This window comes from Callithrix jacchus, chromosome 18 (genome assembly GCF_049354715.1).
Source record: "Callithrix jacchus isolate 240 chromosome 18, calJac240_pri, whole genome shotgun sequence".
Taxonomy (NCBI): Eukaryota; Metazoa; Chordata; class Mammalia; order Primates; family Cebidae; genus Callithrix; species Callithrix jacchus.
Window position 1 is genome coordinate 15,091,175 of NC_133519.1, and position 266,622 is coordinate 15,357,796.

Genomic DNA, 266,622 nt, shown 5'->3' on the forward strand with positions numbered 1-266,622 from the left:
GTAATTAGGTCATGGGGGTGAAGCCCTTGTGGACAGGAGCACTGCCCTTATAAGAAGAGACAGGAAAGAGCTGCTCTTTGTCTCCCTCCCTCCCCCACAACCGGAAAAGCAAGAAAGCGGCTGTCTGCAAGCCAGAAGAGGTCCTTCACCAGAAACCAAGCCTTGGACTTCCCAGCCTCCGGGACCATGAGAAATAAATGCACGTTGTTTGAGCTACCCAGTCTATATTATTTTTATTACAGCAGCTCACACGAAAACACTACTTTCATAGATAATTTGGAAGTGCCTTACTATATTAAAAGACATATAGACTAGAAATATATATATATCACAGTTAACACATAGAATATGTAAAATAAAGATGAGAAAAAAATCAAGCAATTCATAAACTGTAGCCATTCTGTGCCTCCATTTTATTTATTTATTTATTTATTTATTTATTTATTTATTTTCGAGATGGAGTTTCACTGTTATTCACAATCTTTGCTCACTGCAACCTCCGCCTCCTGGGTTCAAGTGATTCTTCTGCCTCAGCCTCCCAAGCAGCTGGGATTACAGTTGTGAGTCACCATGCCATGCTAATTATATATTTTTAGTAGAGATGGGGTTTCACTATGCTGGTCAGGCTGGTCTTGAACTCCTGACCTCAGGTGATCCACCCACCTGGGCCTCCCAAAGTGCTGGGATGATAGGAGTGAGCCACCATGCCCAGCCTATTTCTTTCTTTTCATTTTAAAATAATTTTCGTAGAGACAGGGTCCCGGGCTGGTCTTGAACTCCTGGCTTCAAGCAATTCTTCCACCTCTGCTTTCCAAAGTGCTGAAATTACAGGTATGAGCCACCATACCTGGCCTATTTTCTTACCATTAAAATAGGCATAATAATATCTCTGTGGGGTTGCCATGGAGTGTGAAGGAGACAATGCTTGTGAGGCCTTTCTCTGGAGGATGGTGCTCGGTGCAGTTCCAGGCATCGGCAACAGCTCACGCCTCTTGGGCCACCCTCGCATGATGGATTCCTTCCCCTCCCTTTCTTTTCTTGATTAATTCATAGTTTAACCAACGCCTATTGCAAACCTGCTAGATGGCATATATTGTGCTAGGTGTGGGGGACACAAAGATGTCCAAGACGTGAGTAATACCTACCATTGGATATTACGTGGCCCATCCCCAAAATAAGGCCATTTCGACCTGGTTCACCCACCGCAAACACAAAGCACATGGTGGTTTACCGGAAGGAACAGAGTCGCTGAGATTGGCTGACCTGCCGTGGATGCCAGTTTGTTTTGTTTCTCTGAGTCTCGGAGCGTTCATTATGAAACATGACTAATAGCAGCTGTCTTTCAGGGTTGCTTCGAAGATTATTTGGAATGTATGCTAAGAGACACAATCACAGTTAACATTTATCGAGCACTTACTCTGTGCCAGGCACTTTTCCTATATTAACCCATTTAAAAGGCACAACAACCCTATGAGGTAGACACTATCATCGTCATCATCATCCCTTTTTTGGTTTGTTTGTTTGAGACAGGGTCTCACTCTGTTGCCCAGGCTGTAGTGCAGTGGCATGATCATAGCTCACTGTGACCTCGAGCTCCTGGGCTCAAGTGATCCTCCTGAGTAACTGGGAGTACAGGTGCAACACCAAGCCCAGCTAATTTTATCTTTTTTTTTTTTTTTTTTTTTTTTGAGACAGAGTCTCATTCTGTCACCAGGCACCAAGCTGGAGTGCAGTGGCACAATCTTGGCTCACTGCAATCTCTGCCTCCCAGGTTCAAGCAATTCTCCTGCTTCAGCCTCCCGAGTAGCTGGGATTATAGGCACAGGCCACCATGCCCAGCTAATTTTTGTATTTTTAGTAGAGACAGGGTTTCACCATATTAGCCAGGATGGTCTTGATCTCTTGACCTCGTGATCTGCCCACTTCAGCCTCCCAAAGTGCTGGGATTACAGGCTTCAGCCACCGTGCCCGGCCTGTCTTTCTTTTCGAAGAGATGAGGGCTTGATATGTTGACCAGGCTGGTTTCAAACTCCCGGTCTTATGCAATCCTCTTGACTTGGCCTCCCAAAGTGTTGAGATTACAGGTGCAAGTCACTGTGCCCAGCCCACCATAACCGCTTTACAGAGCCTGGAGAAGTTGAGCCTGGCCCAAGGTCAGGCAGCTTGTTAGCAGCGGAGTTGGCCTGTAGACCCACAGTGTTGGGCTCCAGAGCCCGGGATCTCAGCACACTGCCCCACACAGCACGCTTCTTACCCATGGCCATGCACGAGAATCACTTGGGAAGCTTTGGGAAAAGAGCAGTGGTTTATTCCCAGCACGGGAGAGTCTGACTCGATAGTTCTGGGATGATCATTGGTAGTTCAGGTGATCCTGATGTACAGGTTGAGAATCAGTGGGTGTTTAAATAGATGGGAACTGTTATCATCAGAGTGAGGGAGATGGGGAGGGCTTTATAGAAGTCAATCCTGAGGATGTGGTAGTTTTCTAGGCAAAATGTAGATAAAAGCCAATCAGGCAGGGGGGACAGCATGTGTAAAGCCACAGGGAATACAAGTCTATGAAACAGATTTCTGAAACCTGATTGTGCGTGTGTAAGTGTGAGACAGGGTAACTGAAGAGGGAGGGGGGATGAGGAGGGAGCACAAAAGGCAGAGAGGAGAAGGCTGGAAAGGTGGGTTGGGGCTACTATGTGACAGGCTTACAATCATGCCAAGGAATCTAGACTTTATCCCACAGGCAGGGAGAGCCTCTGAAGAATTTTTCAGGCAGAGGAGAGTATCATTTGAGCTCTAGATGGTTCTTATTTAAAAGCTTATCGTTTTGACTCCAAGAATTATGACATATTTGTAAGGTTTATTGCCGAGTTTTAAATGAGGAAACTGAGGCCAGTATAAGAAAATGAAAATCCAATTTATTCAGCTCCCGGGTGAGGTTCCATGGTCCCGGGGAAAGGGGCCAGGGAAGTCCCGCCAACTTCCTGGGGCGTGGGGTTTTTATGGCTAGAAGAAACGAGCAACAGCTGGGTGCTCTGATTAACCCCAGGGGAGCGGGATTCAGACGGGGCAGGTCGCTATTGGTTAGCGGGTAGTTGGGCGGGTTTTCCGGTGGGAGAGCCGGCCAGGAGCCTTGCATCAGCTGGAGCCTTCCAGGGGAGCCATGCAGCAGAGCTAGGTGCCAAGTGCAGACAGAGCCTGGTGCCGCGTGCAGAGGTGGGTGTGTCCAACCTCCCGGCGAGGCAACCGGCCTTACAATATTGAAGGAAAATGAACATAAGCAAGAAAAGAGAGATCACAATTTATAATTAATTTAGCCGGAAGCATCACAGCAGTTTTGGTGAGAGAAGAGAGTAGACTGTTGAAAATTGAATGCACGGTGGGTGTTATTTTACAGACTTACCTCATTTTGAGGGGAGAAGAGGAAAAGAGTATTTTCACAGTGCAGGATTTGAAGGCATGATTGGGGAGCATCCATTTCTGTGCCAGTCCCCACCTGGTGGAAGATGGCAGTGGGGCCTAAGTAACTAATGGGGTTAGATGGGTAGAGGGCTGAGAACTGTGGGGAGGAGCTGCACGCCTGCTGGGTTTACGAGTGCGGGCAGGGTAGGGGTGGAGGGGCTCTGCAGGGATGAGGCGGGGAGGAGACACAGCAAGCACGAGCCACTGAGAGCTTCCGCAGCAGGAACAAGGGACTGCCACCTCCCAGAGCCACACAGTTTTCCTGAGTGTTCTGGGCTCGACTTTTTAATGGTCTTTTTAAAAAATTCAGATCTCTGTAAAATTAGATTGGGAGGAAATTTGCCAGTTTTAAGGATTTCTTGATGGTTAGGAGGATGATCAAGATTGTGCTTTTGAAGCAGCAAAGCCTCTTTTTAACCACAGTTCACATTGTGCTTAGACTCCCTGGGTATAATACGAGCCGTGCCAGCCACATTCTTGATCTGCAGCCTTTGGGACACTGTGTTGAGGTTTCCAGCCCTCCTTGTTTAATGCTGAGAGTCAGCTGGAGTTAGATATGGCAGAGACTAGAAAGCACGATCATCAGATGAAAAGAAACAATGGTTGAGAAAGTCAGCTGCCTCTGGGGAAAACACAAAGCTTGGAAATAAGCAGCTTTACACAAGCAGCTCGAGGCTTGGCTGGATGTGCCTGTAGGAGGTGACCTCACGTATGTTATCCCATTTAATCTCCATAGCAATGGCAAAGGTGCCATTATTATTCCCTTTTTGCAGATGGGGACGCTGAGGCTCAGAGTTGAACCAACTTTCTCTTAGAAGGTGACTAGCCTGTATGCCCCTAAGTCAAGATTAGAATTCTGGTCTAGCTGGCTCCAAACCCGGGCGAAGCAGGGCTCTTTCTCCTCTGCAGAAACTTGCAAGGACTTTTTCTCCTTTGTCCCTTCTCAGTTTACAGGAGCTTCTGTCATATGCTCAATGTCAAAGTTCTCTGGAAATAAAAGCTCTGCTCCCAGCTGAAGTGTAGCTGTCTTGTCTTTCGAACCCCAGATGGCATCGGGCTCCAGTGTGCCCTGCAGCCCTGCTGGCTTTGCTGGGTGTCAGCTCATTCCTCCCCCTGACCTCAGATGCCAGTCAGCCGCACTGGGCCAGAGGAAAAACTGCATTTTTAGGATGCTGCTTTATTCAGAAATTTGAAAACCATGAAGTATAGCAGGCATACGAAAGAGTGTATAAACCCCTCCTTATCCGCCTTAAGGGAGAATGACGTGAACCCCTGTGTATAGTCTACCCAGATTGAGAACTAGAATAGTGTCAGGAGCTTGGAATTCCCCCGGCACCCCTCCCACCTCATCCCTGTGCCTCCCCCGTGAGGTCCAACGTGTGTATCTTGAAGCCTATCGCTTACTTTTGTCTGGATTTGAAGATCATACAACTGGAACACGCAATTGCGTACAGAACAAGCCGTCTTCCTGGCTTGCTTCCTCCCTCAGTCCTGTGTGGCTGAGAGTCACAGCCGCGCACGCACACACCTGCAATTCATCTATTTCATTTTCATTGTTGCACCATATTCTTTCAGATGCCTCTTCATCCAATAGATTATTATCCATCCTATTCTTGATTTGGGTTGATTCTATTGGTTTTGGGGTTTTATTTTGCGAGTAATACTGGGTCTTTGGATATGCACACATTTAATTTGTCTTAATAATGCCCAGTTGTTTTCCAAAGTGCTTACACCAATTACATGTCTACTCATAGGGGGTGAGAGGTCCTGCTGTTCCATATACGATGTTTGGTGGTGTCTGATTTTCAATGTTTGGGGGCGCTGTAGTGGAGGGTCCTTTGTGATTTTGTTTCCATTTCCTTGATTGCTAACGAGGTGGACCATCCTTTTCTGTTTATGGCCATTTGTGATTCCTTCACCGTGTGGCCTCTGTTCCTTGCTTTTGCCTGCTTTATTTTTCCCCCGCAGAGGGACTCGCTTGACTTTGTAAGTTATGTGAATTGCAAACATCTCCAGATCTGTGGCTTGTCTGCTCACTTAGAAAAAATTATGGAACAGAAGGGCTTAATCTAATCTACTCAAATTTGTCAATCATTCCGCTTGTGATTTGAGCTCTTGAAGAGATGTTTTCTATTGCCTTCTGAAAAGTATCAGGATTTTCCTTCACATTTATGCTTTTAATTCAACCAGACTTAATTTTTGTGTTAAAATTTAGATAACTATTGTTCCAACATCGTTTGTTGAATACCCCACTTTTTTCCCCAACTGATTTGCAAGGCCAGCTCTATAATAAATCAAGCTGCCATCAGTGTATGAGTCTGTTCCTCAGCTCTCTATTGTGTTCCATTATTCAATTTGCATCTCTCTCCCTACACAAAGACCTCGTTACCTTAGCTTGTAAAGCTTTGTGATAAACATTCTTGATATATGATAAGGCAAATCCTTTTACATTGTTTTCCCTCAGAAATGTCGAAACCTTGGCTGGGTGTGGTGGCTCATGCCTGTAGTCCCAGCACTTTGGGAGGCCGAGGTGGGTGAATCACCTGAGGTCAGGAGTTCAAGACCAGCCTGGCCAACATGGGGAAACCCCGTCTCTACTAAAATACAAAAATTAGCCAGGCATGGTGGCGGGTGCTTGTAATCCCAGCTGCTAGGAGGGTGATGAGGCATGAGAATCGCTTGAACCCAGGAGATGGAGGCTGCAGTCAGCCAAGATTGTACCACTGCCCTCCAGCCTGGGCAACAGAGCAAGATTCCATCTCAAAAAAAAAAAAAAAAAAAAAAGAAAAGAAATGTGAAAGCCTCTTTTGTTTTATGTAAATTTTACAATCAGTTTGCCATTTTCCATTTAAAAAACCTGTTTGGGATTTTGACTGGCATTGCATGAAATTTATAGATTAATTTGGGGAAGAATAAACTCTTCATAATCCTGAATATTTTTCCGTTGATTTAGGTTTTCTTTATTGTCCTTTAATAACATTTCATAGTTTTCTCTGTCAAACTTTAACAAGCCTTTTGTTAGTTTGTTGCTAAGCTTTTAATATTTCTGGATGCTATTATAAATGATTTCTTTTTTAAAAAAATTCACTTTCCAGTTTCTTATTGATAGGGTATAGAAATGTAATTAATTTGTACATGTAAAATTTGTACGAGCAATCATACTGTCTTATTAATTCTAATACTTTATCTTGAGATGCTTTTAAGTAGGTGGGTAGACAAACATAGCAGTTGCCAATAATGACAACATTTTCTGCCTTTCTGATCCTTTTCCTCTTACTTATTTTTCCAGCCGTATTACGCTGCTAGACCCTGCACTGTGGAGGGGGTAGTAACAGACATCTTCATTTCACCACGTGTGCGTTAGGAAGATACCATTTTGCAGATGCCACTGATTGTATTAAGGAAGTTCCTTTTTATACTAACTTTCTATTGCTGCATGACAAATCACCACAAGTTTAATGACTCAGAACAACATACATTTACTACCTCAGTTTTCCTGGTTCAGGAGCCTGGGTACAGCTTAGCTGGGTTATTTGGTCAGAGTCTCACCAGGATGTGATCAACATTTGGCCAGGCTACATTCTTGTCTGGAGGGTCAACTAGAGGAGACTCTTTTCTCCAAGATCATTCAAATGGCTGGCGGCATTCATTTTCTGGTGGCTACATGACTGGGGATCCTGGCTTATGACTGGCTCTTGGCCACTCTTGGCTGCTAGAGGCTGCCCATAGTCTCCTGCCTTGGGCCTTGGCAGTTCACAGCAGATCTGTTGTGTCAAGGCCAGTAGGAAAACCTCTCCAGTCCATTAATATGGAATCATATGAAAGAAAAAAAAAGCGTAATCTCGGGAGTGACATCCCATCACCTTTGCCATAGTCCATCAGTCAGAAGCAATGCTCAGGGTTTGCTTTATTTTCAATTTACCCATGTTCCATTAATCTTTTCAAAAATCTATTTTTGTTAGATTATTTTCTTCTTTGATTCATTGGTAAATTTTGTTTTTCTAAGATTAAAAAAAAACTTGTATTCTTTGGGTCAAGTGTAATTTAATTCCAGCGTACTCCCCCACCCCCCACCCCCCACCCCTATTTCTAGATTTGGTTTGATCGTAGCATGTTTAGGATGTTTGAACCAACAGTCATAAGTAACACTGGTCTATACTTCTCCTTTCTTATAGTGTCCTTACCAGGTTCTAGTATCAGACCTGTGCTAGCCTCATACAATGACTCGTGAAGTGGTTTTTTTCTTATGCCCTAGAAAAAAATTATATAAATTGGATTTACTTTGCTATTTAAATGTTCGGCCGAATGTGCTAAAATCATCTAGGCCAATTTTCTTTGTGACAAAATTTTGAATCATTCATTCATTCATTTATAGTTTAAACAATGATTTTATGATTATTCCGTTTTCTATTTCTTCTTGAGTCAGCTTTGGTAAGTCATCGTTTTCGTTTCCAAATATCTTATCTTTTTAGCGTTTGTGGCATGATTCCTAATAATGGTTTATGTTCTCTTTCTCTCCCTTTTCTCCCTTTCTCTCTTTTTTCATCTCTCGTTCAATCCTGCTAGAGGATTATCCATTTTATTAGTATATTCAAAGGAACAACTTTTGACTTTTTAAAACTCTCATTCAGTGTGAGTTTACTTTCTATTTATTTGTTTCTGCTCTTGTCTCTATTTGTCTGCTCTACTTTATTTTGGCAATCTTATGTTCATCTTTCTACTTTCTTAAAATTTCATTCAACTCCTTTTGAAACATAGTATTTTTATTAATGTTCTGTTTTACATATTTGAATTTTTCATTATGATTTATTCTGATTCATAAATTATTTATAAGTATGCTTCTTAATTTCCAAAGGTATTATTTTAGTTACAGTTTTTTGCTTACTGAATTTTATTTGTTGCTTTTATTATTAGTTTCTTTCTTTTTTTTTTTTTTTTTGGAGTTCAACTTCCACCAGGTATGATAGTTATTTTGCATTTTTTTTTTTTGAAACGGAGTCTTGCTCTGTCACCCAGGCTGGAGTGAAGTGGTACAATCTTGGCTCACTGCAGCCTCTGCCTCCCAGGTTCAAACCATTCTACTGCCTCAGCCTCCCTAGTATATGGGATTACAGGTGCACACCACCACTCCCAGCTAATTTTTGTATTTTTAGTAGACACAAGGTTTCACCATGTTGGCCAGGCTGGTCTCCAACTCCTGACCTTAAGTGATCCACCTGTCTCGGCCTCCCTAAGTGCTGGGATAACAGGTGTGAGCCACTGTGCCTGGCCTAAACCTTGGTATATATTACCCTGAAGTCAGAGAATTTTGTTTGTATGGTGCCATTCCTTTAAAATTTGTTGAACTTGCTTTAGTGCCCATTATGTGGTCAATTTTCAATAATATTCAATGTACAAAAAAGTGTGTCCTGTAGATTTTATTACATCATTCAATGTTTCTATATCCTTTTAGATTTTTATTTTGTCTTCTTGATCACCTACTCCCTCAGAAAGATGTGTTCAGTTTTCCTGCTACGGGTGTACGTTTGTTTGTTTCGTTGTAGTTCCATAAATGTTTGCTTTATGTATTTATATGCCATATTATTAAGTGTATTCTATATACTTTAAATTATCTTTTCTTGGAGAACTCTACTTTTTACATTAAAGCCTTCCCCTACCGCCCAGCATGTATATAGCTATACCCACTTTCTTTTGATTAAAACATACTTGTCATTTCTTTTAAAAATTCATACTTTCCATTTTTCTTTATGTTATGTTTTAAATGTGTTCCTTGTAAATAGCATTTATTTGAATCATTTAAAACATCTGGTCTGACAATCATTTTTTTTTTTGTCTGGAGTACACAACTTTCATTGTGATTATGGAAATCTTTGGATATATTTATACTATTTTGTTTTGTCCTTCCAATTTTTAATTTTATGTGTTTTTCCTCTCCTTTCCTACCTTCTTTTAAATTGATGTTTTCTCTCTATTTTTCAAACTTGACTAGTTTGAAAGTTGTGGACTGTTTTAATTATATTATTGCATATAATTTAAATCATCAATCTCTGAAGTTATCAATATTTACCTTCCTTCCAAACTATACCGTTATGGTTTGAATGCATTCCCCCCAAAGCACGTGTAGAACCCGAATCCCCAATGTAATGTGTCAGGAGGCGGGGCCTACAGGGATATTTTAGGTTATTATGGCAAAGCTCTCATGAATGGATTAATGCCAACTATTAAAAGAGGTTGAGGCTGCAAGTTCACTCTTGTGCCCTCTCTTGCTCTTCCACCTTCTACCTATGGGATGATGGAGCAAGAAGGCCCTCAAAAGATGTCGACCCCTCAATCTTGGACTTCCCAGCCTGCAGAAATGTGAGCTAAAAAATTTCTGTTTGTTATAAATTACCCAGTCTCAGGTATTCTGTTATAGCAGCAAAAATAGACAGATTCAAATACTAAGATCTTAGGTCCCTTTTATTCTACTCATCCCCCTCTCCTGACTGATAGGTCATTTTCTGCTTTAGTTTTTTTTTTTTTTTTTTTTTAACTAATTTGCTTCGTTTAACAGAATCTCCTTCTGTGGTTCTTTTCTTTCTCCATCACTCTGCTAACTTGGTGGTACATGCTAAAGTCAATTTTGACATTCCAAATTTCCTTGTTAGCCTGCTTAATTTTTGTGTTTTAAACGTTTTAAATGTGAGAACTACTGAACAGGCATATCTCCTCATTCTCATTCTGGTTACTCCTCTGGGAGATTTGATGTGTGCTCCGGAGGTTGGTTCTTCTCCACCAGGACTCTTTATGTTGGATATGACAGAAAATTCACCTCCAAATGATTGCAATATAAAGCAAATTTACTGGCTCAGGAGTTAGAAGATTCATTGGCTCCTAGGATGTTACCAAGGTGGTGTATTCTCCAACATCAACAACCAGTTCTCTGATTCTTCAGACAAGAACAGCTGTTGACAATTCAATTCAATTCTGACATTAACTCTCTGGAGTCAGCAGACCCCACAGGTTAAGGACTCAGTCCCACAAGTCTGCCCTTCACTTCCGTCTGCCCTTCACTTCACAAGTCCTGGCTTCTCATACTTCTGACTGACTGGCTATGAATTAGGGGTTCCCACAACCCCCTCCTCAGGTTCAACAATTTTCTAGAATGGCTCATAGAGTTCAGGAACATATTTTACTTATGTTCATGGATTTATTTTAAAGGAAATTGTAAAGGATACAAATGAACAGCCGGGAGAAGAGGCACATAGGGCAAGACCCAGAAGCATCCCAGGCACAGAAGCTTCTATCCACGGAGCTGGGGCGTGCCCCCCTCAGCACATGGTTGTGTTTACCAACCTGGAGGTTCTCTAGCCTCTGTTGTTTAAGGGTTTTTACAGAGATTTCATCATCACATAGGCATGATCAATTTTTTTTTTTTTTAAACAGCCTTGCTCTGCTGTCCAGGCTGGAGTGCAGTGGTGTGATCTTAGCTCACAGCAACGTCTGCCTCCCAAGTTCAAGCAATTCTGAAAGAGGTGTGCACCACCACGCCTGGCTAATTTTTATATTTTTAGTAGAGACAGGATTTCACCATGTTAGCCAGGCTGAAGGTTCCAGGTTTCTAATCAAAGCTTGGGTTTTCTGGTGACCAGCTCCCATTTTGGAGCTGTCCAGGAGCCCAGGAAGAGTTATCTTATTATAACAAGAAGGGGGTCCTATCACCCAGGAAATCCCATGGGATTTAGGAGCTCTGTGCCAGGAACCAGGAACAAAGACCCAATATATTTCTTTTTTTTTTTTGAGACAGAGTTTCACTCTTGTTACCCAGGCTGGAGTGCAATGGTGCGATCTCGGCTCACCACAACCTCCACCTCCTGGGTTCAGGCAATTCTCCTGCCTCAGCCTACTGAGTAGCTGGGATTACAAGCACGTGCCACTATGCCCAGCTAATTTTTTGTATTTTTAGTAGAGATGGGGTTTCACCATGTTGACCAGGATGGTCTCAATCTCTTGACCTTGTGATCCACCCGCCTTGGCCTCCCAAAGTGCTGGGATTACAGGCGTGAGTCACTGCACCTGGCCCCATAATTTTTGTATTTTTAGTAGAGATGGGGTTTCACCATATTGGCCAGGCTGGTCTTGAACTCCTGACCTCATGATTCACCCACTTCAGCCTCCCAAAGTGCTGGGATTACAAGGGTGAGCCACCATGCCTGGCCATATTTCTTATTATGCCACACAAGATCCCCTCTCCTCTCCCCTCTGCCTTTGGTGGTCTTCATCCTCATGTTCCACATAGTGGCTCTCTCTCAACTCCTCCTTCTCCCCTCATGAAACAAAAGGGTTGTAGCAGCTCATGACCAAAGCAGAACCGCGCCTTCCAGGGGTAGCGGGTCTTTTCTGGTAGCTCCGACTCAAGCCCTGGGCTCTGGGGTTCATTTGCTCCCATTGGCCTGATTTGGGCCACATGCCCATCCGTTTTGGCTAGGATGATGAGGTACTCTGATGTCTTGAGCCTGCCATGCCCCACCAGAGGTCTGGAAGTCATATTAACCCCACCCAAGTGCATAGGTGGGATGGGGGAAGGGCAAATTCACTAAAGAAAAATCTGCGTGCTGTTGTCAGAGAATTGGGGAAGGGGTGTTCTGGAGGTAGTGAATAAATGTCCTCTACAGTTTTCTCGCATCTTATTTCCAAGAACAGAACTGAGAGTGTCAGTTCCTCTTATCGATGATCTGACCATACTCACCAAGGATTTTCTCAACGAAACTGCAATCAAACAGGGTCCTATGTTCCCAAACTTGTGATTCAAGTAAACATTGCATTGTTAGTCTCGGAAAAGGTCTCTGGGAAATCCTGAGTAAATTCGTTAAGATTCCCAAATTCTGAAGTTCAGGATGAGTTATGTATCTACCTTCTCATTCCAGAAGGTGGGAGGGGAGGAGGGTGTTCTAAGAAAGGGCAATTGAATCACAGCTTACAGGCACTTACAGAAGACCTGACATTTCCCTTGATGAGTGACTGGGGTGTGGGTGCCCCATTACTGTATGCATTATTTCTTGAGGAATACTTGATTGCTTTTAAGTGATACCCCAGTGTTTGAAAGTAGGAAGCAGGAAAGAGTTGGAAAGGCATTTTACCTAAGTGAAGAGGAAGTTGCCCTCAGGTAGTGGTAACATATGGCATGCGTGTTGTTCACCTTTGGTTTTCCCAGGGCGGGAGGGAATGCATTTTAAGAGATGCTATTAAGTGTGACTCGTTCTCAGAAAAAATAACGTGTAAATTTCAAATTCATGCTACAAGCAGATTAAGTTAATTTTGGCTAATCTTCGTGTATTATTTGCAGTGGTGACTGCAATGAAGATTAATAACCTTGACCATCATTAGCATAATCCTCTGTAATGCTGGATATAAAATCACATCATTTTAATAATCGAATTTAATGTTTCTCGACCACTGGGGGTTCTTGTAGCTTTGCAAGTATTAGCTGTAAATTCTTTAAACTAAAGGCAGATAACTTTGAAAATGATCAATGCCCCTGGAATATAAAATGCACTATGAATTATTTTAACCAGTCACAACATGCCTAGCTTTGTTTTCTTTGAGAGGTTGCCAATGTACGGTGTATGCATGTGTGTGTGAATGTGTGTCTGTTGAGAAGCGGGGATCTTTTCTTCTTAGCTAACATTTGCAAAATGGATAACCAGCTACTATATGAGGATGAATCAAGAAAGAGCACGGAGAGGCTATGGGCAGGCCTCAGTGTAGCATATTAGCCCAGGAGGCATTATCAATGTGACAGGAAAAGGTTCCAGTTTAGTTTCTGGCTATTATTCTCCATCTGATTCTGGGAAAATCATTTCTCTTGAATCTCGATCTCCTATGTGTAAGGCAAGGGCCATGACCTAGACGAATGGCTCTAACCGGCATGGCCTGCCTTCTCATCTGCATCCACAGACAGTGCCAGCACCTTGGTTTTGACAGCCATACAGAGGAGCCTTTTCCTGGATGCCGGGGCATTTTCTTTTCTCTCAGATTGCTCTATTCCTGTTGGCCTGCAGGGGGTGCTCTTACTCAGAGGCTCCTGAATTCTGAATTCGCAGAAATTGTCCATTTTGGAAAACTGGGCCCACCTCTGAGTTCTAATGTCCTGTTTTTCCAGCTTCCACAGTTATGCATGATGTAATAATGGATGAAATTTTCTTTATAATAGGAGACAACATTTTATTTAATGGTTAAATATAGTCTGGAAAAGATCAATGGGTACAACATAGCAGGTTACCCCATTTTTGTGCATTAGGTTTAGTGAGTTACCTGCTAGCAAGGACAGTGTGTTATGTTTAATTTTAACTTTTTTGTCTAGTGAAAAATGTCAGACTAGCCCTCCCTCAATCATCATCCAGAGCTAAGGCCCAAGGAAGACATTATACCCAGACAGACCGTGTTCTAGAAGAAAGCAGCAGCCAGCCAGAGGAATACCGAGCTAAGGCAGAGTCCTCTGGCTGCATTGTTTGCCAGTGCACACACAGCTAGGCTCAGGGGGCCGGGACTGAAAAGACATGAGGGCGAGATGAAAAGGAATCAAGCTTCGAGCAAATCACCATCTTTATAAAAATCTTGCCCCCTCCCATTCTCCTCTCTCCCCCTCCCCTCACCACCCAGGGGGAGGGGAGAGATCCTGGGGACGGCTGTGCCAGGCTGGGCACTGGCGGCCTCAGCAAGCTCTGGATCAGCGATGCTCAACTCAGGGTACCCCTTAGAGCCACCTGTGGTGCTTGAGGGACATACCCAGGTGTCACTCAGATTCTGCTTCTGAGTCTCCATGGATTGAGAAGCCTGGCTTGGGGTTTTCAAAAGCTTCTAAGATGAGTCTGCGGAGACCGTCTGCTCAGATAAATGGAGTGCTGTGTTGACCTGCCTGATACTTCACTTGAACATAGTTGGCAGTCTGCCTTATCACACATCAGTGTGTCTAGATATTCTCATTGATGGACAGCCATTTGCCTTAGGAGTGGCTCTCATGCTCTACTGGTGGTTAAAATGGGTTTAATGTTAAGGCCTTCCATGTGTTTTCATGTTGTGGGGGCAGTCTCCTAAGTCAACAGTACTATGAAAACCAGGGCCGTTCTGGCCTTGCTTAAGGGAGCAACCGTTTCCAGGGGACACTGCTTCCGACCTAAATTAAGATTTCCTCTTTCAAAAAATCTTGCGTTCACAACTATACACGTAGAGAAGGCAGAAGATAAAGGAAATCAGTCGCTTGCGTTTTTGGTTTTGGTTTTAGTCAGTTCTCTTCTTGTTTTTATTTAATGCCATCATATTATATCAGCATACGCCACAACATTTAAAAATGCCCATTCTCTCCAGCTTCAGTTCAAGAGGGAGTGGGGAAGGCCATAGACTAAGCCCACCTTCAAGATCACACTCCCATACTTCGCACAGAGGAAATGCAGTCTCCCATCCAGATCCTCAGACCCACACACCAGCCCACCACTCTCATTCCCGATGCCCTAAGCCTGGGTCTGGACGCATGTGGTCAACACACATCCTGGATCTTACAAATGGTGACCAGCAGTAGAACTGAAGCCTCTATGTTTTCGTTCACTCCCAAAGTGTGCTGAGAAATCCTAGGCTGTTTTGTCAATTTCGTTCCTGTAGATGAGTCATTTGCTCCTCAGTTTTCTATGGCCCAATTTTCCCATCGGAATAATGGGAATGATATGTCATCCACCTCACAGGGCGAGGACTAATTTATTGGCATTTGAGGTCCTTAGATGAAAGGTATGACTGTGTATAAGTATAAAGTGTTATTATTCAGTAATCACTGAGTTGGTAAATGTATTCATTCATATGGAATTTTTGGAGGAGAGCTTTAAGGAATGACAGCAGTAGAAATGCAGCTAGATATATTTTTGGAAACATTTTTTAGGTCTACCAACTTCGAAAAAGTCCCAAATATTACATACTCTTTCTAAAGCACCTAATTCGCATCAATATTATTATTGTTTGCCTAGAACTACGGAAAAGTTTATGGGAAGGAAAGTGAGGGTACAGGGTTTTCAACTTGGGGAAATTCATTTCCCATCCCCTGGCTGCCAGGCCTTCCTACTCACAATTCCACAAGTGTGCCTGCAGCTGTGAGGACAGCTGGAGCGATCTGTTGTGTTTCTGGTCCCCTCTGACATTTTGCAGTGTCTCTTTTGATTGACACTGTATACAGGGCATGACCTCTCTGACTTGGCCTTGCCTATTACGAAAGTGTCACCATGGGGGCAGGGAGCTGGAGAGATTTAGTTGGTTTGAATTATAATATGCCCTTGAGCTTTGAGCACAGCAACGGAAATCTGGCGACTCTTTCTGGAGCTCTAGCGACTTCTAACCAGAGCACATAGTTTCGTTACAAGCTGTCACACCATCGTAATAGAAGACCTTCAGCTAACGTAGAGAAAGGCTGATCATACAGGCAGCTGTATGATTTAGGTAGGCAGGGCCCATGGAGCTGTGAAGAGTTCGCTAGGACTCCTCTGCCTTCCAAGACACAGGTTCCCACCTGATTCAGGGAGAGAGATTTCCCTCTAGTCCACCTTCTGTGTATGTTACCAAAAGGAAGCCATATTTGGAGCTGATCTAAGCTCCAGCCCCTGCAGTTTCATTTGCCTTCCCTTAGTCAGGAACACAACACAATGAGAATAAAACCACGCACAGCATGTGAAGACCGGGCGCTTCTGATGCTGATGTGTGGAGAAGACTGGGCACTAGACTGAACACATTTTCAGCTGTTGCCTTATGGGAACCACAGAAATGGACTGAAATAAAACTTACGAAACCACTTTAACCACTCTTATTTATGCATTACCACCAAGGGAAAACAGTCAGTGAAACAGAAAAACGTTTTCCAAGGGAAAAATCAGTTTCCTCTTTGGTGACCTGAGAAAGTTTACCGTAACTCCATTCAAAACCTTCAGGCACTTGACTTTTTTTTTTTTTTTTAATATCCTTTACCTTTTTAATAAAAAGTAAAAAACAAACAAAAAATACATCAATGTTCTGAATAGAACCTCTCTATGTAAAGGTCTCACTAAACAAATAAACATAGGACCAGACCAAAGAAATGGAGCGGTGAATAGCAATATGATATATTATGAAGCATTTATATATGTATGTATATATTTTATATGAATGTGCGGGTTTATGTGTGTGCACCTATGTATGTATAAATCTAAATATTTGCCTACATACACGTCACACACATACATATTTATACTGACCTCTTTAGATTGAAGTCCAAGGCACTTTTTACAATGAACAGGTTAAAGCCATTAATTTAGAGCGTAACTGTTTCTGGGTACATATCAAGTTATGGCGCCAATGATCAGAATTCACATCTTTTCTTGCCCACCTTGGAGTGTTTCTTGTTGGTGCAATGAATAAGAGAATTGGCTTTAAAGGAGATTAGGGATGTTTCGAGCTGGTTAAACTAACTTCTCTTGCTAGTTTCTTCTAGGGGAGGAGAGTTCTGGTGAGCTGCTGAGTTCCTCAAGGAAAGAACACAGGGATGAAAAAACACAACAATTCCTGCACTATGCTAAGCAGAGACCCCTGTAGCCTTCCAGAGGACATGCCCTGAGGTTCCACCTGATATTCTGATGCCCTGGTAGCCTAGGCTAAAAAAAAAAAAAGACTAAAACTTAAAAACAGGGGCTTCGAGGTGGCTCAAGGCTATGAAGTGGCTGCTGTTTAGACAAGACCGGAAAAAGACTCTCTCTTACTGATTTTATTATGTTTTATGTAGACCATTCAAGCTACATAGCCTCAAGTGGAACTTTAAGATGCATTTGTTTTTATCCTTATGATCATTCAGAACCTTCGTATCATCAAATAATTCTGTAAATGAGGCCAGGAAGAAACAGTTTCATTCTCTAATTATTAACGAGGTTGGTTATCACTGTGCTGAGGTGAGGCCAGCGCTTATCAGTATTTCCGGTGCACGCAGGTCACCTGGGGATTTGTTAAAAGCCCAGTTCTGATGAAGAAGGTTTTGTGTGGGGCCTGAGAATTGTGCATTTCTAACAAACTTACAGATGGCGCCAACGCTGCCGGTCTGTGGACCACACTTTGAGTAGCAAGGGTTAGCAGGTAGCCATAGACTTGAATTACTGTCAAGGGGTCTGCTTTCCCCAAATGATGAATTTGCATTTATATCCTTGATTCTAGCTGGAATACAACTTTGAGGGGATAGGTCAGAATATATTTGCTCTTTATAAATGTAAGTCTTAGTCTGAGCAATGTTAGAAGGAAAAACTAAAAGAAAAACGCATTTAGTAGCAGAAAAATGTTAAGAAATAAATCAATTACCACAATACATTCATCGATCAATTGTAAAATTGAAAATAGGCTAATTTCCATTATCTGATGAGTAAGTAACCTTATAAAAACAGGTGCCCTGGAGTTCAGATGGCTTTAGTGGAGCTCAGCCTAACATACAACTGAGGAGTAAAATACAGATACTGAAGAATTTAGCTCCATAAAAAGAAAACTGTGTGCGAGTTAGGGCTCAGTTACACAAACAGCCCGGAAACGGGCCTTTAGACATTTCTCTTTCAGACAGCATGAATAGCTACTGTCATTGAGGCCCAAGACTTATCTACCTTTAAGCTGACATAAATTGAAATTTGAGAGGATTCCAGCCTTTTCCCAGGAGAAAACTTGTTTTGCACTGTCTGTAAATCGATGTGAATTTCCAGGGTTTGGGAAGGGAAGAGACACACAAGCTCAGTTGAACCTGCCCCAGTGCAACCTGGTTCGCACCTGTACAATATCACACCAAAGCGACAATAGCAAGTGAGGGTCCTTGGTGAGAAGAGGCTCACTGATTCATGTAACCACACACATCCTGTTTTCATCTAGAAGGAGGGCCTTAGCCATACGAAGGAGGGAACTGAGAACTTCCACATGTGTGTCTCAGCTGCTCTACAGAGAAAGGGGGCTGTGGATTCCATGAGTTGCTTAATTTTGCCATAAAGGACAATATCTCAATGGGAACTCTTTTTCCTCCCAGCTAGAGGAAGCTAGCAAAAAAGGCAGCCCAGCTCTTTGCTGGCTCTGGCTGTTCATGTCCTGCTGGCTCCTCCCATCACTCCCTTAGGAGCTTGGCTCCATGTTGTTGATAAACGTGTGGGAACCTTGCTCCCTCACGGGTACGGCCAACTTAGAAAAGCACATCTGCACACTGGACTCCTGTTGGGCCTTGTGTAGACTGGAAAGCCAACCCCGGTTTCACTTACACAGAGAAACTCCGAATGGCTAGAATTTTGAGCATTTTCAGTTACAGGAAAACAGGACTCTTCTTATACCCAATTTTGACATTGTCAAAGGAAAGTTGGTTGGCTGAGTTTGAGACTTACATAATTTACGTAATGAGGCCTTTGGATTTATATAGAAAGAGCCTGCACTTTTATTAAACTGGTTTGCACAGCTACTAAAGTGATGGCTTTTAGAATCTCTTCTCAAATGGCTTCATAGAACTTAGGGTAGAATTATTTTTCCAAGCTTGGAATAATGTTCTTTTGTCTCTAATACTCAGGCCTGGGAGAATTAGAACATGGCAGTTCAGTAGGCTGTGGTAGGAGGACCCTTGGTCTGGGTGCCTGGCAATCATTAACAGTGATGTGTACTCAGAAACAGTCACTGGGAGAGCGGGCTGACAGTCAACCTGCTAAACACTAGTTTGATACAAAATGTTAGTTGAAAGTTACAATATATTTTATAATATATCAATATATTTCATATTTAAAATAAACTGTTATGCTTTCTCCTATCATTAAAAAATAGCAAGCAGTACAGAGGCAAGATGCAAATTCATATTAAAGCTCGTCTGATTCTGAATAGAAACACTTCAGTTTCTGAGCTTGCCATGAAAATATTTCCTCCATTAACATCCTGTCATTCTCTTTTGCTGTTCTCTTGTGGCCAGTGCAGAATGGAGAGTCTGGGACCAAAACTGAGTTGTTGCGCCATTAAAAACCGTATCTGATGAAGGTGGATCAGTCCTGGTTGAGATTCAAAAACCAAGACAACATGACACAGCTAGAGGATGTTTATTCCATGTCCTTCTTCTGTGAAGCTGGATGCTGGCTGCTTTGATCAGATTCAGACATGTATATGTACTTTTTCTTTTTGGCTATAAATGTCAACATCTCTTTGGGATCCTAACTGCAGGTTGGTGTTGAATTTTGTGCTTTTCCTCCACCAGCTTGGTTGGTCACGATGTCTCTTTTGTTTCAACACATAGCCCACGCCCAAGATTACAGCTTCCAGGATACATTTTTCAGGTGTGTAAACAACTGTCACAGGGCACTTGGCACCTAGATTTGGAGGTCATAAGTTGGAGATTTGACAATGGTTTTGTTCAGAGGGAGCTCCAGTTCATGTTTGGGTGTTTCCAGTAATGGCATAAGACAAAAAGATCACAGTTATATATTTTTTCTATCTGTATATATGTATATACCATTGCACTGAGTACTTTTTCATAAGCTGCGGTCTGTTTCAATAAAAATCTACGTATTACTTGTCTGACAGGAGTTTAACGTTAATTTCTATTCATGCAGCCTGGCACAAGCTTTCTACTACCACAAGCAGACAGTTAATATTTCTATCCCTGTAAACTCCTTTCTTAGTGGTGCCAATGATCCCATTTCCTGAACGTTTACTTGGGCGGCAGTAGAGAAGGAAAGGATAGTGTCGGGGCGTCAGCAAGCCCACGGACTGCAAGGAGAGAGAAGGGGTTGTTTGTGCCTCCCGGGAAGCCACAAGGTAGCTGTCTAAGGTACTGAAATCCAACCCTGCAGAGTCAATAGGGATCCTTCATCTGCTTCTAGCAACTCTCAGAGAAGAATGAATATAGAAAACTGGGGACATATTTTAGGATTTAAAAACAGTAACTTAAAAAGAGTAGGACCTACTGGTAGTGCAATGACTTCACAGTATTTCAGCTGTGGCACTGTGATGGGAGCAACACCGTTTGTTCTGGGTGAAACACTGATTCTCAATTTGGAGTGTACTGTTTGTTGAGTTGCACTCTGGAGGAGGAGGAAAGTCCTGGGACTATGTGCTAATCCCGTACTTCTCCCTGCTGATTTTACCACTATTTAATATGCACTAATTACTTTTTGGTAGCTACTGACTGCATTCAAATGTAACATCAAGTTGTGGATTGGATACAGTCAGTCTAGGCTGCTGTTGATGACAAAGGGGATTTCAGTTGTTCTCTATTGAATTCTTTGTACTTAAGAATATTAACTATTCTCTTCTTTTAGGTACAGAGAAACTGATGAATGAGGTGGTTATATGAATTGGCCAAAAATGTGGATCCAGTCTTAGATTTTTATTTATTCTGATTCTGTATCACTAGGTTTCTTCTTTTCCATGATTGTTTATTCACAAAGAAATTATAAAAATTTAAGGGGGAAATCCCCCAATAGATTAAAATCATTACTTCTTCAATGCTGTTCCTTCTTGGCCTTTAATAATAAAAATAGCTTGTATATGCTCAGTGCTTGGAATTTACTTTCGCGTACATTTTCTATGTCTCCTAATTCACAAGATTGTTGTTCTACCACTGGCCCCTGCTGAGGTCGGTCAGTGGTGGCTCGGGGCCTTCCCCCTCTTGTTCTTTTGGATTGTATTAAGCACTTCTAGAGACATGATGTCATGAAGTTACGTGTTATGAAGATGGCAAGAACAGTTCGTAGACACTTTATGACAATTTATTGATGATGATCACATATATGTGGCCTTTGATCCAAGGGTGAAGACTTTTATTTGGACTTCAATCTAAGGAGGAATGAGCCCCTACTCTGGTATAATTTACCAACTAATGCTATGTCCTGAATTCCACTGAGATTAGTGGTCTTAAAGTATCACAGTACATCCCTGACTTTACAGTACATGAAGCTATAATATGGCTTAAGCAACAGGGAGGAGGGTGGCTCCTTATTTCTAATTCAAGTGTCTAGATATTTTAGGGAATATTAGAGTGATTTTATCTGTCACTGAGTTATCAGAAAGATTATAGGAGGGGATCTGCCATTGGGTCAGTCCTCCAGGAGTGGGCACATCTTGATCAGTACAGTATTGAAGTGAGGTTACCATAATTAATAGTTTTTACATATAGCCAATTTTTTTTTTGAGATGGAGCCTTGCTTGAGAGGCTGGAGAGCAGTGGTGCAATCTTAGCTCACTGCAACCTCTGCCTCTCGGGTTCAAGTTATTCTCCTGCCTCGGCCTCCCAAGTAGCTGAGACTATAGCTACCCACCAACACAGCTAATTTTTATATTTTTAGTAGAGATGGGGTTTCGCCATGTTGGCCAGGCTGATCTTGAACTTCTGATCTCAGGTGATCCTGTCTCCTCGGCCTCCCAAAATGCTGGGATTACAGGTGTGAGCCACTGCGCCTGGCTATAGCCAATTCTTGAGCAGATAATTAAACCTCCTCCACTACAAAACTTGAAAGTAAGGTGCAAGAAGGCATGACATAAGAATCCACCTGCCCCTTTTCCCATCTGACTGTGATGCTGAGGTGTGGTGGAATTAGCCGAAAGGTGTAGGAAGAAAACTTGGGTGAGTTACACCCAGAATAATTATACCTAAGTCATCAAGAGTTGATTGTACTTGCGGCAGAACAGGTAACTTTCCCACATAAAGCTGAATGCTAGTACAGAGGAATAGCTTTCCATTTGCTATTACAGGATCAACGTGCAGGTTCGATCATTTTTTTTTGAAGCATAAGTATTCTCTTGCCAAGAACAAAAATCATGTATAGCTATTGCACTACCAATAGGTCAAGTCATGCTACGAATGTCCATGTGTTTCTAGGATGCCAGTGGCTACTGCTACCAGAAAGAACTCCCATCACTTCCTTGACTAATGTTGCTAGTTTGGTCTTTAGGGTTTAACTAAGTGAGAGCATCAGTGATGGGTGAAAGAATTATTCGCAGACCACAATGGATAAATCACAGTCTGTGCACACTTTTGGCCAGGAAGAGTGGCAGTGGAATCTTGCATGTCATTTGGTTGAAATTAAGACTAAATCTCTATATGCGCATACACCCACACCCACACCCACATGCACACATATCACGGGGTTACATCAGAATGAAAGAGGTGAATAAGAATCACTAGTTGAAGGCTGTAGGTTTAAATGATAAGGATTGGCACACTCAGATCAGCCCACCAGTGGTCTTCACTTCGTGAAATGGAACTAATACCACAAGGAAACTGCATGGTTATTTCATCTGTTTACACATCTGCTTATATGTTCAGCTGAACTGTCACTGAAAACAGGAGCACCATTCTTGGGACATGAAAAAAGGAGGGGAAACTTTCAGATAATCAACAGTTAAAAGGACAAGTAAAAAAATAAGCCAACAGCAAGTGTGGCATCTCTGGTATGCAAAACGACTAACGAAAGTGTTCAAAGGAATTATCAAGGCAAGCCATTAAGACTATAAAGCATCAAAGGAGCAGCAGCAATAGCAAGAGACAGAAGAGCGCTAGCAAGAGACTGGATCTTCCTGAAAGAGCGGCCTTGGCTCTGCAGTTGTCTACCTTGTGCTGTCCTTAGAAGAACAGGTCCAGTGCTGCAGAAGAAAAATCTCCATGCCAAGGCACTGCCTTCAGAATGGCAATGATGTCTTCTTACAAAGGTAAACCCAAGATGACAACCACAGGCAAAAAATCACTCTTTAGTTTTACCTGCCACAGATGAAATAGTCCACACAGTGCCATTCAATTTCCCACAGGCAGAAACCAAAGACCTCAGAATGAGAAAAGTGATGAGTAACGCAACAGTTTTCATACCATGAATGCTACGTGTGGTCAGATTACGGAGCAATGAAAAAATTTTTCAGTGCCTCTCACTACACTGAACCTTGATGTTTCTGAAGTCTCTTGGAGTTTGAGATGCATCGGAATAGTTTTTGCACCAAGATTAACATGGCACAGTGGGAACAGGCTACTGACAAATCTATGTCCTCTTACCTTACCCACAGGGCTCCCTAAGGGCTCCCTTTATTCTCACAACATTTCATTCTGAGATGACTTCAGGTCAGGTAGAAGGGACCACATGGGCCACGCTTCATCACTTCTCCCAGCTCAGAGGCTCACAGGTGAGGCACTTGGCCCTTTTGCACTCCTAACATCTGGGGCTGGAAACCTGTTGCCGGATAAATACAGCTCAGCAAATCTCCAAAGCATACTTCTATTCTCTAAGGTGTTATTGAGTTGCTCTTGTCGGTACATGTCTGCACACACACGCATAATTTCTTGTCCTCTCCCTCCCATGCATACAGACATACACCTGGTCATGTGGTCCATCAAAACACAAGCTTCTTCGGATGGAAGAAGAAAACCGTAGATGCTGTTATTTTTAGAAGCCTGCTTACCCCTCCTGAATGCCAACAATTTTGGCTTGGCATCCATTTCAAATCAAGCAAGGGGCATATCCAGGACGAAGCAATGTGCATTGTGTCTGAAGGGACCGCACCTTCAGTGAAACTCAGAATGTGTCCGGTGCTAGACAACTACCTGAACTGAAAGCACCCCACGTTCAGATTCAAACCAGCTCAACACCCATGGAACGGGTGCCTACTGTGTGCAGGGTAAGGTGTCAAGTCCCTTTTTATTTGGATTAAGCTCAAATAAGAAAGGACCTGGACCGAAAGCTGGATGTGTGTGTGTACATGTACACGCTTGCAAACACACAGGTTTATATGGGTGTTTATATTGAGGGGAAAACCTGGCTTTTTATTCGTCTGTGTCTTTTTTTTTTTTTTTTTTCGGTCTGATTTGGGTATATTTGTTTTGGCAAGTTGTGGGCAGCTCTCTTTTCCTTTCGTCACACAGAGGCTTCTGTAGACAAAAGGAAGAGAGGCAGGCGTGTTCAAAGACCCCCATGGTAAAGAACCCATTCCCCAAGCCTGACATGACCCCCTCTCCCAGTGGACCCCTCTTCTGGACTTGCTTCACTGTTGGCTACTTCAGTGCATCTGACCCCCACCCCCCACGTGAAGACCTGAGATTGAGCGTGGATTTCTGTTCTCCACCAGCTCTGCAGCAAGGGCCCTGCCAGAGGCGTCGCTTCCTCATCTCCTCTTCCCGCTCCCAAGTAGAGGCACCTAAACAGAGATTAGATTTCTGGTTTCAAGGCATGTCGGACCAAGCACGCTGAATGAACATGAGTTAGTTAATTAGCTCGGTCTCTCTTCTTTCCAGTCCCTGGTCTGAATGTTCCTTGATGGCAAAGCGACCAGGAGAGAGTTGATTTGCATCTTAAGACCTATGGGTAATGCTTCTGGAGTGGGGAGATTTATTTAGCAACTGCTTGAACTTGTGTATGGGGTCGGGAAGGAGGTGGAGCTGACCCCAATCGGGCTATCGGAGACGGGGGTGTGGGTGGTGCCCACTGCCACGCTGACACCCCGGGCCTCGATGATGGCAGACAGGAGCTGCTGCTGCTGCTGGCGCAGGGTGTCGGCGATGAGCAGCGGCAGGGAGTTGAAGCTGGCGGTGAGATGCTCCAGCTTGGACTCCAGGCTGCCAATCTGCTTCTCCAGGTCTTCGCTCCGGTCATTGAGTTCTGTGATTAAGTCATACATGACATTCTGCATCTGTGTGGAGAGAGGGAGAGGCGAGAGACAGGGAGATGACAGGTCATCACAGAGGAAGCTGCAATGGGAGAAATGAAATGCCCTCCACAGCATGACAGGAGCCACTTCCACACCAGCTGATCTGGTCAAGGAAGGACACAGGTTTATTTCCCAAAGACAGGGAGGCTGAAGTGTGGACATTTTTTTTCTTATTACAAAAGTAATGAGTATTAATGACAGTGTTTTATTAGAGAACATGTACCAAGGGGGAAAAAGTGGCCCCTTTTTTCCTTAAATTAAGTGAGTCTCTAAACTGTCACATGTTCTTACAGGGCCACGGACTCTCAGCTCACATGGCTGCTGGCATCTAATGATTCCAGAAATGTTGCTGGTGGGGAATGGATAGTGCATAGTTGTGGAATTCGTAGACCAGGGTTTAAGTGCACATCTGCAGCCCAGCAACAACGTGCCCTCTGCCAGGCGCCTGGCCTCTCTCAATCTCGGTTGCCTTAGAAAATCGGAGTTAGTAACTATATACAGTTAGGAGTTATTGCACATCCCCCAACCTCCATGTTAACACAGCAGCCAGGATGTAAAGTGAATGAACTCCCAGGCACAGTGCTTAGCCAAAGGGGGCTGCCTTGCTGAGGGTGGCCCTTCCCCTGCCTCGTCCACAAGGCCTCCCACTGAGACATCCCTGAAGGGTCCTTCCAACCGGCTGAGGTCTTTGTTGACTGTCTCACAGTTCAAACTCTCCCTCTGACCAATCCAGCGGCCCTCATTCCTTGGCAGCGGTCCTGAGTGTGCTCCCCAATGCCCCTCCTGCCCTCACACTGACTCCCCGTGTTCCAGGGGTGCCGGCCGATTACTAGTGCTCCTTCCCCAATACCCTGTCACCCCCTTGTTGGTCTGCAGAGTTCCAGTCTATGCGACAGATGTTTTCCTCCCAGCAAGTTAGCAAATGCCATCCTGGCTGTGCACATCAGACTTGGGAACAAGATTCATGGGCGTCTTCAGGCTCCCAGGCATCAGGGAGTGAGGCTCCTGGGGTGGCAATGCAGAGGGCCAGACCGGGGGTTGCTTGGTCATCCCCAAGACACTGTGGCTCTTTGGGTTTCTGGTGATCTGCCAGTGACACGCCAATCCTATTTCACCTGAAATTTCAGGTTGCTCCAGGAAGATACAGAAACCATTTGTGTCCCAGGGACCAAAGAAGCAGCAAGGAAGACAAGAGGAAAAAGAGGAGTAAAAGAAGATGTGAGAAGCCAGAGAAGAATGAAGGGAGCAGGGATGCGACACGCAGCGACCCTCCCCGGAAGACTCCGTGCGCCACAGGGAAATTCACTGGGCAGCATAGGGAAAGGTTGAGCAGCAGCATGGAGATGGCCCTGCTCCCATGAGCTGTGCTGTTGCCAGAGCAGGACACTGTGTCGTGAGTGCCCTTGGAGGACAGGGCGACATTAGAAGTGAAAGTTCTCCCTTTATTAATCAACATGACAGAGCCCCTCGAGGTGCACCCTCTTCCAGAATGTGCAAAATCACCCATTTCATTTGACCGCAGGGGAGCCCTGATGAGCTCTGGATGCAGAGTCTAGGCCCTCACGCTGGTGCTCACCAACTGCCTGACCGTGGGATGTCACTTTGTTCCTTTGGGTCTTGGTTTCCTCATCTATATTCATAATCAGAACTACCAACTGCAAAACCTTTCTAGTTTACGAAGCATTTTCAAAGATATCATCTTATCCGACCACCTGAGCCTCCGAAGGTAGGAATCATTTTTACATTTCAATTGAAGTAATTGAAGCAATCAGGAAAAGACTCCAAGCCCTCCCAGCTCTGCCAGCCTATAGGACAGCAATTCAATACAGACATAATATGTGGAGGCCACATGCCATATTCTTAATTTAGAGAGGACCAAAGGGCAGGAGTGGGAAGGCGCTGAGCTGGGAGGCTACAGCACACAGACAGAAAAGAGAGAGAACACAGTGTTATCTCCCCTGCTCTGTTGCTTGGTGACAGGATGCCAGGGGGAATGTGGACCAGTGTGAAGTGTGCTAAGCTGTTGCCAGGACCTTGGCTGAGTCTCCTGGGAGGAAAAGACAGACAGGAGGGACGTCAGAGCTCGCCTCCTGCGAACTTTTTGCTCTGCAGATTTTTCTCTTAACCCTTTTCTGCACACTCTTTCTTCCCAGGTAACTTGCTCCTGGGTTACTGATGGCTTAGTTCCCCCACCCAATACAGGAGCGTCTTTGCAGTTCACTGAGGTGTTCGCTTCACCTGGTCTGCTCTGTGGGCCCCATGTCTCTGAGAGGCGGTGGGTGACATTGCAGAAATGCAGGCCTGAAAGTTGAGTTTGTCCCATGTCCCCAGGGAACATCGGTCACAGTTTGTCCTGCAAAGTGAGAGGAGAGACAGGAAACACCGCCACTCGTGGAAGAAGCATCCTGGGGCATGTTGATGGGCTATTCCTGAAGTCACAAGTGGGCCCCTGGCTCTGTTTGCTCTCTATGGCCCTCTTCCCAGCCAAAGCTGATTGGTCCCAGGGTGGATACAGGGCCCAAACTGGCCAATCATCTCTTCTGAGAATTTAGAATTAAGACCAGTAAAGGGCCAATGAGTCTTCGCCTGTGGCTAAAACTGTCATAGGTAATCTCTGAATTGGAGCCTGTTACAGTCTGTCGTGGGGACAAGAGGCATACAGGGATAGAAAGAGAGGGAGAAAGAGGGAAAGGAAGAGAGAGACAGGGAGAGGGAGAGAGAACTGAAGCAGTCACTCGCACAGAAGGAGAGAGAAGCAATGGTGAGAGACCTCACCTCCCCCCTGGCGAGGGGGGCTTCCCAGGTCTGCTTCAAGTCAGTTCCTTCCTGCAGTCTGGCCACATGCCTCCTTTGAGGCTCTGCCTGGAATGAGACTCCCTTCTAGCCTTAGAATAGATTTCTCCATTTTTAAACCTAGTCCCAGTGGGTTTCTGATATTAAAACCAACACACCCAAAACCTGAGGGAGTTCTCTCCTGCATGCCTACGTTCCACTCCCACTCCACGCTCCCAGGAACCATGGTGCACTCCACGTGAACACCCTCCTCCGAAGGCACACAGGCCTGGGGGCTTCTCCCCAGTGGTGCCAAGCTGCTGACAGCCTGACTGAAGTCCTCACAGGTTTAGGAGGCCCTTTCTGTGGCTCAGTCCCTTTACCGAACAAGGTGCACGCACATGGCCCCGCAATAGTGATTTCTCTGCACCCTTTTCGAAGGGTGCTTAATATGCCTGAGGGAGTGTCTCTTGCTTACCCAGGGAACGTGTTCCATTATGATAATTGACATCTGCTGGAATGTTCCACCAGCCTGACCCTGAGCTGTATACAATATACAATTCCTATCAAGAGGCAGTGAGGAGGGAGGGCTCCAATTCAGCTCTAGCAGTGCGGCCTTCAGCTCCCTCACCTGGGTGATTTGCAAGACGAGAGAGTTTCTTTACAGTATTTATGGCAGCTCAGGACCAGAAACACAGAGTGAAAGAATGATGGCAAGCCTGACACCTTAGGGTTCTCAAAAGAAGGCGCTCTTTTTCGGTATCTTCATGTAAAGACATGCACCCCCCCACACACACCACGGTCACCAACTTGAGGCCAGAAAAACTGGCTGGTAAGGATTGGAGGATGCAGAAAAATGAACTTCTAAGTATTACAGCAAACTGGTGTGACCTGGGCAGTCAGCATGGCCACCGTCACTGTCTGGTCCTCGCTAGTGCGCTTCACAGCACTGCAAACGGAAGCCCAGCCACAGCAGTCCCTCCATGTGCAGCCCATAAAATGACATGGAAAAGATTTAGTAGGCCAGCTCATTAATTCCATGCAAAGACGCACCTGAGCGATGTCACTTAAGAAACTAACGCCAAGTTTTAAAAGACTACAAGATACACCGGTAGATGGCAAATGGAGCCAACGTGAGCCTGGGCGTTTCTGAACCAAGCGAGAAGTTTTCTTTGTTTGTCTGGTCCCGCAAAGTGTGAACCTTGCCAGGACTCACAGGTGCGCCTGAGAAGACTCAGTGTCTTGTATTCTAGGGGACATCCCCAGATGCTGCCACTCACCTTGGAAAGATCCACCAGGGTGTTGGCTTGGTCGCTGAGCTTCCTCTGCTCCATCTTGACGCTCCTCAGCCTGTGGGGAAGAGTGATAACAGGCAAGCCCTTCAGGTCCATGCAGAGGTTCAGCCGCACTAGCAGCCCCCAGCCTTACCACTGCCTCTGATTTGGGGACCCAGCATGGGGACTGTGAACCTGGGGAACAACTGAGGCTTTTACTTTCCTGGGGCCTGTCAGAGCCCCCAGAAAGCAAACTCTTGTCCCCACCCATGCTCACCTGCAGTCACCTGTCTCCTTGCTATTCCCAGATTGTTTGCCTCTTCTATACCTGGGCTGCGCCTTCCATCTTGAGTGCATTATTCTCAGCTTTTCAGGGGGTCCCCAAACCTCTCCATCAGAATAAATGTTTTCATCCTTCGCTTTTCCACTATACTTTACAAACTCTCCCATCACAGAAAGCAGCAGTTTGATTTGAGTTGCAATGCATGGTGTATGTGTGTGGTGTGTTCTGTGTGGGTTTTGTATGTGATGTGTTTGTAGTTTCTGTGTTGTGTGTGTGTGTGGGGGGGCTGTGTGTGGAGGCATGTGGTATGTGTGTGATGTGTGTGTGTGGTGTATGTGGTTTTTGGTGTGTGTATGGAGTGTTGGTATGTGTGGGTTGTGTGTTGTATGTGTGTGTGGTTTGTGTGTGGTGTATGTGGTTTGTTTGTGGTGTGCGTGGTGTGTGTATGGAGTGTGTGGTGTGTGTGGTTTGTGTGTATATGGTGTGTTTGGTGTGTGGGGGCATGTGTGTATGGTTTGTGTGTATGTTACGTGTGTATGGGGTGTGTGTTTGTGTGGGTGTGTGTGATGTGTGGTGTGTGTAGTGTATGTGTGGTGTGTGTAATTGTGGAGTGTGGGGTGTGAGCTTGTATGTGATGTGTGTGTGGTATGTTGTGTGTGTTGTGTGTGGTGCATGTGACATGTGTGTTATATGTGGTGTGTGTGTGGTATGTGGTGTGTGTGGTGTGTGGGAGGTGTGTGGGGTGTGTGGTGTTTGTGTATGGTGTGCATGGTGTGTGATGTATGTTGTGTGTGGTGTGTGTGTGATGTGTGATGTGTGTGGTGTGAGTAGTGTGTGTGGTGTGTATGTGATATGTGGTGTGTTTGGTGTGTGATGTGTGTGTGTGGTGTTTGTGGTCTTATGGTGTGTGTGAGGTGTGGGTATGTATGTGTGTGGTATGTGTGTGATGTGTGGTGTGTGTATAGTGTGTGTGATGTGTGGTGTGTGTAGTGCATGTGTGATGTATAGTGTGTGTGTCATGAGTGGTGTATGTGTGATGTATAGTATGTGTGGTGTGTATAATGTGTGTGATGTGTGGTGTATGGTATGTGTGGTGTGTGTGTGATTAATAGTGTGTGTTGTATGTATAGTGTGTGTGATGTGTGGTGTGTGTGATGTATAGTATGTGTGGTGTGTATAGTATGTGTGATGTGTGTGATGTGTGGTGTGTATGTGATGTATAGTGTGTGGTGTGTATGGTGTGTGTGATGTGTGGTGTGTGGTGTGTGTGTGATGAATAGTGTGTGTGGTATGTGTAGTGTGTGTGATGTGTGGCGTATAGTGTGTGTAGTGTGTATGGTGTGTGTGACGTATAGTGTGTGGGGTGTGTGTGTGTATAGAATGTGAAAGCCCTTAGAGGTTCTTACTCTAGCTTTTACCTTCCAGAGCAGCCTGCCCAATTCCTGGCACGTGGCTGGTGCAGTCAGTGAATGATCAGACCCAGTTCACCACTCCACTTGCTGAGTGGAACAGAACGGATTTCTTCTGTGCCTCCTGGGTACGTGAGAAAGTACTGACAGAGCTGTAGGAGTCCCGCCACGCCTAGCCTGGCGTGTGACGGCTGAACCGCTGTGGCATACTCACTGGTGGATAGCCTGGAGGAACTTCCTCTGGTGCTTCCTGACTTTGGCATGGTCAATCTTCTTTAGCAGCTTTGTGTGTTTGTAGATTAACCATGTTTCCCGAAGGACATTGGCTGCAGCATTCTTGATCTAAGGAAGAAGAAATAAAGTAGGCGCTATCAGGCTCATTTTCTTAGGTTCATATAATATGTTTTTTTGTGGTTGCTACTGCAGTCTACCTCATAAGGAAACGATTTTCCAATGATCTATATTCTTTTTTTTTTTGAGACGGAGTTTCACTTTTGTTACCCAGGCTGGAGTGCAATGGCGCGATCTTGGCTCACCACAACCTCCACCTCCTGGGTTCAGGCAATTCTCCTGCCTCAGCCTCCTGAGTAGCTGGGATTACAGGCACACGCCACCATGCTCAGATAATTTTTTGTATTTTTAGTAGAGACGGGGTTTCACCATGTTGACCAGATGGTCTCGATCTCTTGACCTCGTGATCCACCCACCTCAGCCTCCCAAAGTGCTGGGATTACAGGCGTGAGCCACCGCACCCAGGCTCAATGATCTATATTCTTAATCAAAATCATGAAATTCCTAGAAAAGATGATTAAGGCTGGGAGCATTAGCTCACACCTGTAATCCCAGTACTTTGGGAGGCTGAGGCGGGTGGGTCACCAGAGGTTAACAGTTTGAGACCAGCCTGGCCAACATGGTGAAACCCTGTCTCTAAGAAAAATACAAAATTAGCCAGGTATGGTGGTGCATGCCTGTAATCCCAGCTACTTGAGGGACCGAGGCAGGAGAATTGCTTGAACCTGGGAGGCAGAGGTCGCAGTGAGCTGAGATGGCATCATTGCACTCCAGCCTGGGCAACAAGACTCTGTCTCAAAACAAAAAAAAAAAGATGATTAAAATTCATCTCTTATTAATCTTCTATTGGACACTGCAGACCACAGCTTAAAGTTGAAGGGTGTTTCTTTCTTTCTTTTTTTTTCCTTAATTATTTCAGTACTGTCTATTAACTGCTGTTGCCAATGCTATATTTAGACAGGCTGCATGAGACCTTGAGTCCCAGAGTCCCCTTGGAAAATAGCTAGCAATATATCACTGCCGCCCTTACGTGCAGACTTCTGAACTTTACCTGAGATTGCCACTTAGCGTATATGGTACATTGCTTGGATTCAGAGAGTAAACAGATTTTGTATCACCTGGAGATTTGAAAAGACTTCTTTGAGAAGATGTCTTTCCCACTGATTGGAACTGTAGGTACCAGCAAGTCCATTGTCTCTTTTCCCAAATGGCCAAAAACATTTGCACTGCAATTTTGCATGTAAATGTAATTGGCACAAAACGGAAATAATTTCAAAGCAATGTCTGGAAATCAGTGAAGATATTTAGGTGTGAAAGCAGAGCGTCCTCGTTCCCAAGGCTGGCTCCTTCACTGTGCACTGTGATCACACGATTCCACAGATGACGCTGTCATCTGTTGACATGGAAACCACTGATAACACCAAGCTCACGACTGAGCTGAGATGTATCAATGGCATCCAGATGGCAGGGGACAAAGTTTTAATCCAAACACAGACATCTTCGGCAATTAGTAACAAGAGCAAGAGAAAACATTCCTTATTAAGCACAAGCTAAACAGATTTTTGATTAAGCATCCCCATTTCTGTCAGCCATGCGGACTGGCACGGGTCCACAGGCCTGGGGCCTGAAAGTAAGGAGGCCAGCCTAATAGAAATCAGGTTACTAGCCAGAAAGGGTTTTAATAAAATTAGAGAATACAGACCTGCCTCTTCTGACTGACATCAACAGATGGGACGTTGTTAAAATCCCAAGACGTGTGGGAAGGCTAGGAAACATCGTTTTGCAGGCTGATAACTTTTGTGTGTGTATGTTTTTAAAATTTATTACTAAGGCTGGATTCTATTTTTCATTGGCGCTGAAGTGATGTTTTTAAAAGAACAGCTAAGTCTTCTCAGAAATGTCTAAGGGACATAAATATTGCTTTAAAAAAATTCAGTAAAGATCCACCATGAAAATGGTCTTAAATGACTTAATTGCCCGCCTCTGGAACTTTCTTGCCTGAAAAGAAGCAGGTGGTGGTGAGAAGCTGGAAACAGTGGGTGTCCAGGAGAGGACAGCGTGGTCTCTGGGGTCCTGCTTAGGGGGATAGAGTGAACAGCGGCCTTCTGGCAAAAAAAAAAAAAAAAACCGGCATGGAAGGGAAGCCTTGTCTTCTTCAGAGCGCACATTTAATACTACTGCCCTCCTTGCAGGGAGAGGGGGCAATTTGATGTGTCATTTCTTCAGTTTCCCCGGGCACTTAGCCTCTTAGGAAAGCCTCACAGAAACTGGAAAGTCTGCAGGTGAATCCTGCTCTGTCAATTATTAAGCAGTTTAGGAGCAAATGCTTCGTTATCTATAAGACTGGAAAAATAAAGGCTCACCTTAGGGCTGCTATGAGGCGATGATGACGGTGCTGGGGGCAACTGCTAACATCTACCAGGTGCAGCCACAGGTCTGAGTACTTCATTTGTCTAAGCATTTTTTTTTTTTTTTTTAGACGGGAGTTTTGCTCTTGTCACCCAGGCTGGAGTGCAGTGGCGCGATCTTGGCTCACTGCAACCTCCACCTCCCAGGTTCAAGAGATTCTCTTGCCTCAGCCTCCCGAGTATCTGGGACTACAGGTGCACGCCGCCACGCCCAGCTAATTTTTGTATTTTTAGTAGAGACGGGGTTTCCTTGTGTTGGCCAGGATGCTCTCGATCTCTTGACCTCGTGATCCACCCGCCTCGGTCTCCTGAAGTGCTGGAGTTACAGGTGTGAGCCACCGCGCCCGGCCCCAAGCTCCTTTAATCCCCACCACAACCCTATCAGGAGGTACTGATAGTATCCCCATCTTACAGATGAAGAAACCGAGACACAGATCAAGACTAGGCAATTATAAATGGCAAACTGAGCCAATGTGGGTTTGAATGCTATCTAGAATGTAAAGTACCATACGGATATTAGTTAAAATTATCTAGCTCAAACCCCTCATTGAACATATGAGGAAACCACTTCAGAGATGGGATGTGAGAGCCAGAATCACACAGCTAGCTAATGGCAAAGTCAAAACAAGAGCCAGGTCCAGGAAGAGCCAAAGGTTTTCACGTGGACTGAAGGAAACAAACGACATCATTTCCTGTTTTCCAGGATCAAGGAATTGGAAAGAACATTGAGGTTTTTTTTTTTTTTTTAAATCATCATGGCCCTCACTTAGCAATGTGACAGAACACAGAGTCCAGGTCCTGCACTTAACTTCAGCCCAAATGAAAGATATTGAAGTCACAGCACGGCTCGGGTAGCAGAGAGGCAGTCACATCATCTCTATGAGTTTGGAGGGAGGCCACCGCGCATTCGGGAAAGTGATGTTAGCTGCCAGCCCTTGCACTGACTCTGAAATTAATTACCAGCAAACAGCCTGGCACAAAGCTAAGTAGATCGATATCTGCAAGAGAAAAAGAAATAGGCTTTTAACTGTACTGTGCTTTCCCAGGTGAACAGTCAGTGCTATTGTGGCCAGGGTCTCCCTCCAGTTCACCTGGTTGATTGATCTGCTATTGCATTGCTGGGTCGAGAGCAGATGAGGTCACGTGCCCTTCCTCAGACTTGCCAAGCCTCCGAAGGGCTCCATGCACCCTTTCTTGATGGAGGCTGGGGTACCTCCTGACCTCTCCTGGTGGGCAGAGGCACCAGCGCCAAAAGGTACTCTCAGGGTGCAGCAGTGGAATGGGGCAGGGCTTGAGATGGAAGCAGCAAGCTGGGAAGAGTGGCTCAAGGTTGGCCACAACTGGATGGCTTTGGGGATGGTTAGAAGAGGACCCTTCATGAATGGAAGTCCAGCTGTCCTGCCTCCAAAACCCACAAACAAATGGGCTGCTCGTTTTCTGCAAGCCCAGAAACTCTCTACCAAAAAATTGCTTTCACTCTGACTGGAGCCAGAGAATGGGCTCTACGACCCACTTTAGGAAGGGCTCTGAGATTAAAGGGCCTGGGCAAGAAAGTGGTCCCAATGAAGACCTCACAAATCATGGTGACAGATAACATTTACCGAGTGCTTACTGTGTGCCAGGCTCTGTGCTAAGCCATATGTCTGCATTGTTTCATTAAGCCTCAGAAAAACTTGACAAATAGATGGGATCACGAGCTCCACATTGGATGCACTACTGAACTTCCGAGACGCTCTTTCTTCATACCTCTGAGGAACAGTTAATGAGCAGCTACGATGGGCCAGACATTGTCCTCGCAAGTGAGAATACCACAGCGAACAAATCAGTAACATTCCCGCCCTGATGGAACTTGCAATCTTGTGGAGACCGTGTGCACTTTGTATTATCGCACCAGGTAGTAAGTGCTTAAAGAACCACCACAACAAAGCAGGGTCCGGGGCTACAGAATGATGCAAGTGCTACCTGCATCTGTGAAATGGGATTACTCTGTTGATTAAATGAGAGTCTACTTTATTTTTTTATTTTTATTTTTATTTTTGAGAGGGAGTTTCACTGTTGTTACCCAGGCTGGAGTGCAATGGCACCATCTCGGCTCACTGCAACCTCCGCCTCCTGGGTTCAGGCAATTCTCCTGCCTCAGCCTCCCGAGTAGCTGGGATTACAGGCACGCACCACCGTGCCCAGCTAATTTTTTGTATTTTTAGTAGAGACGGGGTTTCACCATGTTGACCAGGAGGGTCTCGATCTCTTGACCTCGTGATCCGCCCGCCTCGGCCTCCCAAAGTGCTGGGATTACAGGCGTGAGCCACTGTGCCTGGCCCTGAGAGTATACTTTAAAATATTAACACAGCCGGGCACGGTGCTCAAGCCTGTAATCCCAGCACTTTGGGAGGCCAAGGCGGGCGGATCACGAGGTCAAGAGATCGAGACCCTCCTGGTCAACAAGGTGAAACCCCGTCTCTACTAAAAATACAAAAATTAGCTGGGCATGGTGGTGCACGCCTGTAGTTCCAGGTACTCGGGTGGCTGAGGCAGGAGAATTGCCTGAACCCAGAAGGCGGAGGCTGCGGAGAGCCATTGCACTCCAGTCTGGGTAACAACAGCAAAACTCCGACTCAAAAAAAAAAAAAAAAAAAACATTAACACAGAGCCTGGCCATATCCTCAATACATGGTCTTTGTTAATATTCTCCCCATCCAATAAATGTCAGTTTCCTTCCCTCTAATTTCTCTAACTCACAAGAAAGCATAAAACATAACACGCATCTCTTCCTCGGCTCTTGGCCATAGCATCCCATGCCAGTGACTTGCTCTGGCCACCTCTCTGCCCAGGTAACCTGCTACTTGGTATTACAGAGAGGCTGTCGGTTGCAGCAAGGATGCTTGGGGCAGGAGCACAAGGGGGATGAAAGGAGCACCATTCTTGGGCACCCTAAGCCTCCAGTAGCCACAGGAGCCCTGGGAAATTCCAGGAGTCCCATTGGCGGAGCCGCCCCAGGGAAGAAATCACTAGTATCTCATTATGCTGCCAGGAGTCCTTGCCAGGGAAGTATTCTGCTTGGAGGTTGGAGACGGGGGAGGGAGGCCCGGCCGGTGGGTGTGATTTAAATACGTGCGTCTTGGACAATTTCTTCACTGTGTGAACATCACAGAGTGTACAAACCCAGTCGGTACAGCCTACTCCACACCTGGGCTGCATGGCATGTCTGCTGCTCCTAGGCTACAGCCTGTAGGCATGTTCCTGCACGGCAGGCAACTGTAACACAAATCACTAGGGGACAGGAATTTCTCAGCTCCATTGTAGCCTTCCGACACCACCTCGGTGTGTGTGCTCCACCATCGACTGAAACGTTAGGCAGGGCATGACTGCAGCTTCAAGGAGTTACCTGGGTTGAAACTAGGCCGGGTGAAGATCGGATCACTATCGGAGAATCTGCAAGCCGGCCGGGTCTTCACAGACCCCGACTCAAGGTGTGCATTACACACAGGACTAGAGAAGGGGGTCGGTTCCTCTTTCCCATTCGCCAGGCCCGCTCTCCCCTCATCCCCACCCCGCAGACTTGCTCTGGCTTCGCCGGCTGCCCTCTCATCACCCCGCTTGCACCTTCTCGTTTTCCTTCCCCTGTTCTCTTCCACACTCCCTTTGCAGGCTTCTCTGCCTGCCTCACCCGGGGGCTCTCACTGACCCCTTAGAACTGAGAGCTCCACCCTTCTGGCTGGCAGGAAATTGGATAGAGAGAGAGGAGATATGTTTCTGTGGTTCAGAGTTGGAGCTTGAAGTCCCCCCTGTAGCAATATGGTAACGAACGGGTGGTGGCTAATTCTATAATGCTATTTATGTGATACCCAGTCAGGGAGGACTTAAGCTGGCTTTTCTCTTCAGCAGGCCTAGGGCCCTAATCCCATTCTGGGTTCTATGGAACTGACCGCTCTAGAGCTGACTGACTGATGGCCTGAGAGCCAACTGGATCCTGCGTAGGCCAGGGGCCCACCCTTGCCCCTTTCCGGGCCTGTGTCTTCTCATCCCTAAGGGCCCTTCCAGCATAAACGCACAATGTTTCTGCGACTGTTGCTGGAGAAAACCTGCACCCGATCTGTCTGGAACAGAACTTTGTGTGGTGTAATTGATAATCCTCTTCTGGGGAGAATTAGCATTCTTCATAACTGCCCTATTGATTATCGATCAATTTTAAAGCGATAAAGACTCATTCTGGAAATCCACTCTGGAGCCCAACCAGCTGTCCGTTAGTCATCCTTTAGCCGACATGTGGCACCACAATAACCACCACCATTTTCCTGTGAAATATCTCTACCAAGAGTCACCTTTGAATTAGCCAGCTGAAGAAAATTTTTTCTAGCAAGATTATGATCGAACTTCGGCATATGCGCGTAATTAAAGAAAAGTTTTCCTTAGTGTCATTCAGGAGATAGTAGGTGGGGAACTACTTAAAGGTTTTTGAGCAGGAAGCAATATGTTGAAAGCTCAGCGTGAGAGTCTAAGGAGAGCCAGAGGAGAGCAGAGGCCCAAGCGAGGAGAGCAGGTAGCAGGCCGCTGCGGTGGTGCAAGACTGATGTAACAGCAATTACATCACGCACAAAGGTCTGTCCGAGACAGGCTGCGCCCAGTCATGGAAACAGCGTGCATTTCAGCCGGAAGGACCCTTAGGGATGAGCCACGTGAACCCAGATGAGAAGACACAGGCCCAGAGAAGACGGTGGCTTCCAGTGTGGCGGGGCAGAGGCCCTGGAGAGGCAGGCAAGCGTGAACAGCCACAGCAAGGTTAGATCAGGCTCTGAAAGTGCTCAGACCCCTGTGGGGTCCAGGACCCAGAGGAGTCAGAAATGGGGCTAAATCTTTAGGCGTGGGGTCTGGAAGAACACGATGTCACGAGCACACCAGGGAACTTAGAAGGAACTCGTTTAGGGAAGTTGTGGGTTTAGTTTTGCTCTTCCTCTTTGAAGTGTACTTGGATGAACTACTTGGGGCGAGAAACCCTTGCAGCCAGAAGGAGATGATCCTCAGCACACACCCACCGTGCTGTCTGAAGGTTCTGCTCACTGTGGCTTGATGTGGAGAGTAGGTACCGCAAACAAAATAACTCCGGTCTGTGGTGCCTCTCAAGCCAAGGGTGTCCATGGCAGCCCACTCTGCCTTTGATAAGAAAAAGTGCTCTCTGGGCCGGGCATGGTGGCTCACCCTGCAATCCCAGCACTTTGGGAGGTCAAGATGGGTGGATCACAAGGTCAGAAGTTCAAGACAAGCCTGGCCAATATGGTGAAACCCTGTCTCTACTAAAAATATACAAAATTAGTTGGGTGTGGTGGCGTGCACCTGTATAGTCCCAGCTACTTGTGAGGCTGAGGCAGGAGAATCGCTTGAACCCGGGAGGTAGAGGTTGCAATGAGCCAAGATCGCGATATTGCACTCCAGCCTGGGTGACAGAGTGAGACTCTGTCAAAGAAGAAGAAAGAATGAAGAAGAAGAAGAGGAGGAAGGGGAAGAAGAGGAAGAAGAAAAAGAAGAAGAAGAAGAGGAGGAGGAGGAGGAGGAAGGAGGAGAGATGGCAGAGGAGGAGGAGGAGGAGGAGGAGGAGGAGGAAGGAGGAGGAGGAGGAGGAGGAAGCAGTAGCAGCAGTAGCAGGAGCAGCAGCAGTGCTCCCTGAGGGCCATCAGCCATCAGAGGTTAAGGATGGGGGTAAGGATCACCTCTTACCCATCTTGGTGCCCCCAGAGTGTGGCACCCAGGGAGTGACCTCTGTGATGGATGTTTAGTTACATAAAACAGAAAGATGAGGACATGGAAGTGCTGAGTGGCAGAAAGCGTGGGGCTCTAGTATCTCCTTCCAGTCCCTCTGTGTGTCACGTACTTATATATTATCTAGTAGCCCAGAGGTTAGCAATAAGTTATAATTATAGAATAACAATGGCAGTGACACTGCGAAGTCAGTGTGGGAAGACCTGATCACATTAAACACAGAAATGACGTTGCCACCAGGGTTGATAAGTTATACAGGGAAAGAAGATAAGCATGGGATTCAGGAAAACCAGAAACCGAGTTCTCACCCGGTGCTATCAGACCCTCTTTGCTCCCCACAAGTAAATAAATAAAAACAGTGCTGGCTCTCTTGGCAAAGGCCAGACTGCAGCCTTTACAGCAAGATGAACAAACTCTAGAACTATTTGGGTATGATTCATGATTAATAGCTACAATCCCTTTCTTCCTTTTGCTTAGGTGTTTGAACATCAAGGTAGCATATACCGGTAAGAAACTGCTTTTATCTGTCAAACACACTGACTGTCCACTCCAAAGAGGTTACAATTATGCCACCGTCCACTCCTTCCACATTGGATCTTTCACTGAGATGTTATGAACAGACTACGTTTAGCATCTTCTTGACCAATGAGCCACTCCAGTTGGACACAATGGGCCATTTGGACAGGACAGAGGGCAGGCCAGCCATCCCCAGGGGAAGAAAGGTGGGCTTCTCTTGTGAGTAGGTCAGAGTCAGCTCAGACCAGAGTGGACCAAGGACCCACGCATACAGTTTCATTTCCAACTAAGGTTATGCAAAAGAACCTTCAGAAGTTCTAGCCTTGCCAGCTTTGAAAACCTTCTCTCTGTGAGAACCATCCCTTCTGTGTTATTTATTTCCTTGAGAAAAGATATTGAATACTAAAGGGACATTTCAACAGATTTAAGTGTCCTCAGAAAAGGGAGATGTGATTCGATTAAAAAGCTACATTACATTCATGGGTGAGCAATAAATATTTGTTGATTTGATTTTCAGTCCTACTTTTCAAGAAGGAAGTGGGATTGAGGAGGATGTTAGGGAATCATCTTTGAAAGATTAAAATTAGCAACCACAATCTCATCTTCTACAATTACATTGCAGAAAAAAGTTGTTTATTTTTCTGGCATTCAAAGGAGCTGGCTTTCCTCAGCTTTATTTTCCTCTAGCGTCTGATTTACTTGGTGAAAAATGGAGAGGACAAAGGAATAACATGAAATACAAAGAATATACTTGGCTTAAAAAAGAAAATAGAATAAACAGAGACTGTGAATGTCTCTACTCTTGGTAAACAGCTTATGAGAGGGTTTTGGAGGTAAAACATCTCCCTTCCCTCACTCCGGCATGTAGTTGCAATTCCGTGAAAATTGCTTCAGGAAAATAGATGCGAGTGGATTTGCATTTAGGTGTTTCAATAACTTGAGTCATTTCCTCAATACTGAGCGTGACTTTTGCACATATTATTAGAGGGGGCCGAAAGAGAGTGGCCAAGTGGCAGGGTTCCCGGCAGGCCTGACTGTGGTAACAGCCTTCAGTCACTGCCATCGTGATGTGACCAGTCATGGCTCTTTTTGTGTCTGTGATGTATCAACACTTGAATGTCAATGACATAAGAATATTTGCCTGTACCAGTTCCTCTTAACATCTGTGAAGGCTCTTTAAATAATCCAATAAATGTAATCAAAGACCAGCAATCAAACACCATAAATAATTCTGCTGAGAAACTGGAGAGGCCGCGGTGACGGCACACTCTCCCACTGCCTTCCCCGAGAGCTCCCTCGCAGCCCTGTCACTCTCTCTCTTTGTTCTCCCGTCCTGCCTTTTTCTCTATTTCTAACACATTTTTGCTGCTGTGCAACACTAATCGCTGAATATTTTCTCTAGCTTTCAAACCCCCCAATCAACATTTGGTTGCTCGTGGGTCCCTTAACCTACTTTAGTCCTAAATGAAAAAGACCAAGGAGGCGGAGACAGGGGCACAGGGTCTTCGCTCTGTCTTGTCTCAGAAAGAGGACAATCTTGCAAGAAATCATCTTACTGACCTTCCTTCAGGCTGTAGTTCTAAAGATTTTTCATAAAAGCTGTCCTTGAATAAACAGCTCCTGCCTTGCCCATTTGGCCTGCTGTTATTCTGGAAGGCTTGTGTCTGTCTCTTCTAAATGGGCCTTTTCGTCTCTGACGATTCAGTGGGGTGTCCGGCTTTCAGCAGCTAAATGGCCTACCCATTCCTGCATATTTTCAGTTCTTCATCTTCCTTAACCACTTTCATAATGGTTCAAGTGAGAAACATTACCCAGAAAACCCAAAAGGGAAAAACTGGATGATAATGTTTTGATCAACAGTTTTATTTAGGAATGTGGGCTCTACTATTATTTCTTTCTTTTTTTTTTTTTGAGATGGAGTCTCACTCTGGTACCAGGATGGAGTGCAGTGGCATGATCTCAGCTCACTGCAACCTCCACTTCCCAGGTTCAGGTGATTCTCCTGCCTCAGCCTCCCAAGTAGCTGGGACTACAGGTGCGCACCACCACACCAGGCTAATTTTTGTATTTTTAGTAGAGACAGGGTTTCATCATGTTGGCCAGGATGGTCTTGATCTCGTGACCTCATTATTAGCCCGCCTCAGCCTCCCAAAGTGCTGGGATTACAGGCATGAGCCACCGTGCCCAGCCTAGAATGATTCTTTAAGTGATTTTTTTAAAAGGATTAGACTTAGGTACATTCTCAATATAGTTTTATAGTTTTAGTACGTTTTTGATATAGTTTTGCCCTTCCTAATGAGAATCCTGAAAATATTTGAGCATAAACAAAAAACACTGCCTCATACTGGGTAATTTATTTGGTATCATCAGGTAGAGGGGTAGGTTATACCATTGTAGGCTATTAATCAAGATATCAGGAAAACTATGTGGCTGTCTGACCCATGCACAGTGATTGAACAGAAGACAGGAACCGGTGCGTGGAGATGCCACTTCCATTTTGTGGAGGCCGTTTGCCTATGTCTGGGGCTCCCTCAAACATACCCTTTAAAAGCCTGGTGAAAACCCATGCCACATGACCATTTGCTTTCTGATTGGCTTCCCCTGTGGCCTTAAGTCCCCCATAAGACATGGCTGTGTGGCATCTTACCCGCTTGGTGAGCTGGGTGTCCATCATGAAGTTGTGAACGTGCTTCTCTGCTTTGGTGAGTTCCAGCTTTCGGGCCACCACGGCCACCACAAGGGCAGTGCAGCCTGCACCCTGTGGGGGGGACACCAAGAGGACCAGAAGGGAAAGAACATATCATTAAGAGGCAAGATGAGAGACTCAACACACCTGGCGCCCACAGGGGTACTTTCCTGGGAGTGGAGTGGGAACTCGAGCTCTCTGGCTGGTCATGACCAAGCCACAAAATCTGTCGAACCTGTCAGGACTCTGATTTCCGACCCACAAAGGGGCCTGCAGTGCCTCTTGGGTTGTGCTCTGTAGATGACCTCTGCGGGTTCTCAATGGAGAAAAATGCTGGGTGGCACTGAGGCTTTGGGGGTTTAACCAACAGATAATCACTTGGTCCCCTGCCAAGGTGTGCAGCAAAAGACAGAGGGGCCAGCACACACACGGGCCCCCTCTCACTCACTCAGGTCTCCGTCCCACTGCCAGCGCTAGACCAGCGGCCCGGGAGGAAAGAACGCAGGGCATCAGCTGGGGTGCCACCTGCCAGTGGCTGAGAGTGTTCCTGAAAATCATCTAATGAAGAGGGTACCCAGGTTGGCACGAACACGTGCACTCAGTGGCTCTGCTTGCTCTACAGTTGGGCCTTTTCACCTGAAGGTTTCAGCTATGACTCAGCACAGGGAGTTGGTTCCTTCCTGCCTTCACCAGGAGGCTCATGAATTCGCCATCATGCAGAGATTTTAAAGACAACACCACTTCTTCTGGATCAAAACCAGGATGTTAAGTGAGGCCGCAGCAGACCCTTGGGATTTTCCAGAACAGGGATCCCAGTCTGCTCGGTAGGTCCGTGCCAAGGGAGCCTGGGGAAGGGTGGGCAAGGAAGCATGCTCTGCTGAGCCCCAGGAATGATGGGACTTGCTTTCCCTCTCTGAATCCTCTGGGCGTGTGCTTGACTGACTGGGAAATAAGCAGGGAATTCCCTGCACATTCCAACATTCTCCTGATGCATTTTTACGTCATCTTTGCTGTGCTTATGGGCTGGCTTATGAGCACAGGGGGAAGTCAGAGACTCACTCCTCCCCCTGGCTCTTCTGCAGGCAGCAGGAGTCAGCCCGTCCTGCAAGTGGACTCTTGTCAAAGATCATCACCCTCTGCCTGCACGCTGTGCCCTGCGCTGCCCTGACCACCACTCATGGAAAGAGATGATGCTTATTAAAGCCAACAACGGGGCCAGGCACGGTGCCTGACGTCTGTAATTCCAGCACTTTGGGAGGCCCAGATGGGCGGATCACAAAGTCAGGAGTTCGAGACCAGCCTTGCCAACACAGTGAAACCCCATCGCTACTAAGAATACAAAAATTAGCTGGGTGTGGCAGCAGGTGCCTGTAATCCCAGCTACTTGGGAGGCTGAGGCAGGAGAATCACTTGAACCCAGGAGGCAAAGGTTGCAGTGGGCAGAGATGGCGCCACTGTACTCCAGCCTGGGTGACAGAGCTAGGCTCCATCTCAAAAAACAGCCAACAACTGAATCCCAGATGCCAAATGACAATTCACAGAATCCAGTCTAGCGGTTGAGGTCCCAGAATGGAAGGCATCCGTCAATAACATTTTTGGCTCATCAGGTCTTACAGAATGTGTGAGAAGCAGAAAAGAATGTTTTTCAAAGGTACTGTAGTCTATAACCGACTTGGAAGGAATGCACATGGGTGGATCCGTTCCCTACTCTCTCTTTTAGAATCATTTCTCTCTTTATCCCGCAGGCTGACAAAGCCTAGCCTGTGTGAGGTTTTGATGTGGCTGAAGTTCACAATGCTTTCTCCCAGTTTCCCACAAGGGTCCCCATTAAAACAATCTCGTGTTTCTCGGCACATTGGTTGGCCTCCCGTTTCTAGAACAACAAAGTGAAAAGAACCAAGTCTGTGTGAACTTTCCTTTTCTGACCTCGTTTTCCTCTTTTGTTCGAGGCCGGCTGTGTTTTTTCAGCTTCTGTGACTTACAGGAGACTCTGTGCCCAGTTTTCAAAGGATCTGGGCAGTTGCACAGCCTCGTCTGTAGCTGTCATCAATTTAGCCAGGCCTCCAAAAGCAAAAAATAGCTTAAAAGAAGCCATCCTAGAGGGAAGATGTGTGCTCCCTTCCCGTTGACCGGACGGAGTGTCATCCCTCTCCTTTATATGGAGTTCCAAAGGTACTTTGGGCTGAGAGCCCAAAAAGAGGGCTATATCATAGCATTAAAAATGGAACGTCAGATGGAGTGGGTTCTCCCCAGGCTTGATTCTCCCTCCTCTCCCTAGGCCCAGACAAAACTCAACTTAAATCATCCCTGAAAGCTGGGGTCCAAGAGGCCTGAAGAGGGAGCTTTCCTGCAGCACGATACTTTGGGAGTTCAGTCACAACAATCAATCTTCCACCATCCCAAATTTCCAGGGTCTAGATGGGGTGTTCCACAGCTCTTGCCATGGCCCACAGTGTAGCTGGTTGATTGAAGAGGGTGCTTTTAATTAGAAGCTAGCGTGTTTTATCTAGGGAACCATCTCTCTCTATGATGAAGATAAATTTCTCTCTAGAGGCAGGACAGTGGACTGGATGACACTTCCCAGTTCCTTTCAACATAAAGATGTCATGACTCCCTGTGAGTGTCTCACTAGAGGATGCTGCATTCTTAACCCTTAATTCCAACTTAAATGGATGCTCTCAACTTCATTTTTCCATTAACTGGATGTAATTAGGGAAGTCACCAGTAATGACACCTAGCCTGGTCTTTTCCATTAAGAGGTAACCTCATCAAGATGGGGTCAGACATCAGCAGCCTTCAGAAATTGGTAGATGTATACTGAAGCCTAGATTGCTGAGCCTCTGCAGACTGTGCAGGGTACAGGGAGGGAAAAGGAAGAGGGGAGAGAAGACAAAGGAAGAAGAGAGGAGGGGAAGTGAGGGGAGGAGAAAGGAGGGGAAGGAGAAAGGGAAGAGGGAAGAGGGAAAAGGGGAGGGGAGGGGAGGGGAAAGGAAGAGAAGGAGAGAGGGAAGAGGGGAGAGGCGAGAGAGGAGAGGAGAGTGGGGATGGGGGAGGTGAGGGGAGGGGAAAGGAAGAGGAGGAGAGAGGGAAGAGGAAAGAGGCGAGAGGGGAGAGGAGAGTGGGGATGGGGGAGGTGAGGGGAAGAGAAAGGAGCGGAAGGAGAGAGGAACGAGGAGAGAGGGAAGAGGGGAGGGAAGAGGGGGGAGGTGGGAGGGTGGGGGGGAGGGGGGAAGGGGGTGAGGGGAAAGGAAGAGAAGGAGAGAGGGAAGAGAGGAGAGGGGAGAGGAAAGAGGGGAGGGAAGAGGGGAGGCGGGAGGGGGAGGGGAGGGGAGGGTAGAGGAGAGGAGAGAAGAGAAAGAAGAGAAGAGAGGAGAGGAGAGGAGAAAAGAGAAGGGAGGTGGGTGCAGGGAGACAGTAAGCTGGGCAGAGAACGAGCTGGGGAACAAATTGTGTTGCACCCTAAACAGCAAGGGTCAGAAGGGAAAGAGACAAGGAGGAGGCTGAAGAATAAGAAAAAATGACGGTCTGCTGGGTTTGAGAGAGGAAGGAAGAACGAGGAGCCTAAGGCTTGAGCCAGAAGTTAGGGGTCCATTCTGGCTCTTTAGAGGACATGCAGGAAGTGCCATGGAACTCCGCCCTGCTGTGTCCATCTTCAAGTGCTATAAGGATCAGCTGTCCCCTGGGTCCCCTTTGGGATGTTGGGTCCTTTCACTTAGGTGAGTTAATAGTCTGACAGGCCACGGGGGCAGCCTGGCAGTGCTGTGTCAGTTGGCAGTGGTGCAGGTTAGTTTTAAGAGAAAAATCGCCCAGGGCCTGGTTAACGGTGGAGTCTTGGAAATGTCTGGTGGGCAGAGGGGGAGTGTGAGGAGGGAGGAATCGGCATGGAAAGGGTAAGCAGCTGCTGCTATGACTTCCCTGGGGTCAGACTGGGGGGAAGGTCCATGACTCAGCCTTTTGCTTTCAGATATGCCAAGTCCTGAACCACAGGGGACACCAACTGGAGTCCCTGGATCTGCTCTGTCCAACTCCAGTTCCGTGGGGCAAGGGGAGGGGATGGGGTCCACTTCTGATGAGGCGGAACTTCCCCAGGCACGTGGGCGAGCAGAGAGCAGGAGGTGCACGGAGGGAGGGTGGCTGGGACAGGGTGAACACGCCCAGCTCTAGAGATTCGAACCCAAATCTGGACCGAGACTCCTCCACACCAGTCCTCCTACCTCTTGTTTTCAAGAAACATTTTCCAGCTGGAAAACCTTAGAAGCTGGAAAAACAAGCATCCCAAGGGGAAAAGTATGAGGTGTTCTTAACTACAGAAGCAGAAAATAAAATAAAACACAAATGAAAGTGACAAATGGAGGAGGGAAGCCTGGAGGATTTACAGTTGGATTCTGTTTCTGCAACAGATTCCATGCAACAACTAAAATAACATCCATTGGTTTGAAAGTAAGGTGTTTCGGGAGAGGCTCATCTTCTAAAACCGACATTAAGCAGATGTCTTGCTGAGCCCTCTTTTTGCCTCCTCCCAAAAATGACTCGATTTGTGCTACCTGTCACTTCATCATCACTTTCCCTTTGCCATTCAGAGGCCTCTCTCATGAGGTCACCGGGGAAAAGCTCAGTGTCCCAGCAGATATCTGGAAGCTTTTGCCCATTTGGCAATAACTCACCAAGGGTCCACAGAGCGAGTCTAGCTTTAGAAAGAGGGCAGATTGAAACCAAGTCATGCCAAGCGGAGTTGGGGGCTCCAGGGGCTCCCAGATGGCCGCAGAACCAGAAGGGCAGCGCTGCACATGTTTTAAGTTGCATTGTCATTTGCAGTTCTGGACACTAAACATTGACAGCTTTCTCCCTACTGTGTGGTCACTGCGATCATGAAAAAAAATCCTTACGGAAAGATGCTGGACTTGGATGGAGCTGCTTTTGTGGGTGAAATCTCTCAAACACACCGGTCTGCGCCAGCCACGGCAAGTCGTTCAGACAATTATACACCCTGCTTAATGGTTGATAATTACATCGTTACTGGGATTTACCAAGAGAAAACAATGATTAAGACTATTTACAGGCCACGCACACTCACAGATCCTTCCTTTTCCTTCCCAAGCGGGCCTTGCCTTGGCCTTCTGGTGTCCATGGTAACCAAACAGGAAGCCCTACCTTTAGTAAAGGCACTTGCAATAATAATTGGGAGCTATACATAGTGTTGGAGGTTGGGAGGAGGAGGGGAAAGGATCCTCCCTGGCTAGGAGTGACTCAGCTAGAAAAATCACATTTGCTAGGAAAACGCCACCGGGGTTCCTCGCTGTGACTGACCCACAGTGAGGCGACTGACTTTAATTTGGGTGAGAAACACTGATAATGACCAGCGGAAACCTCCCCGTTCCCGTATATAGAAAGGTATATGCTTATGCGCAGGGTTTTGTACAAAAGAGGAGATAAAAGGCCTGGGCTGTATTTTTCATATGGAAGGTGAAGGCGGGGCCGGCTCCTTCTGGTTGTTTTCACTTCGATCACACCTCAATCCATAGGGAACAGAACACTCCCTTCGGGGGACTGCTGTAGATCCAGGCAGCAAAAGGGGGTGCTGAAAGACAAGCAGCCCCCCAGACCCCTAAAGAGAGGCAGGGTGGGTGGGGCAGGGGGCTCGCATGTTCTGCTCGGCTGTGCCAGAGCAGAGCCGGGAGATGCAGAGTCCAGGATCCAGAGGTCCTTAGGGGGCCGCTTCTTGGATGGAGCACAGCTACATGCTGAGAGGGAGAAAGGCTCTGTTTTAAAATAACAGAGGCTCCCCGCGGGGCCCAGCCACTTATTGGCCACCCCGCTCTGTGCTGGCCCTGGCTGAGAGCTGGTTCTGAGGCCCAGAGCCCACGCCCCAGGAGTGGCTCTAAGAAGGAAAGCTTTGGCCTTCGGTGGCATTTCATTCCTCTCTGGTTTCCTCGTGACAGTTGGCGCTGTGCCAGACAGACTCCTACTAACCGATGGGAGGTGTTTGTTCTAAAGCCTTGCACTTACCCATGATTTATCACCGCCCCAGCGCTAAGCTTTCTGTCATTAGCTGCTGTCTTAGGACCTGCTTGCTAACAGGAACCTGCCCTGGACTGGAGTCAGAAAGGAGGAGAGAGGCTGGTGCCTCCTGCTCAGTAGGCCGCCGGCCCCAGGGCCTGCTCTGCTACCATCAGCCTGAGTCTGACTGTCTGGTCCACCCGATCAGTCCCAGGAAGCCAACAAGGCAGAGGGGAGTGGGGAGTGGGGGCAGCCCCCAGTGCCGGTGAGGCGTTCACACAGACCCTGCAGGAAGAGCTGGGCCCTCCTTTCCACTGCAGAAAGGGGTCACTACCCTTCCAGAAAAAGAGTCTTCATCTCTCCTGGGAGCAATGGGGGTGACAAGTGGAATCTGAGGTATCACTGCAAGGAAGGATTTTCACAGATGTGAGGGGCTGCGGAGGGGTGTGTGTCCTGGGGAGGGCCGCAGTCTCCAGCCACGGAGATCCAGAGCCACGCCACAGACGGCCTGCCCACCTCTCACCCTGCCACCTCCCACCAACAAGCTTAGATGTGCTTTCCTCTCTCACTTCAGTCTTCTCCTCTGAAAAGAGTATCCCACCCTGCTGTGACACTGCTCTAGGATTCCAGGACGAAGGCCAAAGAGCAGCAGATGCCTGTCCTGGACCCCAAGTGCAACAAGGCCAAGGGAACACTTCACCAACTTGCAACCGAAGGACACTGAGGATGCCACCCACACTGACCTCTGTGGCCACTTTTTGTTTTCAAATCACTTTCACATAAATCATTGCATTTAGTCCTTGCACAAACTGGTAGGGAGGGCAGGGCGGGCCATCCATCTCCACTTCATCCTGGAGGATGCTCAGGTCTGACAGGCAGACTGCCTGGCCCAGGGTCCACAGCGAGCAGAAACTCAAACCCCACGTCCCTCCCATACGCCACACTGTGATGGCCACGTGACAGGTGGGAATATGTGCCTCCTCCGTGAGTGTGTGTCAAGTGTGGGTAGCGGGGCACTGGGCAGGAGAGATATGCCTTGAAAGGGCACAGCACACCTGCTGGGCACCTGGGGATGGGATCACAGGATCACAGCCTCACCGAATGCCAGTGCCGCAAAGCACTTGGCACTCAGAGCCCAGCCCCTCCGTCGGCTGAGGTGGAAGCAGAAGACTGAGAAGGCAGGAGCGGGCCCAGGGCCGTGTGGCCAGCCCTGTCCAGGACACAGGTCCTGAAGGCCGACTAGCTGCTCTTTCCCCAGACCCTGCTTCTGTGAGTTCCAGCTAAACATGATCAGAAATGGTACCAAGGTCAGTGGGACTGAGGGAACAGGAAGGAGGACCATAAACGCAAGCCCCAATACTCACTGGAGGTGAGCAACCTGGGTGGCTACGCAGCAGTGGGGTGGGCAGCAGAGCGCCAGACCAGGACCAGCTTCACCCAGCCCATTTTGAGGGAGCTGTGAATAGACCATTAGCTGCCAGGAGCCCATTCTTACCTTAGAAAAGTCAACTGAAAAGTGAGAAACCATTGCAGATTCCCCACCCTGCTTTTTATGTGGAGGGGACACGCATGCAGGTCTATTAACTAACAGCTGCCCCCCACGCTGTGGCTAGGAAGGCCCCCCGTGCTTGCAAGAAGGAGCTCTGCTCTTTGCCACATTTTGGGGGTAGTGGGATGGGCAGAGGAGGGTACTCACCATGATGCCAGTGAGGAGACAGACACCTTTCCCACAGTATGTGTGGGGCACCATGTCTCCATAACCAATGGAAAGGAATGTGATGGAGATGAGCCACATAGCGCCCAGAAAATTACTAGTTACGTCCTGCTGGTCATGGTACCTGCCAAGGGGAAAACAGGAGTTAGTCATGAACAGCCATTCCCAGAGTAAGGGCTGTGGGAGACCTAGAGAGAGGAAGGAGATGAGATATTTTGCTGAGGAAGAGGCAGCAGTGAGGGTGGCTTGCACAGGTCTCTTTAGGCCTCTGAAAGGGCTGCGACGGTGCCCACCCAGGCCCCCCTTCAGCCCCCCACCCACCACCTGCTGGTCCCCTTGGCCTCCTGCCGTGAGCTTGGTCCCAGAGGCAAAATGTTTTGTCGTGATTTGCACCTCATTGTAGACACCCTTTTAGTGTTGGTAAGATAGCTTTGGATGAAATCATGCAGTAATAAAATTCCAATTTTCCCTTCCAAGCCGACAGTCTAAATGTATGTGGATGTGATTAATCTAAAAATCACAAGCTCCTGAACAGGGAAAATGTCAAAAAAAATTACCAAGCACATTCAGCAATTTTCTCTAAGAAAAGTTGATGCATCTCAAAGACTGGCATCTCCCGGGGGGTCTGGAGGGAGCTGCATGGCTGGGGCTCTCAGGGAGCAGTCTCTAGAGGGGAGCTCTAGGGTGTCCACAGAGGCCTTCATTTCTGAGTCAGGCAGGGGCTTGTGGCTGCCCTACCTTGGGAGGAACCATCCAGAAATATGACCACCGTTCCCTCTGCCCGGATGCCTATTCCACCCCATCCCCTTCCTCCCTCCCTTCATTCCTAATGCCAGGGTCTGCTGTGTGCCAGGCTCTGGGCCAAGTACTGAAATACAGACATGAACACCACAAAGCCCCTGCCCTTAGGGACTCAGCCCAGGAGAGGGGTTTGCTGACATCTGCAGAGGGTGCAGTCAGGGGCCGGACGAGGTGCCCTGGGGATGCAGGCAGAGGGCAATGACCTTGACCCGCACACATAAGCATCCATTGGAGATAGTGGGACCAGAGGTGCCACGGAGGAGGAAGGCTTGCATTTTCCAGGCAGGCCCGGCGGAATGGGTGCTCTGGGCAGAGAACCCTAATGAAAACCCAAGGCTTTACATGAAGTGCAGCAAGGGAGTGGGTTGCAGGCTGGATGGCAGGGCTGGGAAAGGTGGGTCCTCTTTCAAACCCTTCTCTAACGGGATCAGCCTGAACAACACACAGGAGACTCTGCATTTTAGACTGCAGGGTTTCACTTCTTGATAAAATCTCCTCTTAGCCACTTGGAGGCCGCTGGGTGGGGAAGCTAAGACCAAAGGGCCAGGGAGACCACATCAGCTAGGTTGGACAGAGCAGAAAGCCATTTAGGAACCTTCATCTATGGACGTGAGTTACCATCAGGACTTCTGTGAGTTAGTGCACACAACGGGCCGGGGCAGGCCTAGCACAAGGAGGCCCCCTGGGAGGATTCGCCGCCACCATCAGGGATCTCCATGTCCCCACAGGGTCGGTGCCCAGTGAGGGATAGGCAAATGCTGCTTTCCTTCCCTTGCCATGCTCAGTGAGGCACACAGGGCAGGCTGCATGTAAAGGTACATCTAGAGAGGGGCCTGGTAGGAGGCAGGAACTCAGCCAGTCAGAAACAAGGCAGGCCATCAGGTCAGGGGCACCCAGAGCACGGCATGGTGGGTACTGTACATGTACTGAGTACCTACTGTGTGCCTGGCACTTTGTAAGCAAACATTCTAATTCTCACAATAGCCTTTGAAGTATTTCCCAGGTAAGCAGCAGGAGCACAGAGACACTGGGTGACTTGCCCGAGGACACACAGGAAGCAGAGCCCATGCTCCTTTCACTGTCCCACTCAACATCAAACAGCAAGAGGCTGGCATGTGTCTTGGGAATAATGAGGAAGTTTCAGTGAGAGGAGAGGGCTTAGGTTCCAGTGGCAGGCGACCAGGGGGCTTCAGAGACCAGGGGTCAGATTTCGGTAGGGCTGGAACTCTGGGATAAGAAGCTTGGATTTTGTCTTAGAGGCCTTGGAAGAGATTCTGGGTTCTTGAGCACAGGAACGACAAGATAACACGGCTTGCTGGGAAGAGTGGTCTGCGGGTGGCGAGCAGGGTATTTGAAGAGACAGGACACAGAGGTGGGGTGACCAGGCAAGAAACAGGTGTGCAAAGCTGGGACGGAGACGCGGGACGGAGACGCAGGCCACAGCCTTTCTCATCCACCACCCAAGCCCAGCCCGAGCAGATCCCCATGAGCACGGCCGTGGTGGGCTCTCCAGCCCTATTTGAGTCCTTGGCCAGCAACTGGGGACCAGGGGCGGGGCGGGGACACAGCATTAGCCTTTTTGTAGCTATCTGCACAAGGACATGGGTGTCTGGTTCTTTTGGGGACATCTGAAGAGAAGATACCCCCTCCCCAAAGTTCCGCTGATGAGATGGCCTTGCCTGCCCTCTCCATCTACACTTGCTCCCCAGGTGCTCTGTTACTACCTTGAGAATCCCTGGCTGGCTGCCCGGGCCTCATGTCCCCTGGCTGGGCCTGCCTTTGCCCTCCCGGCTATCTTCGAAAAGCACAGGCTAATGGCTCCCAAGTCTGATTCCCACGGTGGCATCTACCCCTGACCGTGATCTGGGTATCAGCCCCTCCCAGTTCTGCTGTGGCCTTGGACAGGCAGCTGCCTCCTTGTCCTGCTCACTCTGCCCTGCTAGGCCCTCAGGCCAATGCAACTCCTCCCCTCCCAGCAGGCTGCTCTCTGGCTGGAGGAATAGCGGCAGACCCTGACTCTCAGGCTCTGTGCTGAGGCAGTGGTGAAAAATCAGACTTCAGCTTCTCTAAAGCAAGACTACGTGACTGTGAGGGGGACACAGAAGGAAGAAGGCGGAAAGGCAGCTCCACGCCACCAGCCAGCAACACATAGATATTGTACAGTCACAGCCAGCGGCCAGCTGCAGACAGCCAGAGCTCCAGCTTCAACGTTAAGTAGCTCCATGGCTGTGGGCAAGTGACGTACCCTCTCTGTCACTCGATTTCCTCATCTGCTGATGACAGGATTAAGTAAAATAACCCACAAGCAATACCAGCACAGTGCCTGGCCCAAAGTAAGTGCTCACTAAATCTCAGCAATTATTGTTGCTGAGAGGGCGCAGGTGTTATCCATCTGAGAAACAATAGATGGAAAAATACAGAGGCGTGGATTTACATGTGCAGTGGAGGGGTGAGGCATTCATGCAGACGTCTTGAAGTTTAGGCTGGAGAACTATTTAATAGAGATCCAAAAGAAATCAGCTGTGGCCAGGCGTGGTGGCTCACCCCTGTAATCCCAGCACTTTGGGAGGCCAAGGCGGGCAGATCATGAGGTCAAGAGATCAAGACCATCCAAGCCAACATGGTGAAACCCCGTCTCTACTAAAAAAAATACAAAAAAATTAGCTGGGTGTGGTGGTGCACGCCTGTAGTTTCAGCTACTCGGGAGGCTGAGGCAGGAGAATTGCTTGAACCCAGGAGGTACAGGTTGCAGTGAGCTGAGATCGCGCCACATCACTGGTTTTGCTGTGCAGTCGGGTCTCCACAGTCTTCCTTTCCCTGCAAACCCTGAGGATTGAACTGGTGCTCTCTGGCTGTTTGACTGCCCTCAGGATCATGGACCATCCTATTCATACGTGGGAGGATGCGAAGGTAAAGAGATTAGAGATCAGAATGGAATTATCTCTCAATTATGTTCTTGTGGGTTTCTTTTTTCATTCACCATATAAACACCTGTGGGTGCCAACTGTGTGTGCTAAGGAGAGGACACGAAGGTTTTGAGAATGTGCTTCGCTGTCTGTCAGCCTTCCGTGATCGCGCCTCTGGGGCGGGCTACAGAAGATGCCGAGATGAATTGGACATGCACCCTGCTCTCCAGTGGCTTGGAGCATCGTCATGGAGATAAGACATGCATGCAACTCACCAAGCAGGAAGTGATGAGCCAGAAGGCTGGGCTGGTGATTCAGGACTGTGGGAGTAGAGAGGAGGGAGAAAAGGTTTCTAAACCTATTCACAATTTTAGAGCGGTTTACACATGTCACAAATTTCACGTACTAATCTCGTGCTATTTTTTGCAATAGAAAATTTGGAGGGGGGCATAGTTCCATGTTTTTCTTTAAGGACTGAGGAGGGAAAGATATAATTTTTCTTTGAGCTCAAGGGTAGCTATTACAGCTACTGATTTATTTTTCAGGGTGGAGACTATGGATATTTCCCCCCACTTTTTAACATGAAATAAATGAGAGAAACAAAAGACTGTATGACTTGGCAAAGATGGTAGGGACATATGTCTACTTTTGCTCCCTCAAATCCCTTCCAGCTCAAAGTTGTTAGTCCCCCACTTTTAAAAATAAACAGGCAAGCAGGAATCCCCAGACAGCAAGGAGCCTCTAACATTAAAGACACAGATCAAAACAGTCGATTAAACAAAGAGAAGGAACTCCGCATCAAATGCAGACCTCGGAGAAACACTCTTGAAAGAAAACTCCTATCATTAACGTAAGAGAGAGAAAATAAGATACTGGACCCACAAGACAAGCATGGAATACAATACGAAAAAAGTCTTCCTAGGGGGCTACAAGATAACTCGAGGAAGTCTCCCAGAAAGCAGAAATAGACAAAGAATGAAAATGAAAAGAAAATATGACGATGGTGGTACATGCCTGTATTCCCCAGTTACTCGGAGGCTGAGGCCGGAGGATTGCTTGTGCCCAGGAGGTTGAGGCTGCAGTGAACTATGATCACGACCCTGCACTCCAGCCTGGGGACAGAGCAAGACCCTCAGCATCTCTTAAAAAGAGAGAGAGAGATAAAATATGAAAAAATTAGTGAATGATTCTCTCAATTCAAATAATAGAAGTTACAGGAAGAAACAACTCGGGGGAAAAAAGGAGGAAAAGAAAGAGTGAAGCAATTATTTTTAAAATTATTTTTTAAAAAGCAGGGTGTGGTGGCTCACACCTGTAATCCCAGCATTTTGGGAGGCTGAGGCAGGAGGATCATGAGGTCAGAGGTTTGAGACCAGACTAACCAACATGGTGAAATCCCATCTTTACTAAAAATACAAAAATTAGCCAGGTGTGGTGTCACGTGCCTGTAATCCCAGCTTCTCAGGAGGCTGAGGCATGAGAATCATTGAATTCGCTAGGTGGAGGTTGCAGTGAGCTTAGACTGTGCCACCACACTCCAGCCTGGGTGACAGAGCAAGACTTCATCTCAAACAGACAAACAAAGAAGCAAAACCCCCAGAACTTAAGGGCATGAGTTGCTAGATCAAAAACTCACTGTTCCCGGCACAGTGGCTGAAAACAGACGCACACCAAGCCACATTATTGTGAAATTTCAGAACGCCAGGGGAGAGGAGACGATCTACAGAGGTTTAGGGGTTTTTGGGGAGGGTATAAAAGAGATCAAATACAAAAAACCAGAAATTACAATGGTTTTAGATTTTTTGACTGCAACACTGGAAGCCATGGAATAAAGCCTTGAAAATTCTGGAGGAAAATTATTTCCAAATCGGAATTCCAAACCAAAGACGCGAAATCTGAATCGGCCAAAGTATTAGTTCAGTCTGAGGGCAGAATAAAGACATTTTCAGATAAGCACGGCTGTCGCTGGGCTGCCTGCCCTGCGCCGTCTCTCAGGAAGCTACAGGAGGTGTGTTTCACCAAAACAAAGACATAAACCAAGGAGGAAGGCAAGGGATGGAGGCAAGGAGCTCAGGGTGACAGTCCAGGGAGATCCTTGTAGGACAGGGGCATGCCGGATGGCCTTGTAGGACGGCCCGTCCAGGCTGGAGCAGGTCAAGAGGCTCTGGGAGACATTTCCAACAAGACGAATTCATAGAAAACCTAATGTGGGCCAGGCGCGGTGGCTGACGCCTGTAATCCCAGCACTTTGGGAGGCCGAGGGGGTGGATCACGAGGTCAAGAGATCGAGACCATCCTGGTCAACAAGGTGAAACCCCATCTCTACTAAAAATACAAAAATTAGCTGGGCATGGTGGTGTGCGCCTGTAGTCCCAGCTACTCAGGAGGCTGAGGCAGGAGAATTGCTTGAACCCAGGAGGCGGAGGTTGTGGTGAGCCGAGATTGTGCCATTGCACTCCAGCCTGGGTAACAAGAGCAAAACTCCATCTCAAAAAAAAAAAGAAAAAGAAAACCTAATGTGCCTGAACATCCTGAAAAGAGCTTTAGACAACTGCCAGAGTTTGCACTTGAATGACAAATACGTAAAAAACTAAGCGATCGAACAAACGTGATCATTTGCAACTCCGGGAAAGATGTGAAGTTCTGCGGGAAAGGAAAAGTTATATTTTACCACATGCCTCAACCATGAATAGAGTCAGATTAGTGTTGGCTGAGTAATGTAAACACTGATTACTGCTTTAACCAAAATGATGATGTAATTATAAAGGAGGATGCAGGGACAGGAAGAGTTGGAGAGGAGGAAAGAGAGCTAAATTTTCATCTCCCAGAGTGAGAAGGAATAGATAATACCTAAAGAAACCAGCGCATCCAAAGGGAGCAATACACACATATTACTTACAGACATGGAGGGAAATACTAAAATTCATTAGCGAAAGGAGGTAAACGTAGCTGCCTCTGGAGAAAGGTCAATGGGAAGAGCTTGTGGAGACAGCAAATACCAAGAAGGATGGACTCTACGGTGTATGCACCTGTAACTTCGATCATATCCACAGGAAACCAACCAAAGAGAAAAAAACAAAACTACAAACGTTAAATGACATCAAGAAACACAAAAAGAAAAGGTTGGATGCAGAGGCTCACACCTGTAATCCCAGCACTTTGGGAGGTCGAGGCAGGGGGGGATCAGCTGAGGTCAGGAGTTCGAGACCAGCCTGGCCAACCTGGTGAAACCCTGTCTTTACTAAAAATACAAAAACTAGCTGAGCCTTGGGAAGCTGAGGCAACAGAATCACTTGAACCTGAGAGGCGGAGGTTGTAGTGAGCCAAGATCGTGCCACTGCACTCCAACCTGGGCGACAGAGTGAGACTCCGACTCAAAAAAAAAAAAAAAAAGAAAGAAAGAAAGAAAGAAAGAAAAAGAAGAAAATGCGAGAAGCACCAAGAATTCACCATCCAACTCCTCCAACCTGTGGAATCTCCTTGTGTGTTCTCTCCATTCTCAGCAGCCCCCACCCCAAGACAGTCATTATCCTGAGGGTCATATTTATCATTTCCTCATTTTGCTTCATCGAGCTTCCACATAGCTATGATTACTTAAGCAACATGTAATTTCATTTGTCGTATTTCTGACCTTCATGAAGATGAAATCATACCACAAGAGTATGGTAGGAAGCTTCTCAAATGATCCTGATATTTCCCCTCCTCCTGAGGTCTTCACACACTTTTGCAATCCTTATGTGGGCTGGACCCAGTAACTGGTTTCTAACACATAGAATACGGCAGAAGTGATAGACTTCCGAAGTTGGGTTATGGTAAGATCGTGGCTTCTGTCTTGGGGGATCTCTCACTAGCTCTCTTTCGGATCGCTCTCTGTGGGAGAAGCCACTGGCCATGGTGGGAGGCAAGCCCATGGAGCGCCCCATGGCAAGGGATGCAGCCTGCCAACCACCACATGACTAGCTTAGGAGCAGATATTCTGTAAACCAAACCTGAGGTAAGACCATAGCCTTGGCTGACAGCCTAAGAATCTCATGAGAGCCCCTGAGCCGGAGGTAACCACTTAAGCTGCACCTGAATTCCTGACCCACAGCAACCATGAGATAGTAAATGTCCATTGTTATCAGCTGCTACATTTTGGAGCAAGTTGTTATGCGGCAACAGATAACTAATAAACTCTTCTATGAACTGCTTTTCCATTCAACATATATATTGACATAAGTGGCTATAGCGTATTTTCATTACTGTGTTATATTTCATCATATGAATATGCTGTGATTTTTTATTCATTCACCTATTGATGGACATTGGGATAGCGTACACGTTTTTTCTCTAATGAGCAATGCTGCTACAAACATTATTATTATTATTTTGAGATGGAGTTTTGCTCTTGTTACCCAAGGTGGAGTGCAATGGTGCGATCTCAGCTCACTACAACCTCTGCCTCCCAGTTTCAAGTGATTTTCCTGCCTCAGCATTCCAAGTAGCTGGGATTACAGGCATGCATCACCATGTCCAACTAATTTTATATTTTTGGTAGAGATGGGCTTTCTCCATGTTGGTTGAGCTGGTCTCGAACTCCCAACCTTAAGTGATCCACCCGCCTCAGCCTCTCAAAGCACTGGGATTACAGACATGAGCCACGGCACCCAGCCTCAAACATTATTCTTTATTTACTTATTATTATTATTACATGTTTAGAGAGAGGGTCTTGCTCTGTTGCCCAGGCAGGACTGCAGTGGCACAATCATAGCTCACTGTAGCCTCGAACTCCTGGGCACAAGAGATTCTCCTGCCTCAACCTCCCAAAATGTTGGGATTACAGGCATGAGCCACCTGACCCAGCCCAAACATTCTTAATCGTAGCTCCTGGCACACTGCGTAAGAGTTTCTCTAGACACATACCTAAGAGTGGGTCTGCTGGTTTGTAGGATATACATCTTTCACTTCATTAGAAAATGCCAAGTTGTTTCCTAAGATGCTAGTGCCAATTAGGCTCTCACCAGAGGTGGATGAGAGTCCCTGCTGTTCCATATCCTCGCTAACACTTGCCATCACCTGACTTTAGTCTTTGCCAAACTAGTGGGTGAATCAGGATCTCACCAAGACTTGACTTTACATTTCCATGATAAAAGCATAAGTGGCCTTTCATATGATTTTTTGTCATTCATACTTTCTCTTCTGTGGAGCGTCATTCATGACTTCTGGCCACTTTTCCATTGGCTTGTTTTTGTCTTGTTCTCATTGAGTCTAAAAGTTCTTTTTTTTTTTTGAGACGGAGTTTTGCTCTTGCTACCCAGGCTGGAGTGAAATGGTGCAATCTCAGCTCACCGCAACCTCCGCCTGCTGGGTTCAGGCAATTCTCCTGCCTCAGCCTCCTGAGTAGCTGGGGTTACAGGCACACGCCACCATGCCCAGCTAATTTTTTGTATTTTTAGTAGTGACGGGGTTTCACCATGTTGACCAGGATGGTCTCGATCTCTTGACCTCGTGATCCACCCGCCTCGTCCTCCCAAAGTGCTGGGATTACAGGCATGAGCCATCATGCCCAGACTAAAAGCTCTTTATATATTCTAGACAACAACCATTTTGTCAGTTTGTGTGTTGCAAATATCTTCTTCCAGTGTGTGCCTTGCCTTTTGATTGTCTCTACAGTACTTCTGATGAATAGAAGTTGTCAATTTTACTGTAGTTGACTTTATCATCCTTTAATTTATAATTAGTCATTATTTGGTTTTTGCAGAAATTACTCCTTCCCTGAGATTGTAACACTTTTAACATGTTTTAACATGTTGTCCTTCTAAGTCTTTAATTTGCCTGGAATTGATTTTGCATATGGTACGGAGCAGGGCTACAACTCCATTTTTTCCATATGGGTAAGTAATTGTCTCGGTTTCACTCACTGTGCAGTCCGTGCCTTCCCCCGCTGGCTTTCAATGCTTCCTGTCTCGTGGATTATAGGTGGAAGTGGTACTATTTCTTGGTTCTCTATTCTGTTCCGTTGGTCTATTTGTCTAACCCTGAAGTTATATTACAGTATTCTCTGTAGCCTTTCCTTGGTACCTTCTCAGGGTCTAGCACATAATAGGCGCTCAGTAAAATGCTTGTGGACTGAATAAAGCCTGCATGCTGCTTTTCCTGTCCCCCTACAAAAGTGAGGCTTGCTTCAGTAATTCAGTGAATCATGTTAAAATGACTTCAGCTGTTCTCTTCAGCAGATTAAACCTTTGTCAAAGTGGCTGCCAAATTCCTTGGGCTTGGCGTCAGTTCTCACTATTAATAAGAACTCAGCTTCATGACACTAGCTGTGATCTGTTACAGCACTAGGATGACAGAAAACAAGCCAAAGTGAAATGACTGCCTCTTCTTCCTTCTTCTCCAAGAGTTTGAGTATTTTTTAAAACTAATTTTGTAAAAAAAAAAAAAAATTTCCCACATGGATCTACATGATATGAGGGCTCTAGCCATTTGTCCTGGGTCTGATTTGTTTGCTGGAAATTTACAGGCATTGAGCCAGGCCCTCTGCAGAACTCCAGCCAAATGGATTGCTTTGTCCTTGCCTTCCTGTCAGTCTTCAGGGTCACACCTGCCCACTGAGCACCCGGTGCTTGCGAATTTCTCCAAGGAAGAAGCCAACGGCGTGTACCTGGCTCAGCCCCCTGGCGGTCTCTGCCCACACCGGTGCCTCTCTCCTCGGAACACTGCCCTCCTCTGGCATGTGCAGCGGCTCGCTGGCCTGCTTTCCTCCCACTTCGACTGTGCCTTCTCGGCTCCCTGCTCTGGCCACGGCTTCAGGGTTGCTGTGCTCCAAGCTTGCCTTGTACACAGGGCTCTCTTGCTCCTGTCACCTCTGCTCTGTCCTCTCTGATGCCTTCTAACTGGCCCTTCAGGACCCACTTCGAATCCCATCCTGACGCACGCAGCCAACCCCAGCTCTTTGCCTGCGTCCCCCACACCACGTGGCATCGGCACTGTCCACCTGCTGCCCGCAAACTAGCTTGTGGAGAGGCTGCCGGGCTGGCTGGGTCAGAATGCCCATGTTTGAATCCCCGCTTTGCACCCTAATGTCTGCAGGAACTTATCCTCAGTCTTCCCACCTGTTAAAGAGGATAATACTTGTACCACCTCACAGAGTTACCGTGAGGGTTAAAGGGGCTGATATATCTAACGGCAGTACACGGGGCACTAAAAAAGTGCTATTTTCATCTGGTGTGTCTATGGTTAACCTTGGCATCACAGAAAGAACACAAGATCCGGAGCCCAGAGACTGCCTTTCATGACAAATGGCTCTGTGACCTTGAGCAGATTACTCCACAGACTCAGGGCTTGCTGCTTCCTCGGGGAACCAGGTCTAATGCTGCTGCCCTGCGTGCCTCAAGAGGCCGCGGTGAGGACCGAATGTGCACGGGCGCTGTCAGCCCTCAGCGAGTGATACAGACAGAGGCATGTCACGGCCTCTCCAGGAGCCTCCCACCCGGGGCTTCATGCTAGTGACAAGGGCAGCTGTATGGATGTGGAGAAAGAACAGGCAGCAGATGCTGCTGTGTAGGAAAACAGAACTCCTCTCAGCTTCTCCTTTTACTCTTCACTGTTCTTCTGGGTGGCCGTAGCCCCTTCCTTTCACGTGGTGACTTGCACCTTAAACCCCTTATCTCCATCAAATTCTGTCAGCTCTGCTTTCAAAAAATCTCCAGAATCAGAGCGCCTGCCATCCCCGGTCTGCGGCTGCCGTGGTCCAGCCCCATTCTCTCACCTGGACCAGCCCCGCCCTCTCACCTAGTCCAGCCCCATCCTCTCACCTGGACCAGCCCCTCCCTCTCACCTGGACCAGCCCTGCCCTCTCACCTAGTCCAGCCCCATCCTCTCACCTGGACCAGCCCCTCCCTCTCACCTGGACCAGCCCCGCCCTCTCACCTAGTCCAGCCCCATCCTCTCACCTGGACCAGCCCCGCCCTCTCACCTAGTCCAGCCCCTCCCTCTCACCTGGACCAGCCCTGCCCTCTCACCTGGGCCACTGCAGTAGTCACCTGACTGGCCTCCCTGCTTCTGCCTGGGCAAACCTTCCCCAAGTCTAGTCCTGTTACAGCAGCCAGAGAGGCCCTCTTAAAAATGTAAGACAAAAGTTCCCGTATCCTTCAGAAAAAAAAGCCTGGGGGCCTCTCTGAGCCCATCTCACTTTTGCCCATCCGCCCTGCCACCTGGGATTTGTGCAGCTCCTTCATCCAGCCAGCTTTACTCCTGCCTCAGAGCCCCTCATCTGCTGTTCCTTCCAGAGATGGCCCCGACTTACACCGGTTCCATTTTACAATGGTGCAAAACAATACGCAGTTGGTGGAAAGCGTTCTTCAAATTCTGAATGTTGGTCTTTTCCCAGACTAGGGATCTGTGATGCAATTCTCCCTCCTGACGCTGGGCAGCTCGCAGTTAACCAGGTGATCACGAGTCCTCTACAAAGTCCTCTGCGGGGCACTATGCTGCCAGGTAATTTTGCTTAGCGGCAGGCTGACGTAAGCATTCCCAGCACGTTTAAGGTAGGCTGGGCTAAGCTACGATGTTCAGTAGGTTACGTACGTTCAGTGCATTTTCAGCTTATGATCTTTTCAACTTACTGTGCGTTTATTGTGAAGTAACCCCATCCTAAGTTAAGGGACATCTGTGCTTAGAAGGCTCTTATCCCAGGTAATTTCAGGCCTTGGCACAAATGTCAGCTTCTCAGAAAAGTGTTCCCTGCCCACCCTGTCTCCAAGAGCACTGCTGCCCCACATCCTTCACGCCAGCCTCTCCTGAGTCATTCTTCTCCACAGCACTTATCACCCCTTGACATAATAGATATGGAGGCCGGGAGCGGTGGCTCACACCTGTAATCCCAGCACTTTGGGAGGCCGAGGCGGGTGGATCACCTGAGGTCAGGAGTTTGAGGCCAGCCTGACCAACATGGAGAAACACCATCTCTACTAAAAATACAAAATTAGCTGGGTGTGGTGGTGCATGCCTGTAATCCCAGCTACACAGGAGGCTGAAGCAGGAGAATCGCTTGAACCCGGGAGGTAGAGGTTGCGGTGAGCCAAGATCGCGCCATTGCACTCCAGCCTGGGCAACAAGAGTAAATCTTTGTCTCATAAAAAAAAAAAAAAAAAAGATATGGGCCTATTTTTGTATTTTTTGACTGTCAACCCCTATTAAAATACAAGCTTCCTGAAGGAAAGGACTTTTTCTGTTTTGTTTACTGCTGTATCCCTAGTGCTCAATATTTGTCCAATGAATGAATTAATGAATGGCCCCACTTTATCATTCTCACAGCCAGTGGGACAAAACCAGCAGGATCAGAGCTGTTACCTGATTTTACAGTGAAGCAATGCGAAGTCCCAGTGAGTAACTGAGCTAACGTCTCACGGCAAGCAAGCAAAGACTGGGATTGAAACCCGTATTTTTTCGGATACTAAAAATGGCAGTTGCAGTGAGCTGGGCACGGGGTGGGGCGTGGAGGCAGCACCTGGGCACCTGGGCAGGGACCATCCTAGCTTGGCAAAGTACCCACCCAACCACTGCCAGTAGGTGATGGCTGGGAGGTTGTGTGTGACCAGCATTGGAAGCTATTAGAAGCCTGAATTAGAAGCTATTATGAAAGGAAAGAGATTTTCATGGAGTCCTGGGTTTTATTCCCATTCCCAGCTCTGCCTTTGTCCAGGTCCCCAATATAATCAACTTCTAATTACCAAGTGCCCTCAGCATGCTAGGGCATGTGATTCCAGCTTTAAGGAGAAAATTGGGTGGAATCACCATTTCTTATGGGTATTAGGAGTCCTAGTTTAGGAGCATTTCAGAAATGCTTGAATTGTGTGAAAGAATCCCATTGAAATTCAAAGCTAGCTGAGGAATAAATGGCGTAGGGTGACTTCAGGGCTATTACTGCTTGTGCCAGTGGGTGAATTCACATCAAGACAAAAAGAAAATAGTTCATTCTTTTCTCAAAAACAATTTCCCTTATAAACGTCTTAAAAAGTAAAATAAATGGCTTTGAGGACTCAGGTCTGACCAAAAGCCTAGCAAACCACACGCGCAGGACACCAAATGCATATAAAGTCACCCCTCCATCCATTTCACCTCTGTGTCCTATTTTTCAAGAGTTGGCTTTGAATTTAGGAAAAGAAGGACGTTTTCCTCTACCAGGTAATTCAAGGTAACAGCCCTGGATCTTTCCAAGGCAAATCTAAATCTAGTCTTTTATTTCCAGCCCTAAGAACTAACAGCATGGTGCAAGGCCTCCAGTTATTTTTAAAAGGAGACGAACCAGCTCCACCAGAGCACAACGGCTCCAACAAACAAATGTGACTTGCGGCTAAACAAACACGGCTCGTTCTTGCTCTGCGAACACCAGGGTTTGGGGGGCGTGGCTTTTTCTCACCGAGGTGGTAGCATCTCTGTCTCCATGAGCAGTTTTCTGCAGACGCTCCTGAGCAACTCTGGAAGAGGTGGGACAGCTGGCTGGTGTCACACAGCTGGATGCAACCTCTGCAGCCTGGATGACGGGGGGAGCTTGAGCACCAGCACCGGCCAAGCTTTTCTTGGAGGGTGTTTCTCTTCTCTTGTGTCTCTTGGTCTTGCTCAACTTCTCCACCTTGGAAATGGATCTTACCATTTGAGGGACAGCAGCTGCCATTCCTTCCACAGTCCACTTTCTTAGTAAAGGGGAGCACTGTCAACCTCTTTGGATGGTTATGAAATTAAAAACCAGATGGCTCATCTGGCAAATCCATCTGAGTCAGCTTCTCAATTTGCAATGTTTTCTTTCTTCTTATTAAAAAATATTTCCATGTTTCCTGATTTGGAAATGTTTAATAAAATGCATGAAAATGGAGAAAAACAATATGCTTGGAAGAAGCACTGTTCCCATGGAAAGCATGTCTTCCATGGTGTTTGGAGGTGGCATGGCAGAGAGGGCCCCGCCACAGAGGCCAACAGATGGGGTTTGGATCCCAGCCCTGCCACCTGGTAGGTGTGTGGCCTAGGGAAGGCGCTTACCCCTCTGTGTCTTGAGCTTCACTTCTGTAAAATGAAGCAGTAAAGCCCCGCATGGGACCATGTGGATGATTACATGAGATAACAGATATAAACCTGGCACGCACGTCCGGGTTAGTAAATGCACTCATTGGGTCAGTGATAGGAACGTGAGCCCTCCTGTGTGCCTGGCTTGGTGTCTAGTTGGGAACTTAGGGTTCTAGGAAGGAGGCAGACACCAAGGCAAAAAAGGGCCTAGTTACAATGGAGACAAGAGACGCCAAGATGAGGCATGGGGCCACTGCGCAGGGACACAGAGTGATGTCACAGGAGCAGGGATGGGCTGGGTTGTCAGTGCTGCGGGTTGGGCGGCAGGCTCAGGAGAAGGCTGAGGTGAGCTGGAGGAAGAGGCAGGGCAGGGAGAGAACTGTGAGCATCTTCTCAAAGTTGCCAGAGCTGGGCTTTAATAAGCAGAACCCATGAACTCACAGGCACAGCTGGCTTGCACTGTTACCCTGCACCCCAAACCCCTCCATCTTCTTCCTCCTCCGCCTCTATTTTTCCTGCCTTTGACTCTCTCTGTTCTGTTTCTCTCTCAACCTTTCTTTTCTCAACCTTTCTTTGAAGCACTGTCTCCACCTCCCTCTCATCTCTACTCTCTTGTTTTCCCTTTCACTCTTTCAGTCTCTCTCCCACCCTCCCCTGTGAGGACCCACTGAGGAAGCTCTGCCCTAGAGGGAAAGGGTTTCTGCCTCTAAGGAGCTGGCCATCCCTTGGGGACACCAGTCTTTGTCTGCTTCAGGTTGATTTTGCTTATTCAGCAAACTTGCATTTTGCACCACTGGGTGGCCAGATACAGATGGCAACAAATGCCACCAGGCAGAATCGTGTGCTGTGAAGCGGGGAGGGTGGCATCTGGGGCAGGTGCATGGTTCTGCCCCAAGTGGGCCATCTCTGGAGGGATGGTGGGTAAACTAAGCCCAACAGATCCCCAACTCTGCTCATTACCCGCCCTCTCCCTGCTGCCCAGGTCCCCTGCAACCCTGGCCCTCTTCCTCTGAACCTTCTCTTTGTGGGCGATCCCACCAGCTATATATCCAGCCATGTGAAGACACCAGGCACTGTTCCTGAGCCTCCACCCCATCACTCTACATCCAGTGAGTCAGTCCTGTGGATGCTGGCTCCTCCCGCTCTCTCAAAACTGCTCTTGCTCTCCATGGCAGCCACCACTGCCCCGGGGGTGGGCAGGGAGACAGCATCCTGGCATAGTTCTATTACTACAGCAGTCTCCCCAACTGGTCTCCCGTCTTCCCCTCAAACTCCCCCTTCCACACTGCAGCCAGGGAAATCATTTCCAAACTCCAGACCCTCCCCTGCTCCCAATCCACCAGTGGCTCCCCTGGCCTAGGTGTGGGGAGGGGAGAGGGGAATTCTTAGCCTCTGTGCCGCGACACACTGGGGTGGAGACAAACAATCTCTCTGAGACTAAAGTAGTTGGACTGACATTTGTGAACGATTTATTTTTTTGTTATGGCAGTTTCAAGGCTATGCTCTGATAAAATCACTCTCGCTCTCTTGTACTCTGATTTGCTTTCTTTAGTGGAAAGGAAGGGCTGGGACTCCAGCTAGCCTGATGGAAATGATTTATAACCTGGGCACACCCACAGCAGAAGTCGGGTGTCTGAATACCATCTCTCCTGTGTCGCTGGAATCAAAGAAACAAGTCCATAAATAAGGTTGGAAACTGTTGGCTGATAGAGGAGTAATTCCCAAATCCTTAGGCTGGTGGAAAAGGGCCCTGCCTGCTTCTTTGAGTGCACTGCGGCATCTCACTGATTGATGCTCGGCAAGCAACTGCTTATTCTCTCCTCCGATCCATGCTCCCCACCTCCGAGCTTCGAGCTTCACTCATGCTGGTTCCACTGCCCGGAGGCCCCATAGGCCTAGGAAATCACCTCCTCCGGAGAGCCATCCTGGATCAGGTGCCCTCTGTGGAGCCCCTTCTTCCCCATCTTCCCTCCCTTCCCACCAGGGGCTCCTGGCCATCTCCACCCCAGCACCAGCCTCCACTGGTCGGTCAGTGGGTCTGTCGGCAGGTGCTGGGAAAGCTGGGCAGAGCTACTGGAGGAAGCTGTGAATGAACAAGGGCTTAGGGGAAAGTGACGTTGAAACCTGGTCTCATCTCACTCCCTGCTGTGGGCCTCTGCTTTCTGTTTAAAGCCATTCCGGGTCTCTGCTTTCTCTCACAGCTGCTGTCTGTCTGTGGTTTTCATTCAGCTCCCCCCGCCCCAGGCCCTCGGTCTGCCGCCCGCGCCTGCAGCTTTCTCTCTCCTGGTTGAGCTTTTCCCCGACATCTGCCATCAGTCACAGAGCGTGACTCGGAAGCAAAGGGGCTTCACGGTTCTTTGTTTTTTATATACAGAGAGAAGAACAACAGTAGTTGGGATTCTTGCAAAATACTTCCTCAAAGATTTAGAGATGATCTACTTCTCACTTCATTTTATTTCTGGGGCTATCTCTGTGAGGTGGGTAGGACTGGATACTAATCTTATTTTAAGAGATAACAATAATCACTATCATTTCTCAAGTGCCAATCACGTGCCATGGGGCCAGGATTACTTAATTTAATCCTCAAAAAACAAGATTCGTAACCGTCACTTCCCATTTTCTTGAGTTGGAAAATGAGACTGGGTACAGTGGCTCATGTCTGTAATCCCAGCACTTTGGGAGGCTGAGGCAGAAGGATCCCTTGAGCCCAGGAGTTCAAGACCAGACTGGGCAATAGAGTGAGACCCTGTCTCTACAAAAAATGAATCACATTAGCAGAGCATAGTGGTATGTGCCTCTAGTCCCAGCTACTCTGGAGGCTGAGGTGGGAGAACCATTCGATTAATCACTAGATTAGGAAACTTGCACGAAATAAGCCATCAGTTGAGTGGCAGGGCCTGAGTTGTGCTTGGACTTGCCTGCATCCACAGCCTCGTCTTTGACCATGGTTCACCTTGGAGTAAGTGGAGACCTAAAAAGGAGGGGAGATGAGGGGAGAGACTGCTGGGGATTCTCTTTCTCAGGCATCTGATCCTGGATCTGTGTTATGGTGAGCCATGCTTCCCACAAGAGTAAGCCAGAGCCAGGGCTGCCCTGTTCAGCAGCGTAGGTTGTGCACTGTGCAACTCCAGGGAGTGCCAGTCACAAAGACTTCAATGTGAATGGCACCTCCTGGAGGGAAGTGCTACATAGGCAGTGCTCCTGGCAAGAGCCCCAAAGAAAAGAAGGGTGTCTTGCTCTTCTCAGTTATGCTTTCCAAAGATAATTAAAGGCAGGCAGCTCCCCAGGCAAGCAAATGTTGTGGAAGGCACAAAGCTCACCTGGGCAGGGCTAGTGTGGGAAGGGGGTGGGAATCACCCTGTGACCAAGAACAAAGAGAAATGGCACAGGAAAAGTACCCTGGCTTGGAATTCTCTTGCTTTTGTTTCCCAGAGCAGTGGGGCTCCCAGGGCAGGACGTGGGAGCTCTGGTTGGGCGTCTTCTCCCCGCCACAGAGAAGAGGGGGTACCAAGGAGGAGGCCGGGACTTCAGGGCGAGTGGGAAGAATTCTGACTCAGCAGAGGTTGCAAGGTAGTCCCTGGGAATCAGAGAGAGAGGAAGAGAGAGAAAAAGAGAGAGACGGGGATGGAGACAGAGACAGAGGCTGGAGGGGAAGGAGTCCAAGGGCAAGGGCACCTGGTGAGGGTCTGGGCTGAGCGTGAGGGGCCTGAGGCCTGGGATATGCACAGCAATGCCCTGACCCGGGGCCCCCACGCCTCGGGGCTTGGGGAGACTGCGGAATGCTCCTGGACCACACACAGCCTGCCCAGGGAGTGCTGCTGCTCCTGACCTCTAGCCTCTTTCCACAGGCCTGGGCTACCCAGAAAGGCACATTTCCCTGCTTTCTGGGAGTGGGCTCTGGCCAAGTGAAGCATGACAAAGTCTAGGGTAGGAGTTATTTCTCAGGAACGGTCCAGCCAAGGTACTCAGGAAAATTCCCTCTGCCCCACAGCCAAGTCACCTGAGCCTTGGTTTACATGAGTAACTGGAAATTCTGGGACACATCAGAAATAAGTCTAATTCTGAAGCTCCACACTTTATGGAGGAAAGAATGGAGACAGCCAGTCGCACACAACTTTTCCCTCTAGAGGGCCTTCCTTTCTGGAGAAGCTGCCAAAGCCTGGAAGCTGGTGGGCCCAAGCTCTGGAGAGCAGTGGCTGGAAAGGAAGGCTCCTGGCCTGGGGCTCAGGCCAAGGGCCTCCTGCCGCCCCTCCTCACCCATCTCTTCAGCCCCAGGAGCAGAAGGAAAGATACGAAGAGACAGATTGCCTTCAGCAATCCTTTTCTCTGCTTCTTGAATTGAGAGATTCTTTCTTGAAAAAAGGAAGCAAGATAGGTCAGGCAGAGTGGCTCACACCTGTAATCAGCACTTTGGGAGGCCAAGGCGGGCAGCTCATGAGGTCAAGAGATTGAGACCATCCTGGCCAACACGGTGAAACCCCGTCTCTACTAAAAATACAAAAAATAACCAGGTGTGGTAGCATGCACCTGTGGTCTCAGCTACTGAGGAGGCTGAGGTGGAAGAATCGCTTGAACCCAGGAGGCGGAGGTTGCAGTGAGCCGAGATTGCGCCACTGCACTCCAGCCTGGTGACAGAGCAAGACTCTGTCTAAAAAAAAAACAAGGTAAAGAGATGACCCGCCTAGAGATGTCTTCTCCTCTGTGGGGTCTGAAGGGAATAGAGCAAAACCCCCTTCCCATCAACCCTCATAGCTCTGGGCCTCCCTCTCTGTATCTGGGAAGGGTGGGGGGCTGGGTCCACATGTATTACGGCCCCTTCCAGCTCTAAGGGACTGTAATTCTCAGAGAACATTTTCTTACCCATTGCCCCCACAAGATGCAGAGCCGGTTAGGTAGGGGAGTGGGCAGCTGCAGCCCTCATCCTTGATGAGGGCCTTAAGAGACCATCTTTGAAGACACAGATGCCCAGGAGGCTTGCCCTAAATCAACCTGATGGTGACAAATGTCGTTGAGAGCCCAACAGTGGCTGTGCTCAGGGTCTCTGCACACAGTGGGATTCTCCTGGGGAGCCTCAGCTCTGAGGCCCAGGACCCCTCCGCTTCTGGGCTTTTCCGGGACAGTGAGAGCAGCCCTGGATGTGTGGTCAAAGGCCCAGGCAGCAGGGGCCTGCCTGAGGGGTCAGCTGTGTCATCAGAGTCACTGAGTCTTGGGGCTCCCTCTAGCCCAGTTCACCTCATTCTTTTCAGATAAGCAAATGAAGGCCAGAAAGGGGAGGACTGGTGTGCTTCTCACCACATGCCGCCTCTTTCTAGCCATGGCGCAGCAGGTGTGCGAGCTCAGCAGGGTCCAGTCCCAGGACAGACAGCCTCAGCTGGGAGCTCAGACCCGCCCATTAGTGGTGTGACTCTGGACGAGTTGCTTCCCTTCTTTCAGCCTTGGTTTGCTGGGGTGTACGATGTGAGGATCTGCTAAAGCAGCTCTGGAGCCCCCTCAGCTCTAAGTCAGGTGTCTTTGTTTGGATCACACTCTGTCTCCCTTCCCTCTCCCCATCCCAGTCTCCGGAAAACTTGCAGCTGGGCTGACTGCAGAGGCAAACGCCGGGTGTCTTTCCAGACAGGAAGTTTGTGACATCCTGAGCTGACAAGATGAAGCAAGAGTCAGCGCCAGAAGAAACCACCTCACAGCCTTCAACCAGGCTGGCCATGCCTCGGGGAGCTGCAGCAGGTGCCTCCCAACTTACACAGAACGTCCGGTGGCTCCTAACCCAAGGCTTTTCACCACTGGACACCTGGGATGCCTGAAATAGGGCAGGAGGGGGCGTGCCGGTGCCAAGTTATAAAAGAGTAGGAATGGCAACACTCAGAGTCAACACGGAAGCCAATCTATCTGTCTGTCTGTCTGTCTGTCTGTCCCTCCCCTAACTCCTCCCCCATGACCCCAGAAAAGCCCCCAGAGATCCTTCGTCCACAGCATCCCCACCCTGGCTCCGTTTTAGAGGAAGCAGCCACCACAGAAGATGCTTGTTACACGTTGCCAGGCAACAAAAATGCTGCCTGAAAACTACAACCCACCTCTGACTCTTCATAGGACTGGAAACTGGCAGATGAGAGAAGCCTGCAAGGGAACAAAGGAGAAGCATCAAGAGGGAAACGATGGAGTTGAGCAACCACAGAAGGCAAAATGAAAGAGCGCAGACAGTTGTGTAAAGTGCCAGAAAGCAAACAGATGGGGAGGAAAAACTGACTCACTGAAATTAGGGAGACAGACAGAGGAGGCATGGAGGAACGTCCTCTGGGTGTTACGTCCTCGAAAGGCCTCCGTGTTTTTCTTTTTTGGCCAAATCTGTCATGACTAGAGACAAGGTTGTTGACAAGGCAGATGATGATAGTGATGGCGATGGTGATTTCTTAGGTGAACGCTGGTCTACTGCTGACTTCCACTTTTGTCTGATGGGTGATTTTTATTAGATACCCCACAAGCAATGGCACGATTCTCCACAGACTTTCAGCAAACATGATTGTCCTCTAAAATAAAGATCTACACTGCACCCAAATATAGGGCCAGTGGCTTGTTCGCTGAAGTGGCCTTGGGCTCCAGGTGGGATCTTCAAGCACTGAGCAGATGAAGGGAGGAAGGAGTGATGTTCACGCTGGATGGCCATGCCTGGCTGGCAAGGGGATCTTGGAGAATAGGAGTGATCCAGGCAGAAGTCTCTCTGGGCAGCAGCCCCAGGCCAGCGGTGAGATCCTGGCTCACATACCTCTCAAAGCCTCCATTTACTAATTTCTAAAAGGGGAAATTGCTCATGCCTTGCTGACTTCACAGAGCACAGGACCACAGAGGAGAACCTGTGTAGGCTGACCATGAACTAAGACAGTGCCCCTTATTTATTAAAAACAATTCCTTCTACAGAGGCCGGGCCCTGTAGCAGACTTTATCGTGCAAGCAGGCCCTCTGCTGGGGGCGAGGCAATGAAGCAACTCCCCACCATAGTGGGGGAGTTACCCCACTGCTATGGGCCTCAGTTTTTCCATCAGGAAATGGAGAGAACATCACAAGGCGTTCCTGTGAGGATGCCAGATGCCAGAAGCTTCTCTGGCCTCACTGTGTGGTCACCCTGCCTTGGGTCCGACACCCGGCTCAGCCTCACCTGCCTCCAGTTCCACATCGTGCAGCCACAGGGACGGGACGGGCACCTCGAGACCCTATCGTCTAAGTTCGGAAACAATGAAAAGCCTCCAGACACATTTACTCTCTAAATAAAATCCACAGTTTAAATGATAAGACAATTCAAGAATACTGGTAACTGCATGGGAGCAATTTCACGTGTTAAAGTTGACAAAATAATTATAAAGCTACTACCTAGTTAACTATATTCACATTTACTTAACTCGGGAAGGTTGACAACACAGGTGTTTACTTCATTTTGTCATAGATTTTGGCAGAAAAAGTCTAGCCAGCCACCAGGCCCCGCCCCACCGCTCGGAAACAGACCTCTGGCATTCCAGGACAAGGGGCCGCTTCTGCCTGTACTAATAGGCAGTGGCTTCCCGTTAAAAATCGCTGTTTTTCCGGAACACCAATCACGATTCCTTTCCGAGGTTCCAAACAGCAAGCCCTCAAAGAAATTAGAAAACAACTGCACAGCCCAAACCGAAAGAAAAACTTAATTTCCTCACGTTAATTCCGCATCTCATGTCCTTTCTCCTTCCGCCCCAACACAGCCTCACTCCATAACACAACTCCCCAACGTAACACATGCCTCAACAGCCCTGCCGCAGGCCATCGGGGTCCCAAGGGCCAGGACTCCTCCCCTGCCCTGCAAGTCAGGGCCAGGGCAGCTCATGAGCCTCCAGTCACCACATCCTCATCCACGAAATGGGGACCGTGGGCTCCTTGTCCTGCCTGCTAACTCTGCAGGGTCACGGCGAGAAGTAGGAGATAGCCTGTGTCTTATGTTTCTCCCGCTGTTAGGTCTCCTCTTGTTTGAACTTCATCATCCCCTGGGAATTGGGTAGACCAGGCTTACCTCCAATCTACAAACCTCAAGAAACAGGCCTAGGAGAGGAAAGGGCTCTGGGTTTATCAAGAACCAGCCACAATCCCAGGCTCTTGTTTAATAGAGGGCACGTGACTTGTCCGGGATTGCACAGCTGGTCCGTTGTTAAGCCAGGCTGTGAGCACGTGTTTCTGACTCCAGGTGCCATGTGCTGTCCCTTCTGTGGCAATAAAGCCTTACATGCAGGAATGCAAAATATCATTATTACCACCGTTGCTGACGTTACTAAACTGGAACCAAACTGGTTTCGTCATGGGTTGACTGGAACCGCATGATGGAGAGCCTTGGTCACTAAATTTAAAAACATGGACTTAGGCCGGGCGCGGTGGCTCACGCCTGTAATCCCAACACTTTGGGGGGCCGAGGGGGGTAGATCATGAGGTCAAGAGATCAAGACCATCCTGGCCAACATGGTGAAACCCCGTCTCAAAAAAAAACAAAAATTAGCTGGGCATGGTGGCGCATGCCTGTCTGATGGGTGATTTTTATTAGATACCCCTCAAGCAACGGCACGATTCTCCACAGACTTTCAGAAAACACGATTAACCTCTAATCATGATGGCTTGAGGGGTATCTAATAAAAATCACCCATCAGAAAAAAAAAAAAAAAAAAAAAAGCTACTCAGAAGGTTGAGGCAGGAGAATCACTTGGACCCAGGAGGTGGAGGTTGCAGTGAGCCGAGATCATACCGCTGTACTCCAGCCTGGTGACAGAGTGAGACTTCATCTCAAAGAAAGAAGAAGAAGAAAGAAGAAAGAAGAAGAAACAAATGAACAAGAAGCAGAGAGAGAATTTAGGGGCAACCTGATGAGCCCGATCACAGACTTGATGCGTGGGACATTAGTACATGAGAAGATTATATAAAACTTGGTCTGATGCAGAGATGTATTCAAGAAGCCTACTCTGCCACCACTGCCCGTCTAAGTCACTTTTTTCTCTTGCTGGACTGCTACCACAGCCTCCTTGGTCCTCCTAGTAGTTTTCTTGCCTACCTCCAGTTTACTCACAGAGATGCCAAAGCAATATTTTTAGAATGAGCCATACTGTATGACTCTCCTATTTAAAACCCTTCAAAGGTGCCAGGCATGGTGGCTCACACCTGTAATCCTAGCTCCTTGGGAACTTGAGGTGGGAGGACTGCTTGAGGCTGGGAGTTTAAGACTAGCCTGGGCAACATAGAGAGACTGTCTCCAAAAAGTTTTTTGAATTAGCCAGGCATGGTGGTTCATGCCTATAGTCCCAGCTACTGAGGGGGCTGAAGTGGGAAGATTGCTTGAGCCCAGGCGTTTAAGGCTGCAGCAAGCTGTGATCATGCTATTGCATTCCAACCTGGGTGACAAAGTGAGACACTGTCTCTAAGTTTTAAAAAGAAAGAAGGAGAAACAAGAAGAAGAAGGAGAGGAAGTGGAGGAGGAGGAGGGGATGGAGGGACAGGAGCAGGAGAAGAAAGAATGAAAGAAAGAAAGAATGAGAAAAAGAAAGCAAGAAAAGAAAAAGGAGGAGGTGGTCGTTATGGAGGAGGAGGGGGAGGAGGAGGAGGAAGAGAAGGAGAAGAAAAAAGAGAAGGAGGAGGAGGAAGAAGAAAGAGGAGGAGGAGGGGGAGGGAAGAAGAAACAAGGAAATAAAAGGAGGAGGAGGAAGGAGGAAAAAGAAAAAAAATATTAATCTCTTTGAAGGCTTTCCACTGCACTTAGCTTCAACCCCATAATATGGTCCTCGGGGCCCTTCGCTGTCAGCCTCCCGCCCCCTTGTTCGGCTCAGTCCCTGCCACACCTGCCATACTCCATATACTCTCCTTCCAGTGACTCCTCCCCCCAGGCTCCTTGCCAGCTCAGGGCCTTGGCGCATTCTCCTCCCTCTTCTCGGAAAGCTCACCCTCTTGGTCTGTGAAGGGCTCATTTGTTCTCATCCCTCAGACCTCAGCTGAAGCATTACCTCCGAGGTGAGAAGGAGGGGGAGGAGGAAGTTTCACCTCCGAGGAGAGACCCACCGAGCAGGCCCCAGATGAGCAGGATCCCTCTCCAATGCCGCAGTGTCTTTTAAAAACATAATCATTGCAAACTCGTTTTTCCTCTTTCCCAGTATATATCATAGATTTGAAGTCACATATTTTTGTTTCTCTCTTCCCTGGTAGACTGTAAACCCATGAGGGAAAAAAATCATGTGCGTTTTATGCCTTAAGATATATTTTATTCCCAGCACAGTGCCTGGTGAATAGCACAGCTGCATACCTATTCATAACAGTATTATTTAGCAAGTCCCTCATGAGAAAGCACCGCAGCTCAGAGGGAGGCGTGGCTCAGCGCTCCACTTGGGATGCATGGATGCGTTCCTGTGAGTGCCTGCGTTCTCCGGGAGCAAGCGTGATGAAGGGAAACCGCAGAGAAGGGACAATGTCCAGGTGAAGGACAGATCTGTGTAGGAAGTAGTGTATGGGGGGAATCAGTATGAGATGTGTCCAGAGAGCAGGGGAGATCTCAACACTCAGTGCTCAAGCAATCTCTGTTGAGACATCTGCGAAAGCCTAAGAAACTCACTACTGCTTTTATCAGCAGGAAAACAAAGGCAGAGAGAAATGGACTTCAGACTAGCCCCCAACTCCCTTGCTAAAGCTGGAAACACAACAGGAGCCTCTTGTCTCTTTGAATCCTGGCTGGTTCCCACGTGGCTGAACCACCCTTCTGGTCTTACTGAGCTGTGGCTCTTATCTGGTGGTGGCCATGTGGAACGGGGTCCAGGTTGCTCCCTGCAGGGTTCAGGCCCTTGCAATTGTATTGAAGGACATTTAGCCATAGAGCATGGGGCTGTAGAATGGAACTGTCAGGAGCACCCAGCCTAAACAGAGATGTGCCCTGGGTCTTGCTCCTAAATTCCCAGGCCATTATGCCTGGGAGCCCCTTGCCCTAACAGTATGGACTACTCTCTGACTGCATTAAAAGGAAAATAGGCCAGGTGCGGTGGCTCACACCTGTAATCTCAGCACTTTGGGAGGCTGAGGCAGGCAGATCACAAGGTCAGGAGTTCAAGACCAGCCTGACCAACATGGTGAAACCCCATCTCTACTAAAAATGCAATAATTAGCCAGGTGTGGTGACATACACCTGTAATCCCAGCTACTCGGGAGGCTGAGGCAGGAGAATTGTTTGAACCCAGGAGGCAGAGGTTGCAGTGAGCCAAGATCACACCACTGCACTCTAGCCTAGGTGACAGAGTGAGACTCTGACCCCCTCAAAAAGGAAAATAATGCTGAGGAAACGGGAGGATGTCTAACAGTGGGGCACTGTGTTCAGTCTGGGGCCTTCACTTCATGAGGACACTGACGACCAGGAAGGAGAGTGGGCGAGAGGGTGGAGTCTGATCAGAAGTCCTGTGACAATGGTTGAGGGGACTAGAGATCACCAGGTTGGAGCAGAGAAGATTCAACCTGACTTTGAATACTCAAGGGACCTTCAATGGCAATTCTAAGTCAGAGCTGTCTGAGAATAGATTGGATAGTCTTTTAAAGTAGTGTCCCAGAGGCCGTTCAAAGAGGCTGCATAATTCTGGTCAGGTAAGGACACGTGCAAGGTAAATGGTAGAACCAGGGGTCAAAGCTGGTTTCTCCACCCTGAGTTCAGGTAGTCCCAATCACAGGATGAATCCTCCGATTGCTAGTGTGTTCTAGGTGTTTTCCCCTTGGCTCAGCTGAAACATGTTTAAGATGTTTAAAACGAGTTTTACTCACTAAGCTCTGTGCCCCCTCCATTGTGGGAGTGTCAGAGCCCCTCCATTGTGGGAGTGTCAGAGCCCCTCCAAGGAGGTGGGTGGGGGAGGGGTGAGAATGAAGCCCCATGCCCTTACGCATCTGCTGTAAGAAAGGAAGTCACTTCTTTCCTACACACCTAGCCCGACACTACCTGTCATTGTGTACCATCTTTGGCAGACTTGGGAAGGAATTCTTTCCAGTGACGAAGGTCAGAAGGCCCTCCCCAGTTGGAGAAGGAGCCTGGCATTTAACTGGGTTGCAACTGGGCCACTGTAGCATGTCTGGCCCTGTCTGAGAGGGCCCGCAGGGGCTGTGTTACCAGGCAGCTCCCAGGTGCCTTCTGGAAAGACAAAATGACCAGGTGTGTTAGGGCCAGCAGGCTCCCAGGGTCACTACTTGAAGGCAGCCAGGGGACTGTGGCTCCCCATAAACTCTCTGTGCAGAGGGGGCAAGCAGGCATCCAGTCCGAATGGAATGAGGTGGGATACTCAAGAATTATAGCATGTTCTCACCCATATCCCTTCTCAGCCCAGTCTCCGGGGGACTGCGGCCAAGTCTCAGGGGACAGAGGAGTCTACATTAAATGGAAGGAGAAAAATCACTTTTTTTTTGAGATGGAGTCTCGCTCTGTCACCCAGGCTGGAGTGCAATGGTGTGATCTCAGCTCACTGCATCCTCTACCTCCCAAGTTCAAGCGATTCTCCGCCTCAGCCTCCCAAGTAGCTGGGATTACAGGCGTGCCCCACCACGCCTGGCTAATTTTGGTATTTTTAGTAGAGACAGAATTTTGCCATGTTGGCCAGGGTTGTCTCGAACTCCTGACCTCAGGTAATCCGCCTGCCTCAGCCTCCCAAAGTGCTGGGAGTACAGCGATGAGCCACCATGCCTGGCCAAAAATCACATTTTTAAAAACCTTCCAGCAGCTGCCCTGTGCAAGCCAGGAACGCAGGGCTTTACCCCAGTCTGGGCGGGTAAACACAGCAGGGTGAAGAGCCCTGCTCCTGAGCCAGCCTAGACCACCAAATTCGTGGAGAAGGGGCCTATGCAGCTGAGGTGCCCGTCCTTTCTGCACCGGAAATGTAGGGCACGATGGCATTATGAAGGGCAAACAAAACCACCCCAAAGTTGAAAGATGGAAAAGCTGACGGAATATGAATTTCCTGCTTGACTAAGGTCAGCCCACAAATAGATGTGGCTGACGTCACTTACAGGAACTCCTTCCTTTTCCTTACCTCTCCAACCTCCAAGGAGGCTGGTAGGGGAGGGGGTGAGAACGAAGCCCCACACCCTTAGGCCTCCACTGTAAGAAAGAAAGTCACTTCTCTCCTACACCTCTAGCATGGCACGACCTGCCGCTGTGTACCATCTTTGGCAGACTTGGGAAGGAATTCATTCCAAGTCTGCCTGGAATGGTCTGGATGGTCCTCCCCAGTTGGATAAGGAGCCTGGCATTTAACTGGGTCTCCCTAAGACAAAAATCCTGGAGACAAGACATTGGTGACTTCCCAGCAGGAGACAGTGGAGGGAAACCCAGGTTGGGTGCAATACGGCCAATAATTTAGAATAAATTGGGGGTTGACTTGACTGAAAAAATGGAAGTTTCTCAATGCAATATGGATTTCGCTTAGCACCCACAGTCCCAAACTTAGTAATTCAGAATGCAAATTTTAGGGGGATTTTCCTTGTTTTCCCAGTTTCTTTTTTCTTTTACTTTCCTTTCTCTTTTCTTCCTTTCTTTCTCTTTCTCCTCTCTCCTTTTCTTTTCTTTCTTTCTTTTGAGACAGAGTCTTACTCTGTTGCCCAGGCTGGAGTGCAGTGGCACAATCTCGGCTCACAGCAACCTCCACCTCCCGGGTTCAAGCGATTCTCCTGCCTCAGCCTCCTGAGTAGCTGGGATTACAGGTGCACGCGCCACCACACCCAGCTAATAAATACCCCATTTCTTGACTCTCCCTTCTAAGAGATATCATCCATTACTTATAGTAGCTAAGTAATACATAATTATTTAATATAAAAGTACAGAAAACTAGCTACAAATTAGCAGTTTAAGTGACAAAAGGGGACAAAAATACTGCCAATGACGAAGACGAAAGAACGGCTGAATGCGAGATGACAAAGAGAGAGAGTGGGACTGGAGACCGCGAATTACACACGTGAAATCAGAATGGGATCCCACTAGAGACAGGAGCCAGGACCGAGCAGCCGCCCTGGAGCCGCTCCCGGCTGCCGCCACTGCGAGAGGGAAGCTGAACGCTCTGCTCCTCCCCGGCGGCTGGTCCCTGCAGGTGCGGACACCGCCCACCTGGCCCGCTCTGCGCCCCCTGGCGGAGCGAGCGCCGGCCCCGCCCGGCCCCCCTTCCCCCCTCCACCCCCCACCCCGCCAACCCCGGAACCACCCACGGACTCGAGGCCTCTCCCCACCTCAGCCCGCAGCTCCGCGGGGCGGCAGATCCCGGCGGCTACTGAAAAGCCAGTGGAGCCTGCCCGGATCCGCGCCCCGTGGGGAGCTCCACCTGCCCGCGCGCCGGCTCAAGCGCTCCGGTTAGCGGCCGGGCAAGGGGGGCTCTGAGGGAGGCACCCACCCGCGAAGGAGCACTCGGCCCCGCCAAGGCGCCCCGCGGCCCTGTCCACCAAGGTCACTGGCCGCCAGGTCCGAAGAGAACCCTTCAAGAAAGAACTTTCAGTGCGCTTGTTACAGAAAATTATATGTAAAAACGGAGCCATTCAGCTTTACTTTCCACCCTGCGTTGATGTAAAACACGAGTTTCTACGGAAGATGAGGGGCTTTGTCAAGTGTCTAAAAACCAATGCTACCTCTTTCCATTACCATATATATATATATGTAAACGCATTATTATTGTTGAAAATACAATAAAAAGTAATGTATAAAAATCACATGTACACCTTCGGAGGCTGAGGTGACTGGATCACTTGATGCCAGGAGTTGCAGACAAAGCCTGGCCAACATAGTGAAACCCCGTCTCCACTCAAAATACAAAAATTAGCCAGGCGTGGTGGCAGGTGCTGTAGTACCAGCTACTCCAGCCGAGATCACGCCACTGCACTCCAACCTGGGTGACAGAGCGAGACTCCGCCTCATAAATAAAAATAAAAATCACATGTAACAGAGAAATCAGCTTAATGTTTCTATGTATTTTCCAAGTATTTCTGCATCTATCTATAAATCGGTAGCATCCTACATAATGCTATTTTGTTTGCTCCTTTTTCAAGTATTACATCATGACTGTTTCCCTACCTAATGGTAATCTTCAAAAGGTTGGTTTTCAGCACAGGCGCGGTGGCTCATGCCTGTAATCCCAGCACTTGGAGAGGTTGAGGAAGGCAGGATCACCTGAGGTCAGGAGTTCAAGACCAGCCGGGCCAACATGGAGAAACCCTGTCTCTACTAAAAATACAAAAACTTAGCCAAGTGTTGTGGCAGGTGCCTGTAATTTCAGCTACTTGGGAGGCTGAGGCAGGAGAATTGCTTGAACCCAGGAGGTGGTGGCTGCAGTGAGCCGAGAACGCACTCCAGCCTGGGTGACATAGTGAGACTCCATGTCAAAAAAGAAAAAAAAATTGATTTGATTTTTGTAAAATCTTGCTAACCACCCATCATATGGATGTGCCATACTTGTTTAACCATTTAAATCCTAGATCTTGACTTGGTTTCTCATTCTTTACTATTATAAACTGCCCCATGCAGAAGCAGTTTGGTGTAAACTGATTATTCCATTAAAATAGCTTCCTAGAAAGAGAATTCCTGCATCAAAGTTACAAACTCAAGGCTCCTGTGACAAATTGTTACATTGTTTTCCAGAAAGGTGGTACTAATTTCCTTCTTGCCCTCGGAAGGAGACCACTCTATCCACCCCTACCGCCCACAATGACTCTCCAGCATGAGTTATATTTATTTAAAATTTTGTCAATTCCAGAGGGGAAAACGTAATTCTCCTCGTGCTTATAATTTGCAGTTCTTTGATTAGTGGGACTGAATATGCGTTGTGTGTTTTATTTTATTGGCTTTTTGTATTTCTTCCTTTGTAGTTGGCCTTATCTTTAGCCTATTTTTTTCACTGGGGGATGAGTTCTGCCTGGTTTCCAAGATCGCTTTGTATAATAGGGATATTTACTCCTTGTCATGTTTGCTGCAAGGATTTTTTCTAGCATTAACATATAAATAAGTTCATATTTTTTCAAGGTCTGAAATCTAACATTATGTGTATGATGTAAGCAAACACACCAGTTTTTTCCTTCATGTTTCTTCTGAGATTTGATGCTTAACGGTTCTTCCTCCTCTCAGGATTGATTAAATACTCACTTTGTTTTCCGGAGCTTGTTCATGATTTCTTCTTCTACATCTGACTTTTTAATCCACCTGGAATTTATTTTGGTGGCTGGTGAGAGCTAGGGGTCCAATTTAATTTTTCATCCAAGCTTCCAGTTTCCCCACTAACATGTATTGAAGAATCTATTGCTTCGCAGTTGGTGTTCTTTCTCGTATATCGGGTTCTTACACAGTAGGGTTTATTTCAGGGTTTTCCATTAGGTTTCATTGATGTCATTATTGATTTTTCAGTCATGCCAGAGGGACTTAATTACTCTTAGCTTTATAATACACTTTAATATCTAGTAGAGAAAGTCCCTCAATGGTCTCTTTCCAAAAAGTTAAGCTATTCTTACCTATTTATTAAAACATCCTCAGAATCTGGAGTTAGTCTCCATCAAAATTTGTAATTTTGTGTTTTCTTTCTTTTCAATTAAATTTATATCTTAGAAGTTGGTATCTCTTGGATTTATAAATTAGGCTGCTCTGGTTTTTAAATGCATTAATTCCTGACTTTGCCTTTTTTATAAACTTAATCTTCCCTGCTGAGGTTTGTTTTGTTCTTTTTTGTTTTTTTTTTTTTTTTTTTTTGAGATGGTGTCTCACTCTGTCGTCCAGCCTGGAGTGCAGTGGCATGATCTCTGCTCACTACAACCTCCACCTCCCAGGTTCAAGCGATTCTTCTGGCTCAGCCTCCTGAGTAACTGAGACTACCACCACGCCCAACTAATTTTTGTATTTTTAGTAGAAATGGGGTTTCAGCATATTGTCCAGGCTGGTCTCGAGCTCCTGACCTTGTGATTCGCCCACCTCAGCCTCCCAGAGTGCTGGGGTTACAGGTGTGAGCCACCACATCCAGCTTTGTTTTGTTGTTCTAATGGATTCAATTATTTTCCTTGTTCATTTTTTCTTTTTTTATTATTAAAAATGGGGTCTCGCTATGTTGCCCGGGCTGAGGGCAGTGGATATCCACAGGCACGATCATAGTGGACTACTGGCCCGAACTCCTGGCTCAAGTGATCCTCCCACCTCAGCCTCCCAAGTAGCTGGGCTATCAGTGCACACCACCATGCCTGAAGAACTAAGGATGTCTTTCATCTGCGTACACCTGTGGTCACATCCTGAGTTTTGATACATAGGGTCGTCATTGTCGTAATTTTCTAATAGTCTTTAATAGCAGTTTTGAATTCTCTGTTGTAATTGAGGAGATTGCTTTAAACGTCCCATCAAAAAGTTTTCTTTTAACTGGAGTTTTATGGCCTTATGGTCAGAGAATACAGCTTGAGCAATCTTTCTAATGTTTTAAAATGCGTGACCAAGAAGTTGATCGATTTTTTAAAGTGTTCCCTGGATGCTTAAATAGAAGATGCATTATTTGTTTCTAGGCTACAAAGTGTACCATTTCCCAATTAATTAAAACATTGAATAACTCAGATTCTTAATCTCTTGTATAAAATTCATGGTTTTACTGTATATAGCACTTTTATTCATATTAAATGGTTCTTTTGGACAATTTAATGATTTCTATTTTGAATTCAACTTGGTTTAAAATGCGAATTTCTATTCATTTGCCATCTGATTTGTACTTACCTAATAAATCTTTGCTCTTCATTTATTTTTGGGGCCTTCTGTTCTAGGTACTTCTTTTGTAAATTGCATGCCATTAAAATTTGCTTTTAAATCTCATCTAAGAGACATTTACTTTTAACAAGGAGGTAAACACAATTATATTGATGGTTATAAACTTTTGTTTTTCTCTGATCTTCTTTCACACTTAGTTTTTAAATTCTTCCTGCTTCCTTTATTTTTTCTGTCTTAGCTATGTGGGCTCTGATGTTGTGTGGGAGGTACGTGTTTTCAGGATAGGGAAAAGGCTCTCAGGCTGGTGTTGGAGTCTCAGGTCTGCTGACTCTGTGGCCTGAGGCACATTGCTCAGCCTCTCTGCGTCTCAACATCCTCATATATAGAATGGAGATACAATCTCATAGAGCTATCGCATAGATTAAATGAAACAATACATGGCTGATGCTATTGTTATTCTTCTTGTTATAAAATTTTACCTGTGGTTCCTTCAGGTTAAAAAAAACTATTTCTATGCCTGTAATCCCAGCAGTTTGGGAGGCCAAGGCAGGTGGATCACGAGGTCAAGACATTGAGACCATCCTGGTCAACATGGTGAAACCCCGTCTCTACTAAAAATACGAAAAATTATCTGGGCACGGTGGCGCATTCCTGTAATCCCAGCTACTCGCGAGGCTGAGGCAGGAGAATTGCCTGAACCCAGGAGGCGGAGGTAGCGGTGAGCCGAGATCGCGCCATTGCACTCCAGCCTGGATAACAAGAGCGAAAATCCATCTCAAAAAAAACAAAAAACTATTTCTCTGATTGCTAAAACTGAGTTATAGGGCTTTATTATAAAATACTCCTCTACATAAGACAATGAATCTGGCATGCTTTTCCTAATCCCTTCTAGCCTTCTCCTCTCAAACTTTTAATCTGAGGATTTGCAGCCCTCTAATTATTATTGAATTATTGCTTCAATTTCATACATCTACTCTTTCCAGAATCTACTTTTTATTTGACATTAGAATTAGGGGTTTTGCAACCATGCATACATTTAGTCTTGATTTATGTTTGCCCGGTTTTAGCAACGACCACCTGTCTTTCTTTACATCATTTCATTATTAAGATCTTAAGTGTGATTCATCCTTTGGTCAACTGGCAAACGAGTTCCCCCCAAAAGTGTAAGCAGTTTACCTTCCGAGCCCAGAAAACTCCAAGAATGACTTTTATTCCTCTTTAGTTGCCTCACTCAAATGACGGGGTGGACCCAAACTTAAAACGCTGTGGAAGTGTTCTAATGACCCTTTGAACTTAGGGTTCCTGAGGGAGAGTCAGCTCTGAGATGCCTGTGTGCCTCTAGGATTGTTTAACTTTAACCTTATGATTCAATAAATTCCAGAAAAAGAATGTGTCAGGACAGGAAGGGGTGGCTTCCCCTGTCCCCCACATTCTAACTGGAAAAGAGGAATCCTTTTTGATCTGCCTACTCCGATCTACCATCCCCACCCACAACATCCCCTTACCTAGGCCAATTCTGAAAATGTTTTCTTTTTTTTGAGATGGAGTTTCTCTCTTGTTACCCAGGCTGGAGTGCAATGGAGCGATCTTGGCTCACCTCAACCTCTGCCTCCTGGGTTCAGGCAATTCTCCTGCCTCAGCCTCCTGAGTAGCTGGGATTACAGGCACACGCCACCATGCCCAGCTCATTTTTTGTATTTTTAGTAGAGACAGGGTTTCACCATGTTGACCAGGATGGTCTCGATCTCTTGACCTCGTGATCCACTCGCCTCGGCCTCCCAAAGTGCTGGGATTACAGGCTTGAGCCACTGCGCCCGGCCTCTGATTATGCTTTTATCCAAATTATTATGGTTTCTTCCTCTGAAATAAACTCTAATTCTTAGATTTCACCTGGATCCTATAGCTTCCAATTCTGTCCTCTTCATCCTTTCTCTTATCTCTTCTGCATTCTGAGAGAACTTTTAATTTTTTAAATTTGCCTCCACATTCCACATGTAAAAAAAAAATGTAGTGCATGACTGGTGCGGTGGCTCACACCTGTAATCCAAGCACTTTGGGAGGCCAAGGTGGGTGGATCATGAGGTCAGGAGTTCGAGACTAGCCTGGCCAATATGGTGAAACCCTGTCTATACTAAAAATACAAACATTAGCCGGGTGTGGTGGCAGGCACCCGTAATCCCAGTTACTCAGGAGGCTGAGGCAGGAGAATCACTTGAACCCGGAAGGAGGAGGTTGCAGTGAGCTGAGATGGCGCCATTGCACTCCAGCCTGGGCCCTAGGTGACAGTGAGACTGCATCTCAAACAAAATGTGGTGCCGTCAATGTGGATTTCTTTTCCGCTGAAACAATTATAGTTTTCTGGAACTCTGTGTTTACGTGAACCAGACACATTTTCATTTCACATCTGCCCACTCTTCTCTATCACAGGGATTATATCTTCTTGCACCCTATTAGGGATGCCCAAGACTCTTCTCTTTTGCCTTTTTTTGCAAGAGGGTCTCACTCTGTCGCCCAGGCTGGAGTGCAGTGGCACAGTCTCTGCTCACTGCAGCCTTGACCTCCCAGGCTAGGTGATTCCCCCCACCTCAGCCTCCTGAGTAACTGGGACTAGAGGTGCTTACCACTCCCAGCTAATTTTTTTCTTTTCTTTTCTTTTCCAGAGATTTTTTGCTACGTTGTCCAGGTTGGTCTCAAACTCCTGACCTCAGGTGATCCACCTGCTTTGACTTCCCAAAGTGCTGGGATTACAGGCATGAGCCACCATGCCTGGCCAGCCAAGACTCTTCTAATAAGCCTTTTCCAGGAATCTTCAGGATTATTTTCCTCTTCCTTAATGCTGCAGGTTTTTTTCAAAGGCCTCCAGCAGGATACCTGTCACCTCCCCATCACCTACCCCCACCCACCTCCCCTCCTGAGCCTTCCATCTCTCAGGCCTGACACCAGCAGGGATTGCCACAGGCTACTCCTTCTCTATGGGAGGCTAACTTCTCACTTCTCCAGCTAGAGGGCAGGGTTCCTGGGTCTAGCAGGCTTCCGTGTGGTAGGATACTTTCCCATCCTCTCTAACCAGTCCTCTGATATCATAAACCAGTGATCTGCAAACTTTTAAAACCATGGGCTCCTACCAGTTAAAAAATTTTTAGCACACCCTCCTCCATTATACACTTATTTATTATAAATTACAGACTTGTATTGCTCTCTATCCATTTATTAAACACTAGCCAGGCTTATTTCTTTTTAGATAAAAATAACTATGAATAGAAGTTCTGATCATTTCTTCCCGTAGTCTCGTGGATCACTGTGCACATGCCCCACATCAGAGGTTACAATTCAAACCAAAGCAGCCCATGAGAAACCGCGGCGCCCGGCCCCAGTGTTCCCAGGCTCTGCCGGGCTCTGCTCGGCCTACAAGGTTTAGCTTGCAAGCTTCCATCAACCCCTTGTAGAGTGCTTCAGCCCTGAAATGAGCATCTCCTTACTGTTTTCTTGTAGTGGAAGTCCTCCTTCTTGGAGTGGGTAGGAGGTTGGGGAAGGAGAAGGGAGGAAGAGGGAACTGTGAACTGTGGTCTTGCTCTCTGCTGCTGGCGAGTGCAGACCTGGGTGACTGAGGCAGCGACAGAGAGGGTGCAGGAAGGAAGCCTCTTTTTATCTCCTTACAATGGGAGTGGCAGCTGTCTTCATGAGAGAAAGAACGGGCCACAACATTGTTTTTCTCCCCGCTTAGGAGCCAGGTTTCCAGAATCAAATTTCTCATTAAATATCAGTACCCCAAAAGTTAACCAGCACCAGGCCTGGGACACTGAGACAGCCTGCTGCAGAATTTGGAGCCTCAGGAGGAACCAAAGGGAAGGGTCCAAAGGGTGGGAAGGGAATCCACTCAAGAGGCCAGGAAGGTCATTTACAAGCATCGCTCTGGACAGCAAGCTCAGCCCACTGCATCAGTGTTATGGGAGCCTTATTGCTCCTCCCAGGAGATAAACACACAAAGGTGAGCGGGCAGACCACTGCTCAAGGCACGCTAGGAAAGCTGGCTTCTCCAACCTGCTGCCACAGTCAGGACCCGGGCCTCAGATGGTCTCTCCCAGTAAGGCTGCTTGGCGCCTGACAGTGTATAATCAGGAGGTTCCTCCCTGAGAGGCCTGTGGGAGGTGGGCAGGCAGCCAGGAGAATCCCAGAGAATGCCGAGTGCCACAACTGTCAGGCCTCGGAACCCATGATGTAATGCCTCTCCAGGGGCCAAGGAAAACAAGTCCGCTGTTGTCACTGCCCTCCCAGCAACCAGGCACTGCCCTCCCCACGGCACGGCTGTTCTGCGTAATTACGAACCCACTCTCTCTCCTTGGGAGGAGGAAATATGAAAATCTTTGTTGTCACATGAAAACCAACCCAAGATATGAGAACTGTCTTTTAAAATACATCTTGCTGTAGAGGGATTTCCATAGCAACTTCAGAAGTGTGTATATACTAGAGATAAGTCCAGGCTGATGAAAGCCACCTGGAATGTGAACAGGCTCTGGGCATCAGCAGCTGTGGATTTTTCTAGAACCTGTCATGATGCTGTGTGACCCTGGGCAAGTCACTTACCCTCTCTGATGCCTAAGGTGATAGAATCATTATCAGGCTGAGAGGGATCAAGGTCATCTTGTCCACACTACGGTGGTCTGATGCTTCAGTTCCCCATAGCCTCCCCTGCTTCTTGTCTCTGTCAGTCTCTGGCTGAATAAGGCCTGCCTCAAGGTCTCTGCCAATCTTATTATTTGACATTGGGAAAGACCATGATCATTTAAACTTGATTCTAAAAATATTGCTTAGTCTTTGTAAGAGAAGTGCTTTGCCTGTTTAGGAAACAATATTATTAATAGGGCAGATTCCTGGGAAAGAGTCTCTGAGATGCTGAGATTTGGGCGTGAGAGTTTTATTGGGACTGCTCTCAGGATCAATCCCTGTGGGGTATAGGGGAAGCTCCCGGGGCAGTGACAACAGGGCCCTTAGGCGATCCCTCAGGGACCCTGGAGTGTCCTCCTAGAAGCAAAAGGGGCTGAGCCTTTGAACTCCCACTCTGACAGATTCCCCTGGGAGTTTGCTGCCCCCAGGCAAGGGGCTTGATCTTAAGAGAGGGCCTCGGTCACAGTCCCCGCTGAGGGAATGAGAGCCGGGTCCTGGAGGGAGCATCCGGTGACTGGATGTGTTTGAATTGGATATGAAGGCAGCCTGGGGGCGGGTGCTGAAGAGGGTGAAGACCACAGGTGGCAGAGGCAAAACAGCAAGACAGGATTCACATGTTGGTCTCAGTGGCCTGGAGACTCTAAGATCGGGCAAGTTGCCAGGAGAGTCGAGGCCATGATTTCCTCGTATGTGCAGGATTCAGCCTGGGCTGGTGACACACACGTGAAGTTCAGAGTCAGAAACGAGTTCAGATTCTGGCTCCACGCTTACTATTAACAGCTCTGTGACCTCGGGCCAGTTACTTTCTATCAGTTTCCCCAACGCTTCCAGGGGCTTCCATGTCCAATTCAAACACATCCACGTGGTGGATGACACATTGCTTCACCCGGATGCCCATCCAGGACCCGCTCTCATTCCCTCAGTCAAGGTACCTCTCATAGATCTGTCGTGAGGGCACACTGGGATGGCATGTGGATTTTACACAGAACTAGCACAGGGGAGCTATGACAGCATCCATCATGCTTTCATACACCTCATGTTATACCTAAGTCTTTGATCAAATGGCCTTTTCTCAAGAGAAGGGAACATTCGGAGAATTTCCGATTTGCTCCTTGTTTCTCTGTGCCTTCGTCTCAGCTGGGGCTTGTGAGCCATGTCTGCAGAGAGAGAGAGAGAGCGCGAGAGCCCCAGTGACCCACCAGGGGCCAGGGTAACCATTCTCCGCTTGGAGGCTATGGACGGCCATGCAATATCAAATAAGGGGCCTAATCTAAGTACCCTGCAAACTACGTTCTTTAAAACAAGGTTTTCCTCCCAGGGAACAGAGTCACCCCTTCTTATGATAGGTCCAGTCAACTCTGAAACTCACTTGCAGCTACTTTGCTAACTGTTCGGCCTGTCTGCGCATCTGAAATACATGCCAGAGACCATCCGAGGCCGTGAAAGACTTCAAATAGCTTAAAGGGCTACACAAATTCAGTTATTTTTGTTGACAGACAACGTGGCTTCCATCAGTTAGAAAGGAAAACACAAAGAGTATAGGCCAATGTATGGTCGAAGTTGGGCTGTTCTAATTATAAGAAGGCAGCACAAAATTCCCAAGCGTGATCAAGGGATCTTTGCTATTCTCATTCATTTTCACCATCGCTGGATTGCAATACATAGTGCATATGTACTACCTTGCCTGACTCTAATAATAAGTCCTGTATCCGGCTTTCATGTGAGAAAATTGAGGTCCAGAGAGGTGCAATGATGGGCACGGTGCTGCTCAGCCAAGAGTACCACGAGGGGTTTGGGGTTGGAACCCAGGCCCATGCTTTCTCCATTGTGGGAAGAGTGTCTGCTTACCGGAGAAGGTTCGTGAAGCCCCGTGCAGTGTGGTCCCACTCAGAGTGGATGCTGCAGTGTCAGCTGCTGAGTCATGGCGAGGTTCTGAATAGGGGAGCGTAGTGTGCCCCTGGGGCTGTGTGTGAGAAAGGTCTTCCAGCACCGCACTGGCTCTTAGAGCCTGAACCTGCGTCCTGGAGGGCCCTTGTTTTGTGGCAGCAGAATGCCCTCTCGGTTTGACCGTGTGTCTGCTGCCCAAAACGCTGAAAGAAATGTCTGCAAACAGCACGTGTCAAAACAGGGAGGAGATGTGGTTCAAGGCACCCGCGTGGGGTGGGTCTAGACTAACTCCTCTCCAGACTTGTCTGCTTTGACCTCTGCTGGGACACAGGCACATGGAAGGTCTGGCGATATAACTGCAAGTGTTGCTGAATTCAGGGTGGCTACCAGGATCTGTGTAAATTACAGGGGATGCTTTCCCATACTTCCCAACAGAGTGAAAATAATCGATCTCAAGTAAACACAGCTTCATTCTATCTCAAGTGATTCTCATTTTAAAATGAGGAAACTGAGGCCCAGAGAGGTTAAGTAACTTATCCTCGGTTTCACAGCTACTTAGGGGCAGAATCAAGGTTTCTAACCTAGATTTGGAGCCACATGTCAAATCAGATTTAAATGATATACAGGGCTGGGTGCAGTGGCTCATGCCTATAATCCCAGAGTTTTGGGAGGCCGAGGTGGGCGGATCACTTGAGGCCAGGAGTTCCAGACCCCAGCCTGGCCAACACGGTGAAACCCCACCTCTACTAAAAATACAAAACTTAGCCTGGTGTGACGGTGCATGCCCATAATCCCAGCTACAGGGGAGGATGAGGCAGGAGAATTGCTTGAACCCGGGAGGCGGAGGTTGCAGTGAGCAATGATTGAACCACTGTACTCCAGCCTGGGCAAGACAGCGAGACTCCATCTTAAAAATAAATAAATAAATAAATAAAATGAATATCCGGGACCCCTTGTGAAGGAGAAGTCACAAAAGGCAGCTCGAGGGTGGTGGGAGGAGGTGGCCTCAGTCCTACCCCTGAGTCTTGACGACAGCTGCTCCAGGGAGATGGCATTTTGTTCTAGAGCCCTGGATCTCCCTTCTCCGAATCACTCCCAGCCACCATCCTCCTAATACAACGTTTCCCAAAGTATGTTCCATCAGTACAGTGCTTCTCAAACTAAGGTGCATGTGAATCACCAGGTGACCTTGTTAAATGCAAATTCCGATTCAGTCGTTCTAGACTAAGGCCCGAGATTCTGGGAATTCTAACAAGCTCCCAGTGACGCCAATGCTGCTGGTCTGTGAACTCAACTTTGAGGAGCAAGGTACCAGTAGCGCTTTATAATAAAAAGGATTTGCAGGCAAATACAATTGAGAAAGTCTGAACTAAACAAAAATAAGCTGGTTTCATTACTGCAGGACTTCTCAGAGCCTTTAAAATGCTAATAAGCATTGTTAATTCCCAAGAGGGAGAAATTGTAATGTGGTATACGTGCATTAATGATATAAACAAAATGCTCTGATATATTGGTTTGCAAAGAGGGAACAGAAACTCAGGAAAATTCTGTGCCTTTTTCCCACCTTACCTTGGTTCCAATGCTGCAATTCCAGCTCATGCTCAACCCAACTCAGCACTCCCCACTTTCCCACTGTCTCCTTCCAGGTGTCTGGGTACATGCCTGTCTCCTCCATCAGACCTCATACCCCCTGGCACCCCTGTTCCTCCTCCCTTCCCTGTCCCAGCACAGGCTCTGCACTCAGAAGGCCCCAGGTGGACTACCTTTCACAGACGCGGACGGTCCAGGCAGCAATGATCCACAAAGAGATACTGAACACGAGCAGCACAGTGCCAGGGCAGATGGTCATGAGCGTCTTCATGACGAAGCGGGTGTTGAAGTTGATCTTGTTGAGGGCCCCGATGCTGCGGGATGAGGCATCAGTGAAGAGCTTGCTGTGCAGCAGCATGACTCGGGCGATCAGGTACAGGCGCAGGAACATAGGGATAGACAGGATGATGTCCACATCGGCCTCCGCCCGGGAGGGTGTGTAGGAGAAGGCCAGGCGCGCTGTCCAGAAGAACTTGTACTCGCCAGGAATGGGGTGGATGGCACACACCAGCATCTCCAGGCTGATGTAGAGGATGCGCTCGTAGGTCATGGCTATCCGCCAGTCATCCGCGCCATTGTCAATCACGAAGAGCTGGTGGGAGCAGAGAGTCTGTTAGTGTGGCCAGGATCAGGAAGCGCACAGCAGGGGCCAGGCAGGACAGATGGGGCAGGCTCCTGGGCTCAGGTCAGCCTGACCACCTCGGCATGCTCTTTAGAGGCCTCGCTGTGTGGCAAGAGCCCTGGATGGGGAGTAGGAAGCCTGGATTCAGGTCCAGCTGGGAGACCCTGGCTGAGACATTTTGACTCTCTAGGCCTCACTTTCCTCCTCTGCAAATCACTTCCTGAGATATAGTGATTTATAATAAGAAATCATATATTTGGTCTTCATCCTGCTTTAGGCACAGTTCCTAAAACCCTAGGAATTTCCAAAGTCTAAGTGTCTTGTGTTTGCTAATAAGAAAACTAATAAGTGTCTCGGGTGGGGGGTGGGAATCCAGGGTAGCTTCAGGATGGGCACTGGTTGCCAGGGGAACCAATCTGGTGATGAGATGGTTGGAACTTTCAGCCCCACCCCACGATTCCCTGGGCGGGAAGAGGGACCAAAAGCTCGAGTTGATCACCAATGGCCAATGATGACAACAATTATGTCTGTGTAATGAAGCTTCCGTAAAATCCCAAAAAGCCTGTGTTTTTGTTAACTTCTATTTTAGGTTCAGGGATGCATGTGCAGGTTTGCTATATAGGTAAACTCATGTCGCAGAGCTTTGCTGTACAGATTTTATCACCCAGGTACTAAGTCTAGTACCCAATAGTTATTTTTTCTGCTCCTCTCTCTCCCACTCTCCACCCTCAGTGTCTGTCATTCTCTTCTTTGTGTTTTGATGAGCTTCCAGGCAGCTGGACAGATGGAGGTCCCTGGATACCGGGAGGGTTGGGTCCCCAGAGAGGGCATGGAAGCTCCACCCCTTCCCACACACCCTGCCCTCTGCTTCGCTCGCATACGGCTGCTCATCTGAATCCTTTGTAAAGTCCTTTATGACAAAGCAGTCAGTGTGTTACCCCGAGTTCTCTGAGCTGCTCCAGAAAATCAGTCAAGCCTGAGAAGGGCGTCCTGTGAACCCCTGATTCACAGCCACTTGGTGAGAGGCTCAGGGCAAACAGCCTGGGGCTGGTGACTGGCATTGGAAGTGGGGCCAATGTGGTGGGACTGAGCCCTCAGCCTGGGGGAGCCAACACTCACTTCAGGCAGACAGAGCCAGGGTGGAGTCACACTGCAGAACATGCAGCCACGTGTCCCCAGGAGAACTGCTTGGTATGTGGGAACCAACCCCTCCTTTTTGCTGACCACAGGTGCTCTATGTTGAGCCACTTCCAAGGTCCCCTCCAGGACACAGGTGCCAAATTGGCTGTTTCACGATAGTGAGAAAGATCAACCCATTTGTATTAAAAACACATCCCTGAGCCCCTTTCAGACCTGAGCTGAGCCCTGCAAGGGGATGTGAAGATGAAAAGGTCATGTTTCCTGCATGAGTGAACTCACAAGGGCTGGCACGGATTCCTCCTCCCCACTCAGAGAAGGAGCAGCAAGTTTGCTGGCAGCGCTGTGCCCCTCGGCGGTGCAGTGAAGTGTTCATGGCATGGACTCCGGAGCCGGACTGCCTGATCCTAATGCTACTGGCACTGTGGTCCTGGGCACGTTACCAAACCTCCCTGTGCCTCAGTTACCTCATCTGGGGATGATGATAACAGCTGCTGCATAGAGGTCGCTGTGAGGCTGCAGTGGGTTCGTATAAGCGACATGCGTGGAATCCTGCCTAGCCCCCAGCGTGCTATGTCACTATTAGCTATTCTTATTTTTAGCATTATTAATGGATGTGGCCTCAGTCTCTCTGTAAAATGACAGTTGGGCTCAGTGATATCTAATCTCCCTTCCAGCCCTAACCTTTCACGAAGATGCTTCCTGCTGTCACATCATGAGGATGCCTGTTCACACAAGAACTGACTGAGCACGTGCTGTGCGTCCAGCCTTTGTCTTCGGGCAAGTCCCACTGTGGGGTCCCACCACATTTGAAGACTGTGAAAGGGACTTCACATCCTTCCCCTCTGTGGCCTCAGTCTTCATCCGAGACTGAAATGAGAAGCCTCTAAGGTCTTCTCCAGCTCACGTGGTTGGATTCTTGGAGGGTGAGGCCTGAGATCCAGGCATATGTTCAGTGTGGGCCTCCTGTGCGTGTGTGCACCTCACTTCTGGGAGGTAGTGGAGTATTTACCATCATGCTCTGTCCTCTCTCTCCCGGGCCCTTGGCCCACCAGCAGATCTGGCTGTTGCCTGTAGAACTCATCCACAAACACACGCCACTCAAGACCCCAGCCTCATATGCTGCCTGCTCCACCGACAGCCACAGACAGCTGCTGCTTTCCAAAGCTGCTTATGTTTGCCTTTAAGGAGGGGAGGGCAGGGTCCTTGGCCTAACATGAGCTCAGGAAAAAGGGCACCAGCATCCACACCTCCTGGCAGGGAGAGCAGCTCATGCCCGCATCCTGGGAAGGCCTGAGCTGCAAGACTGGAAAGAAACTAGGCTGGGTTAAGGGAAATTAATGTTGGGGCAAGGGTTGGGTGGAGGTTTTATTTAACCTGGAAATACAACCTCAGCACAGAAAGAGTAACAGAGAGCTGGGCGCAGTGGCTCACGCTTGTAATCCCAGCACTTTGGGAGGCCGAGGCATGCAGATCGCCCGAGGTCAGGAGTTCAAGACCAGCCTAGCCAACATGGTGAAACCCCATCTCTACTAAAAATACAAAAATTAGCTGGGTGTCATGGTGCATGCCTATAATCCTAGCCACTCAGGAGGCTGAGGCAGGAGAATCACTTGAAGCCAGGAGGCGAAGGTTGTAGTGAGCCACGATCACCCCATTGCACTCCAACCTGGGTGACAGGAGCAAGACTGCCTTAAAAAAAAAAAAAGTAACAGAGAGACTGGATCAGCATGGATTTGTGGGGGCTGAAATCCCCCCTTGAGTGAAGCCTCCTTTCTTCCCTTGCACAGGGAGATCAGGGAATGAGGGGCCCTTTATTCTGTCCATCCTTGATGGGCCAAAGGAAGCTTCTGCTCTGTTTCAAAGTTAGTCACCAAGCAGCTTTCTCTCTCCACTATGCTGCCTTCCTTACAGTTCAGCAGGAACCGAGGACCCAGGAGAGGACCTATGGTACCGGGCCTGGTGTCGGGTGAGTGATGCTTGCCTTGCCTTTAGCATCTACCTGTGATATATTTCTGCAGCAAGGGGAACATTCCAGGCAATTCAGTGGGCCCTGAGAGCCATGGGCAGGAGAGGGAGCACTAGGAGGCAAGCCTCTCACCTGCCAAGCCTCAGTTTCTCCTTCTCCCTGCTCTGTAACCCCACAGAGCCACAATGGAGAAGAGAGGAGACAATGGATTGAAAGGGCTTCATAAACTACAAAGGAGCATTTGTTCATTCATTCACTCATTCATTCATTCAACAAACATGTGCTGATGGCCCTTAGTGATGTGGGAGGGGGTTCAGGGTTGCATAAAACAGCTCTGAGCAGCCCCCCGCCCACCCACCCATGGGGATCCTGAGGGGAAACTAGAGGGCTCTATGGGAGCAACTGGCTGAGAGGCTCACCTGGTGTTTCTAATCAGGGAGCTGTCATCTCTGAACAGGAGACAGTACTCAGCACAGCACCAGCTGGAGACTCACCCTCCTCCTTCCCCAGTGCAGCTGAGCCTGGGTTTTTCCAGACACAGGTTTCCCCAGCAATTAGAAAGACCTAATGGCTGCTCAAAGGGTTCCCTCTGATTCTGACTCCCGCCCAACAGGCCAAGCCATGGCAACGTGACTGCCTGGCCAAACTCTTCAAATACAAAATTAAAACCATCTACTCTGTAATAAAGAATCGCATCCGGTTACTATAGTAACTGGGTTCACTCTGGGCAGGAATGGAAGCAACGAGTAACAGATTCCTTGGATTGCCTGGTGAGGAGCGGATTGTAAGCTGTCAGAACTGAAGGGGAGAATTCAATGGCAGCTCTGCCCGGTGCGGCAAAGGGTGCTGGTCCCCAGGGGGCGTCCCCAGCTGCCTCTCAGGTGCCCAGCCTCGGTTGCAGCTTGCTGGTGCAGGGAAGGTGGGGGCCACACGGGGTAGTGGAGCTGGAGGTGGGAGAGCTAGCTTGACCTTGGCCCTGCCTGCCTCGTGGGGTTAGTGTTGGGATCCAGTAATACAGATAAAAAGTCGGACGGTGCATCACTAACTACTCTAAAAATATGAGGCATTATTAAGAGGGCTGACCTGGAGGACACTCATAAACAGTGTGTATACAGAGTGAGTGAGTGTTCTGAGTAGAGGGTAGGGGGAGAGTTTTCAGGTTGCAGATTAAAAGTGTCTGCTAGGCCGGGCACAGTGGCTCAAGCCTGTAATCCCAGCACTTTGGGAGGCTAAGGCAGGCGGATCACCAGGTCAAGAGATCGAGACCATCCTGGTCAACATGGTGAAACCCCGTTTACTAAAAAGACAAAAATTAGCTGGGTGTGGTGGCATGTACCTGTAGTCCCAGCTACTTGGGAGGCTGAGGCAGGAGAGAATTGCTTGAACCCGGGAGGTGGAGGTTGCAGTGAGCCGAGATTGTGCCACTGCACTCCAGCCTGGTGCCTGGCAACAGAGTGAGACTCTGTCTCCAAAAAAAAAAAAAGCCTCTGCTAGACAGGGCTCACTGCAGGCTTTTATGCATCTGCAGGGTGGGACATGTTCCAGAAGACCCCATTCCTGTCCTGTGTGAGGGCACTCTATGTTTTCTTCCTTCTGACCCCTGGAATCCCTTGCTCCCTCCCGATTCAGAGCAGGTAGCAGATACCCCACCCTGCTGTTTCCTCACTCTGCCTTCCGTTCATTCCTAACAAAGCACAATCTCAATTATTATTGATTTGCGTTTGTGAGGTTTCTGCTGTCTCTCCCCTTAAACGTGGTTCTCAACCTACTCACATCGCACATTGGAATGACTTGGAGAACTTGTTCAAAAATACCCATGCCCAGGCCCACCCCAGACCAAGTCAATCAGAATCTCTGGGGGTTGAGCCCTGACAATGGGGTTTTTCTTAAGACTCCCCAGGTGAGTCTAAAGTTGTTGGGCATCCCGCCAACCCCCACCCCCAGTCACAGTTGGAGCTCCAAAGAGACAAGGGCTGCGTCTTCCCTGTTCCCTGTGGCATCTCCAGAGCCTAGCCCAGGTCTTAGCACTTAGTAGGTATTCAATAAATCTTTGTTTAGTGAATTAATAACTCCCACTTACTGTCTGCCCCTAGACTAATCTTCCCTGTCTTGGGCTCAGCTTCCTCCTCTGAGGGCTGAGGGAAAGAACTAGACAATCCCAAGGCACCTCCTGATCTAAAGAGCCATCATTCTGTGGTTCTATGCAGACCCTCTTGCTGGCGTCTCCCGCCTCATCTGTGTTCTCAGTGCACCTGAGCTCTCCAGGAACAGGAACCACGCCTGGCTCATCTCACTCCCCTCCCATGCCTGAGACATTGCCTGGCACAGAGTGGGCAGCCAGTAGAATTTTGGTGAATAAAGAGGTGGGTAGGCGGATGACTGTGTCATATGAAGAAAGGGACAGATTGCCCGTGGTCCTTGTTAACACCCAGAATGGAAATTCCTGTTGAAAATCCATTCCTAAGCCTGTGACTCACAAGGGGCCTAACAATTCATCTCACACCACGGGAAGGGACATCCTCTTATTCCCAAAGGGTTGTTCATCCTGGAATAAACTGTCCCAGGTGACCTCCAAGCCTTAGAAAGTTCTAGAGCAAGTCTGGAAGCAGGATCTTGAGTAGCACTGGACCAGAGGGGCTGGGGGAAGAGTGCAAGTGGCTCCAGAGGCCTATCCTCCCCTGGGCTTAGTCTCCAGCATCCAGCCGTGATTCTAGACCAGCTTGACTGTTGGCCTCTGATGGATTCTGGGAAAGTACTAAGCTGATGTGGACAGAGTGCGGCATGGGGCAGGGAGCACCGTAGCCCTCGAGTGGTCTGTTCTGAGCTGTTCCAGAGCAGAAGAAGCCGCAGAGGTCCAGAGCTGATGAACAAGTCTCTTCCTGACCAGGCATGCGTTTGCTCCTTGCACGCTGGCTTCCCTGAACGGGAAAGGAAAGCCACAGTCTCCAAGTCATTGAATCTTTCTACCTCCTAAGCCTCAAAAAGTGATTTCACTCACTGAGGGTGTGACTGGCCTGAATATGCGATGTGTCCGGACCACGGTCTCTGCTCTCCCGAAAGCTCCACTCTCCACAGATAGTTGCCCTGTCCAGAAGTGGCTCCAGGCCGAATCCCGCTTCCACTTAACTGGTGGTTCTGAGAGCTTGTAGGATTTTCGGCCCGTTAGTATAATTCTGAGAGCTCTGGGAGGGAGACTTTATGCAACAGTGATTCCAAACTTTCCTTTAAGGAGCTTGTAATTAGAGAAAAAGGAGACCTAACTCAGCTCAGTTCAATAGAACAATTAGTAAGAATCAACAAGGTTAGGCCACTGTGGGTATATAAATATGAATCAAACACATGTCTCCTGAATCAGTTAATAATCTCAAGTAGCCCTAGTAAAAGAGATGCACGATTCCGATGCCATTTGAAAAGCTTCTTGGGCTAGGGAGGGCTTCAGCAGTGCCGGGAAGGCATGCATCAGGTATACAGGAGGAGGAGGCAGCTTGCAGAAATGGCCACAAATTCCTCCCATCCTATTCAGTTATTTTGTACATATGACTTTGCCTCTCCTCCAAGCAAGAAGTATAACCTATTTCTCTCTCTCTTTTTTTTTTTTTGAGACGGAGTTTTGCTTTTGTCACCCAGGCTGGAGTGCAATGGTGTGATCCGCCTCCCAGGTTCAAGTGATTCCCCTGCCTCAGCCTCCCAAGTAGCTGGGATAACAGGCACCCACAAGCACACTTGGCTAATTTTTTTTATTTTTAGTAGAGATGGGGTTTCACCATGTTGGCCAGGCTGGTCTTGCCCTCCTGACCTCCAGTGATCCACTCACCTCAGCCTCCCAATGTGCTGGGATTACAGGTGTGAGCTACCACGCTCGGCCAGTACAGCCTATTTCTCAGTCCCTTCAGTCTGAACGTACCCATGTACCTTGCTTTGACCAGTGGAAGATTAGAAAGTATGATACAGCATGGGTTTGAAAAATGTCAACGCTGTGAGGCTCACTATAGACACGTGGCCTTACTATCCCTTTCACCCCAGCCTACAACCAGCGCTAGCTGCCAGGCATCAGAAGCCATCCTAGACCAGTTTCGTGGTAGAAGCTCACCGCAGGTGAGACTAGCAGAAGAACTATCAAGCTGAGCCCAGCCCAAATTACTGACCCACAGAACGGGACCTAAATTGTTACTATTTCAAGCTATTATATTTTGAGGTGCTTTGTTATGCAACAAACCTAATATATAAGAGAACAAATTCTTTTATTTGGCACATATTAGAAAAGCCAGGCCATGTGCCTACCATGCCCAACATTTTCCTTTTAGATTCTTATATCACAGCCCCTAGAAGGAACCCTCACCTGTCCCCATGTTTCCACTCCACTCAGTTACGTCTGCTGGCCAGTCTTTCTCAAGCAACTGGGTGACTGGATGTGGAGGAGATCGGGGTCAAGGGCCATTCCAGCTTCCCCCACCCCTACTGCCCCCACAGACACATCATTTCAGATATCAAAGAATAACTCAGAGCATTAAAAACGTTTTTTTGCAAGCAGTTTAGTTGTTTCGCATACAAACAACTAAACCACTAAGATGTGAGGAAGTCAACCAGCAGAATGGATCCAGGAACAAAGGCAAAACAGAATGAATGGGGGGTCGCTGGAGAGAAACAGCAGGGAGTCTGGGAACAGTGGGCAAATGCTCGGCAAATGCTGAGGGTAAACAGATTCGCTGGCAGCTAACAAAGAGGTCAGCATGGGCATCCTATCCCTGGATGGCCAATGCCGGGCAGTGTAGAAGTCACTTTCAGTTATTCAGGAATTCTCCAGAAGCCCTTGGCTTTAGCTGTGGCATGCGGGTAGGTCACGGGCCCTCTCCCCTGTCACCTGCACCTCAGGGAGTCCAGGTCAGCGCTTTCCCTCGTTAGAGTGTCTCACCAAGCAAAGATGTCATCACCAGCTCAGCACAAGGCCAGCGCTGAAGGCCATCTGGCCACCTCAGGACGGGGTTCAGCTGCAGTCTCTGCAGGGCCCGAGACAGGCTGCCTTGGCGGGGAGACAAGGACACCACCCAGTGCCTCCAGCGGCCACATGGCAGAGCCCAAGCTTCAGGCCCGCGAGGCCTCCCCCCACTTCCTGCAGAGGGGCAGGCACGCAGGGAAGCTTGCCTTTTCTTTTTTTAAGGATAAGTTTAGAGTCAGTTCATTGGATTCACTCATTTCTCCCCCATTCTATTTTGAAAGCCTTGAGACCTTTCTGATTTTTAAGAAAACCGTGTCATTAAAACGTTCTCAGCTATCAGGGAGGAGAGCGAATTCCTGCTTAAACACTCTGACCAACCTGAAAAACTTTCATTCCTGCACAACTATGAATTTCTCTAAATTAGAGAAAATGGAAAAAGCCTTTTTGTGTACCGTTCCCTCTCTGTGGGGAAAAAGACTTCAGGAAAAATTTCCATCTTTAAAAAAAATATACACAGAAACAAAGCAAAAGGAAAAAATTACAGATTTTCTTAGGGTATATTATTTATATATATAATGTATTTTATAATACATATATATATACACACATATATAAATTTAAACACCCTGGAGCATATATTCTGCATATACACCATTACTAGGGGGGTTACCATGGAAGCAACATCAAAAGTCCTGTAGTACCTAATTAGGTTTCCCTGAGGACAGGCGTTGATCGCTAGTGATGAAATGAACTTCTGGGTTTGCAGCAATGGTTCATAAAATTTCCAGTCAGAAAATGCTCCATGGAACCAGAGGAAGAAAGGGAGGAAGGTGGGGGGTGGGAAGCAAAGGTAGAAAAAAGGCGGCTCTAGGCCGAGTGCTGTGGCTCAGGCCTGTAAACCCAGCACTTTGGGAGGCTGAGGAGGGTGGATCACCTGAGGTCAGGAGTTTGAGCCTGGCCAATGTGGGGAAACCCTATCTCTGCTAAAAATGCAAACATTAGCTGGGTGTGGTGGCGGGCACCTGTAATCCCAGCTACTTTGGAGGCTGAAGTAGGAGAATTGCTTGAACCCGGGAGATGAAGGTTGCATGAGCCGAGATCAAGCCTCTGCACCGCAGCCTGGGTGACAGAGCAAGACTCCGTCCCGAAAGAAGAAAAAAAAGAAAAAAGATGGCTCTAAAAAGGCCAGCCATTGAATGAGCCTTGTCAGGAAAGTCTACGATTCTACCATCAACAAGATGCTTAGGGCGTTGGGGTCCATGCTAGCCGACTCTGTGTCATCTGAAACCGTCCCGCTCCCTGGGCCATGTGTGATGCCCCATGGTGGCTCTTTGGTCCAGCCAGGACAGGCTTTTCCCAAGAGTGTCCATAGAGCTCACCCTTGGTCTCTTGCAATGTGTAATGACCACCCATGGGGATTATGGAGGCTGAAGTTTGTTTGGGACTAACAGAGAGCAGTAGTGATCATAAATCCTTTCCCCTGTCCTCAGTTCTCAGAAAGGAAGCCAGGTTCCGGCAGTTGAGGAAGCCATATGTTTCACTCAGATAGCAGGAATTTCTTGATCCCTGAGCGTGGCACCACGGGCCATCTGTGTGTGGCAACTCTCTGGACCTCAGATTCCTCAGCGTCATGTGAAGACTTGGATCCAATTTGTGGTTTTCCATTTTCTCCAAGCCATTTCTCTTAATAAGATTTTTCATGTATGCCCAACATGGGAAACAGACAAATTCGGAGCTGTTGTAGTTGAAAGGGCAGAGAAGAACGTCCAAAGATCAACTCACTCACCTCTTCCTCCAGCCTAGAGCTCAGTAGTGGACCCCATGCTCTCCGTAGAACCCTTTGATTGGAAATCCCTTGGATAGACTGGCTGATCTCTAGTTGTAATGAGAAACAAGGTGTGGTGCTGGAAATCAAGGTGTTTGGGGTTCAATATGTGCTGGATGCAGAGGCCCGGAACTTTGCCCTAATCAGTTAACTCAGTCATTCATTCATTAAGTATGAGTTGAGCCCCTATTAAATGACAATCCTTGTTAAGCTCTAGGGATACAGCAGGACAAGTAGACAAGGCCCCTGTCCCCACAGAGCTTCCACTCCAGGGGAGGAAAGCAGATATTAAACAGGTAAACCATTTAATTTTAGAGAGTGACGCCTGCCAGGAAGAGAATAAGTCAGGGCAAAGGAAATGAGAGAAGTCACAGACAGCCAGGACAGGGCTCTCTACGGAGGGGACCTCTGAGTCCAAAGCGAGCCTTGCAAAGGTATGCGTTACAGAGGGGACAGCATATGCAAAAACCCCAAGGCAGGATGGAGCTTAGAGAGTTAGAGAGATAAAAGAAAGAAGACCAATGTGAGAAAGAAGCGAGGGATGATACCAGATGAGGCCAAGATGGCAGTAGGAGCCAGATCACTGGGACCCTGGAGGTCACAGAAGGAGCTCCATCAAGGGACAGGGAGACCACAGACCAACTCCTGCCAGGGCCACATCAAGTTTCCCTCCCTTCCACAGGTCTAGGCTGCCGCTTCCCACTCCCAGGTGGGGCTGGGTGCCTTCCTCTAGTATTCCCCAGTCCCTGTGCCCCCTGCTTGTCACAGAGCCAATCCCCAAATGGCAGCTGAGGAAAGATGGCCAGATGGTTGGGGAGCGCTAGCCCCCGTTTCAGGGGAGCCAGGGGAGCAGGGCGGCGGTCTCCATCAATAACCGTAACAGCAGGGCCATGGACTGCAGCCTCACGACGCACCAGGGCCTGTGCCATGTGCTTGACCGGCACCATCTCGTTTAGTCCTTAACAGGGTTCTGACACAGGTATTCTTATTTCTATTTTACAGACAGGGAAACTGAGGCTCAAAGAGATTAATTTACTAAAGATCACACAGTTAATAAGGGGCAGACCTAGGCTCTAAAGCCAGGGCAGGCAGCTTCCAAATCCACTCTCCTGACTACTGTGTACACTGCCCCAGGCTTCGCTAAGAGGATTGTAGGGCTGACCTCTGATATTTGCCTATCCCAGGCCAGGCCAGGCCAGGCCAGGCCAGGCCAGGCCAGTGGGTGTTTCTGGATCTCTGTGTGCCTTGGCAGATCCAGGAATCAAAGGTTTCTGTGCATCTGCTAAGTCTGGGGTAAGAGGAATCGCTTTCTCAACAGGAAGTTTCTGATAAGTTTCTTTCCTTTTGACACATGAAAGGATCCTTCGGAATGTCTGGGGGTAGGGGAGGAATACCATCCTCACTAGGCTGCTGGTCCCTGATTGGTTCTGAGTCACCTGTTTACCACTCAGGGAGAAATTCTCTAACCCTGGCTTAGGAAATATTTTTAGCAACTAAAAATAAAGAGGTTTTTGGATCTTTGAACAGCCTGGGTTGCTGGAGAGCTGAGGTCAGGACCAGGCATTGGTGGTGGGCAGGGAGTGTTTATTTTTCCCCAACTGACTGAAAGGCCCTTCAACTCCTCAAGGGCCAGCTGCACCGTCGCCCCTTCAGGGGGAGTTTTCCTGATTTCCCAGTGGTGGGGGCAGCACTTCAAACAGCAACAATCCATTTGGTGTTTCCAGCTTGCTGGCTGGACCCTAAGCACTTTTTTCTTTTTCTCCTTTTTTCCTTTTTTTTTTTTGAGACAGAGTCTTACTCTGTCCCCCAGGCTAGAGCACAGTGTCTCGATCATAACTCACTGCAACCTCTGCCTCCTGGGTTCAAGCAGTTCTCCTGCCTCAGCCTCCCGGGTATCTTGATTACAGCTGTAATCTACCACACCCAGCTACTTCTTGGATTTTTAGTAGAGGTGGAGTTTTGCAGTGTTGGCCAGACTGGTCTCAAACTCCTAGCCTCATGTGATCAGCCCACCTCGGCCTCTCAAAGTGCTGGGATTACAGGCATGAGCCACTACGCCGGCCCTCTAAGCACTTTTCTTTACATTAACACTTCTGAGTCTCACAATAGCCTCATAAGAAGAGTGAACTTCCCCCAGACCTCACAGCAACTAAGTGGTGGAGATGGGATTTGAACCAAGAGGCCACCCTCTCGTCTATTAAGTTTCCATTCTGGCCGAAACCTCCCTCTTGTCTCCCACCTGAGCGGTGTTCCTGTCCACCTGCTTGTCAGCACCCTCACTAAAGCAGGGGTCCCTGAGGACAGACGTCTCCTTGGTCACTGTCCACCACAGTGCCAGGCACAGCACCCAGGAAATACAGGCCACCCAAACCAATTCATAAATGGCTTAAGGCGTTAAAACTATATCATTGTGACTGTAAAGAAACATTTAAAAATTGTTCACCATTTTTATAAGTCTCCCAAGGCAAAGGAGTCTTTTGTAACATATGCACAAGATAGAGAAAGAAATCAAAGAATATTTTTAAAAGAACTGCTTATTATAATTAAAAAAAAAAATCCCTGGAAACAACCTGAATATACATCAATAGGGAAACAGTTGAATACATTATGGGACTTGTACTGCGGAACATTATGTAGCTGGCTGTAAAAATGTGGTGGAACTATATGTATTGACTTAGAAAATGTTCATGGTGTATTGCTAAGTAAAAACAGAAACTTCCAGCATAGTGGATATAGTGTGATTCCTCTTAACACCAACACATAAAAACAAAAATGCCCATATATGTGTGCGCATGTTGATGCATTTTATGTAAGCACACACAAAAGGTACGTCAGTCCTGTCTGGCTGAGCACCAAATTGTTAGCTCCGGTACCACTGGGGATGCAGGGAGACGGGAATCAGGGAACCTATTGATTCTTTTTTTCCTTTTGATAATTAGAACACACCTCTGTGTTCAAACGAGCCTATATTGCTTTTGTAATTTAAAAAACCCAATAAAGTATTTTTTAAAAGAGCCGTCCTGGAGAAAGCCACTCGTTGGGCCTAATGGTGATGTTTTAAGCACGGCCATTCTTGGAGGAAAAATAATCACCTAAGTCTTTTCCTGCCCTATAATTTTCTGTGTAGAGCTTCAAATCCCCCGGGAGCCCCCAGGATTTGATGAATACAGCCCTGCTGGAGGTGTTCACAGCTGAGCTTCTGTCACAAGGCTCCCCTCCAAGGCCAGCCTCATTACCAGTTCCACAGCCCCTCTAACTAAACCACCTTGTGAAAAATACCATTCCAGGGCACGGAGATTAAACAAAGACACTTATTTCAAGGCCACCTCTCCAAGTGCATTCCCATCGTAGGCACTGACAGCTGCACTAGTCAGTGGCCTGCCCTGCTCCCCCACCGAGGGCAGAGGCCTGGGCTCCCTGTGGGAAAGGGTGGTCCTCCCCGTGGTTGAGAACAGAAACCTGCTCCACTGTGCCCTCCATTTGGGAGGGAGGGGCCACAACCAGGACCAGGACATGCCACAGGCACGATCATCACAGCGACTGCTTTTGGTAAGAGCTTGTCTAGGACCTGACCTCAGCATGCCAGGTACAGTGCCAAGCCCCATGGGGTACAGTGGAGATCAGGACACAAGTTCCTGATGTGCCAGGAGCTTAGAACTTCAGTCTCTTAGAGATGCACAGAAGCAAAAAAAGATACACCTGTGGAAGGGCCCATTTGGTGACTGGGGGCACTATTTGCAATTCGGGGTCTGTGCTGCTGCATGGTCAATGCCCACGGGTACTGCCCTGGATCCAGACACCTGGGGCTCTGGCTCTGGGTCCCCCACACTAGCATGTCCTGCCACACCCCACCCCCTGGAGCCAGAAGCCCACTGGGCCAAGGGGCCTTGTCGGCCTTCACCTTCTAACCCCCCGTTTGGATGTCCAGACCCCCAGAGTCTCCTGTCCACCCGGGCCTACTTCCAGGGCCCACACCACCACTTTCTCCATCTGTCCTCCCACAGGCAGATGGTGGCTGCTGGTAGGTACATCCCTAAGTGTGAGAAGTGGCTAAAGGGCAGCCGGAGGAGGGGACAGGATGAAGCTTAGACCTGAAGGCTGTGGCATCCACAGTGCTCTCAGGGTACTGGGCTGGGTCAGGAGGGAGGCAAGAGAGGGCGCATGCTAGGGTCTGGGGCCTCGGGGTCTAGGTGCCTCCACTGGAGGCTGGCCCAGGCCCTAAAGGTAACAGGGATGGATGGGCCTGTCGGTAACCCTTTCTGACTCTCTGGGATATGAATGACATGAGCAGCAGCTACATTTTCTAGTTAGTTCTGAGGTCAGGCAAACAGGCCCCTAACTGCCTCTCAGAGGGGCTGTCCCACCTTCACACACCTTCCGTGGCAGCCCCAGGTGTCCAGGCTTGCCCTGAAGTGCGTTCCGCTTTGCATGTTGGAAGCTCCATACAAATTGGGAGAGTGGCCAAATGTTTGAAAATGCTTCTCAGAGATTCACCAGGCTCATTGGCATATTAAAGCTTCTTAAACTTCTCAAGAAGAGAAAACTGGTCGGCTTTGAAATGCAGTTTCTCAAACTTATTTGACCTTGACTCTTGTTTTGAAGTAGCAACTATTAATATTTCAAGGAACACTGGGAAATGCAGGGTGTGAGGCATTGAGTGAAACAGACAATGGAGGTTCCTTCCTTCAAGCATCCATGCTTCATTTTAATGAAGACCACCACAGTCTCCCTGAGAGGCACCAGAAACACCCCTGCCTTCCCGAACTGACTCCACAGAGCACACCCCACGCTACCAAACCCCTCAGCGTCCACTCACATCACCCCACAGCGTCCTGTGAGCCCACCGCCTTCATGTGCCTCTAGCTATTTCATTTAACAAATACTTAGCGCTAACTAGGGTCCAGGCGCTATTCTCAATGACTTGCCAGTCTTGGCTTTTTTACTGCTCATCGAAGCCCTTTTGTGGTGGGCCTTATCTTGAAAGATGAGGAAACTGAGGCATGACGCGAGGAGGTGGCTTGCCCAAGGTTACACAGCTGGTAAGTGGTTTACTCAGATCAAACCCAGGCAGTCTGGCCCCAGGTCCCCGTGTATTAATTTCCTATTGCTGCCGTAACACATTACTTAAAACAACACAGATTTATTACGCTACAGCTCCAGAGGCCAGATGTGGGGAATCAGTTTCATTAGACTCACATGGAGGTTGTCCACAGGGCTGGCCCCTTCGGGAGGATCTGGTGATGGTGGGCGGGGGGGGGGGGGGAATCCACTTCCTTGCTTTTCCCTCTTCAGTAGTCAAATCTCCCTCTGCCTCCCTTTTCACAAATACACTTGTGATTACATTCAGGTCCCACCTGGATAACCCAGGATACTCTCCTCCATCTCAAGATCCTTCATTTAACCACATACTGCAAAGTCCCTTTGGCCAGGACACACAGGGATCAGGAGCTGGATATTTTGGAAGGGTGGTGGGGGGGACATTATGATTCAGGCTACCCCCTGATGTTTTTAACCATTGTGCTAAATCTAGTTTAACCTTCCTAACAATCCTAGGAAGATGTCATTATTTCTATTTCACAGATTTGAAGACTAGGGCGCCAAGATGTCTGCTGAACTGCCAAGTGTCACCCAGGTAGTAAAGGGCACAGCTGGGACGGGAACCACGATGTGAATGACTTGCTCCTTCTCACCTGCCCTGCCACCAGACAGTGGCACTCGGGACTGGCATGGCCTCGGGGGCTTCTGAAGGAGGTGCTGCTTTTTTTCCTCTCTAGACTGAGCCCTCCTGTCATCCCAACCCCACGGAAAACCATGCAAGCTATGAATTTGCTTTACCTAGAACAAGATGCATTTACAGGGACACACCACGTATTGCAGCTAGTTTCTGGGAGTTTATGGGCCCCAGGTTAAGAACACTTGCTTGTTTTTTTGTTTGTTTGTGTTTGTTTTTTTGAGAGTCTCACTTTGTATCTGAGGCTGAAGAAGTACAGTGGTGCAATTTCGGCTCACTGCAACCTCCGTGTCCCAGGTTCAAGCAATTCTCCTGCCTCAGCTTCCCAAGTGGCTGGGACTACAGGCGTGCACCACCACACCCAGCGAATTTTTTGTATTTTTTAGAAGAGAAATGAGGTTTCACTATATGTTGGCCAGGCTGGTCTCGAACTCCTGACCTTGGCCTCCCAAAGTGTTGGGATTACAGGTGTGAACCACCGTGCCTGGCCAAGAACACTGGCTTTTGAAAGCAAGGTCTCAAAGTGATATTTGCACACCCATGTTCATTGCAGCATTACAGATATTCCTTAACTTATGATGGGTCACGTCCTGATAAACCCATCATAAATTGAAAATATTTTAAGTAGAAAATGCATCTAATACACCTAACCTACTGAACGTCACAGCTTAACCTAGCCTGCCTTGTGTGCTCAGAACACTTACATTAGCCTACATTTGAGCAAAACCATCTAACACAAAGCCTAATTTATAATAAAGCATTGACTATTTCATGTGCTTTACTGAATGCAGTCAACTGCAGAGTACAGTGTCAGTTGCCGACCCTTGTGATCACGGGCTGACTGGGACTCTCTGCCACTGCCCAGCATCACAAGAGTATCATGATGCAAACGACTAGCCCAGGAAAGGATCAAAATTCAAAGTACTGTTCCTGCTGAATGTGTGTGCTTTCACGCCATCGTAAAGTCGACAGATCTTAAGACAAACCGTCATTAAGTCCGGAACTACCTCTGTCTGTAGGATTCAGTACTATCTACGGTTTTAGGCATCCCCCAGGGGTCTTGGAACATATCCCTCGTGTATATGCTGTATAGAATTTCCAGTATGCAGGACGACAAGCGTTCTGAAGATTATTTGCACAGCAATGTGAGTAGACTTAACATCACTGAACCATACACTTAAAAATGGTTAGGACGAGGCCAGGTGTGGTGACTCACACCTGTAATCCCAGCACTTTGGGAAGCTGAGGCAGGTGGATCACCTGAGGTTGGGAGTTCAAGACCAGCCTGGCCAACATGGTGAAACCCTATCTCTACTAAAAATACAAAAATTAGCCAGGCATGGTGTGTGCTTGTAATCCCAGCTACTAGGGAGGCTGAGGCAGAAGAATCACTTGAACCCAGGAGGTGGAGGTTGCAGTGAGTCAAGATCATGCCACTACACTCCAGCCTGGGTGACAGAGCAAGACTGTATCTCAAAAAAAAAAAAAAAAAAGAAAAATGCTAGGATGGTAAAGTTTACATTATGTGTATCATGCCCCCCCACCTTTTTTTTTCTTCAAAAAGATGGCTCTTGCAGGGCAGGGACCGCATCTGGTACATTCTTGCGGCTGGTGCCACAAGAGGAGCTCAACAGATGTCCGCCCGTGACCGCTCGGCGGGTGGGACGGGTGATCTGCTGCCTCCCGCAGGCTGCGGTTAACACTTCTAGAAGCCCTGCACACCAGAGAGTGAGCAACCAGCCCAGCTTGGCTAAAACCAAAAACAATAAAAGCCTCGAGAACTGAGAATGGGGAGGAGGAAGAGAGGACAAAAATAAAACCAGTCCCTGTTGTGGTCAAGAAGAGGTGGCTTTCACCCATTCCTCAAAGGAACCTCGAAGGGGAACAAAAGGCCCTGATGCTAATTCTAGAAATAGCTTGAAGCCCCGTCCATCTTGAGAGTGACTCCGTGCCTCTCCCACGGATTGAAGTACCTGGGCTTTTTGACAGTTGTGCTCCTCTGTTGCCAAATGAATGGGTTATAATCCATTTGAGGATCTTTTCAACTTCACTGCTGTTTGCATGAATTTGGAAGGAAAAAACCAAACCTCCTCTGAGAGCTGACTCACGTTCCCTTGGGCATGGTACCAGGCCCTCAGAAACCGCCTCATCTGCCAACCCCTCTATAATACCCTGCATTATAAAAGCATCCTTCTGCTTCCACTGGCCAGGAAGGTAGCAAAGGAAACCATGTAATTGCAAGAATTGTAATTGCAAGAAAAGCCAAGTCAGAGTAGCAGGTGACACCTGCTTTGTGACCAATGAGGCCAAAGCCATAGAGAGTTCAGAACCGAGAGTGGGTGGAAGCATAAATCCTGTTCCCCCTGTGGTAAAAATGGGTGGCACTCACTGTGGGAACCTTGGAAGGGAACAAAGCGCCACGATGCTGCTTTGCAGAGGGTCAGGTGATCACGCAGCACCCTGGGGTGGTTTATACCCGCTGGGTCCCCCTCCCTCTGCCATGTTCCGACAACCATGCCAGATCCTCTTCCCTCTAATTGGAATTATTAACGAGCCTTTACACCTGTGACAGAAGGAGGTGGGCTCTTCGTGGAGCCCACTCTGTAAATACAGAGTAACAACAGGAACCAGAATGTTCCACTGGAAACAGGTGGGACCTGTCCTCCCCATACAGACTACAGAAGGTGCGTACAGGGCTTTCTGCAGCCATCCTCACCAAGTGTAATCCCACAACAGTAATAGCAAGCTGATGGGTTTATTCAGGTAATATCCAGGAGACATATTTCTCTTTAAAAGGAAAGGGAATTGGCATGTTTTGTTCTGGCCATCCCTTATTCCAGTTTAACTGGTCCCTAGTTCTAACTATAGCAAGAGGGATTTTGTCTAGGGAGATTATCAAACCTTGAAGAAGGGCAGAGAGGGAACGAGACAGAAGTTAAGGGAAGATCCTGCCCCCCTGCCCCCCACCCCCACCCCAGGGAAATGGTTCCAAAATGAAATCTGGACCTGTTCAGGTGGGAGAGAATGCCCACCCAGAGGCAGGGGAATGGCCGATATGGGCTCCAAAGCCCTTTTCACACTGTTTCAACTGAACTGCCTTCCCTTGCCTTTGATGCAGACAGAAGTTTAATTTTTTTTCTTTCTTCCTATCCCGAAGGTGTTGGCAAAACAGAAAGTAAGTTTCTCTGCACCCACGCTCTCCTTCAGCCGGGTCTCAGGCAGCTGCTAGTGTCTGTTTTCCCATCTCCTAGCCAGAAAAAGGGGAGTTCCTTGGGCTGTGGTCCTCACTTCTGTGCCAGGAGCAGGAACCCCAAAGCACCGCACTCAGGAACATTCTCACCACAAACACCTGGAAGCCAGTCTTTCCACTCCAAATGCAGACAGACAGGTCAATCCAGAAAGAACGGGCTATTGAAAAGCTGTAATAAATCATGTGCCAAGTGAGGTGTCAGACATGCAAACCGGGGAATGCAAAGGCAGAGTTGCAAGTGAAGTAGAGGGCTGAAGAGCTAGCAGTGGCCTGGTTCTCTCTGCCCACAAGACCCAGAGCCAGCCTGGGCACCACCCCTCCTCTCAGCCAGGAAGGTACCCAAATGTCTGTTCATTGGTAAGAGGCTGACCTTGAAAAGTTTACACCTGGATTTTCATCCCTGTACCTTAAAGCAAATGGGGTGATGGGGAGGGATGTGGGGGGCATGGGAGGTGGCAGACCCCATGGCAGCCTAGAGACAAAGCCATCAGGCTTGGGAACTAACAGACCCCATTTAAAAGTTATAAATCACCTAAAAGGATGAGCACTTACGACAGTGATTAATGTACACTGCAAATTATCAATAAATCATTCATCACACTTTTAAGTTTTAAAAACCCCAACAAATCAATATTAAATCTTATAACTTATTCCCAATGCTGGGGACTGGGGGTTGGGAAGGAAGAAATCGATCACAAAAAGCCTGCAGTGAAATACTTCCAAGGATGGCTGGAGTCATTCACTTAGCGTGACTTGACCTAGTTAACTTAGTTGACTAAGATGGACTTAGTCAAAGAATACTGAAGACCTGCAGCTGGAAACCCGACCTGCCCCAGATCTCCAAAGTCAGTGTGGAGGAGACTCACTCCAGGGTTGGCACAGACTGCAGTGGGAGAGCCTCCGTCACTCCATCACACTGGATTCTTTCACCCATGCATGCCTTCCTTCCCCATCCGTGCGTCCAGCTCCCTAATGCACACAGCACTGTCCTGGGGCTAGAGGTTCTGCCTGCTGGTTTCCTGTTGTGCACAGGGTGTAGACAGAGCCTCTTCTCGGGACCAGCAAGGCTGTGGTGCTCATCTCCTTCTTGACAAACAGCCTTTGTGAATGCTGTTCCCTCTGCCTAGAATGTTCTTCCCTTCACTCTATGTCAAGTTAACACCTATTCATCCTCTGGCTGGATCGAGCTAAGCTCCTTGTAGTACCTCCTACAGCTGTAATCTTACAGTCATGTGTGCACTCATCTGACTGATGTCTGGCCTGCTCTGAGGTCATAAGCTGCTTGAGGATAGAGAGCATGTCTGTCTCTACATCTGTGTTTTCCCCAGAGCTTGCCCTTAATTGTAGATGCTTAATAAACACTTGATGAGTGAAAAAATGAGGCACACCTCAAAGGAGATCAAGGTCCTGGTGAGAGAGCCTCTCTTTGGCCCTCCCTATAAATGACTCCATCAGCCCTCTGCTGCAAGATCAGTCTTGCTAATAAAGAACTGAGTCCTCTGATGGGATCAGGGACCCTCTGAGAGGAGAAAAACCTTGGACTATAGAGGGTGGACTATTGTTATGTTCCTTATTATCTTTGCCTTTCTGGCCTCCCTTTTAATTCGATTATTCAGCTGTCTTGAGGCCCAGAAGGAACAGGCATTGGGCATGGAGGTGGCACTGGAGGGAGGAAACACTTTGAGCCCATCTAGAAAGAAGGCTGGGATCGATTGGTTATGTCTGCTATGGGCAGAGCATGGGAAGCCAGTGGCAAACCTATCACACGTTGACTAGGCCTATCTCTGCACTGGTAGTGTCGAGTCCCCTGCCTACTGAGGCTTCTCTAAAGGTTCCAGGACCACCAATTCATGTTTGAAAGTTCAGTGGAAGCTGCACGTCATTCACTTCTGTGCCACACACTCCCTGATCCCTTTTGCTGTCAGATGCTGTACAAGGCACAGGGACAAATAACTCAGAAGATGAGCAGTCATGTAAACAGGAATGTGCTGCATCTAAGAGGTGCAGCGAGAGACGTCTGCAGGCATGAGGCTCCATGGGGACACAGAAAGTCAGGGGGGCAGGGTTAGGGAGGACAGCTCAGGCTTAAAAGATGAGAACAGCACTTGGAAGGAGGGGCGGTACATGCAGAGGCCATAGACATGGACTTGTGGGACCCAGGGAGCTCCAGGGTGACTAGCAGTGTTCCAGGAGGACATGGCACAGATGTGGCCACAGAGCAGGGCAGGGCCAATTCCAGAAGGCTCTATCTGCCCCCCTGGGGAGTCTAGACTGTATTCTAATGACAAGGAAGAGCAGTCAAAGGTTTTCAGACAAGGACAAGGCCCAGTGTATGTGTCTGTTGGATCCCTCAGCCGCAGTGACGATGGGGTGAAGTGGCACAGAAAGGGTAAGAGGCAGGGCACAAGTTAGTGTAACAGTCCATGTAAGACCTGCTGTAGGGGGATGACCGGAGGCGCAAATGGTGCAATGAAAAGGTAATTTGCGCCCATTGGAAAATACCTTAGAAGAGACACATGCAGCAGCGACTGAGAAAGAACTCATACATTCCTGTTGCCAGGTCAACATTTCTCCAAGAGTCCGGCCTCCCGGAACCCTTTACCTGGTCTATGCTGCAGACCTGAATTCTTGCCCCTGCCCTGGTCTCCATGGGTCTTTATTATTAATCTGTCTGCTTTGAATTACAGTCCACAGAATATCATCTCCCCGCTGTCTGGCAACAGGTCGAGGGCAGGGCTGGGGCATTCCATGTCTCTGTATTTCCCATTGGTGCCAAACATACGCACATATGCATAGACGTGATTTCGTGCATCCGAGATGTCTAGATATCATTTCTTAGTGGATAAAAAAATGTAAGCACAGAGACTGCCCAAGTTACAATTCATCTAGCCGCGCAAGTTCACGGTGAACTAGTCACAAATTTGTGGTTTGGGAGACAAGTCATGATTCAAGAACCAATTGCGTCCATAAAGCAGCAGGTTCAGAAGTGCCTGAGGCTGGGTCCCTGCAGCTGTCAGCATGCCGGCTCACTGGTCGATGTGCGCAGCGAACGCTCGCCAAGGTGTGCGAGGCACTCCAGCAGCGATGGTCAGTAATGGGGCAGGAAATGAGGCAGCGCCCAGAGGACAAGACACATCTTTTGATTGTGTGGCTTTCTTTCGTGATGAATGAAAGGGTTTTCCAAATGAAGATAGTAGGATGGAAACAAATGCCAAACTAGAAATGAAAAACGCATTTGGGATCTGGAACTCAAGTGTATCAAACCCCGGTGCGCTCGTGGAAATGGGGATGTTCTGCTTGGCTTCATAAGGAGCCTGTGACAACTAATGGCCTAAAAAAAGCTAGCCCCAGCCAGACATGGTGGCTCATGCCTATAATCCCAGCACTTTGAGAGAATGAGGCTGGTGGATCACAAGGTCAGGAGTTCAAGACCAGCCTGGCCAAGATGGTGAAACCTTGTCTCTACAAAAAACACAAAAATTAGCCAGGCATGGTGGCAGGTACCCATAATCCCAGCTACTTGGGAGGCTGAGGCAGGAGAATCGCTTGAACCCAGGGGGCAGTGGTTGCAGCGAGCTGAGATTACCTCACTGCACTCCAGTCTGGGTAACAGAGTGAGACTCCATCTCAAAAAAAAAAAAAAGAGCTAGCCCCATGACAGTGTTATCTCACTCCCAATGAGGACAGTCCCCAAAGGAGAGGAGAAGGAAAGACCATCTAGATTATCCACCCTGTCCCTTCCCCTACAACAGGAAGCAGAGACAGCAGTGAGGCAGGGCTCACAGGCCTGGCCTTGGGGTCCCTTAGTGCTCATACTAATGGTTACCATATTACCTGACATTCAGGAGTGGGTTGTCTTAATTTCTAGAGACAATCAAGGATAATGGAAAGAACCTGGACTTTGGAGTCAGGCAGAGTAGCGTTCAAATTCTGACTCCTCCACTGACTGGCTGTGTAATCTTCAGCGAGTTAATTAACCTCTCTGAGCCTCACATTCCTGAGGAGATAGTACTGTAGTACATAGGGGAAGGAACTATTGATAGAAAGAAATCTTGTAATACCAAAATCACTTTCAGAGGTCTCCCTTGAAACCACAACCCTAATTCATTTCTTCCTCCGTGACTCCCCATCACTGCTGCATTCCGTTCTTGGTCTGCATCTGAATTTACATGGACTTATTTGATTGATTCCTGTCCCCGTGCCTTCTGACTAGCCCAGAAGCTCTATGAGGGCAGGGGTCATATCTGTCCTCTTCATTATTGTGTCCCCAGTGCCAGGAACAGAAACTTTCAATTTTTGGTAAATGAATTGAATGAGAAACGCAAAGCTTGGCATCTGGCATCTGGAGGAATGCTGATCAGCATGACCCAGAGGCCTCCAAGGACCAGAGGCATGGATGCAGGGGTGTGGCTCTGCCTGAGCAAGTCTCTGTAACTTGCTGTGTGGACTTGCAAGGGTTTTCTCTCCCTAAGCCTCAGTTTCCTCATCTGTTCAATCAGGAACATGGTCTGAAGATGATCACTGAGGCCCTCTCCAACATTCTCTGGCTCTGGACTGAACAGGAGAACAGGAAATCCAGCTCCATCACCGGAGCCTCTGTGTGTAACTTTCAGCTCCATAACTGCCACACTAAATCATCCCGAGAGGCCAGGGTACAATTCCTGGGACAGGGGAGATATTGCAAATTGCCAGCAGCAACTGGCCCCACTTTGCCACTCCCCTCACCCTTGTGGCCCCGTACGGAGCACTCTCTTGGAATCACCAAGACGCATCTGTTAGCCTCAGACCTTGGTTTAAACAAATAGGAAGAAAGGAAGGACAGAAAATAGGTGGGCGTTGACCTGTGCCAGGCCCTGTGCCAGGTGCTCTGACACACACGACTTGCCTGGTCCTCCCCATAGCTCAGGAGCATTACTATCCCCATTCACAGATGAGGAGAAGGTACGTTCGTTATACCCATGAAGGTAGCAAATGGCGAGGTGGGACATTCACCAAGCCTTCTGACTCGAAGTCTCCCCCACCAAACTCCACCAAACTAGGGGAGTTTATACCCTAGGCCTCTTATTCTGACTATTAGTCAGGCTATTCCCAAGTGTAATTTATGGTAATACACTACTAATTCAGGAGCAGCCTCTACGGGAGACATTGTTTAAACTAACGTAATAATAAGAGCAATGAAAAGAGCTGACATTTTCTAAGGGCACTGGGGACCACAGTGCCAAACACAGAACAAGCACTCCCAGGTTTTGTCCCCACAAAAACTCAATGAGTAGGCACTGACACTGTGCCCACTTTGCAGATGAGAAGCCTGAGGCTTAGAGTGTGTGTGAGGTCACACAACTGGGAAGTGGTGGAGCCAAAATTCAAATCCTAGACTCCAATTCCAGGCTTCCCTCCTACCACCTCGCTATACTTCGGGCAGACTGGTGAGACCATTGTGAGAATCTAACACTCAATTACATGACACTGACACTTATTGCATTTTTTTTTTTGAGACAGAATCCGCTCTGTCACCCAAGCTAGAGTGCAGTGGCACAACCTTGGCTCACTGCAACCTCTGCCTCTTGGGTTCAAGCGATTCTCCTGCCTCAGCCTCCCAAGTAGCTGGGATTACAGCTGTGTGCCACCACACCTGGCTAATTTTTGTATTTTTAGTAGAGATGGGGTTTCACCACGTTGGTCAGGCTGGTCTCAAACTCCTGACCCCAAGTGATCTCCCTGCCTCAGCCTCTCAAAGTGCTGGGATTACAGGCGTAAGCCACCGCACCTTGCCCACAGCATACTTTAAATAATTATTTATACTAATCACAGTGCTTATTGTATGATCCAACTGAAAGGAAAAGAGGTCAGTGGTCTTCAGTCTTGGCCAGTGTTAATGCCAAATGGACTGGGTCACACTGTGGGACGACCCAAGGGCCCCCAAGTACCCAAGGGTTCAAGGTCACTGTCACTCATTGGGTGAATGCACAGCAGTGCCAGACACCTCCACGTTCTGGCCCGGGCACCTCTAGAGATTGTCCCTGTGAACTGTCCGAAGAGCATAGCCAGAGTCTCCGGAAAATGAGGTCAGGCTGACCTGCTTTTGGAGACCACAGAGACTTTCAACCCATAGAGGGAAGCCGCCAGGGTTGTGCCTCCTCCCTTGCATAGGGTCATGTAGGAATTTGCTGGAAATGGCCTAAAGAGTGCAGCTGAAAGGGCTCAGCTCCTGCTGAGAGCGAGGAAAGCCTCCATTGCCTCCCTCCCGAATCTGCAAGTGCCCTGGGGCGGGGAGACCTGTGCCCCTGCAGCTGACAGCCAGCTGATCGTGGTCTGGAGCTTCCTGGTCAGCACGGTGGCCTCACCCGCCTAGAGATCCAGGAGCAGAGCACAGGACCTGGGAAAGGTCACTGAGATTAGCTCTGCAGCTGAAAGTGAAACCAACTTTGTGGTGGGGTAACTGCAGCTTTGTATCCCATGTCGGGAGGCAGCCACCCCACCTTTTAACTCCCTGCATGGTCCTGGGCGGATCCCTGGACCTGGCAGCACCTCAGCTGCCTCACCTGTAAACAGAGGCCGCATCCATCCACTCACACGCAGGCGAAGGGTGCAAAGCATGCCTGGGAAACAGCCTCATGGGGACTGTTGAGCCCTGAACGAATGTAAGGGAGTTTGATTTTCCTATTTTGGTCCCAAAGCCATCATTGTCATTGTGCTGTTTTGATGATTCATTGGCTGTGTTCTTACAGAATGGGACATAGAAGCAGCTCACTTGGAAATAAAAGGGAGGGCTTGTCCCAGATCACAGCCGCAGTCTAGAATCATGAAAGCTGCCTGTCCCTGCTGGAGAAGCTGTAAGTTCCTTCCTTCACCCACCCGTTCTATCACAGATGCATTTCCATTGCTTTCCCACCAGGGCCAGGCTCCAGTGCTGATATTGGTACATGGCGGTGGCCTCCTAACCTTGCTCTGTCCTCACAGAGCTGTTGCTCTACCATGGGACACAGCTAAGGAGTCCAGCATTGGCTCAGGGGATCTTCCTGGACCAAACCCTCACCGAGCAGAGGAGTGCTCAGGGCCAGTGATTGTTAAGCAATCCCAGTACAGAGCTCCGAGCTGGCCTTGTTATAACCCGGTGAGGATGCTAGACCCACAGGGAAAGCAGACCAACACCAGCGCCTCCTACCTGGGCACCAGTTCTGATGCCAGCCAGCCTGAGAAAGGGGCTTCCTGGGGGCCCGTTAAGCAGGATTTTCCTCCCTAGACTCCAGACTTCACCGGGAGATGCCTGTTGGGAGGAAACAGGGTAAAACTCCATCCACCACCTGGCGTGGTGGCTCACGCCAGTAATCCCAGCACTTTGGGAGACCAAGGCAGGTAGATTGCTTGAGCTCACGAGTTCAAGACCAGGCTAGGCAACATAGCAAAACCCCATCTCTACAAAAAATACAAAGATTAGCCGGGCATGACTGTGCATGCCTGTAGTCCCAGCTACTCAGGAAGCTGAGGTGGGAAGATGGCTTGAGCCTGGGAGGCGGAGGTTGCAGTGAGCTGACATGGTACCCCTGCCCTTCAACAAGACCTTATCCTCCCCAAAAAGGAAAGAAAAAGACTCTGTACATGAAGCTGGCCAGTGGACTCCAGCCTCCGGCCTCCTTTCTTTAGAATTCTGGGGGAGATGAGGAAAGGAGATGGGTGGAGAGCCTCAGCCCCAGCACAGGAAGCCCTTCCATTTTACCTGAAAAGCCCTGCTTCTCTTCTCACTGTCCCCAGCTAAAGAGAACCATTTATTCAGACAAAGTGGAAGAAGGCTGTTTGCATTCTGAAATGAAGTGTCAGCGTGCAATGACAGTTTTAAGGTCCCAAGATACCCCCAGAGTCACTTTTTATTCTTTTCTATCCACAATCATTAGGGGAAAATCTCTCTGCAGCTTCTGTAAAACCCATTCACTAGAGGGAAATAGATCAATGAGAAAGCCAGAGCCCAGAGAGCCGGCGCTGGTGGCTCTGAAGCGGGAACATCTATTCTTCCCAAGAGCCCACGCCACGAGGACAAAGGATGCCTGCTCCCACCCCCTGAAAGAAGAGCTAGCCAAAAAAGTTCTTTAACTAGGTGTCTATTTCTTATCCTTTATTCAGTAAGAACAAAATCTCTTTTCTGAGAGTGACATATCTTACACTTCAAACAAGTGCGAGTTTTGCCACTTATTTTTAAGGGCACTTGCCTGCCAAAGTGATAGCAGGAATCCAGGGGGAGGAAGAGGCAAGATGGTGGAGGCACAGCTGTTTCCATAGCTGGCATCTCTAGCCAACAGCTGCCGGACCTGGAAGAGCCTGAAGAGTGACACCCCCAGACGATGCACAACCCCAGGGTGAAAGACTCGGCCTCCAGGGCAGCTGATGTCGGCACCACGTCGGGGCGCGCCAGGAACGCTCTCAGCACCCTGACGGGAGGCGTGGGCAGGCAGCAGCAGAAGAGGAGGGGGCCGACCCCCAAGAGCAAGGGAATGGGAACCTGGCCTTCATTCACTTGTTTCTTGGTTGGACAATTATTGCCATCTACCACATGAGGGGCACTGGCAGTAGGGGTGAGATGAAATCATGATGGTAACAGAAGCAACAGCAGCCGCCATACTGAATTCCTACCTGGTACCAGCGCTGTCTGAGCATCGTGTAATGAGCACAGCACCCCATTTAGGAAGGTACTAATATTAGGTGAAGATACTGAGGCAGAGAGGTTTAAGCAACTAGTCCAATAGCTAAGAAAAGGCAGAGCTGGGATTTAGACATGGATCTATCTGACTCTTGGCTAGAGAAAGACAAGTGGCTGATATAGACTTCCCGAGTGTCTCAGGAAGAGCAAAAGGCACCAGACCTGCATATAGCAGCACAGGCCTCTGCCCCGTAGGCAGGAGCTCACCCCAGAGACAGGAAAGAGGAGAGTTTGATAAACAGAGGGAGCAGGGGTGCGTAGGATCTATTCTTACCCGAAGCGTTCGGTGACTACAGGGCAGCTGGCTGGGGGCAGGACCCAGGGAAGTATGGAGCCAGCCTTGCTGTAGAGACTTGACATCCAAGCTCAGGGGCTCAGCATGATCCAGAAATCACCAAACGGTAAGAAATCACCAGCGGCGAGTGGAGGATGACGTACACAGTCATGGCTTAGGAAGACCAGCAGCTACAGACTAATATGGATAACCCGAGAATATGAGGCAAAATACAGTATCTATGCTATTACAGAATAAAAGGATCTATTCATTGAAACCCTCCAGCAGGGGCTAGACATGAAACTCAACCCCAAGGACCTGAGTCCCCACGCAGCTCCACCTGGAAACATGGGCACGCACAGAGCCGCATACCAGAGGCGGACCCACACAGGCCCAGGAGCTCTGGCCTCGGTTTCCTCCCGCTATCACTGTGAGCTTCCCGGCCATATTCTCCAGCTGTGCCAGCCTTTCTACTTGTTGTTCTGCCTGGTTGGAGGGGAGAGGCTGCCTGTCTTTGTGAGGGCCCTTTTCACGCTGGGCATGACACCTTCCCACTCTGGCCTCTCTCGTAGCTCACCGAGGCTGTGCCAGATGCCTTTTGTGAGGGATGGAGCAATTCACCATGGAGTCACCTGTGCTGCAGCTGTAAGTACTGGGCTTCAGGCTGTGGTCAGGCTTTGTGAAGTGGCTCAGAAATCCCCCCAGGCCCTGGCCACCAGTGAGGCTGAGGGCCCTCCTTCCCTGCCCAGAGTCCTAGAGACTCTGGTGGCCTGGAAACAAGAACAGACATTTCTGACCACCAGCAGGGCACGGGGGTGGGTTAGCCGGGCTTTCATGCAAGCTCCAGGCTACCGGAAACAGTTTACCCCAAGCCACACTGGCTGCAGATGAAAAAGGTCAGCAGTACGGGGCAGGTTGCTCCAACAGAGGCAGCGACACCCTCCGAGCTGCAGGTCAGCACTGACACCTGTCATTTGGGGAGTGATGTGGTGTCATTATTAGCTCAGTATGCCCTTTATAAACAAACACATTCATCAACATCTGTCTGCCTTGAAACAGCTGTTTTTCTTCAAAACATGGAAACCCACGAGCCCGTCAAACATTTGCCCCACTGCCGTCCCCAGGCAGACACGAGTTTGTATCCTTCAGGTGGCGTATTTTTACAGTTAGAAACCAAGGAGCGTTGAGTCCTGTTTTTAAGCGTGTTCAACCAAGAGGGAATGGGAAATATGCCAGGACATGATGTGGCCCAGGGCAGTGCACAGCTGTTCCCACAGCTGGCGGAGAGTCCCACAGCTGCCTGCCACACCGGCCAGCAAGCTGATAATCTGAGTGAGAGATATGTGACCATTTGGCTGCAGGGGACAGGAAGGACACATCTGCCCAGGCAGCAGCCATTCTCTCTACTGAGCCTCACACACCCAGGACTCACCCCTCCTTTCCCAGTCATCCATGGCCACCTTACCACATGAACACTCCCAGAGGGGCATTTCCATCGCTGCTTGGGTGGGCTTTTAAGACCTCCTCTCCCTGTGCAGCTCCACATTTTCCTGGGATGCTGTCCCTTTTGGTCGCTGCCCTTGCTCCCTTGTTGGTATGACACATCCTCCCGTACCACCCTCTGTGGTGGACTCCAGCCGCTCTCTGTGGTGCACCTTGAAAGGAGGGTAGGGCTTGGATGTTGAGGAGACTATGATTGTTTTCTGGGAGAAAGCCACCCCTTCCTCTCCCTGTCAGGAGCATTAGCAGCAGAAACTGGGATGCCACTCACACTTTCAGACTAAGGCGTTCACTCACAAACACTAACGCAATTGACTCCAATTCACAACTCACAGAATGAGTCTAAGGGGCTTGATGGGGTGTTACAGCCCACAGCTTCGAAAGTGTGGATGGCAGGGCAAAACACACCAAGATTTTTTTTTTTTTTTGAGACGGAGTTTCGCTCTTGTTACCCAGGCTGGAGTGCAGTGGCGCGATCTCGGCTCACCGCAACCTCCGCCTCCTGGGTTCAGGCAATTCTCCTGCCTCAGCCTCCTGAGTAGCTGGGATTACAGGCACGCACCACCATGCCCAGCTAATTTTTTGTATTTTTAATAGAGACAGGGTTTCACCATGTTGACCAGGATGGTCTCGATCTCTTGACCTCGTGATCCACCCGCCTTGGCCTCTCAAAGTGCTGGGATTACAGGCTTGAGCCACTGCGCCCGGCCTCCAAGATGTTTTTTATTGGTGCTTAGAATTCATGATACATCTTCACGACCATGGTCCCTTGAATCTCCACATCATGACGTCCCCATCTTTATTATTCCACAGCAACTTGGCTCAAAGTCAACACTGTATGATATTAATAATCAGCTGTTCACCTGTTTGACTCCTTCCCTTCTCTCCCAAGACCACGAGCTATCTGAAGGCAGAGAACACATCTTATCCTTTCCCCCCCTGGCACTGAGTAGGGAATCAGTGTCTGCTGAAATCAACTGAGTCCCACAGGTCTCGGTTAAGACAAGAGGAGTAGTAACATTAGCAAATCCGTAGTTCTAATTCCATTCACATATATTAAAGCATTTTTTCTCACACCAACCCCAGGTAAGGACTGTTCTAATCCCTATTTCATGATGAGGAAACTGAGGCACAGAAAGCTAGAATCGCTTGCCCCAAGCTCAGTCAGGAACCGGCAGGGTTGGGATTTGCACCCAGGCAGTCTGGCTTCAGAGTCAGACCTCCAACCTTCTGCACACACTGTCTCTCAAGCTGAACTGGCGCAGACGCCTAAAACACAGCGCGTTACATTTCCTAGGAGAGACGCTGTGTGGAAATAGAGCATGTACAAAGAGGAAATTAATACAATTCTATTCTGCAGACAGCCATGCAAGAGGGGCATGAGAGACGCTGGAGGAGAATATGCCCCGTTTCTTATGGGAGGGTCCTCCCTATACATCTGATGCTGCTTGGCACACGGCCAGGGTTCAAGAGAGGTGGCGAAGAAGAAACAGGGGGACCTGGGTGTTCAGGGAAAAGGCCCAAAAGCGAAGTTCCAGGGGTGTGAGGGGCATGTTCTGGGCATGGTCTAATCAGACTATGGGCACAATTGTCAGGTAGGGGCCGTGGCCACGGGTTATTTCAGAGCAATGATTCTCACATTCTGCTGTACTTTTTTTTTTTCTTTGAGACAAAGTCTTGCTCTGTCGCGAGGTGCCAGGCTGGTGTGCAGTGGCGCAATCTCGGCTCACTGCAACCTCCGCCTCCCGGGTTCAAGCAATTCTCCTGCCTCAGCCTCCAGAGTAGCTGGGACTACAGACGTGTGCCACCACGCCCAGCTAATTTTTATATTTTAGTAGACATGGGGTTTCACTATGTTGGTCTCAATCTCTTGACCTCAATCCGCCCGCCTTGGCCTCCCAAAGTGCTGGGATTACAGGCATGAACCACTGTGTCCGGCCTCTGCTGTAGTTTCAAATCACCTGGGGGGCTTGAAAAAATCCCCTAAATTCAGTGCCTCCCCTGAGCAATTAAATCAGAATCCCCAGGGGGTGGGACTCAGGCACCAGTATTTTATTTTCAAGCTCCTAGGGCAATTATTTTAAAACTACTTTTTTTGCAAACCAATTTTGAGATCCACTGGTTCAGAGTGTATGCAGTATTATTCACCAGTCTCTTCTCTGCATTATGAACTAAGATGGTGAGTGGGAATTCCCATGGGTGGGCTCTTCCGATCTCTACTTCTCCCACTGTGGTCAGCTGTTTGGCGCCATTCTGCGGGGATGTATTTTCTCTGGGTTTCTAGGGGGTCCTTTAGGGTAGTGGTAGACTTCAGATCATGCAGCTCCAGTTCAAATTCCAACCTTGCCACTTACCAGCTTCATGATCTTGGATATGTGATCGAATATCCTAGCCTCAGTTTCCTTATCTACAAATAGAGGATTGTGGTGGGCAGAATAATGGCCCCCCAAAATGTCTGTGTCCAAATCACCAGAACCTGTGACTATGTTACATGGCACACAGGGATTAAGGAGGCAGACAGAATGATGGCTGTTCATCAGTCAACTTTAAAATAGGGAGATTATCCTGGATTATCTAAATGGGCACAGTGTAATGAGGAGATCCTTAAATACGGGAAAGAAAGGCAGCAGAATCAGTGCCAGAGTGAGGTGACGTGAGAAAGAGCAGCCATTGAAGGCTTTGAAGATGGAAGGGATGGGAGCTTCTGGAAGCTGGAAAAGGCAAAGAAGTAGACTGTCCCCTGAAGCCTCTGGGAAGAAGTGTGGCTGAGCTCACACCTTGATTTTAGCCTAATGAGACCCATTTTGAACTTCTGACTCCCTGGAACTGTAAGATAGGAAATGCGTGTCATGTTAAGCGAGTAAATTTGTGGTGATTCATTACAGCAGCCATATAAAATGAATACAGAATAGATGGGGGACAGTGTGAAGATTAAATAGAAAATTATGTAACACGTAACACAACTCTTAATGCTTTGTCATTATTGGTTGGTATTACAACTTTCGCCATCCCATGAGGGAGCTCCACCTCCTGATGTCCATGCGGCTGCAACGGGGCTGCCCACAGTCTGTCCACTTGCCCCAGACCCACTCACCCAGGCTCCTGAGACAGCTGAGCAGTCCAGCCCACGTGTCAGCAATAAGCCTGATTTTTTTTTTACCTGGGCCCCAGCTAGTGGGGACTGATTGGTCCATGCTGGACACAGGGCAAGAGGTGCCCCAGAGCCCCGTGATGCCCGAGAACTGGCGTTTCTACTTCCTGACTCTATTCACGAGAAACAACAGGAAATGGGGCTTCTGGGGTGTGGGTGGGAGTGGAGGGCTGGGAAGGGAGGCCCCCAGGGAGTGTACCTGGTCCCCAGCTAAGAAGGGAGGCGGAAATGGTCAGCAAGGACTTTGCAGACCTCATCTCAAGGTGTTGGGTACCCCCACCTGCCGGCGAAAGCAGGCCAGGGCTGTGCCACTGTGCACCAGCAAAGGGCTGGCTTTGCCGTGGCGATCACCTTCGCAAGGAGAGTCCAAAATTCAAGTCACCGAAGTCTCTTGTTTGTGCCAGGCAGGCCCTAGTGGGCCCTTTTACCCAGCTCACAGCATCAGTGTGTGGCCAGCACTACGAGCTGTTTATACAGAGGAAACAGACTGAGGGAAATTCAGTGATTTGCCTGAGGTCACCCATTAAATGGCAGTGGAGCTGAGATTAGAACTCTTCATTCTAAATCTAGAATCTTCCATGTCATATCATATTTCATTTTCTTCTCATAAAGGCCTAATTAATATTTCATTCATTATTGATTCAATCCTGAGAGCATGAGAACACAGCTAGTACAGACTATTAATCTGCATTTCCTCCTTGAGATGTGCCAGCCATAAAAAATGTAGCAGCTTCAAAAACTCCAAACTAGAAGGGGGCCTGGAGGAAATTTGGTGCCGGATGAATAAATCTTCTGTCAGCTCAGGGCTGCTGTAATTGCAGTTCTGTATAATGTTCAAAAACCTTGGGTTTCCTACGGTCCCTGAAATTGACCAGGCAGGTGAGGAAAGAGGCAGCCACTCCCCACGGGGGGGTGCCCAGGGACTCCCACCAAATTAGAATGTGGTCCCAGCCCCAGGAACTAAATTTATACGGAAAGGACATTTGGATCGGAATGTTCTCTGCTACAAGAGATCCTGTCCCTCATTGTCCTTCTCTTTCTCTTCTTCCAGAGCCAGGCAATATTGGCTGTAAAACCGAGCCCTGTCAATTCAGCTTGAAAACCATGCACGCACATGCAATCAACCCACAGTGACAGACACCACATTTTTTAGATGGGAAAGACTGAGGCAAGCAGGAAAGGAGATGCCGAGGACACACAGAGAAGGTGGGACAAGGTGGTTTTGGTGAGGCTGAGCTCAGGGTCAAAGAGGAACTGAGAAGAGGAAAAAGTATCCCCTGGTGGCTGCGGACAAGCTCTAGCCCCTTAGCCCAACAGCAGCTGGGGCGAGTCAGTCCCTGTACAGCGCCAGCTGCTCCTTCCCAAGCCACATGGCTCCTCCTACCTGTCCCCGCTCTTCAACCTTTTGAGTCCACTTAAAACTTGGAAGCCCCTCACAAAGTCAGCTTTGGGTGATGTCACTGCTACTGCAGGTGACAGCCAGGCCCTGGGGACAGAAGCCCGATCTGGGATGGTGGCAGTTTCCAGCCACCCCGCCAAACCTGCAAGGTTGAATTCTGCAGGCAGAGGAAGGACGTAAACTCCCTGCCTGGGGGAGAAGCTAAGTCCCCGAGGCTGCCGGAGAAGAGTGTATTTTTAGGCGTAGGTTTGATTTGTGAACAATAAGGGAAGAGCAAAATTGTAAAATCCTAAGGTTCTTGTGAAGTCTGATCAGTGTTGCTCCTGCTAAACATCCAAAAAGATCCGACAGAGCAAGACAAACTCAGGCTGCCCGCGAGCCCTGGCTCCTGGTGGGGTGGCATTCAGTCAGTGAGATCAGAACCTCAGCCTTCTGGGCTGGGAGGGCTGTTTCTCCATTCCTCTATCTCTTAAACAAGAGTGTACCAGGTGGCGCTCATCTTTCATCCTGACAGTCCCCCAAGGAGGGAGATTCATCCACCAGTCTTCTAGCCCAACCCTGCCCTTTAAGGTCAGAGCAGGTCCCAGTGATTGAGGGGGGTTCAGCCTGTACTGTAATCCACACCAGCCCCCCGTCCCCATTCTTACCCCTCAGTCTTTGATACAGACTATTGACGTTCTCTCCATCTTACAAAAAATGCTTTGCCAGGACTACTTGAAAACAAATTCCCTGGGTTCCCTCTCCCGCCATCAGATCGCCATCCCGAACCCTTTCTCATAGATAGAATGGGACTGCTACCATTTTAGACCCCGGTGGCTCATCTCTCCAGCTGCTGATCACCAGGATCTGGCTCCAGCCCCTCTTTCTATTCTCGCTTTTCAGCCTTCCCTTTATGGCCAGCTGCACGTCTCCCACTCCCCAGAGTCCTGAGCTTCTGCACTCTTCACAGCTGCTGGAGCTGGTCCCTTCCCCTAAAGGAGCCTTGCCCCACCTGCACCTGCTAGAACTGTGCCCAGCCCCCATAGCCGTCTCAAACGCCCTGCACGGCAACGTCCTCATTCCCGTCTAGGTGGAACTGCGCGCCGTGCCCTCTGCACCCTCGTCCGCAGCACAGCGCTCAGCTCCAGCAGCCAAGGTGTTTGAGTGTTTGCGTGCTTATCTCTCCATTAGATCACAAGCCTGTTTAGGGCAGGGACCTTGCTGTCCCCACGGTGCCTGGCTCAGAACAGCCCTTCAATAGCTCTGCGCTGAATGAATTAATCACCTTTTGTCCAATCCTCAGGGGAAGGAGAGAATAGTTGCTATTTCTAACAGCAGCAGGAAGACAAATATTGCCCTGCCCACTCCCCCGCCTCCCATTCCACACACACACCCACTGGTGGCAATTTCTCTTTGCTCTCAAATCGATATGGTTTCTAGCACATTCTAGCAAGAAGTACCACAAAGAGCTGAGAGGGACCTTGGAGAGCCCTTAGCTCCCTCCCCAGATGCACAGGTGAGGGATCTGAGGGCAGTGAGGGGCAGGGTTTGCTGTCGACCACACAGCAGGCGGGTGTGGGGGGGCATACCTGACTCCCTGCCCTGTGCTCCCACGTGGCTCTGAGTTCAGAGGCGGTGGCTGCTCTGTGTGCGGTGGATGGCTCTTCCATGTCTGGTTACTGATCTCTGGTTTGTGGCTGCGCCCGATGTAGTCACAGGTCAGCGGCCATTGCCAAGCCCAGCTGCTGTGGCTGAGCAGTGTCTCAGAGCGTCCAGCCATGGTGGCCATGCATCAGCACTCTCCTGGGACACAGACCAACTCCCTGGGTGACCAGGTGTGCCGCTTCACCCTTTCATTTCACAGACCCTTAGTAACATGAGACCAAGTCCAGTCCGTGTAGTTCACAGCTCTGTCCCACACCAAGCACCGCGCCCATCACAGAGTATGGCTCAATAAACACGTGTTCTATGAATGCATAGCAGGCTTATTTGGGGGCTGGGGTGGGAGGTCACATAAAGCCACAACTTCACAGGAGGCCACCAAACTTCTAAGATGAAAAAGATTTGCAAATTCTTGAATTGTCTTCTTTACGTGTCCTGTCTTTAGTCCAACCAAAGAACGTTTACTTCCCAGATTCAATTTCTGGTCCAACATGTGTATCAATGGTTTACATGAAGCTCTCATACTCAGGCTTATCAAATGGGGGAGGACAAAAAGCTGGGAGGGCCCCAAATACACCCTGCTGAGTGAGATGCTGAGAGGCCTGGACAGACTAGAAGGAAGGGCAGAAACAGCCCCAGGGAAACGTAACAGAAGCAAATGAAAGGTGCAGCTCTCATCCAAAAAGCCAACTGTATTAGCAAGGATGGGAGATTGAGCGGGCAGAGGGTGGGGAGCTAATGGCTCAGCAGCTCCTGAGAAGACAGGCGGGCTTTAGTAAATATTCAATTCAATATGAACTGACAGGATACGATGAAAGCCAAAAGTCACTGGCATCTTTGGCTGCTGTAACAGAAGGAGAAAGGGGGTCTGTGCCCTCCGTACTGACCTGATCCCAGCGGTGTGTGAGGGTCAGAGTGACAGCAGACCCCTAGTGAACCAAGCAGATCCTGTTCAGAGTAGCAAGATCAGGGTGGAAACAGGATTATTGACATGATTACGCCAGGGAAGTGGGGGCGTTTAATCTAGAGAACTCCTGGGTCCAGCTCAGGGGAGTGTGGGTGGGAGGCTGCTGGCACCTTACCATAGGAATGGGCAGGAGGAGGGGGAAATACGAGCAGGGAAAAAGGAGGCTGCTGAAGCTTGACCCACCCAGGCCACTGGCAGCCCAGGGTGCAGTGTCTAAGGGAAAGAGCAGACTCTGCACAGGGCAGACAATGGCTTGGGGGCAGAGGCAGGTCTGACCCTGAGGGCCTGGGGACTGTCAGGGACACTGTGGCTCTAGGCAAGCAGAAGTAGGAGCCAGCCCCTCAGAAGGCAGAGAGGCAAGAAAGAACAAGACCCAGTATGGGGCTCAGCCAGGCTTCAAGGAACACCCTAGCCTGGTCGGGATGAGAAGGGAAGGCAGGGAAGCTGGAGCAGGTCCCAGTGCTGATGGCTGGGCATGTTACCCTGTGATGGCTGCCCTTCTACCTCTCCAAGGGGGCTGTGCCTCATCCTTGATGCAAGCATGGGACCCAAGGGGAGGACAGTAGGAAAACCAGGAGAAGGAAGGAATTTTAACAGGCAGAGGAGCCACCACAGGGCACAGCCGAGGTGGGGGTGTGGCTGGGATGAGGGCCTTCAGAGCTGTTGCAAGGTTGGACCAACACAGGGTTGCTGATCAGCCCTAGGCTTCCTAACATTCGTGCTTGTTGGATGGAAGTCCTCGTGACTCAGCCCACCTTCTAGGCTGTTCTAGAGCCACCGTAGGAACTAGGGGTAGAAGAGGTAGTTTGAGGACGGGCCTCTCTCCCCCAGCCAGGGCAACCTGGCTAGCTTTGGAGACGATCAACTCAAACAGTTGATCTCAAAACCCTCTGCCCTCACCAAGCACATGACTATGGATACCTCTCTTACCTTCTCTGCCTCAGTTTCCTTATCTATAAAGGGGGAAATAATAACAGAGCCTAACTCACAGGACTGTCGCCAAGAATCACTGAGATGATAAAGTAAAGGCACGGTCCCCAGCACGTGACACATCCACAGATGGAGGTGCCACTGTTACCACCCGTGGGATCGCCAACCACTTCCCCAGTCTAACTCAGAGTCAGAACCCCGGCCCGTGGTGTTAGGGCAATGGGACAGGGTAAAGGTAAGTCTCGGGGCTGACAAAGTGGGGGATGCTTGTGGAGATGATGTGGAAAGAGAGCTCACTGTGGGGGCACATGAAGCCATGGAGAAAATGACAAAGCCAGTTCTGGAGGTGGATGGTGGTGAAAATATACAACAATAGGGATGGTCTTAATGTCACTGAACCATATACTTTAAAATGGCTACAATGCTAAATTTTAGCTTGTGTATATTTTACCACAAGTTTTAAAGAGCATTTTAAATGAACAAGTCTTAACTTGGACCCAAGTCTGTGGACTGCAGGCCCAGGGCCTCTCACCATCACACCAGCAGGACAGGTTTGTATGGGATGAGGTCACCGGAGGCAATGAAACTTTGCATTGAAGGCTTGACTTCTCGGACAAAACAGAGGCAGTTCATCTGTCTTCCTCATTCAGTTATTGGGTTTTGGAGAATTTGAACAGTGGTGAGTTTGCCTTTTTTTTTTTTTGAGATGGAATCTCACTCTGTCATTCAGGCTGGAGTGCAGTGGAGCAATCTCGGCTCACTGTAACCTCCAACTCCCTGATTCAAGTGATTCTCCTGTCTCAGCCTCCCGAGTAGCTGGGACTACAGGTGCGTGCCACCACACCTGGCTAATTTTTTATTTTTAGTAGAGATGGGGTTTCACCATGTTGGCCAGGCTCGTCTCAAACTCCTGACCTCAGGTGATCTGCTGGCCTCGGCCTCCCAAAGTGCTGGGATTACAGGTGTGAGCCACTACACCTGGCCTATTATTGTTTTCTAAGTCAAGTTAGAGGCTGTGTTTAGGGCACAGCAAGCTCTGTGACTGGGCCAAGGCAAGGCGTTAAGAGAAGAGACAGAAGTTGCTTGGACAGTCCCACAAAGGGAATCCTGAATGCAAAACATGTCAGTCATTGTTACCAAAACCATTCACAGCCACTCTCCCAACATTTTCCTTTCCTTGTCACCAAGTGTCCCTCAGACATGGAATTCTGACTATAATCAGAGTTCTCAGAGATCATCCAGCCTAACCTGCCCACTTTACAGACAATACAACTGAGGTTGAGCTAGAGTAGCTTGTCCAAGCTTACCAGTGATCAGCATCCCAGACAAACTGGCCCTGGCCTCTCCTCCATCAAGAACAGGCAGAGGGTTGCAGGGTGGGAGCCCCTCGGGCAGGGCAGGTGTTTGGCTGTTCTTTCTGGGAACATTTTCATTCTCTCAGCTGCCCATGCTGGGACTGTGATTTTTTTTTGTATCCTGAATTACACTGGGAGCTTCCTGAGAAGCGTGTCCACGGCCCCCTCACTTCACATGGCCTAGGGCGAGGACAAGTGTGTGGTTTCCAAGGTAACACATAGCTGGGTGGATTCAGCCTCCCCAGCCACCTCCTCTTCCTGGGAGGCTTCATCTTGAGCCCGCAGGGGAGGAGGTGAGGGAAGCCAGGCGAGGCACCCACCTTCCCATTCACAAACACAACTCCTCCCCTCTCCCCTCCATCCCCTGCCAGGGCTCAAGGGCAGAGGACCCCTCCCCCTCCCCCCCACATCGGGAACTCCTGGAGCTAAGGAAGCTCCTGGAGGACTTGGCAAGAGACGTTTGCCTGGAAGTCAGCAGAACCCCAGCTGACAGGAGGTCGAGCCTTAACAAGCCCGGGGCAGGGCTTTTCACACCTGTTAACGCACATGGGACACAGCACCACCCAGTGAGAGCGTAATCCAGGATGACATCCCCCAGACACAAAACAGAAAGTCAATACAGGCAGCCGAGAAACAAGCCTTGGTACGGCTGCAAGCACACCCACCCCATCGGAGACGCCAGCCAGGGCCAGGGAGAGCAGCAGGGGCCCAACACCTAAGGGGCGGGAAACAGGGGCAGGAAAGCCCCCTCTGAGACAGAAAGGGTTAAGCCCAAGTATTTAAATATTTAGCGAATAAAACCAAAATGTCACAGCGAGACTGCCAGGGCTGGTGTAGTAACCATGGCAATCCGTGGCTAGTGGCAGATTCGAGTGAAAAGGTGCTAGGATCCAGGTGGACCCCCCAGAGGGTGGCAGGGAGGGCCATGGTGGGCAAGGCCAGCTCACTGGGCAACCCGCTGGGACCCGCAGCCCCTTAGGATGCAGAAAACACAGGCCAGATGCCAGGACTGTGGGCTTCAGGTCAGGCTCTCAGCCAGTTAGAGATTCCATTTTCTCCTTAGAATGAGGAGAGAGTAAATCTGCCACGCCTACCCCAGCTTTGCTGCTCATTCATTCATTCAGCCTACACTGAATGAGCACCTACTATGTGCTAGGCACTCTCATAGCTATAGGGATCCCACGGTGAATCCAATACAGTCCCCACTGCCATAAAGCCCACATTCAGGGAAGGGAGATGTAGGCAAGAAACAGTATTCAGAGGCCAGGTACAGTGGCTCATGCCTGTAATCCCAACACAGGAGACCGAGGTGGGCCGATCACCTGAGGTTGAAAGTTCAAGACCAGCTTGACCAACATGGAGAAACCCCATCTCTAGGAAAAACACAAATATTAGCCAGGCGTGGTGGTTCATGCCTGTAATCCCAGCTACTTGGGAGGCTGAGACAGGAGAATCACTTGAACCCAGGAGGCGAAGGTTGCAGTGAGCTGAGATCCTGCCATTGCACTTAAGGCTGGGCAACAAGAGCAACACTCTGTCTCAAAAAAAAGAAAAAGAAAAAATAAATAGTATTCACAAGCAACATAAGACACGGAGAGACAAGAGCCGGTGCTAGGTCCACTCCTAGAAGGGGCACCTTGGGGTCAGGGAAGGGGGATGATGGCGGGAAAGAGTTCCCAGAAGAGGAAATACCTACTCTAAGACCTAAAGGGCAAGGAGGTGAAGGCAGCCAAAGGCCTGATAGATGTGAAAATGCTCTAAACACGACAAAGCGCTTGGCTGGGTGCCGTGGTTCACACCTGTAATCCCAGCACTTCGGGAGGCTGAGGTGGGCAGATCATGAAGTCAAGAGAGCAAGACCAACCTGGCCAACATGGTGAAATGCCATCTATACTAAAAATACAAAAATTAGCTGGGCGAGGGGGCGCACGCCTGTAGTCTCAGCTACCGGAGGCTGAGGCGTGAGAATCGCTCGAACCCGGGAGGCAGAGGTTGCAGGGAGCCAGATCACATCACTGCACTCCACCTGGCAACAAAGCGAGACTGCATCTCAAAAAAAAAAATAATAATAATACAAAGTGTTAGACAAGGTGTGGCCACACCATTTGTCTCTGAGGCACTTGCTGATGTGTCAGCCTCTGAACTTTTTGCCTTCAAAGTGTAGTCTGACAAGGATTTATTCCATGGTGTTCTGACTTATTGGACCCAGTTGGTGGCGTAGCTCCTCTCTCTCTTTTTATTTTTAGTAGAGATGGGGTTTGACCATGTTGGCCAGGCTGCTCTCGAACTCCTGACCTCAGGTGTTCTGAGGCCCAGAGCAGAGCAGAGCTCCAGTGAACCCCTATCACGGGCACTGTTCCCTGGAACACACTCCCCATTTTCAATTTCTCGACCAGGATGCACTTGTGAACATGGGATGGAAGTGGACGTAACCTGACAGAGGAGGCCCCCATGTGGAATTTCCTTGTCCAAGTCTCCTCCCCTTTAGTACAAGTGGCCCAAGCTCTCTCCTCCCATCTGCCCATCACATCTGAGTTAAGGAGCTGACATCTTCAGAGCTAGCCAGGCTGAGAAGTCTGTCTGGGGGAATCTCAAGCTCTCAGAGGTTCAGTGAAGGTATTTCTAATCTGTCAACCAGCAGCCAGAAACACCCTTAGGAAACCTCTACCGGGTGTCTGAAGGACGCGGACTCTAGCCCTTACCTGGGGGGTTTGGGCAGCCTCCACCTCCCCTCGGAGGACAGGCATAGCTTCCTTCTCTTTTCCCCTCTCCCGAAACGCTCCAGGCCAGCTCTAGCCCAGCTCTAGCCCGAGCATACGAGGTCTCTGTTCCTGGTGAATACAGGGCACAGCATCATCTCCCTGTGAAACCTGCCCGGCCTCTCTGGGACAAATGCATCACTCCCTTCTCTGTGGCCACTTGGGGTTTCACAGACACCTCATCTTATGGCATTTATGACCCTGGGTCACAGTGGATCAAGGTCGAGGACAAACCAATTTCCAGAGGCAAGAATCAGGCCTGTTTTATTTCTGGATTCTCGGTGCCCAGCACAAAGTCGTCCTACAATAAATGACGGCTGAATAAATAAAAGAATCAGTGGACTGACCATTTCTGTGGACTGTATTAGGGTTGGCAAATTTACAGAGGTCAGTACACGCTCTGCTATGATACCCCGTTTCTCAGTGCACCTACTATGTGCTAGGCACTCTAATGGCTTTAGGGGTCCAACATTTCATCCTGCGTTACGGACACCCCTGTCCCCGTGACAGCACATTACACCCACCCAGGAGGACACTCCCATCCACAAAGCTGCAGTCACGCCAAAGGGAGTGAGGCCTCCTATCATTCATGTCCTGCCATTTCAAGTAGTTTCCCTGTCTGCTCAGAACTCTATTGGTATTTAATGAAAATATCCACTTTTATATACCTAATAAATTTAAAGCCTCCCTTTCTTTGGTCCCTCGTGTTTCACATTCATGAAGTTAAAGGCCCATAGTTTGTCTCTACCGTTATGTTTCTGTTGAGTTTGAAGAAGAAGAAACATCTGAGACCGACACTAGACCCTGAGGGGACTGATACCCCAGACAAGAGTGGATCCTCACCCCGTTGACCTGACTGATGCCTTCTACTTGGAATATGGCCAAGAACCACACATTGACATTAATGATCTCGGAAGCTCCCATTGCGGGACTTGGATGATATGAACTCTGCCGCTGCTGTCTATCCCATCCTGGGCTCACAGTAGTCTCTCCAATTTAATTCGATGAACATTCGCTGACTACCTGCTCTGTGCCCGGCATTGGCCCGGATCTAGGGACTGCAGCTCCCAGCCCTGCAACTTTATTAAGGATGCCAGGCTCTGCTCTATGCCTCTGGATGTGAATGTGTCTGCACCCCACCCCTTATTCCATGCCTGGGTCTCTGAGCCAGGCACTTCCTCCCTGTGGCCTTGATCCCCTTCCTCCCTTCTTCACTCTTGCCTCAGCTCTGGGCATTGCCATCCCTCACCTGGCCCGTGATAACACACTCCCCACTGTCCTCCTGTCTCTGAAATTGGCCCTTCCCACATTTGCACGCTGCAGATGAAGAGCGGTGTCTCAAATGTAAATCTGATCATCTCTGTCCCCAGCTTGAAACCTTCTCATGGTTTCTGCTGCTGCCTACAGGACATTCCAAAACCCTTCAACAAGACAAGCAAGCCTTACTGGTCCTGCCCACCCTCCATAGTGAATTCACCCCCTACCCAGGACCCTGTCCTGGAGGCCTTCCGAGCGCATGCGCAGTTCCCCATCTCAGAGTCTGTTTACTTTGAGACCTCGGCCTGGGGTATCCTTTCCACCCTGGCAGCCCGACAGCCGCGTTCTCACTTAAGCTAAGGAGTTCTGCATATATTAGCTAATTGAATCTGTACAATAACCCTTTCTGGTAGGTACTGGTTCCAGGTGGGAATGCAAACCTACCCTCGAAGCCTGAGGAAGCTGAGAGGCTGAAGAAAGAGGCTGACATATCCAGTTTCTCAGAAAGAAACATAGGTACTTATGAACAACAGCCACAGTCTCCCTCGGCAGTAAGACAAGATGGTGGACCCTGCACCATGATCCCCCAGACCCAGGGATTGCATACCATAGGGAAGGGGTATTTGTGCTTCAGAAGCAATTTGCCTAAGGGCAGGACTTACAGTAAATCATAGATGAAGGAGGAATCTTAGAGGCTCTCCCGGAACTGGGTTAATGCAAGTCAATATAGAGGATCAGCATCCAAGATGGAGTTACTGTGGCCTCCACAGCACCATTATTAGTCCTATTTTACAGAAAGGAATAGACTAAGGAGGATTAAGTAACTTGCTAAAGGCCATTCTACACACTAGAATATGACAAAGAGCATGATTTGAACCCAAGCTGGGCTGCTCTGAAGTCCATGTTCTCAGTCACCTCTTAGCCTGCCTTCCAGGATGGCACTGAGGAAGGAGACCCTTAATCCCTTTCAGCCTTCTACACTGCCTCTCAAAAGGGGAAGTTAGAAGTCAGCCAGAGGAGGGACCGGTTGGCGCCACTGGCCAAGTTAAGGGTAAGACCCCTGCTGCTAACCACCGTCCCATCTGTAGATCATGGGTATGGTGTGGAGGAATCTTTCTGGAAGGCATTGTTTTTACTTAAACACGATCAAACCTCCACCTGAGTTACGTACCCCACCCCAACTTCACAGATCAACACCTTTTCACGTGTCATTTCTAGAGTTTTAAGCCCAGGACTCTTGTACATGTAATTTCTAGAGTTGTGAGCCTTTAAAAGGGCAAGGGGGCCGGCGCAGTGGCTTACACCTGTAATCCCAGTACTTTGGGAGGCCGAGGCGTGTGGATCACGAGGTCAAGAGATTGAGACCATTCTGGTCAGCATGGTGAAACCCTGTTTCTTCTAAAAATACCAAAAAAAATTAGCTGGGCATGGTGGCACGTGCCTGTAATCCCAGCTACTCAGGAGGCAGAGGTTGCGATGAGCCGAGATCACCCCATTGCACTCCAGCCTGGGTAACAAGAGCGAAACTCCGTCTCAAAAAAGAAAAAAAAAAGGCAAGGATTTTTTTGGTTGGGGAGCTCGGCTGTTAGGCACTTAAGCCACCGCAGCTCCCGGCGGAATCAATCACCACTGCCTTCCCAGCTCCATGTTCAAGAGGTTTGTTCTGTGGCCTTTCCTGCTTCAGCACCAGGGACGGTAATTAAGAGCCACAGATTCACTCAAAGTTGGAGACCCTTGGGAGAAGCAATGGTGGCTTCTGAGTTTCTTGTCTAGAGAACTAGGCTCCTGTCCCAGGCCTGCACCGAGAAGAGGCTCATTAAATACATGTTGGGCCAATGACTGTGTTTAGGGGGCCATGGAGGGCGAAGGAGGGGAGGATCCTGAGGGCATGAGGAGTTCAGTGTTTTGCTTGTGGGGCCGGGAACTGCTGGCGACATCTAAAACATGAGCCTGCAGCCTGGGGAAGGGGTTGGCGTGCTCTGAGAGCTGTTGGTGAGAGCTGAACCACAGCAAACGGACTCTCCAAGGGAGAGCACGGTTTGCAGTCAGAGTTTTGGTAAATAAACAAAATGCATTGATTCCCGTGTTTTCATTTCTCTCCCGGACATACTGGCTCGAGAAGAGATGCCAGTGTCTCTGAAAGCTCCCCGCTCCAAAACACTGACAGAGGAGGAGACTGAGCAGAGACGAGGTGGGGTGCCATCTTCAAACAACGGAGGCTACCACGTGGGAGACACAAGCGCCTTCTTTTCCCTGTTCCAGAAGCAGAACCAGGCCTGGGGCGAGTTCCAGGGAGGCTGCCTCCTCTGGGCAGAAGGACAGGCTTTCTAAAGACACTGGTAGGGCAGCCTCTCCCAAGGGGGCCAGTGGCTCTGTCACGGCAGCACACGCAGAGGCCCTGGGGTTCCTGCACTAGGTGAGCACTAAGTTTAAATATGTCCCCTCCAAAATTCAGGTGTTGCCAATGTGGCAGTGCTAAGAGATGGGGCCTTTCAGAGGTGATGAGGCGGTGAGGGCTCCTCCCTTGTGAATGGGATTAAGGCCCTTTTCCAAGAGGCCTGGGCAGTGTTCAGTTCCTTGGCCTCCTGCCTTCCCTGCCTGAGGATACAGCGATGCAGTGCCATCTTGGAAGCAGAGAGCAGCCCTCACCAGACAGCGGAAGCTGCCGGCACCCTAATCTTGGACTTCCCAGCCTCCAGAACTGTGAGAAATAAATGTATGCTCCTTATAAATGACCCAGTTTGGTTGAGAGTTATCCAACAATGTTTCAGAATTCTCCTTCCTGAAAAGCTCAAGCTGAACAAATACAAATACTGTTCTAGAAGTTTCTCCCCCAGTGCTGGGCAGGGTCTGGGGCCTGGGTGCGAGCTTCTGGGACAAGGCTGGGGAAGACGGGGACATGGTCACCTGGTCCGTGGTAAAATTTAACCAGGTGACCAGCAACCACCGTGGATGAGGAAAGGTGTGAGCAGATTCCTAACAAAGATCCTGGTATCGCCCCAAGGGGAGATGCAGCAGCCACCCCCTGCCCCGCCTGCTTCACAACAGGTGAACAGCAGCTGGCCTTTCCCTGCGGAAGGTGCTTGCTAAGCACTACCCTCAGCATAACTTCAGGAGTCACACTTAGGATAACTCCTCCCTCCACTCACAGGAAGCAGGTCCTGAAGCTAGCTGAGCAGCCAGACTTAAACCAGAGAATTACAAGATTGGAGGGCTAAGTAACAGGTGAGGAAACTGAGACCGCAAAACCAACACCACAAAGCTAGGACCATAAACTCATGCCATGACCAGCATTGGGAAATAGTTACCTTGAACTCAGCATGCTTTCCATTCAAAGAACATGCTACACACGCCTGCTCTTTGTGACACTATAGGTCTCTGGAAATGCAAAGATTAATGCAAAGATAACTGTCCCTGCGGGGCGGAAGAAAGACACCAAACAGAAAACTACAATATGGCCCAGTGAGGTATATATAAGGGTGCTCTGTAGGAACAAACCCTCCCTCCCGCTGACTCTCTGGGCCCAACTGTTCCCACTTCCCTCTGGCAAGAGAAGCTGGGTGCAGAAAGAGCTTTACTGGAAAGGTAAGAGGCACAGGGGAAGTCAGTGCTGGGGACCTTCCTCAAATGATGGAGGCTGCAGGGAGGATAAGGCCTGGGTGGCGGGAGCTCAGGGTGCAGGCAGGGCTGGGCCAGAGCAGGAGGAAGGCCGGCCACCTGCCAGTACCAGGCAGTCATGACAGTGACCACCTGGCGGACCCAGCTGGTAAGTGACAAGGCCCAGCTAGAAGCAGTGGAGCAAAGGTCACAGAAAAGTGACCAACGTTTCCATTCTGTGAAAGCCCACACTGCACTCTACACCGTTCCCAACTCCTGCAGGGATTCAGCAAAGTGGGTGATGTGCCCATACTTCAGATGGGGAAACTGAGACCAGAGTCAGAATTCAACACAACTGATTTCACTTTGTTTCTCCAAACGGTGTCAGGCCAAATTGAAGGACCCCCCAATAGCATCATCTAGTGCCCATGATGAGGACTGAAACAGAGGTCGGCCATGAGCGGGACATGGAAGAAGGGTGCCCAACCAGGTTCTGGGCTGTCAGCAACATGACCCTGTCACCAGGCCAGAGCTGAGTCAAGCTGCAGCTGGACCAGAGCAGGTCAGGAGCTAGGGCTGCAGGTTCTGGGCCAGGAACAAGGACTTCAGGAGCATCAGAGGGAGGGACACCTGGCTCCACCCACCCCAATGCCTGGAGAAGAAAGAGGAAGTAGGCTTAGCACCACTGTAGTGTGGGGTTGAGGCTGAGAACAGTTCCTCTTCTTTCCCTTCCTCAAGCCTGGCTCATAACTGAGTTTTATGATTTTGCCTTTTCTCCTTGGTGTGTGTGACACCTCCCTACACAGGTCAGGGTGACATGTAGTAATACAGACGCCCTACAGATGAGGACATGGATGCTGCGGGACTGCCCGGGTCCCACGCTGGCTTTGGGTTGGGTGGAACCGGGCCTGGAGCCTAGGTTGTCAACTCCTGTCCCATCTTGGTTCTGCAGCCCTATTCCTGCCTGCTGTACTCCTGGCTCCTTTCTGGGGCCAGCTGGACAACGGTCTGAGTTAAAGTCCACCACTTTGTCCGATTCAGACTCCATGAAGGAAGTCTGAATGCCTAGTGGCATCTGGAACTCTCAGCCCTCAGGGCACAGCCCCTGTCCGTCCAAGCCCCTGCAACCCTTTAGAGACTGAAGAGTCCCAGCAGCCAGGTCAGTGTCCTCTGGACATCGACAGAATGGAGTCCTGCCAAGGTGGCCTGGAACTGAGGCTTCTGTGTCCCAGCCAGCCTCCGTGGCCCCTGACCCTCGGACAAAAAGCCAAGGCTCTCTCTAGGAGGAGGAGGTGCTCCCACCTGCATCCGCCCACCTGCTCCACCCTGAAAACACTGAGTAACAAAAGGGACAGGATTTGAACAGTGTCATTAAATAGCGCTTCACAAAGCACTCTCCCGTGCACTCATTCCATCCTCACGACGGCTCAGTAGAGCTGGAATAAAGGCCCCATGTTCTAGATTAGAAGATCGAGACCCTGGAAGGTCACGGGGCTGGCCAAAGACACACTGAGAACAAAGGTCATGGCCGAGACTTGACCCCAGTTTTTCTGACTCTGAGCTCTGGTCTTTGTCAATCTCTCGCCTGCCGCCCAGATGTGAATCTATCTGTGCTCCTCCAGCCAAAGGACCGGGATGGTTTCCAGATTCACATGCACATGAGGAAAAGTATCTGGATAGTTTAGAACTGCTTAGGTCCACAGCAGTGCCGGTCAGCATGACGGGCCAGGGGCTAGGGGAGGCTTGTTGTCACCAGAAGATGCCTCAGATCTGTTCCCTCCTGTCTGACCCTCCTGACCTAGGTCAACCCATCCTCCCTATGTCGGCCAAACTGGAAATGCACCCTGGAGGCCCAGCCAGTGTTTCTCTGGGTACCAAGTCAGTCCTGGGCAGCAAGAAACAGAGGCCTCCTCAGCCCCAGCAGACTCTTATTCTGTCTAGAAAATGATACCCCCAGTTTGGCACAGCGGTGAAGCCCACACCATTCACAGAAGCAGACTCCTTGGTGGAGTTGGGGTACACGAGGCAGGTGTGCCTCACTGAGGGGACTGACTTAGCAGCCCACATTCAGAAAGGATCCAACAAGCGACAGAAGAGGCAGACAGTGCATCAGGGACCTTCCCAGACCGGCAGTGCTCGCTAAGGGTCCCAAACAGGGCAGCCTCGCTCAGCACGAAGCCCTACGTTGGCCTCTGGGATCCCCACTTTGAAGACAACTTCACAGTTATTCTAAAACCACACGGCAGCCTCGCATTTGGGTCCAAACCCGAAGAGAAGAGCCACGATCTTGGGCACCATCTTGGAAAATCGCCCAAGCTTAGGAAGTGGGTTTTGGGGGTGGGGATGGGCTCGGCTCAGAGAAAAGTCAAAGGATCAGCTGCTGTATGAAGGGGTGAGGTGGGGGCACCTACCTGGACTTCACGTGTGTGGTAGGCGATGATCAAGCCCAAAAGGATGATGGTGGACAGACTGATAAGGCATTTCAGGGCCAACGAAAACATGGAGTCCTGCAGGAACAACGGAGAGAGAGGATTAGGGAGTGTGGGGAAGGAGCGGCTCGCTGTACTCTGCAGCTGTGTAAAGGAGGAGGGATGGTTACCAGCCCCTCCTAGGAGCAGGTGTAGCACAAAGTCAGCCTGAGCCGCACACAAGCCCTGGACTGTGCCCGGGCTGGCTGTATCTCAGCGGCCGCCCCCTGAGCCTTGTTTTCTCGGGCTAAGTCGTATTTGCATTCCCGGGATGAACGCTACTTGGACATGATGTATTATGTTTGTTATACATGGCTAGATGCAGTTTGCTGATGTGTTATTTAGAATTTGTGCTTCCGTGCTCATAAGTCATATGAACATCATTCTTTTTTGTGCTGCTATTACATGGTTTGGGCATCAATATTATGCCAGCTTGGGTCTCTGTTTTCACTTAACAAACCCAAATCAGAGGGTTTTGGAGGCAGAATTCTTTCAGGAATGAATTCAAATATCCCGGCAGCTGCTCTCCTCTCCTGGCTTAGGCCAAGGGCAGGGGAGGAAGGCAGGAGTGGCAGAGGAGCTACTGGAGAGAGAAAGGGGAGAGCACAGGAACAGAGAGGGGTCCTGGAAGGAGAAGGACACTGGGGGTCCCTCCTGCTAGGGATTGGGCGGGGGAGGTGAGCCCTGTGGCCTCCACTGCAGCCTCCAGTTCCAGGGAAGCTTAGAGAGCCTATGGGGCATGGTTAAGAACATGACCTCTGGGGCCAGACTGCTGGGTCCCAGCCCATCCACAGCCACTTAGCGCTACATGACCTTAGAATGCCCACTCCACCTCTCTGCAGCCATGTGCCTCCCGTGTCAGATGGGGATAAGATTCACGCCTACCTCACAGGGCCGCTGTGAGAATAAAGGAGTTAGTGTATGTAAAGTGTCAGGGACAGTGCCTGGCCCAGTGTTAACTACCCTTATCATTTACTTTGCATCCTCCACAAATCAGGGTGTCTGGGATGGAACTTGGTGCACCTCGGGGCATTTGGAAGCTGGAAGGAGAGATAGCTCCCAGTTCCAAAGGAAGGAAGGAACACAGCCCTGAGCAAAAGCAGCAGATGAGATCCAGGCTGCATTTCCAAGCAGTGACCGTGTGTGTGGCAGCCCTGCGCTCCGTTCTGAGTGGTGCATGCCACAAAAGAAATAGCCCCTGTCTTTAGGGAAGCTGGCTATCAGAATGATGCCTGATGTCTAGAAGGCACCTTACAGTTTACAAGGTGGTTTCATGTATTTGTTTTCATCCATCCTCACAACAGCCTTTTACCTTATAGATATGACAGGCTGAGGCCCAGAGGGACGGGTGGCTTGTGCCAGAATTCAAAGCCAAAAGCTCTGACTCGCAGAACAGCGCTGCCCACAAGCCCTCAGGCACACTCTTCAATGGGAAACAGAATAGAAATATGGGAAGTGTCCATTTAAATAGACCTACATGACATCATAAGACATCAAGGCTTTGGGAGGCTGAGGTGGGTGGATCACGAAGTCAAGAGATCAAGACCATCCTGGTCAACATGGTGAAACCCCATCTCTACTAAAAATACAAAAAATTAGCTGGGCACGGTGGTGCGTGCCTGTAATCCCAGCTACTCAGGAGGCTGAGGCAGGAGAATTGCCTGAACCCAGGAGGCAGAGGTTGCGGTGAGCTGAGATTGCGCCATTGCACTCCAGCCTGGGTAACAAGAGTGAAACTCCGTCTCAAAAAAAAAAAAAAAAAAAAAAAAAAAAAAAAAAAAGGCCAACAAGGAAAGGTAGAATATGATCAATTACCAGCGTGAAACCTGCAGTAGACCTAAGGGAGCTTAAGAGAGGGAGGCCACTGTGGATGAGTCAGAGACCGCTTTCAGAGGTGGATATGAGGTGCAGCTGAGATCTTCAGAGTGAGACATGTCCAATATGGTAAGAATGAGAATGAGAGGAGGGCTTGGTACTTGAACCCAGGACTTCCAGGTACCCAGGGCCATGCTCTCGGCCACCCTCTGTGGGCTGAGACAGAATGAAAGTGCTCTCCCTGGTGTCTGTTCATCTCACCATTCGTTTCATTGGTACAGTTCTTGAGGCCCATTGGACATACAAAGGAAAACTAATAAAGTAACTCATCCATTCACTCACAGTTTCAACCACTTCTCCATTGCTGAGCACTTGCTAGGTATTCAACAGTGTGCTAGGTTCTGTAGGATACAGCTAGAGGGCCCCTGCCCACCAGAAGCTTCTGATCTGGCTTATTCACTAACTCTGACTTTCTACATTGTGTGGGGCCATCCAACTATGGGAAAAGGTCTCCATTATCGGCTCTGCATAAGATGATCTACACATAAGCCAGTCTTCTTTTAGCCTCTCCCTGTTCCACAGTTCCATGGAGAGCCGCCTGCAGTCACTTACTCAGCTCACATGTATGGGGGTCTAAGCAGGGCTGGGGCTGTGCTGGTCTAATGTTAACGCAGAGAAGGACAGAACGCAGGGCTGGCCCTCAGGAAGGTTCTGATCCTCACAAGCACTGCCTGATGCCTGAAACACTACCCAACCACAAGACCTGGAAGGGGCTGAAAAGAGCCGACGGTGAGTTCGGGAACACTCGGACTGTATTAGGGTGAGAAAAACCTCCATATGCGAATCAACTGGGGACAGCTCACAATGTTTCGCAGCCAGAAATGACCATAACTTTCTTCTCAAAGGGGTCTGAAAGCATCTGGGAGCATCGCACCTTCCTGGGAAGGATTTGGGATCAGCTGCACATTTCAGCCTCTATTTATTACTTTTGGCAGAAATGAATTGAAATCAGAATCCAAGTCTATTTCCATCATTTTAAAGGAAGCAGCGAAGAGAAAGGGGCCAGATGCTGTCTCTCTCCTTTGAGCCTCTTCCTTTTGTCCTGAAGCTCAAAACCTTTACATGAATAGGCAACTCCCACCTGCTTCCTAGTTTTAGCCGGTACAACTTTCCCGGCCAGCTCCAGCCCGTGGGATGACCAAGCCCCGTGAGCTGGATCAACAGGGACTGTGGATATTTTACAGATTTCTTTGCATTCTTCATTGTGTGTCAATTAAAAAAAATTAACCAACCACTTTTTTTTTTTTGAGACGGAGTTTTGCTCGTTACCCAGGCTGGAGTGCAATGGCACGATCTCGGCTCACCGCCATCTCCGCCTCCTGGGTTCAGGCAATTCTCCTGCCTCAGCCTCCTGAGTAGCTAGAATTACAGGCACACACCACCATGCCCAGCTAATTTTTTTTTTTTTTGTATTTTCAGTAGAGACGGGGTTTTACCTTGTTGACCAGGATGGTCTCGATCTCTTGACCTCGTGATCCACCCGCCTCGGCCTCCCAAAGTGCTGGGATTACAGGCATGAGCCACCACGCCTGGTCCATAACCAACCACTTTTAATAGTTGGAAAGGATGTCAAGGAAGTCTGGCTGAATTAGGGATGTTTTCTGCTTGGTAAAATGTTGAATCAGCATCTTCTCTCTGCTGCCTGAACGTCAATGAAGCTTGAAATCGATATGGTGCCTTGGGGGATGGCAGTGACACAGGGCTGCTATACACCCCAGGATGGGATACCGCCACACCTGTTGCCCCCATTCACTCCCTTCTGAGGGCCATAAGGGCCTCGTGGAACAGGGGAATCCAGTGGTCAACTGGTCAACCCTTCTGCTCCCCGACTCAGAACTTTTCAACACCATAGTGACAATCCTCAACACACAGGAATACTTAGGAGTTATATCCCATTGGATGAGAATCTTTTCTTAAAGCCACTTATTCCTAAATGCCCACAAATTTTCAAGTGGCTAAGTAGACTTGAGATCAGGCAGTGCTGGAACATTATGCAGCCACTGAAAAAACACTTCTGCAGAGAATATCTGAAGACATGGAGAATAGTTGATAGAATATTAAGTGAAAAACTCAAACCCCAACAATATGTAGTGTATTTCCAATTACTTATATATATATATTTTTTGAGACGGAGTTTCACTCTGGTTACCCAGACTGGAGTGCAATGGTGCGATCTCAGCTCACCGCAACCTCCGCCTCCTGGGTTCAGGCAATTCTCCTGCCTCAGCCTCCTGAGTAGCTGGGATTACAGGCACGAGCCACCATGCCCAGCTAATTTTTTGTATTTTTAGTAGAGACGGGGTTTCACCATGTTGACCAGGATGGTCTCGATCTCTTGACCTCGTGATCCACCCGCCTCGGCCTCCCAAAGTAAATTTCAAAAGTTTTTTAGTGTTGAAAAAAGACTGAAAATATGTCAAATATCCTGAGACACTAGGGCATTTGTCCTTTCTCTTTCTTTTGTCCTCAAAATTTCTACTGAGAAAAAAAAATACATACACACACACATATATATATGTGTGTGTGTATATATATATACATATTTTTTTTTTGAGATGGAATTTTGCTCTTGTTGCCCAGGCTGGAGTGCAATGGCTTAATCTTGGCTCATTGCAATCTCCACCTCCTGGGTTCAAGCCATTGTCCTGCCTCACCCTCCCGAGTAGCTGGGACTGCAGGTACCCACCACGGTGCCCAGCTAATATTTGTATTTTTAGTAGAGATGAGGTTTTACCACGTTGGCCAGACAGGTCTCAAACTCCTGACCTCAGGTGATCCACCTACCTCAGCCTCCCAAAGTGCTGGGATTATAGGCGTGAGCCACACCACACCCAGCCAAGAATATACTCTTTTTATCAGTGAAAAAGTTGTTTTGCTTTTTTTTTTAAAAATATGAGCCCTGAACTGCTAGAAAGAGCCATCCGTGTAGATGGGATGATTTGTCTTTGTGATTTGGCAAGCCCCTGACTCGAGTGGCTGTAGGGAACACCCAAGCCCAGCCCAGTCCTTTGATGTAGATAAAGCACATGAGACCCCAGTCTTCTGGACCATTTCATTCCCTCAATGCCCAGTTCCTGTGATATACTACAAGATGTCATGACACTCAACTCACAGTAGGAGATCATTCGCTCCCGCCAAGCGGGGACAGGGGCTTGTGTAACCCTGGGGCTGGGGACAGGACGTCACACCCTCCCCAGACAACTGGGTTGCGGCATTTGATTCACAGGCTACCAGCATCCATGGACTACTATGCTCACACTGTATTACCTCCGAAACCTACTGGATGCCCTAAGTACAACAGGTGTTTTATAAGTGCTTTTTTTTTTTTTTTTTTTTTTTTTTTAAGATGGGGTTTCATTGTGTTGGTCAGGCTGGTCTTGAACTCCTGACCTCAGGTGATCCACCCGCCTTGGCCTCCAAAGTGCTTGGATTACAGATGTGAGCCACCACGCCTGGCCTATAAGTGCTTCTTAACTGCTTCATAATAGCGCTTTTAGGAGCTGGGGAGGGATAGCATGGGGACAAATGCCAGATGTGGGTGAAGGGGAGGAAGGCAGCAAATCACACTGCCACGTGTGTACCTATGCAACTATCTTGCATGTTCTGCACATGTACCCCAAAACCTAAAATGCAATAAAAAAAAATAGTGCTTTTATTTTTACCTAACATTTACTGAGTACCAATTAAGTATAGATCTCAGAATGGGTCTTCCATACACTTCACGTCAAATCCCCACCCCTCACAGAATCGTAATGATTCCATTTTACCCATGAAGAAACGGAGGATCAGCGAGATGCAGTGACTTTTCCAAGGTCACACAACTAGCCCAGCTTTCAGCTACACACCAGATTTTTCTACATACTACGCCTCCCCCCGCCTTTAAAATGACCTAGGCTCCCAGGTGACTTAGTGAGCTCCTGTCACCCTAGCACAGTCTGGCTCCACCTGTCAGGGGTGCTGCAGAGGAGATTCCTGGCAGGGTATAGGGTTGAACAGAATTCCTGAGAGCTGCCTCCATCCACGTGGTCCCTGTTCTGCTCCAGGCCACGAGCCAGCCCTCCACAGATCGGTGATTTCTCACTGATGACAGTAACCTGTGATAAAGCACATCTATAGGGGCCTACCACGCAAGGATGGCATTGTCAACCCACTCTGACAGAGGAGGAAACTGAACCTCTCGGGAGTTAGGTAACTTGTCCGAGGCTCACCATGGCAAAGCCAGGATCTGCAGCAGCCAGATTTCTCTGCCTCCAAGTCCTATGCCCTGCTTGTGCCCCCGAATCCCACCTGCTCCACGGACCATGCCTTGCTGGCCCTCCAGTATCTGCTGTGAGGCTTCTTAGAGCTGCTCCAGCCTTTCCTACCCTGAGGCTATGCAGAGGGTGATGAGGTGTGTTCCCCAGCTTCTGAGCCAGCCATATAAATTGCTCTCCTGGCCTGCCTTGTAACTTCCAAAAACAGGCCAGAACTGTAATGATTATGGTAGATCTTCCCAGAGACTTTCAAGTTCTAAATGCATTTTATTTTTTGGAACATTGCGAAAAAGAGAAAGCTGTGCTTCCAGACAGAGTCCTGGAGGGACACTGAACCAAAGCGAAATATTAGCCTAAGATGATGATGTGCGGGCCCCTTCCCCAGCCAAGCTGATACCCACAAAGAGTATATGTGTACATGCTGTGTGCGTGTGTTTATACACACATGTGGTCCATTCATGATTTCTGTCACTCGCTGAAACCCCCAAAGGGAAAAGGTGCTAGCATCTGAAGCGCAGATTTACCTAATTAAGGTCTGGTGCGCCTCTCTGACATCACTATATTTTGTGCATTCAATTTGGAAAATAATTGATTTTAAATCTTTTCTCTCTAATAAGGTCAACTTTTCCTTCAATTTCATGGAGAGCTCCAAAATTGATTGATATTCAGCATCGGCTTATAACTGTGGTTCTGTAACGGTTGTCCTAATTAGATACTCTTGCTAATTAATGCTATGCAAATTAAACCAGCCTCTCTTCTGCTGGCAGGGAAGACTGCATCCCTGGTCACCATTCTCCAGGGGGCCCAGAGGCTCCTTTCCTTCCACATCAGCACCAAGCCCTGGCCTTCTTCCTTCCTCAATCTCATGCCGCCCAGCTCTTGGGATCTTTCACTCTTATCCATCATCCTCAGCTCCTCTCTTAGCACAGCCTCCTCCTTCCAGGTGGAGCATCCTAATTCAACTGCTAGGCCAGGCGCAGTGGCTCACTCCTGTAATTCCAGCACTTTGGGAGGCTGAGACGCGTGGATCACTTGATGCCAGGAGTTCAAGACCTGCCTAGCCATCACAATGAAACCCCATCTCTACTGAAAATATAAAAATTAGTCGGGTGTGGTGGCGCATGCCTGTAGTCCCAGCTACTCAGGGAGCTGAGGCAGGAGAATGGCTTGAACGCAGGAGGTGGAGGTTGCCGTGAGCTGACATCGCACCACTGCACTCCAGCCTAGGCAACAGAGCAAGACTCTCTATCAAAAATAATGATAATAATAATTGCAGCTAGTGGCCCTCCCAGCATCCTCGGAGTGGCTTTCCAGCCTGGCTCCTACCAGAAATCAGTTAACACAATCCTGTTTCTGTCACTAATGAATGAAGTGACAGGATGAAGTCACTCAGACCCTCTGTCTCCCAGGACTGTGCAACCTGACAGCAGGGAAGGCAGGCAATGCTGCCACAGTGGGAAGGGGGACTCTGGGGACTCCAGAGGGCAGCTGGACCTCTGACTATCCTGAGAACGGAGAAGGGCCAAGACCCTGACACTTGCTAGCCAAGAGAGCTCTCTGGAAGAGAGGCCCAGGGCGCGGACGGGAGGGTGCAGGGGTCTCAGCCTCCTCCGTGGCGAACGCCTGGCCTGGACAAGTTGCTTTACTCTCCTAAGCCTCAGTCCCCAGTAAAACGAGACTCCTGGACAGAACCATCTCCGAAGTTCCGTCAAGCCTGATGTCCAAGGCGCCAGGCACACGCGCCATGACAAACAGGTCACAGGGACACGCCCAACACTCATCGCTTTTTTGTTCTGTTTTTTTTTCCACAGGAGTTTTCTTTTCCCAGGCGTTTCTGTAGATGATGAAATGCTGGGTGTGAAACGGTCAGCCACAAAACCCACTCACACCATCTCCTCAAACACAAGGCAAGCTTCCTATTTTCAGTCATGGGGGCTAAGAGAGACGTCTATTGTCTTTTTCTAAATAACAGATTTGAAACCAAAAGGCCAGAGTTCCAGCCAAGTCTGCGACTAACTAGCTGTGTGACATTGGATCGGTGTGTTAACCTCTCTGGGCCTCTGGTTTCTCCTCTGCAAACCAGAACTACACTTACTTGACTCACAGCTGTGAGGGAATAAGATGAGATCGTGCATATGAAAAATCTCACTCTGTTTTCACACAAAGGGAAGTGTGCATTCCCTTGTAGCCAAATACCCTTCTCTCCCATACAGATGTCAGTGCAGGTAAAGGCAGCTGGTCCTCAGTCTGGGGCTGCTCGCCCCCAATATCAGCATTTTATGGCTGCAGCAATTTATAAAGACATCCCCAAGTCATTTCAGAAAGACACCTTTGCAATCTGCATAGCCATTCATTCATACAACGCATATTCACTGAGCACTTACCATGCCCAGGGACTGTGCTGGGTACTTGCCAAATGCCAGAGATTCCCCACCCCCTCCAGCCCCAACCCGCTGAGCCTGAATCCCATCCAAGAGCTCCCAGGAGCTCAGCCCAAGGACTGCCTCTGCACCACCATCGCCCTGTCACCTTAACATCCCATCCTCTCCCTCTTGGACACTCTCCCTGGCCTCTCAGTCCTGCCCACAGTGCAAGGTCAAGGAACAGGCCAAGGGTCAGGTCACAGGGCCCTGGAGAACACGTCAGGCTGGGACAGCCAGGAATGGGCAGGAAGCCCGGGCTGAGAAAGCAGCCCTACAGGTGGCTGTGGCTCCTTTGCACTGAAGTGACCAGCCCTCTCCATGGCAAAGCTCAAGCCTGGATGCTAAAGGCCAAGCTCCAGGAACCTTTCCTGCCTGCCTGAGCCCACTGTGTGAATGAGGACGTCTTGACCGTAGGTCCCAGGGGCTGGAGATGAGGCTAAACCTCACTGCCACCTTTTCTCCAGCCCAGTCATCTTCTTCCATGAAGCTTCTGTTCTGGGCCCACTCCCCAACTCCACAGCCAGAAGATGCTTGAGGTGGATCCGCAGTGGGTGGAAAGCTGAGACAGGACCATCCACACTCTCCCAGGAGCCAGCCAGGCATCATGAGCCAGCTGACCCATGTCAGGAAGGGGGAGTCTGACTTAGACCCGAGAGCAGGTGGCTCCTCCGAGCCCTGTCCTCCATCCTCCTGTGCCCTCCTCAGCCCCCTCCCTGAGCTGGGTCCGTATACCCATCATCCAAGCTGGGAGCCATGACCTGCTTTAATACTACACAGGGTAACCTCAGCACCAGGAACCCTGCTAGCCTGCCCTGGGCCCCATACCCTTCCTGAGGCTGCCCATGCCTGGTGTCCCCCTTCAGCACTGCCCAGCTGGGGTGACCAGAGCACCTGTCACCATCTGATCCCCTTTTCCCATTGATGTTGTTCTCTCATCCCCACCAGAATGTCAGCCCCAGAGGGTGGGGGATTTTTACATTGCATTTGTTCCCCCTACATCCCCGTGCCTAGAACACTGCCTGGCACAGAGTAGGCCAATAAGTATTAGTTGAACATTGAATATTTGAATGAAGGGAGCAGCATTTTTGAGAGCTGTCTGAAGAGAGGTGATGAAAAGAACCACTAACATTTATTACTCCCCACCCGCCAGGCACTGCGCTCACGTCGTTAGGTCCTCAGAACAACCCGTGGCCCCATTCTAGAGCTGAGGGATCTGAGGCCTGGAGAGGATCGCATTCCCACTGTCCCTGGTGAGGAAGAGGTGGGGGCTAGATTCGAATCTGTGCTCTCACCCCCGATCCGGAGCGAACCTCATGAAGACGGAATGGCAATTGTCAGGGCATCCCCCTTGCAGGCCCTGCGCTCACCAGTCCCACCTGCTCCCTGAAGAGCCCGTAGTGTGTGGCTTTAGTGGTGTGGCAGACGGTGAGCACACTGAGGTCAGGGCTCCGGGTCTGCACCGTCTCCGCAGACTGGGCCTGGCATGGGGAGATGAGGCAGAAAACGCTCGTGGAGTGAAGGATGCCAGGGGTCTCAACACAAAACTCATAAAGTCAAGTCGCCCTGGGGCATTTCCCTGGATCTCTACATTGTCACTCCCAGAAGGAGATGGAACCTGATGTCTGAGGGACATCATGCAGTTAGTAACAAGGGCGTTCGGATCAGAGCAGAGGGTGGCCTGGTAATGTTCAGTGAAGCCAGCATGATGACCAGGACACCAATTAAGAGAAAATGATCCTCCCCAGATCCTGGCTCTCCTGCTGTGCAATGCCCCAAGGAAGGAAGAAAAAGGTCATTTAGGAGACCACGCTCCCAAAATATCAAGTCAGACGGGTCACCCCTTCAGGCCACAAACATAATTCCAATTAAGGAGATGGTTTCCTTTATAAGGTCTGGGCAGAAGGGAACTGGCATATCATGAATTCTCTACTGCATGCTTGCTTGTAATTTATTTTCCTGCCCCACTTAGAATATTGGCGAAGATTCATGCAATTCAATCAAAGTTTTTATTACATGCTCGTCATGTGCCAGGCACTGTGCTGAGCGCGGGAGGTGGGAACACGCATGATGATGCCTTTTTAAAGGCAGTTTGGTCCTTGCTGCTCCTGAAGTAGCCAAAAGCTGGCCCACCTAGGATTCTTACAGCCGCAAAGCAGGTACCTAACAAATGTGTGTTGGGTAAATGAATAAGCAATGGTAAATACAGACTTAAACCTTGGAGCTCCATGCAGAGGTAGAATGGAAGCAGAAGCATTTGTAACTGCCCACCCTACAGGGAGTCTGGAGGTGGGCTGGAAACCCATCAGGTCATTGGAAAACGGGGGGGCTTGGCACCACCCCAGAACAATTAAATCGGAATCTCTGCAAGTGAGGTCTCGGCACTAACTTTTAAAAGAAGAGCTCAGTGATTCTAATGTGCGGGCCAGAAATGAGAATTGCTGCTCTGGGGCACAAAGAAAGGAGGCTGGGGCTGTCATCACAGCCCTGCGACACCGTGAAACAGTCATCACAGAAGCAGTGGAGCCCCGAAGCCATCTAGTTCAGTGCTCCATGAGTCTCCTCTCTCAGATTTCTGGCACGTGGTCATCCAGTCTCTGCTTGATTATCTCCGGGGACTGGAAACTCACTCCTCTTAATGTAGCCTCTTAATGAGAGACTCTATTTTGGATGGCTGTTTTTCAAAGATCTGCCTGTAGTGCTTGGTCCCGATAAAACATATGCCTCTGTGAAGTCCTGCTCTCACTTTGGCTTCATTGTTCTATGTCAATGTCCTTGACAAGGGATCCTCTCCCTGGGACACACGCTCATTAAAGTCCAGAGCACCAGGAGATCAGCTAGTTCCCCAACCCTCATTCTCCATGAGGACACTGAGGCCATCTTCCCCCATCATACAGCATCCTGTGTTGGAGCCCAGGTTTGGGGCTCCCGGCCTATGTTCACAGAGGCAGGCAGCCCCACCCACCCTGCTTTTCCTACTAATGGAAATGTAACAACCAGCCCCTGAATTCATCTGTTCTCCGAAAGCCTGTATCCCTATCCTGGAAGTCACCTCCAAGCCTGTCACCTAGTCACTATTTCCTTCTCTGATAAAAAATGGGCTCCCGATTAGCTTTTAGCCTCCTCTGCTTGTGGGATGCGAGTGCTCTTGGCCAGGTAGCAATTACATTACTCCTGTGGTGTCAAGAAGTCCCTGCAGCCCCCTCCGGCTTTGATAAATGTGTACCTGCCACGATGCATCAGGGTTCTGAAGGTCCTGACACTATACCTTTATCTCAGGAGAACTGCATAGCATACTGAAGGTCTCCAGGCCCAGCCTCCAAATCCATCCCGGCATCCGGGGGCTACAGAGTTACAGTGAAACACCCTCCCAGCGCCTCCCAGAATGCCGCTCAATTTGCTAGCACCATGAGGGGCTCACCTGGCAAATATTTACTGCTCCACCTGCCAAGGCCCTGGCGCCCATATTTCCTCCCGATTGCAGGAACCCCCATTTCCTTACATGTTCTAGAATATTTGAAACAAATAAATGTGCTTTCTGGATGGCTTGCTTTGAAGTAGTTTTGTTTTCTCTTAGTAAAACCTATCTGGCCCCCAAACGAATAAAACAGCAGGAAATCACTTTGCTCTGCAGGAAGCTGTGGGCTCCCTGCTAGACTAGGTTGCTGACTAGAAACAAACCAGCCTAGTGGGGCTTGTCCCAGGCCTGGGCTTCCCTCTCCCCATCCTGCCCCAACCATCCACCTACGAGACACACAACAGAGTCCCAGATGCTCCATAGGAGCTGTGGCTGCATTCATTTTCAGATATTATCACCGGAAATAATGTTGATCGGCATCACCTGATAGCCACAGAGACTTATGTGGGTTTTAAACACACAAAGCAAGGCCTACAGACGACTTCCCACCCTGGGTTTCTCCGCCTTATCACCCCCCAATTGCCCTCCTCCCTCCAGCCCTGGCCTCTGTCTGCACCAGAGGCTGCTGCAACACTAGGGCTCACCTGAACCTTCCAACCTTGTCAGAGAATTCCAAAACCACCACTCCCAACCTGAGCCTCAGAGGCAAACCCATTTCCATCCCCACACTGGGCAAAATCATCCCCCAACCCTGGCAATGTTTGGGCCAAATGACAATTTTTAAGACACCCAGAAATCACATATGGTGAGAAAAACAACCGCCTGCAGGCTCCACAGACATCTCTGGAGGCTGCTCTGGAGTTTCCCAGATAAAGAACAGCCTCGTCCGTATTTCCCAGCCATGCTTCCAGGCTTCCCGGAGCTGCCAGCGCTCCGAGGGCAGCATCACCCTCCTTCCACTTCCACACCCACGGTCTTGCCAACAAACGTGAGACGGTGAGTCCTCCACCCAATACTCGCCTTAGCTGGAAGAGGCTTCCAAGCCATTAAGTCTGACTCCCCCATTCTACAAGCAAGCAAATTAAGGCCCAGAGAGGGGCTCTGGCTTACCCAAGGCCACACACTGGTAACAGAAAGGGCCGATAAGGCCCTAAGCCTTCCAAGGTTGGGGCTGGTGTTCTGCGGCGTCCTCGCTGTGCCCATCCTCCAGTTTGAACGCTGCCTGAAACGGACAGGCCCTGTCTTAGTCCTCCCTTCACCCCTCTGCAGCTACTCAATTCAGGTTTGGGGAGTGAACGTTTCCTCCATGCCTCCTTCAAGGACAAATCAAGAGAAATAATAATTACCTACCCCAGGTTCTCTATCTCCTCTTGGCTTAACAATAAAAAAGCTTAAACATAAATAAAGGGAAATGGTCTGGAAAAATCACCAGTTGGCATGGAACTATTGGCATTTCAGTGCTGCATACGTGGTAGAAATGCTGTTTTTCAGAAACGGCACAGCCGTGAGTTTCTAACCATTTGGCACAGGTTTTTCAATTGTTTGGATGTGATGGACGATGTTGATAGAAGTGGTGGGGACCAAAAATGGGCTATTAATAGACCGAACGTGGTACTTTTACAATTCTCTCTCACTAGCTCTCTGGCACTGAACAGTTGCCAACCTGACTACCTTTTACCTTGAGGTGCCATGAATTCCAGCAATGGGGCACCACACAAGCCCCACTGCCTGCCGGCACCCAAGCTGCCCATAAGATAGCAGAGAGGGAGGCCAGAAGCCACACACCAACATGGGCCGCCATGATGAGGTTGGAAGGCTTAGGTGGGGCCCTAGTGTTGCAGCAGCCTCTGGTGCAGACAGAGACAGGGGTAGAGGGAGGAAAGGGGGAAGGCCAACTGGAGAGGTGTCAAGGCTGAGAGACCCAGGGTGAGAAGTCACCTGTAGGCCTTGCTTCGTGTCTTTAAAACCCACATACTGGCCGGGCATGGGCCTGTAATCCCAGCACTTTAGGAGGCCAAGGCAGGTGGATCACCAGGTCCAGAGTTCAAGACCAGCCGGGCCAAGACGGTGAAACCCCGTCTCTACTAAAATCCAAAAATTAGCCAGGTGTGGTGGCACGCACCTGTAATCCCAGCTACTTGGGAGGCTGAGGCAGAGAATTGCTTAAAAACCCGGGAGGTGGAGGTTGTAGTGAGCTGAGATCGCACCACTGCACTCTAACCAGGGCGACAGACTGAGACTCCATCTCAAATAAAAATAAAAATTAAAAATAAATAAAACCCACGTACTTCTCTGTGGCTATGTACAGACCTGCACAAGACTTCAAGGAAATTGCAAGATGCAAGGACTCCTTGTGTGTTGGCCTCTCCCGCATGGGGCATGCAGTAGAGTCAACTGAGCAGTCCAACCATGGTCTAGGGGGCTCAGGGAATCTCCAATTCCTCCATGTGTTTATTTCCGCTATTTCTTTCTCCAAAAATGTGAGACAGCCCCATCTCAAGGCAGGAGCTCATTCCACCCTAACTGGCTCAAGTTAGAGTCATTTCAAGGCAGAAGGATCTCCGTGGTTCCCCTGCAGGTGCTGCCTCTAGGAACGCTCCTCGGATTCAAACTCTACAAGGACCAACTGAGTACCTGAGTATATGACGGGCTCTGAGTCTACCCATCCATCTGTGTATAAGATCCCACTTAATTCTCACAGAAAGGAATTGTCCCCACTTGACAAATGCGAAGACTGAAGCACGGCGTGATTATACAAGTGGAAGAGCCAGGCTTGAAACACACGGCTTCTGATTCCAGGCCCAGGATCGGCGAGGACTGCGGTACGTCCCCGCTGAGACCTATGCCCTGAGCTCTTCATGGAGGGGGTGCTTGTTCCTGCTCCACTGAGGCCAGATTCGCTACTCAGCTGCATCTGTTTCCACCTCCACAGAGCTCCTGGAGGCCAGCTGTCCTCCACCTGCACGGGGTCGGCCACTGAGGAAGCCAGGCCAAAGACTACAGCTGGACCATTTGACACCGTCACCATCTTTAACATCTATTCAATGAAACTAAAAATCCTCTTCCTTCCAGGGTTGCTGTGAGGAAGGGCAGTTAACGAATGTGACAATACTCTCCCAGTAGAGGGTTCCCAGGGGCTTAAACAGCCTACGCTTAGGGTGGCGATACATTTGGGTTTACCCAGGAGAGTCCAGTGTGTGCCTGTTATCTGGCAAAATTATTATTATGAATGGTGATCACTAATAATCTCGAAAGTGATCATTAATAATATCGATCATTAATAATTCCCAGTTTAGACAAGGAATCATATGATCATCCTATATGTGTAGTATTTGCTGCCACAGGGTCTGAGAGAACTGGGGCTCTCTTCCTGCCCTCTGTCCCCATGCCTTCCAGCTTCCACACCCACTCTGTGTAGCAGGAGGGGTGGGGTACAGGGTGTCCATTAGCAGACACTTTGCCAGGCTCATGGGCAGGCATCATCTGCTAGATCAAAGCAATTATTAGTAGACACTATTCTTAGCAAGGTGGTGTCACAGTGCCTGGATTAATTGCAGTTAATTATAAGCCACTACTTTAAGGTTTATTTCATCAATTATGGACAATCACAGCCATGTGTCTAGCTTGCTTTAACCCTTGGGGACTTGAATTTCTCAGCACAGAGAAGGCTGTAATATCAGAACATATTTGCTACTGAGTCACTGTGTCCTGGATGTCAGTTTCGGGCTTTCCTGTTTACAAAGCATTTTCTTGCACGGTTTCCTATTTGACATTGGGAGGTAGAAAGAGCCACTCCTAACCCACAGATGGAAAAACCAAGGCTCAGAGGATTTCAGCAATTACCCAAGGTCACACAGTTAGGAAACCCCACTCTTCCAACATCGGGTTGCCGAAACCTTTCCAAGTCATCTGTGTGGACTGATGAGTATGACCTGCATGAGAGCTCTTTCAAATGGGATCCCCTGGCATCAGTGTCTGACAGCCCCATGGCCAGGCCAGGGGCCACAATCTGAGGGCATCTGGGTCAGGCTTGCCCAGGAGTGGCAAAGACACCCAACGAATGTCTGCCAGGCAAAGTAGCCTCTACCCTGAGCATTTCAAGTGGCCCTACTCTCAAAAAGAAAAAAACTTAAGAGACTCCAGTAAGAGTGTCTGCGCCAGAAAAATATGCAAACAAGGACACGCAGCACCTTCCTTGAGTGTTGAGCAGCCGGAAGAGCAGCCAGAAGGCACCTCGTACAAGTGAGGAGACAGCAGGACTCCCACAGTCGCCCTGGGTCCCTCTCACTGTTGTGATAGGAGGAGCTGGAGGAGCACCCCATCTGATATTCAACCACCCTTCATTGGGGCTCCTGGCCCCATCTACCTGGCCCTGCACCAGTTCTAGAATCTATCTCAGAGCTCCCCTAGTCCAAAGCCCCAAGCAGGAAATGCCCCATCTCTGACTCCACTTGCCAGGGCAGAGCTGAGCGGGGACGCCAGCCTCCCCTCCTGTAAGTTCTTGCTTACGACAGCTGGGAACTGGGACGCTGTCTGGAGCGTTTCTTTCACGGGAAAGTTTGCTGCGTCTTTTCTTCCATCCCTTTTTCTTTCCACCCTCATCTCACTCTCCTCACCCACATTTCTTCCCTCTTGCACTATTTCTGTTTTCTGGGACCAGGCTTTCAGCTAAAGGGGCTAGGTCTGAACAAAACTCGAAATTCAGCTGGAGCCTGAGAGCCGCTGCCCCTGGGCTCCCTCTGAGTGGCCCCTCCCAACTCGGGGCTGCTTCGCAGCAGAGTCTGGGTCCTTTCTGTCTCTCTGCTCCATCACGTCACACAGGACTTGGCACATAGTAGGCACTCAATAAACACTTGATGAGTCAAATGAATGGATGCTGTCCCATGGCCTATTCCCAAGAAGAGGAAATCTAGAAAAATCACTTCCCAGCAGCCCCATCATCCAAGTGGGGAATGACACTGCCACTTAGGGGGAGAACTCCGGCACTTTTCGTTCCTCATGCTGCTAAACAGATACCTATTTGTTTAGAACCCATTGTTTAAGCCTTTTGAGATGGAGTCAGGCTGGAGTGCAATGGCACAATCTTGGCTCACTGCAACCTCCACTTCCATGGTTCAAGCGATTCCCCTGACTTAGCCTCCTGAGTAGCTGGGACTACAGGTGTGCACCACCACACCCGGCTAATTTTTTTTTTTTTTTGACATTTTAATAGAGACGGGGTTTCATCATGTTGGCCAGGATGGTCTCGATCTCCTGACCTTATGATCTGCCTGCCTCAGCTTCCAGAAGTGCTGGGATTATAGGCGTGAGCCACTGCACCTGGCTTGTTTAAGCCTTTAAATGTAACAGCTGTGATCAAAGACCTAGGAAAACAGCCAATCCAGCCAACCCCTCCTCCCCGTTCCTCACCCTGGAAGAGCTCTGGGCCCAGGAGCACAGAAGCTCGGAAGGCAGCAGAGCAAATGATGCTTATGGGGGAAAACCTGGCTTTCCACCCACAGCTGTTTCAAGGCATCTTGCAGAAGTAGCTCTGGGGGTCCCAGGTCAGGAAGAGCCAGTCTAGGGCTCCCAGCCATACACTGCTGATGACGACACGGAGCTGTCAAAGCTCGGGTCAGAGCAAAGGAAAAAGCTCGCACTGGCCAAATACGCAGACACCTCTCCTCACAGATGTCACGGGCTAGCAGGTGGCAACCTCGAAGCAGCTGCCTCCTGTCACGTGGGGGCCAGCTGGATGGGGGCTTTGGTCCAAGGGGGTGAACTGTCTCACTGAAGAGGCACAGCTGGGCCCAGGGCTATGTGCTATGGGGAGCCAGGTGTGCTGAGGTCAGAGGGGGAGGAAGGCGCTCCTGCAGGGCTGGAAGAGGAGAGGCCAGGCAGGCCGTGAGCCATGAGGGCAGAGTACACATTTCCTGGAGGACTCACCCCTCTCCCTCCAGCTGCCACCAGCTGCTGACCACGGCGGGGACAGCCAGATGACAGGGGTCAGGCGGCCAGAGGTGGTTGGACAAGTACAGAACAGAGGGCATGGGGGCCAAACAGGAAGGGGGCACAGACGTGGAGAATGTCAGGACCAAGACAGACCTTAGAGTCTTCACATCTTACCGCCAGGACGCAGAGGCCTCCCCTTGGCCAAAGTCACCCACTGCTAGGCCCAGATCTAGAATCTAGAGCCAGAGTCTAGCTCCCTCCCCGACTCTGGGGCTCCTTCTCCTATACAATGTCAACTCCATAGCAAGTAATTTCAGACACAAATCCTGCCATCCTACTCCTTAAATCCCTTCTGTGCTCCCCACAGCCTGTGGGATAAAGGCAGATCCCCTAAGCAAGGCAGGATCTGCCCCCGCCTGCCTCTCCAGCCCCGTATCTCATACTCACACCATGAAGTCCAGCCACACCGAGTTATTCACACTCCTTCAAAACGCACTAAGTTTTCGCTTCCCTCAACCTTTGCACATGCTGGGCCAGGAACGACCTCCCTGCCAGCTGGAGGGGCTCAAGGGATGTGCCACCTGAGAGCAAGAGCCGAGCAGGGGTCTGAGCCCAGCGACCCTCATTGGGGAGCACTCTTGGTGCCTGGGCCAGCCCTTGGTCAGGCAGGTGTGGATCGTCCACCCTTCGTCAGGCAGGTGTGGATTATCAGCCACCCTTTGTCAGGCAGGTGTAGGTCGTCCACTCTTCATCAGGCAGGTGTGGATTATCATCCACTCTTCGTCAGGCAGGTGTGGATTATCCACTCTGTGGCTTGCCCGTGGTGTCCTTTCCAAACCCAGGTCACGTTATCTCTGCTCTCTCCCACCCCACCCTCCAGAGCTGCCTCCGCCTCTGCGCTTCCTCCGCCCTGTCCCTTCAGGCCTCTTCAGGAGACAATTCTAAGTGCGTTGAGCATCTGCTCACCAGGCTGTGAGCTCTTTGAGTGTGGGAACCAAGTCTTTGTCATCTTTCTGCTTCTCCCCCACCCCCAGCACCTCGCATAGTGCCTGGAATGTGAGAAAAACCCCATTAATGTTTGTGGAATTAATTACCAAATTAAGGAGTGAATGAATCCCGGGCAGCTTTGACAGCACCTTGTTCCGCCTGAAGCTGCTCTCCCTACAGGAGGGCCAGTGCCAGCTAAGACATCTCTAACCTCCCGTCTGCCTTTTCTCCCCCGCCCCTCCCTCCATCCCTCCCCATGTTGGAGGGCTGTTAGGTCACTCCCTGGGAAAAACAGCTCCATGGGAGATACGAGGGACCCACATAACACCTCAGGTCGCTGTGCAGTGATGGCAAAGCAGCCAAGCCGGTGACTGAGTTCCCCGATCCAGGAAATGAGCGCATAACCATGTGCCCACCACCGAGTGACCCGCAGTCCGCAGCCCTCAGGGAGCAGGGTGTAGTGGTGCCGCCTCCACCCCCATCGCCCTCCAAGGCTCTGGGTACCCACACCAGAAGGGGAACAGATCCCATAGCCCAAAGGAGCACTGAGCCTCCAGGAGACCCTCTGGGGGCTCTCAGTAACGTGACCATAGAGACCATCTGTCTTCCAAATTGTCTTCCAAAGGTGTGACACCTGGTTTACATCCCCTGAGCACCACCAGCTGGTAGGGAGGAAAGGTTGCCATGCAGTGGGACAGGAGCAGGGACGAACATGACCTGGGTTTGGAAAAGATACCACTGGCAATTCACAAAGTGGATGATCCACACCTGCCTGACGAAGGGTGGACGATCCACACCTGCCTGACAAAGGGCTGGCGCAGGCACAGAGAGTGCGCATAAGGAGGGTGGCTGGGCTCAGACCCCCCTCAGCTCTCACTCGACAAGGCTGAGGACTCTCTGCCACTCACCTGGGGCAGACTCAGCCACCGAGCACCTGAGCCTTTCCAAAGTAGTCCTCGGCCACCCCCAAGAGCCCTTCTGGGGGCCCCGGCCACTGGTGGAAGTGTTTTCAGTGATGGAGCGAGCACAGAGACAGACGGGACAAGATGCTGGAAGTCAAATACCAGAGCTACTTCTCAGAGCTACAAATGGCTCTCTGAGGACACCCCAGCTACTAGCTCCTTGCCAGGGGCAGGGTGGGCAGAGAAGCCTGCAGGGCAGGGGCTAGGTCACAGAGCTGGGGGTGGGGGGGGCACAGGGAGTCAGGGATTTCTAAGACTCAGCCTGGGCACCTAGCAGGAAAGGCACTGGAAATTGTACTTAACTCCATTTGGTTTGTCTATTTGTCTCTTGCAATTTATCTAGTATTTCCTAAAAGGTCACCAGGCGGTGATTTCAATATTGTAAAATTTGTAGAGATGCTCTAAAAGAAATGTACACATTTCACAGGTTTACACTGGCTTAAAAGCAATATATTTTATTAAAAGTGTCTATTCTAAGTGCACTTTGGATAGGATTCGGCGACTGATTGGTTGGAGATCCAAAAGGCCTTGTGCTATTAAAAGATCCACTGTGTTTTCGGGGTGGTAAAAAGAAACAAAAATCAAAGACATTTGCAAAGGTATGGTTGGTGGATGGAGGGAAAAGTGGCGTGTGAGATCACAGAATCCTCTGTCAGCTTACAGTCCCCGGAGCAGGGAGCTGGGAAAGAAAGATGCTGATGAGAAGCAGAGCCAGGCTTCCTGCGAAGACTTCCATGTCCCAAAGTCTCACAGGCCCCAGCTCTTTCCTGTCACTGCTCCTCATTAGCTAAAACCAATCCTTGACATTCAAAGGAAAACAAACAGGCAGAATTGCCTGTGGAGACAGAGTCCCCATCACGGGACAAAACAGCTCCTCCACGCAGGCACCTTTTCCCTCAGTCCCCGTCAGCATTCTCAATTCCTTTCCAAACAGCAGAGCCATTTCCTTCCTGTCAGCCAGTGATGCACGACTTCCTGTCAGGACAGCTGAGGAACCCGGGGAAATGTGTCTTCCCTCACAGCCTCTGCTCATGTTTGCAGGGCCTCAGACAGTACCAAGGAACAGAGTTGAGAGCTTCAAAGCAGCAGCCCCTCCCATGCCTCTGCCCCCACCAACACCCTCCCCGGACCCCCCCAAGTCAGGCCGCCGAATCCAGACTGTGAGCACCGCACCTCAGCATCTGAGGCCTCTGTCTCCCAGAAGCCTTTGTGGGAACCAGCATTTCCATCCCCCAAGCCACCAACCAGGTGGAGATCAGTGGGAGTCCTGGCCCTGTGCGGTCAAGCCCGGGGGAGCGGGGGGATCCAGCACCCCCTCAGCGTAATCAGGACCTCGGGGCCTGTCAGAAACACTAAGGCCTGCCCTAGGACCGCAGAGAGGGTGAGGACGAGGGAGGGGATTTTTCTGGGTAAAGACAGGCAGCCAACAGCCCCTTCAGGGTCAGCACTCAAGGCAAACCCACTGTGGTATAAAAATCAAAACCTCGGCTGGGTGCAGTGGCTCACGCCTGTAATCCCATTTCTTTAGGAGGCCGAGGCAGGCGGATCACCTGAGGTCAGGAGTTAGAGACCAGCCTGACCAACATGGAGAAACCCCGTCTCTACTAAAAATACAAAATTAGCTGGGCATGGTGGCTAATGCCTGTAATCCCAGCTACTTGGGAGGCTGAGGCAGGAGAATCACTTGAACCCAGGAGGCAGAGGTTGCCGTGAGCCAAGATTGTATCATTGCACTCCAGCCTGGGCAACAAAAGCAAAACTCCATTTCCAAAAAAAAAAAAAAAAAAGCCTCCGTCCCACAGGCCCCACATTAAATGGAGTGAGAGGCAGGGAGATGAACACTGAAATAATCACCTCATTTAGTGAGTGCTCTCCATACGCCTGCATTCTTCCTTTCACCCCAACAAACCCTGGGATGGTGGTTCCCAAACTTTGCTGCACGTTAGTATTGCCCAGGGAGCTTTTTAAAATCCCTATACCCAGCTTGCACCTCAGAGCAGTGGCATCAAGTCAGAAGCTGGGAGCCAGGCATCGGCATTTTTTAAAGATCCCAAGGAATTCCAAAATGTAGCCAAGTCTGGGGACCCCTGAGCAAGGCACTATTCACATCTGTTTTATTAATAAGGAGATTGAGGGCAGGCGCGGTGGCTCACACCTGTAATCCCAACACTTTGGGAGGCCAAGGCAGGGGGATCACGAGGTCAGAAGTTCGAGATCAGCCTGGCCAACATGGTGAAACCCTGTCTCTACTAAAAACTACAAAAATTAGCCGGGTGCGGTGGCAGGTGCCTGTAATCCCAGCTACTCGGGAGGCTGAGGCAGGAGAATCGCTTGAACATGGGTGGCAGAGGTTGTAGTGAGCGGAGATTGCGCCATTGCACTCCAGCCTGGGTGAAAGAGTGAGACTCCATCTCAAAAAATAATAATTTTTAAAATAAGGAGATTTAAGTCACTTGCCTAAAGCCACATAGCTCCTAAGCAATAGAGTTAGGCTTCTGGTTCACACTTGTTATTCCATCACGGACCGCCCCCCTCCAAACTTTCTGCAGAAAGTTGTTCAGCTCTATCTGCCAGGTACTGTCTCCCTACTACACCTCCAGCCCCGAAGGAGAGCACCTCTAGGCACCTTGGCTTGCTAGCAGGAGCAAGGATGAGATGAGAGCTGCAGGGCTTGGGCAGGGCTGGGGCGAGCGGGTGAGTGTGCTCGGAGGGGCTGGCGGGAGGTCACGGGATTGGCAGGTTCTGCCCCTTCCTCATCTGACAATGCCATTTAAGTTCTCTCTAGAACAAAGCCTTGGCCTGGTCTAAGAGGATAGCCAGGTGTGAGGGAAATGTGAGCAAGAGCGTAGCCACGTGGGTGAGCGAGGGCAAGGCAGAGGTGGTGAGGATGGCACACAGCCTGGAGAGGGCAGAGCCCAGGGTGAAGGGTGAGGGAGACCCCCTGGAGTGCTCCAGCCCAGAAGCCTGGGGGCTGATCCACTTCTTACTGGCGGTGTGACTTGCAGCAAACCACTTCCAGTCTCTGGGGCTCAGGTCCCCTCTCTGCACTGCAACGGGGTGGGACAACATGGTCCAGCGGGTCCTCCCGCCCTGGCCTCCACTGTGCCCATGACGGCACCCTTTTTGGGGGTGAGCAGGCCCGGATGTGGGAACAGCTGTGGCCGCATCCCAGGCAGGCAGGATCCACACACAGTTCAGGCTCCCACAGAGCCCCGGCTCTCAGAGCTGTCTGGCCAAGACAGGGAGGCCAGTGCACTTGCTGAGCAGACGAGCCGAGGAGAAGGGTCCCAGGGCACCCCATACTTGACCTTCCTACATGTCCCAGCCATGACCTCCTGAGCTCCACATCACCTGGTCACACCCCAAAAGTGGGGCAGAAGGGGACTCTAGGCATCAGGGATTTAAAGGCCCTATCCCTCACCGCAGCCCACTGACATGCAGCCTCCCTGGCCACTTCCCCAAGAGCCAGACAGAATCTGGTTTCCCTCCTGTGGCTCATTCAGGGACCCCCCCTCCTCTGTGAGCTTTCCCCAGCCCTCCCTGACATAATCAAATGCTCGGTGCTACTTCTGTGCCTGGCTCCAACCTCTCCCCTTGCATATATTACACGACGCTGTGCCCACCATCTGTTTACACTGCTGTTACCATCAGGCCCTCAAGGGAAGAGTCCAGTTTGACTCAACAGAGGCAGCAAAGCATCATCATCTGGAGAAGGGGCTTTGGAGTCCGAAGACCTCACTTAGAGCCTCCCTTTGCCACCTCCTGGCCATGTTGACCAAACCTCAACTTACTCATCTATAAAATGGAACAGTAAGAGTAGTGACCTTACACAAAGTTGTCATACACATTACATGAGATGACACATGTAAACAAGTGGCTTAGTGCAGGACCTGACACTTATAGGAGCCTGATAAATGAGAGCTCTGAGTGCCTTTATGTGTCTGTGACACCTAGGACCTTGCACAAGCCCCAGCCCATAGGCCTGGGTGCTGAAGAAGTATGTTGAAATAAGCAGAACCCCAGCCTCTTTGTAGCCTTGACAGTTTATATGGTCCCTGCCCCTCCTACCCCCCAACCAGGGCTGACTCCTTGCATCCATCCACCCTGAAGAACAGCTACCCTCCCCAGAACAAGAGGCTGCCCCATACAGGTTCTAGACAAAAAAGCCAGCTGCCTGGCTCTCCACAGCTGGTTCCCAGCACCCCTTCAGGCTGAGTCCCCAGATCCCCAGGCTTCCAGGCAGCACCCACTGAGCTCAAGCCTCAAGTACCCTCAGGCCCAACCTCAACCATTGTCAAATCTTTTTTTTTTTTTTTAAATAGAGATGGGGTCTTGCTATGTTGCCTAGGCTGGTCTCAAACTCCCGGCCTCAATCAATTTCTCCCACCGCGGCCTCCCAAAGTGCAGGGATTACAGGTGTGAGCCCCTCATCAAATCTAAAGTCCCAAGATCAGCAAGTGTGAAGGGAGGCAGGGAAGGAAATGTAGGAGGCCCCTTACAGCAGAGGCTGAAACCTTTCAAAGCAACGGTGAGAAATGCCCAGAGAAAAAGCAGGTGGGGCAGGCGGGAAGTTCTCTCTGGGAGACATTCTCACCCTTGCTTCCCATAGAACCCGAGAAAAAGACACTTGGCAATAGTTACAATTCCAGACGGCACTTAACGAAGTCCAGTGCCTCAGCAAGACAGACGTTTGGAGAAATAATTACCCAGGGGACGCTCAGGGAAGGCTGTCTGTACATAGAGGGGCGGCTGTGAGATTTAATGAAGCTAGTTCCACACCAGACGCCAGCACAGGGCACCGTGCCCCTGCCTCGGTGACTGCCCTGAAAGTGGGAGGGGCGGCCACACAGCCAGGCCACCGAGGGCAGACACTGGACCTGCAGGGGAAGGCAAAGAATGCACCCTCGGGACCAGCAGGGGCTTGCAGAAGGGGACTCCTCCCGAGGGAGCAAATGAATGTCCCCCATTACACACAGATCTAGGCAGACGCCCTCACTCTCACTCCTTCCCCTCCCCAACCCTCCTCCAGCCCCTCCATTATGCAAATCAAGTGACTACACAGATTTGCATAATTCATGCATTATTAGTACGTGTTCTTGTCAGGCTTTTAGACTTTATAAAGCAAATTTTGCTACCTTTAATGGAGAGTAAGAGAAAAGGTTCTAAAGAGAGATTTTCTGTCCGTCTTTCATTAGACATAAAAACAGTCTCTAAACCTTAAGCCAGGGAGAGAGTCAGTGACAGAAAGAAGTGACTTACAGCTGGAAATGTGACCAAACACCTGGCTGACACTCGGCCGAGAGTGTAGCAAAGGCCTGGGTACCGGGCACCGCATCAGTCACACGTCCTGTCAACCACGCCTCTCAGGCACTCAGACCATGGAATGGGCCTCGGTGGGGCAGACCTTACTACTGGGAAGTCACTCCAGGTTCCTGGGAAACTCAGTAACAACAAAACCCCCACTCCGCATTTGTATTGCTTTTTATATTTTACAAAGGGCTCTGCTATCTTACTCCGTGCTCACAATACGCCCATCAGGTTGAAAAGGCAACATTTCTACCCTCGTTGTAGAAATAAGGAAACTGGGTGGTCTGTTGCAGTGGTTCACGCCTGTAATCCCAGCACTTTGGGAGGCCGAGGTGGGTAGATCACATGAGGTCAGGAGTTCGAGACCAGCCTGACCCACATAGTGAAACCCCGCCTCTACTAAAAACACAAAAATTAGCTGGGTGTGGTGGTGGGCGCCTGTAGTCCCAGCTACTTGGGAGGCTGAGATGGGAGGATGGCTTGAACCCAGGAGGTAGAGGCTTCAGTGAACTGAAATTGTGCCACTGCAGTCCAGCCTGGGTAACAAAGCCAGACCTTGTCTCAAAAAAAAAAAAAAAAAAAAGAGAGAGAGAAAACTGGGGCCACTCGCCTAAGATCAACCTAGGCTCTCTGTATGTTTTCCACTCCACCAGGGATGGCAAACACCTTGCCACACTTCCATCTCTCCTGCCCAGGATACACCTCACGAGTTCATCAGGGCACTCTTCCCACTGAGCTCAGCACCTCAGAATCCTTCTCAACACAGCCCTCCTGGCAGCTGGTACCAATTATTTCAACTTGACATGAAGATAAAACCTATTTGCTGTTCCTGCACTGTATCCTGCCAACTCCGCAGCATCCAGCCAACACTCTGACGGTGCCACCGGTTTCTGGGAAGTGCCTGTGGGCTAAGCTTAGCCTGGCTGCTCAGCCCCAGGGGCCCCAGGCAGCCACCATCGGCGGGCTCACTGGCTCCAAATGGAACCAGACACACCTGCCTGTGGGAGCAGATCAGGAAGAGTGACTCCTACACCCCCAGACGCAAGAGAAGACCCTGCTCATCTCACTGCAGGGGCCCCACTGCACAGGACCACTGAGGCCACCTGGACTAATGCACGCCTGCTTCAGATGCAGCAGGAGTCAAAGGTGTCTGCTTCTGCAAGGGACCCCAGCATTGCTGTATGGCTTGGGGTCCTGCAAGGGGTTCGGTCAGGGAAGGGGCCAAATGACCAGACCACCCCCCGAAACACACACGCACACACACACACACACACACACACACACTTCCCTAGGGCTGTGCCCCAGCTAGTCCCCAGGACACACCTCCTTCCTGTGTACACACATGGAGCCTCCTCCTCTAGACAGATCTTTCTGCATGGGCCCTTCCACAACCCTGTAAGGAAACTTGTTTAATAAATAATAGTAGTAAAAGCCTCAACATGCTAATCTTGATCTGCACACATATGCTTGTTGTCCAGGCTAGAGAAATGTGAATCCTGCCCTCCCCAACCCCCTATTAGCCCCCAAGCCTAGAGGGCAGCCCTGGCTCTTTTCCTACCCTTGTCAAGAGGCCATTCAGTCCCCTTTGGAAGATGGCAAGCAGCCTGCTGGTCCCAAAGAGAAGGGTGGCACACCACCCACACCAGCCAATACCAGCTGGTAGCAGCCACCCTGGCTGGGGGGTTTTCCTTCTGGAACCCATCAGCACTGGCTTCCTGCCAGGCCCAAGGGAGATGAAGTACACCCTCTTCCTGACCATGTCCAAAGGCCTAAAGGATGCCTCTCCCGGCCCGAGCCCACAGCAGTCACCACCACTCTCTTGCCTCACCCACACTTCACAGTGTGGCACCCTCCCCCTCCGGTCTCCTGAACCCCAAATCCACGCTGCCACTGCAATCATCAATGAGCTTATTCTCCAGATCATCTCTGGCTGCTTCTGCCAGCCCTCGATGAGCTCCTTCCTGACATTTACAGCCACCGGCTCCTTACTGGAGGACCATCAGACAGCAGCTAATACCAAAGGGGAGCCAGGAGCATCTGCCCTGAGAGGAGGAGTATTTTATCACTGACCTTGTTTCGAAGTGCCAGTACATGGTGATCACAAAAAGCAGACCGACTTTTTGTTGGTTTTATTTCTTTTTCTACAATCTCTACAGACAATGTGCCCCTCATTGTCTGCACCTGGAGCCAACTGCTCCCCCACCCCTTGGCACCCCACTGCCATTAGGTGTCTGCAACCAGTTTCCATGGGGCTGGGTCACATTTCAGGAGACAAAAGAGTAAAGGAACACACAAAACTAAGCAGAGACGGCGCTGGCTCCAGAATCGCCCCTTCTCTCTGTACCCCACAGTTGGGGTAATCAAGGCATTTGGGGACTGCCCTCTAGGGACTTACTGTACTTACTAGAGGAGGAACGAAGGTTTATTGAGCACTCTGCAGGCCCTGGTGCTGAGTACCAATCTAGACCCATCGCTATGCTGTGAGGTAGGCATTAGAGTGGCCCCCAAGGCCAACCTCCCATCGCCACCAGCCACACATGAATGTGACCAACGCAGGCACCTGACTCAGAATCTTCTGGTTAGTGGCAGAGCCAGGAGTAGAGCCAGGTCCACCTGACTCCCCACGCCCCTCCGGAGCCCTGGGCCCCTCCACAGGTCTGCCTCCCAAATCCTCTCTGCCCCCTGCCCTGCCTGCCCTCACTTGTTCACCAAGCATCTGCCAGGGGCCCTGTATGCCAGGCACGTGCTGCTGCTTTCACGAGTCTCATCTCCCGGAACCCTCCTCACTACCCCCACTGCCCACAAGGAGCCTGCGCATCTGTCCAGGCCACACCGAGAGGGAAGGGGCAGAGCCAGCATGCACATCAGGTCACTGGTCCCAGATCCAGGGCTCTTTCCTCTCTGGAGCCTGAGCTGGGCCGGCACCCAACTGGATCCCGGGGCAGAGGCCAGCCCGGCCAACACTGAGGGAGGCACCGAGGACCAGGGGGAGCCACCAATGACACAAGCAAGGCCAGCGGCTGGGCTAGCCATACTGACCCATGACCCCGCTCTCCCGATACCACACTGGGCCTGCAGGGAGGCTGGTGTTTTGAAAAGTTGACTCTGAGATAGATATTATAGAAAGGGTCGTTTATGTGAACCACATGATTAGAAGAACCTAGATTTCTTCTGAATGTCCTGTGATTTTCTCCAGCCCCTTAAAGCCAACACGCCTAAGATAGAATTCACCATTCTAACTGCTTCCCAGGCCTTTGACTCTTCAAAGGCAACGAGGTCTTGTCTCTCCCCACCCATCAAGTCAAGTCCAACATCACTTCTTGCCAATTAAAAACAGCGGCCATTTATTGAGCTCAGAGCCTGACACCTGCATGATTACACCTGTACAGGACTCTCACAGCCACCCTGTGGGCTCACTTTACAAACAGCAGACAGCGGAGTTCAGGGAGACCAGGCCACTCGCCCAGCTACACAGCCAGTCACTCCCCCAGCTCCGACACGAACCCGAGTAGCCGGCTCCAGCACGCTGCTGCTGTCCTCCATACCTACTCCTCCCAAAGCTCTGAAAACGAGCAGGAAGAGGGTGTATTCCACCTCCTTTGGGCCTGGCCAGAAGCCAACGCTGATGGGTTCCAGAAGGAGAGCCCCCCCACCAGCCAGAGTGGCTGGTGCCGGCTGGTGTGGGCACCGTGCCACCCTGTTCTCTGGGCCCAGCAGGCTGCCTGATGCTTGCTGCTTGTCATTCTCCAAGAAAAGGCTGGGCTTTGAGCAGAGCAGTGTGGTGAGTGGGCCACGGCAGTCACTGCGATCCTCACACACAACCCAGATATCCAGGGTGGAGAAACGTGAAGCCCGACATGCTGCGTGCCTCTCCAAATCTCCCCGCCCATATCTTCCCTTCCCACTGCCCCCAGCCTGGTTCAAGCCTTGATTCCTCCTTCTCTAGAACTATTGCAATGACACCGCTTCCAACTTCCTCTTTCTATATAACCCATATCCGTGCTGTGACCGGAGCACGCCACTGCCCTGCTCACATCCCTCCCGCTGTTCCCTGTGTCTTTAGACAGAAGTGGAAATTCATCAGCCTAGTTCGTAGATGCCCCGCTACTCCACGAGCTTCATGGCCGGGGGGCTCCATGTCCCCCTCCAATCTTCTCTTCCCAGCACTTTTGGGAAAACCTACCGCCCAGACCTCCCTAAGAACACCTGGCACTCTCCAACGTGGAGCCTCTGCTCAGAACGCATTCCCTTTTGCCTCATGACGCCCTACCTTCCTTCAAAACCCAGCTCAACCCCCACTTCTTCTAAGAAGCCTCCAGACATTAATATTCGCAGCAGGCTCTTAACGCCACGCGGTGCCTCTCCATCGCTCGTGCACAGTCTGCCTTGCCTCAGAGGTGTGGCAGCCTGGACACCCCCTCAACCTCACCCATCTCTGTAACCCCCAACATCCCCGGGGCCAGTGCCTGCCACAAAACGGGCATCCGTGAAAGTTTGCCGAGTAGAATGTCCTCTGAGCTTCAATATATAGGTGCGGGCCTTTCCCCGACAGCAAGCCCATCTTTCCCTGGGGCTAGTCCTGAGTTCAGAATAAACGTCTACTTCCCGAGGTGGCCACTGGGGAATCCTGGCCCACTCACCTCAAGAGGATTCTAGAGATGCCTGGGCTGGCACACTTAGCTGTTTCTCCCCCTGCCAGGAAATCTGCCACTCAACCAGCTCTGTCTCCCACTCACACAGCACAGAAATAATAGCCCTGCATTTCCCTGCAAATTCCATCTTCCCCAAATGGAGACTAGCTCCGCCTGTTCAAGGAAATAGACGGCAAGAAGCAAGATGGAGCAGGCCAGGGAGGGCAGCCCTGCGGCCTCGCAAGGGCTGACGGGGGTTCCCGGGCAATGCCCCCAAGGCCATCATTCAGTGCCGGACTAGAAAGCGGATTGGCCAGCTGCCTCCCTTTGCCAGCACATCACAGCTGACTAAGCATGTTTCCCATCCAGGCTCCCACTCGGTCCACACCACAGCCCCATCACAGTGTAGACACCACTGCCCTACTCGGGACGAGGTTTCCAAGGATGAAAAGGCATGGAGGCTAGAAACTAAGGGAAGCCTCCACTGAGAACTCCTGGAGTTCTAGGGCTGCTGACTCCTGGACCAGGGTCCTTGATGACAGAGGCGGCCCCTTGGGAACGGGTGAGGGAAGGAGAGGGCCTGGAAGGGCACGCTGCAGTTGGAAAAGCTGTCTGCATTTTCACTTTCATCCTCGTAATAAGCCAGTGAGGATGAGTCACTGAAAGCAGGGTTTCTCAGCCTCAGTACCACCGACGTTGTGGGCTGGGTAATTCTTTGTTATAGGGGGCATCCCTGGCCTCTCTACATTAAAGGACTGTAATATCCCTCTCCTGGCTGTGACAACCAAAAATGTCTCCAGGCATGGCTGGATGTCCCCTGAGGAGCAAAACTGCCCCACTTGAGAAGCCCTGATCTAAAGGCACAGTTAGATCCCAGGCCTCGTGAGAGGGAGGGGAGCCCCCACGGTTCTCCCTTCCTCCCATTCCGGCAGGCACCACTTTCTCCCCTGCTCACACTGCTGCAACTTGCCACTGGGCATCCACAGCTCATCCCAGTCCTGAAGTTCCCTCTGCACCGTCTCCCTCCACTCTCGGGGCAGAGCCAGGCGGCCCCACAGGCATTCCTTACATTGGGCAAGGGTCCAGTCACCGGGCTAAGCTCCTGCATTAACTTCCCTTCCCAAAACTCCTGCAAGGCAGGCACCACCACCCCCATGAAACAGAAGAACTCAAAGATTAAATCACTGAAGTCAGGCGGCCAGCAAGGGTCAGGGTCCAGCTTTGAAACTAAGTCAGAAGGCCTATGTCCAGCAGGCCTGCCTGCCCAAGTGAGGTGGCCTTGGTCTCCCTGTCCCAAAACTCTCACTCTCCAAGCCCAGGTGCCAGCATCACACACTGGCTGGGCTAGGAGAGGACCTCCAAAGCCACACCTGCTGCCCTTCCCCACTCTCCACCCAGTCGTGAAAGGGACAGGTGCAGTGGCTTCCCCGTGTGATCGCCTGAGAGTTGGGGCCCTCTGCAGGCTTCGGACACTTGGCGACACAGTTGGTGCACGTGAGGCTGGTGATTCCCAGCATCTAGTGCTTACCTTCCCCCAGCTGCGAGACCTTGAGGAGGTTATTCCACCTCTCCAAGCTCATTAATCCCTTCCCCCAACATCCCTGTGGAGTTGAAAGTGCTAGAAAATTAGGAATGCATATCTTTAGCGTTTTGTACCATTTCAGTAAGTTTCCATAAAATCAGGCTTCCAGGCCATGCTGGGGGAGCTTCTGAGCATTTATGACGTGTTTTATTCATCAGTCCAGAGCAGGGAGATTTGACCTTGAAATGTGGACTGACTCAGAAAGACCCTAGCGACTTTCAGTGGCCATCAGGGAGTCAACACGAGGCACAGATAACTCAGTTGAATGTTTTTTTAATGTTGCCAGCCATGCCTTGAACAGACCTCTGGAAGATGAGAGGAGCCATCTGTTCTGGGTCAGGGGCCCAGGCAGAAGCCTTCCACAGCCTCAAGCACCATCCTGTGACCTCTTACAACCTCTGGAGCATGTGCTACCCACATTTATCGAAATTGATACACCTCAGACCTGACAAGTACAACCACAAACTCCCTGACTTCCCCAAAAAACTGCTTCTCCCACAGTCTTCTCCATTCAATTAACAGAAACTCCATCCTTCCAGTTTGCTTGGGCCAAAAGCCTCAGCCTCATCCTTGACTTCCCCTTTCTCTCACCACTGCCTGCCCTGAATACCATGACCCTTCATACAATTCATCAGGAATGCCCTCCGTTTAAATATCCCAAGGGCCCAGCCACTTTTCACCAACTCACTGCTCCCAGGTAGGTCCAAACCATCACCAGCCTCACCTGAGCCGTCCCCACAGCCTCTCAACAGGGCTCCTGGCGCTGGCTTGCCCCCTCCCTGTCTCTTCCAAACACTGCAGTCAGAGTGGTCCTATTAAAATGTAAGTCAGAGCTGTCCCTTCGCTACTCCAAGCCCTCCCCTAGCTCCCAACTCACCCGGGTAAAGGGGGTAAAGGCCACACTCCTCAGGACGGTCTACAAAGCCCTACAGAGCCAGCCCCGCCTCCCCTGTGACCTCACAACCCCTCCCCCATCCCCACCCCATGCTCCCCTCCACTCACTGAGTCAGCCTCACGGGCATCCTCTCTGCTCCCAGACCTGCACTGTCCAGTGTGAGGACGCGGCTCACCTGTGTCCACTGAGCCCCTGCAACATGACCAGTGCAACTGGACTTTAAGTCCATTTCACTTAAAATTCACTCTGTTGCCCAGGCTGGAGTGCAGTAGCACACTCTTGGCTCACCACAGCACCGATAGCAAGCTATCCCCCATCAGCCTCCCAAGTAGCTGCAACCACAGGCATATGCCACACACCTGGCTAATTTTTTTTTTTTTAGAGATAGAGTCTCACTATGTTACATTGCCCAGGTTGGAGTCAAACTCCTGGCCTTAAGCAATCCACCTGCCTCAACCTCCCAAAGTGCTGGGATTACAGATGTCAGCCACCAAGCCCAACAAGTCTGTTCTTTTCATTGTAAATTTTATAAACTCTAAATACAGATCAAGCATCTCCAATGAAAACTTCATGTCTGATTGAGACATGCTGTAAATGTCAGAAACACACCAGATGTCAAAGATTTCGTAGAAATCTAGAGTGTAAAAGATCTCAGTGATTTTTTACATTGCTTACACATTCAAATGACATTCTGGCTTTGTTGGGTTAAATTAAAAATATTATTAACATGTATAATTCTACTTTTCTCTTTTCACTACTTTTAATGTGGCTACTGAGAAATTTCAAATGGCAGTGGTCGCTCCTACTCTGGGCAGTGCTATCTACACCACACCAGGCATGATCCCGACCCAGGGTCTTCACCTGGCTGCTTCTCTTCCCCCAGTGGCTGGCTCCCTCTCCAACTTCAGATCTTCCAGCAGACATCACCTTCTTGGCAAGGCCTTCCCTGAGCACTTGTTTAATTTATTTACTTATGTGTTTATTTTTAGAGACAGGGTCTCTGCGCTCAGGCTGGAGCACAGTGGCCTAATCATAGGTCACTGTATCCTCACACTCCTGGGCTTAAGCTCTCCTCACCTCAGCCACCCCAGTAGCTGGGACTGCAGTTGCACACCAATATACCCAGCTGTGTGTGTGTGTGTGTGTGTGTGTGTGTGTGTGTGTGTGTGTAGAGATAAGGGTCTTGCCATGTTGTCCTGGCTGGTCTCAAACTCCTAGTTTCAAGCAAGCCTCCTGCCTTGGCCTCCTCCCAAAGTACTAGGATTACAGGTGTGAGCTACCATGCCTGACCCTGAGTGCTTATTTGTTTTGTTTGTGGTTTTGTGTGTGTGTGTGTGTGTTTTTAAGACAGGGTCTCACTCTATTCCCCAGGCTGGAGTGCATTGGCATGATCACAACTTACTAAGCCTTGACCTTCTGGGCTCAAGCGATCCTCCTACCTCAGCCTCTCAAGTAGCTGGGACCACAGGCATGCACCACCAGGCCCAGTTCATTTTTTGTTTCATTTAGGCAGGATCTCACTATATGGCCAGGCTGGTCTAAAACTCCTGAGCTCAAGTGATCCTCCTGCCTCGGCCTCCCAAAGTACTAGAATTACAGACATGACCCACTGCACCTAGCTCTGAACACTTATTTAAAATGACCACTCTTGGCTGGGTGTGGTGGCTCATGCCTGTAATCCCAGCACTTTGGGAGGGTGAGGCAGGTGGATCACTTGAGATCAGGAGTACAAGACCAGCCTGGCCAAGATGGTGAAACCTCATCTCTACTAAAAATACAAAAATTAGCCAGGCATGGTGGCATGTTGCCTGTAATCTCAGCTACTCAGGAGGCTGAGGCGGGAGAATCATTTGAATCTGGGAGGGAGGTGGAAGTTTCAGTGAACCGAGATCGCACCACTGCACTGCACTCCAGCCTGGCCAACCAAGTAAGTGAAACTCCATCTCAAAAATTTAAAAAAAATTTAAGAAATAAATAAAATAAAATAAAATGACCACTCTCCCCTTAGAACCTCCTGCACTCCCATCCAGAGTGGTCCTAACAATTGTGATTGTTACTGATGATGATGATGAGAGGAAAGGAGCCGTGTTTCTCCTGTTATTTAACTCTGGTTGTAAAATGAATCGGGGCCTTAACAGGTTGAGATCCAAGACCTGTCGATGGAGTGAGACGTATCCGGGAGGGAAGAAGTCCTTCATAACGCTCAGCATAGCACTTATCACCATCAAACATAATCTATAATTAGCTTACATAGTTTACTATCAGGTTTACCTACTAAAATGTAAGTTCCTGAGAGCAAAGATTTTTCTCTTTTGTGAGTTTTTTCTACTATAATCATGTGTCACATAATGACATTTCCATAAAGGTCCTGTACAATTATAACGGAGCTGGAAAATTTCTATCACCTCGTGACATGTTGATGATCCTGAACTTGTGTCAGCCCAGGCTAATATGTGTTTGTGTCTAAGTTTTTAACAAAAAAAAAAAATTGGGGGCCAGGTGCGATGTCTCATGCCTATAATCCCAGCACTTTGGGAAGCCGAGGCAGGTAGATCATCTGAGGTCGGGAGTTCAAGACCAGACTGACCAACATGGAGAAACCCCATCTCTACTAAAAATACAAAATTAGTCAGGCGTGGGGTACACGCCTATAATCCCAGCTACTCAGGAGGCTGAGGCAGGAGAATGGCTTGAACCCTGGAGGTGGAGGTTGCAGTGAGCCAAGAGTATGCCATTGCACTCCAGCCTGGGCAACAAGAGCAAAACTCCATCTAAAAAAAAAAATTGTAGGTAAAAATGCATCCTTTTAAATAAATGTCTAAAACGGAAAAAAGTTTATAGAGTAAGAATACAAAGAGAATACTTTTGTACAATTGTATAATGTGTTTGTGTTATTACAAAAGAGTATAAAAAGCTTATACAGTAAAAAGTGTAGCCAGGCACGGTGGCTCATGCCTGTAATACCAGCACTTTGGAAGGCCAAGGCAGGTGGATCACTTGAAGTCAGGAGTTTGAGACCAGCCTGGCCAGCATGGAGAAACCTTGTCTCTACTAAAAATACAAAAATTAGCCGGGTGTGATGGTGCATGCCTGTAATCCCAGCCACTTGGGAGCCTGAGGTGAGGCAGAATTGTTTGCACCTAGAGGCTGAAGTTGCAGTGAGCCGAGATCACACCACTGCACTCCAGCCTGGGCTACAGAGTAAGACTCTCTTAAAAAAAAAAAAAAAATTATTATAGTAAGGTAAGGTTAACTTGTTATTGAGAAAAGAATATTTTTAATAAATGTAGTTAGCAGCCTGTCACGGTGGCTCATGCCTGTAATCCCAGCACTTTGGGAGGCCAAGGTGGGTGGATCAGGAGGTCAGGAGTTCAAGACCAGCCTGGCCAAGATGGTGAAACCCTGTCTCTACTAAAAATACAAAAATTAGCTGGGTGTGGTGACAGGCGCCTGTAATCCCAGCTTCTTGGGAGGCTGAGACAGAGAATTGCTCCACCAGGAGGTGGAGGTTGCATGAGCCGAGATTGCACCACTGCACTCTAGCCTGCATGACTGAGTGAGATTCTGTCTCAAAAAAATAAATATTTAAGAAATAAAAAATAAAGAAAATAAAATAAATGTCATTAGCCTAAGTGAACAGTGCTTCTGAAGTAGTGCACAGTCATGTCCTAGGCCCCCACATTCACCCTCCGCTCACTCGCTGACCCACCCAGTCCTGCGGGCTCCATTCACGGCAGGCGCCCTATACGGAGGGAGCATTTTGTATCTGTTGCACAGTATTTCTACTGCACCTTTTCTGTGTTTAGATACATACTTGCCATTGTGTTATGACTGCCTACAGTTCAGTACACAACAGGCTGTACAGGTTTGTGGCCTGGGAGCAGCAGGCCGCCCCATCCAGCCTTGGGGTGCGGTGGACCATGCCACCTAGCCTGGGTAAGCGCACTGCATGATGTTTACATGACGACGACATCACCTAATGACGCACTTCTGAGACCGTGTCCCCGTCATCGAGCAACGCGTGACTCTATATCCGTGGTGCCTAGAACAATATGCTGGCACATAACAGGCATTCAATAACTTTGTCAATGAATAACATTATTTTTCTGCCTGGGCTCACTGCTCAGCTGGAAGTTTCTAAGTGCCTGGCACATGGTAGGTGATTGACAGATGCCTGCTGAATATCAGGTTGATCTGTTAGCAGGGTCATTGGGGAAACAAAGGCAGCTTAGCTGAGTCATCCCACAGAAAGCAAATGCAAGCGCCAAGGATCCTTGAGTCAGACGTGGCGCCCCTCCCGCCGCACCCATGCTCCTTTCCCTGCCCTGAAGAAGGCTTCCCTCAGCCCAACAGCCTCAGGGACCTCGGGGAAAAGTACATTTCTTTTCCTTTCCACAGACTTTTATTCTCCCAGTGAGAAGACAAATCTGTTTCCTCTTTACCAGAAGGCCTCAAGCCAGAGCTACTTACATTATAGTAATTAAATCCCTGCTGCTAGGAGGGTTCAGGAGACAAGCAGGCCCCGTGCCAAGGGCTGGCCTGCAGGGAGGAGGCGGCAGGGAGGGAGGCTGGCCAGAAGGGCCTGTCCCTCAGCCTACTCCTGAGAGTGAGAAAATCCCCTTAGCTGTGACATCTTCAGAGGCTTTCGCTTGTGGGTCAGGAAGATAAACCCGCCCCCCTCCGCCAGCCCACCCTGCCGGCAGGCACCCTCGATGAGGACCCTCCAGCTGGAATATCACGGCTCTCTTCCAGTTCTCTCCGTAATTCCATCTGGCGCTCAGGACCTTCCCGCAGACGGCCAGTGCAGGAAACATCCCTCCTCAGGCCCCTTCGCTCACTCTCCAGATGACAAAACAGAGGCCCAGAAACCAAGCTTCCCCACACCTAGCCCAGGACGCTTCTTGTCACCCACAACTCAGCTGGCCTTCACAGAGCGCTCCTCGTGCGCCAGAAGCCACGTGCCATGCCTTACAAACATCAATATCTCATTTAACTCATGACCATCCCAGCGGCCAGGTTAGGATTAACCCCCACAGAAACTGAGAGTCAAAGCACCAAGACAGCTTCCCAAAGCCACACGGGCTACAGTACGTGGCGCAGCCAGTGCTGTGCCCCAGATCTGCCCGGTGCTGAGCCTGTTCTCTAACACCAGGCTAGATGGCCCGTATATAAGAAGCAAAGGATGGCCTGGGAGGCAGATAAGAGGGAGGATGGAAGAAGGGAGGGCGAGATGGACCTTTAGTAAACCCGGGGAAGGGGAGCAGACAGAGGCATGGGACACCGAGTCTCAGGCTTGTGGGTCAAACCCAGGCCACGTGTGTGTGGCTTTGTCCCCCACAAAACTCACATCAGACCTGTGAGCTACACGTCTATTTGGCGCTGAACCCCCAGAGCCAGCCAGAACACGCTGGAGGTGCCCTTGCTTCATTTATTCCTCTAACTCCCATCCTCATGAGAGGGAGAAAGCACTGTCATCCCCATTCACAGACTTGGAGACTGAGGTCCAGAGAGGGCAGTTTTCTCAACAAGGTTGCACAGCCAGGAAGCCACAGAGCTGCAGTGAGAACACCAGGACACATGCTCTTGGGAGCTCGGCTGGCCCCTCCAGGGCCCACAGGAGCCTTTCCTCAGCCCCAGAGCCCACACAGCACCTGAGCTTCAGCAAACCCCTGTATTTGAACTGACAGCATCCTCTTCCCCTCCTCCCTCGACCCCTCCCCCACTCCATGAGCACAAAGCATCCCCTGGGGCTCTGGGGGAGGCTGGCAGGGCAGTGAGGGTGGCACAGTAAGGAGTGGGGTGGGTGGGAGTGGAGAGCTCAGAGCAGGCAGGAGAAGCTTTTTGGCTTGAAAGAGCCCAGCCTAGGGTGTGAGAGGAAAAGCATGTCTGCCACACAGCGTGCAAGCAAATCCCAGCTCCACCGCCTCCCAGCTGTGAGACCCTTGGCGGGTCCCGTGACCTCTCTGAGCCTTGAGTCTGCCATCTGTAAAATGGGGGAAATTATATCTATCTAACAGGGTTGTTGTGAGGACTTAATGAGATGAGGTGTATAAAAACACGGAGTAGGCCCTTAATAAATCTTTATTCTCTTCTTCTTTGCTGCCTGTCACCACTTCATTCCTGAATACAACCTGGTGTTGCATTGGAGTCATTATGAGAGCAGTGCATTCCCCCAGCTGCTGTGATCACAAGCATTATATATGATCCCGTCCACCCTCGAGGAAACCCTCATGACTCCGCTCCAACCTAGACTTGCTCTCGGCTTACATCAATTTCATTCCACTCTTGAGGGATCTGTCTATCTCCGGCACACAGTGTGCACCCCGTCTGGTGTCTTCCGCCAAAACGCCCTCCCACCGGGCTCAGCACCATCACTCTCCCGGAGCAGGGGAAAGCATCTTGGCAGAGCTTAACACCAGGTCCAGCCCAGAGCAGGAGGGGCCGGGAAACATGGGCCCAGCTGTGAGGGACCTTGTATGATCCCAAGGCCGCTGAGCTCTCAGAAGAAACAACCAAGGTAGAACCCACCATTGCCCAGCACAGATAAGAGGCCCCTGGGTGCCAGTTCTGCCCCACATTGACTTCTCCACCTCTCCACCCACAAGAGGAATTAAAATCCCACCTCCCGGATAAAGAGGCCGCTGCGCAAGGCCGCACAGCTACGTAGCCAGGATTTGAATCCAGGCCTGCAAGGAAAGGCTATGCTCTCCTAGGAAGAGTTGGTGGAGAACGACACATCTGGCTGGGGAGAGACCCCTGGGGTGTGTGAGGCGCTGACTGTCTGCACTCCTGCCACCTGTCGCAGGGCTTGCCACGCAGCGGGTGCTCAGGAGACGTTTCGGCAAGAGGGATGGGAGGAAGAAGAGGACTAAAACCAGGAACTCCTGGATTCCAGTTAAACTTCTGCCACTAACAATGCTGTGTAGCCTTACACAAGTCATGCAACTTTTTTTTTTTTTTTTTTTTTTGAGACAAGCTCTATGTTGCCCAGGCTGGTCTTGAGCTCCTGGGTTCAAGCAATCCTCCCACCTTGGCCTCCCAAAGGGCTGGATTACAGGCATGAGCCACCACATAACTTCTATGCGCCTCGGGGTCCTGTAAGGAGGAGGGTGGTCCTTTCCCTGCCTTCCTCACAGGGGTGGGAGGTATTTGTAGGGATCCTGCCCAGCCCAGCAAGCACACCTGCTTGCCCATGGAGCTTGACCATCCAGGGCCGGTACGGTGCCCCCTTGAGGAGGTCTCCCCTGCATCCTCCACCAATGACATCCAGCTCTCAGTCTCTCCCAAGGCCGAGGCGCAACCCTGAGCAACACGTCCACCCCAAGCCCTCACCTTGGGAAAAGGTAGCATCACCTATGCCAGCAGCTCCGGGCATTCCCATGTGCAGGAGCGAACATCTTACCCACTGGAAGCCAGAAAAGAAAGAAAATCGCTAAACTCCAATTTGGTAAAATCAAAAATCTCAAAAGGGGTTTTGCTCTGCAAAAATTCCTGCGAGGAGGCAGGCAGGTGCCAACTCAGACAAAGAGGCCAGGAGGAACCCCCATTTGCTGGCAGCCCAGGAGCGTCCACTGCCGGGCTGGCCACCTGCCCAACCACTGGCAAGTGTCATCCTCCCCAGGCTAGTGGATGTCAGTCTCCCCCCATCCATTACAAACCGGGACACTGAGGCTCAGAGAGTTGGAGGCACAGAGCTTAAGGAAAACCAACAGTGGCAGATAGGCCAGAACGAGCAAGGCAGCCTCTCCCTGCCTCCCTGCAGGCCCCTCTGTTCAAAGCCACCGATGGGTCAAGAAGGTCCAGTGGCTCAGGCCAGGCCTCAGGTCATCTACTTCCTCCTCTGTATCTATGGGTAACCCTGGGCAGGGCGGCCAACTTTAGGGCAACTTTATGGGTCTCTCCATCAATAACCTGAAGCAAAACACCAAACGACTGTCCTTGTAGATGCCGCCTGGCAGGCCTGGTACCAGCAAGCTCTAAGGAGTAGGTGCCAGCTCAGCCCCTGCAAGGAACGCCCTTGAAGCTGACTTTCCTGTTCATTTGACACTGAGCATCACTCCCGTCCTTTAAGGAAAATGTCCAACAAGCTGACTCAAAAATAACAGATGCCAATTTGCATATTATTTCACACATCATTTGCATGCTGTTCATTTAGTATCATCAAGGCTCCACTCAGAATACAACTCTGGTTACCTTGCAACCAGGCCTTATGAAAAAAACATGGCTTTCACGTAGGGCAAGCCCTGAGCATGTCCCTCCCCTGCCCAGCTGCTCTTGCTGCCCCCTGGCACCTGGCTGGGAACGTCACCCACTACTGCAGCCCTGGCGCTCCAAGCAGGGTGAAGGGGCAGAGAGAATCTTTGGAACTCTAGAAAGCACCCTGACTCAAGTCTCGAAGGGGGAATCACGTTCTCTTGACAAAGCACCAGGCAAGCCATGGCAATATTTTTCTTCCCTGCCTCTGTCCCAGGCCAGCTTCGCAGTCCGGCTCTCCCCGTGGCCCCGTTCTCTCAGCCTTTTTCTGCCTGGTCATCATGTGTCCCCCTGACCTTCCTCCAGGCCTCTCAGCCTCTGGCCTGGCCCCATGGGTTTATTTTTGTTCTCTCTCCACCTGTCTGATTTGCATGTCCACACCCGGTTAGCTCTGCCCAGGCCACAGATTGCTGACTGAGTGTAGAATAACTGGGCCCCATGGGGTAAGAAGGCTCCAGAAGTCCAGCCCAGGCCACCACTGCAGCCCCGCCCTCCAGGGAACAGCCCACGTCCTTCTCACTCACACAGATTTACCCAACAAAATCTATCCAGAAACATGACTGGGGAGCTCATCACGGGAGTAGCAGGGAGGCCATCTGACCTCATGAGAAAAGGGCGTGTTCCACACGTGCTCTCCAGGCAGGGACACCAGCTCGTCTACAGCCACCTGCAGACAGTGGAAGGGTGACGTGGGCACACATGCCCCTCCAGCCTTGATGCTCCAGGTGGCATCTTCTAAGCACCACTCTAATAAAAGCCACAGTTGGTACCTGCTGAGACCCAGTGGCTGGCTCTGTGCCGGGTGCTCAGTTACAGGAGTTGTGATTCCCTCTTAACAGCTGAGGAAACAGGCTTTGGGTTCAGTAAGTTTCCAGTGGACCCATCACTAGCGTGCCACCCAAGTCTTTCTTTTTTTTCTGTATTGTTTTGTTTTGAAATGGAGCCTCGCTCTGTTGCCCAGGCTGGAATGCAGTGGTATAGTCTTGGCTCACTGCAACCTCCGCCTCCCAGGTTCAAGCGATTCTCTAGCCTCAGCCTCCTGAGTAGCTGAAATCACAGGCTTGCGCCACCATGTCCAGCTAACTTTTGTATTTTCAGTAGAGATGGGTTTTTGCCATGTTGGCCAGGCTGATTTTGAACTCCTGACCTCAGGTGATCTGTCCACCTCAGCTTCCCAAAGTGCTGGGATGACAGGCGTGAGCCATCGCACCCAGCCCCAAGTCCTTAACTACCAAGCCCGGCCACCTCTGAGAAAGAACGATGTCAGGTTTTCAGGGGAGTGCAGAAAGAACTCTGCGGCCCTGGCGGTTACCGATGCTACTAAACATTCTATTCATCGCTGTGCCCTTGCCCTGGCTGTGTGTTCGCTGCCTGGCGAAAACCTTTCTGGATGGGACACAGTCTCCTCTTTCCTTCCTGCATGCCCCTGTGCACAACGCACAGCAGCAACTTGAAGCTGCCCTCATGCCCGCTCCGTTCCCTGCACACTCTGCCCCTCTCCCTTGGCTTCTCACACTGAGAATTGAACTCCCGCCTGAGCCCCTCCCATCCTGGCTTGTCTGGTCCTTCAGGGACCCCCCTACCACCTCCTCCAGGGAATCTGCCGAACGTCCCCAGTCTGAGTCACTGTCTCCTTCCTCAGTCCTCCCAAACACCAACACCATAAACCCCCGTCCAGCCAGGGTGGAGGAGGCCTTCTGGGTGGTGCCCGCAGCCCGGAGAACAGGACACTCAGGACTGTGGCTGCTCATCTTTGTGGTGAAACATGATCTGGAATCAGATTGCGAAGCCTCGGCACAGGAAGGGAGTTCAGCTCCTGCTTTTAGGCCAGAGAAACGGAGGCCCCGAGAAGAGAAGGAACTTGATAAAGATCACACAACAAGCTGGAAGCAAAAGGCAGAAGCACCTCCTGAGGGGCTCAAAGCAGACACGGGCCTTTTCCCAGCACTCACTGCCCACGACAGAGCTCGGCAGAGGCCTGGGGCACAGACAGGGACGCAGGAAAGTGGGACTCAAGAATGAAGAAGGGCCGGGCGCGGTGGCTCACGCCTGTAATCCCAGCACTTTGGGAGGCTGAGGCGGGTGGATCGCGAGTTCAAGAGATCAAGACCATCCTGGTCAACATGGTGAAACCCCGTCTCTACTAAAAATACAAAAAATTAGCTGGGCATGGTGGCGTGCGCCTGTAATCCCAGCTACTTAGGAGGCTGAGGCTGGAGAATTGCCTGAACCCAGGAGACGGAGGTTGTGGTGAGCCGAGATCGCGCCATTGCACTCCAGCCTGGGTAACAAGAGCGAAACTCCGTCTCAAAAAAAAGAATGAAGAAGAAACCTGTAGAACCAGGAATGAAGAAGCCCTTAGAGGTCCCTCACTCAAACCCCCAGCAGAAGTTTGTGGTGGGGTTTGGAACAGGGAAACCAGAAGTGCACTGAGACCTGACCTCTCATTCTAGAACCATCTCTCCTGAGATGGGCACTTGGAGTCACTCAACCCCGGGACCCCCTGTGCAGCCCGGTTTTCTCATCTGTGAAACAGTTGGTCGTAATGAGCCCTGGGCCAGTCACCGTGGGGGTCATGAGGGACCCAGGCATGAAAAATCTTGTAAGATGTAAGATGCTGAGCTCATGTAACTGTCCCGGATCAGCAGCCACACAGCCAGTGCTGGGGGAGCAAGGCAGAGGGGAGGGGAACAGAGCTGTGTAGGGACATGTCCAGTGGGGCCTGGGGGTCCAATGGCCCTCCAGGGGTAGAGGGTGGGGGTGCTGGGGGGCTGTGGCAGGGCTTTTGCAGGATGGGCTTTCATTTTCCCTGTCATCCCCACACCTACCCTCTCATAGCCTGCCCAGTATCACACTGATGGCAGTAGCACCAGACCCCCAGAGAGGAGGCATCAAGAACTGACCTCGGGCAGTCCACAACCTCGCCCTGCACCCAGGCTACCCTGGGGACCCATACTGGCCCTGGCCGCCGCTCCAGCGGGTCTTCTCTGGGACCCACGCCGGCATCTCCCGCCCTCCCTCAAGCCCTTCCTGCCCTGCTCTTGGTAAAGTTCCTCCTGTCCCAACATTTGGCATCACGGGTCTCAGGGCCATAAACTCAATTTGTCTCTTTTAAGGCTACCGGCAATCTCACCAGCAGCAGCCAGCACAGGAAAGGGCATGAACTTGAGAGTTAAACGGTCCAGGGTTCTTATCTCAGCGCCACCACCGTTGTGTCAGCGTGGCCCGGTGACTTCATCCACACAGGGGGTGACGAGCAAGACCTGCTCATTATACTCCGGGTATCACATAAAGCCAGCCCTGCGCTCAGCAATCGGTCCTTGCCTTCCCCTCTCCTGTCACTCAGCAACATCCCCGCCTGCCCAGCTAAGTGCTGGGCGACCAGAAAGTAGCGTGGTCCCTGCCCCCAGACGCTCCTCGCATCCTTTCCCTCAGATCCCAGCTGCGTTCCTGGGGGTGGAATGACAGGGTCGGGGGAGGGGGCACTTACAAACCTATTCGCCTCCTCCGGACTTTTCTCGCCCCAAGAAAAGGCACTAGAATGTTCCTGCCACAGCTCTTGAGAACAGCACAGTCTCAGAATTCCCCACCCTCATTATTTAAAGACAAATAGGTAGCTTGCTTTCTTGCTCTCCCTTTGGGGTTTTGAAAGAAAGAGAAGAAAAAGAGCTAGCTACCAAGGAAGGTGCTGGCCTGCTTGTCACCGAGCTGAGGAGAGTGGTATTTCATCAACGTACAGCCGCCCCCACAACCCCCGCACGCGCTCATTTTCTCCCCCAAATGTACTTTGCGAATAACTTCAGCAGAACCGAAGCGCTCATTCTGATTTTCCATTTCCGGTCGGGCCTCAGAGTCTCTGCAGAGGTCACTCAAATTTCTTTTCATTTTCATTTTCTTTACCTTCTATCTTTTAAAGCAGATCTTTTGACCATGGCCTTATAAATCCCTCTTCCTGAAAGCGCAGTAAGAGAAATATGAGGCCATCCGATGGCTTTCTAATGAGGCTCCGCCAGAGATAAATGCCCCAGCCAGGATGCCACTGCCCGAGCGCCCGGGTGACGCCGCCTGTGGGGAAGGGAAGTCCGACGTGTGATGAGTCTTTCCCCCAGGACAGTTATAAATAGTGTGGTGACACGAAAGGGAGAAGCATATGTAAAAAGTTAGCCATCCCCCTGTGGGTTACAAATGCTTGACTCATTTACAGACTGTCCACAAAGATTATGAATAAAGTTACCACCACCCCACGGCAGGTGAGAGTGAAGGCCATTCTCACGCTGTCAGAACTGCGCTTGCCCTCCTGTGAGCCGACACACTCAGTGTGACCTGTGAAGACATGACACGCACCTAGGGCCCTCGGCAGCTGGCTCACAGACTCTCAGCCAGTCTCCTGCCTTCTGCATCCCGGTCCTGCAGGGCGACCCACAGGGAGGGTCCACAGGAAGAGCTGGAGAGCGTCTATCCTACTCCTGCTCTTCTGCCATGTCTGAAACACAGGTACCAGTGCCCAGAGGCATCTTCTCAAAAATACCAGGACACTGTGACCGCCAACAACCTATCCCAAAGCAGCACCTGGTCAAACAGAAGATGCAGAGCCACTCGGCCAGTCAAGGCTGGGCTGCTGCTCTGCCCTTCTGCAGACAAGGCTTCCGAGACCAGCGAGGGCAGAAGAGCAGAACTGGGGCCAGTGATACTCCTCAATCATTTGGGCTGGAGGCTGGGGGTGGACTCACGGACCTCTTTAAGGTCTGCAAAGAGACAGACAAGTTGGCCTTGGCCTAAGATAATACCTTGGCCTACCTCTTTAAAGAATGAACGGCCAGGCTGGGCACGGTGGCTCACGCCTGTAATCCTAGCACTTTGGGAGGCCAAGGCAGGCCGATCACGAGGTCAAGAGATTGAGACCATCCAGGCCAATATGGTAAAACCCATCTCTACTAAAAATACAAAAATTAGCTGGGCGTGGTGGCATGTACCTGTAGTCCCAGCTACTTGGGAGGCTGAGGCGGAAAAATCGCTTCAACCTGGGAGGCAGAGGTTGCAGTGAACCGAGATTGAGCCACTGCGCCCCAGCCTGGTGACAGAGCAAGACTCTGTCTCAAAAAAAAAAAGATGAACGGCCAGAGGACCAGGCTTCCCTGGGCATGCAAAGAAGCCTGTGCCACCAGGGTGGCCTGCCATGAGGTTGTCTGAAGAAAGAATAACTAGAGGTGAGAAAAAGCCACTGTGGGAGCAGGCGGGGCAACCGGGTAAGCGCCATCACCCCAACTCCTCTCTGTGCTGCCTGGGTTACCCCAGCAACAAGGCCAGGCAGGGGCAGCAGAGAGGAGCAGAGGGGCAGGAAGTTGGTGGGGCGGGCAATACGGGGGCATGGCTGGGGGGTGGGCAGAGGGCTGGTTCTGCCTGGGAGGAGAGGTGCAGGCCAGTTTCGAGGCCGGGGGCGGGGAAGTAGCTTGAGGTTGTACAGACTGGTGGGGAAGAAGAGCCACGCGGCTGCACCAGCATGCTCCAGCCTCCCCGGAGACCACCCCACAGCCCAGCGCCTGAGCCCCGTGAGGAACAAGGCCCACGGGTGCCTTGCCCCCACTCAGAGGTTACCAGCTCAGCCACCAACACCATGGCAGGGTCAGGGTGGTGAAGTCACAGCCTGGGGAAGGGGGAGGGCAGCCAGATCTTTCCCCTCCCTCATTCTTTCTGGACCCAGGGAAGACAGCATAGAGGTGATTTAATGGAGCGGGTGTGCTCCAACCAGCACTAGAAGAAGATATAAAGAACACCAAGAAGGACTCCCCAGGTCCTTGCTGCTCTACCCGAGTGACACGAATAGGTAGAGACGGCGTGACTAAGACTCTCAACAGAATCTCTAGACCAGGTCTTGTCACCGTGTCTAAGCCTTCAGAGAGTAAACCTGCCTATTTAAAAAAAAAAAAAAAAAAAGATTCCTCATTTGGTTTGGGTCACCTGATACCTTTAGGAGCCTACTGAGGCTATCTCAGGCATCTCTCTGCCATTTGGTCTCATGTCCCAGGCATAATGATGAGAAGCTCTCCTCTTATCTGAGCTCACCCTGGAATCAAGCCCCACCTCCCTGCTCCAGGCTGATGCCTCCTAGCAGAGCTTCCTCCCAACACCAGCACCTACAGGCCTGTGAGGCAGGAGCTGGGATGTTCTGTCCCGGCTGCTCAACCCCCTCACACTGGCTCACATTTGCATTCACGGAACATGCTCAGGGCACATGCCACACTCCTTTTCAGGACACCCAGGCCTGCGTGATGAGTTCCTTCCCCAGCAACAGCACCCACCAAACACCAGGGAACAGCAAGGCCACAACCCCACAGGAAAAAGCAGAGAACTTCAGAAAGCAGCAGCTCAGGCACAAGGTTAGTCAATCTTCAATCGCTTGGGGAAAAAAAAAAGTTTGTCCTCTCCCAGAGAGCCTCTGAGTGGGAGCTGCCACTGGCGGGGCAGATCTACCTCATCTGCCTGGTGCCCCTGAGGTGGCCTCGTCCATCCACTTGCCTCCAGACCTGTCAGCACAGCCAACCAGGCACACAAAACTCTCCAGCAAACAAGAGTGTCACCTATCCCTCCCCAGGGTCCACTGAATGTCCCTGAGCTCTCCTGGGCTGCGACTCTTATCTAACCCAGGCCACAGAGGAGTAGAGTCCATTTCCTCCATGAAACTGAGACACAGATGTTTACCTCCCCCCAAGAACAGATCATGTTCAAAGGTGGTCTCTCGTCAGCCCCAGCTCTTCTCAGAACTTCTTCCCTCCCTGATACAACTTCTCACTCCATCCACAGGTCTTAGATCCCGATCTGTTAAGGCCCTGATTTTACAGCTGGAGTTAGATGACAGGAGAAAGACGGCTGCTTTCCTGCCATCATCGTCATCATCAATAACAATCCCAATAAATCCCATCTGTTGAGCAGGCAGATACATGCCTGACACTTCTCTAATTTAATTCTCACCACTCGACAGCTGGGGAAACAGGCTCGCTAAACCTCCAGGACTTGTCCAAGATCATACAAATAGTAGCGGCAGAGCTGGGATTCCAACTCTGGCCCAGTTCTTTGAAATGATCCCATCTGCCTCCAGGAGAGAGGGGTATCTACCTTGGCCCTGCTGTGTCTATGGGGCCTGGTACTTAGGAGACACCCAGAAAATACCTGTTCCATAAATGAAAAACACGGATGGACAATGCAGGGGTGGTGAGTGGGTGAGCAGCGTAAGTGAGCTCTGCTCATTACAGCACCAGCCCCCAGGCGCACAGGAAGTGGCTGCTGAGGCAAGCAGGACCTCTCAGCTGCTGCCCCTAGGTGTACGCCACTGCTGCTTGAGGGTCTGTGAAATGGGGAGAGCCAAGCACCTCAGGTGGCCCCACCCTTCATTCACCTAAAATCTACCTTCCCATCTCTGGAAAAGCCCCTTTCCCTGAGCTCTCCCTCGGGGTGCACCTGCCCCAGGCAGGGAAGAGGCCCCGACCCTGCACAGTGGTGACCCTCCCATCACATTAAGACAAGTGTGTGTAGATCCCACACTGGGATCTGTGCATCTGTGCACAGCCACTGCCTCTGGGAAGAGCTGTTTCCTTAAGAAGTCTGACCATGGTGTCACTGAAAGAGAAGGTGCTGGGGTTGCCCTCCCCCACACCCCCCTTGCATTTGGGCCTTCACCAGTTTCCCCCAGTGAGGGCCCCTGGCCTCCAGGGGAGGACTGGAGAGAGCCAGGGCTGTGACCAGGGCAGCTGTCAGCCCTGGCAAGACTGCCAGCCCCATCTCCTGGAGTGCCCAGCAGGAGAGGCGGTTCTGAGAAGGCAGCGAGCAGAAGGACCCGCAGACGCAGAGGCTCATTACAGGGAATGACTAAGTGAGCTGCGATTCCAGGGGAAACCCCTCTCGCTTCTGCTCGCTGAGACGCTCATCCTTGAGCTATTTTGACGAAGGCAGCTCCCAGGTGCCACCCTCAGCCGGGGCAGCCCCCTGAGAGCAGCCAGGTCCCTGGAGGACCCTCTGCCTGGAAGTCTTGGTCCTGGCTATTCAGGTCGCCTGACAGGTCCGCCCCCCACCCTTTTCCAGGGCGGGAAAGTCTGCCCATCCCTGGTTAAAGCGAAATGCTGGGAATGGGGGAAATCCGATCAGCACCTCCTAGGTTTTTGCGGCTGGATTTCAATAAGGAATGTGACAGTCTCGCAGCAGCTGTGCCCTGCCTGAAACAAGCTCTATTTGAAACCTCCAACAGCTGAACCCCTCCCAGCTACCCGCTGGCCAGCCCGCCCAGCCACCCCCTGCCCCAAATGACAAATAAATAGAAAAATCCAAGCAACAAGCAGGCGCATGCATACGTACACACATACACACACACACCTCAACAAATTGAGGATGGGGTATCATGGAGCCACCTGTCCACCGATTCCCAGGTCTCCAAGCCTTCCAGCCCACAGCAGGAGGGCTCCCCAGCAAGCAGAGCGTCGGCAGAAACCCACCTTCTTCCATCTCCATTCCCTCTGGGAGGGAAGCCCCCTCCTCCGTCTTGGAGCTGGATTGAGAGGCTGGAGCAGTGGGGCCAGCTCCCCACTAAAGCCAGTGCCTGCTGTTCTCCATCCGGGCGCACACTCACACACACACTCATCTTTATTTATCCCAAGGAGAAGGAGTTGAGGTGGGAGGGGAGAACTGGGGCTGAGCTGGGGCGCGGGCTCTCGGGGACCGCCCGGGAAGCCCTGTCATCCCATCCCAAAGAGAGGTGCTCCCCGAGCTGATGCCAAGGTGGCGCCCAGCTGCGCTGCCCGGGGAACACCTGTAGCCATTTTTATCAGGAGATGTTTATGAAGCAGCAGCAGGCTTGTCGAGTCCTCTCTCCCGAGGGAAAGGACCACTGATTTCCCCCAGCTATATTTTTACCCCATACCCTCAGGAGACCCAGGTCATGGATGGTTTTCTATTTTGCCGGAGTCTCTCTGAGAAGAGGAGGGAAATAGAAACTTGGGAAGAGAGGGAGAAGACAGGGAGAGAAGGGACTTGGGCAATGGCATGGAATCCCCACCCCCCACCCAGACATTTATTTCTTTTTTATCCTCAGGAAAATGGAGTGGAGCAGGGAGGGGAGGAAAGGAGGGGAAGTCGCAGGAACTGGCAAACACATCAAGGCGGAGTGTAATTAATTGGTGCGTTAAGCTGCTGGGTTATGCTTTAGTACGAGTGAGCCAGGAGGAAAAACGAATTCTCAGAAGGGATTCTTTAATCCTCCCTGACAGAGAGTCTGCAAATTAGACACAGTGTGTGGGGATGTCCCCTACCCCCCAAAGGAAGCGAGGAATGAATTCTCCCGGGATCAAGAAGGAAAACCACGGGAAGTTAGGGTGTTCAGTACAACTGAGCAAGCGCTTCTCACCACCACCACCACCACCTCTCTCCCAGTCTCCTTCCCAATCTCTCTCAATCTCTCTCTCTCAGTCCCTTTCTCTCAATCTCTGTCTTGCTACCTACATATTCCTTTTGTTCAAGGTATAAAGAGAAACCACAGCCCCTACCTTTGAGTACAAACCCCAAGAGAGCTCGGTCTCTATCACCATAACAACAATTCCAAACATCCCAAAAATCAGAGCATAGTCACTCAGTCGCTTTCTCTTTTCAAACAGGGCCCTCCTGTGTCCCAGCTTATAGCCAATGTTTTGGTTTTTCCGCTTGTTGGCTTTGGGGAAGGTGGTGCTGCTGGCGGTGGTGCCGGCATGCTGGTGGTTGTGGGCATTAGGGTGATGGAGCAGGGTCTGGTGGGCATGGTTGTCCTCCCGGGAGGAGATGACGATCTCCGGGGGGTTGCTGGGGCTGAAAAGCTGGAGGGGTTGGCCCTCAGTCTCGGCCTCGATGAGGTTCCTCCGGGAGGCGCTGAGGCGGCTGAGGGGCTTCATGACCCCACCGCTATACTTGCAGGAGCTCATGGCGATCTCCGTGAAGGGGTTGCTGTCCCGCCGGTGCACCAGGGGGCTGGCCTGCCGGTGCCGGCTGCCTCCACCAGGCCCACTTGTAGCTGTGGAACTTGGAGAGTGGCCAAGCAAGAGGTCATTGAGATTGAGCTGGCTGCCTTGCCTGGAGGAAGGGTGGAGGATGGCGGTGGAGTTGGACGAAGGGGGGGCCCTGAAAGCGGTGGGAGAGGAGTGCAGCAGGCCAGGGTGGACAGGCTGGCTCTGGAGTTGGGCGAGCTGAGACAGGGGATGCGGTGGCTGCTGCTGCTGCTGCTGCTGAAGCTGCGGAGGCTGAGGCTGCAGCGAGGGTCCTGGGGGCTGCTGGGGGGCTGCTGGTGGCGCTGGCGGTGGTGGCGGCGGCTGCTGCTGCTGCTGTTGCTGCTGCTGCTCATCCCCAGAGGATGGACAGGGGCACTTGGGGTCTTCATCCAGGTCCCCCACCCCCGAGTCATGGAAGTGCCCAGAAGTGTCCATCTTGGGGCCTGGCTGTATTCCCTGCAGCACAAGCCCCCACCCCAAAGCCACCCTCGCTCCAAAGATGTTCTCAAAGAAAGCCAGGCATCCAATCTTCCCCACCAGTGTCTTGGCTCCAGTCCTCTCTCTTTGGCTTGCTTCGGTTCTCTGGGGCTGCCTGGAGTCCAGACGCTGCCACTCACGAATGCATTGTATTGGGCAGGGAGGGAGAGCAGGAGGGGAGCTTGGAGAAAGAAGAGGGGGTGAAAGAACTCTCAGGAGGTGGTCCTCTAGGAGCGTGTGAGGCCAGGCTCAGCTTCACTCCTCGCTGGCTCAATAGCTTCGCTCGCCTCCTCCTGCCACTGTTACATTGTAAGCCAAGCCCACTTATTAGCAGCTGGTCTCATTGGCTTGGCTTAACTCTCCAACCTCCTCCTAGCTCCGCCCCCCGCATAGGCTCCTCCCCAGAGGAGGGGCCTGGCGTCCTCGGCTCCGGCCCCAGTGGCGGCGCAGCGAGGGCTGGGAACTGTAGTTTTTGCTCCCCCGCCCCGGAGCTGAGCCACTGCCCTCTTTCTCTGACAGGTATGGCCACAACCCGCAAGCCCACGGCGACAAGGGATGTTCGCTCACGCGAGGCGATGGGGAGGAGGACAGAGAGCCTCCTAAGGAGGGGAGGTGTGTACCCTGATGAGGGGAAAGGCAGACGGAGGGGAAGGTAAGCATTTATTAACCCCCAGGGTTTACCATAGGTTATTTCACACATATTATCCGGATACATTCTCCAAACACCCAAGGAGGTGGGCAATATGGTCTCATTTACAAAGTCTGATGCTTAGAGATGTTGAGTAACAACGTCAAGGTCACAGAAGCGGGGGGGATCCACCTCCTGACACCGGGTGGATAAACCCACACACCATTGACAGAGTGCCTACGCCATGTGTTCAGGCGCCCTATTTCCAACCCTCACATCAGCCCCACGAAAATGATGTCAACTTTCTCCTTTTACAGATGAAAAGAAGAAGAAGGAGAAGAAAGAAAGAAAGAAGAAGAAGGAGGAGAAGGAGAAGGAGAAGGAGGAGGAGGGGGTAGGGGGAGGAGGAGGGAGGAGAAGGAGGAAAGAGGAAGAAAGGAGAATTAGGGGAAAAGAAGAAGGAGGAAGAGGGAGGAAGGAAGAGGAGGAAAAGGAGGAGGGAGGAAGAAGAAGGAGGAGGAGAGAAAGGAAAGGGGAAAAAACACTCAAACATAGATATATAACTTGTCAGATGTCACCCCGTTTGTAAAGATGCTGGGATTTGAACTTAGTCAATCTGACCCTACAAATACTATACTGTCTCCCAGAACACATTTCCGCTATGATATTCAGTACATAGTGGTTGTTCAATAAATATTGTTCAAATGTTGGATGGGGGAAAGCCAAAGAGAAGCTGTTGAGGAAGAACTGGCCTCCCCAAAGCAGAATGTGTGAAGCGGACCATGGCTCCAGCCCCTTCCCTAACAGCTGGGTGTGGAGTCACAGGGGGATCTGGCAGGAAGACTCAAGACCCTCCATGGTCATTCCCTGCCTGATTTGCCCCATGGGGCTCTGAGAGTCAGAGCGAGGAACAGCTGCTGGCTTCCCAGGTTCAAAATCATCATCATCAAGTATTTATTAAGCTCCCACTGTGTACAGAGGGGGTTCTAAGGGATGGGACCAGAGCTGAATTTATTTTCATTTCTAACTGCAGCAGCCTTAGGCATCAGAAAGGAAGTCACCATGATGGAATTCCCCAGCACACCTGGGGTTTTAAAAGGGAGGCCTCCTCTTCTCTGGTCCTTGATTCCCCATCACCCTTTGGCCTCTGTCCAGCTCCCTCCCTAGATGGGAAGAGGAAAGGGCAGGAGATCCATGCACACATACACGGACACACACCCAGAAAACATGTTAAGCAGGTGGACACACATGCACATGTGTACTAGTCCATGCATGTGCACATGCACACAGGAAGCTTCTAAAGCAGCTCTCCTGACTGGTAAGCAGCAAGTAGCCAGGTCAGGGAGGGACACAGCTCCCCCCAAATGAGCCCAAATTACCCTCTGTATATAAGTTCTCACCCCTCCAATCCCCCATCACCTCTGATGATTGAGAGCTAAATATTACTTGTAATTCAAGCCACAACCCCAAACACCTGATGATTGCTCTTGCCCAATAGTCTTGATTCCGGCCAGGCATGGTGGCTCAGGCTTATAATCCCAACAATTCAGGAGCCCAAGCCAGGAGGACTGATTGAAGGCAGGAGTTCAAGACCAGCCTGGACAACATACCAAGACCCAGTCTCTACAAAAAAAATTTTTTAATTAGCTGGACATAGTGGCAAGTGCCCGTAGTCCAGCTACCCAGGAGGTTGAGGGAGGAGGACTGCTTGAGCCCAAGAGTTTGAGGCTGCAGTGAGCTCGGGTGGCAGAGTGTGATGCTGTCTCTAAAAAGTTAAAATATAAAATAACAATCTTGATTCTTGTTATCATCAATGACGTAGTCATTCCCCCTACCCCTGCCACCACACACACACACACACACACACACACATACGCACACACGCACCCACACACACACACACACACACACACTACAGGTCACAGCTCCAGGCCTCAGATGCAAGCCTGGGATCTCGTGTGTTTTCCCATGACCAGACCCTCTAGCACCCACCCCCAGCCCCTTCAGGCTCTCCTGCCTTCCCTCTCCTTCCCTTCTGTATTCTTGATGTCCCTCCCACTCCTCCATCCCCAGATAGAGCCACCTGCTTGATTCAAGTCTCCAGATCACATACTTAAGTTTAATGATCTTCCAATAAATTATCATGAATATGTTGTTAGTAGCAAAAAACGTGCTGTTCATTGTGGTTTTCTAGTGCTGGATACAGCTTCTGGGCTGCAAAAAATTCATTTTGGAGAGCAGGCTCCAGGCCTGGGTATTCCTGTGCTCACTCCACACCCAGCTGCCTCAGCTAACCTTTCTGGCCAGCCTCATGCCTCCAGTTCTCCTGGCTGTGCCAGTGGGATCCAAATGGGGCCTGTTAGAGCACGTCCTGCCATCACGGACGAGGATGAGAAATAGCTTGGGTGGAGCCCACCAAAGATCAGTGGTTATCTGGAAATGGACTGGAACTTGACAGCTGACGCCACTGAGCCAGCTCATGCCCCTTGTTACAGCTATCCTGTCATGAACAGGAGAAGAACAATGTCATGTTTACAGCTTGGGCTCAAGTGTCAGACTGCCCAGGCTGGAGCCCTTCTCTACCGCAGGACAGCTGCGTGACCGCAGGCAAGATGACCTTCTGATCATCCATATACATCTCTTCCTGACTCCACAGTGATGTCACATTGGCAGCTTGAAATCAACCATGCTAGGAGTATTTACACCAAGAAATCAGCTAACACTGTAAATTAGAGCTTATGTTTTCCTGGAAGCCGCTTATTAAACTTTTCCTGGCTGTTGGGTATGTATCAGCGCACTGCTGCCGCCTATGTCATTATATACAGGCTGTGCATGCCACCCTCTGCCTTTCTGCTCACCAGCACAAGCTTTGCCACTTGCCCACTGTGTGACCAATTGCTTATCTTCTCAGGCCTTCAATTTCCTTAGTTCCAGTGAGAGCACCGGCCAAGTACTTTGTAACTGCCAAGCACCGCCAGGTTAGTGAATCAGCTGGGAGCGCTCAACCGCAGAGCCTGATCATGGCAGGTTTTCCATGCTGCCCTCCAGATGCACTGCTCTCAGGTGTCATCTGTCTGCTGTTGCTGCATGTCAAAGCCCCACTGTTGAAAAGTCCCCAGTGCTTCCCCTGGCCCCCAGCCACAACCGTGTCTTCACAGCAGCCTGAGTGGAGGCCTTCACCCATCTTATAGATGAGAAAACTGAGACATTAGACACATTGTAAAACTTGCCCAGAGTTACTAATTAATAACTAGTCATAAAGCTGGAATCAAACCCAGGCCTGTCCAACCTCAAAGCTCAAACACTCAACATATGTCCTGAAACCCAAATGCAAAAGATTCAGTCTTACTGATAGTGATTAAACATTACCACGCGACTCACACATCAAACCCTCAGGAACTTAGTCTCACTGTAGAGACAAGTTATACTCACATGGGTGACAAAATACAGCAATGACAATCCCAAAGGGTGGTCGAGACAGTAGAGTTCACTGAAGGCAGAGGGTTGTCAAGGGTGGCTTCATGGAGGTGGTGATACGTAAGCCACAGCTTAAAGAATGGGGAGTAACTCCTTATACTGCCCTAAGATGAGAGGCTGACAAATTAGGCCTCTTTAGTCTGCAGAGGAGGGTGTGGAGGAGCTTCTTACCCCAGAGAGTACAGGGAGAGTGAACAAGGAAGGTAGGGGTGGCCTTTGGCCATGCCAGCCACAGCAAGCATGCTGTCGCTCAGTTCCTGCCCTCCTTCCCCAGCTCATTCCTCACCACCTTCCTCCTTAAGCCCCAGCATCGCCGACCTACTGTAGCTCTCCCATAAGTCATGCTATTTCAGCTCATTAGCCCATGTGGGTTCAGTCATTACTGTGTTCTTATCTGGGAGCTTCGTTACTGGACTAATTAATGCTCTAATAATAAAAACAAACCCTGTGTTTGCAGACCACTTTAGTTTTCCAACTGCTTTTACATAAAATACTTCATTTGCAACTCTTGGCAGCCCTGGAAGGCTGGCTGGGGAGGTTCTGTTGTTCCCACTTTCACCCCATGAACTGGAGTTTAGAAAGATTTCAGTAGTTTGCTCAAGGTCACCAGTTAGGCATGGATTTGAACCTGGGTCTGTCTGCTCTTTCCCATCCCTTCCACCTGGAAAGCCCTTCCAGCCCACCTCCTGCTCTGTGTCCTGTCCTATAAGAATTTAGGGAGTAGCACAAGTGCCAGCCCTGCCCAGAACTTTCCCTGACCTCCCTCCTCCGCGCCCGAAGTTTGACATTGTCTCCCTCTCCCGAATTCCCTCCGCACTTGACTGTACCTCTCTGGGAAAACTGTTCACCTCTTGCCCTGAACTGGTGTTGTCTCTATATGTGTCCTCTCTCCCCGATTTGATTTTATGTTTTATTTTATTTTATTTTTTTGAGACAGAGTCTTGCTCTGTCGCCCAGGCTGGAGTGCAGTGGCTCAATCTCTACCTCGGCTCACTCCAACCTCTGCCTCCCAGGTTCAAGCGATTCTCATGCCTCAGCCTCCCGAGCAGCTGGGATTACAGGCACCCACCACCACGCCCGGCTAATCGCCCTGATTTTAATTGACACCATAAGCTTCTTGATGACAGAAGCTTATTGTATAAGTTGCAAAACACACACACACAAAACACTGCATTTTATGCTGCACCCAAATGGTGTGTTGAATATATAAATGGGTAAGGGGGTGAGTGAGTTTCACGTGAGTGATAATTTAGGGCACTTTAACCCAGGACACATGACTTGCCTCTTACTTGCCCTGCTGGCCTCCAGGAATGCCAGCTGGTATGCATAGGCCTCCTGTCCACACTTCTGTCCTCTGAGTCCCTGCATGTCCCACCCTGGGTGAGGCCTCATAATGAATGCCCACCTTACCCCCGCAAGCCATGATCCGAGGAGCGAGGTAGGAGCACAGCACCTTACCTGTTCCCAGGCCATGCACCAACAACTCTCAGCCACCTACGGGCGCCAAGGAGTCTTCAGCTTCATGCAGGCTCCTCCCTATACTCTGCTTTGCTAAAGAAAAATTGAAGCTCTAAGCCAGGTGCCATGGCTCATACCTGTAATTCCAGCACTTTAGGAGGCTGAGGCAGGTAGATTGCCTGAGGTCAGGAGTTCAAGACCAGCCTGGCCAACATGGTGAAACCCCATCTCTACTAAAAATATAAAAAATTAGCTGGGCGTATTGGCGGGCGCCTGTAATCTCAGCTACCAGGGAGGCTGAGGCAGGAGAATCGCTAGAACCCAGGAGGCTGAGGTTGCAGTTAGCTAAGATCACACCATTGCATTCCAGTCTGGGCAACAAGAGTGAAATTCCATCAAAAAAAAAAAAAAAGGAAAAGCTGAAGCCTTGTCTGAATGTCAAGGTAAATGGGACATAAGGCCTGATTCCCTACACCTGGAGCATTTACTGAGGGCCAACTCTGGGTGTTAGTGGTTCCAACATGCCAGGCGATAAGGTTAGTATCCCCATTCTACAGATTAAGAAACCAAGTCAAGTTTCAGAGACAGTAACTAGCCTGCTCTTGTTCACAGAGGAGGGGAGAGTCCAAGCCATGAGCCACACAGGTCTATGTGCTTTGTGAGGTCACACCCTCCCCACTCAGACTCTGCTACCGAACTTCGTCCCCTTCTAGAGAAGGTATCCCTCCTGCCTGCCACTCCTGCCTGGGTCCTTCATGAAACCTCCTCTAACAGGAGTGGGGAAAGGTCTCAAAAGATCAGCTCCATGGAGACCTATATGGACAAAGGCTGATGATTCTACTTCTAAAACTCCACAGAGGCCAGGCTAGTCCTAACCTGGAGAGAAGACAGTGGAGCCGCCAGGCCAGGAGCCGCAGCAGCCTTCGGTGGGGAATCGACCCGTCTGGTTCCAGGCGGCCGTTTTCCTGCCAGGGACCCTGATGAGCAAGATGCGCCCCTCCAAGCCTGCGAACCTGGGATCGTTCACCCCTCCTGCTCAGTTGTCTTGTGAAAACCGAGATACATTTTTAAACGCGTCTCCTGACCCCTTCTCTGAGGCTCTGGTGTGGGAACCAGATGCGTCAGTCTGGTTGGGAATGTTTATTTATTTGAGGGAGTCAAGGGTCGAATGGAAGGTGTTGATGCCATGTCTGGAAAGAAGGCATGGGAAATGGGCACAGGGTACCAACCTTCTGTCACCAAGATGCCTGCTGGGCTCATGGGAGCGGCGGAGGTACACACTTTGCGCACAGTGGAGTGCTGCCCACGTGGACTGGCTGGTGTCTGCAGGACCCCTGCCTGGCAAGGGCTCCTCATCAGAGCCTCAGCCCTGGAGTCTGGGTAGGCCCTGGAGTCTGAATGGGGCCAACTGGGTAGAGAGAGCCATCAGGTGCCATCCTGGGTGGGTGTGTCCCGCCCAGCCCCACACCGTGGTGCAGGTGACGACACCCGTCCCCACTGGAGACTTGGCTCCACAGGGCAGCACTAGTGTCTATTTTATTCACTCCTGTAACACCAGGGCCTGTCATAGAGCATGTTCTCAATTCAGATTTGCTGCCTAAATCAGCTTCCAGGCCCCAGCCTCAAATGGCTCACAGAAAATAAAACTCCAACAGTTTCCCAAACCCAGAACTGGCACCTGAGCAGCCCAAGGGAGGGCCCAGACCGCAGCAGCCATGGGGTCCTGGCAGGGAAGAAGGTGGCCAGTATCCCCTGGGCCTGGATGGATGTCTCTCCCACAGGGAGGGCAGTGAGGGAGCAGCAGGGCCAGCTGGCAGTTGAGGCCGCAGTCCCCTGAGCCAGCCCCTCCCTGGACCCCAGGAGGCCAGTGGCAGCCCCCTGCCATGCCGCCTTTCCTCTGAGATTGTGGTCCCAGCTGGTCAGTGCTCACCCACGGGGATGGGGGCAGAGCAACCTGTGGCAGGTTTGTGAGGAGTGTGGCGGCCTCTGCTGGTGGCACATGCACATAGCGTCACACTCCAGGCACCTCGGGAGGTGGGAGGGAGCCCCCAGGCAGAACCTGAACCCCAGCCTCAGCTTTCTGCTTCCTTCCATGGAGGCCCAGGGACTGGATCTGGTTCCAGAATCAACTTCTGTGAATATTTTGCAAAAGTCGCTCTCATTTCCCAGGCTTCCTTACGTTTTTTTCACCATCGGGGAAGAAAACATCTGTTGTCTGTCCCAGGTGAGGGCACCATAAAACCTTTGAATGAGAGGGCTGGACAGGAGGCCAGAGGTGTCTCCGGGCCCACCTTATTAGCAAAAGCAGAAGCCCTCCAGAGATGGGAGGGGACTTGCCTGCACTCACATGTGAGTCAAGCACACAGCCGGGACTCCAGCCTGGCCTCCATAATGGTCCCCTTCAACCGGCCCATCATCTCTGGGTTGCTATGGAGCATCCACCAGCACAGCTCCACTCCAGGTCACCAATGCCAAACGAGGGACGAAGGCCCCTCTCCCCTCAGCCCAGCCACCAGGCACAGTCAGGAGCTACAGCCTGGGTGCCCAGCCCTCTGACATGAATCCTGCAGAACGCCAGGCCCCTTGCCTGCCTCCTGCCCTTGTTTTGCCTCCTTTGCTCCTGGGAAAGGTGGCAGCCGGAGGGTTGCTATGGACACTGCAGCTGGGCGCTCCCTCCGCAGGCATAATCCGAAGATGCCCTCCCTGCTGGAGTCCAAGTCTCTAATTGCCCAGCCTCGGAGGCAGTGATGCTGCCTCACAGGAAGTGCTGGGTAGCAATGAACTGAGGAGGGAAGGAGAGAGTGACAAGAGAGAAATCACCTGAAATCGGAAGCAACAAGCTCGACCTGTGGAGGTAGATTGACAAAACCAATGTCAATTTAGCCAGAATTAGAAGAGCAATAGTGTCTTAACAGGCTCCCCATCTAATCAGACACCTAGTCACTGTGGCCATTGTCTCTTGGGTGGGATGCTGAGTGGAAAAGGAGGGCGAGGAGAGGCATCACAGCTGTGTACATGGGCAGTGACTGCAGGAGAAAGCTTGACAGCCATTTTGCTCTAATTTGAGAAACACAGGTCCAGGACTTTTCTGAGCCGGACTCCTGGCCATTCTGGTACCTAGAAGCAGAAGCAACGCGACTTCCCACTCCCACATAGGCCCCCTTGTTTATCCCCACTAGGAAATCAGACCATTATCACCACCGCCAGTCCCACCATGGAAACAGAGCACGCTCCTCACCAGGGTCCCACCTGTGGCTAAAGAGCCATCCCTGTAATGCTGTCCCTACCGTGAGACCAGGGCACACCACCTCCAGGAGCAACCTCTCCAGGGGATCAGGACTTTGTTACTGCTGTTCTTGTCCCCACCATGAGACCAGAACTTTTCCTTCAGCATTGGGCTCTCCACCTTGAAATCAGAGTATTTCTGATTTCACCTCTATTCACACCACCCACCTACACATCGTGACCAAGGCCACAAGATTTTACGCAGCCATGGACATAGGTCAAATGTGGATCATGCCACCCAGAGACCACATGCTTTGGGCAGGGCACAGTCAGCCACCTCCAGAGCCTGCAGGGCCACATGAACCTTTATAGATAGGGCACAAAGGAGGGTGCACTGAGCCCTGCAAGTCACCCGACACGTCTGTGGCAGCTGGGGTGGCCTTCTGGAGGCTGTGCTTGTCTCACACAGACCCTGATGCCTGGTGGCATCAGGACGGGGCCATGAGGCGGACAAAGTGAGGTTGCTCTGCCCTGACCACCAGCAGAGACATCCTGCCACGTGTATCTACCCTGGAGGAAGCCTCACTGAATTAGGGAAGCCCAGCTCCATCCCAGAGACCCTTGGGAGAGGTACAGACACACACACAGGTATATAGCTATAGACACACATACATACACATACATATATATACATACACACATGTGTGTATATCCACGTGGTTACATATAGACATATATTTTTATATATTTATACGCAGAGAGAGGGGGAGAGATGGAGGGCGGGATGGAAGGCTTCTCTAAATCCCTCAGTCTACCACTATCTCTCTCAGTGAGGCAGTTCCTATCGTCCCCATTTTAGAAAGAAAAACTGACCCAGAGAGGCCTAGGGACTTACTTGCCCGTGATTAAATCGCCGAGCTTCAGACTCAGGGCCCAGCACCCTCGTCTTGGCTCTCTTCCCGTCTGGCGTTTGAAAGTCACGCCTCAGAATGGGAATGGATGAGGCTGCACATCTGAGAGAGAACGTATGCCAAATAGAAGCCATTATTCTAACCGGGAAGCTTTTTCCTACAATTTAAGAAACCTTGCCTCCTCTGATTGTTTCCGAAATTATGTTCCCAGGACTGATTTTATGACAAATTGCTGCCCTAGCAATCCCTGCGGCCCATCATGGGAGCTCCTGGGTGGCCTGGTAAGCGCTAATCCTCTTTTCTTAGTATAATATCTTCTCCTCCTGCAAACCCAGTGATTAAGCCTCCTGGTAGCCTCAGGAACTGGCACATGTGAGCCTCAGAGAGTAAGAAAGGCCAGTGGCTTCCTACTTACTTCTTGCTACTTCCATTAAAGAAGCTTCTGAGCCCGCCAGGAGGGCTAGAAAAGGAAAAGGAAAAGGGGTGGGAGCCTGCCCTTGCAGCCCCTAACGTCTTTCTACAGCGGCTCCCGGCAGCGCAAGCTCTGTGATCAGCGGGGCGCTCACTTCTGCATCTCCTGACGACGGCCAAGGAAGCTGTCGACTGCCCCTGGCCCAACGGAGAAGTTTTGGGTCATGGAGTGTCCTCAGACCCAAGGATCTCAGCTGATCGAACTTCTGCTGTGGAGAGAAAGGACAAGATAGCAAGAGATCCTGAGAGACTTGACCCCTGGGTCTGAGGCTGTAGGAAATTGATTTGTGTGGGATTGGTCAAGGCAGAAATTGTCCAGAAGAATAGATTGCCAGAGACAAGCAGGCAGCCAGTACCTCCTACTTGAGGTTAGACAAGTTCTAACTGGAAAGCCGTGCTCTCCTTGCGAAGTGTAGACGTGAAGGGGTCGGCATGGTGCCGGGCAGGTGCCTGCTGAAGGCTCATTTCCTTTTCTCCTCACTTCGCTGACCGAGAAGGGGGCTTGGATCAGGACGCTAAACACTCTAAATCCAAGGAGTACCATTAACCTTAGTCCAGCCATTGCTCAGGAGAGGGAGAGGGGAGACACCTTGTTTCCAGGAATGTGTGTCACATAGGAAGGAGCTCTGGGCTCACATGGAGTTAGCTGCCCCTGGCTGGCCCGGGCAGAGCCCATCTGAGGGCAGGAGCCCAACACCTCCGGCGCTCACTGCCTCCTGCAGGATCCTGCACCTGCTTGTCTTCTACCTCCTGAAGCGCTTGGAGAGACTAAAGTCAAACCAACCCAAGGGATAGACAGAACCCACTCCAAGGCCAAGCCCAGTGGTGTAGCTTCCAGGCCGTTCTCGGCTGGGGAGGTGGTGTTCAGCCCCCTGGCTTCTCCTGTCACCCCAGACTTGGCGGTTTTGAAGTGGGTAAGCAGCTTTGCCAAGTGATCCACCAGAAGAGAGAGAAGAAACGTGCATGCATGTGGCATTTTGTCAGCTGCAAAGTGATGATGGGGGAGGCGGTGGAAGTCAGTGACTCAAAGCAGGTTCGGGGATTATCTGCCGTTTTCAATTATCCACATCCCTCATCACCATGGAGAATTGAGAATCGGGTGTATTTGCCTCCCCCTCAACACTGGTGCTGGCATTAGAGACGTGATTTGTACTTGGAGCAACTGTGGGTAAAGGACTCAGAATGGTCTCTGTGTAAAATTTCACCAGCAATGATATGTAATTAAAGAGCTCTCTGTACCTGGCACCTTTTGGTCCCTTTAGAAATAACTGGAAGAGGCCAGGCACGGTGGCACACGCCTGTAATGTCAGCACTTTGGGAGGCCAAGGTGGGTGGATCACCTGAGGTCAGTTCAGCCTGGCCAACATGGTGAAACCCCATCTCTACTAAAAATACAAAAATTAGCCGGGCGTGGTGGTGCGTGCCTATAATCCCAGCTACTCAGGGGTCTCAGACAGGAGAATTGCTTGAACCCAGGAGGCAGAAGTTGCAGTGAGCTGAGATCACACCACTGCACTCCAGCCTGGGTGACAGAGCGAGACTCTGTCTCAAAAATAACAATAATAATACTAACTGGAAGATAAGCATACCTGAGGAGAAGAGAACTGATGAAGATTGAGCATCTGTGAGGTACTCCATACTCATGTTGAGCCAAGGAGACTTCAGCTCAGAGAGGTTGACTTGCCTGTGGTTTGTCATAGCTGGAGCGACAAAGTGCTCCAACGCAGGACCTTCGATCCCAAGGCTCGTCCCCACCATACCCTTTTCTCAGTGAACTCAGACCTCTGTTAGAAGACATGGGGACCCATCTTGGACCTCCCTGTCTGTATCTGCTAAGATGCTTTCAATTGCCAGTCAAAAAAAAAAAAAAACCCAAAAGGGTTTAAAAACAAGGAAATTTGCTATGTCCCACACTAAGAAGGCAAGAGGGGAAACAGTCCCGGGGTCCTTAATTCGCAGCACATCACTGTGAGCATTGGTGCTTCCTGGCTTTCTGCTCTGCCATCCTCAGCATGTTGATCGCAAGGCAGCCACAGCACCCTGGGCATCCCACCGACGACCTCCAATCCAGCAGCCACGAAGGGAAGCCCCCTGCTTCGGACCTCTTTAATAATGAGAACACTCATCCCAGAAGTCCCTACACTTTCCATTGCATCTCACTGGTCAAAGAATGGGTTAGGCCAGGCGTGGTGGCTCATGCCTATAATCCCAGCACTTTGGGAGAGCAAGGAGGGCTAATTGCCTGAGGTCAGGAGTTCGAGACCAGCCTGGCCAACATGGTGAAACCCCGTCTCTACTAAAAATACAAAAATTAGCCAGGCATGGTGGTGGGCACCTATAATCCCAGCTACTTGGGAAACTGAGGCAGGAGAATCGCTTGAACCAGGAGGTGGAGGTTGCAGTGAGCTGAGATTACGCCACCACACTCCAGCCTGGGCAATAGAGTGAGGCTAGTCTAAAAAAAAAAAAAAAAATGAGTTAAATGCTCAGACCTTTATATACCAATCACCAAGGGGAGAAGAGTACCATCTTGGCTAGATTGGGGCCTGACTTCCTCTGCAGCAGATGCTGACCAGAGGAGTGTGGACACATGGGGGGTTCAAGGCAGAAGTGGGGGTGCTGTTGGCTCCTGGACAGAAGGCGCTGCATGGCCACAACCACCAGTCCAGCCAGAGGTCTGAATGCACCTGTTTGTAGGGGTTCTTTTCCCGGGGGCAGCTCCCAGTGTGGACTCTGAGGACATGTGCCAGCTCAGTGTCCTTGTGGCTTAGATAAGAAGGGGTGAGGCAACAGCTCATACCGAAATGGGAACCTGCTGGCCTTCTTGTGAGCTTATCTAGAGGACACACACAACCGACTTCATTAGAAAAATTAGGGGGAAAAAATCTTATTAAAGATTTGTTCTATCACATACCAGGGCAGCAAAGCCTTTCATGAAACCTAATGGGCAATGCGGATGATTTGAACAGCTACACGGTGCTGAGGTCTTTAATTTCCTGTCGGAAACCTGATGATTATCTGTCTGGAAATGCTTCAGCTCAAGTAGGGATATGTGCGAGCCAGAATAAAAGAGCCCTTTATATTTTCACACTTTAAATCCAGCCCCTGTGAAAAGAGATCCTTGTCAGGGGAGGCCAATCAGGTTCAGAGAGTCCAACCGACTTTGCCCTCCACAAATGTCATCAAAGGTAAGTTGGAGCTCCGTTCAAGGGAGAAAACCAAGGGGGTGACCCCAAGGTCAGCAAGGGATACAAGAAAGAGAAAGAGAAAGCAAGAGAGACAGAGAAACGCTCCAAGAGACGGAAAGAGACAGAGAGCGAGACCGAGAGACTAGAGAAAAGAAAAGTGGACCAGAAGGAAAGAGGCAGACAGATGTGGCACAGGAGGAGAAAGGCAGGGGAGACAGAAAAACTGAGAAAAGGACAGAAGAAAAAAAAGCAACAGAATTTGACATAGACAAGATGGCTGATAATCACCTTTGCAAGATTTCTTAACAACACTGATATTTACCGGTTGGAATTTCCCGTCAGGAGTCCCCCTCTGAAAGCTGTCCTTGCTTTCTGTGTGATAGAGATCCAGGGGTCACACATGTTTTTCTAGCCCAGCAGGATCCAGATGTTTCCAGTTCCTGAACCTGGGTCGAGATCCAGGGTTGAGGGGGCCGTTATTCAAAGAGGCCTTGAACACACTTGATGTTTAGTTAAACACAGGGTAAGAAAACAGCCAGGACACAACTGAGTTATTCTCATTTTGTGAGTTCAGACCTTCGAACTCAACACCTCATTCTGGTCTCCTGGCTAGAATGAGGACAACAGTCTGTAAAGAAGCCACATATTCTGTCTTCCCTCATAGCACACGTAGGCATCTCTAAACATAAAACCCCAAGTAGCCTAGGCTCTGTTTCCCTCCATTGGTTGCCTAGAGAACACATTCGCCCCTCAAGGCCTTGTTCAAATGATCCTCCTTTAGGAGGCCTTCGCTGACTCTCAGCATCCTCAAACAGGGTTAGCTTGCTGTATTCCCCTAACATTCCGTCGGGACATCTGCTGAGGCTCTTCTCACGTCACACAGTGATTCTGTGTGTTTGTTCTCCAGCATTTGGGACAACGCCGGGAACAAAGGAGGAACTCCACAAACACTTGCTGAATGAATGATTGACTGAATAAATAAGTCTGCCTCCCCGACAGGATGGTGAGCTGCTCGACTTGTATGGAATTACGTCGAATCCCAGCACTTCAGAGCCAACGCGTGCTTAGCGTCTACCTAGTGCAGCTGTCAGTGATCAGTGTGTGGTTCACTACAATTTCATTACAAATAAGAACAACTGAATCCAGTGCTCACCAAGCTCTTCTTACATCCCTAGAGATGCTTTTTCTTTCTTTCTTTTTTCTTTTTGTTTTTGAGACGGAGTCTTGTTCTGTCACTCAGGCTGGAGTACAGTGGTGCGATCTCGGCTCACTGCAACCTCCGCCTCCCAGGTTCAAGCGATTCTCCCACCTCAGCCTCTCAAGTAGCTGGGATTACAGGCGCCTACCACCACACCTGGCTAAGATCCTGGAAATATTCTTCTGACCTATGCTAATGTGTAAACAAAGGAGGGTTTTAACATATTTACTTTTCTGAATTTTCACAGTAAATACATACTAATTATTAAAAGTTTGGGAAAAAATAGAAAACAATAAAGAAACAGAAAGGTCATGTGTAATTCCTCTACCAGAGTAGGCTTTTTTTTTTTTTTTTTTTTTTGAGACAGAGTTTCGCTCTTGTTACCCAGGCTGGAGTGCAATGGCACGATCTCGGCTCACTGCAACCTCCGCCTCCTGGGTTCAGGCAATTCTCCTGCCTCAGCCTCCTGAGTAGCTGGGATTACAGGCACGCACCACCATGCCCAGCTAACTTTTTGTATTTTTAGTAGAGACGGGGTTTCACCATGTTGACCAGGATGGTCTTGATATCTTGACCTTGGGATCCACCCAACTTGGCCTCCCAAAGTGCTGGGATTACAGGCTTGAGCCACCGCACCCGGCCAGAGTAGGCATTATTAAGATGGGGCCTATTTCAGTCTTTTGCTATGCATTGTCTTCCTAATACAACTGAGATGACAATGTGTGTGCGCAGGTTTTAGAGCAGTTGTGCTATAATTCATGTGTACTTGATATTTTATGTTCTTGTTTCATTGAAGACAGTCTCATAGAGACGGTAAATCCCATCTCATTGACACATCCACATAACCCCACATTATTATTAGATAATGTCACGCTGAGTTTGCTTAGCCCTTCACTCTCCTCAGACAGCTGGGTGGTTTTGGGTTTGTTTCTGGCCAGTTTCAGCATCCGTGCTCTGAACCTCCAGGAAGCAGGTACATGTGGTTACAGATAAAACTCCCAATAACATCATCATCCGCAGATGCTGGAAGTGCTGCCACTCAGCCGGCTGAGACGAAGTGAGGATAATGTGCTCCCGATCTTGCTAGCTGACTCCAGAGGTGGCTCTAGTGACAGTGGCACCCCTGTATCTGGATGTGCATAAAGCATGTGAGCTCAAGGAGGCTGGGACACGCCGGTCTTGTTGCCCTTGGATTCCCCGAGCCCAGCACAGGGCCTGGCACGTGACAAGTGAAAGAACAAATGGCACATGCTTGGACGGACAGATGCACTGTTTTTGCTCAGACACCCAGCAGTGTGACTAGGGCCTCGGCCTTCTGTACGTTGCACTCTGGCTGCAAAATGGAACCCCAGGCCTCTGAGGAAATCTGGGAATGTTCTGTGTTAGTGATGGGAAAGTGTTCCGAGTCTTTGGGCTAAAAGCACTGCCCTGCAGCCAGAGCGTGCTCCCAGCTGAGCAGTAAATGGTAGCGAGTGGTGATGAGATGCTGAGGACAGTGCTTCCACGACTCCCAGCGGCCCTCTCTCCCGCATTCCCACATACCCACTCACTGCCCACGTGTGCCTCTCTCTGCTGTCATCTGGGGTCACCTTCAGAGCAGTCTATTTGGGCAGATAACCCACCACGTTAGAAACAACAAAACAGGCACTTCCCTTTGTCATCTGAGGAGCAGCACTACAGGCTGGCCAGCAAGACAGACCAGCAAGCCCCAGAGTGCCTTTCCGACCATTTATTCCACAAACACTGCTTGAGCCCCTGCTGTGCCCAGCCGGTGAACTAGAGATGAATAATATGAGTGTCCATCTTTGAGGAGTTCACTAATATGTGCCAAACAGATTTGGCTGCCCCTCCAAAATCATCTCCTGGTCCAGTGTCTCCCCATCACAGGCAGACCCCCAGCATCCCCCAGAAGATGGGAGCCATCCTCGGCACCAGCTTCTCCCCACTCCTGTGGACCCAGCCTCCTAAGCAGCTCTTAGCGTCACCTTCCTTCTCTCTCCACCTCCCTGGTCAGACTTAGTACCCAACACCTTTCTAACAGGTGCCACTCCCACCCCTCAGCCCTCAAATCCATCCTCCACCTGGCAGCAGAAAAGTTTTTTGAAAATGCAAATCTGGCTAGGTGTGGTGGCTAACGCCTCCAATCCCAGCACTTTGGGAGGCCAAGGCAGGTGGGTCATTTGAGGTCAGGAGGTCATGACCAGCCTGGTCAACATGGTGAAACCTCGCCTCTTCTGAAAATACAAAAAATAAGCCGGACGTGGTGGCAGGCACCTGCAATCCCAGCTACTATGGAGGCTGAGGCAGGAGAATCGCTTGAACTGGAGGCGGAGGTTGCAGTGAGCTGAGATAGTGCCACTGCACTCCAGCCTGGGCAACAAGAGTGAAACTATGTCTCGAAAAAAAAAACAAAAAAACATAATGGCTTCCCAGAGTTCTCAGGATAAAATCCAAAGTCCTCCTTATGTCGCTCCTTTATGTGGCTCCATGGCCCCACAGGGGCTGCACGCCCCCACGTCATCCTTCCCTACTCCCAGCTGCTTCTGCACGCCAGCGACGCCAGTTCCCTCCACTTTCTCAAAGAGCCACGTCTGCCACCGCTCAGGGCCTCCCATGTGATGTTCCTCCCAGAGACTGCTCCTCTGCCTGGAAAACCACCAACCCCCACTCCCTCTGTCTTCTTCAACTGTCCACCAACTCCTCCTCATCCCTAGAGTCCCCACGTAAGCATCACATCCTCGGGAAAGCCGCCCTGACTGCTCCACTAGAGCAGGACCCTGTTACTAATCCAAGAGAGTGGGTTTAGTGTCAGAGCCTCCACCCTGACTCCTACTCCACCCTGGCTCCAGAACTAGGAGCCATGACAGTGGCGGCCACATGGGATCAACTCAGGAAAGCAGCTGGGGATGGGGACCTTCCCAGGGGCAGTAACACTACCGCTGAGTCCTGAAGGACGAGGACTCATGAGTCAACGATGGGGAGAAGTGAGGAGATTTGCACTCAAGCAGAGAAAAGAACTGTAGGGAATGACTCTGGAGAAACTGGAAATAATCCCTTATGGCTTGAGTTCACCTGAGTGTGAGAGAATGATAAGAATTAAATAGGAGACAGACTGGAAGGGTCTCACGACCAAGAAAAGTAGTCTGATAAGGAAATAGAGAGCATCGAATGATTTAAACACTAGAGTGACCTTCTTAAAAAGTACACTCCGGCCACAGAGTGGAGAAAGGACAGCATAGGATAGAGACAAGGACATCCATTTGGAGGCAGCTGCAGTGACCCAGGGAGATGACAGGGCTTGAATTAAGGCAATGAGAAGAGAAACAAAGGAAATTAGGGAGGTATTTGAAAACAAGAGGGAGGGGGCTTGTGACAAAATGGATACGGGGTTAAGAGAGGGAATGAGTAGTTCCCAAATTCCTGCCTTGACAGCTCGATGGAAGTACATTCCCCAAGATAAGGAATGCAGGGGAAAGAAATGATCGGGCCAGATAAGGATATGACACTTATTAGGCAAGTTGGGATTCAGGTGACTGTAGGACAAACCAAGTACACATGTCAAGCTGACCTGGAGCCTCAGGAGAGAGGTTGGCAGGGGTGGAATTCAGTTCAGAAAAGGTTTATTCGGGCCCGGAGTGGTGGCTCATACCTGTAATCCCAGCACTTAGGGAGGCCGAGGTGTATAGATCATGAGGTCAGGAGTTCGAGACCAGCCTGACCAACATGGTGAAACTCCATCTCTACTAAAAATACAAAATTAGCTGGGCATGATGCCACCTGCCTATAATCCCAACTATTCGTGAGGCTGAGGCAGGAGAATCACTTGAACCTGGGAGGCAGAGGTTGTGGTGAGCCGAGATCATGCCATTGCACTCCAGCCTGGGCAACAAGAGCAAAACTCTGTCTCCAAAAAAAAAAAGGCCCCTAGCCACAAGGAGTTCACAATTGACATTAGTGAAAGCTGAGTAAGTGGAGTTGATGGAAGAGTGGCAGAAACTCAATTGTCATGGGATAGGGACAAATGGAAGTTAAGAAAGTAAAGCTATTGAATGTCACTATGATACTGTAAAAACAGGCTGGGCACAGTGGCTCATGACTGTAATCCCAGCACTTTGGGAGGCCAAGATGGGAGGATTGCCTGAGCCCAGGAGTTTAAGATCAGCCTGGACAACATGGCAAGACCCCATCTCTAAAACAGAAAAAAAATATAAAAACAGAAACCATGAAGTTTTAAAAGCCAGTAGAGTTAATAGTGTATTCATGATTCTCTTCTTATAACTCAGTTGCCAAAAAGGAAAGACTTACACGTAGAGACATTAGAGGAAAATTCAGAGGATGGATTAGTTATCTATGGCTCCGCAATGAACTACACCAAAACTTTGTAGATTAAACCACAAACATACATCTATTTATTTATTTATTTATTTAGACAGATTCCTGCTCTGTCACCCAGACCAGAGCACGGTGGTGCAATCATGGCTCACTGCAGCCTTGACCTGCGGAACTCAAGCAATCCTCCAATCTCAGCCACCCGCACCCCCCGCCCCCCAGTAGCTTGGACTACAGGTGTGCATCACCATGCTCAGCTAATTTTTGTATTTTTTGTAGAGATGGGGTTTCACTATGTTGCCCAGGCTGGTCTCGAACTCCTAGGCTCAAGGGATCTGCCCACCTTGGCCTCCCAAAGTGCTGCGATTAACAAATGTGCATTATTACTTCAAAGCTTTTTGGGTCAGGAATTAGTGTGGGGCACAGTTGGGTGGTTCTGACTCATAGTCTCTCATGAGTCGCAGTGAAAATGTCAGCTGGGTTCACTTTTTTAGCCTTTTTTCTCTCTGTTTCATGTTGGACATTTCTATTTATGTTTTCAAGTTTACCAGCATGCTCTTGCATAATGTCTATCTGCTGTTAAACCCATCCGATGTACTTTTCTCAGAGTATCAGTGAGCTTCAGATAGCCTAACATATGTGTAATTGGAGCCCCAGGAAATAAAGGAGGCTGGGTGGTAGAGGGGAACAGAGAAAGCATTAAGAAATAATGATCAGCCGCCTCCCGTCTTCCGGTTTTCTCAGAGGCCGCCGAGCTCTTCCCTGGTTATTGCTCGTCTAAAGGCCGAGCAGCCCCGCAGCTAGGATGCCGCGTGGAAGCCGAAGCCGCACCTCCCGCATGGCCCCTCCAGCCAGCCGGGCCCCTCCGATGAGAGCTGCGCCCAGGCCAGCACCCGCCGCTCAGCCACCAGCAGCGGCACCCCCCTCTGCAGTTGGCTCTCCTGCTGCTGCGCCCCGGCAGCCAGGTCTGCTGTCCCTGATGGCAACCACTGCAGCTGGCGTGGCTGTGGGCTCTGCTGTGGGGCACACACTGGGCCACGCCATTACTGGGGGCTTCAGTGGAGGAAGTGATCCTGAGCCTGCGAGGCCTGACATCACTTACCAGGAGCCTCCGGGAACCCAGCCGGCACAGCAGCAGCAGCCTTGCTTCTATGAGATCAAACAGTTCTTGGAGTGTGCCCAGAACCAGGGTGACATCAAGCTCTGTGAGGGCTTCAGTGAGGTGCTGAAACAGTGCCGACTTGCAAACGGATTGGCCTAATCAAGAAGTTCAAACTGGAGAAATGGAAAACCAGCTCTCATAACCAAGTTAATATAAAAGTTTAATTAATAGTGAAGGTATCAAGTGTAGCCATCAGTTAAACCTCTCCGTCATTCCTAGCTTCCTTGCTTCAGAATTGAAATGGAAGGGGGTGTTCCTACTCTGTAGAATTGGGAGCTGGTCAAATGTTTGTGTGGCCTCCTTAAACTAGCTGTTATGATTTTATTCTTTGTGAGTTAATTAGAATAAAGTGATTTTCTTCCAGGATGTGAAAAAAAAAAAAAGAAAGAAAGAATGATCAAAATTATTCCAAATTTTACGAGGCTATAAGCTCACAGAACCAAGAATCTCAATAAACCCTAAGCACAAGAAACATAAAACTGTACTAAGGCACAAAACGATCAGATGGCTCAAAGCCAGTGATAAAGAGAAAAAATGTGAAAGCAACCAGAGACATTCCACACAGAGAAGTAAAGATAAGCATGACAAAATCTTCCTGTCATAAATGATGCAAACCAGAAAATAATGGAACAATATCTATAAATACTGAAAGAAAGAAATACTCCAATTTTGAATTATATCTTTTGACTGTATCTTAGATATATATTACGTCTTTGAAAATATCTTTTGAGACTGAAGGTAAAATAAGGCTTTTTCAGCCATGCAAAAGCTAAAATCATTTATCACCAAAGGACCTAAAATACAACGAATGTTAAAGAAGATCCTTGAGGCAAAAGGAAAATGATAACAGATGTATAAATCTACACAAAGGAATGGCAGTCATCAACATTGGCAACGATGTGATACGAAAAGGATAAATTAAATGGAATTATTTAAAATATTCAACTAATTCAAAAAAGAGGAAAAAAGAATAGAGGGGATAAACCAAAAAGTCAAGACCACAGAAGCTTTAAGCGACATAATCAACCAAGTTGACCTAATTGACGCTTACAAAACCCTCCACCTAACAACAGTAGAATACACGTTATTGACAAGTGCACATGGAGCATGTTTACCAAAATTGGCCATATTCAGGGCCATAAAACAAGTCTCAAAAAATTGTAAAGGTTTCAGGTCATACAAAGTATGCTCTTTGAACATAATGGAATTAAATGAGAAACCAATAACAGAAAGATCTTTACAAAATCCTCAAATATTTAGGAGCAAAGTGATACACTTTCAAATAACCCATGGTTCAAAGAAGAAATCAAAGGGGAAAACAGGAAGTATGCTGAGTTGAATGAAAAATAAAACATAACAAATTTCAGAGAAGCCACAAAAGCAGTACTTAGGAGGAATGTATAGCACCAAATGCCCATATTAGAAAAGAAGCAACATCTGAAGTAAATGACTTCAGCTTGTACTGTGAGAAATTAGGAGGAGAGCAAGTTAAACCTGAAATAAAGAAAGCAAATAATAAAGATCATCATGGAAATCCATGCGATACACAACAGAAAAAGAGAAAAGAAAATCTGTGAGCCAAAAGCTGCATCTTTGAAAACATCAATAACATCAATAAAACTCTAACTGAGCTTATCAGGAAAAAAGAAAGAAGTCAAAAATTAATCAATATCAGGAATGAGAGAGGTAATTTCCCTACCAATTCTTAGATATTAAAAGGATTATAAGAAAATATTGTAAACCACTCTATGCCAATAAATTTGACAACTTATATCAAATGAACAAATTCCTTGAAAGATACAAACTACCAAAGTTCACACAAGAAGAAATAAATAACATGAATAGTCTTATATATGTTTTTAAAAAATTAAATTTGTAGCTGAAAAGTTTCTCATAAAGAAAGCGCCAGCCTCAGATGGTTTCACTGGTCACTTCTACCAAGGATTTAATGAAGAAATAATAATGTTTCATACAAACCGTTCCAGAAAATTGAAGAGGAGGAAATGTTCCCAAATAATCCTATGAGACCAGCATCACCCTCAACCTGATAAAAAGTGTCTATTTAAAAAATCTACAATTAACAGCATACTTGATGGTGAACAGCATACTAAGTGATTTCCCCCAAAGACTAGGAACAAGGCATGTCCTCTCTCACCACCTATTCAACATTATACTGGAGGTTCTAGCTAGTGCAATACGATAAGAAAAAGAAATAAAAGGCATCCAAATTGAAAAAGAAGAAATAAAATCTCCTTATTCAGAGATGACATAATCATCTATATAGAAAATTTGATAGAATCTCCAAAAAAGCTACTAGGACTGATATATGAGCACAGCATGATTACAGGATACAAGATAAATGTAAAAAAAAAAAAAAAAAAACACTGTATTTCTATTAACAATAAATAATCCAGAATTGAAATAAACAATGCTATGTATTATATAATAGCATCAAAATTTTGAAAAGGGGGACAGGCACGGTGGCTGGCATGCATAATCCCAGCACTTTGGGAGGCTGAGGCAGGTGGATTGCCTGAGCTCAGGAGTTTGAGACCAGGCAACATGGCAAAACCCTGTCTCTACTAAAAATGCAAAACAAAAAAAGTACCTTGGCATGGTGGCACATGCCTGTAGTCCCAGCTACTCAGGAGGCTGAGGCAGGAGAATCACTTGAACCAGGGAAGTGGAGGTTGCAGTGATCCAAGATCACATCATTGCATTCCAGCCTGGGCAACAGAGCAAGACTTTGTCTCAAAAAATAAATAAAGTTTATGTGGAAATGCAAATTTTGTCTCAAAAAATAAATAAAGTTTACGTGGAAATGCAATGCAATTATTTGACCTAAAAAAAGTCAAATAATTTTGAAAAAGAAAGAAGATTTACACTACCTGATTTCAAGACATGATCAAGCTACAATAATTAAGAGTGTGGTATTGGCATCAAAAAAAGAAAAATATTAGTGGAACAAAAAATAGCCCAGAAATAGACCCACATGTGTTGGCAACTGATTTTCAACAAAGGTGCAAAGGCAATTCAGTGGAGAAAGGACAGCCTCTTCAACAAATGATGCCAAAACAATTGAATATACATATGCAACAATGTAACTTTGATCCATACCTCACACCATATACAGAAATTAACTGAAAATCGATCAATGACTTAAATGTAAAACTTAAATCTATAAAACTTCTAGAAAAGTGCATAAGAGAAAATCTTTGTGACTTTGTGTTAAGCAAAGATATCTTAGATATGATACTAAAATCACAGTCCATAAAAGAAAACATAACACATTGGAGCTCAACAAAATTAAGAATTAGAGTGCTACACATGAGTAACTATGAGCTTAGTATACCAAGAACCGAATATAGAGGGCAAGTCCTGGTTGCACAGCCAGCAACAACTGTGCTTTTCTCCATAAAATATTTTCCTTTAGGAACCACCCACATGTACTTTATAGCAGCCACATGTTTGAATGAGATCGATTCCATCTCAGATCCAAGGTGTCCGCCGCCTGGCATAATTTCATCTTTTCTACCACTCACTGATTAATTCAGGAAGAGGAGATAATGCTAACCTAACTCAGTTGGTATATGGATTCTCTTGGCCAGTTCAGGTCTAAACCCAGTAAGTCTTAGGGCCTTTGGTCTACGGCTGGGAAAGAAGGCATTGTTTTCTCCTGCCTATAGATAAGCAAACAAATTAGTCTCCATTGCTGGTGACCCCGTCATCTCACCTCCATAGGAGAAGCTAGCAGTGGACAAAGCCAACACATCAGAAGAGGGTGGTGTCTGGAGAACTAATAAGAAACAGGGCCAGCATCCTGATCAAACCATGCCTGAAGCTAACATTACCTCTGAAATGTAATTATATAAGACAATAAATTGTCTTTAATTCTTTAAAACCGTTTCAATTGATCTGTCTCTATCCTTGCAACCAAAAGCTTCCTTACTGATATAGAAGCACAAAAGAAGGCCAACTAATTTTGTCTGGTGATGTTGGAGAAGTCTTCCCAGAAGGGAAATCACTTGAGCTTTGACTTACAGGACAAGTAAGAGTTCCCAGGAAACAAGAGAAGTAAAAATGATTAGGCTGCATCTATCAGGCAACTGAATGGCCCTCCATGACCCTCAGGTGACCTTGAGGGTAGCCTGGCTTCCCTCCAGCACTATTGCTGAGATGCCATCACTCTGGTCCTCCCTCCCCCGTGGATCCGCAGGTTCTCATCTCCATTCTCCAGGCAGCAGCTTATTGCTAGTGAGGAGAGATATTAAAGCTGACTCCACCTGCCCAGGAAATGGAAAGAACCCAGGAGAATTAGCTGGAGAAAACCTATTAAGCAGCAAAGAACATACCTAGCTCTCGAGGCATCTTTGGAATTTTAAATCACACACGTTGCCTGCTGAGTGGCTTTCCCAGCCTAGTGCTCTCCTCTTCAACAGGGCCTTGGAGGCCAGTGGGGTTTGGAATTTTACCAGCCTGGGCAACACCTCATTCGTCTCCCTGTGTGCCTTCCTCTAACTTTGCCATGAGACTTTAACAACCAAATCCACCATCATGAAACTCCTAAGTAAGTACAACGAGCCCTCTTTCCTTTTGTAAAGCAATCCTTTCCCTCTTGAGCTGAGATCAAATCTGGCCTTTGCTGTGGACTACTGCCTTCACATTAATGGGAGTCCCTTCTATACAGCCTTTTCCTGCGCATTATTTCATGGGAGCCCACAGCAGCCCCAAGAACCAGATAGGGGAGACCGGTCCTAGGGAGCAGGAGGACCCGGAGCCTCCAAGAGATTAAATGGCTTGCTCAAGGTCACAAGGCTAACACCTAAGATTTGAACACACCTTTGGGGCCCATTTCTGGACCCCCCACACTGGCTCCGTTCTTATATAAAAATTCTAAGAAAAAAATCTTTGTTGTGTCCAACCAGGCTGCCATGTGAACAGGAGCGAACCTCACCAGAAGCACAGCTACCAAAGGGAGGCTTTGGGCAAGTCACTCAGCGAGTGAGTCTCCAATCCCTGTGCGCGAAATGGCAATTAGCAGCCTTGTTGGCAGTCGAAAGAATAAAACAAGTTCGCCGGGTTCCTCTGACAAGCTGGCATCCATCCTTTGTCCAGCCCGAGAGCTGGGTGGGGGAAAACAGCCCCCAGTACTGCTGGGGCAGTGTTGGAGCTGGCGTGGGAGCCAAGGGGTCCAGCCGACCCCACGCTCTGCTGGGACAATGGAAAAGCCACTCACAGAAAGGGTGAAGGGAAGGGCAACTTCCTACCTGCTTCATGGGAACCAGAGCAGAACCTCCCTGGGGCCGAAACCTGCACACCAAGCTCACAGTTTCCATCCTCCTCGCACGGCGACAGCAGCCACGCTTCCTTTCCCACACTGCACCCCCGCCTGCAACCACCTCCCCTACCGCCCAGCCTCACCCAAAACAATAGAACCAGGAGGCCTCCTAAAATTAGTCAGTCTGCCTCCAACCCTGCCTGGGCAGGCGGGCTAGGTCTTCTGCGAGCGCCCAGGGTTGAGATGGAACCTCCTGAGCCGGGCTGCCCAGGGTTGTGGGGACCTCCTGAGCCGGGCTGCCCGGGGTTGTGGGGACCTCCTCTAGCTGCACTCAGGGAGCTCTGCATGCCCTCTCTCTTTGCCAGCGTCCTCCTTTCATCCCTCTGGCTCAGATTCCCCCTAGTAAACCCCAATGAAGAAATGAATGAGCACAGGTATGGGGGTGGGAAAGCTGGGCCAGGAAGCACCAAAGGCTTCCCTCTGAGAAGGAGCCGGAGATATTTATGTCAATCTAAAATGAGCACCCAAACCTGGGCACAGTAGCTCCTGCCTGTAATCCCAGTTCCTCAAGAGGCTGGGGCAGGAGGATCACTTGAGCTCAGGAGCTCGAGGCCAGCCTGGGCAACATAGCAAGACTGTCTCAAAGAATGAAATAAAATGAGTACCCAGTAGTCCTACCACACTTCCGTGGAATGAATATCTCCCCAGTCTCCAACAGGGTGAGTCCATTCCTTCTCCTCAGTCCTCGGGAAGGCTGCATCCTCCTCCCTACCACTCCCACGCCACCATGCCCACGACCTTACATTATAGTTCCTTGGGGAAAACCTGAGGCTACCTGGCAGGAATCCCCTCACCTCTGCCTACCACCAAACTTACAGCCCACCTGTATCAAGACCCCTCTCTCTTACATATATATTTAGAATAGTTAAGTTAAAAACAAAAGACCACTCTCTCTGCTTCTCCCCTGTGAGGAGAGACAGTGTCTGGAGCCCTGCACCCATTCCTGTGATGGACCCCCTCTCTCTCCCCTCTCAAGGACAGGCTTCTACCCATTTTCTCTCTCCTGCATGGGAATTTCTCCTTTTCTACGAAATCCACCCAGCAGTGTGTACAATAGAGTGCCCTAGTATCTCTTATTTTAAAATCCTCTCTCTTGTGAACTTAACCTGGAATCTTTTTTTAAAATCTTCCCTCAGTCTTATCTCCCTATCCTCTACTCCCCCATTGCTTTCCTCCTCATCCACAGCAAACATTTTTTTTTTTTTTGAGACGGAGTCTCACTCTGTCACCGAGTCTGGAGTGCAATGGCATGATCTCTGCTCACTGCAACCTCCGCCTCCCATATTCAAGCGATTCTTCTGCCTCAGCCTCCCAAGTAGCTGGGTTTACAGGTGCAAGCCACCATGCGTGGCTAATTTTTGCATTTTTGTAGAGACAAGGTTTCACCGTGTTGGCCAGGCTGGTCTTGAACTCCTGACCTCAGGTGATCCTCCTGCCTCGGCCTCTTAAAGTGCCAGGATTACAAGCATGAGACAACACACCCGGCCCACAGCAAAACTTAGTAGAAGGCCGGATGTGGGGGCTCACACCTGCAATCCCAGCACTGTGGGAGGCTAAGGCAGGAAAATCACTTGAGCCCAGGAGTGTGAGACCAGCCTGGCCAACACAATGAGACTCCGTCTCTGCAAAATATTTATAAATTAGCCAGGTGTGGTGGCACACCCCTGTAATCCCAGCTACTGAGGAGGCTGAGGTGGGAGGATCAACTGAACCTGGGAGGTCAAGGCTGCAGGGTGCCGTGATTGCACCACTGCACTCCAGCCCGGGTGACAGAGCAAGACCCTGTCTCAAAAAAAAAAAAAAAAAAAAGAATAAAATAAATATCCAACTGCCTATGTGACATCTCCAGGGAAATGTTTAATAAGCATTTCGAGGGCCGGGCGTGGTGGCTCACGCCTGTAATCCCAGCACTTTGGGAGGCCGAGACGGGTGGATCACAAGGTCAAGAGATTGAGACCATCCAGGTCAACATGGTGAAACCCCGTCTCTACTAAAAATACAAAAAATTAGCTGGGCATGGTGGCGCGTGCCTGTAATCCCAGCTACTCAGGAGGCTGAGGCAGGAGAATTGCCTGAGCCCAGGAGGCGGAGGTTGCGGTGAGCCGAGATTGCGCCATTGCACTCCAGCCTGGGTAACAAGAGCGAAACTCTGTCTCAAAAAATAAATAAATAAATAAATAAAATAAGCATTTCGAATTTACTCTTGAACAGAACAGGATTAGCCTTCCCTTAGTCTTCCCCTTCTCAGTAAATAACACCAGCATCTACCCAGTTACTCCATCCAAATTCTGTTCACTCTTCTCTGTCTGTACCGCCTTCCCTGTGCCCAGGCCACCATGGTCTCTTCTACAGGGTCTCCCTGCTGACTCTCTTGCCTAGTTACCATCTGTGTTCCACACCCAGTGAGAGTGATCTTCTGAAAACATAACTCAGATCAGGCCACATAAAAAATTCGAATTGTCGTGGCCAGGCGTGATGGCTCATGCCTGTAATCCCAGCGCTTTTGGAGGCAGAGGCAGGAGGATCACTTGAGGCCAGGAGTTCAAGACCAGCCTGAGCAACATAAAGAGACCCCCTTTTCTACTAAAAATACAAAAAAAAATTAGCGGGGCGTGGTGGTCCATGCCTGTAATCCCAGCTACTCGGTAGGCTGAGGCAGGAGAATCGCTTGAACAGGAAGGTGGAGGTTGCAGTGAGCTGAGATGGCACCACTGTACTCTCCAGCCTGGGCAAGAGAGCAAAACTGTCTAAAAACAAAAAATAAAAAACGAAAACAAAAGGAGAGAACTAGGCATAGAGGAAGCTTTTAGGAGGCTGGGATGACATGCCAAGGGAGGCAAGAAGACATATTGCCAAGATTGGTAACATGACAAAAATCAATACTATCCAGCGCTGGAAAGGGCAGGGACACAGTTCATTCTCATGAACTGTTAATGATAATATAAACTGTGCAATGTTTTCAGAGGAAAATTTAGTAGTTATCTATTTAAAATAGTCAATGTTTATATTTTCTGACCCAACATTTCCATTTCTGGGAGTTTATCCTACAGAAAAACTCCCACAAACGCAGAAAGGATATGTATACAGAAACACTGGTTGCAGCATTGTTTATAATGGTGGAAACTTGGAAACAACCCAAATATCCACACAGGGGGCTGGTTACATAAACCACCACACAGCCACGCCATAGACTACATATCACTATTTGAAAGAATGACGCGGGCCTCTATGTATTTTCATGGGAAGATGGCTAATATATTTTGATGGGGGAACACAAGTTGCAGGATGAACAGTATACACTGCTCTATTTTTGTTTTAAAACAGAGATAATATGTTAGAATATGTATAAAAATTTCAGAAGGGAATGCACTAAACTGTTGATGACAGCTATTTCTGGGGGAGTCAGCATGGGGAGGCCTCAGCTTTCTACATTTTGTATTTCTGCAATGTTTTGGGTTTGTATATCTGTGCATTACTTCTGTGACCAGAAAACAAAGAGCAAACAGGAGGTAATGAACCACGTGAGGTCAAACGAGGATGGTGGAAAGAAGGGGCAGATTCGAGAGCTATTGATGGCACAGGCAAAATGTCTACCATGAAATTAACACACAAAATGTGTATCATGAAATTTAAGTCTGAGTGACTGGGAAGGTGATGGCCCTATAACCAGTATGTTAGCACTGAATAGTCACATTTCAATTAAGTCCCCAGATTATAATCGGGCATCTCTCACAAGTGACAGCCACCATTCTAGTTCTACCCTTTTCTGGCCACCCAGCCCAGTGTGACCAAAGCCCCTCCTTTCATTCCCCACAGCATAGCAGAGAATGGGTTGCCAATACCACCCTTACACTGAAGCAAAAGTACCCTTCCCTGAACCCACACACACGCACGTGCGTGCGCACACACGCACACACACAAACATTGTTAATGAACACAGGTGATTTGGCAATTCCACTCCTAGATATATCCCCCAAAGAACTGAATATATGGCCAGCACGATGGCTCATACCTATAATCCAGCACTTTGGGAGGCAGAGGCAGGAAGATCATTTGACGTCAGGAGTTCAAGACCAGCCTGGCCAACATGGTAAAACCCCATCTCTACTTAAAATACAAAATTTTTTTTTTTAAATCATCCAGGCTTGGTGGTGCATGCCTGTAATCCCAGCTACTCAGGAGGCTGAGAGAGAAGAATCTTGAACCCAGGCAGCAGGGTTGCAGAAAGCCGAGATCATATCACTGCACCCCAGCCTAGGCAACACAGTGAGACTCTGTCTCAAAAAAAAAAAGAACTGACATATATGCCCACACAAAAACTTGTACGTGAATATTCATGGCAGCAGCATTATTCGTAATAGCCAGAACCCTAATGGCCATCGACTGATGAATGGATAAACAAAATGTGGTGTATCCACACAATGGAATCTTCTTCAGCCATGAAGTACTGACACCTGCTACAACATGGAGGAGCCTTGAAAATATTGTGCCAAGTGAAAGATGTAAGTCACCAAAGGACACATATTCTACCATTTCATTTCTTTTTCTTTTTCTTTTTTTTTTTTTTTTTTTGAGATGGACTCTCACTTTGTCGCCAGGCTGGAGTGCTGTGGCACAATCTCTGCTCACTACAGCCTCCGCCTCCAAGGTTCAAGCGACTCTCCTGCCTCAGCCTCCTGAGTACCTGGGACTATAGGCACATGCCACCACACTCAGCTAATATTTGTATTTTTTAAAGTAGAGACAGAATTTCACCATATTGGCTAGGCTGGTCTTGAACTCCTGACCTCGTGATCCGCCGTCTTGGCCTCCCAAAGTGCTGGCATTATAGGCATGAGACACCACGCCTGGCCTCTACCATTTCATTTCTATTAAGCATCCAAAATAGGCAAATCTATAGAGACAGAACGTAGATTAGTGGTTGCCAGGAGGAGGAGAGAATAGGAAGTGACTGCTAATGGGAATGGAGTTTCTCTTGTGATGATGAAAATGTTCTGGAATTGGTGGTGATGGGTGCACAATTCTGAATGTACTAGAAACCACCGAACTCTTCACTTTAAATGGGTGAATTGTATGGTATGTGAAAATGTTATATTAATAATGTTATAATAAATCAAACACAGCTGGCTGGGAGCAAACACACCTGTAACCCCAGCACTTTAGGAGGCCAAGGTGGGAGGATCGTTTGAGCTGGGGAGGTTGAGGCTGAAGAGAGCTGTGATCATGCCACTCCACTCCAGCCTGGGTGACAGAGTGAGACCTTGTCTCTCTCTCTCTCTCTCTCTCTCTCACACACACACACACACACACACACACACGTGCAGGTACCTGATTCTCTCAGGAGCTGAACTCAGTGCTGGCACAGGGCACCACATAATCCTAAATCCTCTTCTGTGACTAACATTTCTCCACATCTCTTGCCTTATGTCTTCAAAACAAAGGCAACAAAATCTGAAAGCTGTAAAGCACAACCAGCGTCGCTGATGAATCCTGCTTTAGAGTACAGGGAAGATTTCAGGGAGAATTGCTTCGGTAAAAGAAAAGACAAATTAATTAATCTGTCAAACCCTTTTATATAAGCACAACACATCCTCTACCGGAAGAGCTGAGTGTTCATTTTCCTCCTTCCCTTCTTGCTTCAATCAAGACTATGGAACTATTCATCGACTACCAGAGCATACCTAACTGCTGTGCATGGTAGTTGAGGAACTTTCAATATCAAATACTTTGTATTCCGGAGCCAGGCATGCTGGCACTTGCCTATAATCCCAGCTACTTGGGAGGCCAAGGTGGGAGGATTGTTTGAGGCCAGAAATTTGAGACGAGCCTGGGCAACATAATGAGACCCTGTATGAAATTTTAAAATAATAATAGACTACGGTGCTTAGCACAATATCTAAAAATAAATTCTTATTACTCTTAAATTCTAAAAATTCTTTTTTTATTTATTTATTTTTTTTTTTTTTTTGAGAGGGAGTCTAGCTCATATTGCCCAGATTGGAGTGCAATGGCTCAATCTCGGCTCACAGCAACCTCCGCCTCTCAGGTTCAAGCAATTCTCCTGGAGTAGATGGGATTACAGGTGCCTGCCACCCCGTCCAGCTAATTTTCTATATTTTTAGTAGAGATGGGGTTTCACTATCTTGGTCAAGCTGGTCTCGAACTCCTGACCTCAGGTGATCCACCCACCTTGGCCTCTCAAAGTGCTGTGATTACAAATGTCAGCCACCACACCCGACCTAAAAATGTTTACTTCTCTTAAATTAGTAAATAGGAAGGCCTAGGTGTAACTGCATAAAGCCCAGTTGAATACTACATATTAAATAGTAGAATTGGAAATAGTCTTATTTTTGTAAAAATGTAATAAAATTTAAATTTTTGTAAAATAAAATTTAAAATGATCATTTTTACTCAAAAAAATGCGTTCCATTTTTATATTCCTTTATTTAAACCGATATTTTGCCTTTTATTTTAATAGACAAGCTGATGTCTTTAGCCATTCAGATTGTTATAGTAAATTACCTTGGATTGGCTAATTTTTTTTTTTTTTTTTTTTTTTTTTTGGTGCCGTGACTTGGATAGACTGGGTAATTTATAAACAGCAGAAATTTGTTGCTCACAGCTCTATGGCTGGGAAGTCCAAGGACGAGGAACCGGCAGATTCAGTGTCTGATGAAGGCCTATTCCTCACAGCTAGTGCCTTCTTTGTGTCCTCACGTGGCGGAAGACCGGAACAAGCTCCCTCAGGCCCCTTTTTTCCTCTCTCTTTTTAATTTTTTTGTTAATTTTTAATTTTTCTGGGTACGTAGCAGGTGTACATATTTGTGGGTTAAATGAGATGTAACAGCTGAGCGATACAGGCATGTCACACACAATAGCCATGTCAGGATAAATGGGCTATCCATCACCTCAAGCACTTATCCTTTGCGTTACAAACAATCCAATTACATTGTTTTCGGTTTTTTGTTGTTAGGGGGTTCTTTTTTTCTTTTTTGAGACAGGGTCACCCAGGCTGGAGTGTAGCGGAGCAATCTCGGCTCACTGCAGCCTCGACCTCCCGGGCTCAAGCGATCTTCCCACCTCTCAGGCCCTGAGTACCTAGGACTACAGAAATGCACCACCACGTCCCGCTAATTTTTGTGGGTTTTTGTAGAAAAAGGATTTTGCCACATTGCCCAGGTTTTGTTATTTTTAAATGTACAATTAATTTTTTTTGAGATGGAGTCTCACTCTATTGCCCAGGCTGGAGTGCAGTGGCGTAATCTCAGCTCACTGCAACCTCTGCCTCCCAGGTTCAAGTGATTCTCCTGCCTCAGCCTCCTGAGTAGCTGGGATGACAGGCATGAGCCACCATGCCCAGCTAATTTTTGTATTTTTAGTAGAGACGAGGTTTCACCATGTTGGTCAGGCTGGTCTCGAACTCCTGACTTACCTGCCTCAGTCTCTGAAAGTGCTGGGATTGCAGGTGTGAGCCACCATGCCCAGCCATATTTTATTTACTTAATAGTTTGTAACTTTTTTTTTTTTTTGAGACAGGGTCTCACTATGTTGTTCAGGCTGGATACCTGGGCTCAAGCAATCCTCCTACCTCAGCCTCCCTAGAAGCTGGGCTTATTTATTTATGATTTTATTATGTGAGCCTGGCTTATTTATAATTTTTGAATGTTTAGACATCTAGTATGTAGGCCTCTTGCTCCAGCCCCACAAATGTGAGGGGCAGGTCTACCGGCCACACCTCAGACTTACGGGTCTGAGAAGGTCACGGAAGGGATGCACGAGGCCGAGGGTAACCAGCCCCAACTACACAGAGATGGGGCTACTCCCAGGGCCCCAGGCCCACCCACGATGAGCTCCCAGCCAGCCCACAGAGAAAATAAAGAGGTTCCCCAGTAGCCAGGGAGAACCCGCCTTTCCCACTCAAGAGCATCCTTTTCCAGGGATTATGGATCCTTCCAGAGAAACCTCAATCCTACCAAAAGAGGGTGCTCTTGCTCTATGGCCCCAAGTACAGCAGACCACAATATTCATCTTTCATTCAACTGGCAGGCATTGGCCAGGTGCTGTGTGAGCTCGACACTGGAGAAGCGTGGTGCTTTCCCTCATGCCGCCTACAGTCCAGTGGGAGACAGACGACATGAGCACAAACAGGCCACCTGTGGCCCATCCCATCCAGGCTCAATTGCCCTGTGTCCAGGCAGCTCTGGCTTCAGTCTGTCCTCCAGGACAAGGTGTGAGCACACCCATGGGTCCTGCCAGCAGTTCTCGTCACCTTAGCTCTGGACACTCCACAAACCACTGCCCTACAAGAACACGCAATCCCACAAGACAAACAGCAGTCTGCAGCTCAGCGTCCTCTAAATTCCTACAGAGTCAAGACATCAGTTCCTTCCCCCGACTCCCCAAAAGTGAGGACAGGCTGGGCGCGGTGGCTCATGCCTGTAATCTCAGCACTTTGGGAGGCCAAGACAGACAGATCACTTGAGGATAGGAGTTCGAGACCAGCCTGGCCAACATGGGGAAACCCCATCTCTAAAAAATACAAAAAAATTAGCCTGGCGAGGTGGCCCATGCCTGTAATCCCAACTACTCAGGAGGATGAGGCAGGAGAATCAACTGAACCCAGGAGGTGGAGGTTGCCGTGAGCCAAGATGGCACCATGGCACTCCACCCTGGGCAAACTCTGTCTCAAAAAAAAAAAAAAGTGAGAATGGCTCAGAGGCAGAGCTCTGGCTCAGTTATGTGTAAGAGCGATGTTGCCAAACAGAATGGTTGGATCAAAGCTAGTGCACTCAGGTTCCCGGGACTGCATTCTGCCCAAGCCCTGGGGAAGTACTTACGTCATATGTGTGTCATGAAAGGGCTCCTTTGGGGAATTTTTCTGAAACGAAGAGACTCCCTGATCCTAAAGGGAATTGATTTCACCACTTCTACATATAAAAAATTCCTTGCAACTTCTCAGTAGCAGTTTTTCCCTTTTCAGTTTACCAAGTTTTCGAAAATCTGAAGGTTGGGTCTCAGCCAGGCACCCTGTTCCAGTCTGAGTGATGGAAGGGAGCCCCCTGGGGAAGAAGCATGCTTCAAAAGCCAACATGAAGCCCCTCGTATTTCAGCTCACGGGAAGCCCACATAAAGACAGGAAAACTCCAGAGTCATCCATATCAAGGTGATCTCATCAAGGGAGGAGGCAAAAGAGAGAACAGAAGGCAGGGCCTGAAGAGCACCTGTATTTCTAGGACAAGAAGAGAGGAGGAGTCAGATAGAAAAGGGAGGAAACCAGAAGAGTGAGTTCAAGAGAGAGGGAGTGGGGTGAGTGACTAGGTTGACTGCTGCAGACTAGCCATGAGGGAGAACTGGAGACAGCTGTTGGTGGTGGGTGACCTTCAAGAAGCAGTTTCAGGCCGGGTGCGGTGGCTCATGCCTGTAATCCCAGCACTTTGGGAGACCAAGGTGGGCAGATCATGAGGTCAAGAGATCGAGACCATCCTGGCCAACATGGTGAAACCCTATCTCTATCAAAAAATTTAAAAAAATTAAAAATTAGCTGGATATGGTGGTGCATGCCTGTAGTCCCATCTACTTAGGAGGCTGAGGCAGGAGAATCACTTGAACCCAGGAGGTGAAGGTTGCAGTGAGCCGAGATCTTGCCACTGCACTCCAGCCTGGTGACAGAGAGAGACTCCGTCTCAAAAAAAAAAAAAAAAGAAGCAGTTTCAGTAGAGGACAAAATAACAGACGGTACTGGAGGGGTCAGCAGAAGGAAAGCTGTTTCAGGACGGGAGGATGGAGAAACTGGAAAACCTGAGAGGCAGGGGCTAGTGAATGCAGCAGAGTCATAGATGAGGTGGGCACTAGTGGGCAGCTAAGCATGGAAAGATCCAAGCAGGCCATCACCACCGAGGCAGGAGGGAGGGGGCGGGAGAAGGAGAATGGGGTTGAGGGCGTGAGGCAGGGACACAGGCTGGGGCTCAGCCACTCTGGCTTTCATCACCTGCTCAGCTTCCTGATGCCTAGAAAAGAGACATCAATGTGGCCACACCGCCACGGTGTGTCTGAGACCTGAGCTAAGGGACCCATCTGCCCCAGAGCCCAGGCTCTGCCACAGTCCTAACTATGGCCTCCTGACCAGTCGTGGATTTATTCTCTCATTCAGTCAATATTTATGCCCACCTGCCACATGAGAAGCGCTGGGAGTTGCCTCGGTAAGAGGGGCCGGAGAGCTCAGAGAGTTGCGGGGAGAAAAGTCACACAGACTTTCCCAGGGGGTGCTGAAGCTAGACAGAGTGTGCTGTAGAATTCCAGAGCAAGGACACCTCACCTTGGGGAAGGAGTAGCAGAGCCAGAGAAGGAAGCGACACGGAACCAAAGGGGAAGAGTTGGCCAGGAGAGCAGAAGGGGCAAGAGCGTTCCAGGAGAGAACACAGTACACACAAAGGCACAAGATGAACGAAGGTGAGCGTGAGCCTGGCGAGCCCCAGGAACTGGGAGCAAAATGCTCAGAATGAACTCGGAGGCTGAGGTGGGAGGACCCCTGAGCCTAGGAGTTTCAGACCAGCCTGGGCAACATAGCAAGACCCTGACCCACCCCCAAAAGAAGTTCAGAATGGAGAACACAGCACCAAAATGGTCATCCAAGAGGTGAGGCTGAAGCAGGAAAAGGGCCCGCCCAGGCTATTCAGCAAAAAATACCAAATAACATGAAATAAGGACCTAATTATGGGCAGATGGCCATAGGTCACTATATCCTAAGACCAAAACAACTGTGTACATTGTGTACTGAATAAAATCCATAACCCTTGCCAGGAGTTGGGGCAGGGAGTGACTGCAGTGGCTAAATCAGTGACCAGCAGAAACATGGACTCCTGGAAGCAAAAGTGGGTCCCAGGAAGTCACAGCATCAAGATATAGAGCTGACCCGCCAGCCAGCCAGCACTAGGTGAGGTCAAGCCCTTCCCTGAGATGTAAGCAGAGGAAACACAGGCTCGGGTGAGTCACATTACCCTGAGAAAAAGAGTGGGAGAATGCGGGCATACATGAGCTGGTGCTACTGCGTGCCCCAAGCTCCCTTCATCTCCCGTCACACCTGGGTGGGTCCCAGTGGCAGCAACTGTGAAGGGAATGGTCACCATGTCCTGGATGGCTTGCAGGAGTCAGCTCATCTAATTCCATAGACTCTGCAAGTCACTGTCACACCACTTCACCCTCCCTCCTCCTGGAGGTATTAACATCCATGTTATCACACCACTGTATTTTCTTGTCTGTCTCCCTTACTGATCTGTGAGCTCACCAAAGGCAAGGGCTGGGTTTTGTTCAACCTTATTGGCCCTGATTCATGTATAATGAGCGATAGATACTCCTTGGTTGAATGAATGAATGAATGAATGGGCTCCAGGCTCCATACTAGTTTTGGCTTAATGAAAGTTGACTGTAACTGACAACACCAATTTTTGAGCTGGTCAAGTTCAATCCCACCAGATATCATGAAAATGGAGCCCGTGAAGAATGACTGACAGAAGCAAACCGGGTATGACCAAGGATTAAGTTGCACCTCACTCGTGCTTACAAGGCCTACACATCCTGAGTGTGGACCTTCCAGATTCATCTCTGCTGTCAAAAAAAAAAAAAAAAAAACTGCCTGTGGCCATGGTGGGAAGGGGTTCGAGTCCTGAGGTGTGCTGAGGACCCACTCACTCGGGGCCCCAGGGCCATCAAAAGGCGCATTGAGCGCGTTCGGGGCAGATTTTGGTTGGCCACGCTCCCTGTCAGAGGTAGGCTCAGATCATTCATCGTTGATCCCATTTGCAGGGCCCACACCCAGAGCAGGTGGGAGAAGCTTCTGGGAGGGCCCCGGGAACCCTGGAGACCTGCCTATGGGGCATATTGCAAGTCTGGGCCAGACAGACATGCTGAGAGGAGACAAAAGAGCAGGGGTGGAGGTGGGATAGCCCCAGTCACGCCAGCCCCGCCCCACATTACACAGACATGGCATCAGCATTTTGCCCTTTGTTCACACCTTCATGTCTATTCCCGTTTCCCCCTTTTTTTTTTTTTTTTGAGACGGAGTTTCGCTCTTGTTACCCAGGCTGGAGTGCAATGGCGCGATCTCGGCTCACTGCAACCTCCGCATCCTGGGTTCAGGCAATTCTCCTGCCTCAGCCTCCCGAGTAGCTGGGGTTACAGGCACGCGCCACCATGCCCAGCTAATTTTTTGTATTTTTAGTAGAGACGGGGTTTCACCATGTTGACCAGGATGGTCTCGATCTCTTGACGATCCACCCGCCTCGGCCTCCCAAAGTGCTAGGATTACAGGCATGAGCCACCGCGCCCGACCCTCCCCTTTATTTCTTAGTAAGAATTCATTTTCCAAAACTGCCAGCTTTATCTCACATATACCAAAGAGTAAGGGGGAGAAGACACTAAAGAATGGAATAGAAGTTCAATCGCAGGCCCAGCTCCACTGTCTCGAGCTGTGTGATTTTGGAAAAGCAAAAAGTCAGAGTCCCTGGGTTCCCACTCAGGGAAAATGCTGTACTGCCTAAACAAACCTTCACAAAGCAGCATTATCTCCTTTGTACAGGCAGGAATCAAGGCTCAGAAAGGTAATCTAACATGCTCAAGATCCCACAGGTAGAGAGTGACAGGTGGGATTCCAGTTTGACTGCAAAGTGTGCTGGGCAAAGTCATTTCATCTTTCTGTGTCCCCATTTCTTCAGTTTTAAAATGGAAACAATAATGGGGCTGTCGCAAGGATCAAATGAAATAATATATGGGAAAACAGGTGGCAAACCATGAAACACGCCCCACGTTATCTTCCCTTGATCCACTGCTTCCCCACTGACCCTCCCCAAGCGAGGCTCTGAGCCCCTCTCTCTAGTGTTCTCATCAAGAGGTGCTGAGAGTTAACTTTGCCAAATGAATCCAAGTCCTTGGCCCCCTGCCCTTCCTGGCACACTTGGCCAATACTCAACAGGATACATAGCGCGGTTCCTGGAACATCCCAGATCTGCTAGAACAACACCCAACCCAAGCCAGCTGTCCTGAGGACAGCCAGCCACTGCAGCAGAAGAGCTGAGGAGCCAAAGCTACCATTGGCTCAGCTCTGATGTGCCTGGAAATTCACCAAACGCATCACGATGGAAGGACATTGCTGGGCACGTCCCACTTAGCAGACACACAGTCAATGCCCAGATGGAAAGCAGCCTTGGTGAAGGGCAGGGCACCCCCCAACTCAGAAATCTCAGCCGCAGCACCCCAGGAACAGCAAGTCCAAGTCTGTTCCCGGCTCTCCCATCCCATCGTCCTCTAGCACACAGCATTATTTTCCCTTCTGGGAAGTGAATCTGTGGCTTCCTCATCCTGGTACAGCTTGATTCACCTAAGCAGGACATGCCAGGTGGAACAGGCAGGTGGCCTGGCCTCTTCAGAGAAGGCTGGACAAGCCCAGGAAGCAGGGAACTGGGCTGAGCTCCCACAGGCTCAGGCTGAGTCGTCTCTACCCTCTGCTATAAAGGGCACAGTTTCATGCTCTCTCAGAGACACTTAGGGTGAGGGAAGGGCACGGAGTGGGGAGTCAGAAGCCCTGGGGCCAACTTCTGGCACTGCTACTCACTGCTGCTTGACCTCGAGCAAACTACTTCCCCTCTCTGAGTCTCAGTTTCCTCATCTGTAAGCAAGAAGTTTTGAGCTAGATCACTGAGGTCCATTATAATACTCACTTTCTGTGATGTCACATATCTAGGTGGTGATCTCTTGGAAAGTCTCACATAGTCCCTAACATAGACCCTCAACAAGCCCAGAAACTAGAAGCTGTTAAAGATAAAATAACGTAGCAGGAAGCAGGCAGCATGTTCACCTCTCATCTCCTGGGGGAGCCATCACCGCCATTAGCTTGGGATCCCAAAGACCTTGCCTATGGCTGGATGCTCCTGGGACTCACCTGGAAGAAAAGACTTAAAATCCTAAACTGTAAAGGGGGATTCATCACTTCACTGGACTGTCAGACAACAAGACACTGTCCAGATCCTGAATTAGGCCATGAGAGCGAGAGCTGATCCCCGTCAATGAAAGCTGTTCAACTCCTTGTCACCTGTTTATCCAGTGGCAAGTGAACACAACAAATGCCAGCATTCATCACAGCTCAGCTGCCAGCAAAGGGATGTCCTGGGCATGAGAGCTGGTGCCAAGCATGGGGTCCTTGGGCCATTCCCTCAACACCAGAGAACAGAAAACTGAGCAAAAAAGACATCTCTCTAGCCCCTTGCAGTGTTGGGCTCCAGACAGGGAGCGACAGTGAGAAACTGAACCGAGGAATAGACAGGAAAGCTTTGCCACCTTGAACAAGTCCCTTTGTCTCTGGGCCTTATTTTACTACCTGTAAAATGAAGATAAAAGTAGTATCAGATTGATGCAAGGGATAAAACATAGTCCTAGACGTACTGTATCAAGGGCACGCAAATAAACTGGGTGATGGTGGAAAAAAAAAAAGAGGTGATGCATCGGAGCCAGCTTCAGCCAAGAGTCAACATTTTGCATGTTCAGGGATTTTGCTAGCTAGTTGATATCCCATTGATAGACTGAAACCAGCCATAGTGGGAATATTTACACTACAGAAATGGTCAAGCACTACAAATCAGGGCTGTTCTTCCCCTTCCAGGGAGTGATTGTTAAACACGTGCCAGCACGCCACTGTGTATAATGAGTAAGAGTAATGCGACAGGGGGCAATTTGTTCCTGCTTCAAACACATTCACCATAATTTTCTACATCCAAATAAATGTTAACTGCTTCATGACAATCAGCTTAGGAAGTCATATTGTTTTCTAACACATACATTTCGTTCATTGTCACAAACATCAAGCAGTCTGGGCTCTCTTCCTCTCTCTCTTGTTCCCTCTCTCGCCACGTGACACGCCTGCTCCCCCTTCCTGAGACCTCACCAGAAGCAGAACAGATGCTGGTGCCATGCTGGTACAGCCTGCAGAACTCTTTTCTTTCCAAATTACTCAGTCTCAGGTACTCCTTTACGACAATGCAAAACCTACTAATATACCTCTACTATGTGCAATGCACCAAAGACTCAGAAGAAAAAAACCTTTCTTTACTTGTTCCCAGGGTGGTGGAGGAGTGAGAAAGTGTACACTGTGGAGCATTCTGGGAATGGAGGCGGAGTGCCCCTTGCTCTGCTCAAGTTGTAGGGGTCCAAGGCCAAACAAACAGGAAGGGCGCTACAGGCAGCATGAACGGCACATGCAAAGATACAGAGGCTTGATTGCTAAGGCCACTTTCAAAAGTTCCTCCCTGAGAATTAGTATGTTTTACAGTTATTACATGACAGAACTATTTTCCTGGCCAAAAGATGCATCCTTCACCTTGTCTCCTTCACCACAATTTAGTACCCAATTCCCTTTGGTTCTTTCCAAAACCCAAATCCACTCTTGGGGATGCAAATGTGCCGTAGTTGAGAGCAGGTCCTCAAAGCAGAGAGGAACTCCCAAAGCCGTTTGATAAAGGCAACAGCCCTGAAGTGTCTGAGCCCAAACGCCCAAGTTCAGGTTGCAGCAGACAATTGGATGTACAAGACCACTTCAGTTTCCATCTCGTTATTCAATAATGCTTTACCAGGAACGATAAGATGCCAACTTTTTCCCTTTAAGACACGTCCATGTCTCTGCCTTGGAGAATGCCAGGATTTGAATTTCAAAAATGAAGACAAAAAGAAGAAAGAAAATATCCAAAAGCATCCAGGCAAAACAATAAAAGGAGGTTACCGTCAAGGAGCAAAAGTCAAGGTGACCGGATACTCTCCAGACAGTGGAACCAGGTCATGAAACCTATGCCAACCAAGTCATTGCCCAAATAGAGAGGCAAGAGAATGTCATTATCTCATACACACAAGTTCAGGAAATACACCATGGCCAGGCACAATGGCTAACACCACTAATCCCAGCATTTGGGAGGCTGAGGCAGGCAGATCACTTGAGGTCAGGAGTTTGAGACCAGCCTGGTCAACATGGTGAAACCCTGTCTCTACAAAAATACAAAAATTAGCTAGGGGTGATGGCACATAAATGTAATCTCAGCTACTCAGAGGCTGAGGCAAGAGAATCACTTGAACCTGGGAGGCAGATGTTGCAGTTTAAGCCGAGATCTCGATACTACACTCCAGCCTGGGTAACAGACTCTGTCTCAAAAAAAAATAATAATAATCTACATACCATTTTCAAAAAAATGTTTGAGACACATCAACTATCTGGAGAGGAATCAAAATACAAAATTCAAAATGGGGAAGTTGAGATACTATAAAAGGATTGAAAGTGAGTAATAAGCCAGTGAAGCTGGGCATGGTGGCTCACACCTGTAATCCCAGCCCTTTGGGAGGCTGAGGCGGGCAGATCACCTGAGGTCAGGAGTTCAAGACCAGCCTGACCAACAGGGAGAAAACCCATCTCTAAAAAATACAAAATTAGCTGGGTGTGGTAGCACATGCCTGTAATCCCAGCTACTCAGGAGGCTGAGGCAGGAGAATCGCTTGAACCTGGGGAGCCAGAGGTTTCGGTGAGCCGAGATTGCACCACTGAACTACAGCCTGGGCAACGAGAGCAAAACTCCATCTCAAAAATAAATAAATAAATAAACTAGTGAAGTCTAAATTATAAATTATTGTTGTAAATTTGGTTTAAAGTTGGATGTTAGTCATTTGTATAAAATTCTAGAACAGGCAAAACTAATTTAAGGTGAAAGAATTCAAAACAATTATTTCTGGGAGAGCAGGGATTGAGTGGGAAGAGTTAAAAGGAAACCTAAAATAATGAACGTGTGTTCTATCATGATACGGGTTTGTGCACATTTGTTAAAACTCATTGTACTGTACTCTTAAGATCCGTATATTTCACTGTATGTGATTATACCTGAATTTAAAAAATAAATATCTTAACAATATTGAGCCAGGTATGGTGGCTCATCCTTGTAATACCAGCACTTTGGGAGGCCAAAGTGGGCAGACCAGTTGAGGTCAGGAGTTTGAGAACAGCCTGGCCAACATGGTGAAACCCCATCTCTACTAAAAACACAAAAATTTGCCAGGCATGGTGATGTGCGCCTGTAATCCCAGCTACATGGGAGGCTGAGGCACAAGAATCGCTTGAACCTGGGAGGTGGAGGTTGGAGTGAGCAGAGATCATGCCACTGCACTCCAGACCAGGCAACAGAGAAGAAAAAAAAATCTCAAAAAAAAAACCAATACGGAATCTTCCAATATATGAATATGGTATAATCTCTTTGCTTAGTTTTTTAATTTCTCTTAGCAATGTTTTGCCACTTTCAATGTACAGATTTTATGTGTCTTTTATCAGATTTATCCCTATTTCATATTTTGATGGCATTGTAATTGGCATTATTCATCTCAATTTGATTGCTCACTGCTAAGAAATAGAAATATTGACTTTTGTATATTGATCTTGCAACTTTATTGAACTCACCTATAAGTTCTACTAACTCTTTTGGAGAATCCATCCAATTTTCTACATAGAGTCTCATGTCATCTATGACTAAAGAGACATTTCTTCCTTCCCAATTTAGATGCCTTTTATTTATTTATTTTTTCTTCTCTTATTGCACTGTCTGGAACCTCCAGTAGAATGTCTAGCAGGTGATGAGAACAGACACCATTGCCTTATTCCCAGTCTTAGGGGGAAAACATTTAGTATTTCACTGTTATGTGTGTTGTTAGCAGTAGGGCATTTTTACAGATATTCTTTATCAGGCTGAGGATATGTCATCTACATTAAGCCATTTTTGCATTGCTATCAATACTTGAGACTGGGCAATTTATAAAGAAAAGAGGTTTAATTGGCTCACTGTTCTGCAGGCTTTACAGGAAGCATGGTGCTGGCATCTGCTTAGTTTCTGGGGAGGCCTCAGGAAGCTTACAATCATGGCAGAAGGCAAAGGAGGAACAGGCATGTCACACGGCAAGAGTAGAAGCAAGAGAGAGGGAGAGTGTGGGGAAGGGGCCACGCACTTTTTTTTTTTAAATGAATTCAGACAAGGTCTCACTATGTTGGCCAAGCTGGTGTCAAACTCCTGGGCTCCTCCTACCTTGGCTTCTGCCACACACTTTTGAACAGATAGATCTCATGTGAACTCAGAGCAAGAGCTCACTTATGGCGACGTTATGGCCCAAGCCATTCACGACGGATCTGCGCCCATGACCCAAACCCCTCCCACTAGGCTCCACCTCCAATACTGGGGATTCCATTTCAACATGAGATTTGGGTGAGTACAAATATCCAAACTCTATCACTGTCTTTCAAGCTTGCTGACAGATTTTATCAAATGTGAATATAGGCTTTGTGCCTAATTAGCCATGAGGAAAATGCAAATAAAATGCCAATGAGGGCCAGGTAGGGTGGCTCCAGTCCCAGCACTTTGGGAGGCCGAGACAGGCAGATCACTTGAGGTCAGGAGCTCAAGACCAGCCTGGCCAACACACTAAGACTCTGTCTCTACTAAAAATACAAAAATTGGCCCAGCATGTTGGCATGTACCTGTAGTCCCAGCTACTCGAGAGGCTGAAGCAGGAGAATCACCTGAACCCAGAAGGCGGAGGTTGCAGTGAACCAAGATTACGGCACTGCACTCCAGCCTGAGTGACAGAGCGAAACTCTGTCTCAAAAGAAAAAAAACCAATGACATACCACTACATACCTACTAAAATGACTAAAATGGAAAAGACTGATCATATAAAGTATTAGTAAGAATGCACAGCAACTGTTACTCTCATTCACTAGTGGTAGGAATGTGGTCCAACCACTTTGGAAAACAATTTGGCAGAGATTTCTTTAAAAGTGAAAAAGGTAGGCCGGATGCAGTGGCTCAGGCCTGTAATCTCAGCACTTTAGGAGGGTGGGTGGATCACCTGAGTTCAGGAGTTTGAAACCAGCCTGACCAACATGGTGAAACCCTGTCTCTACTAAATACAAAAAAAATAGTCAGGCATGGTAGCGGGTGCCCGTAATCCCAGCTACTTGGGAGACTAAGGCAGGAGAATCACTTGAACCCAGGAGGCAGAGACTGCAGTGAACCAAGATCTCACCACTGCACTCCAGCCTGGGCAACAAGAACAAAACTCCGTATTAAAAAACAAAAATTAAATTTGGGCACAGTGGCTCACGCCTATAACCCCAGCACTTTGGAAGGCTGAGGCAGGAGTTCAAGACCAGCCTGACAACATGATAAAACCCAATCTCCACTAAAAATGCAAAACTTAGCCTGGAGTGGTGGCACATGCCTGTAATCCCAATTACTTAGAAGGCTGAGGCAGGAGAATCGTTTGACCCTGGGAGGTGGAGGTTTTAGTGAGCCCCATCGCACTCCAGTCTGGCCAACAAAAACAAAACTCCATCTCAGAAAAAAGTTAAAAATGTGGCTGGGCATGGTGGCTCACACCTATAATCCCAGCACTTCGGGAGGATGAAGCAGCCCTCAACCTGCCAAACTCCTGGACTCAGGAATGCTTGAGCCCAAAAGCTTGAGACCAACCTGAGCAGCATGGAGAAACCCTGTCTCTACAAAATACAAAAAAAATTAGCTAGACATGGTGGTTTATGCCTGTAGTACCAGCTACTTGGGAGGCTGAGATGGGAGGATCACTTGAGCCCAGGGGGTCGAGGCTGCAGGGAGCTGTGATCACGCCACTGCATTCCACTCCAAGCAAGAGTGAGCCACAGTTTCCAAAAAAAAAAAGTTAAGCCAGGCTCAGTGGCTCATGCCTGTAGTCCCAGCACTTTAGGAGGCTAAGGCAGGCAGATTGCTTGAGCCCAGGAGTTTAAGATCGCCCTGGGAAACATAGCAAAACCCAGTCTCTACAAAAAAAAAACACAAAAAGTAGCTGGGTGTGATGGTGAGCGCCTGTGGTCCTAGCTACTCAGGAGGCTGAGGCAGAAAAATCGCTTGAGCCCAGGAGGTGGAGGTTGCAGTGAGCCGAGATGGTGTCACTGTACTCTGGCCTGGGCAACAGAGCTCTGTCTCAAAATAAAAAAAAGTTGTAAAGAGACTTGGACTCCCACACAGTAGTAGTGGGAGATTTCAACATCAATATTAGATAGATTGATGAGACAGAAAATTAACAAGGATATCCAGGACTTGAACTCAGATCCGGAACAAGTAAACTTAATAAACATTTACAGAACTCTCCACTTTAAACACACAAGACATGCACTCTTATCAGTACCACATCACACCTACTCACAGGTTTAAATGAAATATTAGTTGGCCGTTATTAAGCACAATTGATGGTATAAGGGAGGTTTTCAATACCCATTTTTAGACTGCATTCTAGCCTGGGCAATTAAGCAACACTCCCATTCTCTCTCCCTCCTCCTCTTCCTCTTTTTTCCTCTTCTTCCTACCTTTTCCTTTCTTTCTTTCTTTCTTTCTTTCTTTCTTTCCTTCTTTCTCTTAAAAAAAAGGGAAAAATAAAATTTTAAAGTTGAAAAGATACTTACCTCAGATAAAAGAAAGCAGATGTCCACTCAAAGACTTATACATGTTGTACATGAATGTGTAGAGTTGCTTTATTTGTCATATCCTAACACTAGAAACAACCCAAATATTCATCAACAGGTGAATTGGCAAACAACTGTGGTATATTGATACCACATACCCATAAGAAAAAGGAATGACCTACTGATACCATCACTAATGTGGATGAATCTCATAATTATGCTCAATGAAAGAAACTCCTGGGCTCAAGTGATTCTCCTGCCTCAGCCTCCCATGTAGCTAGGACTACAGGTGTTTGCCACACCTGGCTAATTTCTGTTTTTGTTTTTGTTTTTGTTTTTTTGAGACGGAGTTTTGCTCTTGTTACCCAGGCTGGAGTGCAATGGCGCGATCTCGGCTCATCGCAACCTCCAACTCCTGGGTTCAGGCAATTCTCCTGCCTCAGCCTCCTGAGTAGCTAGAATTACAGGCACGCACCACCATGCCCAGCTAATTTTTTTTTTGTATTTTTAGTAGAGACGGGGGTTTTACCTTGTTGACTAGGATGGTCTCGATCTCTTGACCTCGTGACCACCCGCCTCGGCCTCCCAAAGTGCTGGGATTATAGGCGTGAGCCACCGCGCCTGGCCTAATTTCTTTTTTACTTTTAGTAGAGACAGGGTCTCATCATGTTAGCCAGGCTAGTCTTGAATTCTGGACCTCGGGTGATCCGCCTGCCTTGGCCTCCCAAAGTGCTAGGATTACAGGCATGAGCCATGGCATCCGGCCAAATTTTTTTTTTTGAAACAGAGTTTCACTCGCCCAGGCTGAAGTGGAATGGCGCAAGCTCGACTTCACTGCAACCTCCACCTCCCAGGTTCAAGTGATTCTCCAGTCTCAGCCTCCTGAGCAGCTGGGATTACAGGCATGCGCTACCACACCCAGCTAATTTGTATTTTTAATAGAGATGGGGTTTCTCCATGTTGGTTGGGCTGGTCTCAAACTTCCCACCTCAGTCTCCCAAAGTGCTAGGATTACAGGCTTCAGCCACCACATCCATTATTCTTTATATAAAATCCTTGAAAATATAAACATCGATAGTGACAGAAAGCAGACCAGTGGTTTCTTGGGAGTGAGGGTGAGGAGTCAGGGATAGGTGAGAGGAGGGATTACAAGGGGACATGAGGAAATGTTTGAGAGTAATGAGTAAGTCCATGGTGAATGTACTGTGGTTTCACATGTGTACACATATGTCAAAACTCAGTACATTGTACTCTTTTTTTTCCCTTCATTTGAGACAGAGTCTCACTCTGTCGCCCAGGCTAGAGTGCAGTGGTGCGATCTTGGCTCACTGCAAACTCCACCTCCCAGGTTCAAGCAATTCTCCTGCCTTAGCCTCCAAAGTAGCTGGGATTAAGGCGCACACCACCATGCCCAGCTAATTTTTGTATTTTAATAGAGACAGGGTTTCACCATGTTGGCCAGGCTAATCTCGAACTCCTAACCTCTAGTAATCTGCCTGTCTCAGCCTCCCAAAGTGCTGGGATTAGAGGAATAAGCCACCTTGCCCCCCCAGATTGTACATTTTAAATATATGCAGTTATTATATACTAGTTATATCTCAATAAAGTTGTTTAGAAATACAATAAAATTTTAAAGAGGCTGTTAGTGTTACAAATCATGATTAAAATAACATATACATACATTCATGGGTAAGTAATAAGTAAAAAAAAAAAAAAAGCTAGCTGGGCATGGTGGCAGGTGCAGTAATCCCAGCTACTTGGGAGGCTGAGACAGGAGAATCGCTTGAACCCAGAAGGCGGAGGGTGCAATGAGCAGAGATAATGCCACTGCACTCCCTGGGCAACAGAGCAAGCCTCCATCTTGGAAAAAAAAAAAAAGAAGAAGAAGTAAAATAACATACACATAATATTAAAAATAACTTGGCCAGGTATGGTGGCTCATGCCTGTAATCCCAGCACTTCGGGAGGCCAAAGTGGAAGGCTCATTTGAAGCTAGAAGTTCAAGACCAGCCCTGGCAAACTTAGTGAGACCCCATCTCTACAAAAAAATTAAAATTAGCCAGGAACAGTGGTGCAGACCTTAGTCCTAGCTACTCCAGAGGCTGAGGTGGGAGGATCACTTGAGTCCAGGAGTTTGAGGCCGCAGTGAGCTATAATCACGGCACTGCATCCCAGCCCAGGTCACAGAGGGACACGCCACCTTGAAGAAAAAAATAAGTATGCAGGGCTCAGTGACTCATACCTGTAATCCCAGCACTTTGGGAGGCCAAGGCAGGTGGATCACCTGAGGTCAGGCATTGGAAACCAGCCTGACCAACATGAAGAAATCCCACCTCTACTAAAAATGTAAAAATCAGCCAGATGTGGTGGCAGATGCCTGTAATCCCAGCTACTCAGGAGGCTGAAGCAGGAGAATCACTTGAACCCAGGAGGCAGAGGTTGCAGTGAGCAGAGATTGCATCACTGCAATCCAGCCTGGGCGACAGAGAGATTCCATCTCAAAAAAAAAAAAAAATTGTGAACTTTGAATCCAGCAGACACTGGGCTTCCTATTTTAAGAGGCATCAATGCCAACCTGTCACAAGGCAGACATACCCACTGTCTTCCTAAGTCACAATCTTGTGACTCCTCCAAATACCCATAGCCAAGAAAGCAGGGCAGCACCCCTCCCGGAGGACAAAGGAGACCCACCAGTCCCTACGCCGCTGTCTGTGCCAACCCTTACACTAGTACCACACTTGATATGTTCACATCCATCCAGAGCTTTGACCCTCATTGCCTATGAAGGCAGGGATTGGCTGCCTCCCAAACTGAAAAGGTACCACCACTGAGAAAGACACCCCCCTCAGGAAAGGCACCAAAACCCAGGGTTTCTGGCACAAGCTTGAACTCCTTCATCTCCCCGAGTGCTGTGGCCAATCAGTCCCCAGGTTCCACATCTAGGATTATTTCTGAAAGGGAAACTCTGTGATGGCAGGACCCATGTCTCTCTTGCAGCTAAGTCCTTAGCTCCTAGAGCCACAGCAGGTGCTCAGGAAGTTGAGTGATTGAATGCATGGTGAGACAGGACCACAGAAGACATGCTGGATTCAGATAGGTAATCACACCATGCAGTAGGCGTTTCCTCACCTTTAACCCGGAACCTCTGCTCCGCTTCAGGCAGTGAGCCAGCTTCACTGATGGGAATATGCCCGGTATCAGGTGGGATGGGTCGGAAACAAATTTGAATGCCACCACTGACCCATCTACTTTCCAGCAACCCTCTCCTTCAGCCTATGCTACTTCTTGCATGGAATTTTGCAGAAGCCTCTTAGCTGGCCCCGTGGACTCTACGTTCTCCCTGATGTAACTGTGTCCTTCCTGCCCTTCTTCTTTTTTTCAAGATGGAGTCTAGCTTTGTCACCCAGGCTGGAGTACAGTGGCATGATCTCCACTTCTTGGGTTCAAGCGAATCTCCTGCCTCAGCATCCCAAGCAGCTGGGATTACAGGCACCCAAGATTAAGCCCAGCTAATTTTTGTATTTTTGGTAGAGACAGGGTTTTGCCATATTGGCCAGGCTGGTCTTGAACTCCTGACCTAAAATGATCTACCCTCCTTTGCCTCCCAAAGTGCTGGGATTACAGGCATGAGCCACTGTGCCCAGCCCACACTCAACTTCTTTATACTCATCAAGGTTTGTAGCCCAAAAACTGCCTGCCACATTCATCGGAGTTGGCCCCAGTGACTTTTGGCATTTCCATGACTGGGATTATTCACAATCATTTGCTCCCAGCTCCAGAAAGGGATTTCCAAGTAGCAATGCCAGTGCCCCTGAGACAAGGGGTCAGTGCTCACCTGGGTACGGCAGGCCTGGGGTGTCATGAAAGCCCAACCTCCTTCCCAGAGAACCAAAGTTCTCTTTGACACTGACTTCAGGCTCCTGGGCACCTGGGGAGGCATCTACTTCTCATCAAGAGAGCTCCTTAAGGAACAGCCCTGTGACCTGTTCATCTTTATGTCCCCAGTGGCTGGCACCCAGCAAGGGTGATGGCAGCAGAGCAGAGATCTAGGCAGAAATGCACAATATTCAGTTTGGGTCACAATGAAACTGTAATTTCTTTGGCTGTCCCCTTGTCTGTGAGAACTAGCAGAATTTGTGGGAGGATTACGAAGCCAGGGCCAGAGAGTTGGAGTGCTTAGGCTTGATCTGGGGACAGCAAGGAGCTCTCCCAAGGGATTTTGTGCCATACCCATAGGACTGTGCAGAAGGGGCCCTGGTCAGGAGTCGGGTGGCCTGGGTTAGATGCAGCACTGACACTAACCCTCTAACCTCTAACCCTGGAGAAGTTGTTTCACTTCTCTGAGTTCTTGGCATCTACTAAATGCAGATGAAATCCTATCCTCGCCCATTTCATGGGTTGGCTGTGAAGAATCTAGAAGAAATTTGGAAATTTTAAAAGGCTGTATATATTACAAGGGTAGGGCCGGACATGGTGGCTTACACTTACAATCCCAATACTTTAGGAGGCCAATGTGGGAGCACTGCTTATGTTCAGGAGTTCAAGACCAGCCTGGGCAACATAACCAGACCTTGTCTCTACTAAAAATGAAAAAAAAATTAGCCGAATGTAGTGGTATGTGCCTGTAGTCCCAGCTACTTGGCAGGCTGAGACAGGATTGCTTCAGCCCAAGAGGTCAAGGCTGCAGTGAGCTATGATCACGCCACTGCATGCCAGCCTAGGTGACAGAATAAGACCCTGTCTCAAAAGAAGAAATGGAGAGGGGGCACTTGCTGGTGGCACTTTCTGTGGATCACAGCCTTTCATGGGGCCATCCCAGAGGTGAGGCCCTCAACGCCGATCCCACCTCCAACATAAACAGGCCTGCTGCTGTGGGTGCAGCACAGGTAACCTCTGTAGGACATTCTAGCCAGGTGGGAGGTGGAACAGGGACTCCCAGCCACCATGACACCCTAAGGCCTTCTAAACCCCACCCATGCCAGGTTGGTGTCGGGGAAATGAGAGAGGCACAGTTCTGAGTGTGTGCTCCAAAAAGGTTTATTAATATCCACACTGGGGAGCCCTGAGTTCTTGCCCAGAACAAGGGCTGAGAACATCCCGTCAGGATGCAGGGCCACCACAGGCTGAGGGGCCGGGTGTGGGGGAGACCTGGGGTTTCTCCTTCAAGCACAGCCACGTCACCCTACTTTGCCCTTGGAGCCTCCTACTGAAGAATATGGTTGTCTTCCCCATGGAGAAAATGAGATCTCCAGAGGTTTCCTGGCTTGCCCAACATCCACCAACACCCCGCACCCCAGAATCTAGACCCCTCTCTGTTCCTCACCTTGGCCAGGATCGGGGACCCCCATCCTGCAGAGTCAGCCCCACCCCCACCTCAGCAGGCCCCAGTTCACTCCTAGAACCTGGTGACTAAAGTCTGGCGCGGATAAATTCTATCAGGGTCTCCAGCTGCTCCTCCAGGCGCTGCTCATCTCCGTGGTTCTCAATGACCCAGTCAAAGTCCCCGAAGTTGTCCAGGCCACATTCTGACTCAGCGTCATCCACCCCTGTGGAGGAAGCATGGCGAGGTCTGGCCCCAGGGCTCCAGACAGACATCAGGCATCGAGGCCTGCCAGCCCCAAGTGGAGTAGGCCCTCCCCAGCCTCTCCCCAGCTACCCCAGAGCCAAGTGCTACCCACCCAGAAGGTACCTCCCTACCCCTGAAACACTGCAGTGGCAGGTTCAGCAGCCCACAGCCACCTGAGCCCCGCAGCTGGTCCATGCTGACTTAATTCTTCACTTGCTACTGCCTACAGAGAGTGAATCCGGTCATGCAAAACCAGACACAACCCAAAAGGGCACTGTGTTTTCACTTCTGTCAAGCTGGTTGTGTCCTTTTCTATCCTTAAATCTGTCTGATTCCGTCCTCTCAGAGGGTAGCATGTGCCGGGTTAGAACCAGAGGGTCAGGAGGTCAACTCCTCCTCTCACTCTCTGTGACCCTGGGAAAGAGATGACCTTTCAGGCCAGGGCCTGACCATGGGTAAACTAATAACAGCATCTACCTGCTCTACCTGTTTTCACGGTAAAGTGAGACAGTGCATAGAAAATGCTTAGCACAGGCCTGGACCACGTGAGTGCCCCAGAAATGAGCGGCTTTAGTAGTGGTCATACCCATCGGACCTGACCTACTCCACATCACGGTGACCTAGGGCAGGAAGGAAGCCTGAGCTGTGCCTCTGAAGGGCACAGAGCGGGTCCTGGGCCTGTACCATTGAAGCTCCCAGAAAAACTTTCCCTCCACTACCGACTCCCACCTCCGCTACCGACTCCCACCTCCGCTACGGACTCCCACCTCCGCTACCGACTCCCACCTCCGCTACCGACTCCCACCTCCGCTACCGACTCCCACCTCTGCTACCAACTCCTACCTCCATTACTGTGTTAAATAGTAGTGAGCTTTGTCAGGTTTGCCCCTAAACACTGTTGGCCCCTACCAGACTGGAAAGCAAAGGTGAAGGACCATCAGGGTGGGTCCCAGCCAGACCACGAAAGAATCCCGCTGGCCATGAGAAGATAGCCTAGGTTAAGCCCAGAGAACCTTGGCCCCCAGGACGCTCTGCACCATGCCACTCCCTAATCAGGAGGCCTTAGATTCCCCTTTATCATCCCTCACTCACTCCCCTCAGGCCTCCCAGGCAAACAGCAAGAGACCCAGAGGAAACCACAGGAGAGGGTAGCTTGTGCCCTACACGTGGAGCAACTCACCTGGTGTGAACACCCAGCCCCGCTGCTGTCGGCTCTGCTCCAAAGCTACAACACGGACCGTCTGCGTCACGGCCCCATAGGCCTCCCGAAACCACTGGATGTCAGACACTCTCCGTGTGTCACTCACCAACTGCAGGGGAGGGACACAGACAGGTGACCAATATGACAGGATGCTGGAAGTGAGGGGAGGTGGGAGGACTACAGAACCCAGGGCAGTGTGGGGTGTGGCTCTATCCCCCATCACCACGACCATGTCAGCAGCTGGACTCACTATTCACAGATTCATTCATTCATTGAATACACACCACTGAGTGCTGACTACACGTCAGACAGTGCTGCTGACAAGTTCATTCATCCAATTATTAAGCAAGTATTAAAGCAAGTACCTACTGTGTGCTGGGCACTGTGCTAGGCGCTAAGGCTAGAGTGATAAGCAAAACAGACCCTGTGCCTGCCCTCTCAGAGCTTACGTTCTAGTGGGAGAGACAGGCACTGAACAAGTCTTCAGTGATCAAATAACAGTGTGATCACAGTGTATGTCAGCAAGTGTCTCAACCTCAACACGGCTGAAACTCAACTCCTGATTTCCTCTCCAGTCCTGTTCCTCCCACCTTCCCTGTGTCAGAAAATGATAATTCTGTATTTGTCCAGCTGCTCAGAACAAAATCCTTGGTATTGTCCACAGCGAAGCCATAAACAAATCCTGTTGGCTTTATCTTCAAAATACATGCAAAATTGACCCCTTCTCCCCACTCTACCTGCACTGCCCTTACGCCCCAACCACAGTCATTTCACCTGTTACAGAAAGGTCCTGGCTGGGCGCGGTGGCTCATGCCTGCACTTTGGGAGGCCAAGGCAGGAGGGTCATTTGAGCTCAGGAATACGAGACCAGCCTGGTCAAATGACGAAACCCGTCTCGACTAAAAATAAAAATAAAAAAAATTACTTGGGCCTGATGGCACGTGGCTTTAATCCCAGTTACTCGGGAGGCTGAGGTATGAGAATTGCTTAAACCCAAGAAGGTGGAGGGTACAGGGAGCCGAGATCATACTGCACTCCAGCCTTGGTGACGGAGTAAGACTGTCTCAAAAAAAAAAACCAGTACGGTCCTCCATCCAGCCCCTCTGCTTCTGCTCCCATCTTCCCCCATAGCAGCTAGGGCCAGCCTTCTCAATCTTAAATCAGATCACACCTCTCCTCTGCTCAGAACCGTCTGGTGACTCCCCATTTCACTCAGAATAAAATCCCAGCTCTCCCAAAGGTCCTGCCTGGGAGGTCTGACCTGACCAGGCACACTCACCACTCAGGCCCTTGCACTCCCTGCTCTTTCTCTGGAAAGCTACTTCCCCAAATATCTTTTCAGTTATCCCTTACTTCCTTGCACTTCCTTCAGGTCTTGCTCAGACATCGTCATACCAGTGTGGCCCTTAATAAAACAGCAAGGCTTCTCGATCTTCCTCAAATCCTAGGCCTACTTTATTTTACTCCCTTAGCATTTACCTCCACCTGACATATTCTGTCTTTAATCATGTCTATCTCCTCTCCACCCTCAGCCACCATGTAGGCTCCCTGAAGGAAAAGACTTCATTGCATTTTTGACCTGGAACCATGCCTGGCATAAGTAGATACTCAATATTCACTGCCAGAATGAATGAGGAAGACAAAGGGTAGGGTGCTATAGGAGCACCTGCCAGGGAGCACAGTTAAGCCCTGAATATTACGGAAGGCTTCTCTGTGGAGGTGTCCTGTCAACTGAGCTGGAGCTAACCAGGGAAGGAGAAAGAAAGGCGGTCCAGACAGATGGAAAGGCATGTGCAAAGGCCCTGATTCCAGAAGGAGTTCGACTGACCAGGAAGAAGGCCAGTGTCGCTGCAGCTCAAGGAGTAAGAGGCTAAAACAGCAGCAGAAACTGGACCACACAAGGCCCAGAAGTTCATGTGAAAGATTTCCATTTTGTTCAGGAGAACAAGAGGAAGCAACTGAAGTATCTAAACAGAAGAGTGACATCATTTTGCTTATGTTTTCGAAAGGTCAGTCTGGGCCAGGGGCAGTGGCTTACACCTGTAATTGGAGCATTTTGGGAGACTGAAGTAGGTCGATCACCTGAGGTCAGGAGTTTGAGATCAGCCTGGCCAACATGGTGAAACCCCATCTCTACTAAAAATACAAAAATTAGCTGGGTGTGGTGGCAGGCACCTGTAGTCCCAGCTACTTGGGAAACTAAGGCAGGAGAATCAGTTGAACTCAGGAGTCGGAGGTTGCAGTGAGCCAAGATTACACCATGGCACTCTAGCCTGGGGGACAAGAGCGAGACTCCATCTCAAAAATAAACAAACAAACAAACAATAAAAGGTCAGTCTGGCTGCTGGGTAATGACAGACCACAGAGGGCAAGAGCCACAGCTAGAGACCAGTGTGGAGGCCACAGGTCAGAGATGGTGAGGGCTTGGGTCAGGGTGGTGGCAGAGAGAGACAGAGAGAGATGAACACAGCAAAGAGCTAGGGAAACAGGTGTTCTTCACGCTGTCATGGAGCTCTCTTACCCAGATGGGCTGGGAGACGCCATCTACAATCTTCCTGCAAAAGAAGCCTGGGTCAGTCTGGCGTTTCTCCTCTCCCCAGCGGATCATGTCCCTCCGAAAGGCCTCCTTGTAGGTGCTGGCATCCAGGAGTCTCTGGAAGTTCAAGCCATGCTCCTGCCCAAAAGACATTATGTCGATGTCACCAGCCTTTCCACCTTAGTGGTCTCTCCTAAAACCGCAGAAGAACCATCCCTCACCCTCACCTGCCGCCCCCAAGGCTGATGCAAAAATTAATGGTTTCAGCTGGACAAAGGTCTACAAGGGAAAGAGCCCAGCAACTAAGAAACCGTGATCACTGGCATACAGAAGAAAGGTCTGGGGATAATCCAGAAAGTGTTTCCATTTGTCTTTGAAATGTGTGATGTGGTTTCCCTTTTGCAAGTTTTACCTTCCCAATTATCTCTGGCTTAAACTAATCCTGAAATTAGTTTGCATCCCCTGGGCACAGGCTTAGCCTTCAACTAAAGTGGGAAATCTGAGATCTGAGGGGGGGGAACAACAGCATTCCATGTCCTCCCATAGCATCATCTGCCCCCATCCCCAATCCCAGGGAGATTGTATGTCTCCTTCGCTCCCCCTTATCCCTTCCCATCCCCAATCCCAGGGAGACTGTATGTCTCCTTCGCTCCCCCTTATCCCTTCCCATCCCCAATCCCAGGGAGACTGTATGTCTCCTTCGTTCCCCCTTACCCCTTCCCGTCCCCAATCCCAGGGAGACTGTATGTCTCCTTTGCTCCCCCTTATCCCTTCCAGTCCCCAATCCCAGGGAGATTGTATGTCTCCTTCCCTCCCCTTGCCCCTTCCCATCCCCAATCCCAGGGAGATTGTAGGTCTCCTTCGCTCCCTTTTACCCCTTCCCGTCCCCAATCCCAGGGAGAATGTAGGTCTCCTTCGCTCTGCCTTATCCCTTCCCATCCCCAATCCCAGGGAGACTGTATGTCTCCTTCGCTCTCCCTTATCCCTTCCCATCCCCAATCCCAGGGAGACTGTATGTCTCCTTCGCTCTCCCTTACCCCTTCTCGTCCCCAATCCCAGGGAGATTGTATGTCTCCTTCGCTCCCCTTGCCCCTTCCCGTCCCCAATCCCAGGGAGATTGTATGTCTCCTTCGCTCCCCCTTACCCCTTCCCGTCCCCAATCCCAGGGAGATTGTATGTCTCCTCACTCCCCTTACCCCTTCCCGTCCCCAATCCCAGGGAGATTGTATGTCTCCTTCGCTCCCCCTTACCCCTTCGCTCCCCTTGCCCCTCCCCATCCCCAGATTCCCGGTGCCTGTGCTGAAACAGCATCACTCCTTTTGGCTCTGGGCACTTGCAAGGCCTCCCACACTCAGAGGACCCCCCAGGCAGGAGAGGCTGCTCTGACCACCCTGGAGAGCTCCTTTCTCCCCTCTCCAAGCAGAAGGGTCCATCCAAAGGGATCCAGGATAGAAGGGGTCTGAAAAGCATCACCCAGTTCAGGTTCTGGCTCCTCCACTAAGTCACTGCATAAACAACTTCTCCCCTCGGGCTCTCCATTTCTTGATCACCCACCTGCTCCCCCCACTGCAAGAGAAGGTCAGCAGCCAGCTTCTGCTCCTGAACTGGTTTCCCTCCAGGAGCATCATGGTCTGCATGTCAGTTAGATTTCCCCCTGTGACTTAGGAAATCAATACATGAACGTTTCATTTTGGTTTTGTTTTTTAGTGGGAGTTGGGGACAGAGTGGTGCTGGACTTCCACAGAGCAAGGGCAGTCTGGCCTAGCAGAGTCTTCCATGGAGGTTTTAAAAATGCAAGCTCCTGCCCCTTTCTCTTCCCGCCCTCACCCAACCCACCAGTCTGACTCAGTAGGACTGAAGCAAGACCTATCTGGGATCTTTGGAAGATCAGTTTTGAAAGTCCTCCTGGAAGGCCTTTGAAAGTGTCTAGGCCCCACCGGGGAAGGCTCAGTGCCTCCCCCTTCATCCCTTCCCTCCTCCCATCCCCCTACCACCACCCCAACACCCCACAGTCTCTCCCAGTCTATCTCCTGGATACAAAGAAATTCTGTATCCAATTTCATTTGGGATAGAATCCTGCTTAAAAGTTTTGAAAACCAGGCCAGGCAAAGTAGCTCACGCCTAAATCCTAGCAATTTGGGAGGCCACAGAGGGAGTTGGAGACCAGTCTGGGCAACATAATGAGAGACTCCCATCTCTACAAAAAAATTTTTTTAACTTAGCCAAGCATGAGCCGGGCACAGTGGCTCATGCCTGTAATCCCAGCACTTTGGAAGGATGAGGCAGGCAGATCACCTGAGGCTGGGTGTTTGAAACCAGCCTGACCAACATGGAGAAACCCCATTTCTACTAAAAATACAAAATTAGCTGGGTATGGTGGTACGTGCCTGTAATCCCGGCTACTTGGGAGGCTGAGGCAGGAGAATAGCTTGAACCTGGGACGCAGAGGTTGCAGTGAGCCAAGAACATGCCATTGGACTCCAGCCTGGGCAACTAAAGCAAAACTCCATCTCAAAAAAGTTAAAAAAAAAAGACAGCCAGGCGTGGTGGCTCACACCTGTAATCCCAGCACTTTGGGAGGCCAAGGCGGGTGGATGTCCTAAGCTCAGGAGTTTAAGACCAGCCTGGGCAACACAGTGAAACCCCATCTCTACTAAAATACAAAAAGTTAGCCAGGCCGTGGTGGCATGCACCCGTAGTCCCAGCTACTCAGGAGGCTGAGGCAGAAGAATTGCTTGAACCCAGGGGGCGGGGGTTGCAGTGAGCGGAGATTGAGCCATTGCACTCCAGCCTGGGCAACAAGAGTGAATTCCATCTCAAAAATAAAAAAAAAACAACTAGCCAGGCATAGCGGCATGCACCTGTATTCCTAGCTCCTCGGAAGCTGAAGTGGGAGGATCGGGTGAGTCCAGGAGGTCAAGGCTGCAGTGAGCCATTATGCACCACTGCACTCCAGCCTGCACAACAGAGCAAGACCTTATCTCAAAAAAAAATTAAAACACTTAATTTAGTTATTCCTACAATTCCTCAGGCTGCCAACCTACAAATGGGTCTGTTCAGCTGGTAAGAGATGACCCAATGCTTCCTACAGAGGCAGAGCTGGCATACAGAAGAGGGGCAATTCATTTTATGTGGCTCCAGAGGCCACACTCAGGCCAACTGACCGGGGGGGCCAGAGCACACGTCCCAGAAGGCCAAGGGCAAAATGTGGGTGACAAGAGGGCTCCTCACCATGTAGGAAGCCGATCATGCCTTCCAGGTTCCCTTTCTGAAGTCTAAGGTTCTCAGAGTTCCTACTGACTTATTTTTTATTCTATTTTAGAAATCCCTTTTTTTTTTTTTTAATTCATGTGGTTCAAAATGCAAAGATACACATTGATTTACCGTGAAAAATCTCTCTCTCACCCTGTCCCCTCCCTGGGGGCAACCAATGGTAGTTTCTAACGTGTGTTTCCCATGCAGCGCAAGCACATACTCAGGCACTGAAACAGTGCCGAACATGAGACAGGCACCCCATAAATACTTGTTAAATAGCTGAATGTATGAGCAAATGTAGTCATAATTCTTTTACAATTCTTGGTCACAGAGTCCTTCCTGGAGTGCCTCTTCAGTTTTAGACAAATGGAGCATTCTCTACATACTGCTATATATCTTGGTTTTGTCTTTTCTTTTTTTTTCACTTAATAATATATTTTGACAACTTTTGGGACTAAATGTCTTTTTTTGTTGTGGTTTACTTTTTTAAAAAAGTTTTTTAAGAAATAGAGACGAGACTTCACCACGTTGGCCAGGCTGGTCTCTAACTCCTGGACTCAAGCAATCCACCTGCCTCAGCCTCCCAAAGTGCTGGGATGACAGGCGTGAGCCACTGTGCTCGGCCTGTACTAAATTTCTAGCAGAGTTCCAGGGGCTCTGTCAGGCCAGCTGAGTGAGGGGACAGTGTGAGGAGACATGGGCAGGTCCTTACTAATCAAACAGCATCAGAGCTGCCAACTCAAGCGTCAGCAACCTTTCCTGGGCACACCTTCTGGAACATGATTGAAAGGGAGGGAGGCTATTAGCAAAGAAACATAAGCTAAAAATGCCCCCGAAAGGTCCACTCACAGAAACCAAGAGCTGGCCACCACCCAGCCAGCACTGGTCACGGGGATCATACCAGTGACTCAGGCAGCAGCCAAGGCTAAAAAATCCAGGAGCCGGCCCCTCCCACCACACCAGATGCCACGGAGCACCACCTACCTGAGCATACTGCTCCTTGAGTGGACCAGAGAGCCGGAGGACAGCACAGACATCAGCTCCAAGTCTGTGGGGCAGGGAGATCAGAATCCAGTTAACCTAGAATTTCCAGTAGCTTCCAAGTCCCGGGAAGGGAGTCTAGAGGCCTGTGTTGAAGTCCCTTTCCTACTACTGGTATTATGTAACTTTGGTAGGTCTCAATGTCCCTGATCCTATTTCCTCATTGGAAAATGGGAGTTACACTTTCTGTTCTGTCTCCCACACAGGATTATTACGAAACTCTAATGAATATAAAAGAGCCCTGAACAGGTAAAACCTATACAGTGATAATTACAGTGTGATCAGGCACAGCAATATTCTGGCTGGATTAGGTTATTGCCCAGACCCTAAACTAATTATCTCACAGCCAGAGGTATTTCAGTCTCCACTGACTTGGTCACCATAACGTAAATCACTTACTCATTCACTGATTGGACACGGTGGCTCACACCTGTAATCCCAACACTTTGGGAGGCCAAGGCAGGAGGATTGCTTGAGGCCAGGAGTTCAACACCAGCCTTGGCAACATAGTAAGACCCAGAGATACCATCTCCACAAAAAATTTTTAAAAACTAGCTGGGCATAGCAGCATATGCCTGTACTCCCAGCTACTCGAGAGGCTGAGGTGGGAGCATTGCTGAGCCCAGGAGTTCCAGGCTGTAGTGAGCCATGATTATACCACTGCATGCCAGCCTGGGAGACAGTGAGATCTATCAAAAAAAAAAAGCAAATTTAAAAAATGAAACAGAAATAACTCATTAACCTGTGTTTTTTCTTTGAGACAAAGTCTTACTCTGTCACCCAGGCTAGAGTGCAATGGCACAATCTTGGCTCACTGCAACTTCTGCCTCCCGGGTTGGAGCAATTCTCCTGCCTCAGCCTCCCAAGTAGCAGGGATTGCAGGCACCTGCCATTACACCCAGCTAGTTTTATATTTTTAGTAGAGACAGGGTTTCACCATATTGGCCAGGCTGGTCTCAAACTTCTGAACTTGTGATTCGCCCACCTCAGCCTCGAAAAGTGCTAAGATTACAGGCGTGAGCCACTGCGACTGGCCCTTTTTTTTTTTTTTCTTGAGATGGAGTCTCACTCTGTCACCCAGGCTGGAGTGCAGTGGCGCCATCTTGACTCACTGCAACCTCCACCTCCTGGCTTAACTAACCATTTTGTGGGGTGCCTTATTTGGATGTAGATGATACAAATGTGAGTAAGATACATGCTTCCTGTCCTTGCCTTGAGATGCTCACAGATACACTTAACGCATGGGAAAATACGGGTTCTTTTTTTTTTTTTTTTTGAGACTGAGTCTCGCTCTGTAGCCCAGGCTGGAGTACAGTGGCACAATCTTGTGTCACAGCAACCTCCACCTCCCAGGCTCAAGTGATTCTCCTGCCTCAGCCTCCCAAGTAGATAGGATTACAGGCATGGGCCACCACATCCAGATATTTATTGGATTTTTTGTAGAGATGGGGTCTCGCCGTGTTGCCCAGGCTGGTATCCAACTCCTGTATACAGAAAGTGCCTTGGTAGGAACCATTACTAATGCTTCTTAGCGAGACCTGCAGCTGAAGGTCTTTAACTCCTGGCCACAAGTGATCCACCCTTCCTGGCCTCCCAGAGCGTTATGATTACAGGAGTGAGCCACCATACCTGGCGATAAGTGTTGTTGTCTTTTTTTTTTTCTTTTTTTCAGCCCAAAGCTTTACTGTTTGTTGTCAAGGTTTGGTTTGGCTTTTTAAGAGTCAGGGTCTTGCTGTCACCCAGGCTGGAGTGCAGTGGTGTGATCACAGTTCAGTACAGTCTGGAACTCCTGGGCTCAGGCAATCCTCCTACCTCAGCCTCCCGAGTCGCTAAGCTAATTGTTTTTATCTTTTGTAGAGACAGAGTCTCACTATCTTGCTCTGGCTATGTTCTCCTTTTCATGTTTCAGATGAGGAAGCTGAGGTTGCAAAAGGAGGACTGACTCCCCCAAAGCAACACTGTAAGTAGTGAATCCAGGATTGGTAAAATAAATATAGCCAATCTTTAGTTCCTGCACCTTTGCTAGGTGCCAATAATTATTCTAAGCCCTTCACACACATGATCTCATTTAATCCTTATAATCGCCCTATTGTTATCCCCATTTTACAAATGATGTGACAAAGCTGAGGCATAGGCCGGGTGTGGTGGCTCACGCCTATAATCACAGCATTCTGGGAGGCCAAGGCGGGCAGATCACCTGAGGTCAGGAGTTCTAGACCAGCCTGGGCCAATATGGTGAAACCTGTCTCTACTAAAAATAAAAAAAATTAGCTGGGCATGGTGATACACACCTGTAATCCCAGCTACTTGGGAGGGTGAGACAGGAGAATCATCTGAACTCAGGAGGCAAAGGTTTCAGTGAGCTGAGATCAGACCACTACACTCCAACCTGGGTGACAGAGTAAGGCTCCATCTCAAAAAAAAAAAAAAAAAGGAGGCACAGAGTGAATAAGAGATGTGTACAAGATCGCACACTAATCAACAGTGAGCCAGGATTTGCATCCCAGCAGTGTAATTACAAGGCCTGTGCTTCTGACCATTATTTGATGTCAGAGTGTGGAGGTGGGGAGAAATGCAACTCAGGAAAGTGGTGAAAAATTCAGGTAGTGACCTCCGCTCTGGGCTCTCCCACACCTTTGTAGAACCCCTGTGGTACCCGAAAGCAGCTTCCTGGTACCCCCACCACACTAGCCTTTGAGAGGAGCCCCACTCCACTTTCTCCCCCTCCTCTGCTCTCCCAGCCCAGGTCTCAGCAAAATGCTCCCGCACAAAAGGATCTTGCTTTGACAGAAGACTGAACAAAAGGGTATTATTATTTGGGGAGGCAGTCAGAAAAAAACAGAAAGAAACCGGTCCTTGGCACAAGACAAAGCTGAATTTGTTTGGGTTTTTTTTTTCTTTTTGTTTTAATTATATATTCTTTTAACTGCTGAGATGCCCATCATGAACCACAAAGCTGAATTTGAATCCTGGATTTGCCACTTTGTGTCTGGCAGAGTTTCTTTGTTTGTTTAACTTCGTACATTATTTTATTTTTTTTTTTTTTTATTTTTTGAGACGGAGTTTCGCTCTTGTTACCCAGGCTGGAGTGCAATGGCACGATCTCGGCTCACCGCAACCTCCGCCTCCTGGGTTCAGGCAATTCTCCTGCCTCAGCCTCCCGAGTAGCTGGGATTACAGGCTTGAGCCACCGCGCCCGGCCCATTATTTTATTTTATTTTACTTTGAGACAGGTTCTCAGGCTCTGCTGCGTGGGCTGGAAGACAGTAGCATGATTATAACTCACTGCAGCCCCCGGGCTCAAGCAATCCTCCCACCTCAGCCTCCTCAGTAGCTGGGACTACAGGTGCTTGCCATCGCGCTCAGCTAACTTTTTAATTTTTGTGTAGAGACTAAGGTCTTACTACAGGGCTCTCAAGTAATGCTCGCGCCTCTGTCTCCCAAAGTGCTGGGATTACTGGCACGACCACGACACCCGGCCTGTTTAACTTTTTAGAGCTTCAGTTTCTTCACCTCTGAAATGGAGATACTAATAATGCTACACAGTACCTAACAGAGGTGAAGAGGATCTTTTGGTTGTGTTTTTGTTTTGGACAGGGTCTCACTCTGTCGCCCAGGCTGGAGTGCAGTGACGCAATGTCGGCTCACTGCAACCTCTGCCGCCCAGGCTCAAGCGATTCTCCTGCCTCAGCCTCCCAAGTAGATGAGATTACAGGCGTGGGACACCACGCCCAGCTATTTATTGGATTTTTTGTAGAGACGGGGTCTCGCCATGTTGCCCAGGCTGGTATCCAACTCCTGGCATACAGAAAGTGCCTTGGTAGGAACCATTACTAATGCTTCTTAGACCTGCAGCTGAAGGTCTTTGGAGAGGTGGTCACCTGGTTTTTGAGGCTCGCGCGTGTAGACTGCTGTTTTATGTGGTGGTGACATTTTACCTTCCCCAGCCCAGTCCTCCTCCTGCCTTGCAAACGAAGGACCCCTATTCCAAAGCTCACTCCGTGACACCCAAAGCCCCCCTCGTGTCACGAGGTGCGGAGAGCTCCCCTTCCACCTTTCCCGCCTCACGGACACCTGCTCTGCAGCGCCTCGGTCACGAAGTCCTTCCCGGATTTCCTCTTGCCGCTGAACAGCAGCACCAGCCGCGGGGCACCTCCCAGCGGGGCCATGGGGCCGCCACGCTTCGCGGTGCCTGAAGCTGACACTTCTCCCTACCCCTAAAATCGGGATACCGCAAGGAATGGACGCGGCCACTGGGCGGAGCGGCAACAGGGAGCCATCCCGCCCCTCCTCGCCATAGCTGCGGACAGGGCTGACCGCCTGCGACCGTGCGCTCAACTCCTGTCCACACAGATACGGAGAGAAAAGGGTAACACATGCGAAGAGAAAAGCGGTTCCTTCCCAGGGCAGCCTCCCTTAGTGAAGCTCCCCCGCCCGAACTCACTTAGAACAGTCCAGCCCCGCCCAGAACCTTCGCTCACAGCCGGGCCTGCTGAACTGACACCCGGGGAGGAACCGGACGCGACTACCTTCCTCCGAGAGGGGTAGCGTCTGGAATTTCCTGAGGTGAACCCCATGTTCTTTTCCGCGCAGCCCTAAAAACATTAGGGAAAAAAATCTCTGGAGCGCGGTCACGTTGGAGACGTTTTGAAAACTGCCTTTTTGTCTGTGCGTTATAGTGCATGTGCCACAGCAAAGCTGCGCGCGCCCCACAGTGGGAATGGGTCTTCCTGGGAGCCCTGACGCGAGCGGCGTGTCTGATACGTCATGTCGGGGGAGGAGCGGAACGCGCACATGCTATTTTATTGTCAGGCTGATTTATAACCCGAGACGCCACTGCGATTTGGACCTTTAAGGCCGGCGAGAAACCTTTGGTCCCTTTTTGGCCGCAATCGCTGGCCCAAAGGTTTTCGGAAGCAAGAGCACTTGAAACGGCGTGGGTGACATCAACAGTATCGGTGAAGGGAGGGTCGAATCCTTGATGAGATTGCCTGGTTTCATCCGAAGTCCGGCTCCCAGCCAGGAGTTTGAGATAGAATAAGGGGTGATGATCTGCCCTTTCCCTGGTGCCCGCTTCTGCCTCTCCCCGCAGCAGCTGACGCGTAGCTCCAGCTGAGTACGTGGAGTTGTTTTTGGCCATGACTTGCCCCTGCATTGTTCTGAGAATGTCAGAAGAGAGCCTGCAACTCATTACTGCCTCCACTAGAGAAAAAGTGTGGTGTGGAGACTTAGGGAGAAACCATTAATTTCCTGAATGTTGAAAAGAGGTACAGAAGAGTGGCCAGATGTAAAAAGAACAGACTCCAGGAGGGGGTGTGTGTGTGTGTGTGTGTGTAAGAATAGATTCCAGGAGGGTCTGTTTGTGTGTGTGTGTGTGTGTGTAAGAACAGATTCCAGTGTGTGTGTGTGTGTAAGAACAGACTCCAGTGTGTGTGTGTGTGTGTGTAAGAACAGATTTCAGTGTGTGTGTATAAGAATAGATTCCTGTGTGTGTGTGTGTAAGAACAGACTCCAGTGTGTGTGTGTGTGTGTGTAAGAATAGATTCCAGGAGGGTCTGTTTGTGTGTGTGTGTGTGTAAGAACAGATTCCAGTGTGTGTGTGTGTGTGTGTGTAAGAACAGACTCCAGTGTGTGTGTGTGTAAGAATAGATTCCAGGAGGGTCTGTTTGTGTGTGTGTGTGTGTGTAAGAACAGATTCCAGTGTGTGTGTGTGTAAGAACAGACTCCAGTGTGTGTGTGTAAGAACAGATTCCAGTGTGTGTGTGTAAGAATAGATTCCAGGAGGGTCTGTGTGTGTGTGTGTGTGTAAGAACAGATTCCAGTGTCTGTGTGTGTGTGTGTGTGTGTAAGAATAGATTCCAGGAGGGTCTGTGTGTGTGTGTAAGAACAGATTCCAGTGTGTGTGTGTGTGTGTGTGTAAGAACAGATTCCAGTGTGTGTGTGTGTGTGTGTGTAAGAACAGACTCCAGTGTGTGTGTGTGTAAGAATAGATTCCAGGAGGGTCTGTTTGTGTGTGTGTGTGTAAGAATAGATTCCAGGAGGGTCTGTTTGTGTGTGTGTGTGTGTGTGTAAGAACAGATTCCAGTGTGTGTGTGTGTGTAAGAACAGACTCCAGTGTGTGTGTGTGTGTAAGAATAGATTCCAGGAGGGTCTGTTTGTGTGTGTGTGTGTGTGTGTGTGTAAGAACAGATTCCAGTGTCTGTGTGTGTGTGTGTGTAAGAATAGATTCCAGGAGGGTCTGTGTGTGTGTGTGTGTAAGAACAGATTCCAGTGTCTGTGTGTGTGTGTGTGTGTGTAAGAATAGATTCCAGGAGGGTCTGTGTGTGTAAGAACAGATTCCAGTGTGTGTGTGTGTGTGTGTAAGAACAGACTCCAGTGTGTGTGTGTGTGTAAGAATAGATTCCAGGAGGGTCTGTTTGTGTGTGTGTGTGTGTGTGTAAGAACAGATTCCAGTGTGTGTGTGTGTAAGAACAGACTCCAGTGTGTGTGTGTGTAAGAATAGATTCCAGGAGGGTCTGTTTGTGTGTGTGTGTGTGTGTAAGAACAGATTCCAGTGTGTGTGTGTGTGTAAGAACAGACTCCAGTGTGTGTGTGTGTAAGAATAGATTCCAGGAGGGTCTGTTTGTGTGTGTGTGTGTGTGTAAGAACAGATTCCAGTGTGTGTGTGTGTGTAAGAACAGACTCCAGTGTGTGTGTGTGTAAGAATAGATTCCAGGAGGGTCTGTTTGTGTGTGTGTGTGTGTGTGTGTAAGAACAGATTCCAGTGTGTGTGTGTGTGTAAGAACAGACTCCAGTGTGTGTGTGTAAGAACAGATTCCAGTGTCTGTGTGTGTGTGTGTGTAAGAACAGATTCCAGGAGGGTCTGTTTGTGTGTGTGTGTGTGTGTGTGTGTGTGTGTGTGTGTTTAAGCAACCCAGAAAGCACTGCACTCATCAAAGCACTAGAAGGCAGCACAGAGTGGAGTTTCAGCCCCAGCCTGGACACAGCAAGTCACTCTGAGCTTACCACTGATAATGTCCACTTTCCAGGGTTACAATTAGGAGGAAATTAAGAAAATATATGACAAAGTGCAATAAAATACTTGGTACGTTCTCAAGCATCATCTAGATGTAAGAGGTGTATTCTTAGCACTTTCTCATTCAACACAGAATCAGACTTTCCAGCTCATCTTCAGTAAACATGTATTTGGGCCTCCACGGAAATCGCAAATCTCCTGCTTTACCTAAGTCACAGGGAAGGCGTCAGAACGTACTCCCAGAGTCTCTCCTCACCTGACCCAATGCATGCCCTTTGCCTCCCCTCCCTCACAAGATCCAGCTTCCTGAACGCCTAGTGAGCAGTCAGAAAACTTCCCCCAGGCCGGGTGCAGTAGTTCACACCTGTAATCCCAGCACTTTGGGAGACAGAGGCTGGTAGATCACCTAAGGTCAGGAATCCAACACCAGCCTGGACAACATGGTAAAACCCCATCTCTACTAAAAATGCAAAAATGAGCCAGGCATGGTGGCGGGCACCTGTAATCCCAGCTGTTCAGGAGACTGAGGCAGGAGAATCACTTGAACCCCCAAGGCAGAAGTTGCAGTGAGCCGAGATTGCACCACTCCACTGCACTCCAGCCTTGGCAACAGAGCAAGACTCTGGCTCAAAGAAAAAAACCTTGCCCCATAACCTAGTCTCAGCAGTTCCCCTCCCTGCTGCCTCAGCTGAACTCCACTGTCCCTTACCGCTGTCTCAAGTGGAGGCTTCTGTCTCCCAGCCCTCATCCCTCAGCATCTGCTTTGAGTCTGTGGCCTTCCTTCCTCCCAATTTCAATATCCACACCACTACTCATCCCGCCTCTTGGAAAACTATGGTTCCTCTAAGGCTCATGCAACCTGCCTGGCCTACCCTCCTGCTTTCCTCAGTACTGGCAGCCCACCAATCCTGGTGGTTCATTTTCTTTTTCTTTTGATTTGTTTTGTTTTTTTTGAGACAGAGTCTCACTCTGTTGCCAGGCTGGAGTGCAGTGGCACGATCTCAGCTCATTGCAACCTCCATCTCCTGGGTTCAAATGATTCTCCTGCCTCAGCCTCTCGAGTAGCTGGAACTACAGGCACACGCCACCACACCCAGCTAATTTTTGTATTTTTAGTAGAAATGGGGTTTCACTGTATTGGCCAGGCAGGTCTTGATCTCTTAGTGATCTGCCCTCCTCGGCCTCCCAAAGTGCTGGGATTATAGGCGTGAGCCGCCGTGCCTGACCCTCTTTTGTTTTTTTATATAGAGATGGGGCCTCGCTATGTTGACCAGGCTAGTCTCGAAATCCTGGGCTCAAGCAATCCTCTGGCCTCAGGCTCCAAAAGTGCTGGGATTACAGGTGTGAGCCACTGCACCTGGCTTCTCATTTTCTGACACTCAGCCACCGGCTCCCAGTCTCCTTTTCCACCCAGTTCCTGCTGTCATCCTCAGTGACTTCACTGTCCTCATGGCCAGCCCGTCCAACATCGCTCTGCTCAATCCCTTGGCCCTGGCTTTTCAGAGCTTACACACACACACACACACACACACCCCACCTCCACCGCTCTCCTCCTCAGAGGCGAGCTCCTTATGGACACGCCCTGGGCTTTGTAGTCACCAGAAGCTGCTCAACCTGCAAATTCATACACTCATCCACCCAGCCCTTCAAGGTCACTTGCTCAAATACTCCCCAAAGCAGTGCTTCCCCCGCAAGTCCACAAGACAGCTTAAAAATGGAGTGTGAGCTTAACGATTGGAGAGAGAAGGTTGATATAAATTAATACTTGCAGGACACTCAATTAGCTATAAATGGCCCTAACCGTGCACCCTCATGGCATTCTCTTTGCCTGTTGCCTGAGACACCCTTCCCATCTTCATTGTGTGGAGTGAACTCCTTGGGTTCTTTTTTCTTTTTCTTTTTTTTTTGAGATGGAGTTTCCCTCTTGTTACCCAGGCTGGAGTGCAATGGCACGATCTCGGCTCACCACAACCTCCGCCTCCTGGGTTCAGGCAATTCTCCTGCCTCAGCCTCCTGAGTAGCTGGGATTACAGGCACGCACCACCATGCCCAGCTAATTTTTTGTATTTGTAGTAGAGACGGGGTTTCACCATGTTGACCAGGATGGTCTCGATCTCTTGACCTCGTGATCCACCCGCCTCGGCCTCCCAAAGTGCTGGGATTACAGGCTTGAGCCACCGCACCCGGCCTCTTTTTTTCTTTTAAGTCAATAAGTTTTTATTCAAGGAATTTCATGTTGTGATTTCTTCCACTGTCCATCAAGGTCACTTTAGATCCTCTAAAGAGCTGGAGTGAAGTTAGCCCTTTCTAATGAAACTGCTGCTTATTTTAATCCAGTTGTCGTGGCAGCCCATAATGCTTTTATTTTGGCTTCTGTCCTCTCCTTTTAATATGGATATACTGATGTAGCCTTCAAAATTCACCAAGAATCTTTGGGATCTAATTTCTTTTTTTTTTTTTTTTCTGCTTTTTTTTTTTTTGAGACAGGTTCGCTTGCAGTGTTCACGCCAAGGGCTCGAGACAGCGTGACTCACCCCATCTTGGCTGCTGGACCTATCTGCTCTCCCCCTGCTCTCGAGGGCTGTCAAGTCGAGGTAAAAATGGCTAAGCCACTGAGGCAAAAACAGAATGCAGAGCAAGGGCCTGCGGTTTATGAGGGCATTGTGCTGACTGCTTTCATATCCCCTTTAATCTCTGTGTAAGCAACAGACTTGCTGCAGTTGAGATGCCTGAGAGGGGCAAGGACCCCTGCCCATATTTTCTCAGGAGCTGAGCCTTTGCTCTACCTCCTGATGGAAAACATAATTAACAAGCCACCATGAGGACACCGTTGTTTGATTGCACTGTGTACTCTTAAAAAACATATATTAACCTTTAAACTGCGTTGTAAGCTATTATCACAGGCCCCCTTCAAACTGCTTTGTGAGCTGTTATCACAAGCCCCTGATAACTATTTTTACGTGGTTTCTGTTCTCTTTTCTGTTTACCCCTTTTCTGCTGAGATAAAGTAAATGTAACAAGAAAAAAGGTATAAAAGCTGTAACCTACAAAAATAAAGGGCTGTGTTCTGACTGTAAGTTACACAGACCTCCAGACTCCGCTTTTCTTTCTTCTTTCACTTCCGCGCACTCTCTCCCTCAGGTTGAATATCTACGGTGGTGGTCTTGGGGACTCCCGCAGGTCGGTAGCCCCCCGGCAGACGTGCCGGGCCCCAACATTTGGTCTTGTTACCCAGGCTGGAGTGCAGTGGCACGATCTTGGCTCACCGCAACCTCTGCCTCCTGGGTTCAGGCGATTCTCCTGCCTCAGTCTCCTGAGTAGCTGGGATTACAGGCACATGCCATCATGCCCAGCTACTTTTTTTGTATTTTTAGTAGAGATGAGGTTTCACCATGTTGACCAGGATGGTCTTGATCTCTTGACCTCGTGATCCACCTGCCTCGGCCTCCCAAAGTGCTGGGATTACAGGCTTGAGCCCCCGTGCCCGGCCTGGGATCTAATTTCTTCAACCAATTTGCTTTAGGGTCCTTTTTACTCTAGTGGTGGATCTGCCTGGTTCTCAATTTGACACTCTCTCCTAACATGAATGAGTTCAAATCATATTCATTCCTAAGCGATCACGCTCAAGAACAGTACAGAGGTGTGGAAATATGCCAATACCTTTAACTTCAGACATCGAGTTCTCAAGATAAAAGCCCAGGCTGGAGTACAGTGCTGCCATCAAAGCTCGGTGCAGCCTCCAACTCCTAGGCTCGATCCTTTTGCCTCAGCCTCCCCTTCCTGAGTAGCTGTAAGTACAAGCACATGCCCCAATACCCAGCCAATTTTTAAATGTTTGTGGAGATGAGGTGTCTGTTACTTTCTTGCCCTGGTCTTGAACTCCTGGCTTCAAGCAATACTCCCACCTCGGTGTGAGGATTGCAAGCTTGAGCCACTGCGCCTAGCTTGGAACCAATCTTTATGGCTCTCAATACTCCCATCAGTGAACCGTCTCAGGTATCCTAACATCCCTTCTTATATGTATCAAAACTCATACTGAACAGTGAGCTCTGGGTTGTAAAACAGGATTCCTATCCATAAGTCTTTGTCCACAAGTTAAACAAAAACATACATAAGTGCAGTTTGTATTTCAACATCTAGCTTGTCTTGCCTCCTCCAGGGAGTCTTCCCTGACCCCTTCACCCCCGAGTCAGAATCAGAAACCCATTTTCCATGCTGCTGATACACCCTGTATTTACCCACAACACAGTATCTCATTCTATACTGTAATTATCAATTTACTCATATGTCTCTCCCCCCAGATGATTAATAGTTCACATTTATTGAGTGCTTACTGTATGCCAAATCTATTCTCATTTAACCAAAAAAGGAGACTGAGAGACTTGCTTCTAAGTCAGTTGTAACTGGTGGCGCTGGGCCTGTCTGATTCCAAAGGCAGATGTTTTCCAGGCCAAGGCAGCCTCCCGGACGTGCAGACCTGGCCTCCGCAGACAGAGGGCGCTCCATCCCAGTGTGTCCCCCACAGCACTGTACTAGGCTTCACACGGCTGCTTTCACATATCCACTGGTACTGGCCGAGGACCAGAGACAGGGTAAGGGACCCATAAATGACTAATGCATAAATGAATGGGGGGCTCTATGGGGGAGAGGAGGCAGGCCATGATTTCACCCTTGAGGCTCAATGGGCCTTTGTGTGTACCCTCAAGGTTAAGACCTTATAACACCATGCCCAGCTCAGGTTCCTGGGGCAGCTCCTAGAGGCCCTTCCTTCCCTCCCATCCCACTCTTCTGCAAGGAGAGCCTCCAGTTCCACCTGCTGCTGCCCCCCTGTGGCCACCACCAGGCGTCTCTGCAGAGAGAGCCACACCTGAGGGCACTGCTCAGGGACAGCATGAGCAAGAACCTGACTTGTGGCAAGCAGCCCCTCCAGACCGCACCTCAGAGACAAGCTCACAGAGCCCTGGAGAGGAGGGGAGCAGAGGGCAGGGAGGAAGAACAGGGGAACTCTCAGTTAGGGGCAGCAGCCCTGGGCTCTGGTCTCCCCTCTGTCCCTAGCAAGCTTTGTGAGCTTGGACAAGTCACTTCCCTCGGTTTCCACCTCTGAACAACAAGAGGCAGGACTGAAGCTGGCAAAAGGCCCTTCCAGGGCTGGCCTTCTCCTACCCATTAGCTGGAGCCAGTGAGGTGGCAGCTGGTGGCCAGAGAAGAAATGCCTCCAGGGCCAGGAGCCCAGGCAGCTAAAGTGGGGGTGGAGGACAGGGCTCAGAGAGGAGTCAACGGAACACCAATGGGAGCCGGGAGTGTGCTACTAATGTTGAGCCAGCTGGGGCTGGAGAAGAAGCGAGGTGCCCTAAGAGAGACCGAGGGTCAGTCTTCCTCCACGGTCACTGTCTAGCTAGGATGTGACTTAGGCAAGTCACTTAATCTCTCTGGATTTTTCTTTTGTTTTTTCCATCACTGAACAGGTCACATCTCCTTCATTTTTTCTTTTTTTGAGTCTCTCACTCTGTCTCCCAGGCTTGAGTGCAGTGGCGCGATCTCAGCTCACTGCAACCTCTACCTCCCAGGTTCAAGCGATTCTCCTGCCTCAGCCTCCTGAGCAGCTGGGACTACAGGTGCCTGCTACCATGCCCAGCTAATTTTTGTTTTTAGTAGAGATGGGATTTCACTATATTGGCCAGGCTGGTCTCGACCTCCTGACCTTGTGACCCACCCACCTCGGCCTCCCGAAGTACTGAGATGACAGGCCCCGCCCTATCTCAGTTTCTTTATCTGTTAAATAGAGATACTGACAGTCTTAACATTCTTGAAAGTCTACTTCTCAGGGAGATAGAAGGTATAGAAGTGCTTTGACAATCACGGCTTGTTTTTCTTTTCTTTTTTTGAGATAGGGTCTCACTCTGTCACCCAGGCTGGAAGTATAGTGGTAGATCATAAGCTCACTGCAGCCTTGATCTCCTGGGTTCAAGCAATCCTCCAACCTCAGACTGCCGAGTAGCTGGGACTACAGGTGCGTACCACCATGCTCAGTTAATTTTTTTTATTTTTTTATTTTTAGTATAGATAAGGGCTTGCTATGTTGCCCAGGCTGGTCTCAAGCTCCTGCCCTCAAGCCAATCTCCCACCTCAGCCTCCCAAAGTGCTGGGATTACAGGCATAAGCCACAGCACCCAGTGGGCCTATTTCCTTGCTGGCCTCAAGGACTAGTCCCCTGTCATTCCAGATAAGCAAGCATTGATGGCCAGCCTGTTTGACCCATGGGCAACACACCTTCCCAAGGGAGCCATCTAGCACTTTCTTCTCCACAGCTTGTGGCTTCAGGTGTCTGCCTATCCTGCTCCAGCCAGATGACCTGTCCCTTTGACTTTGAACAAGGTCTCAGTGATGACCTCAATGGATGTCCCTCCCCTCTGCTGGGTGCCTCCCTGGGGCTGAGCGAAGGTAAGTGCCCCATGCTGGTGAGAACTCCTGCAGAGGGGCCCTGCTCTGGAGTGGAAGTGGAGGGTGAGGAGAATAGCAAAGATTAGTGGCATCCCTCCTCTTTCCTAGAGTAGACGGCCCCTCAGACCTGCAGGCTGCCTGCGGGAGAATCTGCCCTCTCTGTGAACAATCTGGCTATAGGCTGTAATACCTCCACCTCAGGCCTCACCTTTGCCCAGCCTGAAATGCCCTCCCCATTCTCCCATCTGTGAAATCCTATTATCTTTCAAGATTCAACTCAAAGGCCACCCCCTCCTTCCTCTTTACCCAGTTGGCAGACTGCTCCTGGCACCATTAAGAGAGGACTATGAAAATTCTGCTTTGTGTGCAGCTAATCCAATTAGCCTTGGGGCAAGGATTGGGGGCCCCACAGCACCTAGCACAGTGTTGAGAATTGAATGTAGTTAGCATCTTTTCCCCGCCAGCTTCTGCCACATGGTCGGGGAATCAACACCCTTTCCTCCCATATCAGTAGCTCCCAGAGGCTCCCAGTTTCCCCCTTAGAGCTTAAGTAAAATAAAAATAACTGCTCTGTTATCAGTACCCTGTAGCTTGCAAAGCCGTTTCATGGATCTTACACTGACTCATTTCATCCTCACACAGCCTCTGAGAGCAGTATCTGTGGTCTCCACTTCAGTCATGAGAAAGCTGAGCCCTTAAGCAAGGAGAGGCCTCTTGCCCAAGGCCCACAGGTGGGCAGCAGTCCGACACTCTGGGTGTTCCGACCTCAAATCTTGCTCAGGCCAAAGCTCTGGTTAGAAAAGACCTGGGCTGGGTCCCCACCTGGCCCAGGAACAGCTGAGCCAGGCCCAGGCCCAGCCAGAAGAACAGGTGAGCAGAGAAGGGGTCCACTGTTGTTCTCCATTTGGGAGTGGGCAGTCATCTATCCTGGGAGCCAAAGGTTACCAAAGACCTTAAGAGAGGCCTAGGGGTTGGGGGGATGGGGACCTCAGACAAGAGGCTGAAGTGGCTAGCAAGGGGCTTCTGTGGCTCAGGCAGCTGAGTCGGGGAGGAGAAGAACCTGCTGTCTGATTTAGGCAACAGCCCTTCACACCCCCACCCTGCAACCTGCAGTGTCCCTACCAGACCCCTGCTGCGAGCACGTGAAAGGGCCAGGAACATCTGTGGCCCAGAACAAGGCAGGATGAGGAGACATTCTTGCATCAGGGTAACCCTAGGAGGTTCCCATGGCAACAGCCAGCCAGTCCCATGTATGTCCTTGGGCCCAGCCGGACGAGGCTGGGAGCCACTCTCAAAAGGAGCATGTGCCTCTGACCTTCCAGAAGCCAAAAGAGGTGGTCAGGCTGGGAAGTGATGTGACCCATCACCACCTACAACCCACCCACCCCATCTACCTCCACCGCCTGTCACCCCAGGACGGGTGGAAGTGCCAGGCAATGGGGAAAGGCTGAGGCCTAGATGATGGTGAGGCAGCAGGAGATGAGGGAGTCCTGGAAGAGGCACAGGGCCAGAGAGGGCAAGGGTGGCAGAGGCTGGACTGAGGGCACTGGGGAAAGGGTGGCTGAAGGAGGTGAGGCTGAAGAATGAGAGATAGGGACGGGAGGGGGAATGCAGACTGGGGCCTACCAGGAACTGAGTTTTTGGGACTGGCCAATGGAAACTGAATTTTTCCATTTGAGAGTAGAAGGCCCAAGAAGGCCACCCCCAACTCTAGTGATTCCTCCCAAGGACCCTATAGCTGAGTTCTCAGGGAAGCAAGCCCTACTTGGGCAATGGGCAAGATGGGGGAGCTCCCAGAGGAAAAGGCAGAAAGCCAAGTGCTAAAACTGGAAGAGCCCAGCCCAAACCCTGGCAGGCCAAACGGACGCCGCGGCTCCCCAAGCCCTGCCCAGGCCAGAGCTGCCCCCAAGCCCTGTGGGATGGAGGGAATGCTGTCCCCTGGCTCTAGCCCCCCTGAACTCATCTCCACACACTGGCCCCATGGTCAGGAGATCATCCGAAGACCTGGACCCTGGGCCCCTCCCTCCCAACCAGGGCCACATGGATATGTCAGAGAGAGGGGCCTCCTGGTCTGTGATGAGTGTGAGGATCGCCTCCCAGGGGCACCACAGAGACAGGATGATCAGAGCGGCCAATGTCACGGCCATCCCGGCCCTCCCCAACATACCCCTTGGGTTCGTGGCTCTATATTTCTTCCTGATTCAGCAGCTTCAGAAACCTCCCACTCAGCATCTCTACTTCCGGAGTGGGTAAGGAAGAGGAGGGGGCTTAGGGGAACCTGGCAGCCTCCCTGGGCACTTGTTATGCAAACAAAGGAAATGAGCCCTAAAAATGAAACTGAGAAGCCCCAAGGGTCCAGGGTGAGAGTCACCACCCTCTAAGAACCCAGGTAGTTCTTGCATCCCCTCCCCTAGGCCCAGCCCGCTGTCCCAGGACTCTGAATCCTACCTACCTTCAAGCCT

The 266,622-nt window shown here is 49.5% G+C and overlaps 2 protein-coding genes, 1 long non-coding RNA gene and 2 pseudogenes across 9 annotated transcripts; 2 read left to right on the forward strand and 3 right to left on the reverse strand.

Annotated features, from left to right (window-relative positions):
- Nucleotides 1-14,700: 14,700 nt before the first annotated feature.
- KCNN3 (potassium calcium-activated channel subfamily N member 3) lies at nucleotides 14,701-191,536 on the reverse strand. 6 transcript variants are annotated; one of them, XM_035280236.3, is made up of 9 exons: nucleotides 190,273-191,536; nucleotides 140,232-140,327; nucleotides 91,002-91,420; nucleotides 50,206-50,347; nucleotides 42,474-42,584; nucleotides 31,072-31,199; nucleotides 29,172-29,241; nucleotides 24,856-25,101; nucleotides 14,701-24,609 (listed from the first exon to the last, which is right to left on the reverse strand). In XM_035280236.3, exons 1-9 carry the CDS (start codon nucleotides 191,176-191,178, stop codon nucleotides 24,577-24,579), a joined length of 2,151 nt encoding a protein of 716 aa, XP_035136127.1. In that variant the 5' UTR covers nucleotides 191,179-191,536; the 3' UTR covers nucleotides 14,701-24,576. The 6 variants fall into 6 exon arrangements, with proteins under 6 accessions (XP_035136127.1, XP_002760092.1, XP_035136129.1 ...); XM_002760046.7 differs by having other exon boundaries at nucleotides 14,701-25,101; XM_035280238.3 differs by lacking the exon at nucleotides 190,273-191,536 and adding an exon at nucleotides 189,226-189,365 and having other exon boundaries at nucleotides 14,701-25,101.
- On the forward strand, nucleotides 186,980-195,785 carry LOC128930129 (uncharacterized). The gene is made up of 3 exons (XR_008477789.2): nucleotides 186,980-187,119; nucleotides 191,740-191,872; nucleotides 192,166-195,785. It is a non-coding gene; the product is annotated as an uncharacterized LOC128930129 (long non-coding RNA).
- A 15,088-nt stretch (nucleotides 195,786-210,873) lies between these two features.
- On the forward strand, nucleotides 210,874-211,658 carry LOC100387571 (coiled-coil-helix-coiled-coil-helix domain containing 2 pseudogene; annotated as a pseudogene).
- Nucleotides 211,659-242,126: 30,468 nt separating this feature from the next.
- On the reverse strand, nucleotides 242,127-255,206 carry PMVK (phosphomevalonate kinase). Of its 2 annotated transcripts, none has more exons than XM_017966314.4 (5): nucleotides 255,149-255,206; nucleotides 250,648-250,711; nucleotides 246,394-246,546; nucleotides 243,852-243,981; nucleotides 242,127-242,651 (listed from the first exon to the last, which is right to left on the reverse strand). In XM_017966314.4, the coding sequence occupies exons 3-5, from the start codon at nucleotides 246,478-246,480 to the stop codon at nucleotides 242,515-242,517; spliced, it is 354 nt and encodes a 117-aa protein (XP_017821803.1). In that variant the 5' UTR covers nucleotides 246,481-246,546; nucleotides 250,648-250,711; nucleotides 255,149-255,206; the 3' UTR covers nucleotides 242,127-242,514. The 2 variants fall into 2 exon arrangements, with proteins under 2 accessions (XP_017821803.1, XP_054103838.1); XM_054247863.2 differs by lacking the exon at nucleotides 255,149-255,206 and adding an exon at nucleotides 254,779-254,907.
- Nucleotides 255,207-261,722: 6,516 nt separating this feature from the next.
- Nucleotides 261,723-261,839, reverse strand: LOC118149354 (small nucleolar RNA SNORA40; annotated as a pseudogene).
- Nucleotides 261,840-266,622: the final 4,783 nt, after the last annotated feature.

What these genes read in the sequence shown, in the direction of transcription:
- KCNN3 (XM_002760046.7), bottom strand. Translation starts at nt 191,178, where the DNA reads ATGGACACTTCTGGGCACTTCCATGACTCGGGGGTGGGGGACCTGGAT. An exon ending in ACCACACACGTGAAGTCCAG is followed by an intron (nt 91,421 to 140,231) that starts GTAGGTGCCCCC and finishes TGCTCCCACCAG; the next exon opens with CTCTTCGTGATTGACAATGG. An exon ending in GTCTCCTCACTGGCATCATG is followed by an intron (nt 42,585 to 50,205) that starts GTGAGTACCCTC and finishes TCCCCCCCACAG; the next exon opens with GGTGCAGGCTGCACTGCCCT.
- PMVK (XM_054247863.2), bottom strand. Translation starts at nt 254,873, where the DNA reads ATGGCCCCGCTGGGAGGTGCCCCGCGGCTGGTGCTGCTGTTCAGCGGC. An exon ending in ACCGAGGCGCTGCAGAGCAG is followed by an intron (nt 250,712 to 254,778) that starts GTGTCCGTGAGG and finishes CCTGCCCCACAG; the next exon opens with ACTTGGAGCTGATGTCTGTG. An exon ending in TCAAGGAGCAGTATGCTCAG is followed by an intron (nt 246,547 to 250,647) that starts GTAGGTGGTGCT and finishes TCTTTTGGGCAG; the next exon opens with GAGCATGGCTTGAACTTCCA.